This window comes from Glycine max, chromosome 10 (genome assembly GCF_000004515.6).
Source record: "Glycine max cultivar Williams 82 chromosome 10, Glycine_max_v4.0, whole genome shotgun sequence".
Classification (NCBI taxonomy): Eukaryota; Viridiplantae; Streptophyta; class Magnoliopsida; order Fabales; family Fabaceae; genus Glycine; species Glycine max.
Window position 1 is genome coordinate 45,141,431 of NC_038246.2, and position 252,032 is coordinate 45,393,462.

Below are 252,032 nucleotides of genomic sequence, written 5' to 3' on the forward strand. Positions count from 1 at the left end.
ATGATTTAAAATTCAGGATGGAGCAGTACACAGACAAGCATCATTATCTAGTCTAGTAGTCTAAAAGAATGATAAAAACCAGCTGAAAAGGAACAGAAACCTCAAATTATTGCCAACACACAACATGATCATCCAGCTGGCAATTGAAGATGCAATAGTAAGGACATCAGGACCCAACTTGATAATCTCAATAAATAATTTATAATCACAGCTCCAAATTAAAGGAAAGTTCAGGAATAGTTGTGACTTCATTAACAAAGCTCATAACAAAAATTCAATGATGAAAGAAAAAAAAACATTGGAACATCAAATCAAGGGATAACATACAAATACTGCAAATTCTTAAGCTGACCAAGCTGCGGAACAAGTTGACCAGACAGCGCAGCATTCCCCAGATCACTGACAACCGAGCAAAGTAAAGATCACACGCAAACATTAGAGAAGTCATCCTCGATTAAAAGAAGCTGTTCAGGCAGAAAGAACACGTGACAGATATCCAGGAACAAGCAACTTACACTCTTATGACACTATTATCATTGTTGCATGTCACATGAAACCATGTACAGGGATTGACAAGTGTAGGATCCCAACTTTGCAAAACATTGTTGGGATCCTGTAAGTTTGTCCTCAGACTATGCAAAGCATCTCCTGTTTCAAAACACAAGAACATACAATCAGGTACTTTAAAGTTCAGAATATACTTGCATGTCAAATCCACACCAATGAACGTTTCCAGCAGTAATGTTGCATGATTGAGCAGTTAGAAATTGCACATAAGAAAAATATTGTACCATATGGGTTGAAGCAATACACGTCATGCACAAAAAAAAAAACAGGATTAGGACACACTTCAAGGACTAATTAATGCAACTCAACACGTGAAAACAAAAGAAAAAAAATCAACATACCATATAGGTTGGAGCAGTACACTTCAAGCACAAAAAACACAATTTACAGAGAAGTTCACTAGTTAATGCAATGCGACACACATGTGCACAAAAAATACCCTTCAAGAACATAGCATATAGGATGGTGCAATACACTTCAGGTGCAAAAAACAGGATTGAAAAATACAGAGAAGTTCACTAGTTAATGCAACGCAACACGACTCGCGTGCACAAAAAATACACTTGAAGAACATAGCATATATGATGGTGCAATACACTTCAAGTGCTAAAAACAGGATTGAAAAATACAGAGAAATTCCTTAGTTAATGCAACACGACAGGCACACGCACACATACAAAAATACACTTAAAAAACATAAGCATATAGGTTGGAGGTATACACTTCAAGCACAAAAAACAGGATTGAAAAATACAGAGAAGTTCATTAGTTTATTGCAACACGACAGGGAAATGCACGCAGACAAAAAAAAAATACACTTCAAGAACTTAGCATATAGGATGGTGCAAGTGGAATAAACTTCAAACGCAATAACAGGATTTAAAAATACAGAAGTTCACTAGTTAATGCAACACGACAGGCACACGCACGCACATACAATAATATACTTCAAGAACATAGCATATATGCTGGAGCAATAACACTTCAAGCACAAAAAGCAGGATTGAAAAATACATAGAAGTTGATTAGTTTATGCAACACGACAGGCACATGCGCGCAGACAAAAAAAAATACACTTAAAAGTACATAACATATAGATTGGAGCAATACACTTCAAGGCTTCAAGCACAAAAAGCAGGATTGAAAAATACAGGGAAGTTCATGAGTTTGTGCAACACGACACGCACGTTTTGGTCAGTCCGGTAGCTTCCTACACATGCACGTATACTCTAAAGCATCTAGTAGATTACAACTAAGAATTTATTGACCTGCAGAGAGGTGAACAAAATCAGGGAAGGTCGGGCAAATTCCATGATATACACTGTTTACCACCCATAGTCCCATACAAACAATAATTCAGTATTTAGTTTTCTTTTTCTTCATAGGAATCGAAGACAATGTCAGGAGATTTACAACAACTCACACATTGTTCAACCAACTTAGCTAACCCCCTTGACATTCAGTACTTAGTTTGAATTGCAGAAGGGGTAACCCATATGCAGGGCACCTCATAGGATAGCCAGCAAGAAGGCATTGCCTTAAAAAGGTATAAATGAATAAAGAGGTGGAAAATCTCTGAGGACTTGTTATACCAAAATAAACAAAGACAAAAAAAATTCCATCTAGTCACTTCTACAGCATCCTTTCTACAAACCCACAAGCAAAGGGAATGAAGATTGATGAAACACCAAAAGAGAGCAGTCCCAACAACATGAATCTCCTCCATGAATACACAAACCACTTCTTGAAGCCCATATCAAAGGAGGAAACAAAAAGGAAAAGAGAATCTCCTTTACCCAACTCAATAAAATCAAGGAAACAGCAAGCAAAAAATCCCAAACAAGCTTGAAAACAGTTCATTTTTTGTTCCACGAGTTATAAAATGAATCAGCCACACAGACAATAATTTCATTCCATACAAACCTTCCATGTTAGCTGAAATCAGGCATAGTGGATGAACCACCACCACCCACCAAATGAAACCTAAGGCCATGAACTTTCTCTCCATCACCCTATGTAGCCAATAACCTCGGATCCAAACAAAACCTCACACCCCAATACACCATCACAAGAAAACCACCCTCACTCTTCCTCCACCACCACCATCACCAACTCAAACTCAAATGACCCTAAACCCTAACTCTCAAATCTCCACCATTACCACCCACCACACCACACCCACAACCCGATCTCACCAAAAAATAACTCTTTTGAACAACACCAGAAACTCAAACCCAAAAATACAAAACAAACTGTTCTCAAACACCAAAAAGAATCAAAACATTTTCCCCCATTTTTAATTTTTTTTCTCTCTTCAAGAAATGAAAAAAAAAAAAACCTTTTTTTCTTCCTTTTTCACTTTCTCTCTAGCTATATTCGAAGAAAAAACACAGATACTGTTTCTCTCTCTTTCTCTGTCAGCTGGTGAGACTGTAAGATCGTTATCTTTTTTGAGTAAGGCGTGGAGTGAGAGTGGTGTGTAGATAGAGAGAAAGGAAAAATGAAGCTGCCCGAACGGTGCTGCCCGCTGCCCGAACGCAGTCAAAAACGCTCTCGCGCGAGATCGTGGAAAGTGACGTGACTCTAACATGGAGGGGCAAAACCCCGTTTTTTGGTCAAAATGCGAGTGAGTTTCGTGGGCCCAACATTACTTTTGTTTTGAGGGTTCTGCCACGTCATCCTTCCTCTCATTTTTTTATTCTAAGATGCTTTCTTTTCTTTCCTACATTTTACTTATGCTTTAATCACGAATTATAATTTTTTTCCTGAAAAAAAGTATTTTATAGTCAAAAGTATAAGGTGAATAATTTTTTTCAAGTATAATTTATCTTAATTCAATGATTAATCATAATTTAAATCTTAAATTTCTTAATTAAAAGATATAAGTTGTTATTATTTATGTTAAATATTGTTAGTTATTTTTCTTGAAATTGATTTTATGAATGAAAATTATTTTCCTAGGAAAGCCATTATGAGTACCAGATGCGTTTTTAGTCGTTAAAATTTATTTCTTCCCTTAAACGTGGCCTTTGATTAACCGTACCACTAGGAATGGCTCAAGCGGCATCTTTTGTTTTCATTTAAAAAAAGTTCTGGAGATAGTTAATAAAGATTTAATGCTTTAAATAAAATAAAATTTAAATATAAAAAATCAAGTATGTTAATGTTAAAAGAATCTTTGTAATGTTTTGCAGTTGAGCTTGTGAAAATAGTCTTGTAATAATTTTTCACAATCTAAGTAAAGTTTGGGGCATTTGAAAATAGAAATGTACAATAATTTGATCCGATATGCCAAACAGAGAAACACTATTGGTTATAACTTTTACAGATGTTTGAAGTTTTATACTCCTATTGAGTATATTTAACATTTGAGTAATTAATAAATGTATTAACAACTTGTAGTGAAATCATCAATCATCAATGGTTTTCCAACCCTTGGAGATGTTGAAGATTGGGTCCTCCTCAATGTCATCTCTAACTGCATAACCAATAAATCACAGATGTCATCATAAAATTGGGTTGCAAAGTTGTTACAATTAATTATAATTTCAATTCTTGTATGATAGGTAATTCTGATTTTCATCTAATCATAGATAAGTGCATGCAACAATTTGTTTTTTTTACCAACTCTAGAGTGAGTTTTGTGAAGAGATAAGTTAAGTTGCAACTTGTAACTTACTATATATTTAGTAAAAAATTTATGAACAACTTGTAAAGTAATTTTAATGAGCTCAAATGGGTGATTATTTTAACCTAATTTATATTTAATATTTGATAATGCAATAAATTTTACTTATTTAAAAAAAAAAAGAATCGAAACTGAGCATAGTTGAAGTCCAAAGAAGTTTTTTTTTACAGGGTCTTAAGAACTTACTAGTAAACAATAAAAAATAAGTCAATGTAACAAAAGAAATTAAAAACAATAACATTTGTTAGTCACAAAAACTGAGCATAATTGAATACTAATTTACTATAGAATTAATATAGCTTAGTTATCATTATCATTGTTTATAAGAAACATTTGAAGTGTCCTTAAGTCAGCTCATTTAATTATGAATGTGTGGGTATAATTTTCTTCTGAGCCTTTTTAATGCGTTTTTTTTCTTCCTTTTTTTTTGTTTTCTCTTTCTTCGCTTGAATAAAACAAAAAAGTAATTCCGCGAATTACTGATATCTTTTACATTACTATTGATTTTCCTATATATTTTCTCTCTCTTTACTTGCATAAAACAAAAATCCAATTCCATTAACTACTCATGTCTTTTAATTGCTATTAATGTCACTGCTTCTATCTCTTGAATGAGAGGTTGCCATTTGTGCATGAAATTCCATGAATTACTCATGCCTTTTTAATTGCTATTAATACCATCACTTTTATTTCTGGAGAGGTTGCCGTTTGTGTATGCAAATTGCAAAGGACCATAAGAATGTAATGATGGAACACCTCATTCATTTGTTAATTTTTTATGTTAAAAGTGATCAAACTTGTTTGAGATTGTTTGGTATGCATATGTGTCCCTAATTTTAGGTAAATCTGATGCTTGATTTGTTTTTCATACATAGTTAGTTATGATTTGTTAGGTATTAATGAAATTAGGTATTAATGGAATAAAAGGGGTAACTGGACACGGGTACAAGTAACAGAAAGCGTCTGAACTTGAGACTATTACGGCCCCACGTCATTCTTGCCGTATTTCTATTTTATGTTATATTCTGCATTTTTTTAGAATGTTTATATTATTGAAATGGTTAAAAATTATAAAACTATAATATTCATGTCTTTTAAACTTTCATATAAAATTCAGTTAATATTTATTCTTTCATTATTTCCAAATTAAATAAAAAAAATACTTTAATTTTTTAATTAATACTCAAATATGTTTCAGTTAATATAAAACATAATAAAATATTTACAAAATATGATTAAAATACCTTCATGTAAAATAAATATTGTTAAAATGTTCAAATTAAAATATTTGAACACCCATTTTTTTATAATTTAGTATATGTTTTTATTACTAAAAGAATTTGTAGTTATTTTTATATTTTATAATTATTCTCCGTTTACAAGTACCCGGTAAAATACATATATACCAGACATTTGCTTGTTAGTGATAAAAAAGAAATGTTCAAATACTTTATTTTTAGTATCAGCTCCAGTTTAAAATCCTGATTAAAGTGCGAGGGATTTGTTATATAACAACAGGAGCAGGGGAACTGAAAATACGAGTTGTCAGATTCATATTCAAGTGGATTTTCTTTCTATGTATTGACATCTCTAATCACAAGAACTAAGTTTTGAAATTGCTATCCAAGCTACCAATAAAATGGAGAAGATGCTCTATGATAATTGTTAGTATTGGCTTCTAGAGGAAATCAAAGTTTCAACAAATTATATATAGTAACCTAAAGTACCATATCATATCATTTCACGTTATTACACCAGCATGCCTTTGACTAACCTAACTATTTTAATGTTTTCTATTTATCAAGAGTAGCCAAATGTGTTATCATGATTCAGTGAAAGAAACAGGCAGAAGCTTTATAAGGTGGTGGTCGTGGTGGTGCAATAAAGTAAAATAACTTACAGAGATTCGACTCAACTTTCTCCTATTGCATGAATACATTATTTAAATTGGCGTATAATGTTATTATATAAATAATTCGAATCCAACTATGAATTTTATCATACACTAAATGGCATTTGAGAGACAGTCCAATTATATTAATTGTTAATAAAAGTGTAAAGTATTATTTTGAAATTAAGTATTAAGTATTTGTATAGTATAGTAAGTAATAATTAAGCAAGGAAATGTCATATGTGACTAAAACACAAATTTGATTTTAAGCTTTTTATTAAAATGCAAAACAGTAAATAATTCATGAATTATTTGTTAGACTTTGCTCCTTTTAAGGTATATATATATACCTTAAATAAAATTATACACACACGTGTATATAAAAGAGATACAAAAAAGTAACAAGTGAGAACAACTTTAATCGTGAGAAATAATAATTGTATATACATTTTTTTCCATCAATATATATACATTATAAAAAATATCTAATTTATATAAAACCTAACATACTAAATATCAATAATAATAATAATAATGTTGGTTGGAATGATATTGAATTTTTTTATAAAAAAAATTGATTTAAGTTTTATGGATAAAAAAAATACTTAGGAGATGAAACTTACTAAAAATGATCATTAAGATTTTTAATAATATTATAATGATAAAAAAAATTAAATAAGTTAACAGTTGAATTTACTGATTTTGTATCTTATATAAAGTTATTAAAAGTTATAAGTATAAAAATTAACATCTGATGTCAATTGGTATGTACCAAAATATATAGAGAGAAAAATAGATAGATGGTCATAAATATATGAGTTTATATATATAGTAGTTTTACAGAAACAATGAAATACATTATAGTTACATCCCCCCAAAATCATTAAAACCAACGAAGGGGACTGTGTTCTATTAAAGTGAAAGGAAGAATGTGAAAATGCAAGACCCAAATTTCAATCAACTTGCGACTGGTGAGACATCCCAGCCAGCCAAAATTTCCAAAGTAACACTTACACTCTTATAGTGTTAATTATATTTTTAGTCTTAGAAGCTTTTTAATTTTCAGATTTAGTTTCTAATAATAAAAAATGATCAGTTTTAGTTTTTGATATTTTTGTATTTTAATGTTTTTGGCCTCTCCTACTAAGTCTCCCTGTTAATTGATGATGTGATGCTTTATATTGAGCATCACATGTTAATTTCTTGTGATAATAATTTTCTAGCGGTTAAAATTGCCAAAAAATACTTCTCATACAAACGTTTAAGAATCTTTCTAAAACACAACACAGGAACCTTAATAGATTTTTAAATTGAATCCTTAAATTTTTTTAAATTGTTCTTTTTTCTAAAATTTTAATTGTTATTTTGTGACTGTTTTAAGTCATCATCATATAATTACAAGGACCTTTTTATTTTAGTTTAAGGATGCAATTAAAAAATCATGAATCTAGATTAATATCTAACCCAACCAACCTTACAAATTAATCATTATCAGTTTTTTCTTAAGGAATTAATCATTATCAGTTGTTTAACATAGAGTTTAATTATTCTGTGGGATAATGATGATGTAAAATAATTTTAAGATCATTATTTATAATTAAATTATAATATAAAATTATTTTATATTTTCAGGGCATTGTTATTTTTTCGTGTAGACTGAATATCAGGGCAAACCATTTCCAAATTCCTAAGTTTCAAAATTTAGAAATGAAGTGTTATGTATAGTATCATATATTTATGTATAAAAAAACATAAATGAAGGAGCTCATTTGGTGTGGAGTTGATCTAAATACTAAAGGATTTATTTGTGAAAATGCTGCAACAGTACAAACACTTCGTCAGAGGCATGATTTCTCTATTTCTGGCTTTATACAAGTGAGGATTCAGAGATTGATTCTTAAGCTTCAAATCATGACAAGAAATGAGGACAAAGAAAGGATCCCTGAGGGGAGGGGCTAGACCCCATAGCAATAGAAATTTCTCTTTTATTTCTTGAAAGAGATCCACTCTTTCCATGGTACAGTATTAAAATTAAAATCACCGGGACAAAGTGGATATTTAATACTAAAGTGAATTAATTAACATTTAATTATTCTAATTTAGTTAATACTCGATCTTAAGTTTAAATTTTAAATATATAACTATTTAAATATTTAGATGAATTTTTTTTACCCTTCATGTAATCAACTGGTCATAACCAACTAGTCACCCATTCTTACTCTATAAAAATATATTGTGAAAAGATACATATAGGAGTGGCAGATACAGAGATTTTTTTATTAGGGACAATTTTTTTTAAAAATATTTTCATACAAGAAAAATATTACAAATTTTTGCAAAATACACAATGTGTAGTGTAGGCCAAAAAAAATCTAAAATACCTATGTTTTTACAAATTATAATTATTCTCTACATATTTTCATATTTTTAAAATATATGATTTTTTCATTACAAATACTATAAAAAATTGAAAAGATAAAATGAAAAAATTAATATCAACTTATTCTTTCTTTTATCTCTTATAATATTTTACATTCATTTAAAGAAAAAATATTTTATAGGAGCAAAACTATTTTTTTTGGCAGCAAAAAATAAATATTATTATATATATCCATGTAAAAAAAAAAAAAATTATGGGGCAATTATTCTCACACCCAACAACGTGGATCTGTCAATGAATATAACCTTAAAAAATAAACATTTAATAAATATTTTAACCAATCCATTAATCTCAATCGTCCTTTAATTACCCACAATTCATCTCAATCGTCCTTTAATTACCGAATATCTCAAGAATAATGGGAAGCTAATTAGCTACCTAAGCAGGCTATTGATAAATATTAAAAACTAATTAATGTGATGTAAAGAACATCTCATGCCAAAAAACAAAGTTGACTTGCTACAATTGGAAAACCAACTTGAATACAATGCAGCATTTGCATGCTTTTTTCAACGTCAGTATCAGGAAGTGACATAACTTAAAAAGGAGGTATCTTTGGCGTAGTTAATTACTTATTATCAGACAAGAAAATAATTAATATCAAAATTCAGACGGGATAAAAATTTATAAGATATCAATTGCAACTTCAAATAGTGTCTAAAAAATGTTAATATTTACCATCAATAAAGTGATCAACAATTGTAACTTTATTTTAATTTAATCAGTCATCTCGAGATTGAATTTTAAATTTTAAAAGAATAATAATTAATTATACAAATTAATTTATAAGTTACTCAAATATATTATAAACTACTTGCAATGAATTGTCAACTACATTCATATCGTATAAATATTTTTTTGAGGCTTCGTATACATTTCAAAATATAAAGAAAATATAAAAAACATTTAAAATTATAAAAAAAATATCCACAATTAATTTAAAGAGCTTAAACTTACAAATTTTAAAAAGGCATGTTAAGAATTATTTACAATTCCATTATTTGTAATTCAATATTAATTACTGCCGTTAAAAAAAACAATTCCATTCTTTGTATTTTAATGTGTTGGATAGAATATATTTTATTGAATAATTTATTTTATAAAACGCGTTAACAAAAGCTTATTATATAAGGTAAGATTTGATACCCACATAGTTACTACACTACACTATCTTTTTGCCAGATGTACCTTCTAGCTGCTTTTATTTTTAAGGGAGTCTAATAAAGCCTAAAACATGGGACTATGATATCAATTATCCTTATCAAATGTCCATTTGTGTCAGCCACATTAGTAAGAGTTTGGGTGCAAACAACACTGTATCCTTTCCGCCATATTATCCTTTATTCTTCTTCAGTGTTGACTATTGTTTGGGGGCTTAAATTGTGGAGAGCTTCTCGTGCTAAAACTTTTTAATGATTTTTTTTTTCCTTCTAAATTGGCCACCCAAGATAATGAGGTATCTTTTCTGGCCACTGCTTTCTAGGGATAAATGATTTGGAACGTGATCTTTTCGTGTCAAGGAGGAGGTACTATACCATACCATGTGACCCAAAGTCTCAAAGTGGGGGCACTAGCACTAATTGCACTCCATGTCCATGACGAGACTTGCGATACAATAGAATGTATTTATCTTTTTTGTTATCGTTGTTGATAGATTCTTTCTATTGTAGTATTGTAACTTTTGTCACTCTTTTGGTTAAATTCATCATTAGCTAGGTTATATTTTAGATGAAGGTTATGGTGGGAGTGAGGATAAAGTATATAATTGGTTTATAGTTAAAAATGTTGCAATGTGTATTTTAATACAAGTTCTCTTGGTATATAAAAAGAAAATGAATGTAAAATTAAGAATTTTGATCTGTTTGTAAAATTATTTTTACCTTAAAGTTAATTTTATAACTGAAAATTAAACATGTTAAAGGTCTTCCAGGGGAGAAAAGTCATTTCCCTTAAATGTATTAATCAGGTGTCCATATTCTAGATTAGTTGCTAACTGTTTTTTGTAGAAAATACTTTGTAGATTAGCTTTTTTATGATCAATGTGGAACATATTTTCTAAATCAGTTATTTATCAACATATTTAAAATATCTATCTTAATATTGCAAAAAAGCCATAAATTCACATGCTATATCTACTTTTAGGGAACTTATCTAAAATGACAATGTGAAAAATCGTTTTTTTATTGGTATATGATATCATATCACATTAGATATGAGATGTCAAAGAGTGTGAGAAAATTGTATTTAAGCTTCAATTTTATTTTAAACATTTTTGTCAAAAAATAAATTATACCAAAAAAAATCCTTTGAACTCCTTCCGATGAAAGAATTTTGATTAAGAGGTAACATTGTTTGTGTTTGAAATGATTATTATTTTAAGGATATTTTGGAATGATTATTGAAAATATTTTATTTAAAAATACTGAACACAGTCCATTAATTATATAGCACTCATTTTTGTTTTATAGTTTTTTAGTGAAATAAAAATTAACTAAAAGAACCACTAATTCATTTAAAAAATGTATGGATGCTACAGCATGGGTGGTTTTAAAATGATTGTTTGTTGTCCACACTTTGGACTACGCAATGGAATAGTACAACTTTTGTAAGTATAATTGAATTATACTTGACTCAAAAAATTAAATTATACTTGTGTGACTGTGATATTTTGTGATTTTATGTGGTAATATTTGTATTACATGCTTGTCGTGGATTTTTTTTTTTGTTGCATGTTAAAAGTATTGTCAAAATATTGCGTACACCATATATTTAACCGGTTGAAGAATTTGTCCCCACCATTTTAAGACTACCAGGATAAAAAAGTCAAAGCTAATTAAACATGAAAAAGTTCAACAATTGGCTACGTGGAATCAATTGTTTTTTAGTACGTCTTTCAAAAAAGGATAATGTAAAAAATATTTTAGTTATAAAATTACTTTTAATAGAAAGGTAAGAATAAAATAACTTGTAATTTATTTTTATCTTTCAAGAAATTAAAGAGGGAGGTGCTTGTTTAATAGCATCTTAAATATTTTTCTCATTTTCATATAAGTAACTTACTTTATTTCACGTCATTTTTAAGTAATTTAATTTTTTTTCAATATAATTTTATATTTACAAGTTATTTAATTCACAAATGTTCTTTCTATCCAAGTTCTATATTCTCTATTATATTTAATTTAACCCAAATTCTAAGCAACTTAAATGTTATACGAAATCTACTAATACGACCACATATAGTCTTTAGTGGACATCCTAAATAATTACCAACTCGATTATTTTCCTCGACTATTAATATCAGGAAAAGAAAATAAGTTATATTTCACTTATCACACATAACTGATACGTACATTTATTTAAATGTCGGATTCCATTTTTAAGTATTTAACCCCATAATTAAGAAAGAGCTCGATCATAAAAAAAAGGTTACACAGATTGAAATACGAAGAATCTGATAAGAATATATGTTTAAATTAATAAATAATTTTCTTCAATTTTACACCATATAAAATCACTTACAACATATCAAAATAATATTTTATTGATAAACAATCGGTGCAACTAAGCAATTTCTATTGTAGATACTCTATATATTCCTACAAATCCGTTTAGTGATTAATTTGAACAGAATACCTGATCAATTTATCGGCTTTTCAGTTCGACCAATTTTAAAAGTAGTGCTCTTTGATGTTTAATTTTAATTTTTTTTAAAGAAGTGTGAATAACACATTTTAAATTCCAGTTGAATTAGGCAAGTTGTGGAATTTGAAACTTAAATTCACAGTTTTATATTTTCTTAGAGGAAAAAACTATTAATTTTTTCCCTTTTGTTGTAATATATGCCTGTTTCAAGGAACATTTTATAATTATGTTTTAATTATATATTTTTATATTTAAATCTGATTAATTAATAACTAAGGAAAATTTTAAATATAAAATTTAGTTTAAATAATTTATCAGTTACAAAACATAATCAAGTTTAAATTGACACCGAATAAGAAAAAAAAATTATAAATAAATTTTCTAATGGAGTTTATGATGTTGGATTCTAATGGCATTAATGATTGCAGAAGTACTTTTCTTACGGGGAGAGGAGAGGGCTGTAAAGGCGACCTCGACGACAACAACACCAAAACATGCCAATAAAAACCATTTTTTTAAAACTAAAAAAACATTATTATTATTTACAAAAGTAATATTTAGATATATTAATGGAGTCTAATTGAAGGGGATATTTTTTATTTTATTTTTTAACATGAAGGGACTATTCAATAACTTGGCCAACTAATATTTTACCGTGACAAAATTTTCTCCGAAAAAAATATTTATAATTTTTTTTACCATATTTTCTAATTGATTTAGACCTAGTTTATTTTAATATGATACTAAATTTATTAATTTTAGTATTAATTACCGGTAAATGTTCAACAAACTTCACATTATTAAAAGCGTACTTTTTTTTTTGCTGAATATTAAAAGCGTAAGGTTATTTTTGAAAAAAAGAAGCTTACGGTAAGTTTTTTTTCTTTTCTTTTTTTTTAGAAAAAGGGGATACGGTAAGTGTGTTAAAAACTTCAAATGTTGCAACCGATTATCAACATAAAAAATTACTGATAAAAGATGCTGTTGAATTACATGAAAACATATTGATGACATAGTTGTTGGATTGTGTTCACAGCAATAGAAAGAGAAATACATGTATCATGTATGAATAATAAAATGTAAAATATAAATATTAACATTTATCTCTAGTAATTATTTTCTTTGCACTGTACCTAATATTTCCTCCAACTCACATTTCATCTTTTCCCGCTTAAAAAAGAAAAAAAAAACAACAGTGTCAACGAGTTTACACATCATAAAACATTGGATTTGAAACTTATGTTTTATCCTAATAAAATCCCTTTCTATAATTATTTTGTCCTAATAAAGTTCTTCCAAGTGGAAAAAGAAAAACCGTAAAATATTTTTAAAATTGGCAACAAAAGTTTGCTTATGCAAAGCAAAACATAATTATTAATTGGATTAGGTTTTTTATGTATGAAAATGAGAAAAGCCACGTACCAATCTTTTTAAATATAATAAAAAAGCAGTGGATAATAAAAGATATAAATGTCTGTTATCCGGTGCCTCCAACCATGAGGACAAACGCTAAGCCTGAAGTTTGTGGTGTTCACAGAAAGAGACATATTTTTCCTAGTTACATAACATGTACCCATCCATCTATTTGTCTAACACCATCCAATTTAATTCCAAACCAAATAATAATATCCAAACCCACTAATTTTGGACTTTTATGTAAGTTGTTGATTTGGTTGAGAGGTACTTTCCCCAGTCCCACGTGTGACTTTTTTCTCTTTTTTTTTTTTTTAAAGTTTCTTTTTCGTTTGGAACCTCATGAATCATGATGCGTTACAAATAAATAATGTTTTGTTGCATAGAAAAAACCAAATGGTCGCATTCACCAGACATTCGTCTGAGGGGCCCATGAAAAAGCCCCTTGCCTTTTCAAGATGGACTACTTCTCTATTTTACAATTTGGGCCTAACCCAAACCCCCTCCTCATATTTTCACACTCACACGTGTGTATGCATGTTTACTTTATTGTTGTTATTCTTATTCTTATTTACTTTATTTAATTTAACAAACTGTTAGGTGTAATTATCATTTAATTTTTAGTTAAACAAATGCGACATGTGCTTGGGGAATAATTAGCCTTAAGTTTGATTTGTATTCATTTATAATAATTTTTGCTATATTGGAAGCTATATTTTAAAACTAAAATCGTAATTTTATGCACAAAACAATTGTGTATCGCTTCAACCATAAAAAATTGACCTTTTAGCTCCCTATGGCTCTATCTACCTGAATAAAGGTATTGTTTTTATTTTGTTATAAATTTGTAGCAAATGCCGACTAAGTTTAAAATAAAATAAAATAAAATGGCTTGTAATTGTCAACTGGGGATTGCTATTCACCCCTTACGTTTTCAAATTCAATGCAAAGGACGAAACTATCCCTGTTGACAGTTTCCCTACACCCCCTTCTCCTTCTCTTCTCACCTGTTTCTATCTTCTCTTTCTCCTTCTCCAATTTCTCATCTCCTACCTCACATCCTTTATCCTTTTTCTGCTCCCACTACCTCACATCCTTTATCCTGTGTCTCCTTCACCCGTGTGAGAGGAACATTGTTTTTTGCTTGTGTTTGTTCAACAAAAATGTGTTTCTATTGTGTAGAAATACATAATGGAATCATATTTCCTTTTTGTGTTTGATAAGAGTGTAAAACACAAATGTGATTTTGTGGTTTATCTCATTGACATACACCATAGAAATACATTTCTGATGTGCACTTTCATCAAACACCCAAGGAAAACATGTTTCCATTATGATTAATAGCAATTGGTAGGTGAGAATGGTAATTTCCATCTTATTTCAAGTACTTGTACGGTCTAAGCCCATAATATAATTTTTTTTATAGTAATAAAGGACTTTCTTCTTTACTACCATCAAAACTAAACGGCTGAAACGGATTTTTTTCAAGAGAAAATTGGTCATATGATATGCCCATAATATAATTATGTCCGTATATCATATAACTTTTGTATAAATATACAGTCTCCTACCATTCTGGCAATTTTCAAGAATTATTTTCACCAAAATTTTATCTCTCTCAAAATGAAAGTCCAAAGAGATTCTCAAGGCCACTAACGTTCGGCCTTATTTATTTTATTTTTGTCTTCTTTCTCTTCATGTTTCTATGGGACTTGCATTGGGCCTGGTCCTTTAGATGCGCGTAATCTTAATCTGGGCCAGGCTAATTTGTCTGTTGGAAACAAAGACAATTACAAATTTATAATTGGGTCAAACCCTTATATATTCAATATGGTTCTCAAATGCTGGTATAAAATACAAATAATGTAATTATATGTGTCAAGATGTACTTTAAATTAGAAAAACAAATTTTACAAAACTACACTTGTTTATCATTCAAACACTCTCTCATCCGTCATGGGCCTAATACTTTCTACGACCAATCTTCATATCATACGACAATCAACGTACTACGAAGTAGTAATTGAAAATGAGATCAGGTGCAATAAGGACAAGAGGATACACACAATTACTTTCACCGAGTTAATATTTAATGGCTATCACCTGACATCTTTACTGGAGTAGGTAGCATAGCTTTTATAACTCTTCAATTCATTCTAGATGGCAGTATTAATTGATACTTTGAAGTGCTACTGCCAAGTATAGACATTACAGTAATTTCTTGTTTTTTTTCTTTTTTCAAAAACTAGTTAATATTTACTTATATTTAAGTTTAAAATTATTTTTGTTGTTATTTATATTTAAGTCCAGAAGAAATATTTAATTATATTTAATTCTAAAATTATGTTTTTATTACTTATACTTAAGTCCCGAAGAAATATTAGCTAATATCAACCTATCCAGGTTAGAAGATTTGGAGAAGGCGGGGACTGTATTTATTAGGGGGTGGTGGGAGCTGAGAGAAACAAACAAGCATAAGATTAATTGAGAGACGCAGAAGGTAAAGATCGAAGAATGGAAGGGTCTTCACCATCCATTGAAGAAGAGAGAACAGCCACTTTCTATGTGTACCATCCTTGCTATTTTCTTCAACAAGCACTCAGGGCTCTCTTGAAGTGTGTAGGTATTGATGAGTCTGAAAACACAATGTGTTCACAGGCCAATAAACAAGAGAAAAGCTCACTGCCACAAACTCCTTCTGCAGATGATCCTATTACAAACTCTCCAACCCACAAAAGCTCCCCAGATGCTGCAGATCCACCTTCCACAACTAATCAAACCATTGTATGTGCTATGCTACCTTCTCAATCTTTCTCTACATGTGTCATATGTGTGTGTTTGTGTGCTTTCTTGTCAACAAAACAAACATATAGTATTAGGTAAGGGGAATAGTGGGTACTTACTTTGATGCTTTAATGTAGAACATAGAATTCATAGACCATGCGTTCAAAAAATAAAATAAAAGAAAAACCCTTCACTTTTTAACCAATTAATCATGATTAAGGTCTAAATTTTATATGGTTCAACTCAACACTCGCTCAACATTTGCAATTTCACCTTTAAAGATAATGTTAACGTTGTTCCATGTAACCATGTAGACCATGATTAAATCTAAACAAATCATATAACCTACCAAGTCTTTTTTTTTCAATTTTTTTTCCTGTTGCATAAAATGATTTCTGTCATTAATTATTGGGCATCACCAGTACTAGAAGGCATGCAAACATTGGATATGTCATGTGTGTGTAATAAACTAATAATCCAAAATAAAGTCCCCATTTAATTTTTGGTACTAGCTAGCTAGTGATCAAAATCTTTAAAAACTTTGCGTAGATCATTGCAAGTTTAATGGCAACGCGTGGCAGTCGAGGGTCTAAAATTAGCGATGGGTCAGGCCCTCAGCATAATTAATAGATACCATGGCTTTTCACTTGGTTGGTAAGTTTAACTTCCCAAATGTTACTAGTAAGTTTGTCCCTGTTCTCAAATCTCATACCCCATTAATTTAAACTTATTTTTCTTCTCTTTTCTAGATATCAAAATCTTTGCATTTTTAATTAGTGATCAGGTTAATTATCAATGATATTACTTTTAATTTCTGCAGGATTATAAAGTGTGTGATACTCGAAGGTCAGGACTTAATTACCCAAGGGCCCAGGCCTTCAGAGAATAAATGAAAAATTTATGCTGAATTTCCTCTTAGTGTTAGTCTAGTTGTCATAGTTTTGCTTCCTCTAGCTGTTTATTTTAACCTTTCTTTCCTATTTTCCTTCTTCTTTGCAATTTTCAGATAGAGTTGTACGTGTGTGGGAATTAAATATTTATGCAGATATATATAGAAGGCCTGACCTGTAAATCCATATCAATATTTAATTGCTAGCTTGTGCTTTACAATTCAGCTTCATACAGCGGAAGAGATTTTATTTTTAGTATCGTAGTACTATTTATCTTATTTTGTGCCACCGTTAATATATATATATATATAATTGTGCCACCATTCTTTTTATTTTCCGGCACAAAAGAGGGGCCAATTAAACAGAAAAAAAAAACAAGACAAGTAGATACTGTGATGTTCGAGGTATCAGCAAGAAGGTGGTGTGTCAAACCAGGACAAATACAATGGTATATATACAGTGTGTTACTTTTATTTCGTCCGTATCAAGAGGGAACATCCCCATTCCGTGCCGTTAATATATACATTTTTTAAAATTTATGTGCATTATAATTAACCTTCAATAACTAAAGACATGGGAGGAAACTAAAAGTTGTTAGACATAAATGTTTCATCACTTGGAATTTTTAATTAATATTTCAAATTTGATTTTTGGTTTAGGTATAAAATTATGATTAAAGGTATTATTATATTTCAAAATAAATTCATCTAATAAGAAAAAATTAGTTGAATATCAAATACATTTTACTCCATTCACAGCATTCAAAATTTTAAATCGATGTTGATAAATAAGGCAGCACTTATCTGATTGTAATTTTTTTTAGAGAATACCCAAGTTAGACTATTAGCACTATGTATTTTGAAAAAAAAACTTCATTCATTTTTATATATAAGATTCAATTGCTTAATTTATTAAGATTAAAAAAAATATTAATTTATTTAATCATAATAAAATAATCTTAAATTTATATCTTTTCCAAAATTATCTTTATCATTAATATTTATCTCTTCTAATGATTTGCTAATATATTATTTTTTTAATATGAGGTATTTTTAGTCTATATGAGAAATATTAATAATTAAGTTTTATAAAAATGAATAAATGTCATTTTAAATTTGTGTCTTGTAAATAAAAAAGGAGAGAAGAAGTAATAGATAAATTAACTAGTTAAAAATTGAAAAGATAATTGATAGATGAAAACTAACCGATGATTGGAAGGTATTAGTTGAAAGTTGTCAAACTAATTTTTTTAATTAAAAGTGTTTTGATAAAATTATTTGTTAAAGTTCTTCGTAAATATAAATTGAAAAGAATGGATGTGTATCTTGTTTATATAATATTTTTTATAAAAAATTAATTTTACGGATAAAATATATTTTTGGATAATTATGATTATAATTTTTAATGAATTTTGAAATCTTATATTTTTTGTTTAAAAATTAATTATTTTAATTACATTTTTTAATTTCAATTATTACATTTCTTTCGTACTGTGCATTCTATTGTTAATTTTATATTATGCTTTTAAAAAATATTTTAATTAAATTTAAAATAAAATTTAAATAACATACTAAAGCAAACATTATAGTTTCATCATTTTGATTAGTTTGATAATATATATCGTTGTGTGTTTTTAAATACTATATTGCGTATAGTATTATCATACTAATATTATCAAAATGTTAAATTACAATGTTAAAACAATAAAATAAAAATGTAAATAGGATGATAGTAATAAAAACAAAGTTATAATATAAAAATCTAAATAATAATATAAAAAAGAAATAAAAAAAACCCCAAAGAAGTATTTTTGGTACAAGTAATTAAATATGTAGAAATTTTGGTAGAAGCCTTACATTAACGACTACTGAATATAGCAAAGAAAAAAAAATAGAATTATTGATTTGATAAGAGGCAGGCCATAGCCTCATTGGAACCAAAAACTAAAAAGAACAGTTACCAGAATTAGAAAAACTTTGCAAAATGGAAGCAATAACAAGAGATTCATCATCACCATCGTAAGAAGCAGCATTCATCATCTCTAGACAAACTTCAACACTTGGATCCAACTCTGGGGTCGGCGGTGGCGGTGGAGGAGGCAATGACGACATAGGAAGTGGTGGAAGAGACACAAAAGGGTAGTGAAAATTAGTTCGAGCATTAATGCCACAAATCTTGATAGATGAAAGATCATAAGCTATAGCAGCCTCTTCAGCAGTGTCAAATGTGCCTAGCCAGTGTCTCTCTTTGGTGTATGGGTTCCTAATCTCAGCAGCATATCTTCCCCATGGCCTTTTTCTCACACCAAGATACATTGTAGATCGCCTAGAAGTTCTTCTAATGGGGTTTTTGTAAATCAATGGTGAAAGGTTTTCCATTGGCTTGGTCTTGGAAACTTGAGCTGTTGTTTGAGACATAGAAAGATATAGAGTTGGGTTTATATAATAATTGATAGCTAGGATGATTGAGGAGGTATAGTTTAATTAATTGGTGAAATTTATATATAGTTCAAGTTCCATTGTAAGCCATGTGTGGAAGTGGAACAATGTAGGATGTGCAAGAAAGAAGATATTGTGTTTATATGATTTAATTATATTTGGTGGAGTGGGGCAGGTAAGAAGCATAGCTATCATGGAATATATAATATAGAATTAACTGCTCATTTGTTTCTCTAATGGCTGTTTCTTCTCATTCATTTCCCTGTTTTCCTCGCATATGACATGATTAGAGTCAGCATAATGCGTAAATAAGTGCAACATGCTGATGTGTTGCCACCTTTTGGCAATTAACCTCTCACTCTCTCCATTTGTTCTTGCCAGACTGAAGATCGATCAATTTAAACAAATTTAATTATTTTTTTAATTCATGAAACTAAGAAAAACTGATTCAATAAAGCTGTCCCCTCTTGGCCCCTTGTTTCCCAAGATATATATAACAAATTAAGTGCTAATAAATCCAATAGAAAATAGAGGATTTGACGGATCACTAGAGTTTGGAGATATGATTTTGTGGTTTATGTTTTTGGACGGTGTTTTAGGGTAAGATTTCTTCAAAAGTTCATCATGACTTTTTTTGCCCAGCAGACGGCCTAGCTTTATTTTATGTCTTGGAAACTTAAGCTGCTCATGGGTGAGAGTAGTCTTTAATTAGGTGAACAATCTGTTTCCTATTTGAATGTATATATACACCCCTATGTATGTAAGATGTGGTTCGTGTTTTCTATAAATTGAGATTTGATAATTATTTAATTTCATGGCCGTTAAAATTATAGTTTTATAATGTTGCCAACTTTTGCTTATTATTAAGTTATAAACTCATCCGATTGTGGCTGTTTTTTAGACAATGTAAAGATAACTGTTTTTTTTTTGTTTTTTTATATTTTTTGTAAGCAATATAATGCAAAGATAGTCGTATAATCCATTTCTTTCGTTTGATCCAAGGAGTTATTTTTTATTATCATTAATGAGCCATTCGTGTATACAAAAGTTAGATTTTATTTTGTTTAATATAAACCACGCGTGAAAGTCTTATAATAATTGAGGTATTATTTTTAAAGTATAGAAAACTAAACTAAAATTGCTATACGGGAGTTACAAACATTTAATTTGCCTTTAAGGAATTCTTTTAGCAAACTTATGATGCGAACTGGTTCGAATTGGCTCATTAAAATTAGACGTGCACTCAACGCTAAATATGGCGGACCTTCACAATTTATGTTAAGAATCAAGGTCATCTAATATACAAATATTATGGTATAAAATACTACATTAGGGTTTCTATATACAATTACAAGCGGGTCTTGTGTGACTCCTTCCATTTTTTTTTAAAATAAATAAATTATATTTAAAAAATTTCAATTTATGTTTTCATAATAATAAAGATAATCAAACAATTAATGTAATTGTTTAGTTAATAGGTAATATGTACATGATTAGAACAGAACATAAAGTACTTCATAGAGATATATATCTTTATTTTCAAGTCAATCTAGATTTTTTTTCATGTATAAAAGAAGGAAGTCAGCAAGAGGTGCATAAGCGAAGTAATTAAGCCAAAAAGCCCGTTTGGATGTGCATAATATACGTGAATGCAGCAAAGCCGCGATAATAATAGATTGAAATCGCCATGAAAAGTGAAGCATTAATTGAAACCAATTGCAGTTGTAATAACGGTTATATAGCACAAGCTGTGCCAATACCAAGTCCAAAAGATCCAACGTCAGGGTATACAAAAAAAGAGAGTTATAACAACGCTTTAATTTCTATTATATATACATATGATCGAAAAACAATATAATTTATTTTTATTGACATTTTGAAAACAACGTTAAGATGGAATGATATATAGAAGGTGCTTGCTTCCGTGCCGTCAATACTTGACGGGTTTTGGTGCCGTCCCCAGTATTTTTTTAAATATTCTAAAAATTAAAAAGGCTTGTTATATAAAATTAAAAATAATAAAACTATTTTGACAAATAAAAATCTTCTCCACCTATCTAATGTCATGAGAATGCAATTTGCAAAATTAAGTAGCACGGAATGAGCTGATTAGAATTGGTCAAGAAGGCTTCAATAATCAATGCCAATATCCTCTCTCAAGATGGCAGAAAGATATTTTCGATACCCAACTTGAAAATTATACCTAGAAAAGCATTTTGAGGCAAAGATTTTGTAAAAACATCTGCTAGTTGATGATGTTTTCTGACATGAATCAGCTTTAGTGCTCCTTTATCAACTTGTTCTCTGACATAATACAGATCAATCTCTAAGTGCTTGGTTCTTTCATGGTATGTGGGGTTTGTAGCAATATAGATTGTTGCTTTGTTGTCACAATAGATAGCTGCAAATGATATCTTAATGTTGAAATCATTTAGCAAGTTTTGTAGCCAAGCAAGCTCACTTGACACAGATGATAAAGTTCGATATTCTGCTTCTATAGAAGACTTACTAACTGTCTTCTATTTCTTTGCCTTCCAGGAAATCAATGAATTTCCTAAGAAAACACAATATCCAGTTGTCAACTTTCGGCTATCAAGACATGAACCCCAATCTGCATCTACATAAGCATGGATCTTAAAGAGGACCCCTTGTCTAGCTGTGTGCTTAAGGTATCTTAGCAGGATGTTGGCAGCATTCATGTGTCCTGAGCAAGGATCAAATACAAGTTGGATTAGTTTGTGAACAGTGTAACAAATATCGGGCCTTGAGATGGTTAGGTACAACAGTCTTCCAATTAGTCTTCTATAAGTTTCTGGATCTGGAAGTTGTGATCCTGATTCTGCATTCAATTTCAGATCAGCTTCCATATGGACTGTAGATGGCTTACAAGCAAGCATTCCAGTGTCCTCCAAAATAGACATAGTATAATGTCTCTGGCACATGAATATTCCTACTTGAGATCGTGAGAGTTCAAGACCAAGAAAGAATTTTAGATTACCCAAATCTTTTAATTTGAAGTATTGTTGAAGCATGATTTTTGTAGAGTGAATAGATGTTTTATCTAGGCTGGCAATGACAATGTCATCAACATAAACCAAAATGGCTATGAATGATGAACCTGTTCCTTTGGTGAACAAGGTGTAATCATGCTTTGATTGAATGTATTTTTGAGAGGTCAATGTGGTGCAAAACTTATTGAACCAACTTCTTGAAGCTTGCTTCAGGCCATAAATAGACTTATTCAGCCTGCAAACAAGAGGTGCAGATGATCGAGAATGTGGTACATGGTTGTAGCCTTAAGGGATCTACATGTAGATTTCTTCATCCAAGCTGCCATTAAGGAATGCATTGTTCACATCTAGCTAAGCTAGGTGCCAATGCTGGGAAGCAACAAAGGACCAAAGGAGTCTGAGAGTAGTAATCTTAGCCACAGGGGAAAATGTCTCTTTAAAATCTAGGCCATATTGTTGTGTGAAACCACGCACTACAAGTCTTGCCTTGTGTTTGGCCACAGTTTCGTCTGAGTTCAATTTCAATTTCAATAACCATTTGCTGGTGATAGGTTTCTTGTTGGGCGGTAGCTGAGTGATGGTCCAAGTGTTGTTGAGATCCATGGTTGTAAGTTCAGCTTGAATGACTTGTTTCCAGTGAGGAAATTTGATGTCTTGCTTGTAAGTCTATGGTTCATGATTTTTAGAAATTTGACAGATATAGTGGGTATGATGTGTTGTAAGTTTTGAGTAATTAATGTAGTTTTGGATAGGATATAGAGGTTTGGAATCCATATTTACATTGTAACAATGATAATCAGTAAGGTATTTAGGTTGACCACATTGTCTAGTTGATCTTCTGAGTTGGTTTTCTGAAGGTGGGTTAGGCTGAATGTTGTTTTGTATGCTTGGTTGATTGTCTGGATGGTGTTGTGTGTGTGTAGGGTCAAAATCATCACAAGTGCTTGGAGTGATCAGATTTGGAGTAATGTGAGGGTTGAGAGGATTAGTGGACCTTGTTGTAGAATCTTTGTCTTTGAAAGGAAACATGTGTTCAAAGAACTTCACGTCCCTTGATATGAAAGTTTCGAGAGTGGTCAAGTCTAACAACTTGTAGCCTTTATATCCATGAGGATAGCCTATGAAAACTGTTGCAGTAGCTCTTGGACTGAACTTGTGTCGTGTGGATAGAAGAGTAGATGCATAACATAGAGTTCCAAAGGTCCTAAAATCAGAATAGTTAGGCAGTTGTTGATGTAGAATTTCATAAGCAGATTTATGTTGCAAAATAGGACTTGGTGTTCTATTCATCAGAAAGACAACAGTTTTAACACATTCTCCCCACATTTTTATAGGAACATTAGATTGATGCATTAAATTCCTAGCAATGTTTAATATATGTAGGTGTTTTCTTTCTATCACACTATTATGTTGGGGTCTCTCTACACATGAAAATTGATGTAAGACACCTTTTTGAAGGAAAAAATCTTTGAAAGCCAATTCTCTAGCATTATCAAACCTAAAGGCCTTAATACTAGTTTGAATTGATTCTCAACATAGGAAAAGAACTGAGGTATGACAATAATACAATCAGATTTATTCTTAAGCATATATATCCATGTGAACCTACTTTTATCATCAACTAAAGTTAAGAAGTAACTAAAACGATCATGAGTGAGGTGCCTAAAAGGTTTACATATGTCAGCATGAATCAAGTCAAAACAATGTTCACTTAATCTATTGGGATTTAGGAAAGGGAGCCTATTTTGTTTGGCAATATGACAAGTGCTACAATGATAACTGGAATCTACAAAAGTAAGGTCCATTTTATTAGCAATTATTTTGTATACAGGAATGGGTATATGGCCTAATCTTCTATGCCAGATTTCATATGAGACATTATTACAAATATTCACATATTTTGAACAAAGACTATGTTTGGGAAACTCAAAAACCAGTAATCCTTGCTTTTGCTTAGCAGTGCCAATCCTCCTCAAGGTCTTGAGGTCCTGTAAAATAAAGGAGTCAGGTTCCATTGTAAATCGAAAAGGATTAGTGTTGATAAGAGTGACAAGGTAGAGGAGATTAAATCTGAATGTAGGTATGAACAAAACATTATGTAGGAAAATGTCTTCATTAATCTTAATACTGCATATTCCTTCTACTTTAACTTTCATGGAATTAGGCAGTAGGACATGCGATTTGAAAATGGCAGTATATGAATTAAACAATTCTTTGAAACAACAAATGTGAGAGGTAGCCCCAGTATCAATGATCCAAGTGTGGTGATCATTATTGAAGGCAACATTCATACAGATACCTGTAACATTTGTGGCTACTACATCAATTGTAGATTCGGTTTTCATATGATTGGTTAAGAAAGAGATCAATTATTAGCACTGAGTAGCTGTTAAAGTTGGTGCCTAAACAGGAGGTGAACTTTCGGGTGTGTGTTGTACTTGATTCACCGAGTTACTAGTACAATCTTTGAAGTAATTTGGTGGATAACCCATAAGCTTGTAGCATTTATCCTTCGTGTGCCCCAACATATCACAGTGAGCACATTTGGGTCTTTCTTTCTTGATGTATTTCCCTTTATTGTTGTCATATTGGTTCTTTGATGCAGAATTAACAGAAAAAGCTATACTGTTTAAAGCATTGGTGGGTGAGTGAGTGACCACAATTTCCCTTTGAGCTTCTTCTTGAAGGATTAGTGAGAAAACATTACTCTGACCTCAGATTTGAGAGAAAGAATCATTCAAGCCCATCAAGAATGACATTACATACTCAGATTCTTGGTGAGTGTGGATTTGTTGAAGACCTTCGCAAGTGCATGAGAAGGTTTGTTTGTAACTGGCTAATTCTTCCCAAATAGACTTAAGTTTCGTGTAATACGTGTTGATATCGTTGGTGCCTTGCTGCAACGACATGAGTTGGCGCTTCAATTAGAAGATTCTGGGGCCATTTTTCCTCGAAAGCCTGGTTTTTAAGTCATCCCAAATTTCTTTCGCGGTATTGGTAAACAAGATGTTGGTGATGATATCCTTAGAGACAGGATTGTAGAGCCACGAGATGACAACGTTGTTCGCATGCGTCCAAGCAATGTATGTAGAAGCGTCTTTGTCAGGCTTCGAGAGTGTGTCGTCGATGAATGTCGTTTTGTTCTTGACAGAGAACGCTACCTTCATTGCTCTGCTCCAGGTTGTGTAATTCTTGTGATCAAAGGGTTGAGATGTGAGAACGAGGCCGGACCCATCTGAATGATGAAGGTGAAGAGGGTTGGTTGAGTCTTGGCTTGGATCAATGAGTGGGGGTGGCCATGGGAACCAGCAGAAGCAAAATCAGAATGTGGTGGGAGGAAGAACAAGTTGGATCGATGTTAAAGTGGATTACTCTAATCTGATACCACATTGAAACTCATGAACAGAGGAAAATATTAAGAGGAAGAAAACTATATTGAAAAGAGTAAACTGTTAACTATATACAGAAAAGATCCTATGTAGGTATATATACAAACAAGATGACTAACAGAAATAAGTAACAAACTCTAATAGAAAATTACTAACAAACTAATTATAATTAGTTATAACTAACAATGCCAATAGAGGGATAGGTCCCGAGGGGGAAACATAGGAGGAGCCACTGGAGCGCCGCCAAAACCTCCACGTCTCCTTGATTTTGGCGATGAAGGTGGTAGCCGAGTTGGAGAAGAAACGATATCGGACAATGCGTGACCGACGAGATTGGATGAGATGCAAATTAGTTTTAAATTTTGTAAATTAATTTAGGATCATTTTGTAAATATGTTAATTTTTAAATCATTAAAATTTAAAATTAAAATAATAGTACACATAATATTATATTATTGATTTGCTCCTGAAGGTATTGAAAATTCTTCGACTAATAGTAGAATTTACCTATATACAATCAGGTAGCTGATGGAGTCTCAGTCAAATTAAAGAGGCCTGGAGTGACATCCATAGCTATATAATAGTTGCAAATGAATCAATAATAAATAATGGAAATAAATAAAATAAAATTGAAACGAATAAATTAACATGTTGGCATTTGTCCAGGAGATATTCATGCGAGATGTCTACCTTCACTGGCTTTACATAGCTAGTTACCATCATTTCCCACCACTGTCATCAGTTTATGTTTCACAATGGCAAACAACAGAATGTCCTGAACTGCTGCATTAATTCACCATTCTAAGTAGAAACGTTTTTCCATAATCAACCCTAACCGGTTTCTGCATTAATTATGTACATAAATTAAGCATAATTATATAATCTATGAACCAGTCACGGTCACACATAACAATGATAACATATAGTATATATTATGCATGCTTAGGAGTAACATTCTTTGAGCATGGATGGAGATCACCAGGTTTCGTAATTAATTATATGTATACGCATCAGAATTAGCCGTGTCTCCTCTAGTTCTACGAAGAACATTGTAAACCTCAACAACATCTTTCTTCCACCATTCACCTATATATATAACTAATTAATTTCCATCTCAAAGAATTAATATATTATATATTAATATGTATGTAATTAATCTCTTTTCAAATTTTAATTACACGCCTCCACCAATTTAATAATCCGTATGTTTAAAAGCAATGACTAATATTTCTTTCAATTGATACTCTAAGTCTAAATTATATCCTCTCGAATCAACTTAGTTGATTAAGTTATGAAAGCTATGAATAAGTTTACAAGTTCAATCCCTCATTAATATACATATTCAACTTTTTTTTAATCGAAAAAATAAAAATTTATTAGATCAGAGAAAAGGATACGTACCATAACAATACCGATGACATATTTGAAAGGTGACGAAACAAATAGTGAATAATGATATTATATATATATATATTAAAATTGTATTTTTGGTTCTCCTAGTTGTCTCCGATCTCAATTTTGGTTCCCCTCTAAAATTGTTGATGCATTTAGTTCTTCAATTATATTCAATCCCATAAATATGACTTCAAGTTCAGATTTAAACATTGACTGTTATAAAGGAATGTTAACTGTCACATGTCACATTTTGATTGGACGTTGACAATAATACATTTTCATTGTAGAACCTGATATGTGACAATCATCATCATCGTCCAATCAAAATGTGACACGTGACTGTCAACATTATTTTATAACAGTCAATGTCTAAATCTAAACTTGGGGAGCACATTTACATGATTAAACATAATTGGAGGACTAAATGTATCAACAATTTTAAAGACGGATCAAAATTAAAATTGAAGATAACTAAAAGATCAAAAATATAATTTTGCATATATATATATATATATATATATATATATATATATATATATATATATATATATATATAGCATTGCAGATCCTGCCATATCGTCATGCTCCTGAGGTCAGACTTCCGTGCCTTAAATCCCACGGAAGATAAGTCTTCAAACACCACAAATTGACAAAAAAATGATCCCTTAAATTAACAAAAACAATATTACATCTTATTTTGTGGTAAAAAACAATGTTATGTTTTTTTTATACGTGTTATAACATAAATTTGGTGACAAGGACTCCTTGGAAAATGTCAGTAAATCAGATCAATTAATGGTTTTAAAAGAAACATAAAAAAATTAAATATAACGTACAGTGCGCGCATTTTCCAAATCTGATTAATTGTGACATAAAAACGAGTGAAAAATAAATCATAAATTTGGTGACAAGGACTACTTCTAAAATTGATTATGAATATTAATTTTATAAATCAGGTATCCAATGTATAAGTTTGGTTTTGAGCTAAATAAATTGCTATCTTTTGGTGAGGAGTTGGACCTAAACTTTGATGATCCAGCTAACTCGATGCATAAGTTGTGTGTACTATTACATGAAAGTATGAATGCAAACGTATAGTACAGTACATTTCTGAAATTAATTCTAATAATCTGTAGATGTTGTAAACCATTTGCTAACCTATCCAAGCTTTAATTTGTTTCCTTTTGATGTTGACTTGAACGACTAGTAGCTCAAATTAACTATGGAACTTATAACAAAAAACCATAAGAAAAAAAAAAATCTAATTCAAACAACTACGTGCTGCCTGGTTATTTATCTCTATTAAACGGGATGGTGGCTCTTTCTTCTTATATTGGCTCGGTCAATAGCCAAACCCAAATGTTTAAAATTGTTATACTCCATATTCAATTAATTTTTTTAATATCTATTAAATTATTTCAGACAAGTAATTTCTGTTAGTCTTGAATGACTAAAAAATTTAATAAAATAATAATAAAATTAACACCACACACATAATCATTTAATGGATAGAAAAATTATTTTGAGTTCATTCATAAATATAAAAAGACTAAAAGGAAGACTTTTAAAACATAAAAGATGAAAAAAAATGAAAAATTATAATGGATCAAAATGATATTTTAGCCTTTAAAATATCATTGTTAAATATAAATTGATTTTTTCTAATATCAATTTTTTCTAGCTATATCAAAATTTTCAACGTTAGTTCTATCAAATATAAAACAAATAACAAACCCTATCGAAGTCCAATATCCATATGCACTACGTCACGGATTTAATCTTCTGTTTTTAGGTTTGGAGTTAGTGTGTGTGTTGAATTAGTTTATTTTAAGAAAACGATTTGTTATTATTTTTCTGAAATAATTTTAAAAAAGTTATTTATAAAATTGTATTTCCATATATATATATATATATATATATATATATGTATATATGTTCTTTAATCATAGCAATTTAATCGAGTAAGAAGGGTATTAATTAGCTGAACGCAAGTTTAATGTTATCTTTCCCGCAAACGTGTACCGTGTACGTATATACAAAGTGTACAAACCATAATATAATGAAAGTCAGAACTGAAAAAAATGTGAATAGAAAAAAAGCTAACACTTATTTTGATTAAACAATTTTAACTATTCCGAGGATAGCATCATCTAGCAATTCATATATCATGCAAGGCATTTTAATGTTGTTGTTACAGTACTGTTTTCAACAAGCTCACTAAATAAGGTACGTAGTTTCTAATTTATACCTTCAGCTCAACTTGCACTTGACGAACCCCTCTTAAGTTTCTTGATAAACATGTGACAGTGAGGCCGTACCAATACGTGAAGACTATATAACTAATTAATGCACCTAAATAATAAATATCTATCTTTATTTAAATCTCTTCCCCAAAGATACAAAAAACCTCTCCTACAGAAAAGTTTTCATATATATTAACAAAAACTAATAGTAGTAGCGTTATATTAGGAGTTGATAAAATTTTCTCTTTCAAGAAAATGTCGTTCGGCAAGAAACTGTTCCTCCAAATTCTGTGGTGGTTTTCCTTGATCGGTCTTAGTTCCCAAATACGGAGTCATTACAGTTTTGTTGTAAGTCCCATCACATCCTATCTCGTTTCCTAGCTAATACTGCATCGGAAATTGGTGAAATGTTAATTATGCGCCATAGCGTTCATAAAGATACTTTTCATCTTTCTTTATTCATAACTATTGCTGCATGAAGCTGTCTACTGCATAATTCTTGCTTCTTGAAGTGTACGTATATGATACATATGGCAGTAATGTAGAATCTTGAAAGGTAGTATATACTTTTATTGAGGGTTCTTGGTTCTTGGTGAAACCCATTCCCCCTCCATCTTTCATGATATATCCTTCCTTTCCTATCGTTCATTTTCATCTTATTCCATTTCTTCTTTTTTTAATATCTTTTTTTTTTTTTTTACCTCTAAGTACTATCTTGAAGGAGTACATTGATGCTATTTCAGTTATTTCATGCTAAATATACGTAAAGATTTTGGAATTTGGAAACCCACCACCTCTACCAACAACAATCAATTGTGATATTTTTTTTGGTGAATCCAATAATTTTTAATATGACTGTATTACTTTTGAATAAATACATATACTACATGTGTAAAGTTTCTTTTATACTATTGTTGAATCATTGATTATCATGTATTTTTTTTGTTACATTTAAGCCACACGAAAAATGACTTTTGAATCTTTGATAAAGTAGAAACTTTTATAGTGCATGCCTATTAAATTATTGTTTTTTATGGTTTGGGTTTTATTCCATTATTTCTTTTATTGTTTTTCACGGATAAATTTTTTCTTGAAAATTATTATTGTTATTTAAATTTTAATAATAATAAGCAAATTGTTAAACCCCTGGAAATTAATGAATCAGTTTGATTACCTTGCAGGTGAGAGAGGCCAATTATACGAGACTCTGTTCGACAAAAAGCATATTGACAGTGAATGGAAATTTTCCAGGACCAACTATCAAAGTCCACAGAGGAGAAACAATCTTTGTTAATGTTTATAACAAGGGCAACTACAATATCACTTTGCACTGGTATTGAATTCAATCCTAGCAATTCTGTGAGCAATAGAAAAAAAAAACGCATGTATGAAAAATGAATCAAATGCCTAATTGACTAAAACTGATTTATGGACAGGCATGGAGTGAAGCAGCCAAGGAATCCATGGACAGATGGTCCTGCATACATTACTCAGTGCCCTATCCAACCTGGAAGGAGATTCAGACAGAAGTTGATTTTTTCTACAGAGGAAGGGACCATATGGTGGCATGCTCATAGTGACTGGTCAAGGGCCACTATTCATGGGGCTATCTATGTCTATCCAACCAAGAATACACCTTACCCTTTTCCCAAAGCTCATGCAGAGATTCCCATCATATTTAGTATGAAAAATATCCTTTAGATTTGTTCTGTCTCCTTATGATTTGATCCAATAACTAGAACAAATTTGATAGAAACATGGCTAAATTAAAATGTAACATTTTATTTATTCATTCATATGCAGGTGAATGGTGGAAGAGTGATATTAATGAGGTCTTCACACAATTTATTGAATCTGGAGGAGGTCCAAATATATCTGATGCTCTCACGATAAATGGTCAACCCGGGGATTTGTACCCTTGCTCAATGACAGGTAGGCATCAAAATTTCCCTTCACAATGATTAACATAATCATATTATCAGTTATTTGAATACGTGTTTGGTTCAAAATAGTAATTATTTTTCAATAGTAAGCATTTTACAGACATGCTCATAGAAAGTTTGAGTTTAATTTCCATTTGGTGTATCCTAATTGAATTCTAAGTTTATGATATAATCTTATTCATGGTTTAAAGTAACTATTTCTTCATTAAAACATTTGTATCTCTGAGGGTTTTTTTTTAATTTTTTTGAAAGGAAGATGATCATGTAATTAAACACAACACTTTCTTTTAATATTCAGAAACGTTCGAGTTTCATGTAGAGCAAGGCAGGACTTATCTTCTCCGTGTTGTCAATGCGGCAATGAATCTCATTCTTTTCTTCTCTGTTTCAAAACACAACCTCACTGTTGTTGGTGCTGATGGTATGTTAACCAAGCCATTGACAAGGGAATACATTTGCATATCACCGGGACAAACAATGGATGTGTTGTTGCATGCCAACCAAGAACCTGATCACTATTATCTGGCTGCAAGGGCATATTCAAGTGGTGTTGGTGTTGCCTTTGATAACACAACAACCACTGCTAGAGTAAAGTACAGTGGTAATTACACTCCTCCTTCATCTCCTTCATTGCCTAACCTTCCAGACTTTAACGACACGCCTGCGGTGTTGGACTTCATTACAAGCTTGAGAGGCTTACCTGAGAGATACCCTCGCCAGGTTCCAACAAACATCACAACTCAAATAGTGACCACTATTTCTGTTAACACTTTGCCATGCCCAAATGGCAGAACCTGCCAGGGACCAAATGGAACCATTTTCGCTGCTAGCATGAACAACATAAGTTTTGACACCCCCAACATTGACATACTAAAAGCTTATTACTATCATATCAATGGGGTATTTAAACCGGGATTTCCTAGATTTCCACCCTTTATATTTAACTTCACTGGGGATTTTTTGCCTATAACATTGAATATACCAAAGCAAGGGACTAGGGTTAATGTACTGAATTATGGTGCAACGGTTGAAATTGTATTCCAAGGGACAAACGTTATTGCAGGGATAGACCATCCTATGCATCTCCATGGATTCAGTTTCCATGTTGTTGGATATGGGTTAGGCAATTTCAACCAAAGCAAGGACCCCAAGAATTTCAATCTCGTGGATCCTCCTTATTTGAATACAGTGATTGTGCCTGTAAATGGTTGGGCTGCTGTTAGGTTTGTGGCTACCAACCCTGGTATGTGGCATAGAATTCTGCCTTATTATACTAATTAATTTAATTAATTCTTAATTTCCAATTTTCTAATTTTATAAGTTGAGAACTTGTTTATGTTGCATGAAATGCATGTGCTTTTTCAATTACAGGAGTATGGTTCATGCACTGCCATCTGGAACGCCACCAAGTTTGGGGCATGGAGACGGTGTTTATTGTGAAGAATGGAAAGGCTTCAAATGAAACGTTACCACCACCACCGCCAGATATGCCCCTCTGTTGAAGAATATTAATCTATACTTTCTCTGTTTAGTGGCCTTTTTATTTTGATATATTCTGTTTAGTGACCTTTGATTCGTTGAAAACAATATGATACACATTTGTTTTACCTTATCTTTCAAGAAGGCATGTATTGGAATTTTGGAGAAAAAAATTGTCTTTAGTTTGCTATTTGTCATAATTTAATAGTTGTTTCATTATTTTTTGCACGTTTTGGGCTTTTCCGTCAATGTCTGACATTTATAGTATCAAGAACTCCTTTAATTAATGCATAAAAAAACACTCTTTTAATTAAGATTTTCTTTCGGCTATTACTTAAGTTTGGTGCCTCGTCTTTGTTTGGTTAATCGTTGCATGACCGTCGCTAGATTACAAATCCAAGTCAAAAGTGAAAAGAAAGCTCAGAGTCAAACATTACAAATTAAAGTCAATTAGGATTTGAAGTGGTTCATCCTATTTCTAGTTCAGATCACTTTCTCTATGGAGGGTTGATTAGAGGGAAAAAGACTAAAGGTTTGGTATATTTTATGGCATGAAACTGTATGGTCAATATGATTGTTGGGTAACAAAATCATTTTCCAACATGAATCCTTTGACATGATCTATCTGTTGGACTTCATAAAGGTGCAGTCTTTTGGTTACAAGCTCATTTAGCTTCAAAGCATCTGTTTTTTCCAGATTGGTTCTCCAATCCAATGTCCTGTATCTATTAGACTACATCCTCTTAAACCATCTCTGAAGTTTTCACCTCTCTTATATGGGCTTCGGGCAAGTATGCACTTCCACTCTATCTATGGAGTGAGTATGGTGGAAAGTTTTCTCTGTTTGGAAAGGAATTACACTTGCTGAACTTTCCTTAAAAGTGGCATGTTTCCTTGGAGGCTTCCTTTTTTCTGCTACTTCTTTTATATATTGGATGAAGGGGTTCTATTGTTTGATTGTCTGCTGCAGCAGGGGTTTTTGATGTATGCTTTTGTTTTTGCATTAGAGACTTGTTTATGTTGGTGCTGATTTGTGTGGTCTGCATCACTTTTTTTTGTCTCTTTATGGGAGCTTATGTAAGAGACTATGTATGTTGTTGAATCATGACTTCCGTTGTGCTTTTGTTCAGCTTTCTTTTGTTAAATATATTATTCTGTTTACAAAAAAAATAAAATGTAGGTTCCAATCTCACTACCTATGTGAGGACCTTTCATGCCCTGGCTCTTATAAATCCCAAGTGCACAACTCACCTAAACTTTTCATTACCAAAAAACATGGGGTATATTCTATCTCATATACAAGTAAACATATTATTTTTCCTTAACCTGCAATCCTATCAGCATAAGTACAAGAATCCCACACAACTATATGAACATCATTAGGCTAACAGTCTAACACCCTACATTCTCTTCATGCATTCCATGGGTTGAGATTCATTGACTATTCATACAAAGAGAATGAAAAGTTCTTTATCCTTCTAGACAACCATGACCAAGATCTAAATTAATCATATCAAACACAAAATCTGTAGTAGGAATTTCATGATTGAATACAACACTATCTCTATGCAGCCGAAGATACCAAACAACAGCAAACCAAACAATCCACCATTGATGTGTTGAAGAAAATGGTTTTTAGATTCCATTGGCAGCATCACTTGGATTCCAAGCCAACCATAACAGTTAAACAATTATACATTTCTCTAGTAAGTTAGCAAGCCTATGTTACGAGCCCTTAATTGCAAATTCGCAAGGGTTTTTCTCTCATCTTCCTGACTTCATATATCTCTTCATCTCATCTTCTCGGGGTACTTCTTGGTCTTCAATTCATTTTAAACCTAGTCTGTGGATTGTATTGTCACCTCTAAGCTCTTGGTCTGGTATCTTTTCTGTTGCTTGAGAAGTTGCTTGCTTCACAGTTTCATGCTATCTATTCAAAATGAGGTAAATGAAATTGTATTTGTACTAATTCGATTCATGTATGCTACAGAATTTGAAATTAACAGTTGAAGATTCATGGTTTGCCTGTTTAATCCAATTCTATTTTGTTTGTTTTCTTATTTTAGTAAAAAGCACTAATTGTTATTTTTATGTCAGAATCAATGTTAGAAACTAGTTAAACCTAGGGAGAATCAAGGAGGAAACTTCTAAATGTTTGCCATCAAGTTAAATGGGAATGAAGTTAGTGATGTGGTGCTTATATAACACTAAGAAACAATTTTTTTTTCCTTATCATTTCCCTTTTCCTACGTACCTATCCTATATAATTTCAACATCTTTGAGTTTCTTTCCCATAGTTATGCAAATTGTATGAAGATAATTGCTCTATCTAGCATTTGACATGTTTGAGCCTAGCTACTTTCAATTTTGACTTGGCGACAGTCATGTGACCCTTCAACCAAACAAATTAAGATAAGACACCAAAGCAACAGCCGAAAGAAAATCATAATTAAAGGGGAATTTAATGCCATAAATCTCAGATGTTGATGGAAAAGCCCTGCAATACAAGTGCCAAAAATAATAAAACAACAAAGTTATGACAAATCAAAGCACACGGAGAACTTTTTTCTCCAAATCTGCAATACACGCCTTCTTGAAAGAAAAGGTAAAACAAATTTGTAATGTTTTCAAAGTTCACTAAACTGGAAAAGTACAGAATTTAATTTTCTTCAACATGGGGGCATGTCTGGCGGTGGTGGTGGCAATCTTAGATTTTCAGACTCTCCATCCTTCACAATAAAAACTGTCTCCATACCCCAAGATTGGTGGCGTTCTAGATGGCAGTGCATAAACCATACTCCTGTAATTGAAATCACATGCATGCAATTCATGTAACAAAATTAAACTCTCAACTTAGAAAACAAAAAATGGAAAAATAAAAAAAAGTTCAAATTAATAGAATTAAGCTGGTATTCCAAGCCACATACCAGGGTTTACAGCCTCGAATCTAATGGCAGCCCATCCATTTATAGGCACAACCACTGTATTCAAATAAGGAGGATCAACAAGATTGAAATTCATGGGGTCCACGCTTTGGTTAAAATTGCCTAACCCATATCCAACAACATGGAAACTGTAGCCATGGAGATGGATGGGATGGTCTATCCCTCCAACAAGGTTTGTCCCTTGGAAAACAATTTCAACTGTTGCACCATAGTTCAACACATTAACCCTAGTCCCTTGCTTTGGTGTGTTCAATGTTATAGGCAAAAAATCCCCAGTGAAGTTAAATATAAAGGGTGGAAATCTAGGAAATCCCGGTTTAAATACCCCATTGATATGATAGTAATAAGCTTTTAGTATGTCAATGTTGGGGGTATCAAAACTTATGTTGTTCATGCTAGCAGCGAAAATGGTTCCATTTGGTCCCTGACAGGTTCTGCCATTTGGGCATGGCAAAGTGTTAACAGAAATAGTGGTCACTATTTGAGTTGTGATGTTTTTTGGGACCTGACTGGGGGCTCTCTCAGGTAAGCCTCTTAGGTTTGTAATGAAGTCCAATGCCGCACGGGTGTCGTTAAAGTCTGGAAGATTAGGCAATGAAGGAGATGAAGGTGGAGTGTAATTGCCACTGTACTCTATTCTAGCAGTGGTTGTTGTGTTATCAAAGGCTACTCCAACACCACTTGAATATGCCCTTGCAGCCAAATAATAGTGACCAGGTTCTTGATTGGCATGCAGCAATACATCCATTGCTTGTCCCGGTGATATGCAAATATAATCCCTTGTGAATGGCCTTGAGTACACAGCATCAGCAGCAACAACAGTGAGGTTGTGTTGGGAAACAGAGAAGAAGAGAATGAGATTCACTGCCGCGTTGATAACACGGAGATGATAAGTCTTTCCTTGCTCTACATTTAACTTGAATGTTTCTGAAAATCAAAACAAAGTAGCTTGGCGTTCAGAGCCTAACCTTAACGATACAAATGTTTGAAATAAGAAATATTTAGTTGAAACTTGGAACCATGAATAGGATTACAGTAGAATGTTTGAATTTAATTAGAATATAATATAATAGGTAAGACTTTTTACACTGTTAGTACAGTTATAGATTATCATGTATGATATTATTGACTTTTATTAGTTGAGAGAAAAAAAAAATTACCCTGATACTACTTAGAAATTAAACTCATAAACTTTGGTTTCTAAGTGCAAGCTTGGCAAATGATTAGTTTTGACAAATAATTACTTCTTTTGAACCAAGCATGCATCAAATAAATCATAGTATGATTACCTGGACTTGAGCAAGGTAACAGATCCCCGGGTTGACCATTGATAGTGAGAGCATCAGATACGCTTGGGGCTGCTCCACTTTCCATAGATTGTCTGAAGACCTCGTTGACATCACTCGTCCACCATTCTCCTGCATATGCATGAATAAGTAAATAAAATGTTACATTTTTTCCATGTTTTTATCAAATATATATGTTCTAGTTATTTTTTAGCTTTGAAGATACGTGAGGATCTTGAGGTTGTTTGTTCGTCACATTGGGATCAGAATTTTCTTTTTCATGTGTTTCATGGATATTAAGATTGGAACACATGGAGGTTTACGGTACAGGGGAAGGGTATATGATATATGATGCATATGTTGTGTTGCCAGGGTTGTTTAATAGATATTTATATGTCCTTTTATTAATCTAAACATTTTTTTTTTGTTTATATATTGTTCAAAACCCACAAGATACATGTAACATCTTACATGTTACTTTAAGAGATGTGTTAACCCTCCACTTCAGCTATATTACAAAAACACGAACTCTTAATTCTTAGTAATCGGACTCTCGAGTAAACAGGTTATCTCTGACTTATTAATATTTAAATGTATTTAAATATTTTATCTATTAGCAGGTAATTAATCATTTATAAGGCCACCTATTATCTACATACAAGGTACGATTATTTTTTACATTTCATTTATAAGCAAATGTTTATCTTTAACATTATTTATAAACTCCTTGATATTATCTACAACCCCAAAATTATTTCAAAGGCTGCATCAGTCCCTACAAATAAGAACCGACAGTCACACTCAACTATTATTATAAATACAGGTTTTATCGAACCCTCTACACATCCCATCATGCACTCATGCACTCGACACACAAGCAACTAGCATGTGCCCCTCTCTCTCTTAAGATATATTTGCTTTATTCTCTTTACTTATATTCTTACTTGAGCGTCGAAGTCCTTTGTTTTGCAGGTTTTCTCTCTTATCAAAGGTGTGTGAAGTTAGAAACCCCACTCAATCACGTCCATCATGACGTGTCACAATTCCAGATTTTGGTAAGATAAAAAAAATTCTAATTATTTGATCAAATGAGTGTAAATTGAGGATATTTTCCATACCAAATATGATGGGAATCTCTGCATCAGGTTGGGGAAAAGGGTAAGGAGTATTTTTATTGGGATAGATATAGATAGCACCATAGACAGTGGCTCTTAACCATTCACTATGAGCATGCCACCATATGGTCCCTTCCTCGAAAGTAAAAATCAACCTCTGTGTGAATTTCCTTCCAGGTTGGATTGGGCACTGAGTAATGTATGAAGGACCATCTGTCCATGGATTCCTTGGCTGCTTCACCCCATGCCTGTTCATAAATATATAAGTTTTAGTTAATTAAACATATATTTGATTCATTTCCATCCATTGTGTTGTATTATTTTTCAGTTTAAATTCCTTCCATTGATATTTTTTAACAAAACTAACAAATTAAAATTTATCAATAAAAAAACAACTATTTTCCATACCAGTGTAAAGTAATATTGAAGTTGCCCTTGTTGTAAACATCTACAAAGATTGTGTCTCCCCTGGTGGCTCTGATAGTTGGTCCTGGAAATTCTCCATTCACAGTCAATATGTTTTTTGTGGAACAGAGTCTTGTGTACTTGACCTCTGTCACCTGCAACATTTATCCAACAGTTTACTAATTATTTATTAAAATTTAATTCTTTATAAATATACGCATAAATTTTTCATATGATAACTTTATAACAAAAAACTAATAATAAATTTCATAAAAAAAATTATCTACAAAAAAACTATAAAATAAATAATATAATAACCCTCAACAAATAATAGTTATTACTATTATTAAATACTCTTACGTTGGCCACTACTTAAGATACTACTATATATAAAGTTCAAGAAGAATTAGGTGGGCAGGCAGCTTCGTGCAGCAATAGTTAGGGAAAACTAAACCAAAACAACATGAAAAAATATATTTATGAACGCTATGGCGCATAACATTTTCACCACTTCCTGATAAAGTGTCAGGATTCGAAAGGATCTCTGATGGAACTCACAACAAAAGTGTAATTCTGTGCTTGGGAACTAAGACCGATCAAGGAAAAACACCACAGAATTTGGAGGAACAGATTCTTGCCACACGTCATTTTCATAGAAGAAAATGCTATGCAACTCCTATACTATAATGTTATTGCTAATAGTTTGTGATATATATATATATATATGAAAAACTTTTATGTAGGAGTGTTAGTGTATCTTGGGAGAAGAGATTTAAATATAGATAGATTTGAGGGGCATTAATTAGTTATAGTCTTCAAATATTGGTGCGGCCTCACTGTCACATATGTTTATCAAGAAAAGTCAATACGAAAATTGTACTACTAATTACAAGAAATTTAAAAAGGATTCGTCGAGCAATTTGAGCTGAAGCCTAAAGGCAGCGTAATAAATTAGAAACTGCCTTATTTAGTGAACTTGTTATCAACTGTACCTCTTCGAAAACACTGCAACAACAGCTTTACTTAAAAAGCCATAGAATATCCACTTCCATGGAATAGTTAAGATTGTTTAATCAAAACAAGCGTTATCTTTTGGTCATTGACTTTAATTTATTTATTTTTTGCAATTTTGACTTTTCATTATATTATGGGTTTTACTTTGTAATTAGCACACGTTTGTGGGAAAGATATATTAAACTCAAGTCCAGCAAACACCCTCTTCATTATTGCTATAAAGAAGGCTTATTTAGAAGCTCAATCTTATAAACAATATTATTGAAAATAACTTCAAATTGATAAAACGAATATCATATTTTAATTTCTTAAAATAAACTAATTCAACACATGTATTTGATAATTTATTTCAATAACTAATAAGTTTTTTTTATTTGTCAACTTATAATTTAGTTAATTTTACATGATTATTTCAAGGATAAAATAATTAAAATTTATGTTTTAGGCCCATTAGTAGGGAAAAAAGTGGTTCATGTTTCAATAATATTATTTTGTATGAAAAGAAAATGCACGAATGGTCATGCTCCAGATGTATGATATGATCATACGTGTCAAATTATTAAAAAGAATATTATACGGTTAACCTTCTTGGTCAAGCGTCCATTTTAACCATTCAATTCTAATTCGTTATTTTCTGTGTAACTTTCTTCAGATAACTGTTCAATTATAATTTGTCACATTGTTCTTCATTTTTAGCTAAGATTAAGAGTTCCGTCAAAAAAAAAAAAAACTAAGGTTAAAAGCCATTTTAGCAGTGGCAATGTTACAAATGTTGCGGCTGATTGGTTTGCCAAGTTTGGTCTTTCTTTAAATTTTGATTGTATACTTTTTTTATCATCCTCCTCCTTTTGTGGAGAAACTCCTAGATTCTCTGGTTGTGTTGACCAGTAATCAGAACTACTTCGGGCTTTTAATCCCTTTGATGATAAAAAAAACTTATTAGCTGAAGGAAAGTTTTTTTTAATAGTTTCTAATATTTTTTAAATCTTAATAACAATTTTCTAAAACGTTAATTTCTAATTATTTTTATATTTTATTTTATTTTTATCATCAATATATTTATTTAATTTTCTGATTATATTTATTAAATAAATTATTTATTATTATTTTTTATCATTTTATACTTTTCAATTATATTTTATGGAATCCTTTTAATTTAAGTAATTAATTTTTTAACTTTGGGTTAATTATATCAAAATAACCTATGTGTATATCATTGCTTTTTTCCTCCCGAAAAAGCACGTCCCTACAACATTTATTGCCTTGCTTTAGTTTTCTTTCTTCTCTCCCACTTAACTTTCACGACAAGCACACACATTCTCCTTCAGCATTCACTCGTCAACATGTTATCATGCCTTCATCTATTATCTTCTTCAACAAAAAGTCCCAGCATTCCTTGCATTAGAATTACCATGATTCTTTAATCATATCAACACACCATTTTTCTTCCTTTTTCATTCAAATCATGACCATTATAAACAAACTCCATGCTCACACCCCTGCCCTTACAACTGCACAAAAAACAGACTAGTCACTAGGCTTACTTGCTGCAAACAGCCATCGATTGAGAACAAAATATTCTTTCATGGATGATGATCCTTGAGATCAAGTGTGGAACAAAGGTGTGTGAAGGTTGCACATTCAAGCTATTTGAGTTTAATTTTGATATTCCGTGGGTGTAAAAAGCTTTGCTCTGTGAACTAATTAGAAATGAGCTTAAATATAATTTTTAAAATAATTGTATACTTAATATACCTTACAAATAATTTTTCATTTAAGTTTCTACACATGGGCTGTATGTCAAGATGTTTTACTTAATATCAAGGAGAAAAAATCATTTATATTACAAGTCATTTTGATACATGCGTAACAGGTCAACTAACTAGTTATATGATGAAGATGAACACCAAGGTACTATTAGTTATTCTTGTCATCACTGGTTTTCTCACTGTTAAGGCAGTTTTATTCACCAATCACCATCCTCGAAAGACATTAAATTTAACAATTAGAATGGTTGTAGCTTACAGAACCTGCTGTTTTTCCACCACATTGCAGAGAGGAACAACTCACAAATACTTACAACGTAGAGTGAAATTTTATTTGGAATGCACAACAGAAAGAGGATCTCACTTCGGCAGGGTACACAATCAGATACAGTGGAAAGACTTGTTTACTCCTGAATATGAACAGGCACAAAACCCCTGTGAATGGAAGCCTTCACAGCATCCAATACCAGTTGCGTTTTCCTAGTAATAGTTGGACACTTCTTGTCAGGCTTGGAGTTTTTGAATTTGATTTCTCCGACCAACCGGCGAATTCTTTAACCAAAAGAGCCTCCTGAGGGAGATCAGTGGTCACTGTATTCTTACTTGGTTGTTTATCCCACCCTGTGACAAGATCATTAAAGCCGGTTTCTGTACCAGCCAAAAATGATGCCTCCTTCTCATGATAAGGGATAACAAAATCATGCACATGCAGAGTTCCTCTTGTGCCAATAGCTGTTATGTCCATGGTTAAGTTTGCCAAGAAGGAGCAATGGAAGGTTGCTACTTTCCCATCTTCCCAGTATAGAGAAGCCCCACAGTCCAATATCACCACATCTTTGTTAAGCACAGGTTCATATGAAGCAACTACTGTTTTAGGTAATTCGTACGTAGTTGGTAGCCAACAGGATTGCCCTAATACAATACCATCCTGCATCACCCAGAGAACCAAGAGCATCAAGATCCGACTTCACGCGAATGTAAAGCAGGTGCACACCTGTACAACCCAGAACACAAGACTACTCATCAATCTGGGAAAACATACATACCCTCCCCTGAAAATAGGAAAAACAAAGGAAATAATTCAATCTGAGGAATGAATTCAACAAAGTTAGGCCAAGCAAATATGACAATCAAAATGCAACATCAACTCGTGCAACTGGTCCTAAAAACTTTAATGAAGCCCAATTTATATTAGTAAGACCCTCCAAACTGGAAATACAACAAATAAATGGCACAATGACTCCATTTGTTCATTAGTTCGTATTTCGTAAGATACTTAAGCTCCATTTAAGAAAGATGTATTTTCTAGCACTGGTGCCTTTTGTCAGCGAAATATTTAAACCAATCAGAATAGAAGTCTCACTCATTAACTCACATGATAAAAGTTTACGTCAAATATATTTTTTTATCAACAAATTGTTAATTGTTAATTAATTTTTGTTATTTATCTATAAATATTAATTGATAGTTAGTTTTTATTAGTAGAAAGAATCCAATTTGTCTTCTTTTATCTCTTTTTTTTCTTTCTTAACTATCCAAACAGCCTTATATCTCTTTACATCAAATATTAACATGAGTTACTGAACTAAAACTCTAATTCTCACTCGAAACAACATAAAATGTAGCTAAGGATCTGCATGTTTTATGAAATAGTAGTACTACTTAAAAGAACTTTCTTTACCTTCTCTTAAATGAATAACTGATAAATGCTTCGTATCCTTTCACTCTGTGAATCATCAAAAGTTTCATTCTTAATAAATCCGTTTGGAGTCCCTAAGGTTAAATTTTTTGCTCGATCAGCTTTCCTCAGTAGTACTAACACAAATGACTTGTGTGACAACTGACAGATCCCAAAGTCTGTAGCCATTTTTGAAATTAAGTTGAAGTCGGGATAAGAAGCAGAATGGAATGAATACTGAATGCCGATTTGAGGATACCAAAACGTTGCGCATCGTTGAGGAAGTGGGCCATGGTAGCAGTCCTTGGGTTATGGACCCAGATGGTGCTATCCATGAACTGCACCCCACTGGATTCGGGAATTACTTTGCACACCTAACGTTTTTTTGGTACACCCAACAATTTTTTGTTTTTTGAAAATTGCCCCTTATTAAAAACATACTCATTGTGAAAATCCTTCATACGGATTCACAATCCATAATGGTGAATCTGTAAGACCATTACCTTCCTCACCAACTCCACTATGCCACCTCTGTCGCGCCGCAGCTCTGCCACCGCCCTTCGTTCCAACCTCCGACGCGTCGCAGCTCCACCACCTCCTTCATGGCCATCACCCTCCCTCTGGTCCCTTGAGGTAACCGCCAACCTCCGTCGCGTGAGGTCACCGCCACCTCCTTCATTGTCGCGCGAGGTCCCTTCGCTCCTCCTTCATCGTCGGCAAGCGTCTCCTCTCACGTCGCGCGCGTTCTTTGTCGCCACCAACCTTGTTGCGAAGGTCCATGGCCTTACAGATTATGAATCCGTGATGACCTTACGGATTGATAATCCGTATAGGTTATACCTAAGAGTGTTTTTGGTTTTTCACCCAGGTGTACAAGAACAAATGATGAGTGTAGGAAGAGAAAACCACTGGATTTGCAGGCCTCCAGAATGCGGTGGAACTGTACCACGTCGAGCGCCACGGGCTTTTCCAGGAGCAAGTGGTTTTTGTTCTAGGCCGCAAGCACGGCCCAGTGAAAATGGAGGCTGGTGGGGAGTGGGATGTAGATAGCGTCCACGTTGAGGACCTCGTAGGAGCCGTACATTTTGGCGGAGAGAGGGAAGCCATTGGTGGCGGCAAATGCGACGGCCCCTTTTGGTGGGAGCGGCTTGCCTAAAATTCTTGTAAAGTGGAGAAGGAAGTTTCATTCTTTATGTCAAATCATTCATGAATTAGTAACTGTATCCAAATCTAAAAAAATCCCAATTGTTTCGGCATAGGTGTGATTATTGTCTTAAAAAACAAAATTGAAAACCAGTGCAATCATTGTCAACTTGCCTCCCAAGTTTCTGTAATACTCCCACAAAATAATAACAAAAAAAATTATATTCGATTAATTATTAGTATATTAAAATTGATTCTGAAAGAAGATCTTGAAATATAAATTATTAGATATGTTTGTCATTAAATATGTACATGATAACATAAACAAATATATTTACATGATTAACTTTACCCAAAAAAAATGATACAATGATTATCGCATCCTTAAAAAAATACGATTATAGCAGTTTGGAGTGGATTGAATTGTTCAGAGAAATTATTTGTTCTCATAGTCACTAACCACACAACATTTGAAGGCTCATCACCAAAAGAAATGTTTTTGGAGAAGATGGATATGCAACGTCGTTCAACCATGTATCTTTTAATTTAACTAATTATCAAATTAATTGATTAATTAATGTGAAAGTATTCTTAAATATATAACATAATTCTTTAAGATTAAAAAAATAAAAACATAAATTTCTCCTAAATTTAAATTTCAAAACAAATAATAGATAACTATATACAAATAAAAACATAAATTGTTCCCAAATTTAAGATTAAAAATCACCATTTGTTCTAGTCCATAGAATTTAATAAAATAATTTATCAAGAGATTAAACGAGAAATTCAATACTTGATATTCTCAATAAATTTCAACTATTTTCTGTAAAAAAAAAAAAAAAAACTTCAACTAATAGTTTTTATTTTAAAAGCAATTCTTACTAATAGTAGAGAGAAGGTAAAATTGTAAGTTTGATTCTATAATTTATCTTTCTAATATGGTAACGTTCAATTGTAGTCGCTTGGAAATCAATATTATAAAATAGAAAGATCTAATTCATAAATTAAATTATTGGGACCAAATTCAAAACTAAAAACTCAAGTATTAAAAAAATTAAGTATCATTAAGATTCATGTTCTTCAATTAAGACAATAAAGATATTTGTTTATATAAAACACTGGAGGTTGTTTATTTTAAAAAAATACAAATAAATAAAACTTTTTTCAAGGGTAAATTTAGACATTTAATTTTTTTTTCTTCAAAAAATAGAGTAAAAATAAAGCATGAGAGATGAACACGTGGCTTAAAAATGAGAATTACATATTAGTGGAAGTGGATTTACCTTTAGTACGTTCTACTGTTCTAGCGAGACACAATGGCAACGCAATCTTATCTTCTGAATCTAAACACTTTTCATGTTCATGCGGGAATCAGAGGTAAGTATTCAACTCTCATATGCTCTCCGTTCTATCAAAGCCTCCTTCACACTTTTTTTTGTTTCAATTTTCCATTTTTGTAGGACGGCAATGCAAACCTTTAATATTCAAACCAACCAATTTTGGCTTTGGGGTCTGGGTAAGCGTTACTATCTACCCATTTGTGATTTTTTGCGTTTGTTGTTTAAATTCATGTTCATATTTTCTTTTCTGTCTAGAATTTCGAAATGGGTTAATGATTATAAATAAATAAATAAGTAGTTCTTCTTTTTGTTGAATTAGCTGTGCGCCAATATAGTTTATATTGTGAACAAAAGTCTGTTTAAGCATTTAATTGTTTGTTTTTCTTTATTTCTGCATAGTAACCAAGCAAATAAAACAATGTTTGGCTTCAGCTGATGACTAGAATGAGCAAAAACCCTTTTTTTGTTGATACATTGAAGTGCAAGCACCTGAGATAAGGAGAGAGATATGTGGGTTAATGAGTGGAGGATGAAACCTACACCATCATCATGAATCACATCCTAATCTTAGAGACTGGGCCGGTCCAATTGTGCTACAAGCTTGTGCGGTGAACTAACCTCCTTTAACATGGAATTGTGGTGCAATTGTGATTTGATACAAATTGATTTAACTAGGAAGGGCAGGAAAAATAAGGGAAAGATCATATTTGATGTGGACATCCCCACAGATAGTGTTTTCAGATTATAGCTTACACAGAATGTTAGCATAAATATAGTTCAAATGGCTGAAATATTTTACTTCTTAGAATTCATTCATTATATTATTACTAATTTAAGGATCCTGGTGACAAATATGATTGTTTTAAATGACATCAAAAGTGGATGAATTTGAGGTGTAAATCTATATTGTATGTTTGACTTGAAATTGGTGAGAACGACAAGAGGGGTCATGTGATAAATTATTGGCTTTTCAACTATTGATAGATTAGTTTTGCGAATTCCTGCATAAGTAGATTATTATATTGAGGTGGTGATTTGTTTAGCAGAAATTTGTCATGGAACCTGCATTCCTTCCTTCACTTATTATTGATATATTTAAAAGAGTTTGGAAAAAAGCATTGAAAATGTGCTATGTTATCTTGTTATTACTTTGAAAGTGTGCACGCTCTTTTGATAAAATGCCCTAGTAGAGTGAAGAATTTGATTTGCAGTTCAAAGGACAAGATTGAAACATATATTAGGCCCTTGTTTGATGGCCTACCGACATAAGAGTATTTCCAAAATCTGGTCATAATTATTACCATCTCCGGTCCTATTCATAATAAATAAGTTATAATGTAAAATACACTACAACTTGTTTCTAATAAATAGGACCGGAGGTAGTATTATATAATCCCAACATGGATTGGTTTACTAGGGGTCATTTCTCTGATACACATTTTTATGTTTTATAGAGATTACAGCACATATTATTACTGTCAATAAAATAAAAAGGGAATTTCTATCAATTCCCAATTGTAGTAGCTTATTGAACGGATATTTCAGGTATTTAGGATTAAGTGGGACAAATGTAAATTTATTTCGAGTTATTGGAGGATTCAGATATTGGGTAGTTTCTTGGGTTTGGATTCAGATACTTGAAATCCACCAATTGGCACTCCTAATTAGTAATTACATCTTATGGCGGTTTATATGGCTACTAGCTAGAGTTGAACGTGTCTCAAGATTTCAATGATTCCTTTCCCTTCAAAACACGTGTATTTTCTTCCACGCTGCAAAATACCATGTTATCTCAGTCTAATTTGAGATTTTCATTGTTGCAGAAAAGTTCAAAGTATCACACTAAAAGAAATGTCAATGACAATTCCGGAGTCATGCAATGTTGCTCATGCTACACAGAAGTTGGAGCTTCTGCTGGCATAACAATATCCTCACTAGTGGATGCAGCCACCACACAGATATCTCTTAATTCAGATGTAGACTTGAATACTCTCAAACTGAGCATGCCAGAAACTTCACACGCTTCCTCAGATTTCATGACAAGATTGGTTCTTGCAGATCTTGACCCTGCTACTGCAAAGTTGGCCATTGGATTTCTAGGTCCCTTCCTCTCAGTGTTTGGTTTTCTCTTTATAGTAAGAATAGTCATGTCTTGGTACCCAAAACTCCCAGTGGGGAAATTTCCATATGTAATAGCCTATGCTCCTACTGAGCCACTTCTCATTCCTACCCGCAAAGTGATTGCTCCTCTTGCTGGTGTGGACGTTACTCCAGTGGTCTGGTTTGGATTAATCAGTTTTCTTAACGAAATATTAGTAGGTCCACAAGGATTACTAGTTCTCCTTTCCCAACAAGTCAATTAGCTTACACATTTGGAATTTATGAATGACATAAATTCTATATCATCTTATTGGATGACACATGTATACAAAATTACATCGGTATAATGCATCCTCCTAGAAATGCTAGGAACACTTTGTCATTCTTTTAAACACATTTTTTTAATTGGTTAAAATTTATAAAAAAGAATAAAATTTTGTGAAACTCACATGATTATCTCTCGATTTTATAATTTTTAATAAATTATAAGCTTAATATATCCTTTGCTGTATGAAAATTAGGAAGACGACTAAAGAGAAAATTAAAGAAACGAAACAAGGGGAAATTAAAGAAATGAAAATTGATACGCTGGATATTGAGTTGGATATTTTATTATCTTGATTAAGTGGTATCACCGTATCAGCGATAAAACGCAACTTGGTCGGTGCAGGAGTACTATATTCAACCATATATGCATGCTTATAATAGCTCAAATGACAAGGCAAAGATATTCAACCAACACCAAAGGTTATGTCAACGGAAAAAAATTTATCGTCAAAATTATTATTGTACATCTCTTCTAAATGATTTATACGCCCATCTGGAGCCCCTCAATGCTACATCGAATATTTGGACAAGGAATTAGAAAACAAATTACAAAAAGAAGCAATAGTGGTTGAAAGAATTTGGATATTCTGATGCTAATCTACAGAAAATGCTAGTATACAAATAAGTTTATGCTATTTGAACTGTTGATGAGTTCCCTGTTTGTTATGAGGGCTGTATCTGATCTCGCCGTAGAGCCTGCTGGAGCTGAATGACCTGTTGTTGCTGATCTGGTGGCAAGGAACTCAATTGTTCTGGTGTCAGATTCAATACTTGTTGCAGCAAAACAGACTCCACATCAGGTGGAAGCTGGTATGAGCAAAGAAAATAAGAATAATGATTTACATATCCAAAACGTTGATCAAACAAGATAGGGTCCATTGTGGTAAAAAAGAATCAAAACAATAGCATTTGAAACAGTAAACAAAGAAATGTAAATCTGAAACATTTAGAGGCATTTTCTGGCAAAAGTTATGCTTCTAAATAGAAGTTGGGAGTAAACCTTGGATTTTTTAATATAAAAATATATGATGAGTTTTGTACTATGCATAAAATCCCTCTCATAACATGGAATTCAGGTCATAACAGACTTAAGCTCGTAACCAAGACAGAGTTATGTGAGCATGATCCCTAAAGTACAGATATGATCGGTTATATCCAACAATCTAGTTCCACGCCATTTAGTGGTCATATTGGCATGATCCCTAAGTGCAGGCTAGTGAACTAAAGATGGTTCCGACATCAACTGCGACGTCAATTTTTCTGAAATCTTGAATGAAGATACTTGGTTCATTGGCAGTGTGTATAAGGCATAAATTTATCCACTTATTGATCATATTTCAAACTAAAGATACGAAACATGTATAGCATAACTGCTGGCTACATATGTCAAAGTCAAATATCCAAATCCTTAAATATCAGCAATAGTAAGCAGGGCCATCATCTTTCACTGACGTAAATCTTCATTTCAAAAGTATATTAAAAGTTTAAAACTAGTCTATCACCTTAATTCATCCACAAAGGGTATTCAATTAACTATATCTAATCATACACATAATCTAATGTTAATTTCAGAGTATATTTAAGAAACAGGCAATATTATGCAATTCTGGGTTAGACTAGCTTTTTTAGCAACCAAATGGAAGGCTATTCAAAATCAGAATCTTGAAAGACATGACCTTACAATAATTTTTGCATCCAAATCCAAATTCAAATGCTAACAATGAATCATTGAATAAATTCACAAGAAAATTGTTCACCTTAACTTCTTATCAATGAATCACCAAGTCACACATACCTGAGAAAATTGTTGCTCAGAGTATTGCCCTTCCGCTTTAGGAGCTGCATGTACAGGTAATGAACTTCTTCCCAGGATATGAGATGATCCATCGGTGAAAGGCATGTCTGAAATTCCTGAAGAAAGAGGGGCACTCCTTCCCTCATCCAATTTCATGACCTTTGACGGCCGAGTAAAAGATTCTGAAGAATCATGAACCATGTTTGTTTTCTCTACTCCCAAAGGAATGTTTGATTTTGAATGTGTATTAGCTCTCTTGGCCCAATTTAAATCCTCAATAACTTTAGAAGATTTATCACCTTTACTCAGTAACTGAGAATTTGCTGATGACATGGAGGGGCAATGCTGTTTTAATAAATAAAGTTAGATGCTTTATTTTAAAAATATAAACATAAAAAATAGAAGCTGTAGACAGCTCAGCAGAAGTGAAGAGAAAATAAGCTTCTACAGATTATCTGCTCCACAGCATTTTATATTGAAAGCAAATAGCCAATTATGGTCAATCAATAACTTGACATTTCTATGTATGGTAAATAATAGGAAAACATTATAAAATGTCAGTGATGCTTCAATAGTAGATGCTTTGGTGATTTTCTTCATCAGTAATCACCTTTTTTTTCTTTTGATAAACAAAGAATTTATTAAAAAAGAAAGGAGAGACACTGTTGGAAAGCCACCTTAACTGCAGTCACCCCTAGCCCACCTTAGCTGTGGCATCTAGGGATGTCAAATGAGACAGGATCTTAAATTAAGTAATTCCAGTATGTCATAACATAAATAGTAATTCCAGGATTTTAAAGTATAGATATTTTCATTTGCAGCTTTGATGAGATAAAGTGATATATCAGGCATCCTTATGGTGCGCTAAAAAGACAATTTCTTCTCTGATAGATATGCAGAGGGAATGGAAAGCTATGCTTAGTTGATGTGTGTTTCTCCTATTGCCTAGTTTTTGTATTCTCTATTATCATGTGCTACAGACACCTAGTTTCTTTCTCTAATACAAATTGCTACATCAAAATAAGAATAAGCAATAACAAAATGCATAGAACAGGAATAATCTTTCAATGGAAAGAAAGGCTGGGTTGAAGCAGCATGGAGGTGCAAAGTGCATAAATTTTCAAAGTGTCAATATATGTGCAACATTAAAGGACTAAAAAACACAAGCAAAACTTGGCAAAAGTTGGCGTCTGGACGAACCATTTGAATATTATGTCCTACAGTTGAGTTTCCAACATGTACAGAATGCTGTAGCAAAGAGGGATGCATTTGCTGGTTCAGAGCAGTTGAAGTTCCCGGTTGAATTAGAGGCCTAACAGACAAACTGCCCAAACCTGGAGGACGTGCAGAAGGAAGCATTAAATTAGACTGCCCTGACAATGTTCCTGGCAGTACAAGATTGTTTGGATGTTGCTGAAGGGGAATCCGAGGCTGCACTGGAGGCTTTGGATGTGCAGTTAATTGATTAGGAGCCAAAGGATTATGAGGTATGGTGTTGACTTGGCCTTCTTGAGCATAAGGTGTCAAACCAGGCTGCAACTTGCCCTGCCCAGGAGGAGGAAGGCCTGACAGAGTTTGAACCAATGATGGCTGACCCAGCTGGCCTTCATTCATTAAAGACTGTGAGGTTTGATCTGAAACCAGCCTAAGGTTCGGCATTTGTAACTGCAAAAATTATTATGGAAAGGAAAATTAAAAGATCTAGAAGGAATAAGCTAAAGGAACAAAAGATCTCAGTAGTCTGATGTAAATTTAATGTTAAGTTGACATAACATAAACCGTAAAGATCACAATTGTTTAGGGTTATTTGTTGTTGCTTCATGTGATGTTATATCAGTCCTAGAGGGGTATCTTATTAATTTTATAATAAGGTATTTTAAAGCATGTCGGCAGATGGGCTTTTGTTTGTGCCTGTTTCCTTAAGTCATTTCAGTTATTTGTGCTTTGTTTATTAATGGTTAATTGATTAGTTATTAAACTTTGACCTCAAGTTTTGGACTATTTGTTCCCCAAATTTTGACTAGTCCTCCTATACAATTGATGTATACAGCTGTCCATGGAATCATTTGTAGAAAACTCCTACAGCCAAGACATACAAGGTATCCAATTGCTTAAGAAAATCTATTCCCTTTCTCCTTTTTAACCAGCCCAGGCATTGTTTTTCACAGGCAGTATTAAAAACACGTGATGAAACAATATTAGCTTATATTTGCTTCCAACTGTCCCAGAACACGGTATCTCTAATATGCAAATTCACAGCCTTGGAAGGTGAAATTTATGGCACACCCTAAAGCACCCTCTTATGTCCTGGATGACATGATTTGGCATAAAATATAAAAGGAATGAAAATCAAGTGAAAAGGTAGTAAAACAAACCACTTGGGAAGTCACCATTCCTAGCATTATCTGAGCCTGCATATACAGAAAATTATGAACATAATGATCAGAGAAATTATCCAAACCATTGATTTCTAGCAAAATATAGATCCAAGTTCAACAACACTGAAACAAATTTGGAGGAGAGAAGCACAAAATCCCCAATGGTTATATTTTTTTGGAGTTACAATATTGCTCATTATATAGAACACACCAACAATATGTAACTTTCACAGAAAGAGTGATCAGTTGTGCATTGATTGTCAAAATGAAGACCAAGGGTAGCACACCAAATTGAAAGATTCTAAATTACAACCCACACATTGAATATTGATATATTTTCTTTAGACTAGAAATTTTCTAAAAGAGAATTACAAGAGTTGAGGATAAGGATTAAGGAATACTCCTAGAGAAAACAGAAAGTACAAAGAAAAAGAAAAATAGCACTTAGGCCATTAGAAAAGCCTTCTCTCTGCATATAAGACAAACTGTAAATAAAACACCAACCCGTATCCCATATAAAAGCTGGCTAAATTCTAAATCATGGTTGGTGCAGTTCAAGTACACACAATAAAATGGCAGGCTAAGTTTTTCAACTTTAAAAAGTGTAAAGGATAATGACAAAAAAGCCACAAGGTATGCAAATCAAGTAAAAACAGAGATCGCACATAACCTACAACAACCAAGGCATAACATATAATTCCAGAAGAAAGCATCCCTTGATAGCTACCATAACGGGCATCTATCATGCAAACACATGACTAGAAAGAGACAAGTTTCTCATCAAAGAATGTTGTGCTTGAATAAATTCACAAAGGAATCGATACAGGAGAAAAGTACAGACCTGAAAAAGAGCCTTGGGCAACTGTGGCCTTGAAAGCAACAGCTGACGAGCCAGTTCCTTGTTCTGTGTAGCCATTCCCTGCATCATAACAAGAACAAAAATAAGTCAAGAAAAGAGATGGTTGTCTAGGAAGGCGAAATTAGCTTTACCCAATAGTTACCTTCAGCTCAGAGATAATCTCAGTCAACTGACTCCTGGACATTTTGGCCAGATGCAGAGTTAAAGGATCATGTGCTAATGCTGACTGACTCTGCAAACTATTTTGATTTGACTGGATGCCAAACTGAGCACCACCTAGAGCTGCTGTCATGACAGCTGCAGCTGTTATGGCAATATGAAGACCAATAGGCTGATGCTGAACAGCTTCCCCAAGGACAGCTGGGATGCCAACTTGTTTCTGATGGTCTTTAATACATAAAAGGAGAAAATGAAAAACACGGGATGAAAAAGATGATGCAGTAATTATATGTGTAAGAACTAAGATAATTTATCAAAGCATATAAGAATGGCATGAGAATAAGAACTGACCAACATTTGTAGTCATTCCAGGACCGCCACGACCCTGTGCCAGAAGAGAAAAAAAAATCATTTTAATCTGAAATAAAACTGATATTTAGCACAAGATTCCAGTATTTTGACCTACACAAACACAGAAATTGGGGGAAAACAAGAAAAGAAAATCTTTGCATTGTCCTAAATGCCTTTGACATCTTTGAAATTAATGATGAATTTAATATATTCACATTACTTTAGTGTCAGAAGGCTTAGCACCTATGCGAGAATGTGGGTGACTTAATTTGTTTGGTCAAAAATGTAAATAAACAAGTAAAAGATATATTGATCCATGTGAGATCAATTTTTGGTTTCACAATTCACATTGATCAAATATTGTGGTTTGGAAAATGAAATCTAATTATAAAAAGTAAATATAAATGAGAGACAACATATGCCCAATTATTCATGGCTTTCACGGTGCATGCCAGTATGACTAGTTTGGAGTTGGACTTCTTTTCAGGTGATTTGCACTTTCTTTAAAGTAAAAATAGCAAAGATTTGGGAGAATAACTAACTTGTCACTATTCTAAGAAGTTTTGACAATATACCTGTTCTCGGTTTCTATCATTCCCTTTATCATTTTCAGCAAAATCAACGCGTAATTGCCGCCCATTAATTTCATAACCCTGAAGATTTCGTCGAGCACTTAAAGCCGTCTCTTCATCCTTATACTCACAGAATCCATAACCTTTTGGTTTCCCAGTTTCTCTGTCAATAACTAGTCTGTGGATAAAAGAAGATGGGAATAGTTCAAGTCTTCAACCAAATAAACCTTTGGTCAAGAAGCAAAAGGCAGTTCCAAGAAATTACAGAAAAAATCTCATAATGAAACTCATCCATTAGAACAAACTAGGAAAGCCACTTGTAGCCCTGTTTGGATAAACTTCTACACAAACACTTACAAGAGAAGAAAATATGAAGGTAAAAGCCAAGTGCATGAGTTGATTTTAACTTCTGGGAGAAGCTCAATTCATTTTATCTTTTTTACTTTCATAATCTAGAACTAATCCCCTAATGACAGAGTGGAAGAAAACATAAATTGTTGTAACAAATAATAAAACCTAAGAACATTCCTTCATAACAAAAAGAGCTTAACTTTATTCAAAGTTACCTGAATGAGACTACTGGGCCAACCTCCTGGCAGATTTCAATAAGCTGTTCCTCTGTGGCATCATACGGTATATTCCCAACTACAACAGAATCACAACAATTGTCATAATAACCCAACAACCACCAATTTCACAATTTCCAATCTAATTGAAATCAAAATCATCTAAGGTTGCAATAAACATGGAGTCACAGAGGTAGAAAATTAAAAAAAATATATTTTATTTCGATTTCCCATTTCTTCAATAACCAGAAAAGTGCGAAGAGAGAGAGAGAGAGAGTGAGAAAGAGGAATACCGAAAACGCAGCGATGCTGGGACTGGGAGGTGGCCATGAAATCAACATCAGCAGAAGAAGGTGAAGCGCTGCTCCATCTTCTTCCTCCTCAGAACCATTATTCGTCCAGCAAGAGAGAAAGAAACTTATTCGCGTTTCGTTTCGATTCGATCTTCTTCTCCTGCAGCGACACTGTTGGGTTAATGAAAGGGTTTCATTTTTGTTCTATCAATCAACGATCAACTATATATATATATATATATTACATGTTAAAGATATAAAAAAAAAATATTCTTATTAATATAGCAATGATGATTATCATTTGTCATTAATTTAATTTTAAAATATTATTGATAAATTTAAACATAACCATATCTTTTCTTATATATTAATTAACATTATTACTTCGAATATTATTTATAATTTTTAATTTAAAATATAAATAATATATTATTTTTAGTTCATAATCAACATATTATTATATTAAAAATGAAAAAATGACAATTTAAATAATTAAATAACTCTGATATTAATCATAATTAACGATTCTAACTATATTTTTCATTAGTTTCCCTTTAAATTGTATATAATTTTATTTATAGTTTTTTATTTATAATAACATATTATTATATGAAAAACAGGAAAATTATTTGATATTAATTGTAAGAATTAGAATTAAGTCCATAATAATGAAAATAAAAAATAAGGATACAAATATTTAGTTATAATAACTTTGTAACCGTGTAATTTATTGATTGATTTTTATTTTCTAACTTTTCTTCTGCCATTTATCATTTTATTGTAATTTTTTAATTTAATTTTCTTAACTTCTTTATGTAGTTTTTTAATTATTTTAATTTTAGTGTAATGACTTCTTTTGTATTTTTTTCTTTAAATTCAGATTTTAAACAAAAATTTCTTTCATTTTCTTTCTCGACTGCATCATAACTTTTAATTTTGATTATGTTGCAAACGTGAATGATTCTTTTTTTTTTTTCTAACACTTCCATTTTCTTCCACCTAAGATTCATTATAGTTCATTTTTTTGTTTTTTGGTCGTTCTTTTCCTAACTTTATTTGGTTCAGGTGAAATGAGAAATGAAACTATAATACAATGAATTTCATTTATTTGTTCGAAGGCAGGCGGAAAGAAAATTTGTTACAAATTGGTAGATCCCATCTGGGATGACTTCCCCTCTATGCATCATTTGAAACAAAATTCAATTGTAAAAGACAACAAGCTCTTTGTGTCATCTTTGTTTTGCTTGATTATTAAAAAGACAACAATTTAAGTGTAAAATTAATTTATCAACAAGTTTTATTTTTCTCTACGTCTCTTTGCTGTTATAGGTGACTATTTCTCCAACAACTTCACATCATTGCACGTGCTTTATTTTATGCTTCAAAGTGAACTTTAGGAGTTATGCTAATATTTATCTTTCACAATCACAACATGATTTTTCTATTTTATTTTAAGTGTATTTTTAGTTTTAAGAAATTGTGCTAATATATTGAAGAGTTGATGTCTAATTCAACTTTTGATTGTGTTTATTGTTTAATAATACGAAGAAATATACGTAATATTTTCTCTTTTATGAGTTGCGAAGGGAAGATGATCCTAATACATTTGTTTTTTTAATGTGTTGTACTATTTCTTTTTAAGAATTAGTATTTTTTTTCATTGTTTTTTCTTTGGTGAAAAGTTTTGATATATTTGCTTTTTAATTTATCAGGCATTTGATTTTTTATGTCTAATAGGTATTTTTTTTATTAGTTTTTTTGGTTTTGTTATTTATTTATTAGTTTGATTTTTATGTTTCTTATTGTTTTGAATTGTGAGTTGGGTTATGTAGTAAAAAATATTGATTATCAAGTGTTGGATGTTATCTAACATGAAAGATTATGTGATGCAAGATAAAGATGAATCTTTTATTCATTTATGATAAGAAAGACAACAAAATGGATAACATGATGGAGTCTTCAAGAGTAAAATGTGAAAAATTAAAATTAAAATTTATTATGTATCTTTTTTCTAAAAGTATTTATTTTTTTAAAAAATATTTAACCTTTTTTCCATTTTTATTTTTTTTAAGGTAAACTTATAAGTATTTGACTTAAATATATTTAAAGTCTCTAAAAAATTATTGAGTTTTGTTCTGAGTTTATATAGTCAATTATGTGATTATATAACACTATTACATCTATTGATAGTGTTGGAAAGATTAATGTCTAAGTAACATATCATCACTTACTTAATGGTAGAAACTCAAAGTAAAAAATTTAATATATTATAGACTCAAAATAATGAAAAAATTTAGACTAAAATGTGATTTTAGTCCCACAAATGTGAGTCATAATTTTTTAGTCCTCTAAATTTGAAGTTATTTTTTAGTCCGTAAAATTTGTAAAATATTATTTTTAGTCCTTTGGCAAAGTGTGTGTTAAATAAGAAATAAAAGATTTATAATATTTGACATTTTTTATCGTCAAAATTTGATTTTTTATTTTTTATATTAAAGTAAGTTTTTTGGCCAATTTTAAAATGTTAAAATCAAGTCGATAAAAAATTAAACTAATTTTAAAATCAATCAATGATTTTTTTTTAATGTTTGTACTGACTTGATTATGGTAATGTTTAACCTTCAAAAACATACTTTAAAATATAAAATAAAAAATCAAATTTTGATCATCAAAACTTAAAAGTTGTTACAAATCACGAATCTCAGTATTCCACATGTTTGACTTGTAATTTGCATAAGGACTAAAAAAAGTATTTTGTAGATTTCAAGGATTAAAAAAATAACTTTGAATTTGGAGGACTAAAAAAAAAATGATTCAAATTTAAATGACTAAAAACATATTTAAGTCAAAAATTTATTAGAGACCCAAAACCAAATTCGATCATTTATTGGAGATCTTAAACATATTTAAGTCTAAATATTATTATTATTACTTAAATATTTAAATTTTTTCAATAAATAACATTTCAAATTATTATTTAACATTTTTTCCAATTTATAGTGATACGATGGGTTTTAAAAATGGTAAAAGGAAATAGAATGTTAGAAATAGAATTATACTATGTAAAAACTGTAACCTTAATTGAGTAAAAAAACTGTAATCTTAGTTTTTAGATTTTAAATTGAACATGACCATAGTTTTCATTTGTCTTTTTCTAAAACATATTCATTATTTATTAAAATAATTTTTATTGCTATGGTAACAATATAATCTATATATCTATATACATATATAAAAGAATAGTCGAACAAAAATATCAATTTAATCTCATTAAGTTGTGACACTTGTTCAAATTTAAAGTCATTTTTATCAATACCTCAAAAGTATGATGTGTGTTATTGTCATATAATCCTGTTTTTATAATGTATATCGTTAATTTTTATAGCTTTAATTTATTTTTTAATCTTTTTCCTCTATATTTCTTTTTTTACGTTTTATAATTTTACTTCGGGACAAGAAAATAAAATATAAATTACTTATTTATATGATGAATATTAGGATTTATAATTTATAGACTTTTTAAATATTTTAGTGTATAGAGTTAGAATAAAATATTAATATCAAATATAAATATATTATTAAATACTAATTTTCATGCTAATTGATTTTATCGAAAATTGGTTGATATATTGAATATTTAATTGCATTAACAGCATTTGATTGTATCTATATAAAAAATATATTTAAATATTTAGTTATATGGGATAATAATGCATCCAATACGTCACTAAATTGAAAAAAATCTTACCTAATACAATACTTTTTAATTATAAAAAATTTCATATATATATATATATATATATATATAAATTTATCAACATATTCACTAATACATATTTATTAAAATTTAAACTAAACAATTAATAACATATTTAAAATATAATCTTATAAATTATAAAATTTGAATTTAGTATGCATCATACACGGATACTAACCTACTAAGCATATATGTTATATTTTTGGCACACCGATCATATGACTAATATATCAATATATCAGGTGTTTCACTCTGATATTAAACCCGTAGATTTTAACAAGGTGTTTGAATCCTAAAAAAAAAAGGGTGTTTGTGACATATTTATCAAAATTGGATCGAAAATGTAACCGGCATGGTTTAACCTGAGCCAGTTTGATGTGACTCAGTCATCCAAATTAAATTCGCCTAATTTAATCCGGTAAGATTTTTTTTCTACAGTTCCTATAATAGGTTTAATTATTAATGATTAATTATTCATTAACATATAATATATTCTTATAATATTATTTGATATCTTAATAACAATATATAATAATTAATCATTATAATATTAATAATATGATTTAATATTTATATATTTTTATCAGACTTATTTATCATCATTTAATAACTTTTATATTTAATTATAAAAAATAATAATTTTTTAATTATTTAATGATAATACTCACAAAATAATTTATAATAATAAATGATTATATCAAATTATATTTTGCTAGGTGTTATATATATATATATATATTGTAAAACCCACTGATCAGTGCTTGGACCGAGTCAATAACCTAACCGATTTTCATAACAGTTTGCGGGACAAGTTTTTCTTTCTTGTTTTATGGCCTGAAATTTTAATAGGGCTAATTTTGTGAATCTAGTTCCAACTTGATTAAAACTTATAAACACGAGTTAAAATTGGATTCACTTACTTTATTGGTTTATTATAGTAACTTTTTTACTATGATATTTTGATAAGATATGATATTAATACGACCATTTTCATGAATTGTCCAGGTTGATGAAATAACCGGTTCTCCATCCATACTTGCACACCGGTTATTCAGGGCACATGCTAAATAATCGAAAATATGAATCTAATGCTAATGCCAATGCCGGCGTTACAACTTACAACCAACAAAAGAACATTAAAAATACAAAGACACATTCCACAAGATAAGATCTTATCCATGTACAACCAATCTCCAAAATAAAGTGATCTCCGGGTTAATAAAGAACAATATATTCCATGGGGCCTAAAAGAACAAACTAAATAAACTTATCCAAAAATTAGATTAGATAAGTATAAAAACTTGTAAAGTTTTTGTGAATCAAGTTAGCAATTCACCCTGCAATTTCCTTTACAGCGCCTTCTCTTGAATTAAGGCTCATCAGAAATTACCCTACATATATTGCCTCCAATATTCACAAAGTTTTATTTTTTTTTTTATATTGAGAAAATGTTAGGACAGCACTGTTTGGTAATTCCGGGGAGAGATCCCAGACAACAATCATTCTGGGAGGTTCCAGAGAAAATATACCTAGCAGCAAAACTTTGGATTTATATATATATATATATATATATATATATATTCAAGGAGAGACACATCTCCCCAATAGTCTTAAGTTTCCAACAAAAACCCAACAAAAAGCACATAAAGCAATAATAATAGGGAAGAAAAGGAATGGAAGTCCCTTTCTGCCTGCTCTCTTCATAGTTGCAGTGTCTTTACCTGCTGCAGCAATGTTTGTGTGCTTGATCTTCAACCTGCTGAAGCTAGACATTCGATTCAATGCTCGGTTCACCAAAGCACTTTCAGCAGCTGATGCAGGAGTTGTAGGTATTGACTCAACAAAGGCCCAGAGAGCAGAGGAGAAGCTACTTGTAGCAACATCTTCCACAGTGCTACTTTGATTGTTATTGCCTTCCGTAGGAAAGCCAACAGATTCATATACAACACCTAAAAAACATGACCAAAAACAAAAACTAGCATATATTAGGGGATATCCTAAGACATTTGTTTTAGATTTTACAAAAGACACTTGAAACTGGCTCGCTTCTCATTTTCCCAGTGGGAATATAGTCAGAAATCTTAATTTGAGTTTTTAAAGATCTCAAAATGGAAAAATTTTATACTCCAGAAAGATTTCTGCCATGCATAAGCTGGCAAGTTAATCAGGAGCAGTAAACAGTGAAGAGCTCAGCACAAATGAGATGGGAACCTTGCATCTCCATCCGAATCAAAGAAAGTAAAATCATTATTTGGCAGTGGAGCAACACTGTATCTTGTGCTGATTACTATACCTGGGGATGATAGCGAGAAAGAATCAACAAAGCCTTCTGATGCACTTGGGGTGTTTCTTTCACCGTGCATCCAGAATTCACCGACAGTTTGATTGGCATCCTCTGGATTTGGCAGCAACTGGTAACTTTGACTTTCAATATTGCTGCTGACAAATGCATTTGTATATGCATGTGAATCTGTTTCGTGAATAATTGGCCCCAGGTCACGAAGAAACATCTGTGCATCTTGGAACAGATCAAGTTCACTTAACCCATCTTCAAACTGCTGGTACTCCACAGGATTTTCCATATTTGCCAATATAGGTTCAGTATCAATGAGATCATTAATTTCCAAGAAGCCATCCTCATTAAAATCAAGCTCCTTTGCTTTAATGCTGGAAGCAGAAGTGACCTCAGATGCTTCAGAAACATGCAAATGAGAAGTAACTGGCTGATTGAAGTCAAAGCTAGGCTGTGCATCAAAAAATTGGTTGCTAGGCTGTGTGATTCTGACTGGCTCAGGGAACATCACAGCCTCAGAGAACTGATCCACAACAGTACTTTGTGTTTCTTCACTAACAACCTACACGATTTTAGAAAAAATATTAGTCAATGCCTTTCAGAAATGACATGTAGAAATTAAAAGAGTAAAAAATCAGTAGCAGCTTTGGAAAAACTGATAGAGAAACCAATATTACAAATCAACAAACAAAAGAGAAACTCCCTTCCAGTTTCTTTATTTTAGTAGAGAAATTCAAATGTAGCATTATATTTCACAAATCCAAAATCACAAGTACAGCAGCTCTTCACACATTTTGACAGAACAACGGGAATCATTACCACTAAAACTGCTAAATAAGCTGGAAAATTTTGATGTCAAATTGGAAGACAGTTTATAGACAACAAGATCAAAACTAGAAAAAGTACATATAATTACATAATATAGTGTCTGCTGCTAAAGGTTTCCTACCCCCACACCCCACCCACACAATAAACAAAAAAGAAATAAAAATAGAGCTAAATTAATGAGAACTTGGAAGAAATATGGAGAAGATCACAGACCTGAGGAAAGTCAGGATAACCATTCACATGCTGCTGATCAAGGACAAGCTCATCATCCAAAATTCCCCTAATGATGTTGTCGATTTCATCATCAAGCAAAGGCTGCAGTACATTACCATTATCAACATCATTTGGAGCCTCCTGATCAGCTGAGTTGATATTAAAATCTACTATGTCATCATCTGCCCACTGTTCTTCATTAAATGGTGCGCCATACTGTTCACCATTTTTTGGACCAGGTCCACTTTTCTTGTAAACCTTGTAAAGTGCATAATAGTCCTGAAGATAAATTTATATCAAAACCCAAAGGTCAGTAAATAGTACTCTTCTCATGATCAAAATGATTAAGAAAACAACAAATCGAGAAATTTGAAGCAAAAAATGGCCAATTAAGTGGTACCTTAACACCCAGGCATCTCTTAAGCTCCTCTTCATCCAAGGTATATTCATGCATAACCCAATCAGTCCGCTCACCACTAGGAGCTCTGCCAGCATAGAAAACCAGGGTCTTTTTCACTCCAACTGACCTAGAATTGCATATCACGTTACGATCCTTTCCCGTTGCTTTCCAATACCCACGTCTGGTTGCTCGGTTAGACCTTCCACCATTAGGATACTTCCTATCTCTGTGACAGAAAAAGAACCATTGCCTATCTCCAGTTTTCAATATAGATTGCCCTGCAAAATATTACAAGCCATTGTTAGTTAGTAATCAAACAAGAAGAAATTGAAGGGTAATCAGAGTTTTATTTCAGATTAAAGATATTTTGGGAGTATATATGACAGATGGTTAGAGATGCACCCCATATCCTATATGTATAAAATTTTCCTAAAAGTAGCCAAAACTTTAGAACTCCAAAGCATTGACAATATTGAAACTTAAAAAGCCCAAAAAAAAAAACGGATGGAATCACTCTTACATCCACCTCAAAAGCTAAAGAAAACAAACTCCTGAAAACACCCTAACAGAAAACATCAACAATAACCTGAACTGCTTAGATCAACAAATCAAAAGAACCCAAATAACACACAACACCTTATTGAAGCAAACCCAAGTCAACGATTGGTACTCTAACCTGAAAAAACACATCCAAAACATCACTTAACCATATGAGCATCAAACATTACCAATATTAACAACATGAAGATCTCAACCCTCATCTCGAAACCAACAACTTCTAAACGATCAAACAAAACAACCAAATCAAAATAAACACAAATCCAAGTCAACGACATAACAATCACCCACAAAAAAAGACACAAGATATAAGGGGTTGATCAATTACCAGGCAAATCCTCAGGATCCCACTTATACACATCGGTTTCACGAATCACGTCGAGCTTCAGCCTCTTCCCACAAATCTTCCGCTTCAGATAGTACATCACCAACTCCTCATCCGTGGGATGGAAGCGAAAACCCGGCATCGACGACATCATCTGGCTGAAACAATCAGCAGAACCAGCTCCTGAAGCCTCACCCATTCTCGATCGCAAAAAAAAATCAAACAACCCTTGATCACCCAACACAAAAAACGGAAACTTCCTTAATCAAAAACCAAAACCCCCAACACGATTCGAGCCTCCGGGTATTCGAAACCGGCGATCGAGTAGAATTAAAAACCCTAACTGGGGAAATCAAATTAGGGGGAAAAAAAGAAACAAAATTTTTTGGAATCAAGAAATGGCGAAGCTGAAATCCCACCACTACATGGTACGAATCGAACCTCTGGGTGAGAGGATTCGAAAGACTGAGTCAGAGAAGGAAGCTAATAGCAGTGGTTGCGAGAGAGAGAGAGAGTGTTGAAAAGAAAGAAACGCGTGAATTGGGAAATTTGTGAGGGTTTTTGGTTTTGGGTTGGGTTTGTGATAGTGTTGTGGTCAAAGAAGGAAGCTAATAGCAGTGGTTGCGAACCTTCCTTCAAGGTGGGATTCAGTGCCTTTGAGTAAAGAAGTCAGAGTGTGAGCTCACTCACGTGATGCGGTTGCGTGGGGTTTAAGTCTCGATCATGTGGTAATCAACGGTGATTAGGGCATTGGGGTTAAACGTTGTGGAATGGGTTTAACTATTTTACGTGAGATTGGGTGTACCGGAGTGGAATATTGGGTGTGAACATTGGTTTCGATATCGTATCAGACACTCCAAATCACATTTTGCTTATCTCGACACCTGTGCTGATCACAATGGTTATTTTTCTTGGCTATCTGTATAATATAAAATAGGTTCAATTACTAATTTAATTTTTATAATTTTCAAATTTATCAATTTTAATTCTTATAATTAATAAGTGGATATTTTAATTGTTAAAACTAAAGTTTAATATGTGAATTTTTTAGTCTTTAAAATTCATATTTTAATTTTTAATAATTTTTGTCGTTAAATTTTTTTAACTCATTAAAAACTAAAAGAAATAAATTTAGAAATTATAAGAACTAAATGATTAATTAAATTTATAAAATAAAACAAATCTTAACTCTATAAGTGAATATAATTTTTTAAAAGATAGTACATGATTTGTTAGAATTGGTTTAAATTAATAGCTAATTTTTCTTATTTCTAAATTACAATTTATAATTATTTTTATGTTAAATATTTCAAAAATAACTTTTATTGTTAATTTTTCAAAATTAATTATACTCAAACTTAAATAGATCTTACTTTTTGTTCTGGAACAAAGCTAGCTTATTTAGTAAAATAATTATATGAACAAGATATATGAAAATAACTAAAATTAGGATGACTAAAATCATAATAAAGCATGAGATAAAAAATTCAATTAAGCCCTAAAAATAATTTAATTGTATATTTGGATTTCGTACAGTATTTTATGTATATTTTATTCTTCTCTTTTTTAATATGATTTTATTCATTCTATTTCTTGATACATTTCTTCCTATAAGTGTTTAGTTGTTTAAATTAAGTTACTTAGGTCTATTTGATTTACATAAATTTAAGGGATAAAAAATCACAAAATTACTTATTTTAGGTTTGATTTAAAATATATATATATATATGTGTGTGTGTGTGTGTGGAACAGACAACACAAAAAAATGTAGGACAACATAGAACAAACACATAAAATATTATTAGCCGCTACACCACCACCCTTATAAAAAATGTAAAAGACAAAAATACTCATTATCTTTTCTTCTCTTCATTATCTTTTCTTCTCTCCACGCGTAACTTAGTGATATCATTATTGTTTTATATGTACAATTACGATCTTAAGATTTTTATATGGCTAATAATATAACAACTATTCTTAAAAAAATTGTTTTTATGTTGTTACGTGGATAAAATATATAATATACATAAATAATATTTTTTATGTAGATGATATGTATTCTTGCAATTTTATTTGAGTCAAATCCAATTATTTTGAGTGAGAAAATTCTCTTTCAAAGTATTTAACATAATTAAATACTAATGATTTAAATTCAAAACTTAATGGGTGAAAATGGTGACACGTGAGGATGAATCTTTGTAGTAATAGAATTTGCTTCTTTTGTACGTGTTGGATTATGAGGGTTGACCGGTTGAGTGTGAATTTGGGAAGAAATGAGTTGTTGAAAGGTTGCCGAGGAAAAACAATATGAAAAAGGGAAAAGCATTTTATAGGGGTACTTTTGTCACCCAAAATTTATCTCTCCGGTCATTTTAAAATTGAAATATAACATTTTTTTAATTTTACTTGATTTAATTAAACAATAATCTTATTTATGTTTTTATAAACTCATTTTAAATATGTAATCTCATCCAACTTTTAAAATTAAGAGAAGGATTAAAATTGTAAAATTTGAAAACTATGGAATCAAAATAAAAAATTTGTGAAAACAATAAAATCAAAATTATAATTTAGTTCTTAGTTTTAGGATGATGGAGAACATAAAAAAATAAAAAGAACAAAATCATTTATTTCCAATTTTATACGAATGAAAAACATATTTTAACTTCTTCTAAATCCATAAATAAATTTCAAAATTTTTAAATTCCTATGATATAAATTCATTAAAGTATAAACTTAAAATTTTAATAATAATTTTCTTAAAAAAAAATTATAAGTGATAACATTTTTATATAATCTTTTTGAATCTATGAGACTTTTTATGAAGTTTTTTAATAATTCAATCTAGTATGCACAACTAAGATCACATGTATATCACACAAATTTATCTCACAATTAAGTCAATCCTAATGTGATTAAAAAAATGTAATGTAAAAGTCTTAATGTTTTTTTAGTTGGTATTTTATTTATTATTGTAGGGTTAGACTTTTTTAATTATACGTTTAGTTTTAAAAAAAAATCAGATTTAGTTCCAATATTTTATTATTTTCCTCTATTAATATTTTTTATGTTTGTCATTAAAGAACATGTAAGCGATGATGAGATAGTTATATGTATAATTTTTGTTAATAAATTGTATTTTTAATCGATAATTTTTTTCTAAAATTTACTTTTAATTGCTCAATGATTATTTTTATCAATCTCTATACTTATATACTTATCTTTTCATGAAAATTACTTTTAGTACTTCAACATTTTTTCAAATAATATTAATCCTTCTATTATTATTATCTGACATTTTTAGTCCTTTCTTTCTAATTTCTAATAAGATTGAATAAAATTTGGAGTTTTTTCAAAATCCAGATCCATTTTGATCAATCTTATAAAAAAAAAATCAATTAACAAACTATTTTAATAAATTGGATTGATTATTTTTTTCTAAACAGTTCGGTTTTTTTTTATGATTCAGTTAAATTTAGTTATATATAGATAAAGTGTCTAAAGAATCAAACCAAATTCAACATCTCACTAAAAAATAATTTGGTTAATTGAATTATTTTCGTAAAGTGATTGGATTTAGATTTTTCTTCAAAATAATTTGTGTTTTTAAAAGCGGTTCAGATAAGTATTTTATTAGTTCAATTTAGTTTGATCTTTCTGAACACCTCTCTAACAACAAGATGTTAATCAATGATGTAACAGTTACATTATATCATTAGCAGTAATGTGATTTATCCTCAAACTGATGTTTTTTTTTTTTTTTTTTACCAAATACTGTTAGTTCCGACTAGAGTATAGTCACTAGAGTATGGAAAACTTTCTTCTCTCTTTGCAATTTTTTTAAATATTAAAAATGCGTTGTTATTTTTTCCAATTATAAAAAAAGACAAATAAAAAAGAAATATGGACAAAAGTAAAAAAGAAAAACTTTTTTCGAACGTTGGCGATTGAAGGAGAGTCTGATCAAGATCACGAGTTTGCAACACGTGTATCCATCTCTATTCTCTCGTTTCCGAACATCACAATTAGGTCATGGAGGAGGGGAAAAGAAAATGCCTCAATCATTTTCTTGTCTCCCTAACACGTTTATTTTCTCTCTGAGGGGAGAAGGGAGAGAAGATAAAGGGCACAAAAACAATACAAGTTAATTCAAATTTGAAATAAAAATTCGAACTTTTGAAGATCTTTGGAATCTCACAACTGTCACCACTCGCCAGTGTTTATCCATTCGGATTATTCCCTAGATCTGATCGAGCAATGCACTCAAACCGTGGGTGAAAAACCTTTTTAATCATCTGGGTAAGCCATTGTGCCAGATTCCTTAATGGGTTTCTTCTTCATTGTTTGAAAGTTGCATGCTTTGATAGTTCTTGGGGAAGCCTCAAAATCTTCACATTTTCAGGTTTTGGGAATTCAATGTGGTTTAATGCAAAAATCTGTGTTTCTTTCTGTTTTTTGTTTGTTTTGGTTTTTGTAAAGCTTAAGAATCATGCAAACAAACATGTGGTAGAAGTTGCAGTGTTTATTTCTAAGTTGTTTTTTTGTTTCTTCTTGGCAAGTGCAGAGTTTTGATTTTCCTTTCCAGGGAATGAAGGAAGTTGTCCAAGTTAAGATCTGGAGCTGTGATGCTGCTTTGACTTGCTGAGTTTGTTTCTGGGTTGGATTGTTTTTGCTTGAAATTGATTGACTTGTTTCCACATTTGAACTTATACAATGGTTTTCTGGGAAGGATATGTGAGCGATGAATTGATGGGCACGTTTGCACCTATCGTGCTTTATTGGGTATATGCTGGATTTTATCACTTGCTCCCACCTTTAGATAGGTATCGGTTGCATACGAGGAGAGACGAGGAAAAGAAGAATTTGGTACCCTTTTCAACAGTAGTGAAGGGTGTTTTACTTCAGCAGCTTGTTCAGGCAATTGTAGCACTCTTCTTGGTCAGTTCTTCAACATTTCAGTTAATTTATGCAAATAGCATTTGTCCAAATTTTGTAGTTAATATAGTTTTTTAGTTGATAAAACTATTCTTCAAGTTTGTGCCTTGTTGCTTGCTGCTGCCTTTCTTCACATTTGTTGCTAATGGCATTTTGAAAATGAAACTGTTGTTCCATTTTGTAGTTACTATTTCGTTTGAATATCCCTATTTCTGGTTGTTGCTTTTGTGTTACTTTCATCTTTTTTGTTTTTAGGATAAATGACTCTTTATGTTTTTCTTATCTTCCCTTTCTATCTTAAGATTTTTAGCATAGGATAAGGGGCCACTTTGTGTCATTGTATGACTTGCAAAATTATATGGTGTCAGTTACGGTAAGCTAAAATTTCTGCATTAAATAAAAAAGGTGTTACTTAAAATATCTTTGGCCCAATTGACACATTTAATTGATTAAACAACTTTAATACCCAAAACGAGACCAAAGCAAGAGTATTAAGAAACCAAGCCAGAAGAATAAAAGAGCCCAAGTAAATCTTCTATTAGTGCAGAGTGATATCGACAATATATATTTTCAAGCATACCAAATGGAAAACAGATAAAAAAAACAGACTGAAATACACACAGTCACACACACACACACACACACACACAAATAGATAGAGAGAGATCAGTGACTTCAATGTTGTCGCTGTTTCTTTACCATTTTAATTTAGGATTACTGTTTTTGTTGCTTTCTCATGCCTTCACAGTCATAATCTTTTGAGCATGAAAACTCAGTGAATTCAATAAACATAGTAATAATTCAGCGGTAACCATTTCCCACCATGTAATGAGTTTAATTTGTCCATCACAAAACAATAGTCTTTTGCTAACACTAGGAACTGTCGACCTTTTGCATAAATTTGCACAGCTTCAAATGTGATCTCTTTACTGGGTAATATATTTTCAGCATGGGCAGTGTGGCACAATGTGTTTCTATACATAATATATGATCCACCAAATTGCATGGTGTGGCATATTCAGGGGTGATATATCCAATTGCTTGATATGTGAGTGGTTTGATGTTGCATATGAGCTGGCATATCAACAGTGAATTGTGATATGTAAATGTAAAAATATAAATAAGAAGAATGTTAGTTAGTCAGTCAGTCCGCTATTGTTAGATAGGATTTCATTGCTGTTGGGTAGCTGCCTATAAATAAAGTAGGGCTGTTGTATATTAGGCACACTGAAACAATAACAGAAGTGCAGTGCTCGGCCCCTTGATCTCTCTGTTTCCCTTGTCTCTCTCTATCCTTTCTGTTGTGTTCTTCCTCCCCCTTCTCATCTTTCTTTCTCTGTCTTTCTGTTTCTTTCTCTCTCCCACTTAAATCCTATATCAAGGTGTTAATTGGTATGAATAGTTTCTTTTTTTAAAATGTTATCATGCAATTTAATAGTTGATTGTTTGGAAGAAGTAATCTACACTATAGTTGTTAGTTGAATATTTTATTATGAACTAGGTTTGGCTTTAATCTGATACTCTGCCTTTTGCCCTTTCATTGATGGAAGCATCCATTCATGGGAATTTGAGTTCACTCAAGTCTAAAATTTGCCTGAATTTATATTCCACTTTTCTACCTCTGACAAAAGAAGAAAAAATATTATAAGAGAAATCACATCTGGAGGCAATATAAGACCACCACCGCCACCATCAAAGCTTTTATCCTGCTAGGTGAAGTTGGCTACATGGTTGCACGACACCATTCAACTTTGTTAAAGACCAAAGCTTCAAAGGTGTTATTTACCATGGGATCTTCCTTGACAACTTCTTCCATTGTGCTTTTTGGTCTCCCCTCCTCTTCATAGGACTAAAAACCATGCAATCTGTTCTTCTCACCGTGCTTCTTGGGACTTTTGTAATTGGTGCTACATCAATCTCTCCTCATATACAATCATTTTGTATCTTATCTTTTCTTGTGTGGCCACACATCCATCTTAACATTTTCATTTCTGACACTCACCTTTTTCTCTTTTACCTCTTTAAAATTACATTCACAAAAACAGCACACTGCCATAAAATATGGGCATTTTTGGCTTGTTGAACTTGGCACTCAGATACTTGGTAATAAGCTAGGCATAAATATGTGGCCATGCTTGAGTTTTATGGGGAAAAAAGTCTTTTTTTTAAACTAACAAATGCACACAATCTGTTGGCCCATAACTTCCCTTTTACTTTGTCAACACTGTAGAAGTATATTTTTTTTAAGAGCCATTTCATGCAAGTTAATAAGGTTAATCTGCATATCAAATTTTAAATGGACCCTGAGATTTACTCTAGCTATAATTCAGACTCTCCTGAGCTTTTGTTTTGTTCAAAATATATTAATTTGTCTTTTGTGGATCTGTATTTAAGTTTCATTACCTAGTAGGGTTTAGGGTTTGGTTGTTGTTGTAGATATATATTTAGTGTCAGTTGAGCAGATGGTATTTCATTTTGATATTGGTTATTTATTACTCTAGGCTTTCCTGTTTGGTTTGGCAACCTGATGAAGTTACATGTAAACCAGTATATTGCCTGGCCTCTATATACTTAAGAGGTACAAGTTAAGAAATTGAAGTATAGAAGCGATTATATTAATAGACCTGGCTATTGCATGATGAGTTATATACGTTGAATATTTACATGAACTCTTTGTAGTTTCTGGATGCCTCATAAAAATTTTAGTTATCCTATCATAATAAATGCAGGGAGAGAGGGAAATTACAGTTGCTATGTTAGAAATCATATAATTTTCTGTAGAATAAATCTTTAGTTGTCAAGTGACTGATAGTCTGAAATGCTTGCTATAACTTTGCAGTTGACCACAACAGCAAATGCATCTGGTGTTATAGTGCAGCCTTCTATCCCCAAGCAAATTTTGCAAATCGCCATTGCAATGTTCGTGATGGATACATGGCAGTACTTTGTGCATCGGTACATGCATCAGAACAAGTTCTTATATCGCCATATCCACTCCCAACATCACAGACTTGTTGTTCCTTACGCAATAGGAGCCCTTTACAATCACCCCATCGAGGGTCTTCTACTTGACACTGTAGGTGGTGCCATCTCATATCTTGTCTCAGGGATGACTGCAAGAACAGCAGTTGTATTCTTCTGCTTTGCCATCGTGAAAACAGTTGATGATCACTGTGGATTGTGGTTGCCTGGCAACATCTTCCATATCTTTTTCCAGAATAACACAGCTTACCATGACATTCATCATCAACTGCAAGGGCTGAAGTACAATTATTCTCAGCCATTCTTTTCCATATGGGACAAACTTCTCGGGACATACATGCCTTTCAATCTTGTAAAGCGGCCTGAAGGGGGGTTCGAGGCAAGGCTAGCAAAGGAATAGTCACACTGTAGGCATCTGATGGCATCATTTTTCCTTAGGACCAGACCAGAGGCTTTACCACTGTAGGCATTTCTCAAGTTCATTGGAGCTTACTGGCTTTTTCAGTTCATCGTGTTACTTTAGGTTTGCCAACCCACCTTGTGTAGCATAACTATGATGATGTGATTAAGGAGTTTTTTCATTATTTATTATGAATTTATGATGTACTTAAAACACATTTTTGAAGCTGTAAGTTGCTAAAAGAGTACCGTACCGGGTTTTTACGCTGGTATTATTTGTGATTCCTACTACTGGTTCACTTGTATAATTTATTATGAATTTTTATTGTAATCCAGAACCATTGGGTTGTCGAAGATATCATTATAATCCATTTACTTTTGAATGGTTAAAAAAAGTGTTCATATATAATTTTGTCTTTGAAAATGACTAACTTGTGTTGAAACTTCTTGGGTATGTAAAGTAGTCTTCAAATTTGTTAATTCTGTAACAAATCGGACTCTCCTTTATGATTCTGTGAAGTTGATCGAATTTGGACGCTATGTTTGTTACGTAGTTGATCGAAATAATGTTATGAAATCGATCAATTAGGGGACTTAATTGCCTTAAAATTACATGTTAGAAAATTAAATAGACAGAAAAGGATTGTCATAAAATTAACGGATTTAGAAATGAAACTAGTTGGGTGGTCCAATCCACGAGCTGACACTCTTTTTGTCTGGAATAGTATTGTATTTTTTTTTGTCGCCCATTTTAGGAACTATTTAGTAATTTAATGAATTGCATTTTAATTAATTAATTAATTTTTGTATTTTCAGCTAAAAATATAAGCTTAATCACATTTTCACTAATTGAATAAATTACATTAAATTTAAGGAAACAAAATTATTGATTGATTGATGATTGACAAAAATTAATGTATAAATTAATATTACATTTATTAATTCTAATTTAGTGAATGATTAAATTTAAGGAAACAAAACTATTATTGGTTCACACTAAAAATTAATGTTAAATTAATATTACATTTATTGTATTTATTGATCATCCAGATAAGAGGGCGAGTCCTGGTGCAGCGGTAAAGTTGTGCTTTGGTGACTTGTTGGTCATGGGTTCGAATCCGGATTTGGAAATTATAAGTTATAACAATATTGGTTTTTCTTTTTTATAATTTAAAAGGTATTCATACTCTATTTAAACTTAACAAAATAGTTGTATCGGTAGTCAGATGAAGAAAATGTTTTTTAATATTAAATTTTAATTATACAAAAATAAACAATATTTATACAATCCTCGTTCTAACATGCATTAACATGCCTTATAATTTTGTAAAAAAAAAATGCCTTATAGTTTGAAATGTCAGACACAAGCATGCCTTATTTTTACGCAAAACGGTAGAAGACTAATATATTCTTTTTTTTAAAGGTAATATATTCTTTTTGAAAATCAAATAAGTATATTATCATTAATACTTTCAGCTGGTTATTAAATATATTAATACGGAAAAAATATTCACAAAATTCCTTGAACAGAAACAAAAGCCGTATTATTCTTAATATCATACATATACATGGATTGAAAGAGAGAATCTATTAGTGCAAGAAAAGCGACACATATATTTAGAAACAAAACAAAACTTACAATTCCTTGATCAATATGAAATAGAAACAATTCACCAAATAAAATAAAAATGAAATAGAAACAACATATACAATTGAAAAACAAATTAAACATGCAATTGCTTGATGAATGATTTATTTTTGGTTACATAGATTTGTTTTTTTGTTACCATTCGGATCAATATGAAGTAGAAACAACATATACAATTGAATGAATAAATAAGAATTAATAGTGGGAAATGCAACAGTAGAATTTGACTTAGTTGATAGAGCTGCAAATCTTTCTTATGATTCCAGCTGAAGCAGTTAATGGTTGAATATCTCCCATTTTAATCATAGCAGCTGCGAAGTCGGACTTAAAGGTTGTAGGCTTATTGCTGTATTCGGACACAATAGAATCTGTAGATCCTCCACTAAACAGAACTTGATCTGATTGAAGAAGACCCTTCTTCTGAATCAAATTCTTGAAGTAGTTGTTGTCGAAAGAATTGGGTGTGACCAAGTCTAGTGATGCCAATTTCTTGTCATTATCATCATTACTAACGGATGGACAACCACGTTGGCGAGTGCTAGCAAATCCTGCATCAATATCACTTGCATTGTTGTATATTCTTCCACGAAATGTGAAGCATTGAGCTTGTCCGATTGTGTGGGCACCTGCATATGTTTTCATAACATATATTTGTTTAATAATTGTCTAAGTCAAAATTGTGAAGCTTGATGATTAAGTAGTTACCGGATAGAGTAACCATGTCTCTGGCAGTGAGACCCTTATTATTGAATCTGGAGATAAGAGTGTCAAGATCGTCTGTGAATCGTGGAAGGTCACTAGTAGCCGAACTTTTGCTTGCAGTGGTTGAATCTCTTCGTCCAAGCTTCACAGTCCATGATGGACCTCCCACCTAATCAATAATTTTTAAAAAAAATGCATGTTAATTATCAAGTTAATTAAAACCATGAAATTAATTAACGTATATATAGCTAGCTAGTTTGTTACAGTGACTTACAGCAAATGATGCATCACGTGCTGCTACTGCTACAATGTCAGCACATGACACAACTCCGGGGCATAGTTTCTCCACCTCAGATTTTGCTTGATCGATGATGTTATATCCCCTTATTGAGTTTGCATTCTGAAGTGCACTCTTTTCGCTCTCAATAGAGGAGCTATCATCAAGCAAAATTGATGCGTCACAACCCTGCAATATGGTTCGAATTAGGATTAACAAGTTAATTAAGCACACGCATGCAATTAATAAATCAACATATATGTACCTGAACAAAGCAATCATGAAAATGAAGGCGAATGAGAGACGCAGCCATGCGGCGCTCCGCAGATACTGCACTGCGAATCACAGTTCTTATGGTGCTGAGTGCAATGGGGCAAGCACTGTCGTAAAACGTAGAAGACAATTCTGCATCACATAATATTGTGCCTAACAGCACCAATGTGACTAACGAACTTGTGATACTAGAAGTTCTATACGCCATGAATTAGTTTCGTATAACAGGAAAAAATATGAATATTAATAAATGTATGAAAAAAGAGGCTGCAATGGTGATCAATTTATAGTACATTTGATAGAGTGAGAATTTGTCATAGTCACTAAAATCCGCTACAACGCGGTGCCGGTGCGTACTAAAGCTGGTGGCGTATGAAATACTATGTATATATGTATGAAACCTTTTGACATTGTGATTTGTGATTTGTGATTGTGACCCATTCTTCATTGGTTGCTTATTGCCAATGCCAGCTCACGTGATATGATGTTAATTAAGTTGACGTTTTGACTTTTCCTTTTGAATATGTCTTAATACGAAAATGCATGCACTTAAGGAGATGACAAGTTCTCGCTCGTACCTTGCATTCAGTAATGGTGTTCAGGTTAGTTTCCTAGAAAATTATTGCACAGTGCTCTAGTGCATAAAAAATAAATCAAAGAAACTATATTCGGTATAATACTTTTACAAATAAGAGAAATATAAATTGAAAAAAAAGTGTGATAAATAGAAAAGAAAGATTTAATGCATGTGATTGAATCATCATAAGATATATGAAAAGAAAAAATGAATGATAAAAAAAAATCGTAAAAATTGTATAACTCAACTACTCAAATATAAATATATGAAATATATCTCTGAAGACTATATATTTATTTGATCTTTAAAATAAATTATGAATATTTTCTTTCGACCTAATATTATAGGATTTCCTCTTCATATATGCTGATAAATAAGGGTGTTTGTGAGCTAGTTAAGGTCAGTTTTGGTCAAATTCAGAACTCAATCCAATCAAATTTGATCAGTTTAGTTCTCTTTAATTTTCATAATTTTTTTTTGAAACTCAATCCAACTCAACACATTCATGAACGATTTGGTTTGATTTGGACCAGTGGGTTACCATTTAAATTTGATCTTTTTTTTTTTGTTTAGAATTACTATTTTATATCATGATTCATCCAGATATTTAATACAATTAATACAATATTATCACATGTATGAAAGTAGTAAAATTAATTCATTTAATATCATCAACATAATATTCTAAAATAGACTAATACAAATTAAAACAAAATATTTCCTATAAACTAATTTCTTGTAATAAGCTTGATTTCAACCAGATTTGCTGAAACAAATAAACAAAATGTGATTCATTAATATTATAAACATGGTAGTAAAAATATATATGAAAAAAAAAGGTGAAACAAGTAACAATATACCTAAAAGTAATATCTTAAGAAGTTCTAACATTAGTAATTACAACACTTGGAGTCTCAAATTAATAGTATTTAAAATCAAACCAAACAACTCTAAGATACCTATGTGTCAATTAGGAAGTTGGTTTAATCTTATGTTAAGGTACCTAACTCACTCATTGATTTCAATCATAATTGATTATTTTTTGAGATTTTGAAATTGCTTTCTCTTAGTAAGTGTTAATATGAATTGTGACTTGTTTTGTATAAATGGTTTTCTGGACTTATAAATCTTATAAATTGTTTCCACCCAAGACTTAAATGGAAAAGTCTATTGGAATTTAATGAACTGATTGTAAGAACGATTTAAAATAACTTTGGATGTTATGAATTGAAAATAAGTATATTAGGTTAAGGAAATTTTGACATGACTTTCTAATTCAACTTGTTAGAAATAATTTTAATTTAATTCGTAGCCTTTAGTCTATATGAATGCATTGTTGCTTTGGTTGAGCTTCATTGTGTTGAGTGGAAGCCTATTTGATTATTGATCCTAAGCATTCCAAAAGAATATGAAAGTGGCTTAGAGTTGTTATTGAATTCTAAATTTAAATTGATAATTCTAGTTTGCTGAGTTAAGGATAGATTTTGGAATCAATTAGAAAACATGAAAATGATTTAAACTTATTATAGAATAGGCAGGTACCCTTTTTTTCGATTGATGCTTTTGGACGGCAGCACTAGACTTGGTCACACCCAATTCTTTCGACAACAACTACTTCAAGAATTTGATTCAGAAGGGTCTTCTTCAATCAGATCAAATTCGGTTTAGTGGAGGATCTACAGATTCTATTGTGTCCGAATACAGCAATAAGCCTACAACCTTTAAGTCCGACTTCGCAGCTGCTATGATTAAAATGGGAGATATTCAACCATTAACTGCTTCAGCAGGAATCATAAGAAAGATTTGCAGTTCTATCAACTAAGTCAAATTCTACTGTTGCATTTCTCACTATTCTTTGTAAGCCTCTTCAATATTCTTATTTATTCATTCAATTGTATATGTTGTTTCTATTTCATATTGATCCGAATTGTAACAAAAAAACAAATCTATGTAACCAAAAATAAATCATTCATCAAGGAATTGCATGTTTAATTTGTTTTGTTTCCAAATATATGACACTTTTTTTTTATTGCACTATATTTTTTCTTTCGATCCGTATGTTCATATAATAATTAATAAGAATAATGTTGATTTTTTATGAAGAAATTTTTTAGGAAAAGGAGATGACACGCTCCAATCTAAGGCAGAAGAAGCTTTCGAACCCAAAATAGTTATAAATATACTTACAGCTCATCCTAAAAACACAACTGAAATTTAAACTTGCCATCTATCAAATGTGAAACCATGTTTTACTTCACATGGTCCACTCCTTGAGGTTGAATATTTTGGTTTTTTTTTTTCTATTCAACGAATTTTTGTATTAATATATTCCTAAGAAAGTGAAAGTATTAGTGATAATGTTTACATGTTGATTATTTTCTTAACAAAATAATTACTCCTAATTCTTTATTTATTTTGTGATATAATATGTATTGCAATATTAAACAAAAATAACATAATATTCATAACTTTATAATATTAAAAATTAAATTTCACTTCTAAATATCATAACTAATATCGCAATTTTTTGTTAATATTAATAATAAATTAATGACAATAATGATGAAATAATAATCCACCTTGTAGTGGCACGAGATTTTGAAAGGTCATTTCCACACAAGCGTATCATGTCAAGCATTTTCATAGGCAGCAGTTTTGGAATTTCACTGTTTTGTTGAATCATCAGTCAAGTATCAACAACAAACATGATGCTTATCCACTACAGAAAACAACAATTGACACTCAAACAACAAACACAACTACCTCTGTAAAACAATGGTCACCCGAACCACCAACCATTGTGAAACTACCTACCTTCAAATACTGTGACACAAGTTACCAGCCAACACGCAAAAACATATGAAGAAAACAAAGTAAATTTCTCTCTTATACGCCAAGTAACGACACGTCAGCTCTCAGGCGCTATCAGGCATTCTCATCTGTGCCACTTCAGATGGTGGTCTCAGTGTGCAAACCATTTCTCTTGTTTTGCCAAAGTATACCTGTAACATGCATTAACATGCCTTATAGTTTGAAATGTCATAGACACAAACGAACTGAATATCAAATTTGATAAATACCCAAACCCTTCCCCATCAAAGAACAAAAAGTAAAGAAGCTGATCTCAAATACAACAAGCACGCAGTTGAATCCTGTATAATCAAGAAGTACCTGATCTAGTGAGTTCCTCAGCTTACTCTCCATTTCTTCAATCATCCTTCCCATGTTACAAAGATGACCATCAGCAACTGATAGCTTCATACTCATCTAAAATATAAGGAAAAACTAATTTTGGATTAAGAAAAAACTAAAAAAAAAGTTGCCTCAAGCTAAAAAGCATATAGATATATGGACTTTATCAAACAAGAACCATGTAATTAATTCAATGTTCAATGAAGGTGCATTGTTCATTATGTGGCTTCTCAAGACAGAAAAAACTTAGCATGCAAGCGTTAACTAAATGATCTAATTGCCAACAAGAACTAATTCTGTCAAAACTTGCCTGACGTCTAATTGATCCAGATAAACTGAAAGTTCCTGATGACTCATTATTTGTAGTCAGAGTCAGCATAACTGTACTGGTTAACCGATAATTGGTGTTTTCTTCTTCCTCTGGTCCCACCTAAATTAACAAAAAAAATGAGAGGACTAAGAATTAATGAAATAAACTTGCAAGAAAAGAATCAGAAAAATTAGAACTAAACAGAGATATTTTAGTTTCCCAATCTATTGATAGTCACTATTATACATCTGCATTTATCATGTTTAGTCTTATAAATGGAATGATACTTTACCTCTATAACATGTATAGCATCCCATGCACCTTCCTCTAAATATCCCCGTCGACCCTGCCCTGTCTTTGAGCCATCTTTAATCATGGAATTGCAAAAAATATCACATCAGAAAATAGGTCAAAAGGATGAGTAGCATTAGAGTTTACTCAAATAACAGCCCCACCTTTCTTTATTAAAAAGCAGGCTACGAAACCTTCATTATCATCTTCCCACATGTAAACTGATGAAATGCCACCTTCATAATACCTATGATATTATCCATTAATGGTGCATATTGTTTTAAAACAAAATAGCTCAATAATTGTATTCAGATAGACAGCAAGAAGAACAACACAAACATGATCATGATCTTCAATTCATTTTCTTTGGAAAGAAGAAGAAGCGGAAATTAGGTAATAAATAATAATTAATCAGGGAGAAAGGTTTCTTAATTAGACATCTAAAAAAACACATAAGCTCTAAAGATGAGGTAAGTAAAGGACCTCACTGGTCACGATATATTGCAAATATGTCATTTGCTTCGATTTCAAGCTTCCGCAACTCTGAAGAAGGGAGGGACCCATCTTCTAATGGTGGATGATATTTATTTGACCAAGGTGATCTGCAGAGATATACAACAACAATAAGTTTAAACCGTCCCTGAATAGTAAACACATTAAAAAGGGAAAATTGTGGGGAACACTCCCGAGAAATAAATTACAGATCTGTCTAGGAACTGAACTACCCAGCAACAAAAATTAAATATTGGTACTGGTCTCCATTTCAAGATCGTGTTTTCCACAAAATATTTTGTTATTTTTATATTACACAGCCATATTCATCAAAAGACCAGTAAACATATTAAATTTCATTTAGATTAAAAACATAGAATTAAACAAATATTAATCTTTGTGGAAAATCATTTCTTCCATTTTCCCTCTCTTTCTCTGATATTTCTCCCAGGCACAACCAACTTGCTATATCTTTACCTCTACATAAATCCCCTTTAAAAGAAAATGCCGATGTTTTAAATTTAAATGCTATACCAAACACGGTTTGAGGTTTTATTAGATGTCACATTCCTTCGGTACATGCTACTCAAAGATGATTTCAATAAATAAAAAATTAACTAGATATACTTCATAACAATTGAAAAAATTGACTAAAAATACTTGATAAAAGTGAAACATGCTTAACAAAAAAGAGTTGTTAGAAAAAACCAGAGAAATAGGGATGATTATGGAAAAATGAAATGAACCTGTAAGAGTCGGCGTCTCTGTTGTATTCACACAAAATGAACTCCTTGCCGCATTCGACATCGCACAGAACCTGAAAGTTGGAAAAGCAAATCGTGAGACAACATTCATTAGAAAATTGAGGAAAGATTTAGGGCAGAAGAAAAGGGAGACCTGGAGGGGCTGATCGACTTGAGAGAGGAGATCGGAGGAGTGGTGAGGCATAAGGCTCAGAAGCGCAGACAGAGCTGTTTCTGTGTGTTTCGGCGGAATCCTCCGCATCAGTCCCATCACAGCTTCCATTTTCTCTTTCACAACACAAACACATTCATACACAGACGTCGACGCGAGTGATGCACAACAATTTCTGTCTACCCGTTTTAAGTTTGTTTCGCTTTCTTCTTTTTTTATCCGAATTTCCCTCCACCACCTCTCTCTCTCTCTCTCTCTCTCTCTTCCTTATAGTCAAAAGAATACAATAGTATTTACATTTTAATTTTCTCTCTAAATATGATACATACAATATTTATTTTCTTTTGACTCTTGTATTTTAATTTTTTTGATAAAAAGATAAATATTTTTATATTTATTTAAATTTATAATACATTAATATAATTTAAATATATATTTTTGTTATAATTATAACTTGTAATAAATAAATAACTTTGAACATATAAATTATGTCTTAAATTTAGTATGAATAATTTAGATTTTGATATAATATTTTTTAACTATTGATAATTTCTTTTTGAAAAATTTATTGAATTAAATTGAAAAATGAAAGAAAATAACTTGAAAGTGATAAATGATTATTCTCAAATAGATGAAAATGAAAGTTAGACATTTAAAAAGACTAACAAGTTGTTTGTTTTAGTGGTCTTAAATTATATTTCTTTAGGTGAGATATTGATTAAGGTTTTTCAATGATTACATTGTAGGTGATTCAGTTAGGTTTTTTAAAGAATATTAATCATCACTAATAACATGATTAACACAAAAAATCATTTGAAAAGGAAGAAATAGAATAAAAAGTATAATAAAATATTAAGTTGTTTGATTTAAGAGAAACATAAGAAATATAGTGAAAGTAATATTATAAAGTTGTTTGATATAAATGAAATGAGAAAAAGGCTCTCTAAGTTATAATTTATAGTATAAAAATATATTATAGGTTTTAGATATTATTTATATAAATGATGATTAATCTAATCCAGAATTTGAAACTTTTGGGTGTAGATGGGTTCCACTCACCAATCATTCTTGATACTAAAGGATTTTTCACTTTGAAATTGAATGAATAGTAGGCGACTGCGACCATGCCTACCCATACATATGATAACAAGCATAGGGTCATGAATCATGATTAACCCGCCATCACCGAGAAAGAGGAACGAAAAGGCTTTAGTTGTTGTTTGGGTGGTTCAACTTTTTGCCACATGCTCATTGCCAGATTAGGAACCCGAGATTGGAGACATAGACAAGCAAAGTGTTGGGAACTAGCTTTTGTCTGTTTTACCAAAGTCATCCCACCAAGTCTGAATTCCAGATAGATTGAAATGATTTATGTGAATTTGTCTATCATATAATATTTTATTATTATGAACAGTAAAAAACTCTTGATATATAAAATTTGATCTAGAATACACTGGTAAATTGCGAGTGTCATAATCATTCAGCTCTCATGTTCATCGATATTGGGTTGCACATCTCAACGTATCAGTCGTCTATGAAAGGCAGCACTGCATAAGTGAGAACCATCCCATTTCCTTATAGTAAAAGATAAAATGCAACCTAGAATAGTAGAATCTAAACTTCTAAAGTAATTTGCATCGATAGTTACGTTGTTGTTGGAATCTTCTTTTGTTGTTGTTGTTGGAATCTTTAAAAGAGGAATTATTTGAATTTATTTAATTTGACTTAACGAACAACTTACGTGGAACTCGTTAAGAAGAAAAAAAAATGAAATGTCGATTAATTTAGAAATCATATTATATGTTTAGAACTCATTTAATATTCGATAAAAAAAGTAAAGCTCATTATTCGGTAAAAAAAGAAAGCTCATTAAATATAAAATTAATTTGATTTTATCTTGTTAGATGGTCTATTTAGTAATCCAATAATGATTTGTTACGGTAAAAGTAAACTAAATGATGAAAAATATCAATATAAAAAAAAGTAAGAGTGAATTATAACTCCAAATAAAATTCTGGATTTACCTCTCTGAAAGAAGACATTCACCTAACCAGTACCCCCAAATTGTATCTGTTAAGAAGCCCGGTTAAAGCGGAAAAAAAGTATACTTAAAAGGCATTTGAAAAAACCTATTAATTTTATTTCAACTTATTTTAATCATAAGTACTTGTATAACCTCTCTCTTTTTTTTTTTTTTCTTTTAACTCATTTCAATAAGTTCTTCAAAATAACTGATGAAAACAACTTATAATTTATGAAAATAATTCAATCTTACTTCCTATTTGATTATATACATGAGTGTTTACATGATAAGCAAATTCCACAGATGCTTGATTAAGTTGTTTATTCAAGCATACTCTTAGTAGGATAAAATATTAAATCCATATACTTCAATTTATTCAAATAAATTAATAATTTCCTACCAAATTTAGTAAGATTTGAAAGACAAAAACAATAAAATTCATATTGATTTAACCAAAATCAATTTTACAAAATTATGATCATCCAAAATCAAGTTTACAAATGCTGACCCAAACAGATTATATAATGGAGATGACCAACGAAATCTTCATGCAACTGTGTTGAGTTTGGCTCGGCGTTCTTCATATGATGCTAGATTTGATTCAACAACAAAAAGAAAGCAGTCAGAATGAAGGAACCAAGAAGTATATTTCGTTTACGTGAAAAAAAAAAAAAAGAAGTATATTTCGTGAATATAATTTGGTGGGGAGCTTGGAAGAAAACAATGCATTCACGTTCCATTTATACCATTCATTTAAGTAATTTTTACAAAAATTTCAAAATATTGCAGGAGACAGAACTTACGCTCAGTTGGTCGTGACATAAGAGGGACATGGGAAACTTTCTTCTTGGATCCTTGAAAATGCAGCAAGCTTTGATCTGGAAAAGGAAGGGTTATCAGTATAATAGATCACTGTGAATAAAAGTAAGCAAAGTAATTGGGAAGTAATTTGCTAACGCATTTGCAACACCATTTGATAGAGGCACACAATTAAGAAGAGCTTCATGAAAGATTGCAGCTTGAAGCTGGTAAATTTGGCATTCATTCACCAAGTGTACATGCAACGCTTCTCCCGCCTCTAGATATGCAATCAATTAAATAAATTCAAGTTGTCAAACTTTATAAGTAAAAAAGACCCAATAGGCAAGCAAAGAAGATATTGGAATTTGGATGCAACCAAAGTTTACGGCATTAATATGCTAACAAACTAGCACAAGATCTGCGGAAAGGAATCCAACTAACCAGCCAGTCACCATACTTCAAAAGTCTTACAAATCAGAAATACCTGATGAACACATAAACTTAATGTTGTCAAATTCACAGGACTGAAGAACCAATGGAACCTCTGAAGCCATAGTGTACTGGGGTTTCCTTAGGATCCTAGCAGTGTCCAGTAGCATATCAATCACCTTCAAATTTAAGCATGACATTGACAACTTATTATCTCAAACTACAGAATAAGAAATCCATATGTAGAGATGAACTGTCCTAGGATTTAACATTAATTTTAATATAATACTAATATTAATTATGAAAAACTAATAAAGAAGAGCATTGATTGAAGTAAAATATGTAACTTAATTGAAGAAAATATTCAAAGATAATCAATGCCTAATTATAAAGCATTATAAATAGAATTCTTCAACTCAATTAAAAAATTATTTAAAAACTTTCAAATTCTAGTTATAAAGTATATAATAAATATATTATGCAGGTACGGGTAGGATTGGTTAGTATAGTACGCATACTCTCACCTCACCTGTACACATGAGGTCTTGTGGATAATTACCCATATCCAAGCCCAGTCCCATTTATTAGGTAAATACCCTACCAATGGGTACTTTTTATGATACCCATTGAGTTTGAATCCTATTGTTATCCCTAGGTGACACCATCATAAGCAAGAAGGCAATACAATTTCCTAACAAACATTTAAATAGGTCTATCCCCCGTGTGAATGAGTTGTACCCCCTGATAATGTAGGATATACTAAACAGCTAAAGCATAGAATCCCAGAGAGAGAAATACTCTCAGTAGAAAAGGTCTCTCTCCATGGTTGATTGTGCAAGTGTTAAAATATTTGATGTATGATTGCAGCAGTTTGAGAGGACTATCAAAACCTCAATTCAGACATCGAGATGATAAAAACAATTATGCTGTACAACAGTAACAGAATTTTTTCAACTAATACATTCTAAAAAAAAATTAATACCTTTCTTGGCTACTGTTGTTGCACAAGAATGCATTACTATAGGACCAAAAATTTTAATACCTCTCTTGGCTACTATTTGTATTTAATACACCTACTATAGGACCAAAATAAAGTAAAAATAATGCATAAATTATGATAAAAATCAAATTTTATCGAAGTGATTTATATAAAAGGGTGTCAGGTACCCACATTTGGAGATTCAAGACCTTTGCCAACCATGAATAGAACAACAACCATGCAGCGAACCTGATGCCATAGAAAGGCACTACCTCTTATCTTGATCACCCAAAGTTGATTATCATTGTACCTGCAGGTAAATGGGAAAAAGTGTTGACTTCAAGCCCAAAAACTGGCAAATGTTCCACCAATCTTAGCTTCACATAAGTTCAGGATATATTGAATATTAAGATAAGCTGCAACACTCTAATAGTGGTTCACATTTGCAACATCCAATTTACATAAATTTCTAAGTGTTGGTTTCCTACATATTTCTATTTTCTTGCCAGCAAAAATGCACATACAGAAACACAAGGATGAGGGTAAGAAAAATGTCTACCAATCTTAACCTCACATCTGTAGGAGAAATCTCAAACAACTTGATGCGCCGCCTGTAGTTGTGCACATTTGCTGCATCCATTTTACAGAAGTTTCTAAAGTCATGTTCTCCTACAAGTTTGTTTCCAGCACTCTCCATGGCCTAATGGGATAAGAATCAATGACAAGTGTTTACAGATCACATGCTTCAAAAATCTTTAAAATGATTGGAAAGAGAAAAAGAAAGACAAAACAAGGTTCAAGAAATTATAGAAACTGCATAGCAAAATTGATCTCCTACTTGGATGTTCAAGTTTTCTTTCCAAAAGAAATATTTATACTCCCTGCTTAAACAGCTGAACCTGTATTGAAAAAGCAAACATGGAACACGATAAGAAAATAGAATTATTTAAGATATCAAGCTTCATTAAGTAAAGAGTTAAACTAAATTTATTGCAAAAGATCTTCACAATATGAAGGTTAGCGTCAGCAAATACAGACAATTCAGCTTGCATCACAATCCTACCCCAAAATCCAACTATGTCCAGTGTGGCCACAAGGGAAAGTAGTTCCCTTGTCCAGCATTGCTCTTAGAATGTGGGTTTGGACCTAACTCAATCCCAAAAGCTAATTCATGGGGTGAGGGATGCACCTCACTTATATACTCTATCTTATCCTTATCTCCAGCTAATGTGGGACTTGGGTTTTTCCCAATACACCCCCTCATGCCCAGCCCTTTTGGGCTTGGTGCGTGGATGACAACCCAAGTTCCACATTGGTTAGAGATAGTGCCAAGATAGAGTATATAAGTGGGGAACAGTCCTCACCCTATGAACTAACTTTTGGGGTCGATTTAGGCTCAAACCCACCTAAGAATAGTTTATTGCAATCATTATTCTCTGTATAATTTAATCATCATATAAGAAGGAAAAGTTTTAAAAAATGCATACAAACCTTGCATGGAAATCCACAGGAGCAGGACACCAGCCCATAATTCTAATGTCATTTGGAAGGACACGATTTAGCACTCTAACATAATCTATTTCCCCTTCTACAAAAAAAGGATGGTTTTATGAAAGGGGAAAATAAAGATACATAATTTTCCACACAGATGTCAATGATATATAAAGGATGCAGTAAAAAGTTAAGAGCATGGTTTGATAATTATAAAACTGTCAAAAAAAATGTTACAAATTTGTATTTACATTGATAATTGTCTAAAACCATATGACACCACCATCATTTTTGCATCAGCAATATACAACTCAATGGACATGAACTGAACAATAAATACTGTATAACCAGCATAGGCCCCAAACCTATAGCAACAAATCTACCACTCAAGTAATCCTCTTGATATCTATGATGCACAAAATATCTTATTACTGGTTACTAGTATTATACAATTGAATATCTCCACTTACCTTAGGAATGAAAGGAGGAAAATTAGCTAATCCAGAAAGATTAAATATTTATCGCAATTCAACCATTTTTACCACCTCCGAGCATGAAGTTTTAACTTTTAACTACACCTCAAGACTTGATGGCTTTAGATTAATACAAATATGGTATGGATTTCATGCTAAGAATGTTTCGGCCTAACAAGATTAAATTCTTAAAAAATGATGAAAATCAGAAGCAATAGAGAGAAAAAATTATTTTAAAAAGATTGTTCCGCTAACCATGTTGCTCATCCAAAACAACTCCAGAATTTCCATTATTTGTTTCAGATATCTTGAGGTTTGATCTTAGGAAAAGAGCTATCACCTGCTTCAAAATGTTGTCATCATCAGAACCAATTAAATAATGAATTAACAGATTATATGAAGCTCCACTATTCAACAGTACAATAGTGAAATACAACAATTAGAAATTTGACACTGACATTTAACCTACCCACTTCAATGACCTCATTCAATGAAGAACAACAACAACAACAAAAGCCTTATTGCACTAGGTGAGATTGTCTACATAGATCACACAACACCATTAACCTCAATTAAAGGCCAAATCTATAGAGATACTACCTCCAGTCCTATATATAAGAAATAAGGTAACATTTTCTAGGTCCTAATTATAAGAAACATAGGACTACTTTATTGCTAAATTTCCTTTTTACCCCTAATGATTACTCTCTTTTTCCCATGAAAGTGGATGCATTTATTGAGCTATTAACAAAACAAGACACACTCATTGATTGGAAAATAATCATATCTTAAATCATTTGATGTCAAGGGTAGTCTTGGAATAAAATTAAAATTTATGGCAAACTAACTAATCTAACTACTTTTATTGGTTTTGATGAATTAGGTAATTGTTTCTTATATATAGGACCAGAGGTAGTATTATTTACCATGACATCCCTCTAAACCTACGATAACACATCACATGCCTACTAGTAGATAAAGTAATATTTGGTCAATGAACTGCAACTTTTAGTGATATAGTATTACAATCGATCTTACTGAGCAATTCTGTCCAGATTCAAGACTTAAAACCATATAAGCAAGTGTATTCCAAAGGGGCTATTTTAAGGATATTTTTCATGGTTTGGGGGACTTAGTGAGAAATTGGAAAAATAATCTACATGTACACACACCAGAAGAATCAAGGATCCAAATTCGTTTGACCATTTAAAGAATACAAGTGCACTGAGTTTAGCAACAATAACAGAGGTTCCAATCCAGTTACTTGTCTTCATTCAGGTTTCAAGAAAAATGAAGGTCCCAAGAAATGATGGAACCTTGTGTGTGATAGAGTGGAAGGGAAAATAAAGTGAATTGAGATGAAGAAATCCCAAGCAAAGCATAAATCGCCCATACAAAGGTCCTCCCCCAAAGATAAAGAGCCCCAATGTTAATTATAATATATTAACTTGTTTAGAAATTTCCTCTATAGTTCTCTCTATCTCTATTGAGGCGCTCAGCAAAAGTACCTCATCTTTTCTTCCATAGCATTTGCCATATAGGTCTATACTCTTTAGAAGGACAAAGATCATTATTTATTAGGGTATCTTAATACAAAAATAGAAAAGATCAAATTAGATTTTCTTAATCATGTTATGCATCAGTCATTGCTAATAGAAAGCACTTCCTTTCTATTCTTTTACTCTTTTGTGCATCAACTTACTTGTCCAACAGAGGAAACCCCCTTGTCTGTTCTACCACATCTTGAATACTGTGATTCCTTCTTATTGCCAACCAATAGCCTTGTTTTCTCAAAAGCTTTAAAAAGTTCAGACTGCAAGAAAAATGATAGATGATAAATAAAACAGAGCCATTCACACACAATGCCATGCAATGGTTTTACAAAACTATCCTCAGAGATGACAACCATAATAATTCATCCAGAACAAATAATAATCTTAGATAAACTGATAATATTGAAAATTCTGCTTCATGGTACTCATGATCAATTTGTGCAGATTGAGAATTATTGACTTGGGTTTTTGAAAAAACAAACCTCAACAGTTGGTTCCATTTGTGCCTCTGAAGCAAAACCATAAAACCTGTATTTTTAACAGGAAGTCAAAAAACCCTAATATTATTTATCATATGGAATTTAATTCAATAAGCATCTAACTGTAAAGAACCAAATCAGCAAAATGATAGGGAATAAAAAACAGAAAAAAGCTTTAAAGATCTATCATATGGAACTAAATAATCATGGGAATTTCACATAATGAAGGATCTATCATACGTCACCTACAAAGCAAGCTCTGAAGATATATAAAAAAATACTTACTAAAATAGAAATCTATAATTGATAGATTGTAGCATGATCTTGATAAATCAAAATTCTATAATATTTTGTGTGTGTGCGTGCATTAAAGAAATAATTTATATTAAATATGCAAATCTGTCTTTTCAATATAGATCAGCACCTCAGCAGAAATTGATAAGATGGAAAACAGCAACAAAATCCTTTTCCCAGTTCCCACTGGTTGAGAAAATACATAGGCTGAGGTGAAAGGCTTGACTCTCAACCTCACGATAACTCAGACAGAAGCTGAGGTAAATTGTTAAGACAGAAAACAAAGCCAGATATTACAGAGATAGTATATACCTTTTTCCAAAGTACATGACTTTTAAAGCTACATATCTCCTGCTATGATGACTCATAAACCTTGTGTTATAGCCTGTATCATGATGCAAAAGCTAATTTAAAGTTGCTGATCTGTTTAACTAAACTGATAGAAGCCAGAAGTGAAAGAGGGGAAACCCATATACATAGGCCAGAAATAATTTTTTAAACAAACACTGTTGGAGCTGAAAAACAGAAACAAAGCATATGCATAAAAAAAAAAAAAAACTGAAATTAATAAGTTATGAAGTTCATCAGACATAGTACAAAGTTTTTACTGAAGAACAGAAGTGGAGCTTATATTTTCAAATTTTATATAATTTTGAAAAATAAATAAATAAAGGGGAGGGAGAGGTATAGTCCCCTAAAGAAAAAAATAGAAAAAAAGGAACCTGGCATTTTCTCTATCTTCTCTTCAGATTTCCTGTTGCCTTTTTTTGATTTCCCGCCTCTCTCATCAGGGACATATACTTTTTTCTCCATCTGCATCACAAATTCAAACAAATTGCACTGAAGAATGCAGTTTCCTCCCCTTCCTCTTTCTTTTTCATTGGTTAATTTTTCAAAGCTGAAAACTATCACTGGACTCCAATGGCCAAAAAGATAAAAACACAGTAAAAAATACGCGAAGATAGCTATGAAACAGTTTACTAGCTAACCTCGTGACTGCGGCAATCAGCAAGTTGGGACAATAACTTTGCATTCTCAGTTTCTAATTCCTAATAGTATGAATCACAAATCAGAAGGAAAAATCACATTAAAGATGCAAGCCCAAAAAAATGTAACTGGTTTTTCTGTTCAAGGTGATCTCAGTTTCTAGTAACAAACAAACAGCAACAAAAGCAAAGGATATATAGTTGCAGAAACCAAGAATAATTCTACTGAAAACCAAAAAAAAAAAAAACATGGAAAATTGGCTGAAATTGAATGAAAAATACCTTGACCCTGGCTTGCAAGCTGGTTATGAGTTCCGCATCGCTCAGTTGCGTCGCCATGCTCAAGACACCAACAAACACTACACCGCAGTTCGGTGCAGATGGAATGGAAAACAAGCTCTACTTGGTGTTACTGTTAGGTTTTGTTTTCAAATTACGCAAAAGAGCATAGGACCTTCACCGACTCCATGAACTTGTAATTTAATTCTTTGATAGGAAAATAACCTACCTACCAATGGATTCAGGTTTTGTTTTATTTTGGCTTAATCCCACTCTTATTTACTTTCTTGATTTCTCAAGTTTTGCTATTCAATTTTTTTTTTATTTCTTGTTTTTAAAATTTCATTAATTTTGTTCATTCCTTTTTTGCTAAATTGATTTTTTTGTTTTTCATTTATAATTCACAATTTTAGTTACTTATTTTTTCAATTTTTTGAAAAATCATATTCTTTGTTCGATCCTCAATTTCACTGATAATGTTTCAATTGACTAATCCTGCCAACACAATTAGATTAAGTGTGATCATACAGGGCCCAAGACAAGAGGCATGCATTTGAAAGGGTTTATGCTTATTGAAATAATTTCTTATATTAATAAAAATATATTAAAATACAAATATTTATAAAATATTGATAATGATAATAAATCAAAATTTATAAAAGAAAAAGTGAAAAAATAAGAGGGCATTTTAAAAATAAAAGGTTGAAATGTGTAGAATTAATGTTTAAAAAAATGAAAAGGTAAACATGTAATGTTTTAAAAAAATTAAAAATTAATGCTTAAAAAATTTGAAATTGCAATAAGGTAATTTTAAGAAAAATATGAAAAAAATTATAGCAATAGAAGTTTAAAAATTATAATAAAAGGTGGTGATCCTTAGAAAAATAAAATAAAGTTAAAAATATATAAAAGGGAACAAATATAATAAGGTCTAAAAAAATATAAAATGTTTAACGTTAACATACTTTTTTAAAATTATAAAAATATTTAAAAGGAAATATTTTGTAAAAAAATAGAAGAACTGTAGACATAGAAATTATTAAAAATAATTGATAAAAAAAGGTTAAAAATATCAAGTTCTATATTATGATTTTAAAAAATAGAAGTTATATATATATATACACGGTGTTAAAAAAAAAAACAAATCTAACATTAAAATGTGTGTAAAGGAAACATTTTAAAAAATGTGCAAAATTCAAAAAGTAATGCGAGGGGTAATTTTTTTTTTTTTTTTGTTAAGATAAATGCTTGAAATCATTAATGAGAATGAATAGGAGACACATCATATGGATCTCCCGAATTCTAAATAAGTAGAAGACAAAACAAGTAAATAATGAGGAACTTTATTGTCCCCTCAGTGTGAATCACAAACTATTCACGTAAGAGTTTGGCATAAACCTGCAACAATCTTCCACCAAACCATGAAACAAAGATCTTCCTAACTCGTCTTTCTTTTTTCACTGTTGAACCAATCAGTCTCAAACATTTCCTTGAGCATCATGGACAATTGTATCCTTTCTAATTGGAGCATCAAAATTGATTTTGTAAATACAATCTGGGGGCTTCTTCCACGTTGACTCAACATGAATTTGACTATTCGGACTAGGTAATAATATTCTGAGGTTAAAGACGTTGCTCATCACCTAGCTACAATCTAGTTTTCTATTTTTAAAAACACATTGATTTAGAGCAAACCAAATACCCCCCACAATCTTCAACATCAGTAATTTAGTGTCACCAACCAACTCCTCAGATAGCCACTCTCTTAAAGTGTTTTGCAAATTTGACTAAAGATAAATTACACAGATAATTTTTAAAATATTTTTTTTTTGTGATTGATTAAAATTTGCTAAAAATTACTAATTTTAGTGAGTTTCACATATCATTTAATAATTTGTTATCCAGGTTTAGAAATAAAATCTACCAAAATTAGTATTTATCAACAAATTTTAGTTAATAATAGATAAAATGCTAAAAATATAATGTTAGAGATAATGGCGTTATCATTTTTGTTTGACTAAATTGTGCAGTAACGTACAATTATCTCATTTCTAAGATAATGCAATTCTTGCCTAATATTAACAAGTTTATAAATTCTTCAACTTGATTATTCGTTTTTTATAAAATAAAAATCTTCCTATTATAAATTTTTATTGTAATTTATGTACCAATTTTCTAATTTTTAAACTGGTTTTTCTGAATTAATAATATAATTTATTTGAACCAACCACTTGATGAACCAATTTCCCCATCTGGTTTGCTCCGATTTAGTAATTATATATTTTAAAATAGATTAAATATATTTTTAGTACTTTCAATTTGAATAATTGTTTTTAAGTCCTTAAAAAAAATTATTTTTAGTGCGTCTTTGTTTATTGTGTTCATAGTTTCAAAAACTTTGTGATAGTTTTTAATCATAAAAATATTATTTTTAAAAAAATGATTTCTAGCAATTTAAAATCACAAAAATATTTTACTTATATGGTTTGGTGATAGTTTTTTTATATATTTGGACGATTTTAAAGAAAAAAAATAAAAATATTAATGTAAAATTATTGTAAATTTTTACATATAATTTTTTTCAAACTGTCACAAATCATCTTAAAAAATATTTATGATGGTATAAAAGGATCACAAATTATAACATCATTAATATAAATAATGAAATGGATTAAAAGTAACTTTTTAAAAATTTAAAAGACTAATAAAAATGGAATTTAAAAAAAAATTAAAAATAACAATTACCTAAATTTATAGAAATAAAATTATATTTAAATATTTAAAAATCAATAAACTTTATCCTACATCTTACTAATAAATCCTAATTGGATATCAATATAAATTTTACCATACGAGTCTATAAACCTTTTTTCTCATAACATAACACATAATAAGCTAACAATTGCTATACAAAAGTTGTAAATAATTATGGTGGAATCTTGGGGTGTATTTTGTTAGTATTGTTTTTGTTATGCAAACCAACTCACCTCGGAATTCGGAATTATTAAAGATGTGTTTGATTTGTAAAAAAAAAAGTAGGACATACAGAAAATAAGTAATTGAGTCACAAATTAACTTTTTATTATACACTATTTAATGATTGATATATACTTTAAGTAATTTTGTGTTATATCTTATTTGATATACTTATGTATTTGATAAAATTTTAGGTGAATTGACAGTACCTTGACGACGAAATAAAGGAGAGACCCCTTCACGGAAGAGACACGATCCCTAATACTTACTGGACGCAAGACCTGATGGCACGAGATAAAAAGAAAAAAATAATGAGTAAAAAGAAAATAACAACCATTTATAGGGTCCTCGTCGACAGACAAGATGTCCTCATCCACGTCAATGTATGACGTTTGGAGAGAAAAGTTAAAAAAAACAAGCGCATATAGAAAAAGAAAAAAAATGTGAAATAATGAAAAAAATAAAAAATAGAAATAATATTATATTTTTACTTTTATTAAATACTTGACTAAAAAGTTATAAGAGATTTAAATAAATTACAAATTTTTAAGCATTTTTCCAATCCATTATTATTTATTTTATACTATTCCTTAATTATTTTTAAAATTACATTAAATAAATATTTTTATGCCGGACAATTCATTTGTTTTAATAAATCAAACGCATTCTAACTCTAAAGTGGCATGGTATCATTCATCCAAGGTTCGTAACTTTACCTCGCAACACCTCTCGCATAAATAATTGATGTCTTAACTAATTTACCTTTAAATCTATTTAATAATTAATTAAAGACACATCATCCATAATAATTCACAATTATAATCTAAACATGAATAGACCAACCACGTAAGATTTTTTTGTTCCTTTTTTTTCCATAAAATTGATTTATAATAAAGAAAAAATATTTCCCCCTTTTTTTTATAACTTTTTATGGTTTTTGGCGAAGTGGGTCGAGTACAAGAGGAACAGTGCAGAAAGCGATCGAAAATGGTGTCCCTTTTCCCCTTTTGTGCTCGTAGTTGACCGTCGAATAAAATCTAATCCCCCAAATAAATAAAGAAGCGAAACCAAACCAAACCATCGAGTGCGTTGCACCCCCACCGTAAGCACAGCTATGTCGTTGCGCAGGCGAACCTTGCTCAAGGTCATTGTTCTCGGCGATAGCGGGTACGTTCTTTCTATTTTCCCTGCAACACCACCCTTTTCCAAACCCGAGAAATCTGATTCGTTCATTGCCATTGCCAGGGTTGGAAAGACCTCGTTGATGAATCAGTATCCTCACGCGGCGAGCGTCGCACTTTCTCACCGCTTTTCTGATTCGCTTTGATTCATTATAATGATTTATTATAATTATATTAGTGCATCTGTAAAGTTGATTAGATTTGTGTTTGTGGTTAATTTGATGATATTTTTTTATAGCTTTTTATTTTTATAATTTTATATGTCCTTTATTTTTTTTATTTTATTTGGAATTTAGTTCTGTGTGGACCTTAGCTAACTGTGTAGATACGTGCACAAGAAGTTTAGTCAGCAATATAAGGCTACCATTGGGGCTGATTTTGTCACCAAAGAGCTTCAGATTGATGACAGACTTGTCACTCTACAAGTGGGTTTCGTTTCCTGTTTCAACGGTATTTCAGTATTCTTTTTATTTTTGCTGCTTTAGGATTGTTGCGAAAATTGTGTTGTGTTTCAATTTGTTGTGTTGTATGTCTGGTTGGTAGATATGGGACACTGCTGGGCAAGAGAGATTCCAGAGTCTCGGGGTTGCATTTTACAGAGGTGCCGATTGCTGTGTTCTTGTGTATGATGTGAATGTGATGAAATCGTTTGATACCCTTGAGAACTGGCACGAGGAGTTTCTCAAACAGGTTGCTCTTGTTCTTTTCTAAATGCTCTATATCTCTTACTGGTTTGACTACTAGCTAGTGTGTGCTCACAATATCGACAAATTGTCTCACACTTGTGTATGACCTACCAATATTGGACTTTCTGTTTAGATTTATGTTCTCACTGTATTTGTGATCCAGGCAAACCCTCCTGATCCAAGGGCATTTCCGTTTATTTTACTCGGAAACAAGATCGATATTGACGGTGGGAATAGTCGAGTGGTAGGCACTAGGCAAATACTGTTACTCCTCAAAGTTTTCTTATTTTATCTGTGTAAATGTAAAATGTATACTTATCTTAAACACAGGTTTCTGAGAAGAAAGCGAAGGACTGGTGTGCCTCAAAAGGGAATATTCCCTACTTTGAAACATCTGCAAAAGAGGATTACAATGTTGATGCTGCATTCCTGTGTATTGCCAAGGCTGCTCTAGCCAATGAGCACGAACAAGACATGTAAGTTGAACTTTGGATTGGTATGAAGATGTACACAAATATAATTTGTAGTACTATATAATTGAACAAGACATGTACCATCTGTTGGCTATGATGCTAGTACTACTTGTGCTTTAAGATTAATATACAACCAGTATGCAATAAGGCATATCTACAGGCACTCGCTGTTGGAATGTCAATGAAGTGCTAGAAATAGAAGATGGTTCACTGATATGCATTGCATGGCACATACTTCTGTATTTTGCCAAAGCTTTTGACTTAATGTAAAAAATTTGTTATCTAAAATAAATCTTAATTAGCTGCTATGCATATGAAAGATGTCAAGGTAATTTTCCAAACCATCTTCAACAGCACAGAAGATTGCTAGTGCCATTAAGGTCTTTGGAAAGGTTTTAATTTGAAAGTTACGATCTCTTTTTGAGCTCCATCTTATGGAAGCATTGACTATATCTTAGTGTTTTGTACAAGTCAATACTAATTACTCAACCAATCACAGGACTACATCTTAGATGTGTTTTTGGCCTTGATACAAGCAATATCCAAACTCATCCATTTTCTTGTAAAGATGGTGTTCATTAAAGGCAATAAATGATCTCGCAAGAACTTGATTAGCCACATGAAAACCTAAATTTTCAGTTTTTCACAACAACTTCTATGTTGATAACTTGTTTTGAGTTACTACTATTGCACATGGCTTCTGCAATGTCCTAACTTCTTTGGTAATGATGTATGCAATAGAAGCTTTTCTCTTGATAATCTTTTTCTTTTTCTTATTAATTATCTTGGAAATCTTTTCTAGTTGCAGATTGCTTTGGAAGAGAATTTGCTAAAGATGATGACATTTCTTCTTGTGTGTATCATAGTAATTAAAAATAGATTAATTCTATTATTTTTCTTTATTTTTAATTGAAAATTTGTACTGAAGTAATAGTATTGAAACTAATAGAAATAAAGAATAGAAATATTCAATGGTTTTGACCTTTCCCCATCTTTTGCACTCTCAATTTTTGAACTAGTAGCTCCATCTTATTCATGGAACTACTTTATAGTTGCATCTAAAGCTATCAGATCAACTTGTATTGCCTTTGTATTGTCTTTCCATGAGAATCTCTTTCTCCAAACCTTTTGAAACTAATTGGATTCTTATAGAATGACATTACAAAGACAATAAAAGCTGAGTCTAGAATTCAGGGTGGAATTTTGTCCATAAAACATATGAAACTAGCTTTAACTTTTGCTTTTGTCTTTGCTTGGCCAAAAAGAACAGTGGTAGTTAGTTTGTGGGAAGCAGCTTTTCCATTTATATATGATACATGATTTCTAGATGGAAAAACTGGTCAACCTAGGCCAATGGTGGGATGGTGGGTCAACTGCCCTTTTTTTTAAACTTATGTGAAGGTCAACCCATCAATTTTTTAATAGTGGGTTAGGCTGTGTAGCATGGCTATCATTTGAAAAAAAAAAAAAGCAGTTAGGGGGGGTTGGCCAAGTTATTTAAACCATTGTTGTTAAAATCACAATTTACCTCTTAGGATCCTATGAGTTGAACACACCTTGGCGAGATTGCTGGTGAGCAAGATTGAAGTGGGATTGCAATCTTCTGTGTGCAATCATGCGATCATCGATCTCCAGTGAGGTAGAGCAAGCCGAAAATCCATTCATTCTCATTTGTGAAGCCCTTCCCTACCCATTCGTAACCTTCTCCTTATCCCTTTGCAAATCTTCCATGTTGCAACTGCTGGACCACCACACCACGCCTGGTCTGTTGCCACCTACGCCTTCTATTGCGCTACCAATTGTGCCACCCTTTGGCTGTAGCAACTGTTTTCAGCTTGTCTTTTGTGGAGAATATGTCTTCCACAAGGTTCTAGACCCATTCCAATTCCACCCTGTCATTGTATTGTTACAGGATCCATTGAATTACAGCTTGGACCAACTTTGGAACACAAGTTTGGCCCAAGTTTGTTCAAGAACTACTTCCTTAACAAGGTCAACAACACAACGTTCGTATCAACAACAAAAATAAGAATAAGGGCTTTTGCCCCGCTTTTCTGATTATAGTTTTTCAACTTAATTTTGTTTTAATATTGTGATTTAGAGTTATTTTCTTTATTTACGTTGTTCTTTTTTGCATATATAAGTGTAATTTTTCATTTTAGGTAAAAACATAGGATCCTACTTTCCTAGTTATGATCCCCAAGTTAAGAGTTTTCACCTCCCTCCCGATCCTAGGTAGAATCTTGAGTTTAACAACATAGACTGAAACAATAAAATTGACTTAATGGCGAACCCATTACACAACCTGCAAGATTATTAGTTTACATAAGCTGCCACTCAACTTGTCATTTTTGGTGGGTTAAATGGGTTGACTTGTTGAGTCAAACTTGTTTTTACCAACTCTAGTGAAATCTATGAAAACGATAAAGCCACCAATTCAAAATTTTGGACTATGGAAGAAAAGATGGGGGTGAAAAAGCAAAGGTGGAAAGTTAGCGGATGGAAAGAATCGGAATATGCATTGAAGACATTGATTTCATTGATACTGCTGATTTCGAGGCATTAAACCCATTTATAGGAATGGAATCTATTGTGAAAAAATCCAATTGTCTTTGGCAAATTCTCCTTGAAATCAATGTGTCTACTGTCTAGAAACTAGAAAGAAAGTAATCGTGATTTGTGAGGAAGACTCTTATTAAAAAAATTGATAGTGAAGGAGCTTAAGATATTAAAACAACAACCAAGGAAATTGCAGAAGTCATCTAAAGTAGTAGCAATCTAAAACCAATTGTCAAATGTCAATATTGAAAAACAAGTTGTGCAGATTCAAAAACCTATAAAGGAAATGTTTCATTCAGTTGCTATATTCGGTTTGATGTTCAGTTATTGGAGCAAATGTTCTGTGACACCATTTTATTTGTCTAGCAGCCAATCAAGTAATCTTTTATTACCCTCAATGGTCATCTTTGCCTAAATTGGTTTTTCAGGAAAAGAGAACAGAGCATGTATGGTTAAGATCAGAAGTTAAAGTCATGCGACGTTTTCTAGTGATCATTTGTCCTTTAAGTTCTAATTTTAACCATTCATATAATCTCCAAGGGTCAATATTTGATCCTTTCACTTATCATGAAAACGCATTGCTATAACTTGCTATATTCCCCACATGTTTGTGTATGTGATATTATGCTATTATGACTGCTTCACTTCAAACATGCTAACAATGCTTGTATCAATGCCAAAAGTACAACTGAGATTATCTTGTTTGGGAAATGATACCGTTCAATCAAAAGCTTCTTTTGTCTTTAAACTTCCAATGCCAAAAAGTATTCAGTTCAGTTGATATTTTAGAAAGTTTGATGTTCCATTTTCTAGAGGCAATATTGAATCAAAAAACTTGATTAATGCTGTGAAAAATAGATGGCCAAATTATCTGGTCTTTTATGGAGTCATAATGTCTAATAGAGTCTTCAAATGTCTTCCTGTTCTGGGATTTCTCTGTTTGGTTAAAAAATATGAATTGTATACCTGCCACTCAATTATTTCTTTATGCAGCCGATAGTAAGTATCCAAAACTGTGTATTCGTATGACTTATGAGATGATATTTATATTTTGGTATTACATTCTGTTTTTCACTTGGTTCTTATAGTAATATTTTCTCCAATGTAGATTGTGAATTCTTGCCACTGCTCTATTTTTTTTTTCCTGTTTGAGATGAAAATCTTATAGAAGAAATGGAGAGGAACTGGTTGAAGTTTGCTCCTCAATATTACATATCCCATTTGTGTATTTGGCCTTTTTGTCTTGAAAATTAAAAGAACAGCCTTTTGTTTAGTGTGATATTCATAATTTTGAGCCATCAGGAAAAAGAATGTATGTATATACATCGGTTTTATTAATGGCTGAAGGCCAAAATTCCGGCATATAAACACGCCATTGTGCCTTATGACAGGCTTCCCTTCATAAATTGCCTATAGCGGTTGGCAGGCAAAAAATCCACCACACCTTGGCGCCACCATGGCTGCTATTTAATAACACTGTTAGTGAAGGAAATAGAGTAGACACAAGTTGATGATTCTCTTACTGTATTATTGAAGAGAGAGGGGGTGGGGATGGATTTTTTAATTATTCAGAGTGAGAGAGATTATATTATAAGGGTGAAACCGTAAAAATATAACATGATATTAAATATTCATGTTCCAAACATAAGAATTTGATTTCCAATTTAATTTTTGCTGCTTAGCTGACTTCATAACTCTTTGTTTCAATTTCAATTGCAGATATTTTCAAGGGATTCCTGAGGCAGCAGTTCCAGAGAATGAGCAGAGGAGTGGATGTGCATGCTGATCTGGAGATACTGAATAATTTTTATGCATTCCCCTTAATGCTGTAGTTGAAAGTTGAAACTCTTCAAATTCTTTTTGGTCATTTAGTGCATACTGTATGTCTTGATTGTGCGAGTAAATTGTTATTGTGTACCTTGAGGTTGCCATTTTGATAAACTGTACCATTTATTGTAGTCCTGTTTTAGGAAGGACGAAGCTAGAGAATGTTGTACACGCAGGAAAAGCATGTTCCATTAATAAACCATGACCTATGAGATGAGGCATGGACCATGGAATGTTTTAAATAATTTTTGAACTTTTATCCGTTGATTGTCAATTTGAGATGCGGCATGGACCATAGAATGTTCATATTTTGTTTGAATGCTACTTAGCAGACATTAATCTTTGTTGGCGTCACATATACGGACTTTAGGGGTTCTAATAAACTATTATTCATCTATGTGATTTATTTAATATTAAATGTTAAGCTGAATTACGAATTATTTCTGTTGACAAACAGACCATTATTACTGCACATACAATATGAAACAAACTTAGTTTTGTTTTAAATTGGCTAATCTAATTGGACTGAAGTGACCACCAATCTTGTGGTAAGTGTTGCAACTAGTTAGATTTTTTGGTGTAGATTTTGAGATGAATAAAATAAATCAGCAATTGATTTTTGTTAACATGAAGAATAGAAGTGACGGACACTCTTAAAAAATAATTTTCTTACTAAATTGAAGAACATCTAAAAGGTCACGGAGAGTAATAAACACAACCAACTGCCAATTATAACTGGAAGAGAAATGTTATTTACAAGGTCATGAAAAATAACCAACAGAATAACATGGTGGTGCCTATCATCATTGGAGTTATACAAACCTCTGTACATCGAGGCTGACCAGCAACCTCCTTCGAGTCAGAGAGGATCATCAAGCAAAATCTTTTGTATAGACATTAAGAAAAAAATGGAATTAAAATCTTTCTCTGATAGTAAATAATGTGAAAAGGAATTTTTTGTACTTCAACATCCAACATTTCAATTCCACAAAAGTCACAATGCCACACCACCCACTCCTCCCATCAACACCAGCTCACTCCTGCTTACTTTGTTTTAGTGAATCATGGAGACAGGCAAGCCAGCATATAGCACTTTTTTCTTTTTTATTTTTTGAACATTTGTATTGGGAATCGAACAGGCATGAAGTGAGATATTTTTGGGGTGGCAGAATCCTTTAACGGTTTAGAAGTTAGTATTCTGTCTTACTGAAACTCTTATCACTGGTTACTTCACCATTATAAGGTTTAGCAGATAAAAGAAGAATGAAGGTCATCCAACCTTTATTTGCATAATCTCTATCTCTACTTTTTATAGTTTACTTAGAAACGTTATAATTTTTTTATAATAGGGCAGATAACAGATATAAGGGGATTTCTGGTGAGGCAACATAGCAATGGTGTTCATGAACCAAAGGCATGTAAAACAGTAAACGGTGTGATATGTTCTTGCAAATGTGAGAGTGGATTGCCTATAAGGCTTGATCTGGCATTTACTTCGTTTGATAGTTGCAGGAAATAAAAAAGGGAATCAGATAATGCCTGAGCAGATATTGTAACACCAGAAGACAAAATTAACATACTAGTGCAATAGATATAGTTTGGAGATCATTATCTCTGCAAACACTACTGCAGAAGAACGATGTCGTTCCCCTAGCAGCAATTGTTCTACTTTCTTGTGTTATAAATGCTCAATTTTTTCCTCTGTATATCACTACCACTGTAATTGGTTATTAAGTTGAATTGTCAGAATCAGAGTAAATATTCAGGTCGTAAGTATCTATTCATTTGTTACTTGCATGAATAATCGTATCTTTAATTTTATGGTGCTTTTTCTCTTCTACTGGAAAATTCCAGTAAGTAACTGGAGTGGAAATTTTTCCATCTGGATTTGACTGTAAAGTGATTCAGGTTGTAATTCTACTAACTACTAACTTATGCATGCATATTAAATAATCTTTATTCAGATGTCTATTTGGGTTTCTTATAATTTTATTTTTATTAGTTTTTTATGTAATTTCAATTTGTTTTAAGTATTAATCCTTTTTAATTTCATTTGGTTAGGTTTTATTTTGAAGTTAGCAAACTTATTATATATTACAGTCTGTAATTGAATAATAAAAATCTTTGTTAATGCATATATGATATATTATTATTTACTCAAAGAATTAAGTAGGAGTTGACATGTCTTATTAGATTATATGGTAAAACCTTAATTATAGTCCGCATACCGTAATATAAATTAAAAAAACTAATTTTATATTAATTAAAAAATAATAAATATTATTTAATTTTATTAATTTCATTTGAAAAGTAAAGTTATTATTAAAATATCTTTCATTGAAATTCAATATCATGAGTTAAAAAAAACAACGCATTTAAATAAGGGATGTTTTAAAATATGATAATTCACTATTTTTTTTTTTAAAAATGATACGATATCACTAAATAAGGTGATTAATTAGTTTTGTCTATGTAATATTTTTGCATCCAGAGAGAGAATATAATACAATTAAGTAAGCTGTGATTGAATTGAATCCTAAGTGAATGTGTTATAAGGAACAAAAAAACAAATCCTTGGTGAATGTTGTAACAAAATATTGCGTTGAAAGGGAACAGACAGAGGATGCCCTGCAAACTTGCTTCTCCATTGTGGCTCTTACCAGAGGAACTCATCTCGGAGATCCTCTTTAGGGTTCCGGTGAGATCCCTTCTGCAATTCAGATGCGTCTGCAAATCATGGAAAACCCTAATCTCCCATCCCCAATTCGCCATGCACCGCCTTCGTACCTCAATCGCCCATCCAAACATTGCCCACCAACAATTGACCTCTTCCAAACTCGTATCATACTCTGTGCATTCACTGCTGCAAAACTCTTCAATCCCTGAACAAGGCCATTATTACTCCTCGACGAGTCACAAGTACCGCATTCTTGGTTCCTGCAATGGCTTATTGTGTTTGTCTGATATTAACTTAACCCATGTCGTATTGTGCAACCCTTCCATCAGATCGCAATCCAAAAAATTCCAAATCATGGTTTCGCCTCGGAGTTGTTTCACTTACTATTGCTTTGGCTATGATCACGTGAACGACAAGTACAAGTTGCTGGTTGTTGTGGGTAGTTTTCAAAAATCCGTCACCAAATTATATACCTTTGGTGCAGATTGTTATTGTAGCAAGGTGATTCAGAATTTCCCGTGTCATCCCACCAGGAAGCCAGGGAAGTTTGTGAGTGGCACTCTTAATTGGATCGCGAAAAGAGACCTAAACAACGACGATCAACAAAGGATGATTCTTTCCTTCGATTTGGCGACGGAGACCTATGGCGAAGTGTTGCTGCCTGATGGGGACCATGACAAGATTTGTAGTCCTACATTGGATGTCTTGCGTGACTGTCTTTGTGTTTGTTTCTCTGACTGTAGAAAAGGTCATTGGATTGTGTGGCTCATGAAGGAGTATGGGGTTCCAAATTCTTGGACTAAATTGGTGACCATCCCTTACATTAAGCTTGGGATTTGTAGATGGTCTCACTTGTTTGTGCCATTGTGCATTTCAGAAAATGGTGTTCTTCTCCTCAAGACTACATCTTCCAAATTAGTTATTTACAATTTGAATGATGGTAGGATGGACTATCTTAGGATTGTGGATGAACTTGGGTTTGATATTCATGTTTATCATGAAAGTTTGGTTTCACCACAATTTTAAATTCACATTTGTGGATTCCTTCATGTTGTGTTAGGCTAGCTACTGTTTGTTTCAGAATTTTTGGGGTGTCTCTGTGGTGAGTTCTTTAGGTGAAGCCTTACCCTGCCATCTCTTATATTGTTAATAGATTAGTGATGATTAAATTGAAAATCACTGATTAATAAGAATTCTACTAATATTATAGCTTTCTTTCTATTCTTTTCAGAAAATATATTATGTTATCTGCACTGGGAAGACATTATTTGTATTATATTTATTGTGCTTTTACATACAGAAATACTGAAACAATAAAGCAATCCTAGTGTTGCAGCAGCTAACTCGAGCAATTTTATTTACACATGCAAGACTAAACTATTTGCCCTTGTAGTTTTTCCTCATTTCAAATTCACAAGGTCTGTTATTTTGTTGGAAAACTTAGGCCTTGTTTAATACCTGTAATCTCCAAGACAAAAAAGATGGGAGATTTGGCAAAATAATTTTTTGAATCTGACTTTTTCTAGCCCATCAATATCAAAGGTTTCAATGACATGGATGCCCAGAATTAATTTAAAAATATGAAATCTTTTTTTTAGTTAGTATTAATCCTGTTTTCCAAAGAAGAACTATAAATGCATGTTATTCATTTGTAAATTTGTAAATTGATTTGATCAATAATTAAAAATTAAATAAAATTATTTTGTTTCAATGACATAATAATGATTAGAATTAGAATTCAAATAAAATAATAAGAAATATTTTATTATGAATTAAATATTATATGTAATTAAAAATACCTAGATATGTTAGTAGTAAATTCGAGAGAGCCATCAGAAAAAAAAATCGAGAGAGTAACACCAACAAACTCTTCTAATGAATCTCATAAAATATTTGTTATCAAATATTCATAATATCACCTTTTTTTTAGAAGATTCATAATATCACATGAATGTCGAAATTGAATGAAGTAATTCATTTTTTTTTTTAAGAAATTGAAATGTTATACGGTAAAAATTTCTTAGTTTGAACAAAACATTTAAAATTCAAGCATTTTAAGGGAGTATTTTAGTTAACTTAAAACACAGAAATTTAAATTCCTTCAAAAAGAAAAAAATTTAAAATTCTCTTCTGTTTCACCACAGGAACCCTTCTCCGTAAGAGTGCTCACTCGTCTCTATGTTCACCCCTCTCTCCTCTCTCCATACCAGCACTCACTCCTCTCTCCATACCAGCGCTCACTCCTCTCTCTCGGTCTCTCCTCAGAGGTTCCAAGAACTCCTCTCTCCAGTACCAGCGCTCACTCATCTCTCTGCGGGTACTCTCTTTTCTCAGAGGTTCCGAGAACTCCGATCTCGACCCACAGTCTCATTCCCTTGCGATTTCTGTGACACCCTCTACCCCTCACATATATATTAATAAAGGAATAAAAATTCAAATATTAATTAAAAGTATTTTTAAAACATTTTTAAATACAAGCTTTTCAAATGGGTAAAAGGCTCACATTCACTTTCTTCTACATCATATTCAAACTTGTCCAAATAAATAATAAAGTCATCTCGACTCAAAGAAAGTCATATAAGTCTCATATAATTAATATAGAACCTATATCCTAATGTCACATCCTATCAGAGCGTGGTGTTCCCGTGTCCCCTAGCATGAAGTTCTTCATAGTCATCCACCTATTCATCTGCTTCCCCGAACACAAGTTCAAGATCATCACAGGATCCAAACACAACAACACACAGGGAGTGAGTTATCACATTCCTAGCTAATAGAGAAAGAAGACAATTAAATATATATATTATATAAATGAGATACCACTTGCTTAAACATAGCTCACGTAACTTCACCACTTCGTCATTCAAAATTCACTTTTCAATTATCAATCACATTACACAAGAATCCCACACTTCGATCAAGATATAATAACACATCAATTAGCAAGCATATGCAATAGTTATGCTAAGACTCAATTCTATATGCAATGTGGTACCATGTCAGTGAAAAACCACCCTGGGGCGCTTAGGAGTACATAACAAGACACACCACACAATGGGTTTGTCAGGTCACTCTCACTAAGTAAGATCATAGGGAGACCAGTCAGGGTCACGATGTTTTGCGAGAATGCTCCAACCATATGAGATCAGCATAGGCTTAAAGGAGCACTCAAACCCGGTGGCCCCCAAGGCCTACACTCTGAAGAGTCCGTCAGGTCCTCTCCCTCCTGATTCAGGTCCAACCCCTAAAATAATTTTTTTTACATGCAGACACTGCTCATGAATTATACAATATCCACGACCTTACACTCGTGTTTTAAACACGTTCAACACAATTGCGCTACGATTTAACACTGGTTCCTAAATAGGAAACCTACATTTTCTCTTTAACACTGCGCATCAACGCTTTTCTCAAGATAACGCTGGTCGGGTATTGTACAATTCATAGCTTACAACACAAGTAATTTCACATCAAGTGTTAACTACACACTTATCCACAACTAGAAGTCATTCACAATTTCACATCTCATAGTGTCACAATCCACCATCACATGTTTACACGTATCTCACAAATTAACACATGTTCAACTTTACACTTATACTCAATCTCAATAACAATATTATAATCTCAAAGCAACATGTTATTCTATAATTCATCACATGCTCACAATTTGAATTATCATTTCATATCCTCAATATAACAATTTATATAAAAGACTATCACAACATGAGGACTAAAACCCCTCAAATAATATTACACAATTATATCCAAATCATAGGTCCAAATATACAAATATCAAGAGCACAATTTATCAAGCAATTTTCATCAGGACATCAATATTTTATTTATAATCATAAAGGAAAAATTGCAATTTAACAAACATCCCAAAATAAAATCCCAATTTAATCCTCTAAGGATCCCTACACATGTTCTCACTAATTCCCAACTGTGAATAACTCATCCCTTACCTCTAAGCGGGCTCACGTGTCTTCAGCCAGCGATAGCCACATCTCTAGCAGTTCCCGGAAATTCTTTCAATTATTCATCCGATTGCTCCGATAGAATTCCCAAACGTAAGAGAGACGGAGAAGAGATTGAAACCTCCACTTGTACTGTCTTTCATACGATTCCTTTTTCTCCCTCCACGAATATTATCTCGCAAATCCCAACGGTGGAAGCGTGCGGAATTGAATTTCGAACAACATATCCAAATTTCACAATAATCCAACGGTTAACAAAACCGGGATCGTAGTTTTACCAAGACAGCTCTGGGTTTCTGCGGGAAAGAAAAAGGCTACAATGCGAAGGGTTTTTCTCTCAGTTCAGACATGATATCGAAATTCCCAACGGTGAGAATGCTCGGAATTGTGTTGTGAACATGATACTCAAATTTCACGACGATCCAACGGTGAACGGGTTTGAGATCGTCATTTTTCTGAGACTGGTTTGGTAGGCTGCGGGTAAAAGAAAGGGTTTTGAGAGGAGAAGGGGAAAAACGAAAATGAGGCCAAAAGGAGGCAGCTGACTTAACATAACTATTTATACCTAGGGTACTCAGCCTATTATTTGCTCTATATTTATTTATTTATTTATTACTAAAAAGCTTTTTAAATTTATTTACGAAAAATTGGGATGTTACAATTTCGACCCACACTCTCGCTGTGCCACGGTGTGTTCATTTTTTTCGTTAATTTGTGATTTATTTTTTATTTAGTTGTTTGATTTCATTGGTTTTGTACTGGGTACTCATTGTTTGATTTCGTTGCTATTATTTGATTTCGTTAATTTGTACTGTGGGTATTTTTGCAAATTTGTTAGGAACAGACCTTGCACTGTAGGTGCTTGTGTTTATTCTTCTATAAGAACTTTGGTTTCTTCACTTTGTGTTTATTCTTCACTGTGTTTATTCATCAAGCTTTGTAACCCACCCATGCCTCTGACTTTCGGACAGATGTAAGTAACAAAAGATGTTGATATTTGCATATCATCAATATCAATCATGGTAGTTATTTCTTGTTGCTGCAGCCTGCAGCACTGCCTTTTACCTTATTATGTTCTAAAATGCTTCCTTATAGATGAAACCATAAATAGAACATACTCAATTCTTTGATCCTGCAATCCTTTTGATTTAATAAGGAATCCTTTTGATTTAAAAATTTAACTATAAAACATCTTGATCCCATTGATTTGATTATTCAATTGATTTAATTATACATTTGATTAGTTGTACCAAATTAAAAAATTAAAAAATCTGCTTAAATGTCTTCGATTTCTTCATCACTGAAAGTCTAAGAAGGCCATGTATGATTTCTGTTATCTATGTCTTTCTATCATCTGATTCACATAGCTACTACTCTGAATGATTTGAAGTCACTGTTTCATTATATTTGCCAAACCTCAACATTCGTTAAGGCTAAAGTCAATGGTTTATGGGATACTATTCTTTGTCCTATTTGCATTCACTTTGAGTTTAGCTTTTCTACTCTCAAAGTGTCTATCAAAAAGTCAAACAAAAAATGTTCCAAAAGGGTCTCTGGGATACCCTATCATCAGAGAGACACTTAGTTTTCTCAAAGCACAGAGACAAGATAAGGGTTCTGTTTGGTTGGAAGAACGGATATCTAAGTATGGCCCTATCTTCAAAACCTCCTTAATGGGGTTCCCTACAGTCTTTGTAATTGGACAAGAAGGAAACAAGTTTGTCCTTGGTTCACCAGATGATTTGCTTTCTTCTAAGAAACCCCTTACCCTCACCCTGCGAAAGATACTTGGAAGGAGAATGCCTTTTTGTCTTGGATATACTTGTGATTTGCTATTGTTTCTTCTCTGTTGTAAGAAAAATTCTGCACTAACCATTTAAATAGATAAAATAATAATTTTAGTGAGTTAACGAAGTTGTGGCTATTAAATTGCAACATTTGAATTTGTGGAGGATGATTTAGACAATCATGTGGATATGAATATGATTATATCACCATGCATAACAGAATTTGAGTGTGTTGTAACAGAGTAGTGGTTGTCTTGGACCCTTTAATAACTTGAAACCCCCCACATGCATGCTTGTTACCTTGAACCTTTTCTCCTCTTCCTTCCCTTTTGTGTCAGCACTTGTTGCATAAATCAGCACCATCACAGGTCCTCCAACTACTTCATAGCATCTCATTGGATCTCTCAATTGGACAACCAACACGAGTGTCAATTTTTCTGGTTCCCCATCAGAACATGCAACACTTTTTAGCATAGCTGTGGTCTCTGATCCATTCCTCAGCCATGTCAGCTTGAATTTTCAATGTTTTGACTGTCATGGACTCAACCTTCTGCATGGCAAACGCCAGAAGCTTCTCTGTTGTGAGTGACTCCTCTTCAACATTCCAAAGTCATGTTGTTATTCTCTCTCTCCTTCCTGAACTCATGGCACTTCCCATGCTTTTCAAGTAAGAAAATATTCTAGCAGCACTGGAACTGGATCCTTCCTTGTTCCTACCTTGTATGATTGCATTAGCAATGCCTTCAAAAGCAGCATGTCCTGCAGTTTTGCCTATCATTTCATCTATGGGCATTAAGGGCAAAACCTTGGAGTTGAGTTCATCAAATTCAATGCCAGCCAATTTCTGAAACAACTTGAACCCTGTCAAGGATTGGCGTGATGCCAACACAAAAGGCCTTGACATCTGCATAGCTAGCTTTGGAGCTTCTTTTCTAGCCATAGCAACATCCAAAGGGTTCATGGATGCCAAGTAGCCTCCGTCCCTTGTTTGAATTACACAACCCAAGCCCTTTCCAAGGTCAGGAAGATACACTTTGGAATCTCCATCTTCAGAAGAAGCATCTTCGTTTCCTTCAACCTTTAGATGATAATCTTACATCCTTTAAACTTCTTTCTTCTTCTTCCTTTGTACTGGATTTTTTAATGTATACTAAACTTGTCAGCACTAGGATTTTTTAGAGTGAAATAAGTGTTACTCATTTTTATGCAGGCTTGTCTCTTATTACTTTGTGACATATGCCTATTTTGTGATATATTTCTATTATTAGTCAAATCCTGCCCAAGATCTCATTACTGTTATAGACTGTTTATGTTTTTGCTTAGTCAGGCGTTGTGTCTTGTGTGGACCACTTAGTGCATGTGCATGCCTTGTATTACCGTTCTGTTGTCTCCAACTTCCTGTATTACTTTATGCATTGAAGTGGCATTGGAATTCATGCCACCATATTTACAACGTCGATACAAACATGCCCTTTGCTAACTTGGGTGATCTTGTTTCGCTTTCTCCTTAGGGAGGTTGTTGAAGGCTTTTCTTTTCCAAGTTCTATTGTTGTTTAATTTATTTTTCTGGGCTGTTTACTGTTTAGCTCCTCTTTTGTGATAAAAAAAAAGACATGCCTATTAAACTTTATATATAAATTTAAATGATTTTTTTTCTTTTCAACTAATTATTTATTTAATGAGTTTATAAAAAAAATATTTATTTAATGAAGATTTTTGCTTTTGATATTAAATCTTTTTTAAAAATTCTAAAATTGAAGGATTTAACTACTTTTATTTTTAATTTTCTTATCATTAAAATATTTTTTTTGGCAATTAAATTAACGTTTTCACTTTATAATTGACTGCCTTTATTTAAAAATACTCACAAAATCTCATATTTGTAACTATTATAGAAGTAAACTCCCAAAAGAAAACTGGCAATCCTAAAAATACTATTTCAATCCTAAAAGAAAACTCCCCAGCATGGTATTGACTTACATATTGAACTCCCTCAACAAAAAAAAAAAAAAGAAGGCTGGCACATTGATCATAAACAATACACAAACTTACACTTTAATATTTATTTTTTTAATTAGGAGTGTTTATCACTTTAATGCGTTTCTTGTTACTTTTATTTAACTAAATTTTATTCCTTTAAATTGTTAATTTGATTAATGGAAAATAAGAGTGATATTTAAATAAAAATTACTGGAATAGGAGTGATGATTGACACGTAGTAAAGATCAACGTTCTTTATATACATATTATTCTTAGATGCGTTATTTTTAAAAAGTTATTAAATAAATGTTTTAACAATTAATATTTTCCCTGTTCATTTGCCTAAAGAGCATTCTAGGCTATAGTTTTCAATGAAGTGCATCTAATATTTTATTATCTTGTCGTCTTGTACTTGATTAATTATATATATAGTAAACATTGTGATTCTGGTATATATCTCTCTTTTGTTGCCGGTGCCCGATATGGGACATGGAAGCAAATTCATGTGGTTTGGCATAGGACGAATCATATACATATATAGTGGAAACTAGTTATACGCAAAATTTTAAAAATGAAGAAATTTAATTTTTTATCCAAACACAAAATTTTAGAAATGAAATAATTTAAATTGAAGCATTTGAAATTCTGTTAGAATTTTAAATTTCCTCATCCAAACACACTCTTAGAGTATGTTTGGATGGAGAAATCTAATAGGGTAATTTAATTTTTTAAAGGATTTTAATTATTTTTTAATTAAATAAGATGTTTGGATAAAAATTAAAAAAAAAAATTGACTATTTTGATCAGGGATTTTAGTTAACTTAAATATTAGCATTTCAAATTCTTTCATTTTATGAATGAATTTGAAATTCTTTTGTGTTGTACACACTTTCTCTGGCTCCTTCATTCTCTCACTATTCTCTCTCTTGCAACAGCTTCTCCCGAAAACCTCCGCACTTGTTCAGCTGCCGGCGGTGATTTCTGGTGACTGCATCGGAAAGGAAGAAGAAAAAGAAGGTGATTGTGTTAGGATTTCAATAGGTTCTCTCGCTCCTTCATTCTTGCAAAGTTTCTCACTCTTCTCTCTCTCTCTTGCAACAGTTTCTCCCTCTGCATTATTCCGAAAAAGGTGTCGGTCACAAGCAAGGTCAGTTCTCGCCTCCACCAATGCACTTTTCAAATAGATGGTTCATTTTTCATTATTCCTACGATTATTATTTATATCTCTATCTTTATTGTTCAATCTAAGCGTAATAAGGCGTAGATCTAGAAATCACGGTGTTCATTTATTTCTTGTCTATTTTCATATGCTATGTAGTTTGTGCTGGAATTTCTAATTCTTATTGTGCCTTGTTCGTGCACAGATTCTGTATTCCGTATGAATGATCTGTCTAAATGTTATTTACTAGTTGTTTATGTTAATATTCGGTTTGATTTTGCCAATTGCCTTCGTGACATAATTTGGTTTAAGTGTGGATGAGTTGCCTGAAGCCGTGCAAAAGCAATCCGCGCTTGAAACTTGAGTGCTCGTTGGTAATTCCATTGGATCATCAATTAAAAGTATTTATTCAGGTCTAGTTAAAGCTTAAGATTGAGTGCTTGTGGATTTAAGGATTTAGTGGATTTGGATGACTGCATCTATAATACCCACTTGTTAATGTAGAAATCTGAGGGAGATACCTATGTCTGAAACTTAGTAATTGAATTGAAGCTGAATCTTCCTGTTGTTTTTGTCTTGTTCTTCTTTAGAGTGAGAAAATCTTATCAATTTAAGAATTTAGTTGCTGTTAAAAAAGACATTGAGACATTTAAGATTGAACTTTTTTATGTTATTATATGTTTTCATTGTATTGAGGTTTTCTCTTGTTTTTGTGCGAAGTGTGTTCAATAAACAAATATTGATCACTAATTTATACATTGCTTCCTTGTCTGATAATATTGGTTAGCACTCATCCGATGATAATCTATTGTACCAGTTTATAATTAACGAGAAAGCCAGCTGAATTTAAATATTGAGGTGTCACAACACTAGTTTTAATTCTTCAAATAACAGAGGTTTTCACTGTAGTTAATCCTTTGTAGACTGTTGTCATAATGACTGCAATGTGATAGGAAATTAGTCACAAAGTGGGATAGGCCCTTCAAGATGTATTCTTGAAGGCCCAAACACATAAGGCCTGATGCTTTGTGTCTGTTTTGTGGAGGGGTAGTGGAAGTTAGTTAGAGGAGAGAGAAATTGAGGAGTGATTCTATTATATTGGAATTGGGGTTTGGGTTGTGGTGATATGATGGATTTGCAATAGAACTTGGAGCTCAAAGAACCTCTCTCTAGCTTGGTAGAGCATTTGCTCTCATTTCATTTGTGCTCTCACCCTTCTCTCTGTTTCCTTCTCTTATTTGCAGATCCCATTGATAATTAATACCTATCACAATGTCTTTCTCATATCTCTTTCTAAACATTGTTGTCTCCTGCCTCATCAACCTGTCTTAACTTTCTTCTATCATATTTATTTATTTATTTTCATGTATGCTCAAGCTTCTTGCCCTTTTCTTTTTGTAAAACGAGTTCCTCTCTATTCATATGAGAAAGTTTATTCTTTTCTCACTTCCTAAATTTTGAATTTCGGTGTTGTAAAAATAAAATCATTGATTTGCTTAGCTCAGTGTAGAAAAGGGAGGGACATAGAAGAAAGTAAGAAACTATTGATGCTGGAATCACTTGCTGCAATCTTTTCATAAGAATCTATACAACAACCAATTTGCATTTGTAGATCCTTTTATTCCAATAAGCAGACACTTTCCTTCCGGTTTCTAGGATTCTTGGATCCTTTGATTTCTAGAAGGTTAAAGGTTGATGGTGCGTGGCATACTTATGTTTGTAGTTATGACGCGTGTCCTTAATAAACTGTGTGTGGTTGATAATTGTAAATTTTGTTGGTGGCTGGTTCTAGGCCCTGAGATTCGGTGGAAGTGATCGAGTCTCGACAATTTGATGCCTGCAATCCCTGAATGGGTTTAGATTCAGGGGCCTCGAAATCAACATTTTTTTCGTTTGCTGTGAGAAAGGATTTAGGATTGTGCAGCCCCAGAGTACATTTTTTTTTCCTATATAGAAGAGAGGTTTGGGAGTGGGGACAATTACCAACTTAGAAAATAAAATGACTAAATAAAAGTCAAAATTTTTATCCAAGATGATTTTATGAGAAAAAATTAGGATTCGATTTTTGTAAAACATAGTATCTTTGTAGAAAAGGATGAAAACCTTTATAAATACAATTAAACCCTTAACTGAGATTAGTTTTATAATCCTACTATGGAGAAAAACTTTATAAACACAACTTGAACCCTGTCAAGGATTGGTATGATGCCAACACAAAAGGCCTTGACATCTGCATAGCTAGCTTTGGAGCTTCTTTTCTAGCCATAGCAACATCCAAAGGTTCATGGAAGCCAAGTAGCCTCCGTCCCTTGTTTGAATTACATCCAAAGGGTTCATGGAAGCCAAGTAGCCCAGTGGCAACATCCAAATCATAAGTACTTGGAACTTTGCTTTTAGAAATGGCCAGTTGACTTGGAACTTTGTTTTGTTTGATCAAAATTAAATATTTTTTTAAAATTCTTTAACCAATATCTTAAAAATACTTGTCAGCTTTTGCCTAAAAGATAAAGATGAAATCTTACTAATAATTTTTGTACATTTTAATAAAATATTTGTATGTTTAATTCCTTAACTAATATATGAAAGATTATGGTTAACATTTATGATAAGGTTTTGATTTGTGGTCAGAATATAAGATATAATAGAAGTGTGAGATAAGAATATGATATATTTTTTTTTTCTTGTGAGAGGAAGAACATGATAAAATAAGAGTGAGTTAAACTTTAATCTTTCTAGATATTTAATACACAAGATCAAAAAAATAGATAATAAAGATATAATATATTTTTTTACAAAAGATATAATTTCTTTTTGGTAACGAGATAATGGTGATATAATATATAAGTTATGTTTAAATGAAAAAAAAATTGATTGACGGCTAAGAAACAAAAGTCTCGCCAAGGAAGTTGCTCAAGGAGAATCTCATTTTGTTGTCTTGGAGAATTGTCCTACCTTGGGACTTGGGAGTGTTGTTCCTCAGACATAGTTTCTGTTTTTCATTTCCACACTATGAAATAACAACTTTTTGAACAATACAAATTAAATCATACACTTTTCACCGGAAAAATATTCACATTCAAATACAGTCAATAAAGTTGACTTACCTAATTGACATTTATTTTATAAAAAATAATATGGTTTGAGTTAAAATTCAAACATTTAGTAAATATGATGAAACATCTTATGAAATTAGAGGATTAAATCTAAATCATATATGAATAGTTAAAATTTAATGTCAAAAAATCACATGGCAAGTGATCATATAACATTAAATCTTATTTATCATATTTGATCATACGATTTAAATTTAATCATCTCATTATCATGCATTTTTATTATATGATATGTCCTCTACTAAATATTATATAACTTTATTATATACAATTAGACATTAGCATGCTAAACTTTATAAAAAGTTAAGTTTATTGAAAGATAAATTTATGTCATATTGAAAGGTCTTATTACAAAATAAGTATGTTTTAAATAAGTCATCATAAATGTCAAATTAAACCTAAAAATATATTTATGTCACATAATAAATCGGACTCAAACTTATAAAAATCTAACACACTTATTTTTACTTCTATCTTGATGTTAAATCACAAAATAAATTCTTAAATAAACTTTTAGGTCATATCATACTTTTTAGGCTTTATTAGGTCTTTAAAAAATATTTATTATGACAAATAAATAAGTCTGACTTAAATCATATATTTTTGACCAAGAACAAAATCAAGCCTAATAAAATATAATTTAACCTAGTCTATTTTTTCCTTTAGAGGGAGAATGATATAATACTACTTTTGATCTTGTATATAAGAAACATATACCTAAACCATCAAGACTAAAAGAAAGCAATTTTCCCCTAAAATAACTTATTAAATTAGTTATTTTTAATTGATACTAACAAATTCTTATTTTATTCCAAAAATGCCTTAAATTAGTAATTTTTAAGTATTGTTTAGATATAATGACAAGTACTTTTTCAATCAATGAGGAATGAATGATATCTTAGTAATAGACTTTGTAATAAATTAAGGATATAAAATACATTTAAAAATGATAATATGTTTCTTACCATTAAAGATAAAAAAGTAAGGATAATTAAAGATTCCACTAACACAATTCATTTGTGATTATATATCTCTTTTTTATCATATCATAAACTTTATGATACTTATATCTTTTTTCTCTTTCTAGGTATTGCATAGGAGTTTTGGATGTTCATTAAACTTTTGTCATTCTAATATTTTTTAGGATTTTTCTAACCTTTGCCACTTTACACACGATAAGCCTTCTTAATTATCCACTCTCCAACTAACTAATTACTGTGATATCTTAAGAAAAAGTGATTTTCTCTCTCTTATTTATTTTATGCAATCTTTCTTTTACTATCAGTAAAATAATAATTAATTAATTCATATTTATCTGTTGTTGTTTCACTCTGCCAAAATAGTCTTTATCAATTTGAAGAGTAAGATTCTCTTGTTGCAACAAAGTATAAGAACATCTTTAATGTAAAATCTTGAGCAAGAATTTTGTGCTCAAGATCTAGTCTTGCAGAAGTCTTGCAATAAAGGTGTTGTAGAGATTTCAAGGGTGGAGAATGAGTTTTTGTAGTAAAACCTTGAAGATCTCTACACAAACTTTCAAAAAAACAAAAAAAATACTTAAAAACAAACCAACAGACCAACAAACCAATAGACCAACCCACGGGAAGAAAAAAAATGAAAAAAGGAGAAAAAATGCAAGAACATAAGAGGAAGAACAAAAAAATACATTGAATTCAATAGAGGTCGTTGGAGGAAGAAGGGGGAGATGGAGGGGGAGGGGCCGAAGAAAGGAGAAGGGGGATGGGGAGGTCGTGGAGGAGGGAGGAAGAAGGGGAAGGGGAAGGGGCAGAAGAACAGGTTGGAGAGAGGGTGAGAGAAAAAATTGAGTAGGAGACATTAGGAAGTGGAGAAAGACACAAGAGAGAGAGAGTGAGACGATCAATGGGAAGTGAGATGTTGGGGAAAGAAAAAAATTTGATTTTTTATATTGTTTTCAATTTTTATTTATTTACAAATGAGGTCCATGTGAAACATAAAAAAATTGTTTAAGATCTCAAATGAGATCTATCATTAAAGAAAAAAAAAAAACATAACAAATCTTAAGAGATTATCAATCATGTATGACACCATGGGATCTATCAAAAAATGATTTAAGATTTCAATTTGAGATTTATCATTAAAGTTATTCTAAGATTGTTAATCAAGTTATTTTAAAACTAAGAGAGTCATTGATAAAAAATTTCTGATGTTATAAAAGAAATTGTTGTTTCATTATGCATTAATCATGATTGTATGGGCATATAAAATTTACACTAAGAGTAATTGTGACTTTTCCAAGTTATTTGACATGTGTCTATTGAATGTGTGAAAGAAAAATTAATAAATATATGAAAGAATGATAATTTTATAAAATTATTATTTTATCATCATTAATTTATTTATAAATTTTATTTTTCATTGTTAATATTATGATTATAAATAGAAAAAATAGTTAATGTGACGTTGAAAATTAAATTGGTTATTATTTTTTTTACATGACAGTTATTAAATGTATATTTTTTCTTATATAAAGGATACATCTCTAATTTCTAAAACAGTAATTTATTCTAAATAAAGTAATAAGAGAAGCCCTAGTGTAGCAGGTGGTTGCAACGCAACGCATCCCATAAACCCTTCCTATTGGCTATGCATTCCCATATCGAGAGAATCCTATGGAGCGAGGACCAAATTTCTCGCCGTGTCTCCGAGCTCGCCGCCGAAATCTCCGCCGACTTCGGCGGACAATCTCCGGCTCCCGTGGTCGTCGGCGTGGCCACCGGTGCATTCCTCTTCTTGGCTGACCTCGTTCGCAAAATAGATCTGTCCATCGCCGTTGATTTCGTCCGAGTTGAATCCTACGGTTTCGGAACCGTTTCCAATGGCGCACCCACCATTTCCTTCGATTTGAAGGTCGACGTCAACGCCCGTCACGTCATCGTGGTATATTCCCCCTTTTCCTCCTCCACTCAACACAACAATTGCAAAACTGTTTTTCAAACTGTTTTTCAAATATATATATATATATATATATATATATATATATATATATATATATATATATATATATATATTCTTATTTTCAAATCTTTTCAATTTCATATGTATGTACTATTAATAATTTCTTATTTACATTTTTTTTTTCTGTTATTAACATATTTTTTCCCCTCCCCTCTTTGTTAGCCCTATGTATTTATTTGTATAGTTATATATGCACTTTTTTAAAAATCATTAAGATTGGATTGATAATTAGGTTGAAGACATTGTAGATACTGGACATACCTTATCTAAAGTCATTGGGCACTTGAAATCAAAGGGAGTATCCTCTGTTTCTGTATGCACTTTCCTTGATAAACCTGCAAGGAGAAAAGTTCATTTTCAGTTGCTGGGTGAAGGGAAATACTACCGGGGATTTGAGGTATGATGCTCCCATTCTTCCCTTTTAATATGTTTTGGGGTTGTTGTATTTTTTTATGCATACCAAAACATGCCACATGACATGAAGGCTCTCCTAAAACATTCAGAATTAAGTTGCAACTTTCATCTCAACTTCTATTGAGACTTGGGGCGTGTTTGGATAAACATATCAGAAAACACTTATAGCAGAAGAAAATAAGGTGGTAAAATGAATCAAACTTCTTTCGTAAGTTATAATTAGCTTATACACCTCAAATTCTTTACAAGTTCTCTCGTTAACTTCTCTAAAAATTGAGGTGAATAACTTAGTTTTAACTTGTGAAAGAAGTTTGATTTATTTTACCTCCTAATTGTAAGTGTTTCTTAAGTTAATCCAATAGCTTCCTCTTTTTTCTTGCTTATTTACTTGAATGGAAATATGAAAGAAAAGTACTCTTCTTGGTCTCGTATCAATATCCAACTCCAATTAACTTTTAGCTGATAATTTTAGTTTTCGAATTTTCAGCTTTAGCTGAGTCTTTATTCCCTAGATAGTTTCTAGCATGAATCTGAATAGTTTGTAATGCAGCAACGTTGTCTATGTTATGGTACTGACATGAAGTGTTATGTACTAAGCAGTATGAGATAGGAGTGATATCTATTGATTCTGTTTACATATGTTTGGTATGCAGTGTCCAGACTATTTCGTTGTAGGTTATGGACTGGATTTCGCTGAACTCTATAGAAATTTGCCTTACATTGGTGTTTTGAAGCCTGAACTTTACAAGTGATCTTATATTTCCTAGTGAAACCTGTCACACGTGGAATCTTAAAGCATTAAACATGGTTCTACAAGTTTGTCTGCCACACATTCTTCCAAGAGTAGCATATAGAAACTAGAAGAAAATGAATAACAGGGCCTTGCTGTGTGCTTTCCATGGCTATCACGAAATAAATTGTTTCAGAGCTTTACAATTTCATTTACACTATTATCTTATTAAAGCAATGTGACAGCGTGTTACTTGTACTAATTATCAGACAAGGAAATGTTTGTCAATACAAGATCAAATCAACGGGCCTCGTTTTTTGAATTATTACTTATTTTGAGGTCGGTCACTAACGGGTGTCATCACTTTTGGGTTCTTATCTTATTTTTTAACTTGAAGTCATAAACTTTATTATTTCAGTTTATTTTATTTTTTTAATTTACGACTTAGAATCATAGGGCTTTTTTTATAACTTTAAAGTCATACTCTTTTTTATTTTTGTTTTTATGACTTTAAAGATGTAAACTTTTCTTTTTTTATTTTTATTTTAAGCCATTTATTTTATTAGAAGTCGTATGTTACATTATGACTTCTAGTTTATTTTGTTTTTTTTTTCAAAATAATTTCAATAATTTTTTTATTTAATTAATTAATAAAAATAAATGTTTTAATTTAGTTATACGTTAACTTATTTTTTTACTTGTTGTTAGTTTGATTTAATGTTCTATGTTATATATTTTTTTAATATTATTTTATTTAATATATTTTATATGTTTCTCTAATATTGTTTTATTTAATAAATTTTCTATATTCAAAATTATATATATACTTTTTAGTAATGTTAAGGAATTTGATTTTTTTTAAATGAAAAAAATAATATAAAATACTTAAATTACTTATATTTAAAAAATGGTTGTTGTTGAGGAAGATGTCATTATTATTATGTTTCTCTTTAATTTTTTATTGTTTATTTTATGTTAATGTATTATATTGTTTTTATTTTAAAAATTATTTTTATTATTAAATTATTATTTGTTGTTAATAATAAAAAAATTATACCATAAAATAACATATAACATATTAGATAAAATCATATAAAAATATATACAAAATGTTAAATAAAACTAATAACAAATAAAAAATAATATAACATATAATTAAAATAAATAAAGTCATAAGAAAAAAGTTTATCACTTTAGAGCTGTAAAAACAAAAAAAAAAAATTACAACTTTAAAGTCGAACAAATAAAAAGAAAAAAAAAACAACTTTAAAGTTATAAATTAAGAAAAAATAAAACTAAACTTAGGCAGTAGGATTACAATTAAATAAGCAGTGAGTGACCCAATAATATTCTGTTATACAAATTAATGCAGTGCCCAAAAATTCTGAAACATACAGTAGCCTTGTTTTAATCAGATATCGTAGAAGCACAAGAAGATGGAATATCCACAAATGTGGATTTTAACTCTTTGGTGAAACCAAACTTTCATGGTAAATATGCATGTCGAACCCAAGTTTGCGCCTAATCCTAGGATAAACCAACCAACCGTCATTGGAATTATACAGAAGTAAATTGGTACGCGTTCTCAGGAGAACAACCCCATTTTCTGAAATGCGCAAGGTCTCAAACAAGGGATATAAATATTGTGTTCTGAAGATACTAATGTGAGGGGTCATCAACAATTTAGTCCAAGAATCTCGAACTCCATACTCCTTCATCATCAACACACTCCAATGAGCTTTCTTCGAATCTAAGAAACAAACAAAAAGACAGTCACGCGAGACACCTAGAATGGGATGACAAATCTTTTCACTGTCCTCGACGCATTTAGGAAGAAACACTTCACCAAATGTCTCCGTCACCATATCAAGGGAAAGAATCACCCATTGATGATCATCACTTGTACCTTTCTCAATTATCCAATTTAGAGTGCCACTCACAAATTTCCCTTGCATCCTGATGGGTTCACGCGGTAAATTCTGATTCTGAATCAAAGTAGAGGAATCCGAACCAAAGGAATATATTTTGGTCTGGGTTTCAAAATAATCTACCACACCTGCTAGCAACTTGTACCTGTGATTCACATGATCATAGCCAAGACCATGGAAAGTGATATCAACAGGGTAAAAGCCGATCGACAATCTTTTGGATTTCAATCCGGTGCAAGGGTTCCACAATCTCAATCTGCAATAACCATGTTTAAAACGAGACAAACAAAGTAAGCCATTGCAAGAACCTACAATGCAGTACTTGTGACTCATCCTCCAGCTATGAGGTTTAGCAGGATTTGATGGGTTTTGGAGCAGCGATTGCACCGAGAATGATAGGATATCACGGTGATGGCGGGCGACTATTCGTTGATGAGTCATGTTTGGATCGGCGGTTGAAATGCAAAGGTGGTCCTTTGCGAATTGGGGATCAGATATTAGGGTTTTCCATGACTTGCAGACGCACTTGAACAGAATAAGGGATCTCACCGGAACCCTAAGGAGGATCTCCCATATCAGATCGTATGGTAAGACCGCCAACGAATGGCACGAAGGGTATTCATCGCCGGTTGGAGAAACAAGTTTGGGAATCTTGGCGGTGGTTTCAGGCATCGTTTGAGTAGAAACGCTGTGGCAGTGAGTGTTCTTGCTCATCATCACCTCACTCTTCACCTCAAAAGATTTTGGATGATCCAGAGTGTTTGGATTCAGATTTATAAAATTTAAAAGATTAGATAAAAATATAATGATTTATTAGTTTTATAATCAAGATTTGTAATTTAAATTTCAATCAATTTATATCGTAACAATATATAAGATTAGAAAAGATTTCATGATAGAGGGAGCAATACTCATACGTGCTTTCAGCTGGTGAAGACGATTAAAGAAAAGTAATCGTGTAAGTCATATATCTAATGGAAAAAAGATAACAAATACCAAAAAGAAAAATAACAAAATATTTTTTTTTACAGAATAACAAACTAAATGATTAGGTTTAGATAAAAAAAAGAGTAAAATAATACATTTTTTTAAATTTTGTAAGAGCTAATTGATTATAACTTTGGGTGAGTTTTTTAAAATTTATTTAAAAAATGCTTATTTTAATAAAATAAATAGTTTTATCCGTTACTTTCAAAAAACAAAATTTATCTACTTAATAAAAAAAGATTTTTTTTCAAAACAATTTATTTTAAAGTTTCTTTAAAAATTTAAACAAACTCACGTTTTATCTCTAAAATATCTTCTTTTTTACTTAGTGAAATCTCACGCAAAATCCATCCTAAAAAATCGTAGAGGAGTTAAAAAATTTAATAGAAAAAATTATAAACAACATAATTTTACTTTTTTAATATTTTTTTTCTTTTTAATTCCTTAATCACTAGTTATCATTTTTAAAGAAAAAAAAACTTGAAAGTTCTCTAATTAGTGTTTAACTTAGCATAAAGGTAAACACAAACCCGATTATTACGATGATTCAATTTTAATCTTCTAAAAAATCAGGGGATCCTTAATCTAATGCTCTATCATAATCGAATTAATGTTGCTACGTATGTGACTTGAAGTTCTTCGACCTTGAGGTTTAAGAGCCACTCTGTCTCTCCCTCTCGCCGCTCCGCTGCAAACTACAACACTAACAGAATGAATCGCCGCGAAAAGCTTTCCCTCTTGAACGCGTTCTTCAGAACCCGACGCCCTTTTCACCAATCCCCAATTGTTGCTCCCTTCACTCCACCGACCCACGTCGCGTCCACCTCAAAGTTCCACTCTTTTCCCACAATCCCTCACACCCACTTCGCGATTCGGCAATATCCGAGAAGTTTCGCTGGTGGGTCTGGCGCGTTGGACCACACCAAGGAGGTGGACACCATCAACCTCAAGTTTGCAGAGGCGAGGGAAGAGATAGAGATGGCGTTGGAGTCCAAAGATACCGTTTATTTCGACGAGGAAGCCGAGTGTGCACGCGCCGCCGTCAACGAGGTTTTGGGCATGTTCGAGGGATTGTTGGCTAAGTTGCCAGAGAGGGAAAGAGGGGCTCTGCAGAGGTCTATGGGTCTCAAGATTGAACAATTGAAAGCTGAACTTGCACAATTGAATGAGTAAGAGCTTGATTGTGCGGCTGATAGAATTGCTTTAGGGTGTTTTATTGGCTATAGTTTTGAATAAATGCATTGAAAGCCAAGCCAACTCTAAGTCACTTATATGTGAGCTCTGACTAGTGACTACTACTATGGTTCTTTTTATTTAAAGGGATGTTGATGCTGTTATTCTTTTGGTATTCTCGTTACAGGGTTTGCATTTGTTGTATTGGTTTTCAATTAAAGGGATGTTGTTATACCAATTCTTAGATTTGCTGATAGTGTGACGAGGACAGGGGAAACTAGTTGATTGAGGTGCTTATTAGGAAACTGAAAGTAACAAATTGACAATCAATAAACTTATTTTAATAATTACAACTCTAATTGTTGTTTACATTTCTCTCGTCCACTGTGAGATAGTTCTACTTATTTTAGCTGTGGGATGAAAAATTGAATACTCTGCTTACATGTCAACATTTGATATTTTGTTGTCCTATATATCTAAATGTAGATTACTGAACATATTTAGAAAACAACACATCTCTTTACGTACTAATAGATAGCCAAACATTTTTCGAGCCGCATGTAGTTGTTTAGTTTGTTGCTACTTAACTGATGTAATGTGATGATTACCATGTTATCCAGGCACTGAGAGTGAACAAATAGTTTTATATGCAGAAATTGTTAGTTTGGTACTATCCTTATACGCATATCTCTAGAACTTTAGTAAGGTTTAATCTCACAATATTATGATAAAGAAAGAAAAGTGCGACTAACATAAGATCTTAATCTCCCTTGAGTTGTCACCCCTAAAGCAATAAAGTGAATAAACTACAGCTGCTGACTACAGATAGGCCTCATGGCCAAAGGAATTCCTGTATCTCAGATATATTACTTTTATACTATATCTCTGTTATAAGCACAAGCGTGTTGTATCCTCCTTGACATATTGAACAGATAATAATTAGCATAAAGCAAGAATACTCTTTCGGATGTTGTTTCTATGGTTAGTATATTAGAGGAATGCTTGTAGCTGAAAATGAAAATATAAGAATGAATATTGTTCTACTGGAGAAAATCAAGATGAACTTTTTGTATTTATCGCAGCTCCATTGACACATAATAAAGGTAAGAAAAACATGAAATGTAATCCCTTGTGTTATGTTCAAGTAAGAATCCATTTTCTTAAATCTGTATTATTGTAGTTAATTTAGAGGCACATGAAGGAACACGTGTTAAAGAATTGAGACACGGTATTCTGCATAATTAGGAGATGCCTACTTGATGATAAATTTATCATTAGCAGATTAAAAAAATACCCTTACAAGAAAATTAACAGATAGTCTCACACATATGAACGGAAGCTTTTCGGAAGGAAGTTGATTAATATTCAACAATCACGGACCAAATTCACAACCATATCATCGATAAAAAAAAAAAAAGTAAGGTTATTCATGATATATCCATTTATTAAAACTTCAAATTTTGAAGTTGTAAATGGTTTCGTAAGGATAATATAAGAAACACAAATGTAAAGTAAAAGTTTTTTAAAAGGCAAAGGATAGCGAGTACAAGGGATACTCAACCCAAAAACATTCTTACAGAACAATCCAAAGAAACCAGCAGACACACCATTTGAAATAACAGTGTTGTAGCATAAGAAAACAGAGAAGAAGAAGAAACATCTAAAACAACATCTTTTTCAATGTTGACAAAATTTGCTATCCTACAAACTGTCGGAGGTCCTTGGAGGGGATGAATGCAATAAAAGAAGGGGGATTCGGAGAGCAAACTGATGAACATGACTATTCTGCCTTTTGACGAACATTGTCTGACAAATCAAAGCGCCGTATAGAAGGAAATGTAGTGTCTGCTAAGACATGGAAGAAGGAGAGGGAAGCATGACTTTGTTTCCTTTTGTCTCCCAACAGACTGCTATCTTGGCCCCCACACCTAAACCTCTCCATAAGGCTCATGCATCTGTAAGCCTCAGAGTCCACTTTATATATTTTAGTAACGTCATTCTTTAAATGTCTTCTAGCAATATTAATTGAAAAAATAATAAACAAGATTTTATTACAATTTATGATAAAAAAGAAGAAGAAGAAGAAAGTGTTAGTGTTCCAGAGTGAGGCACGATCCTAGAAGTATGACTCTCCAAAACCAATGGTTGATTCACTTGATTGGCAACTGTCCATGTGGGTTGGTAATTGCCTTGAACCTGTTGTAAATGGCCCTCATCTATAAATATCAAGACTTCTCTTACAATGAGATATCTTCTTGTTTCATATAATGTTACTTTGCTAAAATCACTTCTAATTTGAGCCTTGAAGTCTTTATAATTATCATTTGCTCTTCCACTAAGTTCAGCCACCAGTGGAGTAGTAGTAATTTTTATATAAAGTTTCTGATCTTAGTATTCTCTAAATTTAATTTAAATAAAAATAGTTATATTTTAAAATTGAGTATTAATTGAATGAAATTCAACTTAGTGTGATGGCATTATGTATGTAAACTTTAAAAAAAAAAAAAAAAAGCAATCTTTGCATGATGAAAACATTAATTTACTCTGCAGAAAAGCATGCGTTTTGTCTACGGCCACTATTATTGTTCAATAATAAACTTCCGGGCCATAGAGGTTCTGTATTTTTCCTGTCAGGTCAGCCTCACACACCTTTCGGCTCTCTCTAGTCTCTTGTACCCTTTTGTTGATGTGAAACCTAATGTCGCCAAAGAAATTATTTACGTAGAATCAGAATGAGATCTAAAATATTTTTTAAATAAAATAAATAGGAGTGGAGCCAGATGGATTCAGTTACGGAAGCAAAACTCTCCAAATGCTTATTTTCTTTACCTAAAAGAACATGAGATAGTGGTTAAATAAGTGTGCCAGGATTATTATAAATTCTTTGACATTATTTTTTATTCTCATGGTTAAAAAAAACAAAAATATGAGACGGTGGTTAATGGAAACTAAGCTACACACCACTTTAATCAATAAGAAGTTTTTCTGAGTAAAACCTTGTTGTAATTTTTAAGATGGTAAGCGTTAACTTTATAAATTTTCTACTTTAATTCTTAATTTTTGTAAAAAAAAAATCCATTTTAGTTATTCTTTACTTAAAGTGAATATTACAAAATAAAAAGTTAGCATGATGATTTTATAAAGATTATGGTGGAAAGATATTTTAGTTAGTTTTTAATTTTTTGTATTGACTTAAAAGTTTATTTGACTATTGAGTAAGCAAGTTTTTTTTAATTGCTTCGTAGTGTTTTTTAAAACGCTACTTGAAGTAGCATTTTTTTAAAATATTAGTTAATAGTTTCTAACTTTTTATATTTTCTTTCACTTTTATCCTTGATATATTTATTCATTTTTCTTGTTATCTTTTTTAAATAAAAATCATTATCTTATTTTTTTTATTATGTTGTACTTTTCGATTACCTTAACAACTAGTTTTATCGAACACTTCTAATTTAATAAATTAATTTTTCAACAATCAGATGTCAACTATCAGCTAACTTTTTAACTTTCAGCTAGTTTTTTAATTAGTTGTGATGAATATAACCAAAGTGAACAACAAGAATAAGGATGCTTACAATTTTTATTTTTTTTACTTAAACTTTATCTTTGGTCATAATTTATTAAAATTTTAAAAAAAATTACTTTAAATTTCTACCTTAAAATCAATTTATTCAAAAGGTCCTTTCTCAGTTTTTCCTAATCATTATCAGCAGAATTTCAGGCAGAAAAACTGGTACCATGCAACTAGAATATATGACAAATTTTCGGTACATGTGAAGTCCATTAAGGCAAACTATTTAGGATTGAGCAAATCTTATAATAACATGGATTAGCAACTTGAAAAGATGGCATGAAAAAGCATAGTTACTCAATAGTAGATGGTGGCGAAACACAAATATTACTATCACAATCTCATAATGCAGATAACTGACAATATCTGTATTTCTAAAACTGTACAACAATAGCCGTTTGAATGAAACATCAGTTCCTCTCTAGCTCCTACTCTCATCTCATGTTTCCACATTAGCAGCATCCTTGTTTTCATCTTGGAAAAGATGAAAATCAATCACTAATCATTAGAATTTGGAAGTAAAAGAAATAATGAAAAAAGAAAGAAGAGTGGAGGAATCAGCTTTGATTTGAGGACTGTTTTATTAGAGGTTGAGAGGTCTTGCCCATCTCCTCAGGCTGGCTCTTGACCTCCATTAGTAGTGCAACCACTTCCTTCATCGTTGGGCGCTCTGCCGGGGAAGAGTTCACACAAAACATAGCAATGCCAAGTGTTTGAAGCATCTCTTGCACCATTTGATCTGGCAGACCTTGGAGCTTTGTGTCTAGTATTGATACAGCTGGTTCAAAGCTTCCCATCTTCCTCTTCACCCACTCCACTATGTGTTGACCATCTCCAACATGGGATTCAACAGCACTACGCCCGCTTAGTATCTCTAGCAAAACCACCCCATAACTATAGACATCACTCTTCTCTGTTATGTTCATGGAGTAGCCATATTCTGCATTGGTGCAATAAAACATGGTTAGAATTTAAACCAATTGCAATGAATAACAAAATATGGATCTCCAAGTATTCCTTTGGATGTCACTAAACTAAAACAACAAATTTAAGGGCAATGATTTTGTAAACTATGTAAAGGATGTAAGAATTTAAATAAGGTTAAGAAAAAGGTAATGAAAGCCATGTGGACTTGCCTGGGGCAATGTAACCATAGGAACCAGCAACTCTGGACATTGCATGATGATAATTTGGTGAATGCATTAGCTTTGCAAGACCGAAATCGGCCAGATATGCCTCAAATTTGGAGTCTAGGAGTATGTTATTGCATTTCACATCTCTATGGAGAATTGCAGGGACACAATCATGGTGAAGGTAAGCTAGACCTTGAGCTGATCCAACAGCAATCTTGTATCTTGTTTCCCAGTCTAGGTTCCTGTTCCCTTGTAACAGCTGTCGCAGATTACCGTTTGGGATGTAGTTATAGAGAAGAAGATTAATACTCCTGTTAGAACAATAACCTATGAACCTCACAATGTTCCTGTGCCGAATGTATCCAAGAATCTGAATCTCTGCAGCAAAAGAATCCACTGCTTCGTCTGCTTTGCTTGCTTTCCATAGCTTCTTCACTGCTATCAACTCCCCATTTGGCATCTCAGCCTTGTACACAACACCTGAGCAACCCTTTCCAATGACATTTTCATCCCTCAAGCAATCCAAGATATTATCAATGCTGAAGTTTATTTTCTGAAATGGGATGAAAGTCCAAGGATAAGAGAAATCCTCAGCACCTGATGTGGAAGTCGATGCCCCCAGTGTTTTTTCAACCCTGTATCCGTGATTACGAGTTACTAGAATCCAGGATGAAATGAGAATTATAGTAACCGAGGCTAGAATGACTGTGACCAAAGCTATGGTTTTTGCGGATTTCAAACCATTTTTTCGAATCATGCTTGAAGAACATGTAGTCCCATCCACGGACTGACAAAGCTGGGGGTTCTGAAGATATGAATTAGAAGATAAAGTTCTGAAGAATGGAGTTACTGGGATAGGACCTGAGAAGTTGTTGTAGGAGATATTGAGAGAAGTGAGACTCGTGAGAGACCCCAGAACCTTGATTTCTCCATAAAGCATATTATGAGAAAGATCAAGTGATTGTAACTGTGTCAAAGCAGACACTGAATCTGGGATTTCTCCCGTAAATGCGTTCGAGCTCAAGTCCAAACTGATGGTTAAGCTTGTAACATGACCAATCTCAGGAGGTATGCCACCAGAAAGGCTGTTGTAACTCAAATCAAGAAGAGTTAACTTCTGCAAATTTCTAATGGATTTTGGGATTGATCCTGTCAGCAAGTTGTTATTGAGGATGAGCTTGTTCAAATAGCTGAAGTTTCCAAAGCTCCAAGGAATTTTACCTGTCAAACTGTTTCTACTGAGATCAAGCTGCTCCAAATTTTCAAGCTCACCAACCACAGATGGAATTTCCCCAGTGAGGTAGTTGTTGTGCACATCTAACAGCTCAAGAACCGTGATATTGGCAATCTCCACTGGTATGCTTCCAGAGAAACGATTCATGTACAAGTCAAGGAACACCAGATTCTGCAATTGGCCTATCTCTTTCGGAATCTGCCCCGAAAGCTGGTTTTCTCCAACCCTCAGCCTCACTAAAGACTGGCAATTTGCAACACTTGATGGCAACCTTCCTGTCAATGAATTTCCCAGAAGCAGAAGCTTACTCAGCTTCTTCAAGCTGAAAATCTCTTCTGGTATAAAACCTGTCAGCTTGTTCCTTGAAAGGTCAAGTGCATATAGTTCTGTGCAGTTTCCAAAAGAGGATGGTATGGTTCCAGACACTAAATTACCCCACAAGAAAAAACTCTGCAGAACCTTCAATTTGCCTAACTCCCATGGAATGGTACCTGATAACTGATTCTTGTCAAGCTGAACAGTGGAGAGGCTGGTGCAGTTGCCCAACTGCCATGGTATTTTACCTGTGAGTGAATTGTCTGATAGATGAAGCTGTTCCAGAACCACCAGCTTCCCAAAGTCCCCAGGTATTTCACCAGAGAGATCATTAGAAGAGACATCAAATATAACAAGCGATGAACAGTTGGAAACCTCTGCTGGGATTGGACCAGTTAAGGCATTTCCCCAAAGTAACAAGCTAGTAAGCTTTTGCAACTTGCTCAACTGAGGAGGGATAGAACCGGTGAGCTTGTTCATGTATAGGTACAGATTTCTCAGCTCCAAACACGACCCGAGTTCCGGTGGTATTGAACCAGAAATTTCAGTATCATAAAGTGCAAGAGTTTGTAGGTTTATCAAGTTACCAAATGTAGAGGGAATGGCACCAGAAAGTCCAGTGGCAGCTGCACCAAAAGTGGTAAGGTTGGTGAGTAGGCCTAACTGTGAGGGGATTTCTCCATTGAGATATGGGTTGCCCCCTATCCGAAACTGCTGCAGAGATGTCAAAGAGCCTAACTGTGATGGGATTGAACCGTTGAGAAGATTGTCTTGGAGGCAAAGAACTTCAAGTGAAGTTAGATTGGAAAGGTGTTGAGGAATGCTTCCTGTCAATCTGTTAGAGTTCAAGTAAAGGAATTGAAGAGAAGAGAGCCTTCCAAGTTCAGCAGGTATGGAACCAGTGAGAGAGTTTGAGGATAGATCAAGAAGCTGAAGATGAGAGAGTTGACCAAAAGAGGGTGGAATGGAGCCAGAGACATTGGTGGAAGAGAGATTGAGAAGTTGAAGCATTGATAAAGAGGAGAGCTGAGGAGGTAAAGAGGAGAGGTTGAGAAAAGTGTCTGGAATAGAGAGGGAGATGACTCTACCTTGTGGGGAGCAAGTGATGCCTTTCCATGAACAAGGTGTTGAGCTTGAAGGGTTCCATGAGGAGAGAACGGAAGGTGATGATGATTTTGCAGCAGGCAGAAGAGAAAGAAGGGCTTGTCCATCAGGGGAGAGACAAGTGACTCCTATCTTTGTTGTCAGGGTGAGGCAGAAGAATAGCAAGGAAAATAACAAAGTGGTAACACTACTATGGGGAACAATGTTTTCCATTAGGACTGAAAATATGGCTTGGTTTTGGAGATTAAGAACTTGGTCTAATGGTGTGTTGATGATTATAGGGTCACTATGTGTCTATGTCAATCTTTCTTTCAGCTATTGAAGATGGTGGTGATTGGTGAAGAAAGTCCACTCTAGGAGACCAAGTGCATGTGAAGGAGTGTCTCTATTGCTTAAGTTTCACACTAACGTTTTCAATACTAGCATGTGAAACAAAAGAGACTGTATCACGTATCTTTAAGAAGGAAGATCACAAGCTGAGATGAAGAATGAAGAGTGCAACTTATGTCTCTCTTACCAAAAAGTAGCTCTACTCTCTCTGCCACCAAATGGTAGAAAACCAAATCCAAGCTTCTGATGATGCTTACTATGCTGCTGCTGTTCCAGTACTTTTGGTGTTATGCTAATGGTGGCATAGCAATCTAAGTTCTGGCACTTGTGGTGCATGCACCATTGTTGGTTTCCATGATTCGCGTGACTGCTTACAGGTAATAATAACAAAGGAGTTTACTTCAACGGTGTTAGTAGTGCGGTGACTGAGCTTTTTTTAGTTCAATGCACTTTGAAAACCTCCCCTCCCAGTATCTTTTTTACATTTTAAATAGTTAGTCTAGTTTTTAGTATTTCATTGCTTTGGCAGTATTCGTTGTTGTGTACATGTACCAAATTAACCTCCATTATTTAGTATAGGGAATTAATGAATTGGGACAATGTTGACAGTTTACAAAAATCAAATTGTTCCTCCTATAACTCACTGACACTCTCCCTTACCCTTTCATTATCTTACTATTTAGGGAGAAGTGGGGCTTCCATGTTTGTTCTTGTACCTGCTGTAGTGACTGACTTATCAAACAGACCAAAATTCTCACGCCATATTGATGAATTCTGCAAGCCACATAACCTGTAAATGATACTACTAATTTAATTGATAAAACTGCATGCCAAATATCTTTAAGTTTAATTTTGATATACCATCAAATTGTCAATAAGTTACATATCAATAACTTAAAAAAAATTATCTAACCAAAGGTATTTGAGGTTTTTTAGGCATAGGACCTAAACATTTTTTCAGTACTCACAGGAGGGCAATTAAAAAAATTATAGAGTGAAAATAAAGTGATGTATATTGATGAGTAAAAATGTGTGACTTGTGAGGCTTGTGACTATGTGAGAGCAACGTTGGTGTGAATATCAATCCTCACAAATATATGCCTAAAAAGACAAAGTTTCCTTTTGTAGACCTGCATGAATTTATCAAGGTCCTATGAAATGCAAAACAGTAGTACTTGCATCAATGTGGCAAAATTAGGTATTTGTGGATAAGTTCCCTCTATCTCAATCCTGGTGGTAAGGGCTCCAATTGGGACAACGCAAGAGATTCAGAGCTGTGTGTTTTTGTGCAAATGTGTCCATGGAGTTGGCATGGCACACACAGTAAGATTTCCTTCTTGGGAACAGAAAGAGCACTTTGATGATAATATAAGGAGTGAGGTAGCCTGGGAGATTGTGAAAGGTTAAAAGGGTAGAGTAAGCAAAATAATTTCAATGTCTTTTTCTTGCATAAACTAAGCATCATTAAACGTGGCCTTGGTTTTAAGCAAGTAGTAGTAGTTGTTATTTTAAAAGGACATTGTGTGTAAGGTAGCGTAGTAATAGAGGAATTCCTACGTGGGAGGGGCTAAATTGGTAGTGTAAAATTTGTAATTAAGATTTACGTTGTTTGTTTATACTTTTTAACTGTGTGAGTGATTACTGTTTTGAAGATTGAATTAAGAAAGGTTAGAGTGATCTGGTTACCGAGGAGGAGGAGGTGGGTTTGTTTTGGGAGTGGAGCAAAAGAAAATTGTGTCACATGACTGAGAAGGTTTTGGAATAAATTAGGGCACAGGTAACGATTAGGGTTTTTATTAAGCTTTAGGTTTTGACTGTTCTTACATTTCAGCTGCACGAGGCTTATTTCTCATAAATGTCACAAAATTTTAGAATTGGGAACCTTTTGGAATTGGTAACTATGATATTCTTAGACAACTAACACGGTTGAGTACAGTGGAAGTGCTAATTTTGGGCAATATGGTAAATTAAGATTTTAATTTTTATTGGAAAAATGTTCTGATCAACTGTATGTACAAAATGAATGACTAGTTGATAAATCAGGTGAAAGTTGTATCAAACAAGTTTCTTTATGAACCAATGAGATATTGATAAATAAATATTACAAATAGAATCATATAAGTTTGTTTATGTACCGTTGAATAATGGAAATTTTACAAATTTGACTATTCCTGCTCTACAAATTTTCTAATTTGACTAATAGTAATTTAGACTTTAATAATTTGTAATTAAAAATATAATTTTACATTTATTTTTTCTTTTTGTCCTGTTTCCATATTATTTTCTTTTTATCTTTCTTTTTTTCATTAAATTACTTATCACAAGTATCACTTTTATATTTATATTTTCTATTTCTTTTTATCCTTCTCTTCTCTTCGTCGAATCACCTAAAATGGAGTTAAGGTTGATCTTTTTCTTTGGTAATTATATACATGCCAAAAATTGAATCTAAGTGTATGTTAAAAAAACAGTTGAAAAAATAGTCCTAAAAACTTGCAACATAAATGTCAGATGAGACGACCATATTCTCCACAAGAAAGACATTACATATAAAGGTTATTGAAGTGGCGTTTTACATTTCTTAAGGTAAAAGTTTAATATTGACTCAATGGTGTGTGGGTTGGTCTCAATTAGCTACCTAGCAAAATGGTAATGTTTTTATTCAAAAGAATTGAAGACGATCAAATCTATAACACTTATGCACTTAACTAACTCAATTACATCCCTTGTTAGCTAACAAAATGGTATAGTTATTCGTGAAAATTTGTTTTGTTATTGTGAGTGTCCATCCTGTAACGTATAGTGTAAACCAAGATCTTCACATTTTACGTATATCATAATTACATCTCATATATGATCAAACTAAAGAATACACGTCCTCTCTAAAAAGAATACACGTATCACCTTCTTTTCCCCTTTTTGGGGCTACACCAAATTAAATAACGATGCTCAAAAACCATAAATAATTTAGGGGGGAAAATAATTTGACCATGCAACTAGGCAGTTCTAGTAGCAAAGAATCACTTGAAAAAAAAATCGAAGTTTACTTTAATGCGCCGCTACATGTACAACACGGTAGTATTAATTAACTATTATGTATACAAAAAATTGTTTACAATATAATTTTTTTAATTGAATTCCATTATGATAGTTATGGGGGATATTATGGCTCTTGTCTGATAAAAAAATGTTAAATTATATGTGGCATATCCTGATAGGACATGGTGAATCCATTAAGATAAGAAGCTGAACTCAAAAGCAATCAAAGACAAACCTAGGCCTCTGCACTCTGCAGTGAACTACACCGGGAACATGTATCTATTATTTTTTTAGCTTTGTATTAAAAAATAGGTGCTTTGTTTTAGTGTACAAGTTTAAATTTTTATCCATTCAAGTATATAATAAGCATCTTTATACTAAGCAGTGCACATAAATGTAATAACTAATAAATACATAAAAACCCTAAAGAATGAAGCAGTGGGGTATTCAGAGTGTACAGGATTCCCTTGTTTTCCGGGGTCCTAGCTACTTCATAGTTCATATATTAAGGGTCAAAAGTTCACACACCCACGTTATGTTAATATGGAATGGCTTATTAGCCTCCTTTTCATATATATATATATATATATATATATATATTAAGGGTCAAAAGAAAACTAAGGAAATTGGCATATATGCGCTGTGTAGCACCTGCTACTAGTATGGTGTATGTTACCAGAAATCCTATGGTGAGGTACAAAAAATGATTTTGAATGCTTATAAGCTTGTATTCTAATCATAGTTAAGTTCATAGAGCCCCAAACCCTACAATGCTAAGATATAAATAGGGGTGCCAATATGATCACTCTAAAATATTCTTTTAGGATCAATTCTTTTATTACTGAATTAACTTTTGTCTATATATTGTTGCCGTTTAAATATGGGATTGTCATTCTTAATACAAATAGTAAATAAATTCTAAATGAAGAGGACAAAGGAGATGGACTTAAGCCATAGTGGTAGTATCTTAATAAATCCAAGCGGCTAGTGGCCGGAGAAACAATTCACACGCGTGTTGCGAAGACTTTTTTAGCTTTTAAATACTTTTGGGTTTCATGATGATCTTGCATGTCTTAAGACATACAATACAATTGCAAAAATATATGACTTTAAAAAAAAAAAAAGATATGATATGTACTTCATGAAGATAAATCATATAACTTCCGATCAAACTTCATGTCATCTAATTAGGATTAGTCTTGTAGTACTGATTAAAGAGGACTTGAAGTGATTAAAAAATTGTAACCAATATTGATAGCCATTGAAGGGGGAACTTTGACTAATTTGCAATAAGTATAGATTTAAAGTGGAAGCATTATATGATGGGATCCGATCGAACTTTGTTTAGTGTTTTTTTCAAGGAACCATCTGGACGAGCTAAAAATTATTTTAAAAAACTCAAAAAATATGAAAATGTTTTTTTTTTTAATAACAGAAAATCCAAGGAAGAAAATTGAGTTATTTGGTCCTAGAAGATTGAAAAAGCGAATGGTTAATTTTCAGATACGGATATCCACCTTAATCACCGGAATAGAGATAAATAATCTGGATACGTATTCGAATATCTATTTCCAAGTAGGATATTCTTCTGATCATTCCAAAATAGGGTGAGGTGCAGAAATAAAAATAAATAAATTAAGAAGAAGAAGTGCATAAAGTAAAAGCCTACTCCAACACAATACACATGTGTAACTTCTGCTGCCAGTAATTCTATGGACCCAATGTTTTGTGATGGGTGGGCATGACTCGCATGAGCAACTTCAACAATTTCTTACTCTCCGATCAACCCATATACTTTTCTAATTCAATTTTATTACCAAGATAAAAAGAAAAGGGCATGCCATATAAATAAATAAAAAGGGCATAAATTCAAAGAGGAAAACCTAAAGCCATTTTTAGGTTTGGACTATTAGGACACGATGTGAAAGTTTAGCAGTGATTAAAAGAAAACACTTAACAGGATGTTATATAAAAGTTTTGCAATAGGAAGAAAATCCAAATAACAATAATAATAGTAATAATAAAAGTGGGAACAAATAAATAATTTTCTATCATAAAATTTAATGCTTAAATCAAATAATTTGGATTTACCTACGTAGAAATTATAAAACTTAATTAATGTTTAATCCAAAGAACAATCATAAACATGATGAAAATCTTGTAAACAATAAATATCATTAGCAACTTTAAAATTAAAAAATCTAATATCAAAGTCACTTGTTAGTTTTTCAATTTTTGTGAGACTCGATCTTTACGAAATTTTCACTATGATTATAACATTCTTTTGTTCGAACATTATTGGATTGTATAGTTTTCACGGTGACAAGTTTAACATTTTGAATAAGACAAAAAAAAAAAGTTTAAAATCATAACTCAAAACCGAAAACGCTGACTATTTAAAAAAAAAAACATTAACTCAAAATTTAAGTTTAGGAACCAAAACGAGTTTTTACAACAAAATAAAGCATCGAAATATATTTTAGTCTAACATCTATATTATCCTAAAGTGCTTTCTCCTCTTGTCAGTTTTCCATCGTGGCATACATGGTTTTCTTTACCATAGTTATGCGACTCATCGTGTGCAGTCATGGTGAAAAAATCTACTGCTTTCTATTGTGACAACCAGCCAGGTCGAGATTTTTTTTTTTCTCTGACTTGTCACTCTGTGAGGCAACCAGGTCGAGTTCTATTCCGGTTTTGCCTCACGTTTCTTTGGGTCAAACCTCACAGGCTTAAGCTTCATTGGCAAATACCAATGGGCCCATCAGGCCCACCACACCCAAGGATTACAAAGACAATTTTTTTGGCACTTGCAATTTACACCCCCTCCCCCTTTTTATATTTTTTTTCTACCATATTTATCCTTCTAAACCCATATCTTACACCCCCTATGTTTCCTAGTCTTTAAAATCTTATTTTCATCTCATCTTTATCATTTTATAAACCTTTAATTTCAAACCTCATCTAAAATCTTATATTCATCTCATCTTTGTTGTTTTTGAATCCTAATTTTGAATCTCATCTTCAACCATATTCATTGCATAATATTGCATTTTCCTTTAATATTAAATGTAACATTGTGCATTTTCCTTTACATGAACTAGGTTTCAAGGTATGCTTATCATTAAATTCATTTCCTTTATTGTTTTATTTTGTTTTATCTCATCACAACTTTATTTCTTTTCTATTTTTTTGTATATGAACATGAAATATCATATTAGTAAGATGTATGGAGAAATTAATATATCAATTGATGGGAGTAAAAAAAGAGCATGGGTGCAAAAAAGATAGGGGTTTACAAAAGAGAATGATGGGGTTTCCAAGGGGTGTACCAGTTTAAGGAAAAAGGGTGGGTGTAAATAGCATATGTCATTTTTTTTATAAGCTTAAGTGTCGTTTTGGTCTGTAAGCTTACACTTTTTAAATTTTGGTTTTAATAAATTTATGGAGACTATATAAATGAAAAAATTGAGATATTTAAGGGATTAAAATTTTAAAAAAAGTATAAATAAAATACTAATTTACAAGGACTTTATATGAACAAAAGGACTTATAGAAACCAAAATTTAAAAAAAAAATGATCCAACAGGGACTAAAATTTAAAAAATAAATTTATAAAGACCAAATATTTTAAAAAAATGATAACTTACATGGAAAACAAACATATTTAAATCTTTTTATAAATAAAGATATTTTTTATAAAAAAATATCAAATCTATAACAATAAATAAAGGTGATATATAGTCGGATAACCATTTTTAGACTCTCTTTCTACAAGACCATTATACCCTTAATAAATAAAAACAACAGTAAAAATATAAAAAAAAATAAAAATTTCTTCACTTTTTTTGGAAAACTATTTCACTCACTTTTATTCACTCTCTCTTTAAGAAAGTTATCCAATATTATTATTATTATTATTTTGAATTTGTTTATGTTGCACGTCATTCTCTCTTCTCCTTTTTCATTTGTCTTTCACTGTTATTTGCATTTCTCTTTCTTTTATTGTGCATCTTCATATTTTTACTTTCTCTATAATTATATTTTTTGTTGTAATTTGATTTACATGTTGTTTGAAATTTCATTTTGTTTAGATGAGAATTGTCAATTATAACAATGCATTCAAGACTCATTTTTAGTATTATTTTAATGTTTTTCAAGTGTTGCATTGGTGAATGCCGGAAACAATTCAACGCATTCGATACAACTCAAACTTCCATGATCCCTCCATGATTGCCTGTTATTGAATACTTTGTGATTCAAGCAAGAAGGAAGTAGCAAATGATTTTTTTTATACATAAAAGAACCTTAATTCACTTCAAGCAACTTTTATATTAGTAAAAGAACCTCCACTTCAAGCAAGAAGGAAGTATTGACTATTGTTTTTACATGTTTTTCCCTATTCATCTATTTCTTCTTCTTCTTCTTTTTCTTCTTCATCTACACTGTTATGTTTTTTTTTTAATCTTATTTTCTCTCTCTCTCTCTCCCTCTCTCCATATATATATATATATATATATATATATATATATATATATATATATATATATATAATTCCCATGTTTTCACTCTTTTTTATCGTTTATAAATTATTTTGCTCATATATATTTTTCTTCTTCGTCTATTTTGTTATCTTTTTACTCAGCACAATTTATTCAATACATTTATTATTATATCTCTAATCGTTTCTATCACTAACATCATGATCTAGTGTCATTCCTCTATTGGTCAATGTTGTTTTAAAATATATTATTAACTCATAACAATTAAAATTATTTTTTGAATTTGAAAATCTTAGTTTCCTTTATTTTTTAAAATATAATTTCAATTTCAATTTGAAATCCTCAGTTTACCCTCATTTTAATTTGAAATCAACTTTTTTTTGTCACATAAAAAAATTCTGATTTTTTTTTGTTCTCCATCTATTTTTGTTATCCTTTTCTTTATCATTTATTATAATATTTTATGTTTTTCTTCCTCTATTTTTGTTACATTTTTCTTCATCGTCTATTATAATATTTTATGTTTTTCTTCATCTATTTTATTTTATCTTATCAACCTTATGGCCTATCTTCATATTAATCAATATTTTTTTAATATATTACTAAATCATAACAATCAAATTTGTTTTTCAAGTTTGAAATCTCTAATTTTTTGACTTTTTTCATTGTTAACATTTAATTTGAAATAAACTTTTTTGATCCATAAAAACTCTGATTTTTTTTTTGTTAAATAATGAACAATGTATATGACAAAATTCAGGAAATGTGCATATATAATGGTGCTTACCTTCCCAAAAAAATACTTGATGCTTAGTGTTATTTTCTATTTTTCAATCCATATGGTGACAACAATTTTTGTGTGATGGAGATCCTACTATTGAGCATGTCCAATGGCTTGGACTTTATATGGATTGGATGCATTGCAATTGATGAATATATATATATATATATATATATATATATATATATATATATATATATATATAAAAGTTAAAAGTTAACTGATATAGTGAAATGTAGAGATGATTTTGTAGTTGTTGGATTTGTAGTGTTATTTGTTATTTTTTTTCCAAAAAAATCTCAATTTAAATGAGATAGTTTATAGAATACATACTTTCAATTGGAAGAATATTATATATATATATATATATATATATATATATATTAAGATTGAAAGTAATAAATATAACTAATTTGTCTCCCTTGAGCCCATTTAAAAAAAGTAATCAAAATAATTAATTTCTTTTTATTTATTATTTTTAGAGTCATATAAGCGATCAACAAATAAATTAAACGGAACAATAAGTAAAAAAACAAAATGAATTAAAAAAATTAACATAAACGTCGATACATAATAATATATAAATTTTAGCATATAAAAATACAATAACAAAATAGAAATATAAAGACACAATATTATAAAAAAAATTAACCATTAACAAAACGCTGAATAAGACACGTCACAATGTATTTTTCAGTCTTATTTGTCTACATCAAAATTCAAACTTCAATATCCACCTTAATACTTAAGATTTTGGATGAATGTTAGACGTTTTTTTTTATTAATATGAGTTAACATTATTATTTATTATTAAATTGACAAATGAATTTGATTATTTTGACACATGTATTTATTTTAAATAGTATTATAAAAATAATCATGTCACCATTTTGTTGAGCTAACTCAGCTAAGTGTTGTTTGTGTATTCATTTTAACAGGACAAAGTATCCAACTTTTGTTTCACGATTTTATTTCTTAGCAAAAGGTTTAGTTTAATTTGTTGAACAAAATGTGTACTGTTATAAATTATTTGGTATTGTGTTTAATTCTTACATGTCAAAAAATATATTTTATTTATTTCTCTATGCACACCCATTAAAAGCATGAAGTTGTTGTTTTAATTTTTTTTCTTCCTCTATCTATGCATGCAAAGCATGGGTGTTACTTTATTTTCAATGAAAATCAAAGAAAATACAAACATAATACACTATAATTTCTACCATGTAATTATATTTATTTGATTGAATCAACAATGTCCAACATAACTAGTAGATAAATAGATTTTTTAAACATGTTTTCAATGTTGGATTCTTAGTCATGTGTGATGTGTATGAAGAATTAAAGATGATTTTGTTGTAAAAAATGAAATTTACTTTGATGATTTTACATCCCAAAAAGAATGTGTCTCCAGGGATGAATTGATGGAAATCTTTAATGTAAACAAAAAATTTATTTGATTGAATAATAAAAACACATTTTAATATAAGAAATCAAGAGATTTATTTGATTGAATAATAAAAACACATTTTAATATAAGAAAATAAGGGTTATATTTATTTCTAAAAACAGGGGTTATGTTATCAGAAATTTTAGCTTAATCTTTAATTTGACATTTATTTATTTCTTTTATTTGTTATGTTTTGTTTATTTTAATTATTTTTATGGCACCTTAAGCAAATACGTTGGGTTTATAACAATTGGACCAAAATAATATATATATATATATATATATATATATAATTGGAAATTTGATTAAAATTATATCTTTTTTTAAATAGGAAGGGATCAAAATTACAAATTAAGAATTAAAGAATATGAAAATTATAATTTATTTATTTATATGAGAAATAAGATAATGTTATTAAATGGAAAATAATTAGAAAATAAAAGAAAATAGATTTTAGTTGTAAATAATCAGTATCTAAAAAAATTTATAAATAACATAAAAATATTTTAAAAAAGAAACAATGATTACCAATTATGATAAATAAAATAAAATGAAAATACCAATATATTAATCTTATTAGAATAAAAAATAAATAACCTTAAAAAATGAATAAAAAATAACAGTAAATAAGATTAGAGAAGATGAATCCGCAGTAAAAAAGGAGAAGATAAGATGTATCCAAACAAAATTAGTTATAGTTAGTTATTACTTATGAATAACAAATAAAAATGATCGAATCTACCTATTTTAACAAATAAAAAAACAAAAATTCTACATTACCTAAACTACCTTTTGGAAAAAGTTTAAAATAACCCACTCACACTCTCTATTCTACAACATTCTCTAGAGCACACACAAACCCGTCCCTCACACTCTCCAAACCCTAGCGGCACTACACACTAGTTCTATCGCTATCTCCCCAAGATGTCGAGCGCCGATCCCGAGCACAGAGAAGAGGAGGAGGCACCCGCCGTTGGCGACGACGAGGACACCGGAGCTCACGTCGCTCCAATCGTCAAGCTCGAGGAGGTTGCTGTCACCACCGGCGAGGAGGACGAAGATGCAATCCTGGATCTGTAACGCTCTTTCTTTCTCTCGTTTTTCTCCTTTTTTGCTTCCCGATTTTACTGTTTTGCCACTGATTGGTGCGGTTGATGCTTGTTTTCTCGCTGATCGCAGCAAATCGAAGCTTTACCGGTTCGACAAGGACGGGAACCAGTGGAAGGAGCGTGGCGCCGGCACTGTGAAGTTCCTGAAGCATAAGGCTTCCGGCAAGGTTAGGCTTCTCATGAGGCAATCCAAGACGCTCAAGATCTGCGCTAATCATCTCAGTATGTGCTTTCTTCTTTTCTTATTCGGTTTTGCGTCTGTTTTTGCTTCAGAATTTTGATTTTGAGATTTTGTTTATTTGTTTTTTTGTTATTGATTGTTGCAGTTTTGCCTACGATGAGTGTGCAAGAGCACGCTGGGAACGAGAAATCCTGCGTTTGGCATGCTAGGGATTTTGCTGATGGTGAACTCAAGGACGAGCTCTTCTGCATCCGTTTTCCTTCTATTGAAAGTGAGTTGTGCTTGTTTTTTTGGAGCTAATAATATTTGATGTGTTTGGTGTTTTTGTGGTTCTCTTGATTTAGATGGATTTTTGTGATTAGATGTTTGCAAATTCACATTTAGATGCCTTGAAGTTATGTTTCCACTTATTTGTTGCTGTTCATTGATCAGCCAATGTACGTTTCATGATAGATGTGGTGGTGGCAATATAAATATGTCAAGTGCGAAGTTCCTCTTCTGTGTTTGCTATTTTGACTTTGAACCAACTAAGCACAGTGTTTTGTAATTGTGCGATTTTATTCACTCTGTTTAATAGACCGACTAAGCACTGTTTTTTTTGCAACCACTGGCTCTTTGAAACATCATCATAAAGTTGCATTTGATGCATCTCTACTAACACACTTGCAATGTAAAGTTTGTATTAAGTCTTCTGTTGAGTTCAGGGTTTGAAGTATGCGTTCACGCTCTGTTCAATTCGATATCTGCTCTCCTGCATAGTTTGGCCGTAGGTTTCTTGATAAAGTGTCCTTGTTGGGTATTGTCTTGAACTATTGATTAGTGAAATCATCTGTGCACATATTCCCAGTTTTAAGTAAAATCTCTAAGTGAAGTGGTTAAGTGAGCAAAAATGATTTGATATAGTTTCTGGCCTTAACAGTTACATGTTTACAATGCTTTTGAAAGGCTTTGAGTATTAAAAATTCATATGATGTGGTTCCTTCTTCCTAGTAGAATCACTTACTCATGACATTTACTTGTGATATCTTTTAGTTTTTTAAGTGGATAATGAACATCTAACCTGAGTCAACTATGAGTTGTAGGAATTGTTTTACTGTCTTATGCAATGCATACTAAGTTTATGAAATAATTGCTTGATTTATGTTAATAGTGTCTTTCACATCTTTCAACTTTAATAAATTTAGTAAATCGTTAGGCAATGGGGGTTTGTGTGTATCATAGTTCAGATGCAGAAAAATATATTACCTGCATATGGTAACTCACTTGTTTGAATTTTCTTTCAATATTTTGATGTACCATTACTTGTATTCTGTGTTACATGATCTTTGGTTCTGAAAAAAGACTTTAACATCACAATGGCATGTGTGTAATAAATTTATAAAAAGACTTTACTAGTAATTTGGATGGATGCATGTTGCCTTAGTTGATCTTATGCATCTACTCCCTCTTCTATTTCATGGATTCAGAGTGTACTTGTTATCATTGTCAATGTCAAGTGAAATGTTTTTGCCATTTACCCCCTTTCCTAAGTCTGGATGATCTAGACAATGACGTGCCTGTGAACATCTCTCTTTTTTAACCCCTGATGTTCTTTCCTATGCTCTATTTGGCTGAGGGATAGTTTTATCTTTTTCTCCCTGGTCAACTAAAATTGTTGTGCTTGCCATAATTGTAGCTCTATATTTAATCATTTTCTTTTGCCTTGTCTCTTTTAGATTGCAAAAGCTTCATGGAAACATTCCAAGAAGTTGCTGAAACACAAAAGGCAGAGGATGAGAAGGAATCATCTGATGCAGCTGGTCTTATTGAGAAATTAAGTGTTGAAGAGAAGGCTGATGCAGAGAAGAAAGATGAAGAGAAGTCTGAGGACAAAACTGTGGAGAAAGAATCTGCATCAGGAAAGGAAAGCAAGGCAGTTGAAGAGCCTGCGTCCTCAGCTTGAGTATTTCTTATTCATATTCTATACTTGGCTATCTGACAAGGTTAGGTGGTTGATGTTTTTGCCGCCCATATCTTGGGATATTCTCATACTTGATGGTTGCCGGATTGTGTCACTGAATTGAGCTGTTTGTGTCCTCTTGAGTTTTTGTCAGCTTGCAAAGTTAGGGTTGGGTTTGAATTTTGAGGCTTGAATGGTTGAGCTTTCGGGGTCTGGGAGTCTATTATTATTGTTATTTTCATTCTACATATGTATTTGTTGCGAGTAATGGGTCATTTTGGTTGGGAGGGTGCAGTCCAGAAATAGTAAAAATTATAGACGAAGGTTTTGGTACAACTTGTTTGAGTTCCACAATTATTTTATTTTCAGGACTCAAACTAAATTTTCTTTTTTCCCTGTTCCCGCTGCTATAGTCTTCTTCATAGGCTTCACGTTAGAGCTAGCATTTTTATCATGGTGCTTTTGAGAGGGAGTGGAATACGGTGAACATAGGCAGACGATTGGGATACAAGGAAGAAAAAATGACAAGGTCAAAGTTTACTATTTTTAAAAAGAACATGTCAACGAAGAAAAAAATGAATGGACAAACATTACAAACTAGTACTTTTTAGAAAGCAGTAGCACATGAATGACATGCGACAAACATTACAGATTTTTTTTCCTTCAAAATTTTCTCTTCAAGATTACGAAGAGAAAATGAATTTTACTTACAAAGATGGGAAAGAGAAACTTGTTTTTGCAAATTTTCAATTTGGCCGCCCCTCCCAAATTATGTCAATACTTTCTGCAGTCACTCTAACAAAACCCATCAATCCCTGCTGAAAGGCATTACTTCATGATGGATAACGATTACCGCATTCTAGGATCCTGCAGTGGTTTGTTGTGCTTGTCTGATACTCGTCAACGTTATTTCATGTTGTGGAACGAGGAATGAGTGACACTCTTAATTGGATAGCTAAGACAGGTAATCAATTGAGGATTCTTTCCTTCGATCTGGGGACGGAGACATTTGGCAAAGTGTTGCTGCCTGAATGCGACGACGGTGACAATGTTGGCAGTCCGGAGCTAAATGCTGTGTGGAATTGTCTGTGTTTCTTTCTGTGAGTATATGAAAAGATCATTGGGTTGTCTAGCTGATAAGGAGTATGGGGTTCAACATTCATGGACTAAATTGATGATAGGTTGGAAATGGTGCTCGGTTCAGATTTGCAATTTCCCACTTAGTTGTGTATAACTCAGATGATAGGTTGTGTTATGTTACGATTGTGGGCCCCGATCTGCTAACTTACCATGAAGGTTTGGTTTCTCTATCATGTTAATGTTAAAATCTCATTTCTATTGTTTACTTTTCATGACTTGTGAATAACTTTTTTTTATAATTACTATTGGCAGTTTGTTGTCATACTCACGGCTACGTTGCATCTTCCTCTTAGTTTTATTTACTTACAAGATAGTAGACTTGACAAAAATCAATTGCTAAATTGATTTATTTTATTCATCTCGAAATCTATACCATAAAACTAACCAGTTGTAACACTGCTACCGATTGGTTGTTTCCTCAATGTTCTGCTGTGGTGAATTTGAATTTATGTTTTCTAGTGGGTTTATTTGGCCAAGAGTTGATATTGTTTGTCACTTTTTAAGCACTTAAAAATGGACATTCGAAGAAAACTGGAGAAATATATATATATATATATATATATATATATATATATATATATATATATATATATATATATATATATATCAACTGTGTATATTTTAGTATTAAATTTTCAAAAACATGATTTTTAGATAAGGAATTGACTGTTAAGTAGTATATAATCCCTTAAAAAAAAGTCAGAATGAAATCAAACGTGTATTTTTGAAAAGCTTTTATCGTTTTCTTTTACGTGATTTTTGTGTTTCAATTCTTTCAAGTTTTCAATGAGTTATAACTTATAACTTTCAATTAAATTCGTTCCTAATTTTTCTCTTTTCACGTGAGCTGTATATCTATCTACTAGCTAGTTTTTAGCAAATTTTCTGCAATCAATGTCTCTTCTGATTTGTCAGTTTTCTCTGTTTGGAAACGTATATTCATACGATTTACTTCTGAGTTCTGACAACCTTCAAATGAACTGAAATTTAAGCCTCCAATTCGTATTTGTTTATTGTGACTAAAATTAGTAATTCATGTTGTCCAAACCATTAAAAAATAAACAGAAAGCATAGGGCAAAATTCAAGATGAAGTAAAGAAAGGAAGAAGACAAAAATTGAGGAAGTGAATGTTATACAAATTGGACTTAATTTTGATCTTCTCATGTAAAACTTCTACACTATCATTCGATATTATTAGAAAATTAACAACTTTCTAAGTTGAAAGGTAAAAAATAAAGAGTTAACACAATATGATGATAGTGCAAAAGCTTTACTCTGAGCGTTAATCAAAATTAAGCTCGAAAATTATCCCAGAATTTACATAAAACTACATGAACCTATCTTTAAAATGATGCCTGGCACCGGAAAATTTAAGATAAAAAGAAAGGAAAAAAACTTTCTCGGTGACAAGAAAAAAAAGAATAAAACTGAATTATGCTTTGACCCTTTTGACCACATAATAGCTTGTGATCTCTATGGAACTCATCAGGCGAACAATGACTCATCAAAATCAAAACTACTGAGGCTCTTGATGTTTTCTTCCAGACAGGCATTGCCCCCATGCAATGTCAAGTTCTCTCAGTTGAGCTTCTGTCAGTGAAAAGTATCATGCTTTTTGTGTCAACTTGTTTCATCATTATTTTTCAAACTTAAACCACTTCCAGTTGGAATAAAGTGCTTCATTTTCAAAAGGCAAGGCACTGGTTGGTAGGGGTTCTAATCTTTGAGTGGTGACAGAAGGTGGTAGCTTTTGCTTATATTTCTTTGCCATCATATCAGCCTCCATATATACTCTCTTTTCATGACCAAAAAAGTAATTAAAACATCTAACAATATCAGTCCAAGTTAAATCCACAGAGAACTTTAATAGAAAAACAATGATAAATAATATACCTCTTTATTTGATAGAAAAAGGCCAGGTTCACTCTCAAGGTCAGCAATGCTGCATGGCAAGAAAAGTAATTTACTATCATCTTTTTCATTGTCAGCAATTACAGAAACATGAATAAACTGAAATGTATCCAACAATTGCAGAAGGAAGTTAAAGTCAGCAATCCATTACCTCAGAGAAATTTTATCAGGAAACATTGACTTCACCACAAGAGCTTTGACATTCTCATCAACAGAAAGTATGTTACTGACAGAAGTAACTTCAGCTCGAGAGATATTTGAAACATGCAGCAATCCACTGAAAGGCATACAATAGGTTTCATCTAAAATGTTGGGGTGTTGTATATAAGCAGGCTTAATCTAAATTTAACAATAAAACTCATGAAGTTGATATATAAATCTTGAAGATGTAAAAATCCCTATGAACCCTTTTAACAAGAAAGCAGCCCAACCAGTATGTCAGATGATAGATGAGTGATAAGGGATATGGGCATGGGAATAATTTAAAATTATGATAGGTAGGGAAATAAATAAGAAAATTATGCAGGAACAAGGATTGAAGCACGTTATATTTGTTAACTTTATCTAGTTAGAATATTAATGAGTTAGTTAATTAGAGGGCTTAATTCGATATAAAAAGCGGAAGAAGGATAGCAGGGTTCATTCAGATGTATTGTCGTTTGTAAATTGAGCATCGACCCATTGTGAAGGAGAAACCCTTGGAAGAGAGTTTTCTCTCCTATTCTACTGTTCTTTTCTTCCCCTTCAATACAATCTTACTTTTCTTTCTTATTTCTATTCTTGGTTCCTAACAAACACATTGAAAAAAATATGATAGAAAAATGATTAAGGTAGTTTGAACACGTGTAAAGAAGTCTATTGGAGGCACAAGTGAGGAGAGTAAATTGTATGGTTTTTAGCCTTGTAAAGGGGTGGAAGGAGACCAAGAAGGACATTAGAGAAAATTATTAAAAAGCATTTCCTTGAAAGAAAGAATAATAGCTTGCAGAATCCCTTTGAATAAAGTTGTGATTTATCAAACAAGAAAAAATATGCACAAAGCCATCCAAATCCAAGAGTCACTGACCTTCTATTAGTTTTTCCTAGCTTAATTTGGGCTCCATACGGTAAGATCTTTTTCACAGTCCCATCTAGAAGTGTTCCCTCACGAAGATACAATTTTTGCTGCAATATAATATTGTACAGCAGAAATTTCAAAAGACAAAAGAGAGAAAGAAAAGCCTAAAAACTCCAACTTTGGAAACAATGAAGCTAAAAAACAAGGAAGAATAGAAAATAGGAAGATTTGAATACTAACCCAAGCTTCCCTTTCACTAAGTATCAAATTGTTTTTAGTTTCATCTATCTGAGTAATTTGTACGTACATACGGCACCCCACCTACATCATTATACATATTGTTATAAGTAGATATGCTAAATAACAGATAATAAAATCAGAGTATCAGCAGAAGCCGTCCCAATAAGAAAAATGATTTTTTTCCATGGCTGGAAGGAAAGTTCCGAGCTGCAACTTACATTTTCTTTCAATTCAGTAAAGCTATTTGCTCTTTTTACAAGCTCAGCTTTGGGTAGGAAAGCTCGTAAACCCTGCCCATCCAAATTCAAGAAGAGATAAGCATCAACTCAAATGCCACATGAACATAAAATTCAGGTCAATGGTACAGACCTCAATCCTTGTTAGCAGGCCCCCGGTATTCCACTCAGTAATTCTAACCTCTATAGGTTCATTGAGCTGTTTTATCTGTCCAAAACATTAAACAATTTAAAATTTAAATTTCATCAGCATTAGAAAGATGTTATTTGACTTTACATGATGAGTTAAGATTACAAACAAGGATAATGTAGCATTCATGAGATCATGCTCATCAATTTTCTTATTAGATCACAGTATATTTCCTCTTAGACCACAATTTCGGGATAAATGTGATGTAATATTTGCTTAATATGTTGATACAAAATAATAAAGGGTAACAGCCAGTTTGTTTTCTAGTATTTTCTGTTTTTAAAGACAAAAAATTTGTTTGATAAGTAGTTTTTGAAAACTGTTTTAATTTTTTTTCAGTTTTTAAAATGAAAAAAAAAAAATAGAAAATCTCTAAGTTGTTATGGTATTCTACTTTCAATTTTCTATTACTCATGCTTTTACTTACATTCTCCCATATTTTCTCTACTACGCTCTAAAAATTAAGTTTTGAATTTTGTTTTATAAAATAGTTTTTAAAAACTAAAAAAACAAACACAATCAAACACACCCTGAAAGTCTATTTTTGCCCTCACACATATCTATAACAAATTGACCCTTGAAAGACAAAATTGAAGGCATTAATTATCATAGAAGGACCAATTTGATGTTACTAATATATGGAGGACAAATGTGATTTCATGAATATATTTGGAGGAGCAAAACAATTGCTTGCTCAATTCTCAATATTGTATTTTTCCAATAAAGTAGTCATAAGAACTGCTGAATCCAAAATGATGCTCGGATATGACACATATGTATCCTATTTTTAATATATAAAGGATGAATATGTGAAGAGCACATATATAGATATACATAAAAAAAATCATAAAACATAATAAATATATAATTGCAGTTCCACAACTCCAAACTAAGCATTCTTCATGGACATTACTAAAAATAGAATAGAAATTATAAATTATGTTGTCATAGATCCCTGCCTATTGCCAACAAGCAGGAATATTATCAATCTTATTTCCTCCTTGAGTATCATTTATAGAAAGGACAGGATGTTTTGCTCGTTGTGTGTGTGCAACTTGCGCCCTGTCTAGTGACCAAGTTCTCATTCTCGATCTCATGAAAGAAGAGAAAAGAACATTTGTGTTGATATGGGCAGCATCTCATGCCATATAGTTAGAGGAAAATGAAAATTCAGAAAATTAAAGAATCCATATTGAAACATTTCAAACCTCCCTCTCACTAGCCATATTGAGGAGTATCCAGCCATCTCAGATTTTCATAATAAAAGAAAATAAAAGGTTTGCACGCTTCATAAATATGTGTAGGTAAAGTATCCAAATGTAGCAGTGTTCAATATGCATTCAATACAGATACATAGATATATGAAGCAAATGCAAGAATGTATTGATGCCTCATCACAAATTCACCATGAAAGTAGGAATATCTACTAAACAAAACATACTGGTGTGAAAAAGAGGAACAAAAGAAAGAGAAAAACCTGCCTCACTCGATGCCAGGCAATCCGGCGAAAGAGCCTTCTGGTGGAAAGCAATGGCCTGCCACTAAGAGTCCTACCTAAAACCTCAGCAAACAAAATGGTTCCGATCTCCAAAACAGGCCTTCCAGGCACTGGCACTCCACTTATTGCCTCCTCATTCTTCACAATTCCCATCTTCCCATTAACCATAAAATCCTCAGCATCTTTGTCCACATCACACAACAAGTTCTCCATTTCCTTACCATACAAGGGAAGCACTTCCTTGGTCAACATTGTACCTAGCAAGTCTGCCCCTACATTGACATCAAGCTTGTTTTCATTACCTGAAACAACAACACCCACCACAAAATCCCCAGGTTTGGGCTCATAGTACTCAACACTAACCTTCTTATCTCCCTCTTCATTCTCACCCTCCACATCACTTTTTTCTTCAGAAACTTCCAACCCCTCACCATCTTCCTCAACCTCCTGCCCAGAATCTTTGCCTTTGAAAAACTTCAAGAAAGGTGCCAAAGCCTCCTCCTTGGAGGGTTTCTCTTCCTCCACTTCAACCTCAGAAGAAGACTCTTCGGTAACAAGCACTGGTGAAGGCTTGTTCAGCAACTCAAGCTGTTCAAGTTCTTGGCTTGTTCCATCATCTTGAGATACATCAGTGGAAAAGCCATCAAACCCATCACTCCTGGAGCGAAGTGTGAAGTGGGTATAGCCCAAGATTGGATCTTTCTTAGAAACTATGGAAGCACGGGGAGTGTAAAGAACAACCTTGGCAAAAGAACGAAACTTTGTGGGGTTTTTGCGTGGTTTGTTGATGAAGAAGAAGGTGTTGGTGAAAAGAGTAGTATCCTTACCTGGTGTTATTGTGAAGTTGGGAGAGCAAAGAGATTTAGAGGGATGAAGAGTAAATGGCATCTTGGAATGGTGGTGCACACAGCATCACCTTTGGTTTTTTCAGACAGAAACGAGAATTTTTATTTTTGTTTTATCCTTTTCAGGTTTTCAGTTCATGTGTCTCGCTCTCTGCCTTTCTTCTTCTTGATATTTTTTTTTACCCTTTTAGTTCAGTTTAGTAATCTCAAAAGTCTCAATAGATTTTCTTCGTCGCAAAAGCTAAATTTTTTCCGACTATTCAAATATCAAGCTTATTTGTAAACGTCTCATGTCTTTCATTCCTACCAAAAACAATAGTTAATTATATTTTTTACTATTATTTTTTTATAATTTTTACCCTCAATAAATTAATTTGGTATATTTTATTCCTAAATTTTAAGAGATTTATCATTTTTTTCTCTGTTATTTATTGTTTAATAAGCACAAAAAATGAAAGTAAAATTTATAAAAAAAATAAAAACTTATGGGTAAAATTCATCCAAAAATTAAAAAGTTGAATATAAAATTTGTCAAAAAATAGAGATGAAACATATAATTATATTATGATTAAATTAATGAAGGATAAAATTGGTAAATTTCATAAAAATTAAGGTAAAATATGCCAAGTTAATTTATTGGAATAAAAATCGTTTGCAAAATTAAAGATAAAAAGTGCATTAAGCCAAAAATATATATCAAGCTTAATTATTAGTTAAGTATCACAAAATAAATATTTATGTATATATATATATATATATTTATAAGTGTATATAAATAAATATTTTCAAATTTAAATTGTATTATAGTTATAATGCATAATAGATTTATATTTTTAAATATATAATAATGGACAAATAACACGTTGAAGTTATAATAAAAAATACTTAAATAATAGTTAGATAACATGATAATTAAATACATAAACATATAAAAAAAGTAAAAAAAAAACAGAATAATTAAACTGATGAGCATTAAAAACACTCATACTTATTTTTCAAAATATTTTAAATCTTCAAAGATTTTTTACAGAATATTTTTTAATGTTGACATTTCGTGTTTTATTATTTATTTATTAAGAATAATTATTCCTAAAATCAATGACTTATCCTAAAAAAGCTTCTTCCCGAGGGATTTAATAGATATTGGGCCTGTGTGTTCTCTTCCCCACTTCCATTCATAAAAATAAACTTACCCTAACAAGGGTGTTACTTTGAACGCCAAGCAATTTTGCTGGGACACCTAACACCTTAGGTGAAAGGATTAAAATACCCTTCATCCTATTAATATAAATACGGCTACAGTGTGTGTGTCCGTACGCCGCAATACTTTTTCTTCCTTTGTGTCGTACTTCTTCCTCCTCGTGGTGGTCTCCTTCATTCTCCTTCTTCTTCTTCATTCTCCTTCACGCACAAGTCGTGATTGCGGCTCTTCTTCTTCCTCGTTACAGTTCTTCTTTTTCCTCCACTTCCCACCCGGCTGTGGTTCTTCTTTTTTCCTTCTTATTCCTCCACTTCCTGCACTACTGTGATTCTTCTTCTTTCTCTTCCCTGTGTCGTTTCACTCCGTTAGTGCTTCTTCTTCTTCCTTCGTGGGTGTTAAATGTTGTTGATATTGGTTTGATGTTGTTGTTTGAAGCAATGCTGCAAACAAAAATGACATTTTTCTGAAAAAACCACATATGGATTATCAATCCCTATGGTTCATACGGATCATCAATCCCTATAGTTCATACGGATTGTCAATCTGTATGATCCATACGGATTGCTAATCTGTATGAGTTTTTTTTTGTTAAATAATTTTTTTCAATTTTTTTCTTCTATTTTTTTAATTTTTTGTTTACATTGTAAATATATATTTGTCAATTATTATTTAAATTGTTTTGTAGTGTAATATTATTTTGTAATGTTAGTAAATTTTATAATTTTTTCTGATTTATATGTTAAGTATTGATTTTATTTATAAAATCATATATTAGTTAATACTAAGATTAGATTAGATTAGATTGCTAAAATTAAGATTAGATTTGTAAAATAATTAATTTTCAATATTGTTATATTATATTTGTTTAACTTTTTTAAAAAATCGAAACAAATATTTAAAAGATGTTGAATTTTTTACTTATGAAAAATATTGAAATCATAATTAAAAATAATTTAAATTTGTTAGTTACAAAAAAATATTTAAACAAAAATTTTAAATGATTAAAATTTGTTATAAAAATATTGAAACATAATTTTTAATTGTACAATAAATCTGTTAATTATAAAAAATTATGAAATCAAAATTTAAAATTTAAAATATGATAAAATTGTTAGTTTAAGATAATGATTAAAATCAAATTTAAAAATATATTTAATTTGGTAGTTATAAAAAATATTGAAACCAAAATTTAAAATTTAAAATATGATAAGTTTGTTAGTTTAAGATAATGATTGAAATAAAATTTAAAGATATATTAAATTTGATAGTTATAAAAAATATTGAAACCAAAATTTAAGGTTTAAAATTTAATTATTAATCACTATATGGTCATGTAGATTTAAAATTTTTTAAAAAAATTTAGAAACATACGGATTGACAATTCGTATGTTTCTAAATTTTTTACGTAACTCTTTTTCTCCGATTATGAATAATCACCCAGCTTAACCGTATCCTCTTGAACAATGCACGTACACCATCCAAGACAAAAAATGTTCGAAAAAGGAGATTAACCGAAGCTAACGAAAACAACTAACACTAAGGGTGTGAAATTTTGCAAAAAAAAAAAAGATGTTACAGAAATGAAAAATCAAACTTCCTATTTGTAACAAAAAATAATCAAATTCAAGAATAAAATAATAAAAAATCCCTCCCCAAACCGTGCCATTTTCAAAATCTGCTAGGTATTCCAGCAAAAATGCTAGGTGCCTCAAGTAGTTGCACTAAAATAAATTTGAAACAAAAGCAAATAAACGAAAGTTCAGCCCAATACACTAATCCCAAAATTAAGTTGTTGGGCTTCACGGCTCTTGTGGAACAAACAAAAATAAATAAACGCAAAAGAAGATATCTCTTAGGGTTTGGTGGACCATAGAAGAGGCTGTTTGAAAGGTCGCAACATATAAATTGCTACATCGAGTATAACTTGCATAATTCTCATTTTGTCTAACATGTAACTCTTATACAAATTATCAATCCGTAAGTCTAATATGTAAGTATCATATGAATTTTCAATTCGAAAGCCCAATCCGTGGAGTTTTAGGAAGGGTAAAATGAAAATCACGATGTTGTACTTAGTGTACAAACAATTGTGCTGGAAGTGTAAAGCAACACCTTTTAAAAGGAATATCAAAATGGATTTTTTTTTTGTTTTTTTATTAGTATATCTTGTCTTTTGTGATGGCATTTATTTCCCACATTTTCATTATTGAATCTTGTACTCATATTGTATTTCATAAAATTCATTTCAAAATATAAATTTACATTCTAAAATATTCATTCCATAATATAATGAAAGGCACATGATTTACTTCACATGACTTTTTTTTATATTGGATAAAGGAGGGGAGGAACACAATTATGATGGAATGAAGTAAATCATTATTTTAGTTATTGAAAGTATAATTTGTTTTAATTTTTTTAAAAAGTTGTTATACTGGTCTCTGAAGTTATTTCAATTTTTTTTTAATTTTTAATTGTTTCATTCAAGTTTATAGATTTAATTACTTATTGTTGTTTTAGTTTTTAAACATATGTTAATACTATCATGTCACACAAATTTTTAAAAAAGTTAGACCAATATAATTCACGAATTACACTTTTAGATATTTTATTATGAATTTCCTTAATCTTGTATTCAAAGCATGCCTGAATTTTTTGTCTTATTGATTACGTTCAAGAGAGCAAAATCCATTTGGAGTGCCCCTCAACACGTCGATTTGTTCCTGTTTTATAGGACAGATCAATGACGTGGTGCCTTCTGAATCTTTATTTGCCAATAATGAGTCTTTTGATTTTGAATATTTTCAGGCAATTATTTATGCATCTTCGTTGATTCTCTCCATATCATTGTGTTTTGTGGTTCTTGATTCCCTTCCTCTTTCTTCGCTTAATGCTCCCCTTGCACGAAGTAGGGCTTCTTCCTTTCTTACAATTTGCAATGTCTTTTGTGTTGTCGCTTCTTTTTTGAGTTTATTTTTATTTACTCTTTTAGAATGCATGTTGATATTTCTACTTTTGAAGTTTTTTTTTTAATTTTAAACAATTTAAATTGAATTAGTCTTTTTTACAGGTTATGGATTTATTTATGTTTACTTACAAAAAAAGTTTTTTTTTATTCTATATTTATTATTTACATAACTCTAGTTTTAAGAAATTTATTTTAAATAACAATAGCGACATACGAGGAAAATGAGAGAAGAAGACACAAACTAAAGTGATCACCTAATTCGTGTGTTTTGTGATCAACGAAATACAAATGAGGTATCGCAAGAGGGTTAGTATTTAAACTTTTTAATATTTTTTTAAGTTAACATAGAAAGATAATTTTGTCATTACTTTAATGAAAAGATAAGAATGTCATTTATGAACTTTAAATACTATTTTACCATCCCAGGTGTAAAAATAAGCCCTATATTGTATTTGTAGGATTTTGTTTTGAAGATTAATTTCATTGAAGATGGTTGATTGTCGGCATTTCTAGGACTCTATCATGTTGATTGTCAACCCCTTTAGTTTTGTGCTTGTTCTTATTTGGTTGTTGTTATTTTTTATTATGCTATCGTGGTCATTATTTTGTGTGCTGGAGAACCTACTCACGGATGCCACTGCCATGGTGTCACTCACTCCTATCTCAAGTTGCAGAACCTACTCTTAGATGCCATTAGCGACCTCAAGGTCTCCAACTTTGGCCTCTCTGTCTTCCTTGAGCACCTCCGCAACAAGCTCCTCCACACTGCCTTGACCGTGCCAGAGATCCTCTGTTTTGTTGACTACGACGGCTTAATGCCTAATCCTGTGACATTATCCTTTACAACCTCCTCATCAGCCACCCTCACGAGCCTCACCAAATACTCTCTGAAATTATTTTCCTTCCTACAATGACACCAACACCCACGACCAACCAATACCTAACAAATCATAATTAAATAAAATCAAATTCTTAACCAAAGGAAAATAAGACAATAATATTTCTATGAACATTTTGTAATCAAATAATTAATAATAAAGAAGGGGTATAAAAGTAAAATAACCCACAACTATTAAAAACTAATTAACTGGTACAAAAGATTGCACCGAGCCACCGACCAAATCCAGTTGTTCAATATAAAGATCATTAATCTAACGGCCAGCAATCGGGTTGCCTATCTTTGTGCACCAAACACTATAACTTTACTTTCCCACCGAAACATGCATTGAAGAAGAAAGTGAATTAAAGAAAAGGGAGTGAGATGGAAGCTGAAAATTGTTTTGGTAATGACCAACACATTTTCTTATTTTAGGTTATATATAATCATATTTTAAGATCCGCTTAAATAATGATCAAACTATCACTATTATGTATGATTTTTTTTAAAGGAATATATGATCTCTTTTGATCAATACAAATAAATTAGTGATGACTCTTTCATCGATGGCCATGAAACCGCCACTTAATTGACCATAAAATTAACAAAAAACATAGTCGTTAATAAGTAAATTTCTTGTAATAGATTTAAATACAAATTTAAAATATCAATTTCAATATTAAATCTTCTAGTTTTGTGGTAAACGTTTATTTGAAATCACTATTCACTGAATCCAAATAGTGCTGAGTCAATAAGATGCAAATGCAATGTCAGCTAATCTTGCCCTTAATTAAAAATTTAAAACACTTCCGTTTCTGTCCACTGTCGTCACAAGAACAAACAAACCTTGATTGGCAAAAAAAAAACCCAAATATTTGACTTTGTCACATGTCATGCCTAAGAATTCCATGATTAAAAAAAATAATCAGTAGGTTTCTATGTGGCACCTGGCATGAGTTTACTATATACTAGATTAATTAATGAAATTAAGCAAGGGAAATATGATAAATTCACCATTTTAAAAACCTATGTCAATGTGGAATCATATCCAAAGTAATAAACAAAACTTTCCCTTATTTTCCCCGATCAAACAAATTGTTAGTTACATTAATAAAATGGGGTAAAGCTTGGACAATGAGGAAAGCTATGCGGGCTTGGTGACACTTGTTATCGAGGAAACTTATTTTTCCCCTCAATGGAAATTAATAAAATAAACAAACTTTTGCTGTTATGTCTGGGAATAATCATAATAATTTGTTTAATATCAATTCGTTGGAATTGAATATTGGAATGGAATCTTTATGGCTTCTCACAAGCTAAAATCCAATGGTGTACAAGGATTTCGACATTTAAGTCGATTTTTTTTTAAATACACAAATAAAAGACATAAGTAATAAGTTAGAAAGGAAATAAAATATATATAGGGTCTATTTATATTATTCCTGAATTAGTTATCTCACCAGTATCATTATCTCTAACAAACATTTGGCTATGATTCATGCTTCACATCCATGTGTCTACTATTGATAGGTTCTTGATGTGTTTATTTAACCCTCGATTGATGGGTTCTGAATTTTGATAATTGGGTTATCACTTTGACTTAATTTACTATACCATTTAAAAAGGGTGGATGGATACGTTATATGCCTTTTGTTTTTGGCATCTTGATTAATTTATATGCCACCAAAAAAAATTGATTAATTTATATTTATTATATGTGATAAATATAGAGTAACCAGGGATGGACTTAAACTTGTATTCTATCTTGGTACATCTCTGGTACCTTGCTTAATATATCTTTGATTTTGCTGACACACAAAAAAGAAACTAGTCTATCAAAAAAAGGGGGTCAAAACAATAATAACAGGTATAGCTAGTTTAATTAATAAATTTTTTCTAAAGTTAATTATAGAAATAGAGAATAAATATTTCCTTCATTTACTATTATTCCTTGGTATTATGAGTGGAAATCATTTACTTTTGAATTTTAAAATAATCCATGAATCAACTTTTTTTTAAAAAAAAATAAATGAAGTCTTTGTAATTAAAACAGTACAAAAAATTAAAACTCTGATAGACACTATTCTCCCACTATATAAGTATATATGTAATTAATTAATTGTATATTGGCCATTGATCTTAATTAATTGTATAAAGCTTGTCAAGTCATCATTCTAGCAATTAACATTTGTTGAAAATATTACATCGGTTGCTGTCTGCGTACGTTTCCTTGCCTGTTGCTGTCATCCATCATATGTGAGATATACTACTATAAGATAATAGGATATATGTATACTATGTGAGATATCCGGACAAAGTTTCTGGGGAGTATAATTGAGTAAATAATAGTCAAACACAAAGTGATAAGACTAAACATCGTAAATTGAATGCAAAATGCAGTAAAATTAGCTGTTTATAATAGGCTATTATGTCGGAGAGATCGAGGAAAAAAATATTTATAATTATCTCAGAAATAAAAATGTTACTTCCATAGTCGCATTGACTGTGTGAAAAATAAGAAAAAAAGAGAAAAATAATTTTGTACAATATTAATAAAAAATAATGTTTTACCAACTTAAATTGTCAGTATATATGATTATAAAACTCTTTTTATATACAACGGGATATTTTAAAACAATATTATAAAGTATACTTTAATTTAAGTTTTACATTTCTTTTATTCTAGATTTAATTACACACAATGTTAAAGTTGACATATTATCCATGTGTTTGGTTCCTGGTTAGTCGTGGCTGATGCACATAAATTGAAGCATAAAATACTTGCTTTTACATTATTTCATTTTGATGCGAGTTTTCTTACGTAAATGTTAAGCCAAATACCGCAACGATAATAAGTTGAATTAACCTAATTAATCTTGTTCTTAATTTAACAAATTTGTTTTTATCAAATCGGTTTCTTGTTCAAGAAACTAACTGTAACAAAATTTCCAATCAAACAGAAATCGATAGAAAAAACCCATCTCATCAATCCATGGCCATTAATTTCACACTCACCAGTAAGGAAGGTGCATGCATATATGCTGATCTTTTTATTTTATCATTACACGTTGGCCAATTGTCATGTTACGATAAAAACGATAGGGTTAGCCGACAATAACTATCCGAAAAGAGCGACTATGATGATGCATCAAACTATCATTTGTCCATCCAACTATAGCAAAAAAAAAAGACGAAAATTTCACGCGAAAATTAAGCTTGTACCTGCATGTTGAAATTTTCTGTCTCTCTTGAATCTTCTACCTTCACCTGTAGATCTAGTGAAAGAACCACATACACCTCCTTTTTCTTTAGAAGAACCACATACAACACCTAGTATAGCTACCACATATAATGTTTTTTCTTAATTATTATTTTTTACATACATACATATCGCGGGTATGAGTATGACAGAAATTAAAGCAAGGCCACGTGTACCATCAGTGTTGGGTCAGACAAGATGTAGAAATTAAGAAAGAAATGCTCCACCCTTTCCCCACTTCGTTATAAGTATACATTAGTCAATAATTGAGGGAAACATTTTCTTCTAACATACAGAAACATAAGGAAGAGGGAAAGAATTAAAAGCAGCAGTGGACCGACATGAGTGTCATTTTTCTGCATATACTATATGGTACATAGGTAGCAATGCAATTTTCTTCAATTAAGCTTAAGCAAAACGTAAAAGTACACCTTATCTTAGCTTAACCAACAATATATATGTAACCCTTTTCGTTTTCTCCTTTTCCCTGAAAGTGACGGTGTAGCAACAGCAGAAGTCTAGAGAAGAAGCATATTAAGTACACTGCATGCCAGGGTTTCCATCACAAAACGAAAGTACACTGCCGTTCTAGCTGCTAATTAATCTCATATTCAGAGGTACGATATTAATTAATTTTCTCCTTTTTCTTCTTGATCAATACTAATATTCTTCTCGTTTTTCTCTATTAATTATTTTACACCTCTATAATCTGAACATTTTTGCTTTATATACGAGTTAACTGTCGGTATAGCAATTAATGAATATGACTTTGGTTCTTTGAACATGATTCATCATGAAAAATACCAGGGTATAGCTCGATCCCCATATATACACTAAAGATGATTTTAAATTTTGGTTTAGAACTACGGTAGTATGATTTGAATTTAAGATTTTATACAAGCAATCCTAATCCCGTTATTAAGTTGATCCCAGTAGATTAGATAATTTATTTTAATCTAATTTTTCTCCTGGGGAAGATCTTATGATTTTCCTTTATTTTTGAAATTTTTTTAAAATTATAAATGCAATAGATATTCATTTTTTTAATGATTTAAGGAGAAACGATAATGTCGGGTCATCAATTTGCATCAATCAAATAAGTAAATTATTCTCTCTCTTCCATTATAATATTGTATATAAGAAAAACAGTTATTTCAAAATAATTGTTATTTGAGTAAATTACATTCTCATCTTATGTTTTTTTTTTTTAAGTTGCATATGATATTTTTCTCTTTTTTATATTACTTTTACTCTCTTTTGTTAACATTGTTAAATAATGTTAATTAAAATATATGACCAGATGAAATTGTCCTAACATCTTTGTTGAATAATCAATAACAAATTAGCAATTGACTCAATGAATGAATCTTTCTTAAGGCAATTACAATTTTTCCTTTAATATTTGACTCTCACTTCATTTTTGATGACACTTGAAGAAGATGCAACTCTTAATTAACCATATTCAATCAATAGACATTACTGACAACATATCCGACAAAAATCCAGCAACCAAACGATCTAACATACACAAAAAAAATTGAACTAAAAAGAAAAAAAAAAGAATGTTAACGCATACGTACTAACAAGATGAGTTCACATCTAATTAGAGTAAACAAAAAATAAGAATGTTAAAATATTTTTAGCTTGAAAATTGTGTTATATTTTTTATGGAGTCAAGAGGAAGAAGATGAAACTATTTTAGACATAAATTTTCATTAAAAAACATAAATTATTAAACTATATTTAGGAAGAAAGAGGTCTAAGTGTAATGTGATATAAACAATTAAGGAATTTTTTATAGGGTGTAAAAAAAGAAGCATATAGGATGCAATTTAAAAAAAATATAAAGAATATGAGTGTAATTTACTCTTATTATTTTAACTTTTTAATATATAACATTAATTATTTTTTAACACTTGTATCTCTTATAATATTAATTATTATCTTATGGTTTATGTCTAACTCAATTCAAAAAAAATAATTCATAAATTAAGAGTTGATCGCATTATTTTTATTTTATGTTTATCCTATCTCTAACCAACTAACTTGAAACTCTACAATTTAAGTTAGTATCACTTATATCCAAGCATACCAACTTAGTGACTACTATTATGATATATATATGTATGTGTGGTGGACAATAAGGCAAGGCTCAAGATATCTGATCTAGTAACAAAGCCCAAGAGACCGAATCTAAGACAAAGGAAAACTATAAAATCAAGAATCTTCGTCCTTATGAATTAATCAACTTTTAGTCACTCACTCATATCAAAATAACAAACAACTATTCAAAAACCATTATGGCGGAAATTTCCTCCCAAATCGCACCCTGCACACCATACAATTAATTACATCAGGTATTTTTCAATACATCGTCTCACGTTTAATATTTTTAGACTTAGTATATGAATAATATGATAAATAATATGTTTTGATGTCATCTTGAAAAGTGGGTTTAAATTTAACTTAATTTCTTTCTAAATACTTGAGTACTTATCTTCCTTTTATCAAAGATAAAGGTGATCATGGCAGACCAAGCCTAATTAAAGCTTGCATACGGTTTCAAATAAAAGTAATCCAGAGAGCAGAGCGAGAGAGAGTTGGTTTTTTCATCGTACCACTATATGTTTTATTTTTGAAATTATTGTATTGTATCCGTGTAATTTTATAAATAAAATATCAACATAAAGTAAGTCATATTTTATAAGTACGATTTTTATATTTTACAACTATAAAATTGATGTTATAAATTATAAAATTACTATTTCATAATATTCCTAAAGTATAATTTATAATGTTAATATTTTTTTTCAAAGGCTAAGTTAATATGACAATTTTAAAAATTACCAAAAAAATATGACAATTTTAAAAGCAATTCATAAGGATAACAAAGCCAAAAAAAAGTATATCTTTATGAATTTCTTGCGTGGGCATAAATCAGTCGTTATAATGCCTGTATCTTTATCAATATCATGGCAGACCAAATCAGTGATGTTACTTCATCTTGATAATGCTGACAACTATCCTTGTTCAGTTGTTCGTACTAACCCGTAATTATGGATAATTACATACTTTTTTATGCTCATTTTAATACATTTAGGAATTTGAATGTTAGTGTCGTTATTAATTTGGAGAAGGTTGGTCAATTTTGATTAAAAAATTAGTCTTACAGTTGCTTTAACATGTCCAATTAAATTTTTTAAAAACTTACTAGCTAGGCTTGGACACCATTATTATTATTATTGTGATGATATAATGACACTGGGTTTGGATCGATACCACAAAATCTATCAATAATATTAGATACAGATATTTACAAACACTCTACCTTGTATGTGGGGCTTTTGTATCAAAATGATATAATTTTTGTTCATAAATTATTAAAATGGATAGGTTTTTTAAAAATCACAAAAATGGATAAATTGTCTTTATAAAAGGATGATTTCATGAAAAAATGTGCCTGTAAAGACAATATTACTTATTTAGTTTGTTTTTTTATATATAAAATTGTAGCAGTTAAAAAATAATCACAAATTACTTCTAAAACTATCACATTGTTTTACTACATAAACAGACAAATGTTTATTTATGAGGGTTAAGAAGTAATTTGTGATAATTTTTTAATCATCACAATTTTAAAAAAATAAAAAACACCTATGAAAACATAACTTTTTCATGTTGAAATCGTCTTTTAATAGACGATTTATCCATTTTCAAATTTTTTTTGAATCGACCAATTTTGGTAATTTTTGGAAAAAAATTACATCATTTTGATATAAAATCCCACATGTGATTACATGCATATGCATATGTATAAATTTCAATCTTTTTGGTGTAAGTATAAATTTCAAATTTGATTACACAATTACCAACCTCAAAGTTTTATACATACATCATCATTGTTATTATTATGAAAACTAAATACATATGTGAGGAATAGCATTTGTCTTTCACGATAAAGAAAAAGGCACGATCATTATTTAAAAAAAAAAGTCACGACAAACAGTCACTTTTTCCTCAAACCAGATTTGCTCAGTTTTGTTGTATATAAATGGAGGCTTTTGCCCAATTTTTTTTAGGAATCAATGGCTTCGTGGCTATATGAATATATATGATTGTGGGTTTAGGAATTAGGACATGTCTAAGTCAATGTGACATGCATGTGCGTGCTTGTTTTCATGTCTGGAACTCGCTTCCTTTGCCGGTGATTCACTCATTCTTCATGACTTGCATCGTTGTGTCATGTGTGCTTCATATTATGTATTATACATTATGCATATTACTTTAAAAAGAAAGAAAATGGGAAGGATAGTAATAAAAAAATGTCATTTAAATAAATAGAAATAAGATTTTTTCTTTTATTTTGATGATTGAAAGCAGAAATAAATAAATTGTACAAAAATACTTTATAATAATTAAAATTTTATTTAAATAAATTTAAATTACTATTTTTATCCTATTTTCTCTTTTCTATTGCTTTCCCTTTTATTTTCAAGAATCCAAACATAGGTAAGTCATTGCGTCTTAATTTGCGACACCATGAATTTTATAAGTTATACTGTTATAGTACTATTGTAAATAAAATCTTTTTCATATAATTAGTGTATCAATGATGAAAAAAATACTAATCAGGGTCTTAATTAAAACACTAGGAATAAAAAATAATATTTATTAAAAAAATTAATGAAAAATAATTTAATATTTTCAAAATAATTAAATATTTTAGAACGTGTATTAAATATTTCATAACAATTATGCTCAAAGTACTTGATAAAAAAAATTACAAAAGTGAAATTTAATAAAAAGAATTTGTTTCCTTTAAAGTGAAGAAATATATAATATACGAAAGAAAAAAACATATTTAATATTGTCAATATATAAGAATTCAATGTATAATTATAAACAAAAAAATACTTTATAAGTTTTATATACTTTAAATTAAGGAAATATATATTTTTTAGAGGACTTAAATAAAAAAAATGTTTTGTCTAATTTGGGATCAAGATGACTTTATTCATTTACTAGCAGGTTAAGAAAAATAAGTTCATTCAATATTTTGAATTCTTAAAAAATAAAATAAATTCTCAAAGTAAACATGCATGTTTTCACAATCCTATAAAATTGAAAATGAGAACTATTACCAAATACTTAAAACAGGAATTTTTTTAAAAAAATAAAACTAAATTGATGTTAAAATTTTCTGATCTTCAAACCATAACTTGTCGGTCCTGTAGTTTGAGGTCCTTATTGTTCAAAACATGGAATGTGAGATTTTCTTTATATCTCTTACCTTATAAGCCAATATAATCACACACACAAGAAAACTCGTCGGTGTCCATATATTTACTCAAACCAAACTATGATGCGCTGTGTATATAAATAATTGTACTATTAACGAAGAAAGTTATTACATAAAGTTGAGGGTTACGATTATACCCGGAGTTGTAATCTTGTCAGTGTCTCTTGTATAATTTAGATGCATTCATAAACACTATTAATGAGGTACCAAACTAGTTATATACGAAATTATGCATATAATATGGCTATTGATCAAAATGATAATCATGCCCATTTGTAAACACAAATGATAATTAAAGAGAATTAATGAATGGATGTTTATGCGAATGTTATTTTTTCACACAACCTCATCACTTCTCTTTGAAAAAATGGGCATTGCAGCGTGATTCTTATTTTATACACTTCCACTCATCCCAAACTTGAAAAACAAAAAAAATCGTTTTTTTTTCCTTTTCATTTTAGTCGCTTTTCTGGTTTACTTTTTCTTCGAGGTTTAATATATAATAATAACTCAATCATTTCTGAGACATTCCACAATCTTCTTTTCCCCCAACTGGTGGTTGGTTGTTTTGTTACACGTGATAAATGTGATGTGATTCAATTATTTCTTCTAGTCGTAGGTTCATTTCATCTCATGATGAGTTCTCTTTTTTGTCATTTCATTAGTTGATTGTTCAACCAATTAGGTTGTAAAAGAATGCAACACTAATTTTCCCTTATACCATAGACTGACCCATTAATTGGGTTGTTGCTTTTCACGCGGTCTACTGATTAATCCATATATGTTGAGTCATGAGTGCGCAGAAGAAATTAATCTAGTTTTAGGCAAGGAGGTGCTCTATTACAGTAACTTAATTTAACTAAATCAATAAGTGTCAATACTACCTGAGATCCTGTGGATCAAGGGTGGTGATTAGTGCCAATCAAGGTATTAGGAGTTTGATCCACCCTCAAAAACATTAATCTTCTTTTTTTTTAAAAAAAAAAAAAATCTTCCTTGACTTCACTTGAGGGTCACCTTAGAGCAATATATATTTAAAACTTCTTAATCTCACCGCAAGAAACTTAAATATTTTTTCACTAAAATAAGAATTCAAGTTTAATTAGTCAATAAAATAAGAATTAAATTAGTTCCAATCAAGGTATTGGGAGTTTGATATACTCTCATAAACATTAGTTTTTCTGTCTGTCTGTCTTTTTTTTTAAAAAAAAAAAATTATTGACTTCACTTGAAGATCATGTATAAATCATATTTAAAACTTTTCAATCAAGTCTCACCGGAGGAAACTTAAGTATTTTTTCAATAAAATAAGAATTCAAGTTTAATTTGTTAATTTTGTACTACTATGGAATGATTAATAAAATTTAATGTCTGGCACCTAATTTAATAACTTAATTGGCTTGTCATGTATATTGTTTTTTCATAAGCGCTTTTAAGAAATTTGAAGATTTCTCCCCATGGTATGCCACGTGTTTAACAGTTGGGAACTGTTGACATGTGCGAGTACGATTATTCTAATTTATTAGCTCAACCTCCAACTGGAAACTTGGTCATGGCCCGTGATTTTAGGCACGGACCCACTCTAGCCATCTTTGGTCACGTTACGTTGCAGTCCAATTGAAATATCCTTAATTTACATTTGTATGAATATAAGATATTAAGATATAGATTAATATAAGCCATTTGATAACGATCGAATGATGTCTTTTCCACTGAACTGGATCTAATGGTGTGAATAATCATATTTTGAAAATACTATGCGAAGAATTCTATGTGAAACCAACAAATTATCAAAATGCCCCGTTATTACTACTATAGACCATAGTTAATAGCCAAAGAAAAAAGTATCATAAGAAAAGCCCAGTTTTGCTGCTTCAAGTTCAAGTACCCATTGTTTCCACTTCATAACAATTTGACAACGTTGACAACTGTTTGGATGTGCTTTTGTTCCCTCTCACACTGTTCTTTATCTTTTTTCTAGGCACTACTTCAGTTCTGCTACTGTCTTCTGCTTTGTCCAATTATAGTCATTTTGAACAGTGATGAAGCAAGGGTCAGCAAACAACCAACAGGTACTGTTTCTCTCTCTACCATGAGCTTGTGCATGGCTTCTTTCTGCATGCCTGTGAGAGTTGGTGTTTTGGGTTTGTTGATCTTTTGAAACTGAGGCACAGTGAAAAGGACTTGGGCTTAGAGTTGGATGTGCTTTTTTGGTTTGGTGTTGCATGCAGCTCTTTTGGGCAAGAGTGGTTATGCGCAAATGGCTTAACATGGCTAGTAACGAGCCTGATTACACCGCTGACCCTGATGATGATAATGAGGATGACCCTGAAAGTGACTCAGATAATGAAGGTGAGTGTTTACAATGATGTTTCTAAATTTCTATTGTTATGAGTGTGTTTGTGTGTGTTCATTTGAAGATTGGAAAAATTGATCCCAGCATGTTGTTGAATTTTATTAGAATATGGAAATTGAGCATTATGGTTAGTGCCAAAAATGATATGAAAATTTAGAATTGAGACTCTACAACTCCTTTTCAGTTTGGTTTCTGTGATCTGTCTCAATTTGAATATGCAGAGTTGGGAAAACGGACACGGTTTGGGGACAGCAGAGAGGAACAAGCTCCAATTGAGTCAAATGGTCATTATTTTTTTCCTTCTCATATACGAAATTATAGTTTCTGAATTTTTTTCTAATCTGAGAATCGCAAAGATTAGTATGTTACTCTTCTTAATTGTCTTTATCACACCCTCTCAATTTCTAATGAACTGCAGAATTTCTTCCAAGGTTAAGGAGGCAAAAGTCATTAACTTCTAGGTCTCAGTATATAAACAAAAAGGAACTAAGGTGAGGCACTACTCTTGTGATTATTTAGCAAGAGAAGACTCTAATTGTGATGATTTGAAAGAGTATAAAGCATAGTTCATTTGATGGTATTGCTCAAGCCTCTCATATCTGGATTCTGGTGAATATTTGTCTTAGAGTTTGTGTTGGAACATGGAATGTTGGAGGAAAGCTTCCATCTGATGACCTAGATATTGATGATTGGTTAGGCATTAACGAGCCAGCTGATATCTATGTTCTTGGGTAAGTTGTTCCCTTATCAAAAGTTTATTTTATTTTCTGTTTCTAACTATTTTGAATATACACCTAAATACAATGTCATTTTGCTGTTGCTTTTAATATATTTTCTTTATATAATCAGTTTTCTCTTCATGCATTTGGATATTTGTCCCCTTGTTTGACTAGAACATAGTATTACAATGCTGCAGTCTTCAGGAGATTGTACCATTAAATCCTGGTAACATTTTTGGTGCTGAAGACACTCGGCCGGTACCGAAATGGGAAAACATTATTCGAGATACACTGAATAGAGTTAGACCAAAAGCACCAAAGATGAAATCCTTCAGCGATCCCCCATCACCATCAAAATTTAAGCCATCAGATGATGCGCCAGACATAGAAGAAGAAATATTACTTGAAAGTGATGGTGATATTGGTGAGGAAGTCCATCCGTTGGATGAAGAACACAATGTTTATGATGGAGGTGCAGATAAACCAACCACATATGAAGAAGCCTCGAATACTAATTTTCAGGCTTCAGATGCTGCTGATATTGCCAACACAGAAGAACCAATAGGCAATGATTTAAAGAGACAGTTTTCTGATGGAAAGAGGTTGAGTAGGCTGAATTGTTTCCGTGACGAAAATTTGCCCAAAAAAACAGAAACATCATCTTCTCAACAGGCCAGTAAGCTATCCAGAATGATTAGTAGTTCTGATAGGATTGGATTGAGCTGGCCAGAGCCACCACTACATCTGCTATCTCAGGGACCATTGGATAGACCAACTTCTTTTAAATCTGTCAGATCCTTTTCAGCATCAAAGTCTTTCAGAACATGTCAGACCTTCAAAAAAACCATAGATGACATAGGTTTGCTTGCTGAAATTGACCTTGAAGCTTTAATGAAGCGGAAAAGAAGATCATCATATGTAAGGATAGTGAGCAAACAGATGGTTGGGATTTTCATCACCATATGGGTTCGTCGTAGCTTGCGTAAACATATTCAGAATTTGAAGGTGTCAACTGTTGGGGTTGGTGTTATGGGCTATATTGGTAACAAGGTCTTTATCCTTTTCTTTAGAATATTCATTTTTTTTCTTTACTGCTTGAGTTTGTAGCATTTGCTCCCTACTCAGTACATTATCATTAACATAATCTTTTTCCTTTTGTTATATATAGTTTTCTGCATTACTCGCTTATCAAATAGGTTCTTATTTATTTTCTGCTATCTATTGTGGACTTGGAATACAGTTGGTTTGTTTGGTGGTGCCACACAAACTAATATTTTGTATAGTATTGATATATGGTTTGCTCACCATGCAATGATGACACTTTCAGTACTGATTATCTCATTCAATGATAACACTAAGCTAGGAGCATTAGTATTAGAAAAAAGAAGTTAATCCACCAGTTAATTTTAACTTTTAACATAACTTCTTGTGATGATTATATTGGTCTTCATTTTGTTCAAGGTGATTTTATTGTTATTGGGTGATCTTGACATCTGATCAATGTTAATGTACTTATCAGAGATAATGAGAAACTCTTTTTTTTTTCAGGGATCAATATCTATCAGCATGTCTATATACCAGACACTCTTTTGTTTCATATGTACCCATCTTACGGCAGGTGAAAAGGAGGGAGATGAACATAAAAGAAATGCTGATGTGCGTGAAATACATCAACGAACTCATTTTTATTCTCTTGCGGATATTGGAGTTCCCAGAAACATCCTTGATCATGAGTGAGTGCATGTTTTACATACAAAGATAAACTAAAATGTTCTAAGCAAATGGTACATTGCTTATTGATTATAAGTGTCAATAAAAAAATGGTGCCAATAAATTTATTCTGTGTGTATATTTTGCATATCCATTCTCTGCATTAAAAAGAAACGTTTCTTTGTGAGAAGTGGTAGTTTAGTAAGCCTGACTATAATTGAACTTTGTGAATTGATATCCATTGGAAAAACAGGCAGTGTAAGTAGCCAAAAAATGTTTCTTCTGAGGGACAAGGCGGATAATCCTCTAAGGCACTAGTCTACAGCCTAGGCAAGTGCCTGGTTACGAAATGGTTTTGATATAATTTATATTTGATGAAAAACAGTTTACTTCCGGACTTAAATTCTTGCAGCTTTGCTTTGATTTGATCTTATTGTCTTATTTATGTAAGCGAGAAATTTCTATTTAAATGAAGGTACTTAAAAAATTACAAATTCATCCGGCATTTAGTAGTGTTTTTTTTTTGTTACAATGGCAACGAGGTTCGAACCTAGAACTTATGTGAACTACTCAAACCCTTTGTCACTAAGCTAGCCCTATTGGGTTTGCATATGTTAGTTTGGTCTTTTGAATATTCTATTTTGTCTAGTTTTTGCATAGATGGAAATTGAGGGCAAGCCATGGTGACTGGCTGGTCATGGACTCGAATCTGAAAACAGTCTCTTTGCATATACAAGGGAAAAGTTTTGACACTAGGGTATTTTGCATAAGATGGTAATTGTTCATTTATTTGGCTGAGAAGTTATTTTTCTTTTTGGTGTTTAGTCAATGGATTGTCAAAAGGATGATTTTATCAAACTTTTCGGTGCGATTGCTTTCATGATGATAATTCCTTTTATGTCTGGTTGGCTGGTTGCTTTAACTCTGTATTTACAAGTTCTGTCTAAAAGAACTATAATAATCACTTAATCAGTTCCAATTTATTTGCAGGAGAATAATTTGGTTGGGTGATCTGAATTATCGTATCAACTTGTCATATGAGAAAACAAGAGATTTTATCTCAAAAAAACAATGGTCCAAATTGATTGAGAAAGACCAGGTAATTGTATAGATACTCTTAAGATGTGTACTACATAAGAATCGGCCCCTGCATAACAATTATATGGTCCAAAACAAAATAGCCACACAAGTTGGTGAAGAATTTGATTTCAGTTTATCATAGTGGCAAATCTAGTTGTCTTTTTCAAAAGCAAGGAATTGTATTGATAGAAGAGGATGAAATAAAGAATGTATGACAAGTTTTCCAAAAAATCTATATTATTTTTATTTTCAAACTACTGTTTAAAATATTTGTTACCAGATTTTTATAAAATTTTCTCGATAGTTATGTTGGTGATTTTATCCTACTGTTTTGTTTGACAATTTTTCCGTGATACATGTGGTAACTGTAGTTTTGTAATAATTTTTTTTTTCTTTCAAATTTGAGGATCTGAATTTGTACTTGTCGTACTTGTACTTGTCTTTTTAGTTTTAAACTTTGGTCTTAATTTTAAATCATCTCTTTTCAAGTGTTAACTTAACAATAACATCCTTTGCCTTAAAGAGAACATTTGTCTGTTAGTAACCAAAATTTGATAGTGGAACTATTATTTATAGCATTCTTAACGCTTCCTAATAGGACCAAGGTAGATAAATAGCTCTAAAGTCGATGCCTTTATTTTTTTTTTTTAATATTTTTGGTACCATTTATGGATTAAAAAATGTTGAACGTACCAGCATGGAAAAAAAGAACTAAGTAGTGGCTGTTTAGCTTATTGATATCTTATTATGACAGCTTTCAAAAGAGCTCGAGAAAGGTGTGTTTGGTGGATGGTCAGAAGGCAAGTTAAATTTTCCACCAACGTATAAGTATGAGAATAATTCAGATAAATACTATGGAGAGGACCCAAAGGTTGGGAGGCGCACACCTTCATGGTATGCTTGAGTTTGTTTGAACTCAGATTCTGCTTCAACATTTGCTAGTCTGGGTTTATATATTTATTTTCTATTATCTAAGTGAACTATCATTGCTTTCTCATATTTCTAAACTGATTTTTTTTCTGAGGAAAATCAAGTATTAATAATTCTGTGTCCTTGTGTTGTGTGATTATACTTTATGTCTTGAATACACACCCCAAAATATCAAGAATTTTAATGGTGTGAGAACCAGAGGTGTTTGTGACTAGTACATGATTTTTTTCTAAGGATATTGGTTAAGAAATTAATAAATATATTTTTTTTTTTATCAAAGATTATGTTGGGGTTGCATTGAAAATCACAGGAGAGTACACTTAAATAAATAAACTTTCCACTTTTGATTCCTTAACATTGTCCTTTTTAATAGGCAAATGCTAAGGATAAGGAATCATAGGTGAAATTTTTTATTAGAAATGAAAGGATTTATTATATTGAAAACACAAAAGTCATTTAACACATGGTTTTTTAAGTAAGAAAATGTTAACTAAAGTCTTAAGGGTACTATTTAAGGAATCAAAAGTTGAAAGTTTTTACTAGAAAATGTAGCTATGCACTCCTACATGATTTCAATACAACTTGGCAATAAAAACTTTTTATATATTGATTCCTTAACCAATATCTTTACCACACTTTTTGGCAAAATCCTTCTTTTATAAATGATTTTTCTTTATAAAATTTGCAATTACCTTTCAGGTGCGATCGTATTCTCTCCTATGGCATGGGAATGAGATTACTAAGATATGGAAGGACTGAACTCAGGTTTTCAGACCACAGACCAGTGACTGCCACATACATGGCTGAGGTTGAGGTGTTTTCTCCAAGGAAGTTGCAGAAAGCCCTGACTTTTACTGATGCAGAGATTGAAAATGAAGAAGTCATGGCAACTTTAGGTAGCTTTAATTTAGCCAAATAATCTGGACAAGTTGCTTTACATAAATTAGTATATCTTGCTTGACTGAAATTTTAATGTACTATGGGATTACAACTACTATTTTTTGTCTAGGCTTCTTGTCTATTAACCTGAATATATTGAACATCTAATACTCCTGACATATTTTCATAATCTCTATTTTCTGGTGCAGGGACACTGTATGAATTCTGAAGTATTTATAGTATTTGAAGGAACAATAATTATAGCTATTGCAACTTCATCTTGGAATTTTCATTTTCATTATAATTTTATTTTTACATAATCTTTTAGAGGAAATAGTTGTATGATTTTTGTATAGTATGTGATGAATAAGATGTAAAGCTTGTCGATAAATTGGATATATCCAACTCATTACTAGCCGTGAGAGTTTGGATTAGGTTGCATAAAGTTTTTAAGTTTAAACCTCATTACAGCCATTATATTAATTAAAAAAAGATTTGGATATCGTGTGTATTTATGTATTGCTGCAGTGTAATTTGCATTGTATGTAAGACCTTTAGTGGGAAGCTTTGTCCATGCTTATAAAAGTTAATAGAAGGCAAATATGTCCAAGAGACCAATGGTTGGTCTGAAATATGGATTTTTCAGCTTTTACATTTGTTTCTTCTTTATTATCTTAAAAAAATTCCTGTAAATATTCATCATCTGTTTGTTGCCTTGTAGTAGTATGACTATTTATAGAATGCACACATTTTTTTATGATGCAAACCAAACTTATTAAACACAAGTAATAGTTTGTCCACAAGGAATGACCAAACCATGCCAAAGTTACAAAGAACACTCTATCAGATAATAACAATAAACTAACAGCATCCAGCTCCTACCTAATACAATTCACACAATAATAACCCGCCATTTTTATCAAACCACCAAAAATATCATAAAACATGCATGATTGGGAGGAGTCCCACTTCAGTGCCTAATCGTATGGAGATTGGTTTCCCACTTACTAGGTGCAGACATACTTTGTCTTTGGGAAAGCAATTTCATGTTTCAACGCTTGTGAGGAATTCTGCAACAAAAGTAGCTCTCACGACCTCATAGGCTTGAGGTAGCCAATGAAAGTGTCACCCAGTCCCCACTTCATCATGCTATAGAACTCGGTTAATTAGCACCATTTTTAATTTGGTTGCTTTACATGCACTGCCAAATTAAATACCTTTGAATCTACAAAACCCATTATTCTACGGTTTGCATCATCCTTGCTTTGAATAAAAAATAATGATTGAAGGAAGAACTAGTATTTGGTGCAAATCCTGGAAAATAATTAAAGAATAACAATACTGGCAAATAGCTGGCCACAAAACTTGCTTACACGATATGATTTTGCTGGGTTTGTTCATTAGTTGGAATCATGGGACGAACAAAACTTAATGTCTCCACATACCCTCCAAAAGACCTAATGTTATTTTAAGTAAAAAAGAGATTCTTTTTAGTTTAGTATCCTAGTTCAATAATCACTAACACATTGAATGTAGTGGAAGTAGAGCACTAATTATTTAATAAGCTCATTTATGACACGTTGATAAAGATAGTTAGTTTTAAGTTTGAAACTTGAATTTAATTTTTATGTATTATACAATTTCTGGATTTTTATATCGTCAACCATTAAAAATTATGTTTAAAATGACTTTTAAGATAATTAAAATTAATAAAATGATCATAGGTGATAATTTTAATTTACTTACAAGATAAAAACCTTTACCATGATAGTTAATAATATTTGATTACATGTTATTATGTAATAATTATAACCATGAATCAGGTGATAATTCATAATCACCTAATAATTTTTAGAAAGATAGAATAAAAAATTGGTTGACATGGTCAAATTGGACTATTAGAAAATATAAATGAAGTAGTAAGAATCTTGTGTGTTGTACGCGCTAAGTTTATAATATATCGTAAATATACGTAAAACATTTAAAATGTTTTTTTAAAAAATATTTAATAATTAATTATACTATTAGTAATAAAAAAGATCCCACATCTACGCATGATAAGTATACCCATCCCCGCTGAAATGGACTCACTCTTTCTTCGATTGGAATTGAGGTCAGGTTTAAATTTTTTCCTATTAAGAAAGTTGGATTCGAGAATGAAATCAGATATGTTGATCCTCACACTCGTCCCAATGTTAATGAATTTATATTCGTTTTATGCATAAAATTATTATTTTTCTTATAATTGTGTATAATTTTTATTTAATTTCATGTTGAACTAAAAAAAAAAGAAGAAATAATTTTTACTTAATATGTTATCAAGTACTTGAAATTTCAATCCTGGTGAACAAAATATTATAATTACTTTTTTTTAAGCTATCCAAAAAAAATGATATCAGATAATTTTTACCTAAAATTTCAATTTAGCATTGTAATAAATTTAGTCAAATTAAAAAAAGAATTATCTTATTTTTCTATTTTTTATGAGTAAAAAAATAGGATAAGATAGGAGATCGAAAAATCTGATCCGCAGACAGAAGCGGAAATAGGTCTAATTTTTAGACTCCAACAAAAATGAAAGACAGAGAGGGGGGAAGGACTTGGGGACTCGGATCCCATTACCATGCCTACCCACAACCAACCTCCCTTGTAGCAATCTGCAATCTACACACTTAGCAACCAAAACTAAGATTTTTGTGATTTAGAGCCCAAAGTTAAAGTACTATTTTTTTATTTATTTTTTACAGCACAAAGTGAAAGTACTCTTATCTGTGCATTTCTCCTCTCTTTTTTCGTAACCAATGAGTCAAAAAAGAAAACTGGGAATAGCTAAATAACTTTTAGCTTTATTTTTAAAGTTATTATTTTTAGTTTAAACTTGAAATTAACTTTTAAATAGGAAAAACCAAACGTTATATAAAAATGTGTTTGGAAGACCTTATACTGAGCTGAGTTTATTTCGTATCTGTTCGAATTAACTTTGAACAAGAAAGAAACATTTCAATAATATCTAAATTACTATATATGCTTGAACATTAACAACAACAATTTTTTCATCAATCAAATTATAATTTCTGAAAATAATATAATTAAACATGCTCCTAGACTTGTAAAGGTAAATTATAATTAAGCTTTTGATAATAAGTTTTATAATCAAATTTATCATAATAATTTTTTACCAATTTATTTGAATATATAAATTTTATGGTTAGCTTTATAATAATATAAATTGTTATATAAAAAATTTATTGAATAAATATTTAATTAAACAATTCAGATGAATGTATTTAAAGGCTTTTAATTAAATTGTTAAATTAGATTTATATATTTTGTGAATATATTTATAAAGCAATTGTATCTTTTAAAGGACGAAAATGTTAATAAGTTGTTAAATTTAAAAATATATTTATTAATAATTTTAATTCGTATGTTTGAGAAAGCATCAATTTCATAATATTTTTATCTCTGCATATCAAGTAAGTAAGTTTTATAACGTTAATAGATGAAAATTAACAATAAAATAAATTTATTTCAATTTTTATACTTTCAAAGATTTTTTTATTTTATTTTTCAGAAACAAATTTATCAGTATTATATACTTTTTGAAGGATAAAAATAATTAATGGTTTGAATAATGTATTTTATATCCCTTCCGGTGCAGAATACATACCATTAGATGGACTATAGGATAGGAGAACGTGGTGGCAACCTGCGCACGCTAAGGGTGACTTATGACCATAATAATTATTATTTGAGCAAATTGCATAAAAGAGAGCCCTCTATATATGGTTGCAGAGTCCCACACCTATTTAGTATTTATTCCAATCATCAACTTAAGTCTACCAACATTTCCAAACAGCTGTCTGTAGCCCTAACCCAACCATGAACCAATCTTTCATACCCATTCATTCTTAAATTAATTACATTCTACTCCACTATGATTATTGCAATACCCACTTTAAATAAATGTTAATTGATGTCCTTATAACATTGTTTAAAGAATCAAAACAAAAAAGATTTTACAGGTGAGTTTAAAAAAGTTAGGAAGAGCGCATAATTTTATTATTTTTTTTCATTTTAGTTTCTTAATCAATATTTTAAGAATATTGGTCAGCAATATCCAATCATTAGTTCTCCCTATAACATTATATATTTATATAATATATAATATACAGAAAAGTTAAAGTTGAACTAAACTAGCCTTGTATTTAATTTGCTCGCATCATTAAAATAAAGTTGTAACTAATGATTAGAAGTTGGATTTATTTCATTAGTATAGCATTTATTTTAAAAAAATTAAACTATAAATACAAACGTATATTATAAATTTACACTTATAATAGGATGTATTATATTAACTTGTAATTGTGTTAGAATAAAAATTGAATATGTTCTGTCAATATATTATATTGTTGGTAGGATGCATCATACTATCCAACTCATGATATATATATATTAATAATTTCATACATGTTACATAAAAACAATATTAATGATTAATATTTTTATTAGTATATTTTTTGGTGAAAATATATGAAATTTTTTTAATACCTCTTAATTTGGACTTCATATTTGTTTTAAAAATAAAACAATTAGGGAGAAATCAAGATGGCTTTCTTACTTGCGGCATTATTCAGAAAAGTATACTTTTTTTATTTTAATATAGAGTATTATTGTTCTTTTGTATAGTTATGAGGTTTTTAAATTTAATAACTGAACTGAAAATTAAGAAAAAACCAAATCGTAACTGAACCTGACGTGACATAGAATTTGGAAGTTCTTGTGCATGATAATATAGATTACTTTATAGTTGAAATAATGTTTTATTTTTTAATTTGTACGGCTTTGACGATAGAAATTAGAGGCCATTGGAATTTGGAGGAGTGCTTACTCAAAATGCCGGGCTGCTATGGAAAGTTTCAAGCGTCATTGACATTACTCAATACTCATTAGTCGAAACCGAAAGTACAAAGGCTAAAAAGAAAGTTACTTTACACTTTTGGTGGACGAGGAATCATAATTCATAAGAGAGAAAAGAAAATGAGCAAAAAAAATTGTTATTTGAATTTGAATAAATAAAAATGAAAAGAAAAAAATCTACATATTTGTTTTTTTATTATTAAACAGAAATAGAAAATATAATAAAATAAATAAAAAAGTCTATAAATTGTATATTAATTAAAAATGAATTTAATTTAAAAATAAAATTTTACTATATTGGTTTTTAACATAAAAATGATTTAAATTAAAAAATTTATTATATATATTTTTTATGGTATATAAAATTGTATTTAGTTTTTTAAAAAAATAAAAAAATAGAAAAATAAACTTCTTTTCCGCTATTCAAGGTTACATGAAGAGGAATGCTATTTTCGTAGAAAAAAATTCATTTCTGCCTATTATTTTCGTTAAAAAATAGTTAAGAATTTCATTTTATTTATTTATTCTTTTATACCAATATAAATATAATTCTGATTTAATTAAAATCTAAAAAGTAAAAAATAAGAAAAAATATTAGTTATTGTTAATGCATGTATTGTGTTTTACTTTAGTGTCCAGAATATGAAGTGTTATTATTTTATTTATCTTTTAAATAGAGACGGATTTAAAAAAATTAAAGAGATTATAAATTTAGACGTGCATAATTATATTAAACTAAAAACACATGAATATTAAAATAACGAGTCAATAAAAAAATATATGTAAATTATTTCAAAAATTTGAGGAAATAATAAAATATAGGAGTAACTATTTTATTGTCATTTCACGTAACTATGTTTTTTAGTAAATTTTTCTTCTATTTCTATCATTTTTTTTCCACTCCTAATCCAAACAAAACATTAGTGTGTGTTTTATCCACTTTAGTTTAAGTGTATATTTGGATTATAGCTTGTAAATTTAAGCTTGAGTCAAACTGAATTTCTAAAATTATCCCAATAGTTACTTCTCCCAAAGAGCTTTTAGGCTAAATTTTAGCTTCAAACATACTTTTGGGTATGTATAATTAAATTCAAATTAATCCAAAATAAACATTGAACCATTTTTTTTTGGATTTGTATGAATAGTTTTTTTCTAAAATTGATGGATTTGTTTTTGTTTGTATTTTTGAAATTAAACTGAATCACAACACTTATATTACTTTAGTATTATTCGTGTTATGTGTATCACTTGGATATTACCGTATAATGATAATGTTATGTATACGAAACCTATATAATGTATATTACTTTTTTTAGATGATTTTTTTAATATTGTTTAGTTTGAAATGAATGAAAATATGATAGATTTTTCTTGTAGAAGTTTTAACATATTACTAAGTTTTTAGATTGTTATTAATAATTTTTTAATGTAATTTAATTTAAAAATGAAAGAAGTATACATATTTTAATGAAATAATATTTTATTAAAAAACATAAAAATTGAATTAAACCAAACAGTAATTGATTTAATTTGATTCGAATTTTATTTTAAATAAAAACTAAACTAATTGAACTATATATATTTTATAAATTTGATTCGAGTGATTTTTTTTTTTTTGACGAAAAATCAAACCAAATTTAACTCTAAATTTTTGGGAGAAATTAAATATAATATCAAATTCATTTTTCCCTCTAAATTAGGTTTAGAACTCTGACACCTCACAAACCAAAGCCTAAGTAACCAGTCACCTATGTATTTATTTCAGTTGTTTAGAAAAATGAAAACATAACCAATCATCTATTTATAATAAGTTCATCCAACCTATATAGCAATCTCTTGCGTAATATAGAGTGTGGGCCGTCACGTACGGGCGTGGAAAACTAATTACATTAGTTGTTTATTGAAATGCCCACATCACACCACATGAACTCATTCTTATTTCAATTGTTACTCCTTGTAAGAGTCACTTAAAATAATGTTTATTTTTTTATAACATTTAACTTATAATATTTTTTTATTAATTATTCATAAATATTTATAATTTAAAGAAAAAAGATAATATATTAACAAATAATTAAAAAAAGAGAAGTATTCCTTACAGAAATTATTTTAGAAAAATTCTAAATTAAAGAAAAATTTATTGTTACTAATTAAATTAATCACTTTTTTGATACATTAAATGATTAGATCTTACGTGTAGGTACAAATGATGTATACAGTCACAGCAATCTTCAAAACGTAATTAGGTGTGCAATTATACACAAATAGAAATTTTCATTAAAACTTAAGGCACAGTAACATGCGTCCTTGCAAACATAAGTTCAGAATGTGTCGCCCGTCATTTTTAAATAATTAAAAAAAAGCAACTCGTTTAACTAACAGATAATATTATCAACGAAAATAACATACATAATTTGAAGTTAAATTTTTTAAATTTATAGTTTCATAACTTTTTAAACTTTCGTAATTATTCTAGTTTGCTTAATATCTTGCAACTTTATTAACAACACAATAATTAACTTTTTTAAAAGTTATTATACAAATTATGCACGATGCCTTAAATGTTCCACTTAAAATACAAAATTTTGTTGAGACAGTTTGGGGATAAATTGAAGTTGCTAAACCTACTTTGTCCTAAACTACAATTATAATTAAAAACATTCGTAATCAAAAGTATAGAAGGACGTAACTGATATGTGCTGGAAAAGTAAACAAACAACGTCAATTATGTATTTTTTTTTTTACTGAACAAAATCATTATATTTAAGATGTAATATAATATGATGTTACCTAGCGCATGAATAACTTATGCTTATTGGAGTATCATATAAAACCCATATATTATTATATACAACAAATTATACTAGATTAATATTTATTACACTTACACATCCTTTTTAAAATTATATTTTTTTTTAGTTCTCCTGACTAGTCACGGTTATTAATCATATTAATTTTTTGTAAAATGTCCTAAAAATCCCTATTAGTCTCGTGTAAATTTATTTCCAATCCACATCAAATTTTACTCATAGAAATATCGTGAATTTGCTCCTCACCTTCTCGTCAACTGTGTCACAATTACCAACTACAACAACTTCATCGTCCCTACCTCTTCCGACGTCGTCTTTGACCTTTTCCCGTATCAAGACGACCTCACCAATGACTAGTGCTCTCGTTTCATGTCAGATGCGGTCATCCAGTTTGGCAACTTCTACTTCACCTCCTTCAACGAAGCATTGCGACACTCAATAATTGTTTAGTCAAGTACAATAATGTCACCTTTATCGGGGTTGAGAACATGATGGCGATGTCACTAAATTCTCATTTTTTTTTTCTTTTTCTCGTTATCTTTGATAATGTGAACGAATCATGGGATTAAAGTGTAATGAATAGTAAAAAAACAAAAATAGTCTTATGTATGATAAAAACGAATGAGATTAAATGTAATAAATGTTAACATCATGGATGCATGTGTAATTTACACTATTATATATATAAAAAAACCCATATATTATAAAATCATTACATAAAGTAAAATAATCAATAATACAATACCTTTGACTTTTCCATTATGATAGTATTTCTACCTGTATTATTTATGGTTTCTTATACTATTTTATGATATTGTTTTTTTATTTCTTTATAACGTTATCATTTTACTGTATTTTTTTATTTTCTCTTAATAATAAAAACTGTGTACTTACTACTAGTTGCAAGTAAAATTGCCACAAGTGGCTAATCGATTTCTTTTTAAAAAAATGTTTAATGTAATCATTACTAAATTTATTTTAAAAATTATAAAATCCAAAATATCAAACCGGCAAAATAGAACCGAATTTTCAGGACTTTTTTTTAACAATGCTTAAAGCAACGTATCTTCATCGCAGAAAGATACGAGACTAGTATTTCCAGACATAGAGGTTGCGCAAATGAAATGTATCTCTTGTAACAAAATCTTTTCATATCCATGATAAAAATTAAATTTGCAGGTCTAATTAAGTAATTATTAAAGTAAAATAAATTTTATTATGCTTTTAAGAACTATTGTAGATTACATTTTTAATGCAGTTATATATATATATATATATATATATATATCAATCGATCATTAAAAAAACTTTATATCAATTTATTTAACATGTTGGATAATAATTTAAAAGGAGTTAAAATATAATTTTTATTTTTCTTTTTCTTTGATTTTAGTTTTTTTATTTTTTAATTGAAATATTTTTTTTTTATTTTTAAATTTTTTATAATTTTAATCTTTCTATTCTTTAATTAAGACATTTGGTTTTGCAGGTCTTTTTTTTTCAATTTCATATTTGACTATATACTTCTTTAATTCTTTTTAATACATTAAGCTTGTTATTAATTAAATAATTTTAAAAAATATTTATCGTATGAATAATAAATAAACATATGATAGATAATATTATCAGAGTACGTATCAATGTTTGAAATGAGATATGTGAATTAGAATTGTGGATTTTCTTAAGTTAGAGTTGAAATATTTTAATTAAAAATAAGAAACTAAAATTATAAACTTTGTAAGAGTAAAACAAATTTTTCATTAAAAAATAAAAAAATGAAGAAACAAAAGTTACATAGCTAAAAACAAAATGCTGGATAATACATGACGCGCAGATTTTTTTCTAAATTTAATTTTCTTTTTCAAAATAAATTAACAAAAAAGAAGAAGAGAAACAAAAGAAAGACAAATTAACTTACCAAAAACGAGAACAATTTTTTCCATTATGCAAGCAACTCGCCGACTTTAATTTTGCGACTTTAATAATCACATTCATGGCACTTCCTGACCTCATTATTATTATAATCCATCCTCACTTCTCCTCCATTCCCATTTCCCCTTCACTCGTTGACCACCCCCCTTTATTTTTCCGACCATTCCCTACGCCACTTTTGTTTTCCTTCTCCCTCCACCTTCAACCCAAGCTAGCTTTTCCCTTTTCTCCAACTTCCAAGTTGCATCACAACCCTTGTCACAAGTTTTCTCCGATTCCATTCCAACCTCAACAACAACAGACACACCCCATCCACTTCGATCATCATCATCTCCCATTAATCTCTTCATAATCCCATATGTTCCACTTCCTAATCCCACAATTGCACACAACCTCGTTCTAATCTCAAACTTTTCAACCCTGGGTACTCTCTCTCCTTCCAATATTCCTTAGCAACACATTTATAAAAACCATCCAATTATGTAACTCTACCCTTTCTAGTAGCATATAAACTCCCCCCAAAAAAAAACCAAAAAAAAGACTTTTTTTTTTATCTTCATCTTTCTAACCTCAAAGTTTTCAAACCTGGGTTCCCTATCTCCTTCCAATATTCCTTAGCAACACATTTATAAAAACCATCCAATTATGTAACTATAACCCTTTCTACCTTATAAACTCCCCAGCAAAAAAAACAGAAAAAAAATCTCTTTTTTTATCCTTTCATTTGGAAAATGATGTAGTGTGTCCTCTTCGGTGTGTGCACTATCTTTATCAAATTATCCTGTTCTAGTTATCTTTATTTTATAGTTGTCTGTAGTTTGGAAAAAAAAAAAAAAAAAGAAGGATGCCGGAATCGGAGATAGGGACGCCGACGGCGGCGTCGGTGCCGGCGACGCCGGATACTCCGGGAGGACCGTTATTCACGTCGCTGCGAGTTGACTCACTGTCACATGAACGTGAGTCGTTCTCAATGGCTGGGTGCAAGTGTCTGCCGACCAAGGGCCATAGCTGCTTCACTGATTTCTCAGTTGGTGTTCCACTTCCCAATGTTTCTCTCACTCAAAAGGTAACATTAATAACCTATTTTGGTCAACGCCTTCTACTGCAATTTTTCTTACTCTTTTCTTTTTCATTTTAATCGGTGACGTAGGTAGCGTATCTTATTTTTATTTCATTTTTTCTATTTTTCCTTTTCCCATCTTATTATCATTTGATCATTTTTAGAAATTTTGTTTTTCTCATTATTAAAACTCTAGTTTTTATATGACACATGAGAAATGGATGAATGGGAATATGGGATACTAGTAATTAGTAAAATAATGTTAAATAAATGTTTCTTTTTTCTTTCTAGTCATACGAAATTCACGCGGAGGGTTAACATTCATACACATTGCATACATGCAGGCTGTGTGCGATTTTCTATTTCCGGTAAATCTGGCTTTAGGATAATAGGATGCATATATATGTTTCATATTTCATTCGTCATTGATGGCTTTTATTATAATTGGTTATCTTTTATCCTTTCGATATATAAGATTTTTTTTTTTATCTTGTCAAACAGTTTTTCAGGAGAATAACTTTGTATATTATTATTTTTATTTTAACGATGTGTGGGTAGTATATTATTTACGTTTTATTATAATGAGTTTTTCCCCGCAAATATCAAGGTAGTTTATCCGTCTGTATATAACAATGTTAGATTATTTTTATAAGATATATTTTTCAAATTAAGAAATAAAAAAGCCATCTATACCCATATAAATATACAATTAGTTAAATTTGTAAAATGTGGGTTAACTATATCTATTTTGTTAATGGAAGCGAGGAACTAATTTTGAAGTAATAAAAACAACTTTAGAAGATGAAAAAAAAAAACTTACGTTAGTATAAAATATGAATTAAATTACATTAAATTAACTTAATGTACCAAAACTCGATTTAAACGAACATGTCATACAACTCGACTTGGAGAACTCAGAATATATTCTCAGGTCAATTACATTCTTTTATTTAATTTTTTACTCCGATACAGTCGGGCAACAACCAGTCTTTCTGGCAATGTGCCTCATTTAAAAATAAATGTTAAATGATTTATTAAAAGAAGCGTTAGAAATTGAATTTGGCATCATTCTAAAGTCTAAACCTATTAATTCGACTTAAACTAAACCTATAGATCACCAAAAAAAGAAAAAAAAACTTAAACCAAACCTATCATCTCTCTCTGTATTCCTCTAAACCTGTAGTATTAGCAAGTCCCCCATTATGTACGCATCATCATCTTTCTACACACATCAATAATTTATACTAATATTAATTAAGCTATACACACCTGTAGTACTTTACAGTATTAATTAAGCTACATATGCATCAATAATTTCTATTACTCAAGATGCACGCATCAATAATTTCTGTGCGGATAAAAAAAATCAATAATTTCTATAGATATTTAAGCTTTAATTTCTTGGACTACCTAAGTAGAATAAAAAAATTAAGAATTCCAATCAAAATATATTTAGAACATATTCAAATGTTTTAGGAGTTACATTTTCAAGAAAACCAAAGCATAATTTTGGCTCCTTGAAATTTTACAAGTTGATCTATTGCAGTTAAGAAAAACAATAAATAACTCTGAAATAATTTTTCTCACAAGGATTTGAACGTAGAGAAATATAGATGGGATTTCCGTTATCTTCTCTTCTTTATTGCTTTCCTTTCCAATTTGACTAATCCAAACGCAGAGCTTCTCTTAGTCCTTCATGTCTCACGTTTGATTTTTTTTTTCTTTATAAAAAAGACAAATAGAAACTGACTTTTTTTATAAAATTAACTTCTCTTTACTGAACACAAGGATCACCTTAAGCACCTTTCCCTTTGACTGATACCTACTCCTTCTATGGGTTCATTCAACTATTAACTCAAGATTTTCAATCTTTCTGTTAATACCACGCCCTTTCTTTTTCTACATTGCCTTCATCTCTTATTTGATGTTTATGGTCGTTGACTACTTCGTATTTATTGTCTTCCCCTCCTTCATGTTGTCCTTTTTCTTTGACCATTTGATACAGGCAAGTTAAATTGTCTGTGCTCAAATTTCCTATCCTTTGACTTTGATGCATACCATCATTATTGAAGTTGAGATCTTTTATTTCACCAAAACTCATTTCATAACAGGTTACAAAATTCATTTTAGTTTTACTGCCAATAGAAATTGATAATTTCCCCCCATAACTTTTACTTCTTTTATATTTTGAAATAATTATGATTTTAAAGTTTAATTTGTTCCATTCATTAAAAAAGTTTTATTTGTTTCGAATATTTATATATTTATTACTCTATAAATTTTAAAAATAATAATAACTTTTTTCTGGCAGTTACGTTGTGGTAATTCACTTGATGAGATAAGAAAACATTAATGAAATATAAAGATGTTATAATTAAATAAGCCTATAATTTTATATAGCATTATAACGAATGAATTTCTTATTCTTTATGAATAACCTTAAAGTGTAATTTTAAAATAAAATAAATAATTACGGCTAATATCACGTATTGGCATTTCAAAACTTGAGATCAGGGCTAGTAAAAATCCCTTTATTTCATTACCTTAAAATTAAATATTATGCATTGGCATCTTAGACGTAGAAACTAGGATAACGAAATCGAACTTCTCTTTATAGGTACAGTTAATTTATAGATAAATCAAATGAAAGATTTTTTTTTATTTTTAAAATGAGATTATTGATGTTAATTAATGTTAAATTTTAATTTATTTTATTTTGTTAATTTGTTCTGTTTTTTTATCTTACAAGTAGTTGCTAAGAAATTTATCCAAACTAAAACAAAGTTAAATAACCAAAACAAAAGAGGTGTGTCAAAAAAATAATTTTTTTTTCTTTCATTTCCATGGATAAAACATTGTCGCATTCATAATCAAAGTCGTACCTGCACAAGTGAGGCTTCGACCTTCTTGTTTCATTTTTATAGAACAAATTAGATTTTCCTCTTTTGGAAACTGCTTAAATTTTACTTATTTTACTCTTTTCTTTTAAAAAATGTACTTATTTTTTTTCTTAATAGATGAATATGACTTTTTTTACAGCATAGTTATACTTAACCTTTTTTTATAACATAAATGAACCTTTTAATAATGGTAAATATCCCTTTTTAAATGATATTTTATCTTATTCTTGACAACTTCTACAACCAATAACTAATTTTGAGCATTCTATTGTTGATTTTAGTATTTTAGAAAGTAGAATGAACTTTTAAATACTTTATTTTTGTTTTTAATCCTTATTATAACTCCTTATAAAATCACAAAATTGATAGTAATTATTTAAAACTGTTTGTTAACCATGTCAAGAATCACTATGAAAAAAAAACTATAAAATCTATTTGCAATTAAATAGATTCAAATATAACATATATTCATCTTTCAATGGGCGAAGTTTATATTTTAAAATAAGAGAAGGAGATATCAAAACTACATTTAGTGTAAAATAGATAGAATTTGAAATTAAGTTTGAAAATGGGATTTTTTTATATTTTAGATAAGTTTTTATTTTGATTAGCGAGTTTTGAATAGAAAATAATTTAATCGAACTAATTTTGTAATTTTTTTAGTAAAACATAAGAATTCGAGAGTTCATTTCGAAAGAAAGATAAAAGCCAAACAAGACTAGTATCAGGCCCATCCCTTATGAATTACTTGTGCACGATGGATCGAGTCTTTTTCTCCCTTGATGGTAGCTGCTTGCTAGTTGAAGCTAAAGGCACATTTGAATTAGGTTTGGGGTTTGATCCCTATAATCTGAAAAATCACCAATCCCCATCCCTTTTCCGCTTCCCAAGACCTTAAGAATTTTTTTTTTTTTTTGTTTCCCACAACTACAAGTTGTTTGATGTTAGATAACAAATGAAGAATAAATAATAATTTGGGGGTAAAATACAGGTATTTTATCACGCAACTTGTAACATTTCAATTATTGTACATAAATAGGCATAATTCTGACATAAAGAATTCACAATGCGTGTGTTTAGATAGAGAGTATATTGTGAGTGGCAACAAGCCTTTGTTGCTGGGTTGGGTACCCCTGGTACCTTGTATCCTCTATTGTACTACTTTATATTTTCATATATATATATATAAGAATCAATTACTCAGAGAGAAAGCAAATTTAGAAGTAAACAATGTACAAGAATGAACCATTATATTATCACATTGTAAAATGTTGAATTCAATTACAATATGCACAAAATACAAAGTTAATTGTAACAGGAATGAGGTTGAAATTGGGCACTAAACAACGTTGTAAAGATGAACAAACAGGTTGGAGCAGAGTTTGTGGGGACTTTCATATTGATATTTGCCGCAACGGCAGGACCAATAGTGAACAACAAGTACAATGGAGTAGAGAGTCTAATGGGAAATGCAGCTTGTGCAGGGTTAACTGTGATGTTTATCATTCTGTCCATTGGCCACATCTCAGGTGCACACCTGAATCCATCCCTCACCATTGCCTTCGCGGCCTTTCGCCACTTCCCTTGGACCCATGTCCCGGCCTACATAGCAGCACAAGTCTCTGCCTCCATATGTGCATGTTATGCTCTCAAAGGTGTTTACCACCCTTTCCTCTCCGGTGGGGTCACTGTCCCCACCGTCAGCGTCGCCCAGGCTTTTGCAACCGAGTTTATCATCACTTTTATTCTCTTGTTTGTTGTCACTGCTGTCGCCACCGATACTCGTGCGGTGAGTTCATCCATTGCAATCCTTGTTACTTTGTTAAATATCCGATTAACTTATATCTCCACGTGTTAGGCAGGTTGGTGAATTGGCAGGTATTGCTGTTGGGGCTACAGTTTTACTCAACATTCTCATATCAGGGTGAGAATGCTAGATCTTATAAAAGTTTAACAATAAAGATTCACAAATGAGTGACATCTTGTGTTGATTGATTAGGCCGACAAGTGGTGGTTCGATGAATCCGGTGCGCACGTTGGGTCCAGCCGTTGCAGCAGGAAATTACAAGCATATATGGATCTATTTGGTGGCACCAACGTTGGGTGCTCTCGCTGGTGCTGGTGTTTATACGCTCGTCAAGCTGCGTGACGAGGAGGCCGAACCGCCGCGACAAGTTAGAAGTTTCCGTCGCTAATTTGGCAGCGCAGCGTCACTGTTCTGTTCTTCCTCCACCCCACAACTCAAGTCATGTATCTAGCTCCTTGTTTGATTTTATATGTATAATCTAATATAATAAAATGCGGGGGAACTCAACATGATCCTATTTGTGAATTTATGTGTGTATGGTTCGTTTCAGTTGTGTTATGTACACCATGAAAAGTTAGCCTTGTGGGTGTAGAATTTCTTAAAGGACTAACTAAAGCCATGATGATTTGTGCTCCTTGAAATTAATAATATGTATGATTTGTAGAAAATGGATCTTTTGATGTTAGATTTTCATGGGACAAAAGGTACTTGAAGATTTTGTATTCATTTTTTAATAAATATTATTGGATACAAGAAAATTTGTAAAATATTATCTGGAGAAATATAGATATAACTTTTTACACATAAAAATCAAGTATGAAAAGTTTCATTTTTATTTATAAAGATATGATGAGTTTAACCCAACTTTGTCCATCCATAAAATAGAGAAAAATTTGCATTGATTATTGTGTTATATATTGAGAAAAATTGTCTTTATGTCTACCTTATTGGATAGCATCTTCGGGTGTGACTGTAAAAAAATAATTTTGTTATCCTAATTATTAACAACAATTGTCATAAAAACTCATATTAACCATAGACAAAAAAAAAGTCCAAAGAATCATAGTTGTTATTTTAAAATAGTTGAGCTAATTATTAATATCAAATTGCTGAATTCTAATTAATATCAAATTTAAGGTTGATTTGATAGTTAGAAAGGAAAATTTAAGAATTGAAGAGAAGAAAATGGGGGGGGGGGGGAGTGGGAGTAGTCATCCAATTTCCACCCTAACATTCTAAAAAAAAACCCTAAGTTGTTATTGATTGATAAAAAAAAAATCAAATTGCAACCTAAACCATTATTTAATGTGTAAGTGAAGATGAGATGACAAATCTATCTACTTTCTAAATGCATACACCATCGATATTGCAAACAACATAAACTACTTATTCTCAGTTTTATCCCCGAGACTCAATCCCAAACGAGAGGGATTGATAAACAAACCTTAATTAAAATTTCCAAAACTCATCACACATTGGTAGTGATTGCATATTATTTACATATATGATGCTGCATATTATACCTTAAGGTGTTATATATATATATATATAAAGAGAGAGAGAGACTAAGACTAAACTTCAGTAAATGCATGTTTGGTATCACATCCTACATCTCCAAACAGGCTATAAGAAATCTGAAGCAAAATCACGTGAAGGATGACAGCAATCCATTCACAGTTTCATCTAGGGAAACGATGCTTGGTGAGTCCAATAAAGTAGGCTTCCTTATCCAGTATTGCTGAAACCTCTGCCTTCCATACTCCTTATAGTCAAAGTCAATTTTGTTCACATAACTCTGCATGTACATGCATACAATATTAGTATACCTTATGCTTAGTATAACCAGGGAATTGGAAAATAAATAAATAAACCTTACCGAAATAAGTCCCCACAAACCCCAAAATAGATGGTTTGCAAGAGTGTATTTTTCTGCAGCTTTCACTAACTGGTTCACTTTAGCATTGCTTGGTTTATTGCCTGTGTGCAAGGAGTTGCCAGTTGCCACAATAAATTTGAGACATGAATGAGATTCAGAAGAGTTGCATTTCATAACATGATTTCAACTTCTCATATTCATAACATACTGCATGTGACTGACATAATTTTGACAGACTGAACGTGACATCAATTAAGTCAGCATGCATGAAACGATTCATAGAGCTACCTTAACCAGGCACGTTGAAGAGTGAATGAGACATCACACATAAACTGTGGAGTTCATGACTCATGAGTTATTGAATAAAATAAGCTAATAACTAAGTTAAGCATAAATTAAACAAATGATTGCAAGCTCCATAGAAGCAAAGACCGATTAACCAATAATTTAAACTGTGTGAAGTTAAGGAATTCTAATTATTCACTGAGGGTTTTTATCATCTTGAAATAAACTAATAGCAATTATATATACATCCAGATTTTTGCTAGGCGGGGCCTAGGCATAGTCCAGAGGTGTATTTTATATTGTTTTTACAAATGGGTTGAAATTGTTTTCTCGTCTTATGTCTTTTTTTATTAGTATTAAAATATAATATGTGAATAGAAAGTATAAAAGATTTAGAGTTTTTTTTCCTAATGTGTTATTATATTCTTAAATTCAGGCTAAATGAATTTTAAATAAGTGACATATTAAAATGTAATGAACCTATTATATCTAGTTCGAAGAGAGACACTTCATGCTTATATCTGGATGTACTTTTGAAAATAAAAAGTGAAAAAGAAAAAAGAAACAGTTAAAAAAGTATGACAAGAATTACATTTTGAAGATTTATAAAAGAAATAAAAATAAATGGAGATAATTATAAATTGAAGGATAATTTATGAATAAAAAATGTGTATATCAAAATAAATAATTATCTTTATTAATAGTTATTAATAACATAAAGTGTTTGTTTTCTTAATAAGATAAAAAAACACAAACAACAACTTAAATTATAAAAAAATTAAAACTAAAAATTGGTATATTGGTAAAAAAAACAAAAAATATGATGTGATGTTAATAAAAAGAAAAAGAAATAAAGATGATTTTTAAGAAATAAAATTACATCAAAAAATTATATATTCATCCTGTGTATCTTTTCTTCTTCTTTTAGATGTGACTTTCTATATAAATATTTGCCTGCATGTATTTTTTTGTCTAATGTAAATTGTGATTGTTGAAATTTGTTAAAATCATACTATTTGTTTAATGTAATTAAATATATCATTTTTAATTGAATTATGTGTCTAATTTTTATGTAAAATATCCTTATATTTTTAAATATTATTATATAAGTGAAACTAGACCTAATGTCCTTTGATAAGATTCTGACTTAGTCTTATAAATGAATAAAATGTGATTAGAAGGAAAATTTTATTAATGATAATTAGTCAAATTTTTCAAAAAAAAAAATCTTTTAATAAAATTAATAAATACTTTGACACAAATAACATAATTAAGAAAATATAAATATCCTAATCTATTATTCCGTCTAAGGCTCTAAAATATTAGGACCCACCCTATTTCTGCCAATCACGTGTAGTAATGGAGTTATCAGAATAGTGGACTAACCTTCAGAACTCAGATAGTTGCGAATAAATCTTTGACGTTCCTCTAGTCCTGGTTTACCATATCCAATTTTGTGGGTCAGCAATTCAGAGTGATTTTAGTAAACATAATATTGCAATTACTATTAATCATTGTGGAAATGTATTTTGGGCAGAAAAGATATAACAAACAAGAACATTACCTGGATATTTCTTGTAGTCAAGAACATGAGGTGTGTCACTGTGGTAATCTGCCACCATTTCACAGAAATGATTGGCCAGGTCATATGCAATAGGATTATAACCGGCATATTCGTAGTCCTGTATCATTAAAAGAAATTAAAAAAAATACTATAAAATATATGACAAAAAATCAAGTGATTCAACTTCGAGTTCAATTCGAATTCAATCCTTGACAAAAATAATTTTTTATCAAATTTTACCGATCAAATTCAGAATTAATTAGAATATATATATATAGGCTACAACAAATACGATAGGCAAAGAATATATGAGCACAACTTACAATTATAGTGATTAATCTTGTCTCTTCATCCATCATTATGTTACCATATTGTAAGTCATTGTGACAAAAAACAATCTCTTGATATCCTTCAGATAACTTCTTCTCCAGGATATTTATTTCCTCATCCAGATTGTCCAAGCCAAATTTTTTTGCATCCTTTGGGGAGCACAGACTTTTGGCTTGACCAAGCCACTTCCTAGTAAATAACACACAGACAGTATTTAATATTCAGCATAGCAATGAAAAAGGATTTTAAGATTTATCTGACTTATAATTACCTCACTCTGTGCCAAATCTGAGCCTTCTTTGCACCAGGCATATGAAGATTATGGAACTCTCTCATCTTAGATGCTATCAAAGCAGATACTTCAGGGTCACGGAGGTCAGCAGCTGATAGAGTCTAAAAAACAACAAAATAAAAAATAAAGAACAGAAAATAATAACAGGTTATACCCAATCATTACACTAGGAACATAAATAAACACTGTTTGTAAAACTCATTATCTTCACTTTTGACTTGTTCAATTGTTTCGTATCCATCCGGATTTGGGATGCATAAATCGACATCAACAGTACATAAAAATCACCGAGTACCATAGTCCATAGTTGATATGTGAGGCCTACCAAGTTAAGGTGGTGGAATATAATTCTAATAAATTTAAATTATTTTATTCACCTTTGGAACTTAGTACTTAGGTTGTCAAGATTAAATTTTCTTTGACACATCCCCCCGTCCCCTTCATAATAGACAGGCTTGAGTGGATAGTATGATTAAATCTCTGAATTACGTTGTTAATGTATGTCTATTTTTAGCAACATAAGTCATTACTATGAGTTATTCCACCTAAAACTTATTCATTTGTACAGTTCAAGAATCATCTTGGTTTAAATAAAAAGGTCTTTAATTTCATATATAGTGTCTATGTACTGCTTTTCAGAGTCCTGTATAGGAGAAGATCATAAGGTTCATCAATTAGTTGGGTGGATCAAGCAAATTACCCATTTATTGCCCTTGGGTCAACTCTTCGACCCAACCTAGAAGTGCCAGATATAAAAGGTGACAAACAATATGTTGACAACTACTTAATTGCATAATTGTCAATTACTATATTTATTAGTTAGCATTTAATGAGTGAAATAGACAGGAAATAAGACTTTCCAACTCTGATAATTCCATGTATGCATAAAAATTCCAATGCCTTTACCTCATCATTGTTTTATTATGTTCCTTTATTTCTAACAGAAATAACATTTAGAAAGGGGTGGAGGAATAAAGAATTGTAAAAGTAGCACTTATGAGCACCTGATCCAATCCCATTGATTCATCACCATTCAATTGGGTTTCTTAAAGATGCTTCTTAATTAATCCTAAACAGGTAATAGTATTTTTTTGGGTAAATGAAGGAAAACGAAACAAAGGGGATGGTATTGGTAACCTTCCATTGCTCCAAGAGTAAAGGGTACGAAAAAGAAAGCATCAGTCCAAAGAAAAGCTTTTTGACTACAGAATAAAGTAAAAAGCTAATTCACTTTCAAACTGAGCATATACTCTCTAAAGCTCAAGCACGAATTGAAATAATCATTGCAACCAATTTATTCGGAATAAATAAAAACACTAAAATCTATGGTCATAGGAGAGGCTGTTTCATGTTGGGGTCACCTAGGCCTCAATATTCAACGAGAGTTTATGGGGATATTTAATATTTATAGATAACCAGCCAACAACGATGCCTAACACTAACCGAGTTTGAAAATCGGACAACATAGAATATATGACTGATTCATCCTTACCGGTACCTGTTCACCATTGCATACGATTTCGGTAGTTTAATTTTATTGCTGTTAGTGTAAGTTATTTTCCATCAAATAACAATAAATAAAATCAAACTTATCCGCTTTCAAAAAACAAAGTCAAACTTATCTAATGATGCATTAAATCACAATTGACTTTTCTATCTCATGTACCAAATGCCCAACTTAATGAGTCTATCTACATGGTCAAAATAGAAAGATTTTAATGAAATAAATAAATTTTATCATTTAGATTTAATAAATTTTTTATTTCTAACAAATTCTTTGTGTTTTTGGCCCTTGGGGCTTCGTCAATCTACCTGGTCAACACAGTAGAAAAATATTTAAATCTAGATTTAGCAAAATAGTAAATAGTAGTCTATGCAACAAAAATGTTACAGTAAAAAACTCTTATATTATTATATAGTCATAAATTATCATATATTTTTTTATGAGTAATTATTATACATGTTTGTTGATTTTATAATAACTAAATTAATTATATTTATTGTTTTATATTGTAAAACTTTGTAGAGTGACAGTTATAAATATTAAATTCATTAGCAAAAATGTAAAAATTAACCAAAAAAAGAAGAAAAAAAACTGGATAAAAAATTAAATCCAATAATATAACCTCCTCAGGAAGGATAATTTTCTGCAGCCATGTAACTATCATGTCAGTTTATGTGATGAAAAAGAGGTATATAATATATATATATATATATATATATATATATATATATATATATATATATATATATAAGAAAGATAAGCACATACTCTGGCATGAATAAACTCCTCAACTCTGCCAGAGGTGAATCGGCCAAGAAGGCGTGGACCCTGACCATGCTTTGAAATGCACTCAAAGGTTCGAATTTCTTCTTCCCTGTCAAAGAAAACTTCAACACCTTCCCCATATAAACGAATCAGAACCTTTCTGACCTCACCATCATTTTTGGTTGGCCAGTTTATCTGAAAAACTTCATTGGTCAATGCACCATTCAGTGGAATCACCTGCAAGGTGTTCACATCATCGATCACATCCCCCAAATCCGAAGCCACTGCAGAAAGCACTTCCATTATCTCTTCCTGTGATCCGCACCCTTTCAATAGTTCCATTGTCTTTATGGCCATACTTAAAAACAGCCGAAATCTGTTTGTGCCGAAAAAACAGAGAAAGCTGAAACAGAGAGTTTGGTTAAGTGCTTTCTTGCTTGCACAAGAACACGGAGAAAGATGCGGGATTTGAGAACCCAGTTGCGAGAAAACTTCACCAACCGATGACCCTTTATAAGAATTTTTCTAAAAGAAAAGTAGAATTTGCGTGTTTTAAAAAATCACCCCAAGACAGAGAAGTATAGAGTTTGAAAACAGGGGAAATGCTGCCACCAAAAGAGTTTGAAAGTAGAAGATTGCGTGAAAAAGACAAAGTTTTTCGGAACCCAGTTGAGGAAAAACGTAAGGGATAAAAAAATCCGTGAAGAATGATTAAAGGGTAAGAAGAGAAACGAGAAAAAGTAGAATTCAGAGAATTAGGAACTGACCAAAGAAGCAGAAGCAGAAGCAGAGCAGAGTAAAGAATTTGGTTATGTGAAAAAGACTATTGTTCTTTGTTTGTGTGAAGTCAGAAATCATACAGCATATATATATATATATATAAAGAGAGAGAGAGAGAGGAAGACAATTATTCTATTAGCTAAAGTCTTGGCCGTTTACAGTGCGTATTTGTTTGGTGTTTGTTTGACCATAGATCTTTATTTTTTTTATTAATAATTTTAATTGAAAAGAAAACGTTTTATATCGGTAACTTACACTGAAGGATTTCCTGTAATGCTAAATAGTCAAACTTGCAGATGATATTAGCTAAGCAAAGCAAAATCAATGAGAATAGATAGATATGGAAATAATAATAAAGAAGAAAAATCTCACGACTTTTTCAATATAGCAAGATATTTATTTATTTGAATAAGAAAGTCACATTATTTTTTATGCATCGTTTATTTTAAAAAGTCACTGTATCTATCTTTTATTTCATTTGATAAAATTAATTGTTTTTATGAGGCTTTAAGTTTTTAAATAATACAACAATTAAAGTATAAATTTATAGTGGAAAGTACTGTTATTTTTTTTTTATCAAATTAAGTTTTTGTGAGAGTTTTATCATTGAATTAGAAAAATAGTAATAAAAACGCTTATCACATAAACACTCGAATATATTGCAATAATACTTAATTTTTTTCAAACCCATGTTGCATCAAAATTAAATGGTTAAAATAATTTTTTTCATTCTCATATTTAAGTTAGGTAGATAAGAGATATACAAAAGAGTTATACACATAAGTTTGGATATCTAACCATTATTTTAAGTATAAAAAAATAACATATTTTAATTTTATAAAGAAGAAAATTTAAAAATTTTAAAAAGACAAATTCCATATATTTTCATTTTACAATAAAAAATATATATATTTTAACCATTACAAGTTCATGCATGAAAAAGCTTTTATGCAACGTGACTTTGGATGCTTCATAAAAGGATACAAAGTCTCATTCGGAGATTGTCTTACTAATGTACTAGACTACTAGTTGATTTGAAAAGTTGATATACCATTGACATCATCATAATATTGAACTTTAAAACTACGATAAACTCACGTTCATAAATAAATAAAAAGACTTTATCATGGAAAAAGCTCACGTTCTTGTTTTTTTCTGTAAAACTATATGAAAAAATTTAAGTTCATCATTATGAAAAAGAAAGGATAAGGAAGAGTCAAAGGGCCATGTTTTACAACAAATAAAAGGTCAAAATTGTCTCAAAGATGAACCGCGTCCTCCACGAGAAGTGCAGTTAATTGTTAATTGAGGACAAAAATAATGCCGTTCAGAATCAGCTAACACGGCTCCAAAAGAATAGCTTTTAAAGGCCAACGAAGATTAATATAATTAGTAAATAATCTATGAATCTATTTGTAAGATTTTTTAAGCAGTATAAAAAATATGAATAAATAAGAAAATAGATAAAGATTTTTTAATAACACAAGGCAATTAATAAATACTCTTTCAAGTGGATAAGGTAACAATTCTTGGGCCATGAGCGTTGAAGATGAGTATATGAACCTCAGGACATGGACGGTTGTGTCTGGCATTACATAGCATAATAAATTATAATAACAGATCGTTTTTAGGTGACTTGTCTTTATATTGCATTATATTGAGATGTTTTAATATTTTCTTAGATCGAGATATTATAATCGAAATAACTGTTATTAACTGAAAAAGGAATTTATGCCAATACTCAAATGGATTTATCACAATTTTTACGTCAATATTTCAATCACTCCTTTTCACATCACATGTTATTGTCATGTACTCATAACCACACTTTTTTTCCAAACAGTATCTCGCTCTTCATTTGCTCGTCAAGTCAAGTGATTCTAAAACTTTTATAGCATAATTTATTACTCTTAACCTTTATTGCATGTTTTTTATTAGATGCTTTTTGATTTAAAATGTTAAATATTTTTTTATATAACATGTTTTAAAAATATTAAAATAATCTCTAAAAACATTTTCAGAAAATATAAAATGATTTTCGTTCCAAAAAAAATTATCATGATTGTTTTCAAATATAAAATCAATATATTCGCCATTTTTATAGATTTTTATAACTCTCCTATAAAGAATTGTAAGACTTTAAGTATTCTTTTATTTTAGGTTAGACTGGATTCATATGAATTTAATTTTCTAAAAAAAGAATTGATACTAATTTGTGATTTAAAATGAAAATTTTACTTTGTTTTTAGTAACTAATCAAAAAGCATCAATTTATTCTTTCAATCATAAGAATTTGATATTTATTTAATTCTTTGACGATAAAAATAAAACTAATTTAAGTTTTAAATTTCATTCTTCTTTGAAAAATAACTATCTAACGTAATTTTATGATTGAAAGACTAAAATAATATATTAGTTTTTAAAAATTAATATCAACTCGATTTTAAAGAAACTAAGATGCTTTAAATGATTTTATACCTAACGTTCTTAATTTTTTTAATATGATATAAAATGGATCGCTTCATAATTAAAAAATAAAACAAATTTTCGGATGTTTCTATGTCCAACTATTATACTTTATTTTAAAGTGTTTCCTATAAGTTTATTGATTGAAAGTACAAAATTTACTTGTTTATTTGTGTTTGTTTAGTTTGCAGTTTGCAGCACTTGTTGAGTCGTACTTTCGGAAAGTTTTGTAATAATAAATAGAAAATTTCACGTTTAAAGCCTCAATATATAGAAGAATGAAAAATTCAACAACAAAAAAAATAGAAGAATGAAAATAAAAAAGCTTCCTGTGACATATATTAGAAATAAACAAAGAATAAGCAGCACATATCAAATTTACTTGAGTATCTCTAATCACATGTGGCTTCTTAATTTCTCCTATTATAATAGGAAAATCCATTTGACTGCTTATTAATTAGTTGGCTTGCCCTATTCTGATGTTTTTTTTTAATAATTCATCAGTCATTGGTATTAAAACAAAGTACTACCCATTTAATAAGGCACGTATGAAGGGATAACTGAACAATGGCATTCTTAATTGAAAGAAGGCAAATCAAAAACTTAGAAAGCAGAGTGATACATACGTGAGAGTGAGAGGAGTCAGCTGAACCTTTACATGTTTACCATGCATTATTTATTGACACACTCATCATAGGATTCTTGCTCTTATCTATATATGTCCCCACCAATTTCAATGGTCCTTGATGTGAGAACATTTATATGTAAAGTATTTGTCAGAAAGTTAGTCAATTGATTATTGCTATATTTCCCCACACATGTAAATGAAATGTATGTTGTGGCGCAGCTCTTTCCCCATGCTATACAATATACAATATCACTGTACAAATATTATAAACGTGGATAATATATATTTAGCTAAATTGTATTTTTAGTTTTTGAAATTAGGTATAAATTTTTTTTTTGTTTTACAAATTTTAAAAATTATTTTAATTCTTCAAAAATTTTAAAAATACGTTTTTAATATCTAACCACTAACACCAATAATGAAACCATTGATATGGTTAATGGAGATCATGTCAACAATTGTCACATAAATTTTAATATGACACGTCAGTGTTATCAAATATCTTATTAGTTTCTTAAATTTGGATTAAAGTTTTTTTTTATCTCTTAAATTTAAAAATATTTTTTAGTCCCTTAATTTGGAATTAGCTTATTTTGATCCTCACAGTTGACATTATTAAAAAAAATGGTTGAAATTACTAACAACGTGTTTATTGCCGGTTTTATAAACATGATTTATAGCGCTTTTAAACTCCCGAAAATATATATTAACGAATAATGTTTTATAATTAGTTTTATGACAAGTTTGAACCTCAATTAAGTAAAACAAAGTCAAACATAGTGTTTGCACTTTTCAGCCACAAGTCACCATATCTTGGTTCCAAAATAAAATGCAAGCCAAAACCCCACCATGGTGGCATGAGATAAAGCAAATGAAAGAAAAAGAGACCAGTGGGGAGAAGATGAGATGCTACCATGCAGTCAGGTAAGGGTGAAATTTGAGAAGAAAGAGGCACACAAGGAAGTTGATAGAGATTCTTGAGGAGAGTCATGTCTCACGATTTATTCTTGGACCATATAATTCACATAATCAGATGAACTTAAGGATAATATTATATCAATATATAAATAAAACAAATAAAGAGACTAAAAAATTTAGCAGTCTTTCTTGTAAACTGGACAATCCATTTATGTGAAGTTATACAAATATACACATAACCAACCCAACAATCAAGTGTAAGAACCACACAACATAACCTAGGTCCTTGGCATAAACATAGATGAATACTTCAACTAAAAAAATAGAAAACCATACAATTCATACATATCATCCTAACTTCTCAAAACATAAATATTATGTAATTAACATATCAAGATCTCCTATAACTCAATATAAAGAGATTGTCTCTATCTATGTTGCTAATCCTATAGCTGCTTCATACTAAAGTTATCAACAAAATACTTTATCATATGTAATAGAAGTCTACCAAAAAAATGAATAAATTTTTTAGTAGATTAACAAATTTAGAAAAGTTTGTTGCTCAACCACTTGTGAATATGAGAGTATAGCAATTTGTGAAAATTAAAATTTTAGAAATTATATTCAAAATAAGATTAAAATAATATTAAATGTTAAATAATCTGACAGAAAAAAACTACGTATACGCTGTACTAAAAGTTAAATAATATTATAGTAAATATTTTTTTTTGGTAATGCACAATTTTTTGTTAATGATGTTGTAATAAATATTTAAAATGTCATATATTAAAATAATAATAAAAATGTTGATTTTAAAAAATATTAAAAATATGCACAACTAATTGTCATGGTATGTTATTAAATTTTATTTTCAAAATAAAATTATAACAAATAAATAAATACAATAAGAATATAACATATAATAATAAAAATAATTTAATTCAGATTAAAATAATCTTAAACTTCAAATTATCTAGAATAGAAAATCAATTATCCTCTAGTAATAATATAATTATATTTTAAAATATCATAAAAAAGCTTTAAATACTAATTAAAAATAATATTTATAATATAAATATATATATATATATATATATTAATATTATAACCTTCAAAAAATATAAAATAAAATAAAACACTTATAATACTAATAAAATGTAAAAAAAAGTAATAGTAAATTAAGACTATAATCTTAAGAAAAATATATTAAAATTTATTACAATAATAATTTAGTAATAGTCTAAAATCTAAAAAATTATAATAAAAACACATAATAATAAATAATTATAAAAAAAGAAAATTTAAATGATTAAAAATTAAAATAAATTTATCCCCTTGCAAAAAAAATATTTTTTTAGGTTTAATTTTACATTTTATCGTACAACTTTTATTATTTTAAAAAATTTCATGTAAGTTTTTTTCTGCAAAATTTATCATTTAAGTTTTTAATTTTTGTATATTTTACCCATTTTTATCTGTCATAAAAATAAATTAAATTTTTTTATGAAACAATGTAGTTTTATCATGAATATAATGGTAAAATGTAGAAAAATTAAAATTTTGGTGATAAATTCACAATCACAAATTAAGGTTATAAAATGGATGAAATTAAAAATTTGAATGATTAAACTTAAAAAAAAACTTAAAGGATAAAATTCGTAAAATAAAGATAGTAATTTTTTTTTTTTTTTTATGAAGAAATGAATCGAAGGATGACATCAGATAAATATTAGTAATTAGTAAATAAACCCAGGTAAAACACATTTGGTCGAGGGTTTGGTTTTTCCACTTCGCCGCAACTCGTATGGGAGGACACGAAACTGGTTAAATTGTTGGAGAGTTTTTGTTTTGTTAGATAAAGCTTTGATCTTTGGCTTTGCACATTGCCAATAACCTCCAAAAGTCCCCACCCAGATTCAATTGGTATTCCAATCCCTCCCCAACTTTTCAATTTTCAATAACTACGGTTCTTCATAGCTATTACTGTATCGCGTTTGACACGGGTTTTTCTCAAATTTTGTTTATATGACTTTGACTTTCATTCTGATCCCACTGTTAGCCTAAAGGTTCTTCATGCTGTTCCTTTTCTCTAGAATGAGAGATTGAATAATGGGTAGTTAACGAAGTGAGTCTCAAACTCAAGGAGGATTTTTTTTTATTATTTAGTTTTTTTTCTGTTAATTTTTTAGCAATACCTTTTTTTTTAAGCAATACCTTGAAAACTGCAGTGTCAAACCGTAACGTACAGATGCATTGAAGTCTAAAATGTCTGTTCAAAAGGATCAAGATAAGTTCTTCTTGTCCATCAGTCAAGGAGAGAAAAAACCATTTGACTTTTTACGTGTTTTATATGGTAAGTATTGCCATTCCAGTTGAAGATTCTGTACATGTATGGATAGAAAAACTGCAATCCTTTGGTGTTTAAATATTGGCCTAGTCTGTCTTATGATGACATTATGCATATGTTGCATTGTCTATGCTACATTTTGAGCAGATAATGAGATCAGTGACATATAATGTTGTTATTAGAAGTTGAAAAATCTTGAAATTGTAATTTCTGTTTTAAAGACTTGTTTTTTTCCCTTTTGTATATACCATTTTGAATTCATGATCATGACAACTTCTGTGGGAAGTTTTGTCTTCTTAGTTGGATATTCGAATGTTTTGTTTCATTTTTTAAGAGAAAAAAAAATTGATGATCATGACAACTTCTGTGGCAAGTGTTGTCTTCTTAGTTGGATATTCGAATGTTTTGTTTCATTTTTTAAGAGAAAAATGGCCAACAATGTTTCTATTTGTATGGATAGTTACCTTTCATGATGTTGGGTCTGGAATTGGAACTCAAACCGGCTATAAGTTGCATCTTATCACATATGTCTATTGTCTTGTACTATTAATATATTGTTGTGGGACATACTTATGAGTTATGAATATTGATCTAATTGCAGATGGTTGCATTGCTGGAGGTGCTGCTGGTGTTGTTGTAGAAACAGCTTTATACCCCATTGATACCATCAAAACTCGACTACAGGTGAAAACCTTTTATTCTAATCCGTCTGTTTATGTTTGTCTGGTGAGGGTGGGAGGGAAGGAGGAACTAGGAAGCCAATCAGAAATAATCAAATTTATGGTTTGTTATACAAGAGGCAACATGTATTGTTGGTCTGAAAATGCAGTCTGTATTGTAGTGTGGCTTCCAAATGTTAGTTCATGTCAAAGGTCGGATTCTGTAAATGTCATAATTGTCACTTAATATGTGTCATTCAAATTATACTCATGCATGAGATATAGACTTTGTTCAACATTCATTTTATCCTGTTTGGTGTGAACTATTTTGCTAATGGAGAAGTGCAATGAACTTTCTTAACTTGTAATATTTCATCTTCCTAGGGATAAAATTGATAGAATTGTTGAAAATTATGGTGTTTTCAGTATAGGAGGAGGAAAGGAAATAAAAGAATGAAACACTAAATTAATATTAATTGAGATGTACTACAGTGTGATTATATTTGATATGTTCATAAAACCAAGAGTATTGATCCTTATTTATACTGATCATAATCCTAACTTAGGGAAACAAATCATGATATGGAAAAATGGTAACTGATCTTATGAGATAATGAGGAAATAAAGAAACTAATCCTAGAGGATAAGCTAAGATATGATAAGATATTTTTATATATTCTTACAAAAATATTAGTCTTGTAATATTTTTCCATTTCCCCTTCACCATTTCTTGTTAGCATCTGTTTGTTGTATAAGCTACCAAATGGCATTTTACTTTGATCAATGCATGAAAATCTTCCTTTTGCAACAAGTACCTTGGCCATGTTATTTTTCTCCAGTTGCAGTGCTTAGATTGTGAAACAGACTGGCTTGTAGTTATTGATGTTTGGATGGAATCTATTGTCAAGTTTTGATTTGCTTCTCTAATATCTACCTTTTCATTACATTATAATTTGATTGTATATCGTATTCCATCCTATATCAGGTTGCTCGCGACGGAGGGAAAATTGTTTTGAAGGGTCTGTACTCTGGGTTGGCTGGAAATATTGTTGGTGTCTTACCGTGAGTAAACTTTTTTTTCATATTACCTTATCCTTTGCAGTCATTAGGACAATTAATTTTTTTTTGTTAATCTTGTTACTCTGCTTTTCACTTAATATTTTTGTGTGACGAACTTATTTGGATTCAAGCTAATTAAATACTATAGCCTATGTGCTATGAACTTAAGCATGAAAACTTTCTGATTCTAGTTTTATTTTTTAGGAATTGGCTAGAGGAATCTGTTTTTTCCCTATAGTCATTTGCTTGAACTTCTTTCTAACTTCTTGTTTGGGATAAAGTAATTTTTTTAGTTTCTGGAAAGGTGGTTTGTATATTTACATTGGGGAAAAAGATGGCCTGTATTCTGATTTTGAACCGAGTAAATAAGCAATAGTACAGGTACTATCAACCCAGAAATTTCTATACACAGAACTATCTCAGCTTCTTTAATACCCATAACTTGATAACTATTATGATTTATGACTCAAGTTAACATTGATCTTGTTCTAACTTATAAATTCTAATCACAGTATTAGCACCTAAGCATGACAAAATATAATTACTTTTTGAGGAAGATAATCATATTTTAAATCTTGAAAACACAATCTACCGCAAGAAGATAGTTTTTCAGGATACATTGACTTTAACATTCTTTCATTTTGGTAAAAATAGTTTCTTAATTGATTAGTGCTGTACGTATGCCTGATAGACCATTCTTCTTCTCTTGCAGAGCTTCAGCAATTTTTATTGGTGTGTATGAACCCACAAAGCAGCAATTGCTAAAGTCATTGCCTGAAAATCTCAGTGCCGTGGCTCATTTTGTAAGTTGGCTCTCTTTATTATAAAAGAGACAATCTGTTCAAATTATGTATGTGGTGACAATGTGACATTATTTGCCATGTGCTACCAACTTTCACCTTAGATATTTATGTGATGAACTGATGATGCCTTTCCACCCCTAGCCACTTTCAGAATTCTTATGTTACTTTTTTATGTTTGTATACCAATTTGCTGGTTTCATAGCATTGATTAGTTGAGAAATCCTAGGATACACAAACCAGGAGTGGCAGCAAGGTCGGTACATGACCAAAAACATGAGAACATAGTTCTTTTATATATAATATTGAAATGCAAGGGTGCCACTGAAGTATATCCCCAAACATGTCTTATTATATATGCATATTGTAGGTACATTTCAACATTTGTAAACAAAATGTGGAAGACACTGCAAAGTGCAAAGTAAAATGTGACGCCCCAAAGTAAATATTTTCTAATTTAAAACCTTGTAGACTTATGATATCCAATATTTTGTAATTTTAGTTATTTACCAAATTTAGAAGAAATTTCACCAATTTTTTTTTTACCAAAGAACCCAATAAAATAGCAGCTTTATAATATTTTACAATGGTCTGCAACACTTACAGTAGAACAACTTCATAAAACCTCAGTCTACATAGGGGTCCAGTTTAGATAAACTTCTCATCAAGTACATATAGGAGAAGAAAGTGAAGAGGTAAAATGCATCAAACTTCTTCTCATTTAAAATCAACTTATGTACCTTTGCTTATAAAATCTGCAAATTGGTATACAAACATTACATAATCTGAGGCGTATAACATTATTTTAATTTATGAGAGAAATTTGATTCATTTTACCTCCCTATTTCTTCTGTTACAAATGTTTATCGAGAAATTTATCCAAACTAGGCCATAGGTCGAGTCAATTATCTAGTTGCACAAGCTCAATTTGAACAATGAAAGAGTTTGTGTCTAGGCTTATGCTTGACTTGAAAGGAGATTTTCTAGTTTGATATGCACCTTTTAAATTGCATATCAATTTTTATTGTATCTTGGGCTGTTGGGCCTTATTTTGCACTATTTCTAGTGCCATAGAAAAAAAAATCAGAATGCATATAAACTGAAACAGATAAATAGAAGTTATAAAACTTATTAATGACTAGCCCACTGAACTTTTTGGTGAGCTATTATGTTGATCTGCCCAGCATCAAGCTTGTCTTAAATTATTGGCACACATGCCCTTAGCCCGGTGCCCTGACCTTGAAGTTGGGTGACATTTATTTTTATTTTTTCATATTTTGATATTCTGAAGCTGAGTGCAGGCTGCAGGTGCTATTGGAGGCATTGCTTCTTCTGTTGTTCGTGTTCCAACTGAGGTAATTAGCTTTACTTCTTTTGTTGCCAAATATTTTCTGCTTTCTTGAACTTGGAATATATTCATGTCTTTCTAGGTTGTTAAGCAAAGGATGCAGATTGGGCAATTTAAATCAGCCCCAGATGCTGTCCGTCTTATTGTTGCTAATGAGGGTTTTAAAGGTCTTTTTGCGGTATGTATTACTAAATTTTATGTTTTAGGAGTTAGGAGTCACTGTTAATTAGTTATTAATTTCAAGGTAGCATATGATTTCCGCTTTAAAATATTGTTCTGGGTGGTGCTTTTTATTCTGAGAACTCTGTGAGGAAGTTTTATGTAAGAGAGAGGAGATATGATGTTGTTTGCAGAATTATGATCAGATCCATAATGCCTTTTTACATTATTTTTTGGCTTTTCCATTTTACTTGCTATTTGAATATTATATATAATTATATATGCTAACTTTAGTTTTTTGTTTTACCAGCCTTGACCTCTAATTTTGTTTTAATGAGATTATAGGGATATGGATCTTTCTTATTGCGAGATTTACCATTTGATGCTATAGAATTATGCATTTATGAGCAGCTCCGTATTGGGTATAAATTAGCGGTAAGCTTATTATTTGAAGTGTCTATTGATTTATATGGACTTTATAAAAGTTCTCATTGGTTCTAAATCATCTATTTAAAAAAAAGAAGCATTTTGTTTCATGTGAAATTATATATTTCATTTGTGTATGAGTTGAAGAAAAGTAAGGTTATGCTCATTAGAATTTTTGTGGTGAATATTAAATTCTTTATTGAATTTCTGGCATCATTTGTTAGATATTATTGTAATTAGCTCAGGATTAAGGACATTAGGCCCATTGGTTTGGCTTCTACTTCTAGCATAGGTGCTATAAGATACCATTTTGGGAAATCAAAGGGATTTCATTCCGAGTAAACAACTTTTGGGTGCGGCTCTTGTTGCAAATGAGGGGCTGAGAGATGCAACAAAGTTGAGTAAACAGAATTTAGTCTTCAAACCAAATCTTCTTTCTCATTTTTTTTCACCATAATGATTGATGTATAGGTTCTTGAACAATTCTAACAACACTCTCATTCATACCCCTCTTTCGAACGCACTCTATTATTTGGTGAATTTTATGAGTCCTACTAAAAAACTTGGGCTCACTCCTTGTATCTTATTTTTTTTCATTCACTCTACTTTGGATGATATCTTCTCTCCATACTTGTACTTTGTCATCTTTCTGTCTAATAAAATTTTCTATTATCTATCCCCAACAAAAGGCTCTCAAGAGACTTCATTGTTTCTGAATTTTTGTTTCTTTGCACTTTTGCAGGCAAAAAGAGATCCTAATGATCCAGAGAATGCTATGCTTGGGGCAGTGGCTGGTACTACAGATCTATTAAAAGCCCTGTTGAAATATTCAATGATTCTTTGATATTTATGTTCATTCTTCAAGTATATGCTACTCTTTACTTCCAGGAATTCATGACAAACTTGTATAGCTGAATTCATATGAAATTTATATTCTTTTATCTTGGTTTCTTATAATAGGATATCATAATCAGTAATTTTTTCCTTTAATTTTTATATATTGGCTCTTGGTCCTTATTTTTTCTAACTAATTTCCTAATCTTTGTCATAATATTTTCTGTGAAAGAATAAACTATTTCATAATTAGCTGGGCCTGCAAGTTGGTAAAAGTCCCATTAGAGGGAAGATAGTAAAATAGTATGACAATTTGCAACATGAACTAATAACTTAAACTAGTAACTAGGCGGTAAGGAAGCATTGTTACAACCAAATTTAGTACCCTGCCCAGCTTAATTTGTTTGAACTGAAAATGGTAAAATTGATTCCTGATAGGTGCGGTAACTGGAGCAGTTACAACTCCTCTTGATGTAGTAAAGACCAGATTGATGGTTCAGGTACAAAGAATTTTTTTCTTCTCTTACTATTTGAAGGTTTACTATGTTGCTTTCCCTCTTTTTTCAAACATGTTTGATTTGAAATCTCTCTCTCTCTCACTTCAGGGATCACAAAACCATTACAAAGGCATTTCTGATTGTGTGAGAACAATAGTTAAAGAAGAAGGAAGTCATGCTCTTTTTAAAGTATGGATATTTCTTAAGATTCGGTGTAACACTAATCATTATTTGTATTCTTTAACCCAATAGCTTACTGAATGCCTAATACTATTAACTTTTTTACATTTGCACTGTCCTGCAGGGTATTGGGCCTAGAGTTTTGTGGATAGGAATTGGAGGTTCAATATTTTTTTGTGTTCTTGAGAAGACTAAGAAAATTCTTGCTCAGAAACGGCACTCCAAAGCTGAGACTCAGAATTGAGTTTCTTCTAGGCAGGGATTAAGCTGATGATGATGTTGCAATGCACATTTAGTTTTAATTCCATGATTGACATTGAGCCAGTTTTTGTTCAGCTTCTTCCTCTGCTTCATTCCTAAATTGGTGCCGGGCCTAAAAGGGTTCAGTTCAAGACAAGCCCTTAAGTTAGGACCTGGAAATTCAAGCCTCAATTGAAATTTGGGCTTTGTCATAAAAGCCTGAATAAAATCTGGGCCTGCCTGGAGTTTTCTCTAAATAGGCTGACAAAGCAGAGACTGTAACAAATGTAAATTTATTTGTTTTTTTTTTTCATCTTTTCTATTTTTGGACTGCAGAAAATGATTCTCACAGTCTCATTTGTTTTATTCAAATACTAAACAATAGAGAGCAGGGTTATTGGATGAAATAAATTGGAGTTCATAATATACTTACCCTCTAAAATTCATTTCACACTTTTTAATGAAAAACATGTCGTAAGTTTACAACAAATCAATTCGATACATATTTTAATTGCATTTAACAGTTTAAAATTAACTTTATCCAACTTAAAAATAAATAGGCCCTTAGCATCTTGTTTATCTTCGATCTGTACAACCTTTTGCATGGAGTATGTAAAATTGAAGTCAATGGCGTTGATATATCGTTTGAGGGCTACATACTTTTCAGGGGGTGGAAATTTTCAAAACATTAGTAAAATTTAGTAATGGACACTATTAAATATAAAGCAAGTTATAAATTGGAACCGTACAGCTATTGCAGATCAAGTTTTTATGATATTTTTCCCGCTCAAATGGTGCGTTTCAATTTCTCTGAAAATCACGGGGGTTTTTTTTGTTTGAGTGGCTTATACCCGTGCAAAAACAAGGATGTATATATATATATATATATATATATATATATATATATATATATATATATATATATATATATATATATATATATATATATATATATATGCCCTAAGTTGAATTTTCCCTAAAATGGTTCATGTGATCGTGTAATGTGGCACAGTGGCACTATAGTTTCTCTTGCCTTTTAATTTGTGCTAAGGGATCACAAGCCTGCACATACACAGCTCAGTGGATTCCACTTGAGGGAACACACTCTTTTGAACAATTTTTTTCTATTATTGACTGATTTATTAAGAATTACAATTTTTGCTGAGTCACTTCCCATTTTATAAGTTCCCCTTGAATTTTATAACTTTTAATAAATTTTAATCAACAACAAAATGTGTTAAAAAGAGTGTGTTGCAAGTACCTCTCTTTCACTTAATATGCATTCATAAGATGTTTCATAAAAAAATAATAATAACATTTTGAGAATTTTCCTTTTCTAACATGATTAATCACTAACTTGAAAGGTTAATCTCATTGATATACTATTCTGCAGGTGTCCATACAATTGAATATCTTGGGCAATGTTCTTTTGATTTTCATTTTTTCATCATCTGTGTTCTTTTCAAGAACTGAAATGGGCCAAGAATTGAAGCATTGAGTAACATGAAATAATATCATCCATCTTCAGAAATATCCATATGCAAATAGTTTTAATTTCTTTAAACAACAGCATTCAATAATACGAATTCACGTTAGCCATCTGAAGAAATCTTTACATGGAAAAAGGTTTCATTTTTCAACCCACTTTAATATACAACAGAATTTAATACAAACAACATATCAATAACCTTTTTTGGTGTGCAATGACAACAATGAAAATCAAACCTAAATCCTCATGCATCTATCCTAACTCCTTACCCCTAGGCCAACCTTAGTGGGTTACATATCAATAACCTTAGACCTCAACAGTTCTTTTTGCCCCCGCTGACTGTCTGCTTGTTGAAAATTTGACTTTTTGTCTTCTCTGAAATAATAAAAGTAAAAATCCTAAAACAACAATCACAACAAAGAAAACTTCCAAGTGAGTTCCCCAAAGAAACTGAACAAATTCTTGTTTGCTTTCACCATTACAGTCACAATCATAGATATTTCGTAGTACACTCCCTTTGACACTGACTTCAGGGTCAAGAACAAAATCCAATGTCACTGGTCCTTCGTCCAACCAAATAGTTGTATTCTTTGATTTGTAGCCAGGCATGGTTGCCACTACTGCAATTTAGATTGAGAAATTGATCACAAAACTCTAAAACTGAAAATTGTGTAATTTAATAACAATAATAATAATAGAAAGAGGATATTGTCATCTGGGTTGTTATGAAATCTATATATCCCATCCAGGAATTTTATTATTTAACTTGTCTTCAGACAACTTAAGAACCCGCCTACTCACCAAGATTTCACCAAATCATGAGAATTCCATTCTTATTCTTTAATTAATTCAGAAAATCTTCAAGTTAGGCTTTAATCCATACTATAACAAAATAATTTGAATTGTATTAGAATACCTTCATATTTATCTCTTGGGGCGAGTATGCGATGATAGTCACCAAAAGTATTTCCAGCTCTAACCTGTTAGTTCAGAAAATTAACAGACCCAAATTACATCATCAAACTGAAGCTTAAAAACAAACATGCAATTGAGAAATATCAAGAATTGTAGCAAAGGAACAAAAACAATCCATAGGCTATCAATTGAAATTTGAAACATGAAATCTAAACTTAAAAAATAAAATATTTTTGTCTAATAAATCAATCAATCAAATATGCAGTACAACTACAGACAAGCATTGTAAGAAAAGACAATGCTGGGAAGTGGGAAAAGAATTTTACAGAAGCCTGAACAAAACTGTAGCAAGATTGGGATTTCACATAAAAATTTGATGTCATTATCTAATTGAACAAAAATGGGCAGAGATACATACTTCCTATCATGCAGAAGACAGAGAGAGAAGGGAGGATAGAGATCAAGAGGTTTAAAAGGAAAAATAGATAAAAGAACATGTACTTTCACACGTACTGTGTAATTTATTCCACTGACAGTTATAGAGCCTGGTAATGGCCTTCCATCGCCTGAAGAATATATTCTTCCATGCACTCCTGTCTATAGAGTAGAATACAAATAGCCAATCAATTTAATAAAAAGCAATGGCACCGACAACTTAAACATAGGCAAATACGAGAATCTGCTAACCAATCTCCTAAGTATATTTTAAAATATAATGTAAAAGGTCATCTTTTGATCCAATAAAATAAAATATAGCAGAAAGAATAAAAATACAACTAAGCTCAATAAACAAAAATATGGAACTTCCATCAAATATAATTGTACATCTTATTTCAAACATTTTGAAAATGAATCTTTCAGTTTTCCCTCCATCAAATATATATATTCTTTGTTGTATATAATAGCTGCATTAGCAGCGCTCTCTACTACACACTTGTAAGAGGCTGTAAAGAGCCTCATTCTCTTCATAAATAAAACTGATACATAAGACCACAGTCACTTGTATATAACTATACATTCACTCAGCAATGTTGTCTCCCACATCCTCCCTCAAATATTTACATGAACCATTGAAAAGGCTCCTAAAAAAATTCCGAAGCAAAAGGACAGGATATAAATTTCACATTAGTTCTTTATGTAAAGCATATTAACAGAAACAGCATACCTTCACCAGGCTTGCCACAAGATTAAGCATGCTCATTTTGTTGTATCTCCAAAGAAAAGGAAGCTGCATATTAACAAAGTAAACAACACAAGAAACTTTTAATAGTGATAAGTAAACAATAACCAATCATGCAAACCAAGTAAGTATCTGATGGATACTTGGAGTTATGGTACAAATAATGGAAAACAAGCTCCTTACAAGCAGAGGTACCACTCTATGTTGAGACTGAAATTACAGAAGAGAATGCAGGGAAGTAAAGGAAATTTTGCAGATACACTGAAGATTACTCCTCTCCCAAAGCCCCTCCACCTTTTTCATTCTTGCCTACCCTCCCTTCTCTTCCTGTTTCTCCTTTTAATAATTTTCTATGACAGAGTTCACACTTCACTCCTCCCTACCATGTCGAAATGCTGTTATTCCAACAGTGAATATTCCTTTTAGCCACCATTCTGTCAACGGGAAGTCTATGGCCTTATGGCCATACTTCTGTATGGCTATCGGTATCTCGTGCTTATGTTGGTTAAGAGCAAATATAAGACAAGACAACACAATAAATAGAAAGTGAAATAAATTTTGATGGTGTAGTCCTTGCTGTGTAAATGGATGGGGAGAAAAGTCATGATCATTGAAACAGGAAATTTTTTTAGTGATGGAATAGATAAGATCTGGGTAAAAATATTAAAAAAGGATGAACAGTTGTAGTTGAATTGCTAAAATTTGGCTTTCATTATCTATCAATGGAAATTCATCTGGCTTCAGAGTTCAGACAGATCTACAGGTCAGCTAAAATCATATTCTCTTATCCTAATTGTTTTAACAATGGAAACTTTAAATAGAATGCTTAAATAATGTCAGAATGCATCTCAAGTTTTTGTGGGTCCTCGGTGGGATCCCTTATTCCTATCTCTCAAGATTTGCTTACTTTTTTCGTATTCTCTTATAATTATTTGGAAAAATTACATTCACACCCCAAGGTTTAACTCATTTTTTTACCTTATAGAAGCCTCCCTTAATTTATACAACAACATATTGCAGTATACTCTTCCCGTTAACACAGACATCCCCTGATTTCTTATGCATTTGTATAGAACATGGAAGGTCAAAGTAATGTCAGAAAAGGAAAAGATATCAGGTGTAATTTCATTAAAACTTGGGATGTGAGTGTAATTTGTTCTAATTATTTTGCTTTATTCCAGATATACTTGTAAATTTAAAGACTGCTCGGTTTAGAAGCTAGAACTAACCTCAGCAGCATTAGGCCATTTATTATCACTAATTTCCAGGGTCAACTCAAAACAGCCAGCATGTATATAGTTCCAATCTTGCATTCCCCCATATAGAGGGTACCTGCAGTCAGTACTATTTGTAAATTGTGCACATATTAAAAGGAATAGGATTTCAGTCATGAACTACTATGCAATACTTTCATACAACAATACCATGCTGCTCCATTTGTGATTCCACCGAGAAATTCCTTGCTTGAAGACATATTGTAATGAGAGTGACTGTAGATACTTGACATGAATCGAAATGCATCATCATCAGGACAACCATAGTACTTTGTCCTGTAATTTATTCATATCAATAGAAAAATTCAACACAAGAGTCCAGATTGGAAGCATGTCATTCAATATACATCTCTATATAAATGTAATGCACTGAAAATGGTCTGAAAGCAAGAAGAGATAAACAGTATCTGACATTATGTATGACCTAAAGTCACAGTTCCCTTGGTGTTGTTGACATTAATATAAGGTCTGAAACTCATTGATATCTCATGAAATCATTAATTACAGAATAAAAAAAGATTTTACAGCCAGCAAGAAATCTTCAACAATCAAAGCTTGGTGAGCATATTCCTACTTAATAAGCGATAACATTGAAACATAGCATTTGCAAAATGTTAATACCTTAAAATAGCAAAATATTTGACATCCAACAAGAAAACTTGAGAAAACAAAGATTGGTAACCATATTCAACTTAACAAGTAATAACATTAAAATACAGCACTCTTGGAAGAACAGCAACCAAGTCATTTCCGGTGACATGGATCAAATAATGTCATAATGTTCAGTCGTAAATCATGTCTAATCCTATGTTGTCTAGTATGTCCACTCATCAACTGCAACATTCTCATCTCTGATACAATGATTTTATTCTCTTACTGGCTTTTTGCCGTCAAACATTCAGCTCCATACAAGATTTCAAGTCTAAGCTGTGTGGTAAAAAAAATTAGTAGAAAAAAAAATGGTGAACTACTGAAATAGCACTTTTCATATGATATAGGAAACACACATAATGGGTAGCAAAGTAGACACAATGCAAATTAAATAGCATGGAATGAATACAAATAAAGTATTTTATCACCTTTTGTCATCGCTGCCATCCCATGGATAATTTGCAACAAGTGCCCCCTGAGGTTATAAACAAAAAGACACCATTAATAAACAGATTCTGGGTATAAATATGAAAATTACTAATATAGATGAGCTAAAACCAATTCAACGAGATCAACTATTCAGGGTTATTTCACGTGTTGGCCTTTTCAACCATAAAATGAAAATTTAAAAAAAGAAGTGAATGTCAGTAAAGAAATGAACAAGTTATGAAAACACTGGCAGAATACATGCAGAAAAGTTCCTAAATTCAATTTTCATTTAAACTAAAGGCTAAAATGCAATTTTCGTCCTCATATTTTCCCAAATCTGTGATTTTAGTCTCTTTGGTCAATTTCAGACTTGTTGACTGTGTACTTTTTTTAATTTTTGTTTTAATAAATTAAGCTTGTTAGCAATTAAATAATTTAAAAAAAAAAACATTTGTCATGGGCATAATAAACAAACATTTGTCAATCAACGTTTACAGAGTACATAGATCAAAGTTTGAAATTGGCCACAAGGACTAAAATTGCTGATTTTTTAAAAGTAAGAGACGAAATGTCTCAATTAAAAAATGGGGGACTAAAATCGAAATTTTTTTAAAAGTGAGGGATGAAATGTTTCGATTAAAAGATGGGGGGGGGGGGGGGACTAAAAGTGCAGAATTGAGAAAATAGGGTGTTAGTGGAAAAAATAGGAGAAAAAAATTTGAAATTTGAAATGAAGATAAAACATACAAAATTTCAAAATTTTGTTTTTTAGAAATTTTTTTCCTCTCTACTTTCTTTACAACCAAACAACAGAATTTTTCAAATCAAATTTTTTCTTTACTCCTCTTTTCTTTCTCTGCATCCAAACATAGGGTGAAAGAAGAAATATCAAATGAAATAAACTGCTAGGAAAAAAAATTCCAAAATTTCAGAAAGCATGAAGCAGGCACTGGAAACTGATTGGTTACCTTCATATTCAAGATTTCTGAAAATATAACAAGTTTTCAATGACTTTTGACAACTTTATCTTATTGCCATTAACCGAAACCATATAATTCTGCTCAGGCATCATGTATATCTTCGAATGGAGAAAATTGAAATATTGTAGAATGAAAGAAAGGATATAATTCCTTGATGTATAACAGGATCCCCACAACTAAAAGATAAACTGGAAATAAACAGCTCAGCCCAGAGTAGACATCACAAAAATAATTAAATAAATAAATGAAGCAAGCAAATTATTATGTGAATTCCAAAGAATTAATACCCCATGCAAAGTGGCAGATGCTGTGAATCGTATATCTCTCAACCAATTCATTATCGCTCTTGTTTCAGGTTGCCGGGAATCCTCATCATCATTTATAAAAACAAACTGTTATTTCATTTGAAACATAGTTGGTTAGTGTTCAGATGATCTCTAGCAAGAAATAGCAGCATTTATAACAAACAACATGATATACAAAGTGTCACTTTAAATTTAAATTAAATTAAAAAGATAAAAATATGTATACATTCACATCCACAAAGTAAAAATTCATGGTTCTGATATTAAAATCATCAATTAAAGGTAACATAAACTTATGTAATGACATTTATAAATGTAAATCAACTACTAGAATGATCTTATGAACATAATAGTAAAACCTCAGTCATAAAGGTGAGAACATTAATATTGATTCTAATATTAGAATTTGATTTCATAGTAACAATGACCTTCAACCAACTTTATCAACATACTGTATACAGATTACTATTAAAAAACAGATATATACCTGGTCAGGAAAATCCCGATTCAGATCAATATTATTAGCATTACCACGCTTTCTTAAACTAAAACCATCAGGATTCATTGATGGAAGTAAATGAAGGTGAACATTCTCCACAATCAATGTTGCCTGAAATATGTCACAAAAGTCAGAAATTGTAAAAGTAAGAACTGAATCATAAAATAATATTAGTGTCACTGGAAAATGCAAGATGTGAATACTGAAGCTGATCTGAATTCCAATATATTTGAAATATAGTTCATATTTATTTATTGAATAAATTTCTAACATAAATAGTCTTTTCAAACTGATCCGAAGTTTGAAATTGAAATGAATGGAGCATTCCTTCCTCGGTGATTTTCCATGAAATTTGACTAGTGGATATACAGAAGGATGGAAAAGCCTTGATTTGATGATTTTCTTTCTATTTTTTTCTTAATAAAAATTTCAATAGAGGAAATAAATGAAGAGATTGTTATCAGGCTGTAGAATAATTTTCCCTAGTCAATAGAGTTTTTGTGCTCAATAATAGATATTGCAACAGTTTATAAACTTTAAAAATTTGCACCGGCATCAACAAAATAACAGCAAAGGCATGTATTTGTCATGTATGCAAAGACGGGGAAAGAGATCAAAATATATAGGTGCAAATAAAGGAAACAAAAATACCAAAGGATCCTTCAAATGGTTATCACATAACCAATTGGCCAAAAATATAAGCAGCTCACGTCCCACAGGTTCATCACCGTGCACATTTCCAATATACTGCATCAGTATTAATGGTCACAGAATTGCTGAATTCAAGACTACAGAACATTCTTCAGGCAATTAACTAACACTAAAGCAGAAGTATTAAATATGACATCAAGCATAAAAATCATATCCAGAAAAGAAAAAAACAGCTAATCCATATGAGTAGAAAAAAAGCCAATAAAAGAAGAACTTATTGAGGGAAAATGCAACAAGAGTTCATTAAACCTTATGTGCAAAAATGTAAACATCAAAGAAAAAATAATAATTGAGTATATGAGTAGTAGTTCCTAAGATTGTTTCGTATCTTATTACAGATTAGCAGAGATCATTATTTTAGAGGGGAATTGAAAATGGAGTGGAATTCTTATGACAAATGTCTTTTACACACTTATAAATCAATGATTTCTTTTAGACTTCAAATCCTTGAATTATTTAATCACTTACCCCCAATAATCTCCTGCCAGTTCAGTAAATTGATGCATGCAGAATGCACTAGTGTTCCTAATAAAGAACAAAGAGAATTTGGAATATCAAGACAAGTATCCCATACAACACAGATAGGGGAATTAATGAACTTGAATTCTTAAGTTATAACCCAGAAAAAGAGGTATTTCAACACAATGCTATACCTTTTCTATTTTCAAGGAAGTAATCAACTTTAGTAAAGTGTAAAAAGAGAAGGGAATTAAGAGGGTTAAAATGAGTGGAAAAGTTATGTCCATTCCTACTATTCATTGTGTCATGATATTCTAACTTTAAAAGTTTCAAATGTCTGTGTTATATTTCTCCGCCAAAAGCAGTAAAAATGAAATAAAACAATATGAGTGGAAAAGTTATGTCCATTCCTACTATTCAATGTGTCATGATATTCTAACTTTAAAAGTTTCAAATGTCTGTTATATTTCTCCGTCAAAAGCAGTAAAATTGAAATAAAACAATATCATAAGCTAGTTGCTTCGCTGGTATTGGGTGGCAAACACTCACCTTAAATGCAGGTTCAGTCTCTTCTTCTCCAGGCTTGTCAGAAATCTCTATCACCCACTATATGGAATGAAGAAAAACAAAAAAGTGACGACACTCACTTAAATGAAACTACTTAGATTCAAATGTAAATTATGAATGAATTCTGAAAAGAAAAAGAAATTACCAATGGAAAACCATTTACACTCTTTCCAATACTGATAGCCCATTCCAAGAATCCCTCAAAGAGAGAAACAAATTGCAAGTCAGTTGAGCAATTGCAAGAAGCACAGACTTTATAAGAAGTTCATTTATTCATGAAAGGAGGAGGAATTAATGAGCATTTAGTTCTAAAGTCATTAGTTGAGGCATAATTTTGAGTTATATGATTAAGTAAGAAACACTGCACAAGAATGAGGAATCACCTGTATACCCTGGAAATGTTGCTGCATCTTTGTCCAAATTCTTGGATGGCCCATTCAAGTTCATCATTGGACATAAATCCTTGTGCCAAATCAACACTAGTAAAGAAAATAAATAAATAAATAAACAATAAAAATGAAAAATGACTATTTGAATTTAAATGCAGAGAAAATCATAGCAATAACTACATCATAGCTGTCACTGAGAAGATCCATTAAGATACCTTGTCTGAGCCTGAGACTCATCCTCTAATAAATGCCTTGCACTGCTTGCATTACTACCGTCATTGAATTCTTCTAATACCAACAACAACATGTAGTTAGAAACTTCAAATTGAAAATTCCACTTTTGAAGCTAAACAACAAACGTTATCAAGCTAATTATCACAAACCATGCAAATTCTGACCACCCTCCCTCCCAAGAGTTGTAAAATTTCACTTCACACTCCCAAAACAAAACAATCCAAATAAAAATATAAACTGAGAACGGAGTCCAAAAATTATTTATAAAGAACATTATAAAATAAAATAAAAACACTCCAAATCTTGAATATAGTTATTATAACTTATTCCTCATGGAGTCAAATTATGAGTTTCAAATTGGTTGAGCCAAGTTGTTTTTTTTTAAAAGGTCAAATGCAAGAACCCATTTTTCCCCCGGTCTTAAGTTGATTTAAAAACCAAAAAAAAAAAAAAAACGAAGAAGCAAGGCAATACGCATAGTTTGAGATGCAAAGAAGACCTGAAGGAAGAAGGGTTTGTTGCAAGGAACCCTTGGCAAGAGAAGAGGAAATTGCAGAAGCAAAAAGGACGAGAAAGAAAAGCATGTTCATCTTCATATCCATGGACATGGACGATGAAATGCATGATCGGGCTCGGAGAACTCAGGCATCAGGCTAAGGTTGTTTGTTTTGTTCCGATTTATCGGTGACACTCACGTGACGTAAAAAAACGAAAATTTCAAATTCAAGCAACGTTGTCACTTTTTTTTCTCTTTTTCGGGCTTTAAATGCGACCTTTATACTATATGTGGGCTGGCTCATTCAATGATCACCCATCTGTGACTTTGAAAAGCCCATCAGATTTTGATCTATTGTTTGAAAAAAAAACACAAATTTTCATGTAATAAAAGCTATTTTCACTTCTTTTTGTTACAAAGCTATTTTCACTTTCTGAAAACTCTACATTAAAAATTATTCGCTCAAATGAATTTTATGCTGAGAACAGATTCCTTTTTCTTTTTCTGGAAACCTATTATTTGACCGTTTTGTTTATAATCTAGTGTTGATGGTATATGGTTATGTCACAATCGAAATAAATCAGAAATTAATACTAATATTACTTTGTCATTATTTTGAACGAATTGCTACAGCCAATTTTTGTGGGAACTTCTTTTGAGTTGCATCGATGGAGATTCTTTACCCGTCTCGAAGGAGGCACACTTGCAGAGAATCCAGCATTCAAGTCATTTCAACATCATCTTATTTAAGAATTGACTAGGTGAAGGTTGTTATATTGTATTTTTCGAAAAACATAACTAGAAAGCGTGTTAGACAACTATTCATCATCATCTTGTTATGTGTATGTGGATCCTTGAATAGGAAAAACAAGGGAGGAGAGGATAGAAGAGAGTAGAAGATGGAAGAAAAATAGAAAAGAAGAGAGAGATGAAGAGGGTTGGATTGGAGAAGATCTGAATCCCTTGTTATGTTTATCCAAAAAATAGTTACATTTGCACGTTACGATAAGTATCTTTCATGATTGATAGTCATTGTTGCGTGATTTTAGGAATTGATTGTTAAGTGACTAATATTTTGAAGAATAGGATTTATGGAAGTTTCTAAGTTTAATTATCTAAACAAATAATTAATGTAAAACTATTACTTTTGAACTTACTTTTTGTTTTTAGATCAAATGGTGTAACCATAATTTGCATTTATGGTTTTTCACTTAAATTCTCATCCATCTACTTGAGCTGCGTCCGTCAGGCTAAATTCTCATTTATGATATTTCAGTCACTTCACTTATTGGCTTTCAGATAATGGTGGAATTGATTCCGTCTAGTTGCAATATATAGCTTTGGTGTGTCGATTTTACCTATTGAATATATTGTCCGAAAGGTTTCTAAGTTTGATCAACTAACTATGTTGGTAAATGATTGTCTTCTACATAATGCTTAAAATGACGCATGCTCAAATAATCACAAGTTGGGATAGAACTGTAGCTTCAACTTGTAAGATTTTTTAGATACCAAACTGCCTTTAAAGTGGATAAGATTGTATTTTTCTAAATAAATAAAAAAAACAAACAAATATAGATCCCATTACAAAAAATTCACAGCATTAATTGATTGCGATATCTTATGGATCATTGTGGATTCACTTGCTTTACAAAAGAAACCTATTTGTCTTTTATAATCTCCCCCATGGTTAACCTGGAACATTTCTTTTTTTTTTGTAAAACCTGGAACATATTTTAAGACCAGATAAAATAACCGTGATTTTTCTTTTCTGCTTACAAAAAAAAAAATCACAACGTAAAACAAGAGCAATAAAATTATAAGACCAGATAAAATATGAAGGTTTGGATAGAAGCCTATACTGTAAAGTATACCTCGTGAAGTGGGATCATGATTAAGCCTAAACTAGTGGTCACATCCCAAATGAAATTGTCGATAAACAGAAGTTCCATTCCAGAAGGAGAAAACAGAAAGCAACCACGAAAAAGAAATTCATTGCATTGGGAGACAACTTTGGGTTTCAAATCATTCGAGCCCAATTATTCTCGCAGTTAAGTAACATTGCTATCATATATGCGTACTCTCAAATGTTTTTGAATTTTTTAAAATTTCGTAGGTTATTATTATACACATGGATATATTTTTATCACAATTTAAACATTAATTTTATAACCAACAATACTGTAGTTGTATATATTTATCTTCTAAACTGCATTTGACATGGATTGTGACATGGCGTGGGTGTGGACCAAATTCCTTCAACTTGTTGACATGGCGTCAAAAATATTTACTTTTTGAAAAGCCAATTCTCTTTCATTATTATAATTTATAACAAACAATTTTTTTTTTATTCATACTCCTTATCTTCGACAAATTAGACGCAGCATCTAAACCAGTATAACGGATTAACGATATAAACGGCACAAATTTAAGTACAAGAAAGAAAGTGAGCATAAAACATACACGATACCTGCAGCAACAACATGGATGATGGATCGCATTTAAGTGTAAAAAGAATAATTAATAGTAAGTAGTAGCACATGGATCACATTTGAGTGTAAAAAGAAATTGGAAGAAGAAAAAAACTTAACAGAACACTCACAATACAAAGAGGTAAAAAAATGATGAAATTAAAAGTATCCAAAAAAAGAAAAATAGGAAACTGAAAACCACGAGTCAGTTTTTGTTTTGGTTTTGGTTTTGGTTAATAATGGAAACCTAGTCAGATGTGACATCACGCAAGTGATTAATTCCTCCTAACTTGGTAAGGAGCCGTCCAAAAACTTTATAATAGCATATCGATTGCCGACACAGTAGGCGCGTGAGCTCACGTAAAGAACCTAATAACATAATTATGACACGTGTAGGGTTTCTTTGACATGATGCCATTATTGTTAATGTAAAAAAAATCAAATAAGGTAGTAACTGATTGTTTGGCCGTTGAAAAATTGAAATGGACAAGCGTACCAGTTTCTGCGTGGCTAATATGATTGCGTAACCGACCACCTCCTTAATCTTTATCAATTATCATGCATTCTAGAATATTCTCCTCACTTGTCAAAATTTTGGGGTCATTGGATATTTTGAATTACTCAGTTAGCCTTTGAGAGTGTTTTTCCTAAGGAGGGTGAAATCAGTTTCACAAATACAAGGGGTAGTTGAAAAGATGGTTTGCTATTATTATATTGTGAAAATTGGAAGAATTTTGTTTGACTGATAACATAAAACATACTTTTGAAGTCTAACTATATCTACATTTTATGTGTCTCAAATGAATTTAATTCTAACTGGTGATTTTTTTCAAGAAATACTTCTTTCTAAATCAACTCTATACTCAAAGTAGAAAGTGAAAATTAAGTAAAAAGTAGAGAAGTCACTATCTTGACATCCAGTAATACTCAATAGTTATTTCACCTTTTTAAAAAACTCAAACTAATGCATGTTATTTTTTTTATCCATATAAATTAAATACATAATTATAATATTTATAACACTCATACATATATATATATATATAGTTCAATCAATTAAACTAAACCTCTTTAGTAATTAATTGATCTTATAAGTACGCACTTTCACGAATGCTTAACTTAAACTAAATTATTATCATTAGATTCAATTGATTTTTTATAGACAATATTTAATTATATTTACTTTTTTTATACTGGAAGATTCAATTAGATTTACTAAAACATAAATTTGTATTGAGAGGTGTTGAGTTCAATATACGTGAATTATCATTAATTTTTTAATATTTATATTTGATTTACGGATAAAAAAAAAGACACATAAATTTGTCAGGTAATTACTTTTATTAGGTGTATTTGCAATTCAACTCTAACTCTTAATTCAACTTGACTCAAACACTTCAAATATAGTTTAACTGTGTTTTTTTTTAACAAAAACAAAAAGATCTACCAAATTCAGAAATCCTTACCCAAAATTCATGTCAATATTCGAGGACATTCATTAGATTTAGTTAATTTAATTTAATAACTAGTATTCATTATTTATACTTCATTTACTCCGTAAGTAGAATAAACTTTACTTAAAGTTTTCAATCAACTATTTTTTTTCTTATTCGTTCCTTTCTCCATCTTCCACTTTTCCATTGCCTTTGTTCTTAACAAGTACTATTAGGTCAAATGTGGCTGGTGGGTCAATCTCTTGCATAATATGACCACAAATTGACCCATTTTTGCCATGGATATATATTAACCTCTACAAAACCGATAAATCAATATAGATTGTTTGATTTCACAACAACAGTCAATAATTGAATCATTGAAATTGAATTAATGATGTATAGAATCATTGAAATTGAATTGATGATGTATAGACAAATTCTAATAGCTGATTAAAAAAATAGACATTTTAATGAATATTTTAAGGATACTGATTTAAAAAAAAAACAATATTTTTTATTAAATATTACTAGCTTGTGTATGTTTACTGTAATTTCCCATATGCCCCTATTGATTTTTAATAGAACTTTATATTAATTATTTCTTAACAGTATTTAAAAATATTGCTTAACAAGACATTAATAATAATAATAATAAATCAATAACAGCCATTAATAACTGAACAATAATCCGTTTGTTTTAATTACAGCCATTAAACATTAAATAGTTGCAACTGACCACGTTAGATTTAGATTTTAGTACATCCAAGTGCATGAAATTGATAATTGATAATTGTAATAATACTCATGTTTGGTTTCTTTAATATTTAATTGAAATGTAGTAAAAAAAAGGATATATAATTGAAATCAAATTTATATGGCCGAAAAAATGGATACTTTTTTCCAAAACTAACGTTGGAAGAAAAAACAAATCAATTCTAGAAACAAAAGTAATATAGTGATATTACATTTAATTTGTAACGATGACGGAAAAACTTTCATCATGTGAGTAAACTCGATCCAGAGTATATTACATACTTACATGTGAATAAAGTTATAAACTATATCTGGCAGCATGTGGGTTTGGCACTAATATTTTTAGAAATAAAGATTGGTGCACGATTTACCTCTCCCGCAAATTAAATCAATAATAAAAAAAAAAGGATCACTTTATAAGATCAATTTAAAACTTTTTTCAGCTATTGAAATAATCATTTTTACAATAAAACAAGCACAAAAAAGTATACTCGATCTCCATTAATAGCTATTGAAATTATTTAGTTCAAATATTTTTAGTTTAAATTACCTCGTGATGACTTATTCATTTGATTATTTTAAACCCTCCTCTTCTATTATTGCCGCAAAACGACATCGAAGATGTCGCTTAGGGCTGGCTAGGAATTGTATAATTTTGTTCACTTCGTATTTGACAGGTATCTTCACATAGAGTAATTTTTGTTTAATTTGATGAATTATTAATTTCTTACCATCAAGGGTGTTTTGGTCACTGGGGTGAAAAACACAAACAGCAGCAGCAGCACGTTTTCAGAAAAGTAAGAATCCAAAGCAGGTAAAGACAAACGACTTTACATAGCCAATCAAAATCCAACACCTAAACCCTATGCGTATTAAATTTGGCAGAGGGCATGGCATGCATGACGATGTTCACCATAGCATGAAGCATGGTATCATGGTATGAGGGTGGGACCCAGGTGCAAGTGGGAAATTTGAATGTCCGAAACAACGAACAACCCAAGCATTAGTCACGCGGTGAGAAATAGATCTGTGTATATCTGAAGCTACGTCCTGATTGGGCCACGAGCCACCGAGTCGACACGGTGGACTCGGGTCCGAGTTGAGCTAATAAATATCTCGGGGGTGCGTGCGTGCCTCTAGCACCAGATATTTCTTAGCTGCCCGAAGCGCTGCCCAGGGTGTTCCCAGCCACTAGTGTGCCACGTTTCACCACTTGCTAGACCCATCCCTTACCGGGCAGCAAGCTTCTTGATCTTCAATCAGAAATTGAAAAAATCAAAATTATTTTGGGTTTCATGTACAAAAAAAATATTATACTTTATAAATTAGCTATCATCAACACTGAACAATTTCTCTCTAACTAGTACTTGCTGCATAAAACCATTGAAACATATATGGATTTCAGTCCCCGGAAGTAAAATAATAGCCTGGCAAAGATGCCAAAAATAATATTTTTCTTTTAGAGAATTACACGAATGTTTCCATTTACTTATAAATTGATATATTGACCAAATGTCTGGGCAGTGGACACACCATTGATTTCAAATATTAATGATCACTCGTGCCATTTGATTTTTCTAAACAAATATTTTCCAGCATTTCATGAAATTACAAGTCTTCATTTAATTTTTATTTTTTAAGAGAATGTTGACACTATTCATAGGGCATTGATTAAGAAGTAATATTACTTTCTTTACTTAAATCAATTACTTATAATTTTCAAATATTAATGATCACTCGTGACATTGATTTTGTTTTATTAATAACTAATATTACCTACTTTAGATGAATTTTTTACTTTAGAAGAATCGAATTTCATAAAATATTTGGACAAAAGAGAATAAGATTAAAAAAAAAATATATTGAGATATGCTCGTTGACATTGTCCCTTGATCATGCCTGTGTACGAAAGAAATTATTTTGCCTAGTTTACGTCAGAATAATTAACACATAACTAATAGTAGTATATTAAAAGTTTAAAACCACTTTAGAGAAAGAAGAATAACTCCCGTCAGGTGGCACTAGTGGGCAGTGGGGGTATCTTTCAACCAGCACCAAATAACGTGTCTAATTTAAAAACTAAAAGAAATTGCACTAGTAATTACTCTTTGCACTTTTAACGAATGATCTCACTTCATGAACTAAAAATAGTTCCTATATACTTTTTTAGAAAAAGAAAAAGAAGGGTGAAAGAGCCCAATAAATTTTAGTCAACCAAAAGCGGGAACCTATTAGCCTTTGTCAAATTTGCCACTAAACAAGCTATGTCTATTGTCTACCACGTATTCCCAGTCACTCCAAGATTATGGACCTGAGAGTTTTCGTCAAGCATGGTTTCTATATAAGGTCGTAAACGTTGCTTGACTTTTTGAAATGCTATAACTCCTCAAAAACACTTTCAAGTGGAACAAATGTGTTTTTTTTTTTAAGAAGTAGAACAAATGTTTTAATTGATAATAGTTTTAAGCACGAATTTTGGTCATATTCCTTCCTGTTATAAATAAATTGTAATTTTCACATCAAATTAAGTATTTAATTTTTCAATTTTATCAAACCATAATATATAATAGGTTAAATTAGTTTTTATCCTCTAATTTATTATTTAGGTTCAATTTAGTCTTTTAATTTTTTGGGTTCAATTTAGTCCTTTAATTTTTGAAATCAATTCAATTTGGTCTTCTATTTTTTATAGATTATTTTGGTTCTCTAATTTTTAAAATCAATTCATTTTTTAAAAAAAATATGTATTTTTTGACAATTTAAAATCACTTATTGATAATTTTGAACTACTACAAAATGAAATTTCTTACAATTTAAATTGAAGAACCAAAATTAATTGATTTAAAAAATTAGAGAACCAAATTGAATCTAAAAAACTAATTTAACATATATAATATCATTGAATGTATGGATTAATTATGTAGGCAAGGGGTCACACTCTCAAACGTATTCCCTTGTATTGGTCCATGTCAGCTAAATTTTTAAACCCTTGTTTGTTGACAAGTTATGTAGGTTCATCCTTTTTGTAGTTTTTATCTATTTATTTATATATCTCATTGATCATCCGTCAAATGAGTATAATCTTTTATTTGAATCTCTTCGTACTCACACACTCAAGGTTGAAGGACTCTATATCCCTTCTGTCGATCAAGTGATCATGGTACATGTTAACCAATTGACTATTTTTACGATTGAGTTCTCTACACCAGTGGACCACTTGTTATTATCTTCCTACCATGTCACGAGGCCATGATACATGCTCACAATATAATCATTCTTGTATGAATTTAATGGTCTCGAAATGGAGGTTGATTCAAATATGAGAAGTTATTCTTAAAACATTGAGATCCAATCTGATACAGTTAAGGATATATAACCCAACATTTAACTTAAGGATGAACAAATTACACATACTTACTTGAATGATTATGAGATATGTTTCTTAAATCCTATGTGCGATTTAGTTACAAAATTATTATTATTATTATGAAGGTAGGCACTGGACCATGAAAAAAAATCCTAATTCCCCTCACCTTAAGCAAATCCAAAACCTAAATGAAATGCTCTTTTTCTTCACTGGGTAAATTTGAAACGAATAACTAATTAAAACACAATCCTAACAACAAATCAAGATGGATGGGTGGTGGCAAAGGGATCAATGTCAACATTGTATAAGAGTGTGGATGAACAATAACTTTTGCCACCTAACGTTGCTCTTGAGATAGAGTCCCCGACCACGTGAGGTAAGGATTTGAATACTGTGAATAATATGTTTCGGTTTTCATTCCTATTTTTCAAAGATGCTAAATATGTATTGGAGCAATCACTGCATGTTTATACGTGTGGGCTTATGTTAAAGATTTAATTATAAATTTAGAATTGACTATGAAGTGGAATAACTTTAGATAATATGTTTTGCATTTGATAAAAAAATTATATTGAATTTTGTTACTAAATTTCTATTAGGAAAACAACATCTAAATACAAACCAAATGCTTTCAAATTAAATTTTAATTAAAATTAATTTCCTTCAAATCAATTTTAGATTCGCCTAAACACATACTTTATCTATTCTCCTTCTAAAGATGAAGTTGGACTAATTTTGTTTCTTAATGAAAAACAAAACTTGTGTAAGACGCGACGCATCTAGCAGCACGACCACGAGTATAAGATGAGGAATCATAATAAAATGGGATGATCACCACATAATCCAAGGGTGAAAAATGGCCTAACAAGTAGGAAGGTGACCTTAGTACCACACCCTGGACGCAAATATCTAGCACAGTGCACACTTGACACCAAGCTAAAGCCACCCACTAGTATTTTATTGACCAATTATTCTAACTTTCCAACAACTCACTCAATATAAAATTCAACCAACTCATCACGCCGAGGGCACTTTTGTAATTTGTGCAACTTCCATCCGCGATTCAAAATTATAAATGAATTGGGATGGATTCCATCACATGAAACCGTCTCATTAATTAACATTTTTTAACGTTAAAACAACAACACTACAACATAAATACTCTTCATGATGTTTTTCACCGTCTTAGGTACCTATTTGTTACATTAACTATTACTCTCTTAAGTTTCTTATTAACTTGAGTATTGAAGTGGCTTGACAAATATCCAATTCCTACTTCCATTGAAGCTCAATAACAGGAGAGAAACTAAATCAAACTCAACATTAAACATGTAAAACCACATATAATCATTAGATAAAATTTTTTCAGTTTAAATTACATAGTTAATTATAAATTTAATGTATTTAATTCAATTTAAAGGTTCCATTACGAAAGTTTTAATTAAACACATAATTTAAATAGTTGGTTTTAATTTAATAAGTATAGTTAAATATTTTAAAATATATATATTTTTTCTAATTTCTATCGTCATACATTTTTTTGATTTTGTAGTCTACGTAAGTTGATTCTTTGTTAATTTTTGTTCATTTAAGCTTTTTTAATTATTTAGATTTGTAGGTTTTTTATTGGACAAAAAATATGAACTTACGAGAATGAAAAATAAAAAAATAAAATTTAAAGGAACTAAAATTTAAAAAACACAAACTTAAATGATTTAAAATCAACAAAAAACACCAAGGAACCAAAATTTTTAAAAAATACAAACTTATACAAATTAAAATAAAAAAATTATAGAACCAAAATTGAAAATTTTGAAAAGTGCAAACTTTATGGAGTAAAAATATATTTATTTATTAATAATGTTGTGTCACTTTATCATGTGTCTTAATGAGCGAGAAACAAAGATAGTATAAAATTAAATTAAATATAGATTGAAGTATTTTTCAGTTCTTGTAATTTAATTTTTTTATTTTTAATTCTTAAAATATTTTAGATAACGTTTTCAACCGTAAAAAATAATTTATTTAAAGTATTATAAAAATAAAAAATAAAATAAACATAATTTATAAATTCTAAAAATAAAAAAAATAATTTATAAGGATAAAAAAATTAAATCATAAAAATCAAAAAGATATTTCAACCTTAACGTTAAATACATATGTAATAATACAGTTAGAATTACAAATAAGGTGACTGCAGTAGAATATATGTGTAATGACGATGGATGGGCATCCATGTCCATGATAAAGATGGATGGACATGAACATACATACATATGTGTAAGAGTAGCATGACGTGACACGGGGTAGGACTCAGGAGGTGAGAGGAAAATATCATTGCCACGTATTCAATCAATCTAGGCTTCTCAGAGCTGCTAAAGATCTTCTCTTTCTTTCTCTCTCCCAGTTGTGTTCTCTTCTCTAGTTTGTTTCTGCAGTTTTGCCTCTCTCTCTCTCTCTCTCACTATCTATCTATCCCACCATAACCATTAACCACCACCTCTTAAATATTTTTCCACAAATCACCAAAATTTCCCATTTTTTTCACCCTCTGAATCACAATTTTTTTCTTTCTAACTAAAATCGCCTCTACACACAAGGATTCAGGTACATTTTTTTCCTGAATTTTCTTAATTAATAAATTGATAATTAATCAATAAAAAATATATATTTTTAGGTTTTGTTGTTGCTGTTTGTGTTAATTTCCGAACTGGATTTGATTGTCTCTTTATATGGTGAATCTGAGTTGTTAGATATTTGAGGGGCTTGCTTTTTTTTTTTTTTTTTACTTATTGTAACTATATTTATTATTTATTTTTTTAATTTGTATTAGCTTTTGAATCTTAGCTGACCTCTTTGGCCTTGAGAGAAATTCAATATTTCTCCTACAAATTCTCATTATCACTACAAATTTTCCTTTGCTCTGTTTGGCAGGATTCTGTTTCAGATTTATCTGTGTTCTGATATTTCATTATTTAGAAAACAATTTTGATTATTTTTTAGCGGTTTTAGAGAGAAAAGAAGCTTAAAGATAACCAATAAATTTGAAAAGTACATAGATTGAAGCTGCATAGGAGGGCAACTAGTTGTTGTGGTAAATATCTACAATTTTCTCGAGATGCATTTGGTTGACATCTTTTGAACTTGCTTTCTGTCAAAAGCAAAGCTTCTTCTGATACATGATTTGGTGGATGATTAATTGTTAGTGATGGATTGGTTACTAAGGTAAAAAAAAAAAATATCTGGCCATGGTGAACAGGGAATGGTGAATTATGATATTTTAATTCTTGATTGGTAGCATGTTTTGGCTGGAAGTTGGATAACTGCTTTTGATTCTCAGAGGCAGAAGGAAACAATACCTTGAAAGTAAATAGATGTCGTCATCTTCGTCTTCGATGGCTGCTTCCAGTGAAAGGTGGATTGACCGTCTTCAGTACTCCTCATTGTTCTGGCCTCCCCCACCAGATGGTCAACAAAGAAAGGTGCCATTTCAATCTTGATTCCTCCTCCCAATCCTTTTCTGTAATGTTCTTATCTCAAAATAAACTTTAACTTCAGTGCATTGAATGTCAGTTGCATTATTATTTGGATAATAATAAGAATAATGATAATAATAATATTGTTTTGCCTAAAGTTTCAATGTTTGGAGTAAAGCTTTTAAAACTTCATCAGTTAAGAAATGGAAATTCTCTATGGATATAATAGGATCTATATGTGATCTTTCTATCCTGTGCACTTGATGTATATGTTAAGGGGACAAAAATGGAAAAATTTTATTGAAAAAGGAAAGTATTTATTATACTAGTAACACAAAAATTATTTAGTGCTTGCTTTTATAAGTAATTGAAAGCATTTAGGAGTGTGTTTAATGCCCCTTGACCTATTTGGTTCTTGGTGCATAGGATAGAAAAAATCATTAGCCAACATGTTTGAGGCTTGAAGATGATGAGGTCGAGCACATATTACATACATATGTTTTTAAAAAGTTGGAAATTTTGAAGCATAAATTACATATTCTGACGTGATACAATCAAAAGGACATTTTTTTAGGCTAGTTTTGTTTTGGAAATTGTTTCATTTGTTTTTCTTGTAGTATTACCATTTTGGGTGATGGGCACCTTTTTCTATGCTTTAAATTAATTTATGTGTGTATGAATGCAGAAGTAGAGGTGCAATATTTTCATTAATAATTAGGATGAAAAACTACTTTATTTTTCCTATGCTGATTTTGAAGTTTGTTAAGCTCAATATGTGGCACCATTGGCTGTTGCAATGTCCTTGTAAGAGTATATAATATATAAATTTGTTGGGCTACATATTTGGATTCTTTCATGTTGTAGAAAATATTCATCCAAATTTTTTATATCATTAAATTGATTGCATTTGAAAAAAGTATGGGCATGGGGTGTATTCAATCTAATGAAATTTTCTGGATCTTTCCTGAGTATTTTCCAAATTTCTTTTTTTTCCTCTTCATATTTCTGATATTTTGTTGAAAAAATTGAGTGAAGGTATCATAGTGTTATTGTTTGGACTAATGCATGTGCGTGTACATAATGTTATTGTACCTTTTTAATTATTGATTCATTTGATCCTTAATTAATTATTAATTTAGGGTGACATTGGCTATGGCAATGATGATAAATGAAAGAGGCAGCAGATTAACAAGGTTTTAGAGGGTCTGAGTCTTGCGCTTTTGGTGCATTTTGACTCTGCATAAGTCTGCATTTTCTTCTTTGGTCATAAAATGTCTGCTCAACTCATGGTGATTTTTTTCAAGTATGCTCGTCCATAGCCTTTGGGATGGAACCTTTCCATAGCCACAAATTCATATAGCAACAAAATGCTTAGCAACTTTTTACCTCTCCAAAAGATTAGTTAAGGATTTTTTAACAGATTGAAAATGAAATTGTTAAGGTTGCAGTATAAAACTTTCATGTGACTTTACTGAACAACTTAAGCTTTACATGATATTGGAATCTTTATGAACAACTGGTCTATAGTTTGATCCTTGCTGCTCCCATTATCCTAATGAAAAGTTTAATTTCAGCACAATTTAGGTGGGTCCATGCATTATCCAAGCTTTAAACACAAAGGGCACTTGTGTGAGGGGAATGTATTGGAGATACAATATAAAACCATTCACGTGCCTTTACCTAAGAACTTAAGTTGTTGAGATAGTTGGTTCATAACTGGGATGATATGGAGGGATGCATCTTTGTACTTTAGCCTTAGCATGAAACTAGCAGCTATTTGTATTTAACACAGTCTAGCTGTTAGATATTTGTGATTCTCTGGTATTTTTGGTGACTGTTAGATATCTTGAGAATTTGGAAAACTTTCTTGTATGTCATTTCAAATGTTTTGGGGGGAGTAATTATTAACGGAGACAAGATTCTACACTGGAATCCAAAGTGTTTATGGTTGGACAAAAGTGCCAGAATTTTTAAGGATAATTTTGTTTCCAGTTGCATTATTTTATGGAATTAAATGATCTTTTTGCTAGCTCAACTAATCTCTATTTTTGAGGGGGTCTCTTTGCTGATAGGCTGGAGAGCTTTGTTCACTTTATGTGCAAGTCTTTTTTTTTTTTTTGAATTTCTCTTTTGAGGATACCATATCTTCTATTGATGAAAAATTCTCTGAAATGGGATGATATAATCAATTGTTTTGTAATCTTTTCTCAATGTAGTTTCAGACAAGTTTCCCCCATAACCATATTAAGTGGGTTGTTTTTTCAATATTATCTCTTAAAGTTTGTATTTAATCTTACATGTAAGAAATTGGAAACTCTTCAATCTTATTGTACTGGCAAGAAAGCAGCAGTCTTTTGGTGATTTTTTTATTTTTATTTTATTTTTAAAACAGTCTTTAGTGAATCGTAATGCTGTAAATAATTGCTTCTCAATCTATATGTAAACATTTTCACGTCTTCTGCTGTATCAGAAGCTCATTATTGATTTATTGTTCCATTTTGCTGTTTTTTCTCATATTACTTATGCTTTCCCTAGGATCAAATTGCTGCATATGTTGAGTACTTCATTCAGTTTACATCAGAACAATTTGCTGATGATATTGCTGAGGTATGATAAAATGCACCCATATTTACTGACAAATCTTGTGAACTCGAATAGAAATATAATTATTTAACAAATTCAATTTTTTTTGTATTAATTTTTGCAAGAGAAGGCTAAGAGTTTTTATCAAATGCCACTCACTGTTCAATATTATTTTGACAGTTGATCCGTAACCATTATCCATCCAAGGATATTCTTCTCTTTGATGATGTTTTGGGTATTTATGCTCTATCCCATGTCAGTTTAACTTATGATTGACTCAACATAAATATGGTTACCATGATTTATTTCTATTTTATTTGTAATAACTTCTTTATGTTTTCACATGTAAATCTAGCGACATTTGTCCTTCATCATCCAGAGCATGGGCATGCAGTTGTGCTTCCAATTATTTCATGTATTATTGATGGTACACTAGTCTATGATAAGGCTAGTCCTCCATTTGCTTCTTTCATATCTTCAGTCTGCCCAAAAATTGAGGTATAATTATAATTCCCTGCCCGATATTTTGATTTTATTCATATATAATTCAATTTCATAGCTAAAATGTCTCTTGCTTTCTTCTTTCAGTTTCTATACTGATTTAATATAGCAATTATTCAGTTTCAGTATCTACAAAGGGGTTCTCTATTATTTTCATTTCTTATGTGTATAATTTTGCAGAATGAATACTCGGAGGAATGGGCTCTAGCATGTGGTGAAATTTTGCGCATTTTAACTCATTACAATCGCCCTATTTACAAAACAGAAAGACAATCTGGTGAAACCGAAAGAAGCACTAGTGGCAGTCATGCCACAACTAGTGAACCTGGGAAATCTGGGCATAATTCTTTGACACAGCATGAGAAGAAACCTATAAGGCCGTTGTCCCCCTGGATTACTGATATTTTGTTGGCTTCACCAGTAGGTATTCGAAGTGACTATTTCCGATGGTGAGTATTTCTTAAAAGTAATAGATAATTTAGCTCTATTTATTTGGCCAGAAGTAGTTAATCATGTATGCATGTATGTTTTAACTTTGCTTGCAAGTCCTAAGGGTGTCGAGGTTCAGTTTGGTTCACTTTAAGGTTTGACCCCAGACTCAACCATTTTTCATGGTTCATAATTTCAAAAACAAACTAAGACATCCATCATGGTTTGGTTCACTTTCAAACCATGGTTTATTATTGTTTCAAGTTTCGTCAGTACCACTTGAAATAAAAAGGAAGAACTGAATATATTTTTGTGTGTTTCTAATACAAGCTCTAATCCTTTTTTATAGTCTAAATGGCTAATCCTATTAAAGGAAATAGGGAAATTAACATAAAAAGGAAAGTAAGACAAATATATATTTGCCTATCGAGATAATATCAAAGATATTTACTACACTCCCTCTCAAGTTGGTAAATGAATATCAATTATTCCCAACTTACTAGTAAGTTCATGGAATCTTGCTGTAGGGAGTCCCTTGGTGGATACATTTGCCAATTGAAGCCATGAAGGGATGTAGGCTGTGGCTATAAGATAGTTGCCAACTTTTCCTTGATAAAGTGCTTGTCAATCTCTATATGCTTGGTTTTGTCATGTTGTAGTTGTATGGGATTGTGGGCAATGCTAATAGCCGGATTATCACAAAACAACCTTTTAGGGTCTTCATACTTTATCTTGAGGTCATCAAGAATGACCTTCATCCATAACACTTCATAGATATTATGTGCCATAGTTCGAAACTCCGCTTTTGCATTAGATCGAGCTACTGCATTTTATTTTTTATTCCTCCATGTCACCAGATTTCCTCCCATAAACATGTAGTACTCTGAGGTGGATCTTCTATCAACAATTGACCGGCATAGTCTGCATCTATATACACTTCCATGGATAATGTACATTCTCTTTTGAATAACAATCCTTTTCCTGTACTTGCCTTCAAATATTGGAGGATTTTATTTAATGCCGACAAGTGTATCTTTTGGGGATCATGCATGAATTGACTTCCTACACTTACAACAGAAGCAATGTTTGGTCTAGTTTGGTATAAATAGATGAGATTTCCCACCAATCTTTGGTATTGAGACTTCTCTGTTAGAAAGTCCCACATCGCTTGTCTCAATTCTTGGGGTACAACTTATATATCTGTTGGACAACTTCACTTAGAGTCAATTGGTTTTAAGTTGAAATCTAACATGGTATCAAAGCCTATAGCCCATCTTAGTTCTTGCCTATTCTAGTAGGTTCATCTAACATTCTCTACTGTTGATCTTTTTTCCTCACTTCCAATCTTGTGGTTCAATTTGAACTCTAGATGTTTACACCCTAATTTGTTTGTTTTTTTTTTTTTTTTAAATATCTAGTACATGCATTCTTTGGGAGATAAAAATACCTTGTTTGGAATAGGCAACCTCTATCCCAAGAAAGTGCATGGGAAAACTGCTTCATATCAAACTAGGTTGCCAATTTTTCCCTCAGAACATTCTTTTTAGTCTCATTATTACATGCAATGACCATGTCATCCACATAGACTAGGAGTGTGAGTTTGCCATCATGGGAGTAATGCTTAATGAAAAAGGGTACGATCCCGTTGACATTGTCTGTACTCTAGGGATATCATATCTTTGGTGAATCTTCCAAACCATGCTCGAGGAGATTGTTTGTGGCCATACAGTGTCTTCATAAGCCTACACACACTTTATTCTTTTCATTATAAGAATCAAATCCTGGTACTCTCCTTTATTAATAACACATATAATTTTGCCGATAAAAAAAAAAATTATAAGAATCAAATCCTAGAGGAATTTCCGTATACAGTTCACTTTCCAGGTCTCCATGAAGTAAAACATTTTTATCATTGAGTTGTTGTAGGTCCCAGCCAAAGTGAGCAACTAGTAAAAGGATAATTCTCATTGTATTCATATTTGCTATTAAGGGAAACGTCTCTTCCTAATCAATCCCATATCTCTGGGCCCTTTGCAACTAATCTCGTCTTATACCAATGTAGGGTGCCATCAAATTTATATTTCAGTGGCTGATAAAAAAAAATTATATTTCAGTGTATATTCACCTGTAACCGTCTGCCTTCTAATCTTTTGACTTGTCTACAATCTATAACAGGTCAAGTAATTTTTTTTCTTATAATGTCGTCATTTCTTTATTCATGTCCCAAACCTAGTTCTCATCCGTTAAAGCTTCTTGAATTAAGGTGGGAGTTTTGATTTTGTTAAATATATGATATGATTAGATTTATTGTAAAAAGGGAAACTGTGAATGTTTGTTCATACGCGATGCATGCGCCCACATGCATTGCCCTTCTCCGACATGTCAGATTCATGCGCTTTCACCTAATAGGTGGGCAACACCCTCTTCTAACGACCCTCCCTTGTGCTGTTTGGCTTCTGTTTTCATGGCTTCTGATGGTTCCGTTTCCAATTCAGCCTTTGCCATGACTTTTACCACCGTTCTGCTGATCTCATGCGAGAAACTGATCGGGACAGCAAACTACAGTACTTGGGTTGCCCTGTCTAACTGTGGGTCCATGTTTGGTAGATTCAATTGCCTTCCTTTCACCAGGCCAGACATCACCTTTGCAGTAAGTGTGGTAAGTCAATTCCTTAATGCCCCTTGTAATAGCCATTGGGATGCTATCATGCACATTCTTAGATACATCAAGAATGCACCAGGTTGTGGACTCCTATATGAAGATGAAGGCAATGCCAAGATTGTTGGTTACTGTCTTGTTGATTGGACAGGATCACCATCAGACAGGAGGTCTACCTCTGGTTATTTTGTACTTCTTGGGGGGAAGTTGATCTCATGGAGAAGCAAAATACAGTTTTGCTAAATCCAGCACCAAAGCTGAATATTGTGCCATGACAACATCTGCATGTGAAATCACATTTATATGTGCGTTATCTTGTAGTTATTAGTTGATAGAAATCAGTGATTGTATTTCCTAATAATCAACAATTGATTAACTGTGTAATCAATTACTGATTCTTGGTTGAGATTTCACGACTATCGTGTCTCACCGGGGACTCACTGTCCTCGGTGGGCCCTCCGCTCGCTGTCTCTTTCAAGTGACCTGTTTAAGGTTTTCTGGTGACTGTCGGCGGCTGCTGCTGGTGCTCCAACGACCTTTCTGGCCAAACAACCCACGTATCTGAACCACCTTCTGCCGATCTACCCCGCGCCATTGACAGCGTCTTGAAAGAACCACCGACACACTCTCATGCACTTCCTTTTGCTGTGCCAAACAGCAGTCAAACAACCCCTGTTCCCAGCGCATAGCAGGGAATCCGGCCATCGTTTTCAGTGCCAGGCTTGCCAGATTGAGGTGCACAAAGCCTAGTCCTCTTCGGGATGTTTTGTAATTGTTGCCTCGACCTTTCCTTTTTTTCTTTCCACCTCTGGACATGTTGTTCTTCACGGGTGCACAGTACTTGCCACCACTATTGTGAACTCCAGCCTCTGCTGCTTTTCTTATTATTCACGGGTGAACAATACCCATTGCCACGACGGGCCTTCGCTGGCTGCTGCCGAGCCATGTTTATCCAGTGCAACCACATGATTGGAACCATCTTCTGTTTCTATTGGGTTTACCATATTTGTAACAAGCTTGGTTCATGTCACATATATGCTCCAGCTTGAGGGGGAGTGTTAGATTACATTTCATTTGTACGTTATCTTGTACACATGATCGAAATCAGTGATTGTATTCCCTAATAATCAGTAATTAATCGATCATGTAATCATTACTGATTCTGTTTCTCTATTATAAATAAGGATCAGGTGTGGTAATCTAAGACACAATTACACTAAACACTTTTATAATCCACAACACCTCATAAATTTTTTGAGCCATTGCTCAAAACTCTTTGTTTGCACTCAACCTTGTAATCTCATTTAGCTTTTTACTCCTTCAAGCAATCAAGTTTCCACCCAAGAACACGCGATATCTTGAGGCAGATCTTCTATCAACAATCAACCACTATATAAGTCTGCATATACTTCCTTGGATAACTTTTCGCTCATATTGAAGAGAAATTCTCTTCCTGGACTTGCCTTCAAATACTAAATAATCTAATTTGTAGATGTCTTTCACATAGACCGTGCATGAACAGTTGCCTGATCATAATTATTGCAAAAACAATATCTGGTCTAGTGTGGGCTAGATAAATAAGTTTTCCCTATCAGTCTTTGATATCAAGCCTATTTGAGCTCTCCCATTCCTATCCAATGATTTTGCTTGATGAGCTCTCCATATGTTTTACGACCCAATTTGCTTGTCTCTCTAAGAAGATCAATGGCATATTTTCTTTGAGAGATAAAGATGCCTTTTTTGGAGCAGGCAACTTCTATTTTCAGGATTTTTTTCAGCTTTCCTAGTTGCTTCATTTCAAATTGAGTTGTCAACCTTTCCCTTAGGATTTGTTTTCAACTTCATCATTTCCTGCAACAAACATATCATCTACTTAGACCAAAAGGATTGCCAATTTACCTGTCTGAAAATGCTTTATAGAGTGTGGTCACCTTGACTCTACTTATACCCCAAAGAGAGCATAGCTTGGGTAAACATCCCAAACCAAGCATGCAAAGACTATTTAAGCCCATATTTCCTCCATAATCCATTAGTGAAGTCATACATTGGTGGAATCTCCATATACACCTCCTATAGGTCTCCATGTAGAAATGCATTTTTTACTTCAAACTGTTGTAAGTCTCATCCAAGTGAGCTACCAATGAGAGAATAATCCTTCCTGATATTCATCTTTGCTACCAGAGCAAAGGTCTTCTCATAGTTTGTTTTGTACATCCATCTGTATCATTGTCCTTTTGTCACTCAGTTTATCAACTATCTCCCAAGTCTTATTTCTCTCCATTGCTTTCATCTCTTCATTCATGGTTCAGACCCAATTTTCATCCTCAAGGCATCTTGGACTGTTTTGGAAATTCTGATAGAATCAATAGCTGAAACAGAACTCTAAAGTTGTGCAGAAATATGTTCAATACACAACAATTTGAGATATAGGATACTAAGCCTGGCGAACACTGTAATGCCAATGCCACCACCCACACCGCTCGTTTGTAGTTGAGGAACATGGCGGAAGGTTCTGACACTAATTGACCAGAACCTTTTGGAGAATCACACCACAAAAATTAGCTGTTGTAGTTGGAGAGCCCAAGGCCTTATAAACCTCACACTAGAATCCCATACTTTCAATGTAGGACTCCAAGTCTCATAACTTGCAATTGGATCCTAACAATGTCCTTATATATCACTACAAGCACACACAATGCAGCCATGACTCACCAATATAATTGGTTACCCAATAACTTACTACTTCAGCTGAGTCGATAACTGGTCCGGGTTTTATAACACTGCTTTAGTTTATATAATTCAGTTGGAATATGTGTAGTTTAAACTTTAAACACATGGATTTCATATGTCTCTCGTTTCTCTCATCTGTCAATAGTTACATACCACTCTTAAGTCTAAAAAGATCAAGTAGGTGCCAGTTGAGCTACAAGCTTGTTGGCAGCTTTTCCTGATTGTTTAATGAAATATATGGATTGAACTAAATAATCATCTTTCAAAACAGTGTTATAGGAAGCATCTGAATTCATGTTCATTAGGGTTACCTTTGTTGGTATACCACATAACTAAGTTCAGGAATACATAATTTCATATTTTTCTCAGTAGTGTAAATTAGAACAACTAGTATGGTTTATAGTCTCTCTTCCTTTATCTTGATTAAAGAAACAGCTTACTTGATTTTACTCTCCCGTTTATCATAGTATAATGTTTTAAATTATCTTGTTATGCCTTGAGCGCTGAGTATATTTTTGCTTAAGTCGATGATTTGCTGTATGTTAACAGGTGCAGTGGTATTATGGGGAAATATGCTGCAGGAGAACTCAAGCCTCCATCAACCGGTACATTAAATTATGATAACTTAATACAGAACGCTGCTCTTTATTTTTTTAAATTGATGTTTGACCACAATATTTTGTTAACAGTTATATCAAAATATTTGGGACATTTCTTCAGAAAGTAGAGAGTTTTGTTAAGTTGTATGTTCACATGAGCTTGAGTTTATGTTTACACCATATGTTACTTAACACAAGTTTTCTGTGACATAACATCCTCAATGCACTGGGAGGAGACTAGGAATTAATTTTGTTCTTTTTCATTGAACAGCTATATTCATCAATGAATTTTATTAAACAAGAATATCATTTTTTACTATCATATTGACACTAATGTTTATGTTCGAAATATGATAAGGAAATGACTTTTTTTTTTTTTTTTTTACCTTAGCTTCTTCCCGTGGTTCTGGGAAGCATCCTCAACTTGTGCCTTCAACTCCAAGATGGGCTGTTGCCAATGGTGCTGGTGTTATATTAAGTGTTTGTGATGATGAAGTTGCTCGCAATGAGACTGCTACTTTAACAGCAGCTGCTGTCCCTGCGCTTTTGCTTCCTCCTCCAACGACAGCTCTGGATGAGCATCTTGTTGCTGGATTACCAGCTCTGGAACCATATGCTCGTTTATTTCATAGGTTATTTTGAACTTAATACCTTATCTTGTTTTTTAGTTGTTCATAGAGTTCATCTGCCTGAGAAAATATATATACACCTAACCTTTGCAGATATTATGCAATTGCTACTCCAAGTGCTACACAAAGACTTCTTCTTGGACTTCTAGAAGCACCCCCATCATGGGCTCCAGATGCACTTGACGCTGCTGTGCAGCTTGTGGAGCTTCTTCGAGCTGCTGAAGATTATGCATCTGGCATAAGGGTAAGCATAATGTGCCTTTCCTGCCTTTTCATTATTATGGTTTTCATATGAATAAAAATTGATAGATTCACTTTAACGTCTTCAATAAAAAAATGAAAAGTGAATATATATATATATATATATATTATAAAGTTCTCGTAACGTTTATCTTTCGTTCGGTGAAAAAAACGTATATCTTTCATATTCATATTTTCATATGTAACTGCAACATATTATTAAAATAAGTAAAAAAATAATTTTAAAAATTTGTTTCACAAGTTAAAAATGGCCGATAAAAAGTTATAATTTTTTTACAAATACAAAAAAACTACGTAAATTTTCTTCTAAAAGCCATCCTGAAAATGAATATTTCAGTCTTTTGCCAAAAGTTGCTAAGATTTTCTTAAAAATATTTTGACTCATAAATTTTTCATCTTTGTATTAAAAGATAAAAAATATAAACTAATTTGTTTTTTTATTCAATTATGAATTTCGTAAAAATTAATTCTATTGGTGTAGAATTTTAAAATTTGACTACTCTAAAGTAAATTAATAATCAACTTTAGAAGGTAAAGTAAATAATTCCAGTCATTAATAAAAAGATTAATTGTTGATATTACATGCACATGCATAAAAAATATATATTAATGCATCAAAATATTATTTGTCGATTTTCTTATCAACAACTAAAAATACTCATTTTATTATTGCTAATTTTAGAGGAGTCAAAAATTGAAGACTTTATTTTTAATTGTTCACCGATAGCAAAATTGCAGATTACTATGAATTTTTAAGGAGAAGGAATAGTTAGTTAATATAGTTAGACTACTAATGAGTTAGTTAGTTAGTTAGTTAGTTAGAGGGGTTTATTAGATATAAATAGAGGAAAAATGATAGGAGAGAGGGGAATCTTATCATTTGTAGATTAGCTCTTTGTGAAAGGAGAAATCCTTTGTGAAGGGAAAACCCTTGGAGGAGAGTTTTCTCTCCTATTTTCTGTTCTTTTCTTACTAGTTAATAAATTCATTTATTTTCTTCCTCATTGCAATTCTTGGTTCCTAACAAAATTGGTCCGACCTGCCGGATCTTCGAGGGGAAGCTAGTGATAGAGATGGAGGAAGCGCAAATTTGGACTAAGAAGGTGAAACTGCCAGCATTCATGGGGACAAACCCAATTGGTTGGATTGCTAGGGCTGGAAAATTCTGAGGTACAAGAAATTCCTTCATTCCATAAGCTGCAATATGCATTCATGAGCATGGAGGGTGCTGCGACACATTGGTTCTACATTTGGAGCCAAAACAACCCAGATTCAAATTGGGAGTCATTTTCCACAGCTTTGATCAAAAGATTCAGAGATCACCATGGTAACCACATCTTTGAAAGATTGAGTATCTTGAAGCAAGAAAAGCCAACTGAGACAAAAACCCATATCAAAAAATGGGAGACTTCCACAGAGTTCTTGGAAGGGAGGATCAACATTTCAGAGCGGAAACACATGTTGTGCAAGATATTGAATGAAGAAGTTGATTCCCATGCCTCCCAACAAGACAAAAATAGCATGGAGGGAAGTGGGTCAGAATTCAGTGAAGCAAAGGCTAGTTCTTGGGCAAGAAAGGTGGAACTACCCAGCTTTGATAGAAGCATAGAAGGGGGAACTGATTTGAAGGGGGTAGCAGTTTTGAGTGTGACAATGACCCATTGCAGTTCTTGAAATCAGAAAACAGAAGTAAAGAAGGTTCAGTAATCAAGAACCACACCCTTTGTGGTGGAGAAGAAACAAAAAATGATGAAGCAAAGTTAGCAAGAGAAAAAAAGATTGAAAAGGTTATGGAGGAAGAAGTTGATCCATCGATAAAGAGGGAGAAGCACAAGAAAAGCGGAGTGACGAATGTGGGCTGCAAAGACGATTTTCTTGATAACCCAATTACAGATTTGATCAAGAAGGAAGTCGAAGCTGGTGATTCAACCAAGCCACATTGTTTTCAAGATTCAGATTTCCATAAAAAGATTGTTATGGTGAAACAAAAATCATTCATGAAGGTGGTTGGAACAACAATGGTGCTGGAATCTTGGAATGTCAACTTGTTGGGTGAGCCTTTAGCATTAAATTTTGTTGCATCTATGGCTGACAGCTTAGCCATGGAGTTAAGGCAAAAGGAATGTAATGAGCCAGTCAAGCTGATTAAAGTTATATGGAGTCGACCCTTGTCCCTCCCACCACTGAAGCTACTAGACCTCAGTTTGCATGCAGGGGTAGTGGGTTGTTCCTAATTGAGCTACAAGGGGTGCAGTTGTCTTCCAGCAATCAGACAAAACTTTAGGAAGTTTCAGTGTGAAATTCCAGTTTTCAGATTCCAACCTTGAGGACAAGATTGATTTTTAGGAGGGGTGTATTGTTAGGATATATGGAGAAGGAAGAGTTAGTTAATATAGTTAGACTACTAGTGAGTTAGTTAGTTAGTTAGAGGGACTTATTAGATATAAATAGAGGAAGAAGGATAGGAGAGAGGGGGATCTTATCATTTGTAGATTGAGCATTAGCTCTTTGTGAAGGAAAAATCCTTGGAGGAGAGTTTTCTCTCCTATTTTCTGTTCTTTTCTTACTAGTCAATAAAATCTTTTATTTTCTTGCTCATTTCAATTCTTGGTTCCTAACAATTTCTCTGTTATGAAATTAAATTAGACATCGTCAATTAGTGAAAAATGTTGTGGAAATCATTCAAAACCCAAATTTATATTCAAGAGTTAACATTGTGCTTGACTCAGGTTGTGCATTCGTTCATTTACATTGTTGAATATTTGGTTTTCCTCTAGATTTTCTTTCACCTTTTTATTTCTTAATAGTTGATGAATCTACTAGTTTTCCTGAATTTTTCACTTTGAATTAAGAAAATGTTAGTGAAAATATTTTAAAAATAATGTTTGGCTAAACAGATTTTTATAACCTCATGAATTATAATGGGAAGTCTTATGTATAAAACTCAAGATTATTTGTTTTGGTTTTGTTTTATATACTTATAATAATATTTAGATGTAACAGTATGAGCAACTGTGACTAAAGTTGAGGCTTGTGATGCCTTTGTATTGTATGAACTCCTTGTACCCCACATAAGATAATTGAGACACTGTTTTGGTAGAATGAAGATAATTGATCTCTAATTTACAGGCCAAAAGCTATAGAGCTCCATGTAGCTTGTGCAACAAGCTAGACACTTAGTACATAATTAACTAACTTCTAACAGAAATAACAGCTGCTGCGGAGGCTAACTAAAATGTCTAGCTGACACTTGATATACTGTGCTAACTTTTTGGACACTAGCTGACTAATCAGAAAAGTGTTAGAGGCTAAAAATAGAAAAGTACGGTAGTGATGGTCCTATTAAATATATGAGAAGGATTACAAAACTACAAAAGTTTTCCCCTAGTAATCCCAGAGCTCAACTCCTTCAGAGAGTGCAAAGCACCTCTACGCTGTGTACAGCCAAAAGAGAGATAACAGAATGCTCGACCTGCCTTCCTACCTTGCCACTACCTACCTATATTCTCCTCCCAACGTGATAGGTTCTCTCTCCCCATAACCAACTATGAGTCTAGGATAGATTCCCTTCCTGCCCTGTCTAGAATATACTTGCCAAAACTTATGCCCATGATCGGGCTGAACCTGTCCATGCTCAGCCATATCAACTGGGTCCTTAGCTTTCATGACTCTAACAAAAAGCACTAGACTTTGTACCTCTTAGGAGTTATACCACTTTTATAACCACTTGAGAACATTTGAGGGAATTCTATTTTGCAACTTCAGAACAAGTGCAACATAAAATAACAATTATGTATGTGTATTTCAGTGGGATTACTAGCTACTGGACGACATACTATTGTGCATTTTGGTATTTCATCTGAAGAAACTTTGTGAAAGATTTAAAACCATACAATAACTGACTGATGTGTTTGAAAGATTTAAAACCATACAATAACTGACTGATGTGTTTTTCTTTTTTGTTATATGTTATTGCAGCTTCCTAGAAATTGGATGCATTTGCATTTCTTGCGTGCAATAGGGACTGCAATGTCCATGAGAGCTGGTATAGCCGCTGATGCTGCAGCTGCTCTTCTTTTTCGTATACTTTCCCAGCCTGCATTGCTTTTTCCTCCTCTTAGACAAGTTGACGGAGTTGAAGTTCAACATGAACCTTTGGGTGGTTATATTTCTTCCTATAAAAAGCAGGTTGTGTTCACCTTTATCAGTTAACATTTTTATTTTCTTTATGTTATTCTTAATTTGTACAGTCACTCATGTAGATTCTTTCCGTACACTTGAGATCTAAAACATTTGTTGTTGATCAGATAGAAGTTCCTGCAGCTGAAGCCTCTATTGAAGCTACTGCCCAAGGCATTGCATCAATGCTTTGTGCCCATGGTCCAGAGGTTGAATGGAGAATTTGCACCATTTGGGAAGCTGCTTATGGCCTGATTCCTACAAGTTCCTCAGCTGTTGATCTTCCGGAAATTATAGTTGCAACCCCACTACAGCCTCCCGTGCTGTCATGGAATTTGTACATACCCCTATTGAAGGTCCTGGAATATCTTCCTCGTGGAAGCCCATCAGAGGCATGTCTTATGAAAATATTTGCTGCTACAGTGGAAGCTATTCTTCAGAGGACATTTCCACCTGAGTCCACTAGAGAACAAAACAGAAAATCAAAATACCTAGCTGGCATAGGCTTTGGCTCTGCCTCAAAAAACCTGGCCGTGGCAGAACTTCGTACAATGGTTCATTCACTCTTCTTAGAATCATGTGCATCTGTAGAGCTTGCTTCACGCCTACTTTTTGTTGTCTTAACTGTCTGCGTCAGTCATGAAGCTCAATTCAGTGGAAGCAAGAGGCCAAGAGGTGAAGATAACTATTCATCTGAGGATATCATTGAGGACTTACAAACATCTGAAAACCAGAAAGAATCAAAAAATAGGAAATTGAAGAAGCAAGGTCCTGTTGCAGCATTTGATTCTTATGTTCTGGCTGCCGTTTGTGCCCTTGCCTGTGAGCTTCAGTTGTTCCCTTTGATTTCACGGGGGAATAATCATTTAGCTTCCAATAAGGTGCAAGATATAGCCAAGCCTGTTAGACTAAATGGATCCTCCCATGAGTTGCGGAATGGCTTAGATTCAGCAGTACGTCATACTCACAGAATTTTAGCAATTTTAGAGGCACTATTTTCATTGAAGCCATCTTCTGTTGGAACCCCTTGGAGTTACAGCTCAAATGAGATAGTTGCAGCTGCTATGGTTGCTGCCCATGTTTCTGAACTATTTAGAAGGTCAAAAGCTTGCATGCATGCTCTGTCTGTTCTGATTCGTTGCAAATGGGACAATGAAATTCACTCCAGGGCATCATCATTGTATAATCTCATAGATATTCACAGCAAAGCTGTTGCATCTATAGTGAACAAGGCAGAGCCATTAGAAGCAACCTTAATTCATGCACCTATTCGGAAGGATTCCCTTGTTTGTGTTGGTGTTAAAAGGCAGAATCAGTGTGAAAGTAGTAGCTGTTTTGATGCTGGGCGGACATCTGTTGTACCTTCAGAAGATTCATTCCCATCAAAACTTGACCATAATTCTAACAAAACCCCATGTCCAAAGGGTGCATCAGATTATACCTTGGGTAAAGGTGTCACAGGTTTCTCATTGGATGCGTCTGATCTAGCCAACTTCCTCACAATGGACAGGCATATAGGATTGAATTGCAATGGACAAATTTTTCTAAGATCCACGCTAGCAGAGAAACAAGAATTATGTTTTTCTGTAGTTTCACTGCTATGGCACAAGCTGATTGCATCTCCTGAAACACAACCTTGTGCAGAAAGCACTTCTGCCCAACAGGGCTGGAGACAGGTACAAGCACAAATGTTATATTGCAGCAACTTTATCATCTTTTTTTTTTCAATGGTTGAATATATATGTTTTTAACCTATAATGCAACTTAAGAAAATTCCCTTGTGATACAGCTTAGTTCTTGTTAATCATAGAAGTTAGGTTCTGAAAAGCAAGAACTGCAGATGAGGATAAATAGGTGTATCCTGCGTGCACAAGAAACATAGGAAAGACAGCCAAAATTCTGAAACTGCATCATATGAATAAAATTGTATGGTCTGAAATTTTAAAAAGCAGAGAAAGCAACATCCCTTACTATGAGCATTAAAAATTATTTATTTTGAAAATAACTAAATAGCTGCTCTCATCAAAGGCAGATTATTATAAAATCTACATTAAACTGAAGAAGCATCATGCCAAGACAAGATATATTGGGTGTACTTGTAACTTACGAATGTAAAATGAAATAATGATAGGTATTGAAGAATTCATATTTTAGTTGGTTTGTTTAATTGGTAAAGATTGACTAAGAGTTACCCTATTGAGACACATAATAAGATATAGTTACACAATGTGATTGTGTGGATCCAAATATCTCTTTTATGTCCCTATTTCAAGTGAAAAGGTTAATTACTGTCTATTTTGGATTTAATGTTATGTAGGTTGTTGATGCATTATGCAACGTTGTATCAGCCTCACCAACAAAAGCAGCTACAGCAGTTGTACTTCAGGTCCAAAATTCGTCTTATCATGAATGGTTTCATAAAATTACATTCGGAACTAACATTGAACTCCTATTCTGTTTAGCAAGGATACTTTCCTTCTTTTACCCAAAAAAATATATCATTTCTTAAACAGACTTCCAAAATTTATGAATTATCATTTTTAATACCTCTGAGAATTGGCTTTTACTGTCTAGAAAGTTCAATAGCCGATGCTGAAAATCTCATCTATCCAATGTTTATCTGTTGTATATTTTTTTATTAAATATTATTATTTCCCACATTTCACATGTTTAGTCACTTTCCTGGGCTTGTTTACTTGTCAGGCGGAGCGGGAATTGCAGCCCTGGATTGCCAAGGATGATGATTCAGGTCAGAAGATGTGGAGAATCAATCAGCGGATTGTAAAATTGATTGTGGAACTTATGAGGAATCATGAGACTGCAGAATCATTGGTAATTGTGGCAAGTTCATCAGATTTACTACTGCGAGCCACAGATGGGATGCTGGTTGATGGAGAAGCTTGCACTTTACCACAGCTGGAGGTAGTATATTTCAACAAGTGTATTGTTATATTGTGTGTGATTTCTATGTTCCGTATTATATTTAATTAGTTTATCAATTGGTGTTCAATAATCTCTGCGTGTGTGGTTAATCATGTCTTTTCTGAGTCCACTCACGTTTCACATATTTCGGAAACCTAAAATGAGGTCCTAGATGAGGTATATTGTGATCATGATCATTGTGAGGTAGAAGGTTTAATAGATGTAACTATGCTGGTCCTGTAGAACAGAGAGGACCTTGGGATTGTAAACTTGTCATGGAAACCTGGTTTCTTGGAAGAGTAAGAAGCAAAATGTAGTGGCATAGTCAAGTGTAGAATTAGATTATCATGCTATGGCTAAGAATACTTGCGAACTTGTGTGGGCATCACTTGTTGGAATCAACTTCAGAAGTACTAAGCATACACAAGTTAGAGTGATAGCCTGGCTGTTCATATTGTGTTTAGTTCTATTTTTAATGAGCTGATTAAACACAATGAAGAAGATTGTCACTGAGAAACTTCAGCATTGGCTCATTTCTACAAGTTATGCAAGGAATGAGGTGTAAAAGCTAAATAATATTAAATGTTGTTAAAGGAGGATAGATTACATTGTAGCAAGCTGCACGTGATTAAGACCTTAAATCTACTTAAGAGGCGGAGTGTTAAGACATAATCAATGTTTTAAATGTTTTAAAAGCAAGACCCATCAATAAAAAATTGAAGACACTGAGCCAAAGTTCATTGGCTAAACCATAGTTGAAACCATGGTCAAATCAACAATATTATAATTTTAATATTATATATTAAGTAATAAATTAACATAAAAATACATGGGTAAATTTTTAAAAAAGCATAAAGGGCCATGATACAGGCCCAACAAGATAAAAAAATCAATAGTAGAAGCTTAATAATAGAACATATGTAGACCTTTATGTGAAGACCTTTATTAATCTCAAAATATAATTTTGAACAAATAAAAAAAAATTGAAAAGTGAAAAGAAAATTAAAAGAAAAACTCTTTTCAAAATTATCTTTTTCCCAATTTTCATTGATTTTAGACTGGTTTGACCAGTTTTTCACTGATCTTTTGCTCTCCTGATTTTTTAGTTTTTTTGAAGTGAGTTAACTGATTCACTGGTTTTCCAATCAAACCTGCTGATCCAGTCCAATTTTCTATTTTATGGATATAACAATGTTTTACTGTGTTTTGCATTAATGTCCAGGGTTTGCCCATTATATAGTGGTATTCCAATTTATTTATTTTTTTGAAAAGGCAATACATCATGATTTTCTAATTTCTACCACTAACAAACTTGATATTTTGAGCAGCTTTAGTGGGACTGTGAAGGGAGGATTTGGTGTTTCATATATTTTGTTTTATAGTTAAGCTTTACTGATATTCATGTTTCAATAATTTATAATGGCCAGCTATTGGAAGCAACAGCTAGAGCAGTTCAGCCAGTGCTCGAGTTTGGAGAATCTGGATTGGCTGTGGCAGATGGCCTTTCAAACCTTTTAAAGGTGAACAAACTTCCTTATTGGAACTTGTAATTTATCTGGGCTATGGTGAATGAAATATGCAGGTTAAACATTGTTAATCTAATTCTAGATTTCAAGACAAGTGAATATTTGTGAGCTAAAACAACCTTTTGATCTCATCTTATTTTTTAGTTTCAGTTTAGTTCCCTAAGGTGTTTTGGTCCTTAAAGTGTTTTTATTAGGCCAAATCGGTCCTTCTGTCAGTTTATCACACTAACATTGTTAACTTTGGCTGACATGGGCAAATGTCCATCTAATGTGGCATCTCGTACAGTTTGCCACATATTACTAAGTTGACTAAGTTAGTATAGTAAACTAACCGAAGGCCCAACTTGGTCTAATAGAGATGCTTTAGGGGACCAAAGTGGAACTTTTTAAATTTGTGATACCAAAATGAAACTAAAAAATAAAATGGACCAAAAGGGTATTTTAGCCCATGTAAGTAAAAGGGCAATCAAGTGCAAAACTAAAGCAATTCATGTGCTATTTTTTTTCTTTTGTTTCTATACTTTTATACAATTATTGACTGATATGCTTGAGTTGTGAATATACCACATGCAGTGTCGCCTCTCAGCTACAATTAGATGTCTTTCTCATCCAAGTGCACATGTCCGAGCTCTGAGTATATCAGTTCTTCGTGACATTTTGCATACTGGTTCAATCAGATGTAGTCCTAAACCTCGGAGATTAAATGGCACCCACAACCCTTCTTATCAATACTTCAATTTGGATGCCGTTGACTGGCAAGCTGACATAGAAAAATGCTTGACTTGGGAAGCTCACAGCCGACTTTCAAACGGATTGTCTATTAACTTTCTTGATATCGCTGCCAAAGAGTTAGGCTGTACTATTTCCATGTGAAATGAAATCATCCATCTTAGTCTGTGACAATTTTTTGCTAGACTTATAGAAAAAGAAAAAGAAAACAGAAGTTATTGATATGCTTATGGAACTAACGGGTTTGCAAATAAGCATAATTCTGCTAGTCCTGTTAAAAAGAGCTGCAATCATAATTCTAGTATGTTTATAGAAAGCTCATTTTGTATCATGCATGTACTCTAGCTAAACTAAGTTTCACCTTGAACTTGCTTGTGACTCTGCTCTGGATAGAACAGACTTGTACAGTAACGAAAAACGACTGTAACCAGGTCCTTTTCTCCATCATTGTCTCATTTTGTGTTATGCTTATGTTGATTTAGCTTGTATGGAAGTCAGTTCCAATTGTTTGGATTAATGTATGTTCAGGCAGGATTTCCTTTTTTCTCTCTTTTAATTTTGTGAGATTGTTGTTGGTTTTCATCTTTTTGCTAGAGATTTGTGTTTTTTCTTTATTATTTTCAAAGTGAGTAAAATATGTTTTTTTCCCTTGTTTAATCTTGATTTCTGTTTTTAGTCCCCTTAAAAGGTTACTATTTTTAGTTCCTTATAAATTGTTTCGCTTTGTTTTTAGTCTCTGACATTAATTTTAGTTGTTAAGTTATGATGATAAAGATAAATTGCATGTGAAATTTTTTTACTGTTCATATGTGGAGGTTTTATGTTTAAGTTTTTGGTGGGTTTTAAGTTTAAACCGATGCAAATTTTCTGTTAGTCTAAATGTTTATTTTTGTAACATTTATGGAGGTTTTAAAAAGAATGGTGTTTGGGGTTTTGATTTTTTTTCTTTTTTGCAACATTTTTGGCGGTATAGAGTCTGCGAAAGATTTCCAGCAGATAAAAATTGCTAGAAACTTACAGAAAATTTCTAAACGCAAATTTTGTCTGTCACACAATTAATGCCGAGGATTAAAAATAAAATGGGATAATTTATGAGGAACTAAAAATAGAAATCAAGATTAAAGGAGGGATGAAACCATATTTTACCTTTTTGAAGTTTATACAAATTTATTAAGGCTGTCTTGGATAAAATTAATTGAAATTTTAGCTTAAGTCTTTGATAAAAATAACTGTTGAAATAGTTAAAAAATATAGAATGATAATAAAATAATAAAATAATGTTTTATTTTAAAAAGATAATAAGGAAAATAAATAAATATATAAATGATAAAAGTAAAAGAAAATATATAAAACAAAATTAAAAGTTAATATCATAAAAAATGTTACTTTGAGTAACGCACGTTAAAAACTAATGAGAAGTTATTAAAATAATTAATTTAATGAACAATGAACTTTTTAGTAAGTAAAAAAAATTTAAAATTAGCTAAAATATCTTGTGTTGTTAAATATAACCTAAAGTGAATATTGTAGTGCATTTAAAAAATTAAAAAAGAAGGAACTAGGTTTAAATGGCTTGAATAACTATGTTCCAACCAATGTCAAGTTCAAGGCCCTAGGTTGGTTTCAAAACTCAACATGTCTTATCCATTGCTATGTTCTATCTTTTTTCTATTTTGGGTGAGATTATATAAAGGGGGACAACATTGATTTTTTGAGATATATCAAGGATAAATTGACAATATCATTAATTGAATGAGATGTATTAAGGGTAGGAATGGCATTAGTATGGGTAGTAGTTATCTCTTACCTATTCTGTTGATGAGTATTTTTGTCTTATACCTTCCTGGGTATTCATTAAGTGGATTTTCATGGATTTTTCAATATTGTGGGTATTTATGGGTACCAATGAATATAATTTTTTTAAGTTAATAGTAAAAAAATGTTTAAAATACAGTTTAACTATATTTTTGTATTTATTGTAATAGTTTCTTACCAAAAAAAAAAACAGTTTAAAGGTTAAAAACAGTTTACCTCCCTGTCGTTGTCTTATAATTCTTATCGATTAAAATTAAAGGTCTCATTAAATTAATGAGATTGCAAATTAATTCTTAATTGGGGAAGACAAAAATATTAGCACCCCAAATATTTCCAGATAAAATTCATAATGGATACAAGATGGATACTAAAATGGGTATTTGCCGATAATTTAAATATTCGTTATAATAAATTATTTAGATTTTTTTATTTTAAGTAGAGAAAAAGGAGTAAAATTACACATTAGTTGATCCTAATTTATCATTTATGATAAATTTATTGACTTTTAAAATAATTATTATAAAATAATTTGTTGACAGTGTAAATTTACATATTAATGTATAATATATAGACATTAAATTCTTTTAAGCATTTTTGTTAAGCTAAAGATTTATTGGTGTTAAAATAGAGAATAAAACATGCCGGTCTTACAGCGAAATTGTAGAATGTTCCACTCCGCTACACATGTTAATGAATAAATACGCAAGCTACCCATAATTGTAAGGATGATCAATTCTTCAGAGTTTCTTCATTTTGCTTTTATGAAACTCGATGACACCATGATGTGCCACAAGCCCTTAGCCAATCGAAGTTGTTTTTTGACAAGACAAGTA

At 31.5% G+C, this 252,032-nt stretch overlaps 26 protein-coding genes, 1 non-coding gene and 1 pseudogene across 55 annotated transcripts in view; 13 read left to right on the forward strand and 15 right to left on the reverse strand.

Annotated features, from left to right (window-relative positions):
* Positions 1-2,883, reverse strand: part of SERK1 (somatic embryogenesis receptor kinase) — a 6,872-nt gene extending 3,989 nt beyond the window's left edge. Inside the window, exons 1-3 of the mRNA NM_001251345.2 lie at positions 2,491-2,883; positions 516-648; positions 328-399 (exon numbers count right to left, since the gene is read on the reverse strand). Of these exons, the coding sequence (NP_001238274.2) occupies positions 328-399; positions 516-648; positions 2,491-2,575 (290 nt within the window). The 5' untranslated portion in view covers positions 2,576-2,883. The remainder of the gene's footprint in view (positions 1-327; positions 400-515; positions 649-2,490) is intronic.
* Positions 2,884-16,150: 13,267 nt separating this feature from the next.
* LOC100305933 (uncharacterized) lies at positions 16,151-17,533 on the forward strand. The gene is made up of 3 exons (NM_001248225.2): positions 16,151-16,425; positions 16,975-17,079; positions 17,246-17,533. Exons 1-2 carry the CDS (start codon positions 16,156-16,158, stop codon positions 17,050-17,052), a joined length of 348 nt encoding a protein of 115 aa, NP_001235154.1. The 5' UTR covers positions 16,151-16,155; the 3' UTR covers positions 17,053-17,079; positions 17,246-17,533.
* Positions 17,534-19,258: 1,725 nt separating this feature from the next.
* LOC100816937 (ethylene-responsive transcription factor LEP) lies at positions 19,259-19,732 on the reverse strand. Its single transcript, XM_026124256.1, has one exon. It carries the CDS (start codon positions 19,730-19,732, stop codon positions 19,259-19,261), a length of 474 nt encoding a protein of 157 aa, XP_025980041.1.
* A 10,236-nt stretch (positions 19,733-29,968) lies between these two features.
* LOC100817468 (laccase-15) lies at positions 29,969-33,413 on the forward strand. Its single transcript, XM_003535506.5, has 6 exons — positions 29,969-30,139; positions 30,973-31,124; positions 31,228-31,472; positions 31,595-31,723; positions 32,033-32,977; positions 33,106-33,413. The coding sequence occupies exons 1-6, from the start codon at positions 30,047-30,049 to the stop codon at positions 33,234-33,236; spliced, it is 1,695 nt and encodes a 564-aa protein (XP_003535554.1). The 5' UTR covers positions 29,969-30,046; the 3' UTR covers positions 33,237-33,413.
* Positions 33,414-35,656: 2,243 nt separating this feature from the next.
* LOC100793354 (laccase-15) lies at positions 35,657-39,673 on the reverse strand. Its single transcript, XM_003536345.4, has 6 exons — positions 39,523-39,673; positions 38,968-39,119; positions 38,563-38,807; positions 37,448-37,576; positions 36,141-37,085; positions 35,657-36,013 (listed from the first exon to the last, which is right to left on the reverse strand). The coding sequence occupies exons 1-6, from the start codon at positions 39,616-39,618 to the stop codon at positions 35,883-35,885; spliced, it is 1,698 nt and encodes a 565-aa protein (XP_003536393.1). The 5' UTR covers positions 39,619-39,673; the 3' UTR covers positions 35,657-35,882.
* Positions 39,674-41,938: 2,265 nt separating this feature from the next.
* Positions 41,939-43,550, reverse strand: LOC102664003 (uncharacterized oxidoreductase At4g09670-like; annotated as a pseudogene).
* A 2,292-nt stretch (positions 43,551-45,842) lies between these two features.
* LOC100793885 (protein COFACTOR ASSEMBLY OF COMPLEX C SUBUNIT B CCB3, chloroplastic) lies at positions 45,843-48,400 on the forward strand. The gene is made up of 3 exons (XM_003536346.4): positions 45,843-45,945; positions 46,029-46,084; positions 47,732-48,400. The coding sequence occupies exons 1-3, from the start codon at positions 45,885-45,887 to the stop codon at positions 48,269-48,271; spliced, it is 657 nt and encodes a 218-aa protein (XP_003536394.1). The 5' UTR covers positions 45,843-45,884; the 3' UTR covers positions 48,272-48,400.
* A 375-nt stretch (positions 48,401-48,775) lies between these two features.
* On the reverse strand, positions 48,776-55,515 carry LOC100794399 (cleavage stimulating factor 64). Its single transcript, XM_003536347.4, has 10 exons — positions 55,309-55,515; positions 55,016-55,094; positions 54,453-54,627; positions 53,878-53,911; positions 53,510-53,754; positions 53,350-53,427; positions 52,506-52,541; positions 51,331-51,795; positions 50,131-50,475; positions 48,776-49,142 (listed from the first exon to the last, which is right to left on the reverse strand). The coding sequence occupies exons 1-10, from the start codon at positions 55,343-55,345 to the stop codon at positions 48,999-49,001; spliced, it is 1,638 nt and encodes a 545-aa protein (XP_003536395.1). The 5' UTR covers positions 55,346-55,515; the 3' UTR covers positions 48,776-48,998.
* A 5,131-nt stretch (positions 55,516-60,646) lies between these two features.
* On the reverse strand, positions 60,647-63,881 carry SNAC38 (NAC transcription factor). Its single transcript, NM_001287446.1, is given in 5 exon segments — positions 60,647-61,014; positions 61,359-61,920; positions 62,400-62,678; positions 62,800-63,077; positions 63,686-63,881. Coding segments are annotated over 5 exon segments (1,683 nt in total).
* A 3,840-nt stretch (positions 63,882-67,721) lies between these two features.
* LOC100795462 (sphingoid base hydroxylase 2-like protein) lies at positions 67,722-72,393 on the forward strand. Of its 2 annotated transcripts, none has more exons than XM_006588390.4 (3): positions 67,722-67,981; positions 68,247-68,620; positions 71,457-72,270. In XM_006588390.4, exons 2-3 carry the CDS (start codon positions 68,396-68,398, stop codon positions 71,997-71,999), a joined length of 768 nt encoding a protein of 255 aa, XP_006588453.1. In that variant the 5' UTR covers positions 67,722-67,981; positions 68,247-68,395; the 3' UTR covers positions 72,000-72,270.
* Positions 72,394-73,770: 1,377 nt separating this feature from the next.
* LOC100818538 (lignin-forming anionic peroxidase) lies at positions 73,771-75,112 on the reverse strand. The gene is made up of 4 exons (XM_006589406.3): positions 74,891-75,112; positions 74,623-74,814; positions 74,352-74,517; positions 73,771-74,272 (listed from the first exon to the last, which is right to left on the reverse strand). Exons 1-4 carry the CDS (start codon positions 75,104-75,106, stop codon positions 73,875-73,877), a joined length of 972 nt encoding a protein of 323 aa, XP_006589469.1. The 5' UTR covers positions 75,107-75,112; the 3' UTR covers positions 73,771-73,874.
* Positions 75,113-78,128: 3,016 nt separating this feature from the next.
* On the reverse strand, positions 78,129-80,976 carry LOC100795987 (probable F-actin-capping protein subunit beta). Its single transcript, XM_003536350.5, has 8 exons — positions 80,658-80,976; positions 80,507-80,577; positions 79,757-79,870; positions 79,433-79,515; positions 79,270-79,343; positions 78,978-79,097; positions 78,647-78,742; positions 78,129-78,477 (listed from the first exon to the last, which is right to left on the reverse strand). The coding sequence occupies exons 1-8, from the start codon at positions 80,784-80,786 to the stop codon at positions 78,391-78,393; spliced, it is 774 nt and encodes a 257-aa protein (XP_003536398.1). The 5' UTR covers positions 80,787-80,976; the 3' UTR covers positions 78,129-78,390.
* A 2,169-nt stretch (positions 80,977-83,145) lies between these two features.
* Positions 83,146-90,711, reverse strand: LOC100819075 (tRNA pseudouridine(38/39) synthase). Of its 9 annotated transcripts, none has more exons than XM_006589408.3 (15): positions 90,466-90,711; positions 90,187-90,246; positions 89,920-90,010; positions 89,510-89,582; positions 88,907-88,952; positions 88,574-88,684; positions 87,127-87,211; positions 86,399-86,495; positions 85,746-85,806; positions 85,477-85,607; positions 85,100-85,217; positions 83,984-84,107; positions 83,687-83,776; positions 83,502-83,576; positions 83,146-83,288 (listed from the first exon to the last, which is right to left on the reverse strand). In XM_006589408.3, exons 1-15 carry the CDS (start codon positions 90,520-90,522, stop codon positions 83,245-83,247), a joined length of 1,263 nt encoding a protein of 420 aa, XP_006589471.1. In that variant the 5' UTR covers positions 90,523-90,711; the 3' UTR covers positions 83,146-83,244. The 9 variants fall into 9 exon arrangements, 6 of the variants coding, with proteins under 6 accessions (XP_006589471.1, XP_006589472.1, XP_006589470.1 ...); XM_006589409.3 differs by having other exon boundaries at positions 83,656-83,776; XM_006589407.3 differs by having other exon boundaries at positions 83,669-83,776; positions 86,399-86,492; positions 90,466-90,710.
* Positions 86,101-86,253, reverse strand: MIR9724B (microRNA MIR9724b). The gene has a single exon (NR_161710.1). It is a non-coding gene; the product is annotated as a microRNA MIR9724b (primary transcript).
* Positions 90,712-94,477: 3,766 nt separating the features above from the next.
* On the forward strand, positions 94,478-100,283 carry LOC100499740 (uncharacterized). Its single transcript, NM_001248442.2, is given in 7 exon segments — positions 94,478-94,605; positions 94,684-94,710; positions 94,945-95,044; positions 95,163-95,309; positions 95,469-95,549; positions 95,636-95,781; positions 100,057-100,283. Coding segments are annotated over 7 exon segments (621 nt in total). The 5' UTR covers positions 94,478-94,552; the 3' UTR covers positions 100,124-100,283.
* Positions 100,284-102,730: 2,447 nt separating this feature from the next.
* On the forward strand, positions 102,731-104,053 carry LOC102670327 (F-box/kelch-repeat protein At3g23880). Its single transcript, XM_006589413.4, has one exon. It carries the CDS (start codon positions 102,788-102,790, stop codon positions 103,865-103,867), a length of 1,080 nt encoding a protein of 359 aa, XP_006589476.1. The 5' UTR covers positions 102,731-102,787; the 3' UTR covers positions 103,868-104,053.
* Positions 104,054-105,054: 1,001 nt separating this feature from the next.
* LOC100797406 (hypoxanthine-guanine phosphoribosyltransferase) lies at positions 105,055-119,323 on the forward strand. 2 transcript variants are annotated; one of them, XM_003536353.4, is made up of 7 exons: positions 105,055-105,221; positions 107,482-107,510; positions 111,524-111,605; positions 111,690-111,735; positions 117,440-117,779; positions 118,090-118,254; positions 118,925-119,323. In XM_003536353.4, the coding sequence occupies exons 5-7, from the start codon at positions 117,486-117,488 to the stop codon at positions 119,021-119,023; spliced, it is 558 nt and encodes a 185-aa protein (XP_003536401.3). In that variant the 5' UTR covers positions 105,055-105,221; positions 107,482-107,510; positions 111,524-111,605; positions 111,690-111,735; positions 117,440-117,485; the 3' UTR covers positions 119,024-119,323. The 2 variants fall into 2 exon arrangements, with proteins under 2 accessions (XP_003536401.3, XP_014618817.2); XM_014763331.2 differs by having other exon boundaries at positions 117,443-117,779.
* A 1,138-nt stretch (positions 119,324-120,461) lies between these two features.
* Positions 120,462-121,601, reverse strand: LOC102670462 (F-box/kelch-repeat protein At3g23880). The gene has a single exon (XM_006589414.4). The coding sequence runs from the start codon at positions 121,599-121,601 to the stop codon at positions 120,462-120,464; it is 1,140 nt and encodes a 379-aa protein (XP_006589477.3).
* An 861-nt stretch (positions 121,602-122,462) lies between these two features.
* LOC100797945 (uncharacterized) lies at positions 122,463-123,327 on the forward strand. The gene has a single exon (XM_003536354.5). It carries the CDS (start codon positions 122,628-122,630, stop codon positions 123,087-123,089), a length of 462 nt encoding a protein of 153 aa, XP_003536402.1. The 5' UTR covers positions 122,463-122,627; the 3' UTR covers positions 123,090-123,327.
* A 3,648-nt stretch (positions 123,328-126,975) lies between these two features.
* On the reverse strand, positions 126,976-131,342 carry LOC100819611 (LRR receptor-like serine/threonine-protein kinase RGI5). The gene is made up of 2 exons (XM_003535510.5): positions 127,797-131,342; positions 126,976-127,600 (listed from the first exon to the last, which is right to left on the reverse strand). The coding sequence occupies exons 1-2, from the start codon at positions 130,657-130,659 to the stop codon at positions 127,218-127,220; spliced, it is 3,246 nt and encodes a 1,081-aa protein (XP_003535558.1). The 5' UTR covers positions 130,660-131,342; the 3' UTR covers positions 126,976-127,217.
* Positions 131,343-141,323: 9,981 nt separating this feature from the next.
* On the forward strand, positions 141,324-144,110 carry LOC100798469 (ran-binding protein 1 homolog b). Its single transcript, XM_003536355.5, has 4 exons — positions 141,324-141,621; positions 141,725-141,876; positions 141,981-142,106; positions 143,551-144,110. The coding sequence occupies exons 1-4, from the start codon at positions 141,470-141,472 to the stop codon at positions 143,775-143,777; spliced, it is 657 nt and encodes a 218-aa protein (XP_003536403.1). The 5' UTR covers positions 141,324-141,469; the 3' UTR covers positions 143,778-144,110.
* A 2,059-nt stretch (positions 144,111-146,169) lies between these two features.
* LOC100820145 (protein PIGMENT DEFECTIVE 338, chloroplastic) lies at positions 146,170-151,085 on the reverse strand. The gene is made up of 8 exons (XM_006589415.4): positions 150,027-151,085; positions 148,493-148,567; positions 148,342-148,413; positions 148,124-148,204; positions 147,893-147,990; positions 146,978-147,103; positions 146,809-146,857; positions 146,170-146,710 (listed from the first exon to the last, which is right to left on the reverse strand). Exons 1-8 carry the CDS (start codon positions 150,933-150,935, stop codon positions 146,552-146,554), a joined length of 1,569 nt encoding a protein of 522 aa, XP_006589478.2. The 5' UTR covers positions 150,936-151,085; the 3' UTR covers positions 146,170-146,551.
* An 8,333-nt stretch (positions 151,086-159,418) lies between these two features.
* Positions 159,419-172,670, forward strand: LOC100799000 (type IV inositol polyphosphate 5-phosphatase 3). 7 transcript variants are annotated; one of them, XM_006589416.4, is made up of 13 exons: positions 159,419-159,569; positions 159,692-159,814; positions 166,478-166,568; positions 166,728-166,848; positions 167,074-167,136; positions 167,271-167,343; positions 167,479-167,583; positions 167,769-168,621; positions 169,120-169,304; positions 170,272-170,380; positions 171,116-171,255; positions 171,991-172,187; positions 172,380-172,670. In XM_006589416.4, the coding sequence occupies exons 3-13, from the start codon at positions 166,539-166,541 to the stop codon at positions 172,397-172,399; spliced, it is 1,896 nt and encodes a 631-aa protein (XP_006589479.1). In that variant the 5' UTR covers positions 159,419-159,569; positions 159,692-159,814; positions 166,478-166,538; the 3' UTR covers positions 172,400-172,670. The 7 variants fall into 7 exon arrangements, with proteins under 7 accessions (XP_006589479.1, XP_006589480.1, XP_040861825.1 ...); XM_006589417.4 differs by having other exon boundaries at positions 159,432-159,577; XM_041005891.1 differs by having other exon boundaries at positions 159,473-159,569; positions 159,703-159,814.
* A 9,207-nt stretch (positions 172,671-181,877) lies between these two features.
* NIP5-2 (aquaporin NIP5-2) lies at positions 181,878-188,267 on the forward strand. 3 transcript variants are annotated; one of them, XR_001383278.3, is made up of 5 exons: positions 181,917-182,898; positions 187,150-187,581; positions 187,655-187,716; positions 187,792-188,172; positions 188,204-188,267. XR_001383278.3 is itself a non-coding variant. In XM_003535512.5 (4 exons), the coding sequence occupies exons 1-4, from the start codon at positions 182,677-182,679 to the stop codon at positions 187,985-187,987; spliced, it is 900 nt and encodes a 299-aa protein (XP_003535560.1). In that variant the 5' UTR covers positions 181,878-182,676; the 3' UTR covers positions 187,988-188,267. The 3 variants fall into 3 exon arrangements, 2 of the variants coding, with proteins under 2 accessions (XP_003535560.1, XP_014618820.1); XM_003535512.5 differs by having other exon boundaries at positions 181,878-182,898; positions 187,162-187,581; positions 187,792-188,267; XM_014763334.3 differs by having other exon boundaries at positions 187,792-188,267.
* A 521-nt stretch (positions 188,268-188,788) lies between these two features.
* Positions 188,789-195,057, reverse strand: LOC100799515 (ethanolamine kinase 2-like). 3 transcript variants are annotated; one of them, NM_001255050.2, is made up of 8 exons: positions 194,983-195,057; positions 194,219-194,591; positions 191,926-192,047; positions 191,648-191,843; positions 191,325-191,442; positions 191,147-191,194; positions 189,476-189,576; positions 188,789-189,394 (listed from the first exon to the last, which is right to left on the reverse strand). In NM_001255050.2, exons 2-8 carry the CDS (start codon positions 194,570-194,572, stop codon positions 189,245-189,247), a joined length of 1,089 nt encoding a protein of 362 aa, NP_001241979.2. In that variant the 5' UTR covers positions 194,573-194,591; positions 194,983-195,057; the 3' UTR covers positions 188,789-189,244. The 3 variants fall into 3 exon arrangements, with proteins under 3 accessions (NP_001241979.2, NP_001402644.1, NP_001402645.1); NM_001415715.1 differs by having other exon boundaries at positions 194,219-194,618; NM_001415716.1 differs by having other exon boundaries at positions 194,219-195,057.
* Positions 195,058-200,763: 5,706 nt separating this feature from the next.
* Positions 200,764-207,982, forward strand: LOC100800051 (probable S-adenosylmethionine carrier 2, chloroplastic). Of its 3 annotated transcripts, XM_014763335.2 has the most exons (13): positions 200,764-200,930; positions 201,067-201,132; positions 201,236-201,360; positions 201,956-202,038; positions 202,999-203,075; positions 203,785-203,875; positions 205,174-205,227; positions 205,303-205,398; positions 205,725-205,814; positions 206,548-206,599; positions 207,078-207,139; positions 207,245-207,325; positions 207,441-207,982. In XM_014763335.2, the coding sequence occupies exons 3-13, from the start codon at positions 201,273-201,275 to the stop codon at positions 207,558-207,560; spliced, it is 894 nt and encodes a 297-aa protein (XP_014618821.1). In that variant the 5' UTR covers positions 200,764-200,930; positions 201,067-201,132; positions 201,236-201,272; the 3' UTR covers positions 207,561-207,982. The 3 variants fall into 3 exon arrangements, with proteins under 3 accessions (XP_014618821.1, XP_014618823.1, XP_014618822.1); XM_014763337.2 differs by lacking the exon at positions 205,725-205,814; XM_014763336.3 differs by lacking the exon at positions 201,067-201,132.
* Positions 207,983-209,188: 1,206 nt separating this feature from the next.
* Positions 209,189-218,646, reverse strand: LOC100775772 (carboxypeptidase SOL1). 4 transcript variants are annotated; one of them, XM_006589419.4, is made up of 15 exons: positions 218,138-218,646; positions 217,620-217,689; positions 217,399-217,494; positions 217,161-217,191; positions 216,998-217,054; positions 215,930-216,025; positions 215,267-215,389; positions 214,762-214,866; positions 213,494-213,540; positions 212,565-212,690; positions 212,370-212,472; positions 211,126-211,188; positions 210,474-210,557; positions 209,962-210,025; positions 209,189-209,665 (listed from the first exon to the last, which is right to left on the reverse strand). In XM_006589419.4, the coding sequence occupies exons 1-15, from the start codon at positions 218,244-218,246 to the stop codon at positions 209,352-209,354; spliced, it is 1,488 nt and encodes a 495-aa protein (XP_006589482.1). In that variant the 5' UTR covers positions 218,247-218,646; the 3' UTR covers positions 209,189-209,351. The 4 variants fall into 4 exon arrangements, with proteins under 4 accessions (XP_006589482.1, XP_003535561.1, XP_006589483.1 ...); XM_003535513.5 differs by having other exon boundaries at positions 217,620-217,692; positions 218,138-218,641; XM_006589420.4 differs by having other exon boundaries at positions 217,161-217,214; positions 217,620-217,692; positions 218,138-218,635.
* Positions 218,647-228,403: 9,757 nt separating this feature from the next.
* On the forward strand, positions 228,404-249,936 carry E2 (protein GIGANTEA). 4 transcript variants are annotated; one of them, XM_006588403.4, is made up of 15 exons: positions 228,404-228,768; positions 229,421-229,643; positions 232,173-232,244; positions 232,401-232,455; positions 232,576-232,718; positions 232,902-233,170; positions 239,089-239,144; positions 239,530-239,770; positions 239,861-240,011; positions 244,007-244,216; positions 244,336-245,883; positions 246,525-246,593; positions 246,911-247,129; positions 248,557-248,649; positions 249,229-249,828. In XM_006588403.4, the coding sequence occupies exons 2-15, from the start codon at positions 229,536-229,538 to the stop codon at positions 249,526-249,528; spliced, it is 3,534 nt and encodes a 1,177-aa protein (XP_006588466.1). In that variant the 5' UTR covers positions 228,404-228,768; positions 229,421-229,535; the 3' UTR covers positions 249,529-249,828. The 4 variants fall into 4 exon arrangements, with proteins under 4 accessions (XP_006588466.1, XP_006588467.1, NP_001239995.2 ...); XM_006588404.4 differs by having other exon boundaries at positions 228,526-228,768; positions 229,460-229,643; NM_001253066.3 differs by having other exon boundaries at positions 228,571-228,768; positions 229,502-229,643; positions 249,229-249,936.
* Positions 249,937-252,032: the final 2,096 nt, after the last annotated feature.

Excerpts from the sequence above, each read along its gene's own strand:
- LOC100305933 (NM_001248225.2), top strand. The coding sequence starts at position 16,156 with ATGGAAGGGTCTTCACCATCCATTGAAGAAGAGAGAACAGCCACTTTC. Across the intron at positions 16,426-16,974 it reads CCACAACTAATCAAACCATT|ATCATTGCAAGTTTAATGGC; the intron begins GTATGTGCTATG and ends AACTTTGCGTAG.
- LOC100816937 (XM_026124256.1), bottom strand. The coding sequence starts at position 19,732 with ATGTCTCAAACAACAGCTCAAGTTTCCAAGACCAAGCCAATGGAAAAC.
- LOC100817468 (XM_003535506.5), top strand. The coding sequence starts at position 30,047 with ATGTCGTTCGGCAAGAAACTGTTCCTCCAAATTCTGTGGTGGTTTTCC. Across the intron at positions 31,125-31,227 it reads TACAATATCACTTTGCACTG|GCATGGAGTGAAGCAGCCAA; the intron begins GTATTGAATTCA and ends ATTTATGGACAG. Across the intron at positions 31,724-32,032 it reads GTACCCTTGCTCAATGACAG|AAACGTTCGAGTTTCATGTA; the intron begins GTAGGCATCAAA and ends TTTAATATTCAG.
- LOC100793354 (XM_003536345.4), bottom strand. The coding sequence starts at position 39,618 with ATGAAAATGACGTGTGGCAAGAATCTGTTCCTCCAAATTCTGTGGTGT. Across the intron at positions 37,577-38,562 it reads AGAGATTCCCATCATATTTG|GAGAATGGTGGACGAGTGAT; the intron begins GTATGGAAAATA and ends ATGCATATGCAG. Across the intron at positions 37,086-37,447 it reads GTTACCTTGCTCAAGTCCAG|AAACATTCAAGTTAAATGTA; the intron begins GTAATCATACTA and ends TTTGATTTTCAG.
- LOC100793885 (XM_003536346.4), top strand. The coding sequence starts at position 45,885 with ATGGCAACGCAATCTTATCTTCTGAATCTAAACACTTTTCATGTTCAT. Across the intron at positions 45,946-46,028 it reads TGTTCATGCGGGAATCAGAG|GACGGCAATGCAAACCTTTA; the intron begins GTAAGTATTCAA and ends CCATTTTTGTAG. Across the intron at positions 46,085-47,731 it reads ATTTTGGCTTTGGGGTCTGG|AAAAGTTCAAAGTATCACAC; the intron begins GTAAGCGTTACT and ends TCATTGTTGCAG.
- LOC100794399 (XM_003536347.4), bottom strand. The coding sequence starts at position 55,345 with ATGGCCACCTCCCAGTCCCAGCATCGCTGCGTTTTCG. Across the intron at positions 53,428-53,509 it reads AGATTATCTCTGAGCTGAAG|GGAATGGCTACACAGAACAA; the intron begins GTAACTATTGGG and ends GTTATGATGCAG. Across the intron at positions 50,476-51,330 it reads TAGGACATAATATTCAAATG|CATTGCCCCTCCATGTCATC; the intron begins GTTCGTCCAGAC and ends TTATTAAAACAG.
- LOC100795462 (XM_006588390.4), top strand. The coding sequence starts at position 68,396 with ATGGTTTTCTGGGAAGGATATGTGAGCGATGAATTGATGGGCACGTTT. Across the intron at positions 68,621-71,456 it reads CAATTGTAGCACTCTTCTTG|TTGACCACAACAGCAAATGC; the intron begins GTCAGTTCTTCA and ends ATAACTTTGCAG.
- LOC100818538 (XM_006589406.3), bottom strand. The coding sequence starts at position 75,106 with ATGGCGTATAGAACTTCTAGTATCACAAGTTCGTTAGTCACATTGGTG. Across the intron at positions 74,518-74,622 it reads CACGTGATGCATCATTTGCT|GTGGGAGGTCCATCATGGAC; the intron begins GTAAGTCACTGT and ends ATTATTGATTAG. Across the intron at positions 74,273-74,351 it reads AGACATGGTTACTCTATCCG|GTGCCCACACAATCGGACAA; the intron begins GTAACTACTTAA and ends AAACATATGCAG.
- LOC100795987 (XM_003536350.5), bottom strand. The coding sequence starts at position 80,786 with ATGGAAGCTGTGATGGGACTGATGCGGAGGATTCCGCCGAAACACACA. Across the intron at positions 80,578-80,657 it reads AAGTCGATCAGCCCCTCCAG|GTTCTGTGCGATGTCGAATG; the intron begins GTCTCCCTTTTC and ends TCCAACTTTCAG. Across the intron at positions 79,516-79,756 it reads TTTGCAATATATCGTGACCA|GTATTATGAAGGTGGCATTT; the intron begins GTGAGGTCCTTT and ends ATAATATCATAG.
- LOC100819075 (XM_003535509.4), bottom strand. The coding sequence starts at position 90,522 with ATGGCGACGCAACTGAGCGATGCGGAACTCATAACCAGCTTGCAAGCC. Across the intron at positions 88,953-89,509 it reads GTCATGTACTTTGGAAAAAG|GTTTTATGGTTTTGCTTCAG; the intron begins GTATATACTATC and ends TTAAAAATACAG. Across the intron at positions 84,108-85,099 it reads AAGGTCTTGAATCTCCAAAT|GTGATTGATATGCTACTGGA; the intron begins GTGGGTACCTGA and ends TTAAATTTGAAG.
- LOC102670327 (XM_006589413.4), top strand. The coding sequence starts at position 102,788 with ATGCCCTGCAAACTTGCTTCTCCATTGTGGCTCTTACCAGAGGAACTC.
- LOC100797406 (XM_003536353.4), top strand. The coding sequence starts at position 117,486 with ATGCATTCCCATATCGAGAGAATCCTATGGAGCGAGGACCAAATTTCT. Across the intron at positions 117,780-118,089 it reads ACGCCCGTCACGTCATCGTG|GTTGAAGACATTGTAGATAC; the intron begins GTATATTCCCCC and ends ATTGATAATTAG. Across the intron at positions 118,255-118,924 it reads AATACTACCGGGGATTTGAG|TGTCCAGACTATTTCGTTGT; the intron begins GTATGATGCTCC and ends TTTGGTATGCAG.
- LOC102670462 (XM_006589414.4), bottom strand. The coding sequence starts at position 121,601 with ATGCCTGAAACCACCGCCAAGATTCCCAAACTTGTTTCTCCAACCGGC.
- LOC100797945 (XM_003536354.5), top strand. The coding sequence starts at position 122,628 with ATGAATCGCCGCGAAAAGCTTTCCCTCTTGAACGCGTTCTTCAGAACC.
- LOC100819611 (XM_003535510.5), bottom strand. The coding sequence starts at position 130,659 with ATGGAAAACATTGTTCCCCATAGTAGTGTTACCACTTTGTTATTTTCC. Across the intron at positions 127,601-127,796 it reads CTATGGTTACATTGCCCCAG|AATATGGCTACTCCATGAAC; the intron begins GCAAGTCCACAT and ends GCACCAATGCAG.
- LOC100798469 (XM_003536355.5), top strand. The coding sequence starts at position 141,470 with ATGTCGAGCGCCGATCCCGAGCACAGAGAAGAGGAGGAGGCACCCGCC. Across the intron at positions 141,622-141,724 it reads GAAGATGCAATCCTGGATCT|CAAATCGAAGCTTTACCGGT; the intron begins GTAACGCTCTTT and ends CGCTGATCGCAG. Across the intron at positions 141,877-141,980 it reads GATCTGCGCTAATCATCTCA|TTTTGCCTACGATGAGTGTG; the intron begins GTATGTGCTTTC and ends TGATTGTTGCAG.
- LOC100820145 (XM_006589415.4), bottom strand. The coding sequence starts at position 150,935 with ATGCCATTTACTCTTCATCCCTCTAAATCTCTTTGCTCTCCCAACTTC. Across the intron at positions 147,991-148,123 it reads TTAGTGAAAGGGAAGCTTGG|CAAAAATTGTATCTTCGTGA; the intron begins GTTAGTATTCAA and ends ATTATATTGCAG. Across the intron at positions 147,104-147,892 it reads CTAGGAAAAACTAATAGAAG|TGGATTGCTGCATGTTTCAA; the intron begins GTCAGTGACTCT and ends TATGCCTTTCAG.
- LOC100799000 (XM_006589416.4), top strand. The coding sequence starts at position 166,539 with ATGAAGCAAGGGTCAGCAAACAACCAACAG. Across the intron at positions 171,256-171,990 it reads GGGAGGCGCACACCTTCATG|GTGCGATCGTATTCTCTCCT; the intron begins GTATGCTTGAGT and ends ATTACCTTTCAG. Across the intron at positions 172,188-172,379 it reads AGAAGTCATGGCAACTTTAG|GGACACTGTATGAATTCTGA; the intron begins GTAGCTTTAATT and ends TTTCTGGTGCAG.
- NIP5-2 (XM_014763334.3), top strand. The coding sequence starts at position 182,677 with ATGCCGGAATCGGAGATAGGGACGCCGACGGCGGCGTCGGTGCCGGCG. Across the intron at positions 182,899-187,149 it reads ATGTTTCTCTCACTCAAAAG|ATGAACAAACAGGTTGGAGC; the intron begins GTAACATTAATA and ends AACGTTGTAAAG. Across the intron at positions 187,717-187,791 it reads CTCAACATTCTCATATCAGG|GCCGACAAGTGGTGGTTCGA; the intron begins GTGAGAATGCTA and ends TTGATTGATTAG.
- LOC100799515 (NM_001255050.2), bottom strand. The coding sequence starts at position 194,572 with ATGGCCATAAAGACAATGGAACTATTGAAAGGGTGCGGATCACAGGAA. Across the intron at positions 191,195-191,324 it reads TGACTACAAGAAATATCCAG|GACTAGAGGAACGTCAAAGA; the intron begins GTAATGTTCTTG and ends ATGGTAAACCAG. Across the intron at positions 189,395-189,475 it reads GTTTGTGGGGACTTATTTCG|AGTTATGTGAACAAAATTGA; the intron begins GTAAGGTTTATT and ends ATGTACATGCAG.
- LOC100800051 (XM_014763335.2), top strand. The coding sequence starts at position 201,273 with ATGTCTGTTCAAAAGGATCAAGATAAGTTCTTCTTGTCCATCAGTCAA. Across the intron at positions 201,361-201,955 it reads CTTTTTACGTGTTTTATATG|ATGGTTGCATTGCTGGAGGT; the intron begins GTAAGTATTGCC and ends ATCTAATTGCAG. Across the intron at positions 203,076-203,784 it reads AATATTGTTGGTGTCTTACC|AGCTTCAGCAATTTTTATTG; the intron begins GTGAGTAAACTT and ends CTTCTCTTGCAG.
- LOC100775772 (XM_003535513.5), bottom strand. The coding sequence starts at position 218,246 with ATGTCCATGGATATGAAGATGAACATGCTTTTCTTTCTCGTCCTTTTT. Across the intron at positions 213,541-214,761 it reads CATCTGCCACTTTGCATGGG|GGGGCACTTGTTGCAAATTA; the intron begins GTATTAATTCTT and ends TTATAACCTCAG. Across the intron at positions 209,666-209,961 it reads CCCAAGAGATAAATATGAAG|TAGTGGCAACCATGCCTGGC; the intron begins GTATTCTAATAC and ends TCTAAATTGCAG.
- E2 (XM_006588403.4), top strand. The coding sequence starts at position 229,536 with ATGTCGTCATCTTCGTCTTCGATGGCTGCTTCCAGTGAAAGGTGGATT. Across the intron at positions 232,245-232,400 it reads TTGCTGATGATATTGCTGAG|TTGATCCGTAACCATTATCC; the intron begins GTATGATAAAAT and ends TTATTTTGACAG. Across the intron at positions 246,594-246,910 it reads CTACAGCAGTTGTACTTCAG|GCGGAGCGGGAATTGCAGCC; the intron begins GTCCAAAATTCG and ends TTTACTTGTCAG.